We start from the raw sequence: 279502 nt of genomic DNA, 5'->3' as shown, positions 1-279502 counted from the left end.
ATTCTTCCTCTCATTCTCTCCCTCAACTCTCACCATGACCTTGAAAGCTATTACCATACTTATCGTTAAAAATAAGTAAACTGCTTTACATATAGTAGTGTGTAAACATTAATCCTAATGTATCCCTCCCCACCTTCCCCCTTTGGTAACTATAAGTTTGTTTTCTCTGTCTTTCTGAGTCTCTGTTTTGCAAATAAGTTCACTTATATCTTTTTTTTTTTAGACTTCTCACATAAATGACATTATACACTATTTCTCTTTCTCTGGCTTACTTCACTGAGTATGAAAATCTCTGTGTTCATCCATGTTGCTGCAAATGGCATTATTTCATTCTTTTTTAAGGCTGAGTAATAGCACAGGGGACTATACTCAATATTTTGTTATAACCTATAAGGAAAAGAATCTGAATAAGAATATATATGTATGTCTGTATAGCTGAATCACTGTACACCTGAAACTAACAACACTGTAAATCAACTCTGCACCAATAAGATAAGCAAAGAAGTAAACTGCAGTTCATAGAGTTAGGGACTGTCCAAGGTCATACTCCCTGTAAGTCGTCCATTTTTGACAGCTCCATGTTGCCTCTTAATAACACCACTTATTCTTGAATACAAGCCATTCTTTGACAGATCTCACTGTCCAGAGCTTTTCACGGTATTGCTCACAGTTACTGGACTAGAACCACATAAAATGGTCACCGCACAGGATCGTTAATAGCAGAGGATTTGCTGAATCCAGGGGTCTTCCCAGGATACAGGATAGCTTTGCTGAGGCATTTCTGCGTGAAAGGATTTGCTGTCATATGATTTCACCTGAACATGTAGTCATTCCTGCAAATTCTGCTTCAAAGAGAGGGTCTAACTTAACAAGCTGCTGTGGCAGCTGCTCCTCCGCTAGCATTCCAGAGAAAACCAGAGATGAGAGAAGCCGCTCTTTGGATTTAAAGATAGAGAAGGCAAGCTCGGGACCCAGACAGCAATCTCCCTGCCCTATCCCAGAGGGTGATGTGTGGGCAAACAGGCAGCCTCTGTGATCCCTGGTCACTCACACCCACCTGGCTGTCATAACACGGGGTGAGAGTCACTGCCTGGGAGGACAGACTGGACTTTCCAGGAACCGAAGTCACCCCGGGGCTGCAGCAGTCAGGTGTGATGGGACAACCACAGTCCACATCAGGAGAGCTGCGGAGGGGACTGAGAAGGGCTGGGAGCCTCTAATCACACTCTTGATGCCCTTGGGCAAACTTCCAGACACCCCATCCATCAAAACTGCTCACCCAGGGAAAATGGCCAATGACAAGCAGCCCACAGTTAGACCTCATGACAGCAAAATGATTCCAGATGCAGGAGGGGCAATGGCTGTGCAAACAGGGGCAGGACTCAGCGCCACACGATGAGGCACAGGGTGGAAGTGGCAAAGGATTCCCCACCAGCGTGCGTGCACACACACACACACACACACTCTCTCTCTCCTTCTGTCATGGTTACCAAGGCAACCCAACATGAGTCATCAAATCTCAAGGTGGATTAGCAGAGTGGAGAGAGGCTTTTGTTTGTTAAAAGCTTTTCCCTTCTTTCCTCTTAATAGCTTGCTCTGATGTTGATGATATCCGACTAACTCTTTTACTCTCAGAAATCCTAAAATCACTACATTGAGCCTGTTTCATCTTAGAAAGCAATCAACATTATTATTTTTTTTTTCATATGGGGTCAGGTTGGGCAAGCCAGGGCTTAGTAATGATGCTGCAATTGGCAGATTTGAAATGATTACTGGACCTATTAGGGTGGCGACTTAGAAATCGAATCCCCTCTGCCCTGAGGGTCAGCACTCCTGCCCTGGAGGCCCACGAGGCATCTGGCCTTCTCAGAGAAGCCCACCCTCCTAGCATCTGAGCCCGCAGGCTCTTCCAGGGCACAGAATGGCCCCTAGGGACACAGCTTGCCTGCGGACTTTCTATTTTGGACCCTGAACGTCTGCACAGTTCATTTTCTATGCTTGCTCAACAGGAAGGTCTTCCCAGGAACACATCCTGACTTTATCAAGAGCAGAAATAAGTCAGCGGAGAAAACGAGATGACAAGTTGTGAGGGTAAAGCATGGTGTAGGAGAATATGTCCTCTGTCCTGGCCCGATATTCTGTCTGGATCTACTCAGAAAGCCCTGGAGAAGCATCTTGTGACTGATTTGGAGGCAGGCCCTTTGCCAAGTGGGAAAGACAGGTACAAGTTACTGGACGTGCCCCATACAATAAGCCTTCCCCCCAATTCGCTATGGTTCAAATCACCCATGAGTAATTCTTGGGTGAAAGCAAGGGTATTGAACTCAATGATGGAAGAAAGATGGCGGCCAAAGTGTCAGGAAACTCATCTTTTGCCTCTCTTCTTCCTTAGCTCAAAGATCCTCTGGGCCTTCCTCCCACATGGGTCTTAATTCAAGGCCTGAGTTAGGTTTTGTTAAAGTAGAGGTCCCTGACCTGGTGAAGTTGAGCTGAAGGTAACTAACTGCTCTTTGATGACATGACAAAAGAAGCCCAAACAATTTCATGTCAGCTCACCTCTCCCCACCTACGATGTAAACACCAGCCATCGAGACTTTCCATCTAGCGAAAGCCTAAATGGGACCAGGAAAAGTACTTCTTGAGCAAGGATTCCTGCTGTGGAATCTGTAGGCACTAGAGGAGTAAAGTATTGTTTCCACAGGACTGGGGTGAGGGGTGAGCTTTATTTTAGAGAATGTTTCAGATAGTATTGATTTTTATAAACTTTCATCCCTAGCTTCCAAGGATATCACAGGCCAGCAAATATTTCCCTGGGTCCACATACAGCAGAGCTGTCTCCCGGGGTATGTGATGAGAGATGGCAAACCTTTGCTTACATAAATATCCATGACGCCTACAAGCACATTCCTATGCAGTCTAGGTGGGAGTGATGGGCTCTGTAATGATTCTCATCAGCTGCCCCTGTGCCGGTCTCACCAGCCCTGCCCTAGGTCTCTTGCAGACCCAACAGCAAAGTAACTGCTCAATCCTTGGGCTGTTCTGTGAAGCTGGACCAAAGCCATGCTAACTGACCTAGTTTTACTCACAGGTAGCATCTGGAAGATTTTTTTTTAATTAACTAATTAATTTTTATTTTTGGTTGCTCTGGGTCTTTGTTTCTGTGCTTGAGCTTTCTCCAGTTGCAGCCAGTAGGGGCTACTCTTCATTGAGGTTCACGGGCTTCTTCTTGCCGTGGCTTCTCTTGTTGCTGAGCACAGGCTCTAGGGCCCGTGGGCTTCAGTAGCTGTGGCTCAGTGGCTGTGGAATGCAAACTTCGATGTTCCACTGCACATGGCATCTTCCTGGACCAAGGATTGAACCCGTGTCCCCTGCACTGGTAGGCAGATTCTTTTTTTTTTAATTTATTTATTTTAATTAGAGGCTAATTACTTTACAATATTGTGGTGGTTTTTGCCATACATTGACATGAATCAGCCACGGGTGTACATGTGACCCCCATCCAGAACCCCCCTCCCACCTCCGTCTCCATCCCATCCCTCTGGGTCATCCCAGTGCACCAGCCCTGAGCACCCTGTTTCATGCATCAAACTTGGAGTGGTCATCTATTTCACATATGTTAATATACGTTTCAATGCTATTCACTCAAATCATCCACCCTCACCTTCTCCCACAGAGTCCAAAAGTCTGTTTTTTACATCTGTGTCGGAGATCAGCCCTGGGATTTCTTTGGAAGGAATGATGCTAAAGCTGAAACTCCAGTACTTTGGCCACCTCATGCGAAGAGTTGACTCATTGGAAAAGGCTCTGATGCCGGGAGGGATTGGGGGCAGGAGGAGAAGGGGACGACAGAGGATGAGATGGCTGGATGGCATCACTGACTTGATGGACGTGAGTCTGAGTGAACTCCAGGAGTTGGTGATGGACAGGGAGGCCTGGTGTGCTGCAGTTCATGGGGTCGCAAAGAGTCGGACACGACTGAGCACCTGAACTGAACTGAACTGAACTCTTTTGCTGTCTTGCATTGTCATTACCTTCTTTCTAAATTCCATATATATGCGTTAATATACTGTATTGGTGTTTCTCTTTCTGACTTACTTCACTCTGTATAATAGGCTCCAGTTTCATCCACCTCATCAGAACTGACTCAAATGTGCTCTTTTTTATAGCTGAGTAATATTTCATTGTGTATATGTACCACAACTTCGTTATGCATTCATCTGCCAATGGACACCTAGGTTGCTTCCATGTCCTAGCTATTGTAAACAGTGCTGGCAGGCAGATTCTTATCCACTGTACCACCAGGGAAGTCCTGGAAGATTTTATAAATGGATTTTTAGAGATGAACCCATCCCATCTCAATTCAGATGAGGAAAATGGGGCCCTGAGAGGTGAACTGACTTGCCCCAGGTCATACAGCACCCTGGTGGCAGAGACTAGAAGTTGAGCTTCTTGATTTCAAATAGCGGTTCTTAGCACTCCACCTTAGTGAGGTCTAAAGGGAGAGAGGCTTCTTCAAATCCCCTCCTCTAATCTTCTCCACCTGGTTTTTTTCCTCCTTTTTTCTATTGAATTATAGTTGATGTAAAGTATTATATAGGTTACAAGTGTATTAACAAATGTAATAATTAAAGTATTATATAGTTTACAACATAGTGATTCACAATTTTTAAAGATTATACTCCATCTATAGTTCTTATAAAATATTGGCTATATTCCCTGTGTTGTACAATATATCCTTGTAGCTTATTTTATACCTAATGGTTTGTTATCCCCTCACCAAAGTTGCCCCTCCTCCTTCTGATTTAATATCTATTAATTTAAAAACCTACTTGATTATTATTAACAACAACAGATATATTTGGGGATAGGAGAGCAATATTTTCAACCACCAAACCTTGAGTATAAATTAAGAGATCTTAAGAGAATGGAGGTCCCTGGATGGTGGGAGATCCCGGGGTACAGAGATAGCCGTGGGCCCCATAAGGAGCCTAAAAAGAAAGGGCAAAGATCCCCGAAGACAAGTACCACCGATATCATAGGTAGCTTCCCAACGCTGAAGAAAGGGAGTGCTGGAAAACATCCAGACTACATCCATAGCGCCGGCTCCTCATCTCCAAGGAGACTGAATGATCAGTCTTTGTTTCGCCTCCTGTTGACCTTGGACTGACCCTCAGGAAGTGTGACTGCAAGCCTCCGGTCTGCTGAAGGGCACTGTCACACCACCGAGGGGGGAAGTTAGATGACCTGAGTCATTTGAAGCTACCTGCTGCTGCCCTTGTCTTCTGTTTCATTCACACTGGCTCCCAGTGTCCTGACATTTCCCATTCATAGCTGTTCTCACCAGCCTCATTCCCTCCGTCTTTGAAAAGGTCTGTTATAACCACCCCTGAATCAAAAATAAAAACGCTTATCTTATGCTTATCCTAACATGGTGAAAAACCGCAATTAATCTGAGCCCAATTATCTGAAGGCTGGAATAGGTGGATTTTTGTGGTTATTATCACATTCAATTTTCAGAAGAGGAATCATTCCATCTTGTGAATCATCTGAAACTATTCTGCCCTGCAAAAACCCCACTAAGTCACAAAACAATGTCAATGGTACATTTTCATCCCTTCCCATCTGTGTCAGAATTAGGCGACGTGCTAGCATTCCACTCACATAGAACATCAGATTCCTAAGGCCAAGTTGCTTGGCTACTTAATTTCCAAACTCATTGGCAATGCCCTTGACATTGGTGTAGCTGGAATAATTCCAACAGGGAGGTTCCTGGTTGGGAAACTTACTTCCTGTTGGAGTGGATGTGATTTCCTTGACCTGCCTTTCTTCCTAGCCCGCCTGCTTCCAACTTCTAAGTGTGATGCTCAGAAACTGGTACTTGGCACAGATATTCTTAGCTTTGCTGCAGGCCCTCAACCCAACTGGTTCCTCCCACTTACATGATTTATCTCACTTTGGTGGATTCCTGTAACTTCCGACTGTTTTTCTCTTCTATACCTTAAAGAGCCTCGTCTCATGCTGAACCTGCCTCCAGGCTCTTTCTGGAATTTCCTATTTCTTTCTCAACTCTGTCCATCAGCACACTGCTAAGTGATTCTTCCCCAAAAGGCAGCTTGGCCAGGGGGGGTCCTTTTTGAATGCCTCTCTCTCAAAGCCAAGACAGAAGAGTAAGGATGTTTAAACATTCGTAGGGGCACTGGGGAGCAGAAAGGAGACTCAGTGCTTGGCAGAGCCTAAGGGGAAAGGTTGAATGAAGCTCAGTTAGTTCTAGAAGGAAGTCAGAACTGGGTGCTGAGTTGAGAAATAATTATAGTGTCACTCTCTCAGTGTTTACATGCCTGCTGATGACCTTGTGTTATAGACTCCACTCCAATACTCAGCTCTGGTTTCTGGAAAGTTCTCTAGCAGCCAGAGTTTGTAGCCCACATGCAGCCTACATTCCAAAAAAGAATGCCTTCGTACTGGTATCAGACCATGCAGGTGTAACTCTGTGTATTAGCTATGATGCTATGATTTTTTTAAAGGTATCATAGATTCAATTTTTGGCTGTGGATAGATGGCATAAATGGCAAAAAGATGGGGAAACAATGGAAACAGTGAGATACTTCATTTTTTGGGGCTCCAAAATCACTGCAGATGGTGACTGAAGCCATGAAATTAAAAGAAGCTTGCTCTTTGGAAGGAAAGCTCTGGCCAATCTAGACAGCATATTAAAAAGCAAAGACATTACTCTGCCAACAAAGGTCCATCTAGTCAAAGCTATGGTTTTTCCAGTAGTCAAGTATGGATGTGAGAGTTGGACTATAAAGAAAGCTGAGTGCCGAAGAATTGATGCTTTTGAACTGTGGTGTTGGATGAGACTCCTGAGAGTCCCTTGGACTGCAAGGAGATCCATCCAGTCCATCCTAAAGGAGATCAGTCCTGGGTGTTCATTGGAAGGACTGATGCTAAAGCCGAAACTCCAATACTTTGGCCACCTGATTCAAAGAACTGACCCATTGGAAAAGACCCTGATGCTGGGAAAGATTGAAGGCAGGAAGAGAAGTGGACAACAGAGGATGAGATGGTTGGATGGCATCACTGACTTGATGGACGTGAGTTTGAGAAAGCTCCAGGAGTTGGTGATGGACAGGGAAATGTGGCATGCTGCAGTCCAAGGGGTCACAAAGAGTCAGACACGACTGAGCTACTGAACTGAATTGAATTGAAGGCTGTGGAGCATATAATAAAATGGGCAGGCCTCAGAGTCAGGTTAAACTGGATTCTGGAGCAGACACTGAATAAATATATGTGTGGCTCTGGACCAATTATTTTAATTATCTGAAATTTCAACTCCCCTATCAGTAAAATGTGATTAAAAATTAAAAAGTGATTTATACAGTTGTGTAAATTAAAGTTAACAACAACAACAGGAGAAAAGAATTAAGGTCTGAAGAGCTGTGTGTGTGTGTGTGTGTGTGCGTGTGTGTGTATGTTACGCTCTATTTTCAGGCACCTTCCCTGGTGGCTCAGATGGTAAAGAATCCGCCTGCAATGTGGAAGATCCTGGGCTGGAAGATCCTCTGGAGGAGGGCATGGCAACCCATTCCAGTAGTCTTGCCTGGAGAATTCCATGGACAGAGGAGCCTGGCAGGCTACAGTTCATGGAGTCACAAAGAGTAGGACATGACTGAAGTGACCTAGCATGCACTCATCACTAACCTTAAAATGTTATTATTAACTATTATTAAAATCAGTGCTATGACTTGCCCAATGTCTAGCAATGCCCTTAGGTCCTGGTGATCTGGGAAGGGAGAAGCACACAGGGGAAACCTGCTCTTGATTGAGGCTGGGGTACTGGGTTCCAGACTATCAGGCTTTTCCCTGAGAGGAGAAAGGCAATCAAGTGCTTGTGAGGCTTTGCCTGGATACCTGTGAAGAGGAACTTTCCAAGACGCGGGAGAGTTTATGCTATCCATGGTGGGTCCCTGGGACCACACCCGAGTTTCTGCTCACAGGATGACTCCTGGTGAACCTCTAGCTAGTTTCAGGACAGGGGTTGGCCATGCCGGAAAGACCACCCATGAGATTAGAGGATTGGGGTGGCGTGGGGGGGATCTGGAGATTTGAGTTCAATCACACAGCCAATGATTCAACCAATCATGCCAACATAATAAAAACCCCCATGAACATTCTGGACACCAAGGCTTGTTAGTAATTCTACAATGATGTGTCAGGAGGGTGATGCATCTTGGGGACCTGGAAGCTTCACTTTAAGGACTCTCCAGACTTCCTCATACACATCTGTTCTTTTGGCTGGTCTTAATCTGCATCTTTTATAAAAAGACTACAGTCATAAAAATAGCACTTCCCTGAGTTTGATGAGTCATTCTCCAGAACTATCAAACCTGAGAGGGGAGTGGGAAGCCCCCAGATTTGTAGCCAGTTGTTCAGAAGTGGGGGTGGCCTGGGAAACCCAGAGCTTTGACTCAGTCTCAAGTGAGGGGCAGTTGACTAGCGGACTGTGCCCCCAGACTATGAATTCTGTATTAGTTCTGGTACTTAGTGTCAGAATTGCACTGTGGCAGGAAAAGGCATGCCCAGCCCGACGAGGCTATGCCGGGGCAGGGAGGGGGTGAAAGGGCAGGGGGACAACGGGATCTCATGTTTTGTTTTTTAGGGATCCTCTCCCCCATCTTGGCCTCTCTAAGCATTGTCCTGTCCTGTATCCGCCACTTAACAGCTGTCCGCTTCCACTGCCACAGTTTAGAGGACCCGTCTGACACATAGACACAGCCTCTCACAAACATCTAAGCCTTTTCTTATTCATAAACCTCAGTTATCTGCTGACCAATGAAGAAAAAAAAGAAATGGAGCAGATTAAATTGTTCACCATGATCCATCCCATACCTGCCTTTATCCTCTCTTCCACGGACCTCACATACCTGACACACAAGGCTTTTCAAACAGGACAAAGTTCTCTCTCCTGAGTTTGGACAAGGTGTGTTTCTGCCCAGTGGTCTTTCACAGTCCTTACAGTTTCATGATAAAGCAGAAAGAGCATCAAGTTGGAGACAAGCACCTTGCATCTGGTCATCTCTGGGGCCATGTGTCCCCTGGAGGAAGGGGTAGGTGAGTGGGGCCAGGGGATTGTCAGGTCCCAGCCTAATCATCCAGGGTTCAAAGCCAGTGGGGAAATAAATGAAATATAAACCTGGAATTGGAGAAACCCAACCAAACAGACTGAAGAAGGCTCAGGTCTGAAGGGCACACCGTTGCCAAGGCCCACTGCCGGTGTCCAAGAGAGCAAAGCTTGATAGCTCCTACTTCTCTGGGCTTCTCACATGCATCCCACAGAACCTATCTGGGTGGATTGGGAAGGGAGGAGAAGCAAGCACTTCCTTGCTTGGGAAAGCCTGTGGTGGAGGAGATCGGACAGGAGGGTCCCCGTGCTGACGTCTCTCTCACCAGTCACTTGTGTCAATCACTGCACCCTCTGAGGTGTCAGTGTGCAGACACTCCAAACTAACTGCTGACTTGAAACAACAGAAGGCATCTGAACCAACTGGCAAAACACACACAGGGTATCTAAGGAGCCGAGTCACAACGATGCCTTCTAGTTCTGGACTGATGAGGGGAGAAATAATAAAGGAGAGACCTGTGCTTCCCTGGTGGCTCAGAGGTAAAGAATCCACTTGCCAAGGCAGGAGACACAGGTTTGATCCCTGGTCTGGGAAGATCCCACGTGCCATGGAGCAACTAAGCCCATATGTCACAGCTATTGAGCCTGTGCTCTAGAGCTTGGGAACCGAAACTACTGAAGCCCACACACCCTAGAGGCCTTGCTGCACGACAAGAGAAGCCCACACACCACAATGAGAGTGTAGCCCCCACTTTCCACAACTAGAGAAAAGCCCCAGTAGCAACAAAGACTCAGCACAGGCAAAAATAAATAAATGAAATTTTAAATTATTTTCAAAAAAGAAGGAAAAACCTACTGTCTCTTTCACCTCCCTCCTTCTTCCCTCAAACCCTAGTCTCTTGTCTATTTGTTATTAAAGCTCTCGTTTAAAATTATTCTTTTCTCCACATTGTTTGCCAATAAACCAAACATATTAGGGCGCTGTGATCTTTGAATGTTCTTCCAAAGCCTGCTATGGACCTGTATTTGCCAACATTCATGAAGCCAGTAAATCTTAGCTCCTCCAAAGCAGGATTTTGCTGTTGTTTAGTTGCGAAGTCATGCCTGACTCTTTGTGACCCCATGGACCGTAGCCTGCTAGGCTCCTCTGTCCATGGGCTTCTCCAGGCAAAAATACTGGAGTGGGTTGCCATTCCCTTCTCCAGGGGATCTTCCTGATCCAGGGATTGAGTCTGCCTCTCCTGTAGCTCCTGCATTGGCAGGTAGATTTTCTACCACTGAGCCACGGGGGAGGCCCAAAGCAGGTTTGAGTTAGTCCAAAAATGAAGATTAACAGTGAGCAGATCTCACTAAAATGTTACCACAACCCCAAATTTAAGCCAAACAGACACAACCCTCGTGCCCTTGTCCCACAAATCTAAGCCTTCTGTGGAAGCAAACGTCTATTTCAGGAGAAATTATGGAAGCAAGAGAGAGATGGATGGCAGCTGCTGAAAATCATATCAGAGCCATTTCCAAGTGTCCGTGATGCCCACTGGCTGTATCGATTAGATAATGACAAGGAGATCTGGTTTGAGTCCAAAAAGCAAAGCTACTCAGAGTAGACAGAGGGAAGAAGGAGTACTTAATTTTTATGAACCTATTGGCTGGTGCTTGATATTCATATTTCAGGTTGTCAATCTTCTTCTTTATTTTAAACTCAAAATGAAGAACTATCCCTGGCTATGGGCCCAGTAAGAGTGTGTGGCATTTTCATCTACTGCCCTCTCCGCCACACGCGTCTAGTTACTGGCAGCCCAGCATCTGAACTGCTCTTGTCAAGCCACTGCAAGTTAAATTTTGGAAACGTGTACTCATGTCAAGGACTAAACCAAATCACCGCATTGCTAAATACCAGTGCTCTTTTTCTTAGGCAACAGTACGTGGGGTCTACGTTAGGGGCCATGAATAGGTCTGGACGACAGCCCTGCCTGAAGCAATCTTCTGTTTTCCCCTCTATCTTGCCTCACCACCCCCAGTTTCTCGGTTGAGTTTATGGTTTGGTTGCTAGGTCAGCAGAAGGTGAATGGCTTCCTGTGTGGGTGAGACAGAGCGATTGCAAAATGTGTATCTCGCCTCAACTCAGCAAATGGTGCCCCAGCTGCCAGGGGTACACGGCATATTGGAGGCTCTGATTCAGGAGGGAGCTCGAGGTGAATTGCATTGTCAGGCACAGGATTAAACGATTGTGGGGGGGTCGGGTTGGCAGCTCCCTCGCCACCCTGTCTTTCTCTCAAAGTGAATCTATTCCACTGGCAGGCATTAGAGCAAATGTTTCCTAGTGGAATCATGGGTGTTAACTCGGAAGGTGTTGTACGGACTAGCCTTTACTCTTTAGAGACAAGGGATCTGAGATCCAGAGAATGCAGGGCAGTGTGGTGGTGGTGGTGTGTTTTTTTTTTGGTGGTGGTGGTGGTGTGTGTGTGAGGTGGCTACTGCATGAAAAGGATCTAACAAAATAGTGCTGACATTTCTCAAGAAAACGGCTAATTGAATTGTGAACATAAAAGAGTCTTCACAGTGCATGAGAGAGGAAGAGTCAAACCTGACAGGTCTAATATTCAGAGAAATGCAAAGTACTGAAATAACTTGGATTAGTCGCCTAACAATGCCAACGACCTTACTCTGGTCATGAAGCAATGTGCTCGGGTGGAGCAATATTGATAGCTCCCTCTCCACCTAGAAGCTTGCAACTTTAGCTCATCTTGAACCATATGCAATCAGTAATTCATCTGATAAAAGCATATTAACCAGTCTTCCCTGGTGGTCCAGGGGTTAGGAATCTGCCTGCCAATGCAGGTGACACGGGTTTGATCCCTTGTCTGGGAAGATCCCTTGCCTGGGAAGATTCTACATGCTGTGGAGCAAATAAGTCCCTGCCCCTCAACTACTGAGACTGTGCTGTAGCGCTGGAGAGCCAAGGCCACTAAGCCCACGTGCTGTAACTACTGAAGCCTGACACCCCAGAGCCTGTGCTCTGCAACAAGAGAAGCTGCTCAATGAGAAGTCCACACATCCCAACTAGAGAGCAAGCCCCACTCACTGCAACTAGAGAAAATAAAAAATACTAAAACTTTTTTTAAACTAAAAAATAAAAATATCAACACAAAGTCTATTAGACAAATAGCCCTGATTTTTAAAAAAAAAAAATAATCACCTACTATGTGACAGAGTCTAGGGATAAAAATGTCAGTAAAACATTATATCTACCTTCAAAACCTTCCAGACATGCCAACATTTTTTATTCAATGTCAGAAACTCAAAGAAATTTATTACAATAAAGAAAGTTCACCTACAAGACAATCGGTGACTTCCAGATATGGCTCAGTTTTCTCCTTCCATGTTTGATAAGAGCCAATAGCTATCAAAGTCACATAAAATTATTATAAATGGTAGACATTTATTTTCAGACCTTAAATGATGGGAAGCAGTAGTAAGTATCAGTTGTGTAGCATTTTATGTGTGCAAAGTGCTTTGCTGTCATATTTTATGGCTTGTTCTACATAATAGCTGTGTGTGAGATGGGTTGAAACAGCCTCTATTTGAGAGTTAGCAGACAGCAGTCATCACCAAATAGATCAATGTCCTCTTTGAATGCTATTTGCCTTGGGCCTTGAAAAAAGGTCATCATATGTTTTAATTTCTTGAGTTTGCATTCTGCATGTTTAGATTCGGTTCGCACGGTCTTTTTATAACAGTTCAGATTCAGAGCTCAGATTCTGAACTGCACAGGTCACACTGTGTGCAGCGGTCAAGATGAGCCATGGCAGGCCTGACCCAACCCTCTCAGCCTTCATCATGATCAATAGCTTTTACTGTACTTCCACTGGAGCTCCATTTCATTCTCCCCATCACTTACCCTCCAAGGTCACAGGAACTATCCCTGGTCTCCACCCCTTCTCCTTCCGCGTAAGTGGTCCTTGGGGTAGCTCTTATTGGCCTCTCACCACCCAGCTTTTTGTCCATCTTCCTCAGGCATTGCACTCACAACAGAGCCACTGTGGACCGGCTGGGTGGTGGGGGTGGGGTGGAGGAGTGGGGAGTGGGATCCAGATCATTCTTTTTTTTTTCCAAGTCCATCCTTCGCATTGTTGAGGAGGCAGGAGAATGCCCCCTTCCCAAGCCTTTAGTATGTGCTGAGCTTTCTTTCTGAGGCAAGAGGGTAAGGCCTGGGATGATGAGTGAGTTCCCTATATTTTACCGTTTGGTGGGCACAAGACTGAGTGCTTGGTTTTAGGTTTTATTTTTCTATGAATGTCCAGATCTGTTTACTCCCGCCCTCCCAGACTTCTGCAGCCAGTTGGAAATGTCTGGACCAGCTCTGGTAAAGAATGATCGGTTCCGTTCTCAATCCCTATGACTAGAGTAGAACTTTAGGAAACAGGTTTAGACTGTTTACAAGTCTTGAAAACTCTTATTAACTCTTTTGTTTCCTCTTTCCATTCCTAGCCGTGTGATCACCTTGGGGACAGATCTGCTGGTCAAGAGGGACCATCCCCTGCCTGTGAGAAGCATACAGTCTGGTGGGGATTTCAGAAAGACCAATGGGCAATTGTCAATCAAGGATATTGATGCCACAAGAGTGCTGGGAGCAATGGAGCAGAAGAGATGGACACCTGCCTCAGGTCTGGGAGATCAAGGAGGACTTCCAAGAGGAAGTAGCCCCAGGGCTCTGTGTTTTGGAGTTAGACTGGAAAGGCTGTCTTTGGCTTGGGAAAAACTTTGAATCTAGGGAGCCAAAAAGGGCCAAGAGTGTGGTCCAGGGGAAAGGGAGTGGAGACTGTCTTTACGCCCCAGGCATTAAGGAAGGGGTGGGAGGACTAGCTTTTGTTTGCTTTGCCATGACCCAGACACGTTCAGAGACAAGAGGTACCTTCGGTTCACCCCCTGCAGCGTTTCTCTTGACATATGATGGGCAAGGTTCAGATCCAGCAAAAATACTTTCCCCCACAAAGCCTAAAAGGACAGGCTGGGCTCCTTTTCAATCACTGCTGACAAACACCACAGCTAATCTTGGTGCTGAGGGGGGAGGACTTCAGGAAAGGGAATCAGGAAACAGCTCTTGTTTTGCCAGGTGCGTGGCCTCAGTCTGTCACTGGGCCACTCTGGACCTCACTGCCTCATTTAACTTATTGGATCAATAGTACCTGACCTGCTCATTCAACAGTTTGTTGGGAACATCAAGTCATAATAAATAAGAATAAAAGTCAAGCCCAGGAGTGTGTCCAGTGTTGTTCTGCGATGTTCATTTGCTTCTGCTTCCAGGTCAGTATTCTCCTCACCCACCTGAGGGTCTTGGGTGCCCCCTCACCTAGCTCACCCACTGCCAGACACCACCCTCCACTCATCCGACTCCATCAACAGCTGCTAATCACGTGGCCATGGCTGAGTCATTCCAGACCCTGACCCAGGTCATCACTGACACCATCAAAGTATTCAAGCAGCCCCTTCACTTCAAAGCCCATGAGCCCATATTCCCCAAGTCTCCTGTGAGTCCAGGGCCAGGGACGTGCACCCCAAGGGGAAAACCCTCATCTCAGATACCACAGCCCAAGATTCTCCCCCCAGGCCCAGCAGCCGTCTTCCAGCTGGAGCACATATGTGTGCTTAGTCGCTCATTTGTGTCTGACTCTTTGCAACCCTACGGACTATGGCCCGCCAGGCTCCACTGTCCATGGGACTCTCCAGGCAAGAATACTGGAGTGGGTTGCCATGCCCTCCTCCAGGGGATCTTCCACCTGTCTTTATCTCTGAAGAACGAAGCTTAGGGCTCTTTCGGCAATAACAACAGAAGCCCCATTGCTTTCGCACTCTTCTCTGTCTCTGGTCATAGACAGGCACAACATCTTAACCAACTGATCTATTAACATGTCAAAATGACCTTGACTGTGCCCTGGCTGGCTGAGCTAACTGCCCAGCACACAGCAAGGGTTCAGTAAATACTTGTCAAATGAATGATTAGACCTTGTTATGGAACGAACTGTGTCTCCCCCGGCCTGCTCCAAATGTGTGTGCTCAAGTCCTAACACTTAGTATCTCAGAATAGAATCATATTTGGAGATAAGGTCTTAAAAGAGATGATTAAGTTAAAATGAGACCTTCAGAGTAGGCCCTAATCTACTACGACCAGTTTCCTCACAAAAAGAAATTTGGTATAGGATATGCATGCACACACAGAGGTGAGACCACATGAGGACCGTCTATGAGATCTCAGAAGACACCCAACCTGCCAGATACTTGCTTTCAGACTTTCAGCTTCCAAACTGAGAAAATGAATGCTAGCTGCTTAAGCTACCCAGCTGGTGGAATTTTATTATGGCAGCCCTAGCAGACTAATACAGACCTACTTAAGAAAACTAGCAATTATACCACAGAACAGAGTTGGGGTGTGGAGCTTACAGTCTCATCAGTAAGGAAGTGATTTGCCCATAGTGGGGAAACTGTTTGGGGATTCATCGTTGTTTCTTGGAAACTTCACAGGCCCACAGGAGACCCTCAGAAACAAAATGGCCAATAGGGTAGAGGACAGAGACTTTCCTAACAGTAAGGCAGGGGCTGCTCTGGATATATATGAGCTCTCTCTGTGTTTGATGAGCAGCAGGTGTTATTTTTCCATTTTACAGAAAGGTGACCCAGATTAGACAATGAATCTGGAGTCAGTTTAGAGTGGAATCCCAGCTACATTTTCCATCTACAATGTGTCCTGGCTCATCTTGGCTCCGTTTCTCTCTCCTCATCTCTACCAGCTTGTCGGCAAACCTTAAGGCGTATACATAAGTATACAGATATTTGGAAAGTGGGGGAGAATTTGAGGGAAAGGCCAATATTTAGCAATAGCAAAAAATTGCACAACATCTTTGCCTACATAGCCTTGGCAGCTGGGACTCAAACTGAGAGCCCAACTGATGAATTATACCCTGCCTGAATTCTACCAGCTCTGAAGCTGAATTAAAGAGAAGTAAAACTGTAATGAGCATCAGACAGACTGTCCCCAGGGGTACAGATGACAGAACGAAGCAAGCGAATTGGGGAGATGATCAGAAGAGGCACGGAGACTCCCCGAGGGGTCCAGGGCTTCTTTCTACTGAGATGCAGGCTCTGCAGGCTGCCCTCCCTTCTGCATAGGGAGCTGGTGCCCGTGTTTGCTGTCTGTCTCCTTCCTGGTCTCTCTCCTGGGGGGAGGACACCAGCTGCCCCTTCCCGTGCCTGCCTGTCTGGGCCTCCTTCACCAGGATCCTCCTTGTTCTCTTTCTGGTTCTCTGTTCATCTACGAGCCTTTCTGCGGGGCCACGTTGTGCATGACTGAATCAAGCTCAAGTCCCCTCCTCCAAAGTTTGCACTACGCGATCCAAAATCTTCCTGAGTTTTCCCAAACCCTAAGGAGCTCACAAGACCCTGCCTGGTGTGTCTTCCCTGCGTTCTCTTTGGTTTCTGCTCCTTGGACACTCCAGGCACACTCCTGCCACAGGCCCTTTGCACCTGCTGTTCCTCTGCCTGAAACACCTCTTGCCAGGTAGCCTCATGACTCCCCCCCTCACCTCCCTCGGGACTGTGCTCAAATTGTCAATGAGATCCATTCTGCCCCCTAGTATTTAAACTTCACCCCTCATTGCTGGGGGCTTCTCTGGTGGCTCAGTAGTAAAGAATCTGCCTGCCTATGCAGGAGACACAGGTTCAATCCCTGGGTTGGGAAGATCCCTTGGAGAAAGAAATGGCAACCCACTCTAGTATTCTTGCCTGGGAAATCTCATGGATAGAGGAGCCTGGCTGGCTACAATCAATGGGCTTGCAGAGTCAGATATGACTTAGTGACTAAACAATGACAACCTCATTGCTGGCACCCCGAGTCCTCTTCTCTACTTAATGTTGTCCATTACATGCTCTTTACAGAGGATGAGATGGTTGGATGGTTGGATGGCATCACCAACTTGATGGACATGTGTTTGAGTAAGCTCCAAGAGTTGGTGATGGACAGGGAAGCCCGACATGCTGCAGTCCATGGGGTTGCAAAGAATCAGACACAACTGAACGACTGAACTGAACTAACTCATGCTCTTTACCAACTGAAGCTATCAAGCATTTTATTTATTCTTTGCCTCCTGCAACAAGAAGATAAACTCAAAGATGGTGGGAAATCTTTCTGCTCTGTTAGTGACATCAGCACCTAGATCAGTATCTGCCATGGTTGAATGAGTGAATGAATTCAAAGGACAGCTCGTTAATTGAAAAACAAAATCCACGATGGGACAGGAGTATGGAAATGGACTCATGTGTTCTTTCCTAAGAATCTCATTTTATTTTAAGTACTTTGAACACAGCTTGGTTGCCCTCTCCTACGATGGATGGTTCTTCTCGCAGTGTCTCTATCGGGCCTCATTCCTCTTTCTCAGGTATCAGAGGAATGGTTTCCATTGGCAGCTGTGGCCTCATGAAGCATTTGCCTGGCTTTCTGCAGACTCTGCAAGTCAGTAAGCATGAAATGTAAAGTGACCTTCCTGACAGAGGAATAGCATCCGCTTCCCTCTCTCACTCCCACACACAGCTCTCACTATATCTGGGAAAAAAAAAATGCTTCTTTACATTTTGTTTGTTTCTATTATTTTTGCCAAAAAGAGAGACTGTCTTGGCATTTTTGAATTTGTAATGCTTGAGGTTACCAAACACAATGTGCAGTGGAATCCTATTTTTATAGTGTTTATATATATATATATATATATATATATGTTTGTATATATATAGTTACATATCCTTAATGTTTATATATTTTTGTATTTTACATTTACATATTTTACATGTTTCTACATACACAAAGCTTCCCTCGTGGCTCAGATGGTAAAGAATCTGCCTGCAATGCAGGAGACCCAGGTTTGATCCCTGGGTGGGGAAGATCTCCTGGAGAAGGGCATGGCAACCCACTCCAGTATTCTTGCCTGGAGAATCCCATGAACAAAGGAGCCTTGTGGGCTACAGTCCATGTGGTCACAAAGAGTTGAATACAACTGAATGACTAAACACATACACATATATTTCTAAAGACTGGAAAAACATACCAATATGCTAATAGTTGAAGTTGGTGAAAATACTATGATTTTTATTTTACTGTATTCCTTACAATGAGCATATATTATGTCTATGATAAGAAAAATAACAGTACCTTTTCTTATTTTTTTAAAGTAAAAGTGCTTGTATTACTTGGGCACCTGCTTATTGCTAAAGGTCAGTTTTCTGGTACAAGGAGACGTCAAAAGGATCCCCTTGGGGTGTGGCCATTCCTTTCACCTTGTGATTTTAGCTTGAAGGAAATGGCAGCCCACTCCAGTACTCTTGCCTAGAAAATTCCATGGATGGAGGAGGCTGGTGGGCTACCGTCCACGGGGTCACAAAGAGTCGGACACGACTGAGCGACTTCACGAATAACAAACTAAATGAAGGCAAACTGAAGCAGCAGTGCTGGGTTCTCATGTTTCCATTTACGCTGAGCCTACGCCAAGCCCAGGTCTCATGTTTCCATTTACGCTGAGTGTACGCCAAGCCCCGGGCTAACGTGGAAATGGCTGATTAAGGATGACAGTTTTCGTCATCACTTCCTTGAGAAGTTGCTTGTGACGTCAGAGCTGGCTGTGGAGTCTTAGGACTCTCATCGCACTGGATGCCTGCCTTGGAGCAGCTGCATTTCCCTTCGTGGCTTCCTCTCTGCTTTCCTCTGGTGGGGGTGTCTGCGTTTGCCATCTGCCCCTTTTCCTGACTCCTTCCTTTTTTGCTCTGAATATCAGGGTAACGTGCTTCATGCTGCTTGGTAAACCCATGTCCACTTCTCCTCACCACCAGTAAGTGAATTCTTGAGATCCAGGCTACAGCAGTCTCCTTCATTCCCTGATACTCCCCAAGGGATTCATCTTCTGTCCAAAAGGTCTATTTTTCCTGGTCAGGCTTTCTGTGTTTGTGCACTGGCTTGGGTGTTTATTCAGGGAGTTGTGCAGGGACCAGCCCTTCCGCGAGTGCCCTGACCTGGCTTTCTTCAGAACTGGTAAGACAGTTTCTTCCCTTTAAGGGTTGCTCTCAGTCCTTCTGGAACACGTCTTTCAACATGTGAGACTTCCGGTTGATGTGATTTACAAAACATAAAACTCCTTTTCTTGATCTTGAGGACCCACAGTCATTTGGTCCCTGCCTGTCTTTCCAAACTAATCTACCATGAATGTTCCCTATGAGTCCTCCCCAGGAGCAAAAACCTTCTTTTTACTGTATTCAGACTCAACTGATGTCACTGTACATCTCTGTGCTTTTGCCCAACTCAGGAGTCTCCTCCATAATCTGCTCTAACGACCTGAATCCCATCCATCCTTTAAGTCTTCATTCAGAGATTATTTATCCTGTGAGTCCCTGTGACCCCAGTTCACAGCAACCTTTCCCACTCATTTGGAAATCCTTACATAATGTGAATATATGCATAAATAAAAATAATAATCTCACACTGCTACCTAAGAAGAGATGAAAGCAAATGTGTGATAGTCTGCTTTATATACTCTAAGGAAAGTGACAAAAGGAATATAAAAATAGGAAGAAACTTCCATTGAGACCGGAACCTAGGAACAGAGGTTATTTACATGCCAGAAACTATATATGATTACCATGTTCTCAGATCCATCAGACATGGTGTAGGTACAGAGCCAGACTTAGCAAAGGCAACCTCAGATCTTGCCCCTCATAAGTCAGAGAGGAGCCTTGGAGAAGTGGAGACATCAATAGAAACCCTTATTAGACAAAGGAAGAGCTGGTAACAATATAAGTTTATATCAACCATCATTCATTAGTAAGAAATGAGAGAAGAGTTCTAAGCATAACCAGATGGAGAGAATTTACCTGCTTTCTTCATGGGGAAAAAAACAAAACCAATATTTAGTCAAGAAAGGGTTTAGGCAACAAGAGAGAAATAGAATATAACCCTCAAGACAGGCATCAAGCCGATAACCTTTGGAAAAGATTTGCCTTGAGAAACAGAAGTCAACTGTAGAAAGAATCCCCGAGCACCCCCACAGACACACGAGTTTCTCCGGACAATGTGTGTAATTACGTAGGAAAGAAGCTTCTGTTTTTCCTGGGCCTAAGTGTCTGGCCGTGGGCTCTTCTCCCTGTGGAGGTTAGGAAAGGACACAGGAGGCATCTGTTCTACATATGCAATTTCATCTAATCTCCTGTTTTCAGCCCCAATTCTCACTCCAGCCCTGACACATTTGCCCTTTCCTAGACCAGCGATTCTCTGGGGTCATGTTAGCTCTATCCTTGACACATGGTGCAGGCTGCACTTCCTTTTGCTTTGCATCCTCTAAGAATTTGATGCAATTTCATGTCGTCGGCGTTCCCTTTCCATTATCTGAAGTGCTATAGGCTCTAACTTTTCTATTGCTTTACTGTCATATCCTGGGGCATCGAAAAACCATAGATGTATGTTCAATCTGTCAATTTCACCTGAAAGGCTCTCAAAGTTTTACTCAGTTATTCCCAAGATATTTTATAGATATAATGAAATTTCATTCTGATGACAAGTGGAATATTTTAATGAAATAATTTAAAGTTTATTTGGAAGGCTAATATGGTAGACCAAATAAGAAATTCTGAAAGACAAGAATTATGGGAAAGGACAGATACTGGAGTATTCGGTTATGAAAAATAAAACAGAATGACAAGTGGAACAGAAAAGAAGAACACAACCCAGACCTAAATATATGCATGAATTCAATATGTGATTAAAATAGTACTTCAAACTAGCTGAGGGAAAAATTAAAGATGAAGATGGCAAATGGAGTGAATCATTTGGAATGAAGATAAAAAACCACCTTTATTCTGTATAAGAGATATATTAGAACACATTCCAAACAAAGTAAAGAATTAAATCTTTAAGAGAGAATGAAACAAATATGACAGAACAAGATAAAAATATATATTAAAATGTAGCCAATCCTGGTGGTGGCAAAGAAGGCATTAATAACACAAAAAAAGGAGCAGGGACTTCAAAAGAAAAGACTTGAGAGCACCGATTACATAAAAATTGAAAAGTTCTGAAAGCTTAAAAAAAAACTTTTAAAAGACGTAGACAAATCAGGTAAAATATTTGCAACATATGAGCCAGAAAGAATAAAAGTATTAGTATACACAGACTTTTAAAAGTCAATAAGAAAGTATGAACACCCCATGAGAAGAGAGAGCTAAAAACACGAGAACACAATGTACAAAAAAGAAGAAATGATCAATAAACAAGCAACCATGTTCAAATTCTCTAGTAAGCAAAGAAACATTAATTAAAATATCATTTTTAACCACCATCCTGTGCTTAGTTGCTCAGTCGTGTCCAACTTTTGCGACCCCATGGACCATAGCCCACCAGGCTCCTCTGTCCATGGGGATTCTCCAAGCAAGAATACTGGGCTGGGCTGCCATGCCCTCCTCCAGGGGAATCTTCCCAACCCAGGAATCGAATCTAGGTCTTCCACATTGCAGGCAGATTCTTTACCATCTGAGCCACCAGGGAAGGTAGCTTCCATAAACCTCTCATCCTTATTCATCAGCGGGCAGACAGAATGAAAACCACAATCACAGAAAACTCACCAAACTGATCACACAGACCACAGCCTTGAAACTCAGTGGAACTATGAGCCACGACATGTAGGGCCACCCAAGACAGATGCGTGAAAAAGAGTGAAAAAAGGAGTGGGAAAAGCTGGCTTAAAACTCAACATTTGAAAAACAAAAATCATAGCATCCAGTCCCATCACTTCACAGCAAATAGATATGGAAACAGTGAGAGAATTTATTTTCTTGGGCTTCAAAATCACTGAAGATGATGACTGCAGCCATGAAATTAAAAGACGCTTGCTCCTTGGGAGAAAAGCTATGACCAAACTAGACAGCATATTAAAAAGCAAAGACATTACTCTGCCAACAAAGGTCCATCTAATCAAGCTATGGTTTTTCCAGTAGTCATATATGGATGTGAGAGTTGGTCTATAAAGAAAGCTGAGTGCCGAAGAATTTATGCTTTTGAACTGTGGTGTTGGAGAAGACTCTTGAGAGTCCCTTGGACTGCAAGGAGATCCAACCAGTCCATCCTAAAGGAAATCAGTCCTGAATATTCATTGGAAGGATGGATGCTGAAGCTGAAGCTCCAATACTTTAGCCACTTGATGCAAAGAACTGACTCATTGGAAAAGACCCTGATGCTGGGAAAGATTGAAGGCAGGAGAAAAAGGGGACAACAGAGGACAAGATGGTTGCATGACATCACCAACTCAATGGACATGAGTTTGAGTAAGCTCCAGGAGATGGTGGTGGACAGGGAAGACTGGAGTGCTGCAGTCCATGGAGTCGCAAAGAGTCAGACACAACTGAGCAACTGAATTGAACTTTTAACCACCAAATTGGCAAAACATTTAAATAATTATAACGTCCAGGTTACCCTTATTCATTGTTGGGGTGTATGTAAACTCCTACAGCTTTTTCGATAAGTAAAACCATATTGGCCCAAACTTCGCATGTGTATTTTTTAAACCCTGTAATATATTTATGTTTTTCTGTCCATTAAATTTACATATAGGAAATTTTCCTAGGGAACTATTTTTAGATAGCAACAAAAATGTACACTGCAATATTTGTAATAGTCAATGGCTTTAATCTACATAATGCCCAAAAAAGATTTGTTTAATTATTGTGCATCCAAACGATGGAATATCTCATACCCATAATTTTTAATCATATTTAATGACTTTGGGAAATGGTATCATTCTAGTAGGTGAAAAAGACACCTTTACATGTCTATACTATGATCCCAGGGCTTCCCAGGTGGCGCTGGTGGTAAAGAATCCACCTGCCAATGCAAGAGACATAAGGGACGCAGGTTCGATCCTTGGGTCAGGAAGATGCCCTGGAGGAGGGCATGGCAACCCACTCCAGCATTCTTACATGGAGAATCCCCCCATGAACAGAGGAGCCTATCAGGCTACAGTCCATAGGGTCACAAAGAGTTGGGTACAACTGAAGTGACTTAGCACGCATGCACACATGATATGATCCCAAATTTGTAAAAAGGAATTTAAACATATACACATTATAAAAAACTATACCAAATGTTACTAATGATTATCTCTGGGTAGTGGCATATGGGTGATTTAAATTTTCTTCCTTATATTTTTACATATTTTCCAAATTTTCTACAATAAACATATGTCATCTTTATAAGCAGAAAACATTTTTTTTAATATAATGCTTTTCTTAACCAGATTTTAAATTGCTTAAGGGTTTGTTTTTTTTTTATTGAACACATCATCATAATTCCTACAGGGTGCAAACCCGGGATGTTATTTTTTTTAGCTTTTTATTTTGCATTGGGATATAGCCAATTAACAATGCTGTGATAGTTTCAGGTGGATGAAAGGACTCGGCCATACATATACATGTATCCATTCTCCCCCAAACTCCCTTCCCATTCAAGCTGCCACATAGCATTGAGCAGAGTTCCACATGCTTGTTGGTTATCCATTTTAAATACAGCAATGTGTATATAACCATCCCAAACTCCTTAACTATCCCTTCTCCCCATCCTTCTCCCCCACCAATGATGTTTGAAATGATACAAATCAACTTATTTACAAAACAGAAAGAGACTCACAGACCCAGGATGTTATTTTAAATGCTCAGTTCAGTTCAGTCGCTCAGTCATGTCCTACTCTTTGCAACCCCATGAACTGCAGCACGCCAGGCCTCTCTGTCCATCACCAACTCCCGGAATCCACCCAAACCCATGTCCATCGAGTCAGTGATGCCATCCAACCATCTCATCCTCTGTCGTTCCCTTCTTCTGCCCTCAATCTTTCCCAGCACCAGGGTCTTTTCATTTTAAATGTAGTGGATAATAAAGAAATATTTATCTGATTAACAAAGTTCTTTCTTGGGTTTTTTGTATTCCTTTTCAAATGACTCTAAGGCATATTTTAAGAACATGAAACCATCATCTAAAACCTGTTTTTCACGCGGGCATGTGATAAATACTGCTTCCTGCTCTGTCGGTAGCAGAGTGCAAACTCACTGCCTGCAAGGGTTAATTTCAGGCACTCCTGACCACCTGTTCAGCATCTGCCACATGTCATTCATTTCAAAGGCCTCTGAGGCTCACCAACTCAGGAAAAGGATTTTTGCTTTGCAGTAGGTATATACACAAAGACAGCGCCAATGCAAATAAGAAATTCCCGGTCCAGAAATAAACATTTCTTAAGCAACCTAGACAATGAAATGAATGCTAGCCTTTTCTCCCAGAACTTTTTTGTAATTACATTTTTATTGACTTTGCAGAGGAAATGAAAAAGGCTAACATATAATTGACTAAAAGAAATAGAAGTAATAAACCGAGCCAGAAGTCTTGAGGAAACATGTATATAAGGTAAAATAACTCTAATACGAAAATCTATTCTAGGATGTTGAAGTTATATAATTACCTCCGCATGCTGCTTTGGCTGTGAAAAGAGCTGGGTGGGGTGCTGTGACAAGGAACACCGTGAGGAGGGCTCAAATCTCTTACCAAATTTGTCTATGCTCTGGGTAATTTAAATTCTATGTTTCAAAAGCAACTACCGGTATTGGATTCTGAATTTTACATGAAACAAACTTGGAGGAGGGGGCGTGTGTGAGTGTGTCTATTGGATTCAAGAGGCATTTAACAAGTTGTCTTATGATAACCTTGTAGCCAGGAGGATTAGTTACTTGGTGAATACACATACATGTTGTTGTTTAGTTGCTAACTCATGTCTGACTCTTTGGGACCCCATGGACTGTAGCTCACCAGGCTCCTCTGTCCATGGGATTCTCCAGGCAAGAATATTGGAGTGGGTTGCCGTTTCCTTCTCCAGAAGATCTTCCCAAACCAGGGACTGAATTCACATCTCCTGCATTGGCAGGCAGATTCTTTACCACTGAGCCACCTGGGAAGTCCCATATACATGCTGCTGCGGCTGTTAAGTCGCTTCAGTCGTGTCCAACTCTGTGCGACCCCATAGACGGTAGCCCACCAGGCTCTGCCGTCCCTGGGATTCTCCAGGCAAGAACACTGGAGTGGGTTGCCATTTCCTTCTCCATTGCGTGAAAGTGAAAACTGAAAGTGAAGTCGCTCAGTCATGACCAACTCGTAGTGACCCCATGGACTGTAGCCCACCAGGCTCCTCCATCCATGGGATTTTCTAGGCAAGAGTACTGGAGTGGCTTGCCATTGCCTTCTCCGCCCATATACATACATAAATACATATTCTGCAAATGATCAGGAGATGGAAGCCACTCTGCATTGAAGTGGTGAACCATATACCACTGTATTTTCAACATAATCATTACTGTAGTTTGAATTAGCTGATCAGAATTAAGAGCAGAGGTCAGAAAGGAAGGTGGTGAAGCTTCAGCTGACACATGCCCTGCACCCTAATACTTAGGCAGTCCTGCTCCTCACCCCCTCTTTACACCTACACTTTGAGTCATTCATGTTCTTGATGAGAGAGAATCATACCCCTCTGATGCTGGGGTAGAAAAAAAGATTAAAACCTGCTGACATTAATAAACATAGAAAAGGCAAGCTCAGCCAATTTGTGAGTCAATTACAGCTAACATTTTGATGACAGAATCAGGCTATAAACTGATCTTGACAGGAGGAAATGAAGAGATGAATGTAACAAGAAGATATTTAGTAGGGATAAAAGTTAGGCTCTGACCTTGGGGCTGAAAGATCAATGGCAAAACACAGGGAGAGGTGATCTACTTAAGGAATGTGCACGCTTAGTCACTTCAGTTGTGTCCGACTTACTGCAACCCCATGGACTGTAGCCCACCAGGCTGCTCTGTTCATGGGACTTCCCAGGCAAGAATACCGGAGTGGGTTGCCATTTCCTTCTCCAACCTAAGGAGTGGTTCCTTTGACAAGACTAAGGGGTTTCAGGCACCACTCTGGATGCCAACCAGAAATTCAGTCCTAAGCTCTATATATGCTGCTGCTGCTGCTAAGTCGCTTCAGTCGTGTCCGACTCTGTGCGACCCCAGAGATGGCAGCCCACCAGGCTCCTCCGTCCCTGGGATTCTCCAGGCAAGAATACTGGAGTGGGTTGCCATTTCCTTCTCCAATGCATGCATGCATGCTAAGTCACTTCAGTCGTGTCTGACTCTGTGCAACCCCATGGACAGCAGCCCACCAGGCTCCTCTGTCCACAGAATTCTCCAGGCAAGAGTACTGGAGTGGAGCTCTATATATGGACATGTAGACTTTGGAATGAAGAGGATGGCATACTCTTTTTTGCCCTGGTCACAGCATACCCAGAGGGCTATGTCTGGTTCTCTCTTGTGCCATCTTTCAGGAGGGCATAGACCAACAGGACTGGGTTCAGAGACAGTGAGGGAAGGCTTGGGGGAGGGTGTCTTAAGGCTCAGCAGAGGAGAAAAGAGATGTGATGCCTAGAGAAAGAATGACTTGCGAATGAGTGGGAGAGAGGGCACGGATTGATCCCAAGTTTAGAAGAACACAGAGGGATCTCTACCCAGAATGGCCAGGAGCCCCGTCTCTGTGTGTCTGCAGCACTGTGTGCCTATTTCTAATACGGGAGAAATTTGTTTTCATATTAATTTCCACTCACAAGACTCTAAGCTCTGTGAGGACAGAGGCTGCATCGTAGTTTCTTTGTTCTCTCAGAATATAGCAGACTCTCACTAATGTTTGTTTGGACCAGAAAGAAGAGGCATTAGACTTATGTCTGGCTCCTAGAGGTAGGGAGCACTGCGGCCAATAGCTAGGAGCTGTAGCAAGACAAAATGACGACTCACCATAAAGAACTATTAAGCGATTGGGTTGAACAAGGTGAAATAGTTGACCTCAGGAAGGAATGCCTTCAACGCCAGACTGAATGGCCATCCAACATCCAAACAGATAGTTGGAGCAGATGATCTTTAAGATGGCATCTTTCAAAGCCTGGATCTGTGATTCTACCCAAGGGCACACACCATCTTTGTTTAAACAGACAATCTCATGCTAAGAAGAAGTGCTCCCAGAGACATTTGAAGGCCTGTTCTGGTTTCCTTTACCAGAACCTCAGGGAAAAGCTATAGGTCAAAGTCCTCAGGTCCAAGGTCAAATGAAGAAGGACTGCCATATAATAAAAGACCTTACAATGACATGTCAGGTCATGGACAGGTTTTCATTCCACTGAGCAGTCTGCCCAGCTCCCCCTTTGACTTCATGTGTTCCCAACTCAACTTGCCTAACTTACTCTCATCTCCCTTCTCTTCCCTTCCCTGGGTCTCAGTCACAGCATTTCCCAACTGGGTTGATAATTTGATCTTGACTTGTGATTCTTCTGTGCCTGCCAGCTTCGTGTTTCCATTCTGGATGCTTCACAGGGCCCCCTGGACCAGGTCACAGGGGGAAGGACCACTAGGGGGCTACTTTACTTAGCACAGTGATCTCAAGTGTAGTGCGGGGGGTACAGGAAGTGGCCAAGCAGAGGGGGCAGGCTGGCTTGTAGTTCCCAGCTCCCTCAGGACTGGGCAACAGGACCACCCCCTCTGCAGCACCATCCGCGTACACGCTGCAGGGGTGATGCTGTGTGACAACCCTGGTGGCCTTGTGTGGGGCAGTAGCCCAAGGGCAAAGGGGCCTAGTGTGGACAAGCCACCAGGCAGCAGGAAGCGATCCCCAGGCTCCTGCTGGGTCATGGTGGGCCCTTCAGGGACATGCCTGCATTTCCTTGGGGGGCTTCTGCTTTTATAAGTCTCCTTGGGCTGCCCCAAAGAGAAAGAGTTATAGTGAATTGTCATGGATTCAGGTCTCAAGAAACTCGACACCTGTAACCACCCCTATCCATTCCCTCCCCAGTTCCCTCTGGACTTGGGATTTAGATGAGGAACGTCGGTGGGGTGGGGGTAGGGGGGGCGGGGGGGGACCTACTGTCCAGTTACCAGAGGTGGGGGGCTTCAGGAGCCCCCAGAGTCACAAGGCAGGTCAGGATCCCTCTTGCCTTCTGTGTCTGGCAGAATTCGGCTTCTGCAAGGGGCATTGAACCCTTAAACACCCGGTAATGGATTAGTTCTGGCTGAAGGGAAAATTCAAAGATGAGCTGGAAGGAGAGTTTACAGGACTAGGATCCAAGTAGGAAGGAAATTAATTGCTCAATTCTCACATTTTAAGTCCAGCAGTTAACTTCTAAAAGACATCTATTCTCTCTAGACAGGACTATTTCAAAAGTCCCATTACCTGATTTCTTGAATGGCCCAATGCTTCTTGGCCAGTTCACAGACTCTCTCCTTCTCTATATCAAAAGGGAAAAGTGCCCCCAAGGCAGCCACTTCAGGCTTGGGTGGACAGCAGAGATAAATCCTAATTCATTTTAAATTGGTTGCAGGCGCATTCCCAGACAGACAGCGGCCAGACATGGGGCAGTGCGTCTGTGCGTGTATTAGGAGGGGAGGCTAACAGGCAGAAAGGCAGAGGGATCAGAAGGGTTTGAGGGTTTCTGAAATAACCTGCCAGACCATTTAACTGTGACTCTAGGCTGCTCCCCTAACAGCTGCTGGACCGGGTAACCGTCCATCCTCCGGCCCCCATCCCACCCAGAACTACCTTTTCACCGAGTGGCAGGTGAACAGATGCCACGCTGCCCTTAGTCACTAAAGGAGAGAGACTACATCTTCCTCATGTTTTGTGGAGATGAAGCTACTCTAAACGGAGACCCCCCCAAGCACTCCCAGCTCTCTCGGAACGCACATGGGGGCCACCATGTGTCCTGAGCAGCCTAGCTCTGGGTCCTATGTGAAGTTGGCATGGTGATGCCCATCTCACGAGGCTGCTATAAAGATGAGATCATGTGAACACTACCTAAGACACAGTGATAGTCCCTCCCCCCGCCCCAGGACAGATATAGCAGGTATCTAAGACCCTACAGACTCACACTCTGCATTCTCTTCTTGTTTTTGGAATAATTTCTCATCTAGGATCCAAAGCCTTGAACCTGGGGAAATCTGTTTGTCCTTCCCATCTAACTCCTCCCAAATTTGCCTGAAGCACCCTCTGTCTCTGGCTGAGAACTGATATCATCTCTGCCGTTTAATGCTTGGGCCTGGGTGTAATGACAGAAAGCAAATGGAACTAATGACGGCAGAGTGCGTTTTTGGTTGCTGGGGTTATTTTATGTACCTCTCTATACATTCTCTTCTTTAGACTCTTGGGCACCCAAAATCCATATGGATTTTGCTCAACTATGAACCTCCCTCTTCTAGTTGCAAATCAGACCTCATTCCATATCCATCTCAGGGAAAGAACTGTTAATTCATTCATTTGCCTACCTGCTCACTCACTCACTCATTAATTCAACTCACATCTAGTGGGGACTTAACATTTGCCAGACATGGGTCAAGAGCTGGTGACACAGAGATGAATCAGGCATGATCACCACTCCTGAGAAGCTTCTGGTTGGCCGGATGGCCAGGGAAGAGGTACACTTTGACCAGAGCAGGAGGGCATGCCGGGCGCTCCCACAGAGGTGTGGGAGGGAGCATCCTAAAGGGAGGCACACTGAATCCTTCCTGCAGACGGTCATAAAAGCTCCCATAGAGATCTGGAAGCTAACTGTGGAGGTCAAAGTTCAAGCTGGTCAAGCATGCAGGTTTGGTAAAGGGCATATCACAGGGTCAGGATCCCCTGAGGAAAATCAGAAGGGCATGGACGTACTTTCGGAACATTCCACGCATTTGCCTGAATGAAGAACAAGCGGCTTCCTCCAGATTCATTTCCAGGAACGGCCAACAGCATCGGCCTCCTTAAGAAATAGGGTGCAAAATATACCAGCTCAGCAGGACTTCTAATAGATTTTTCACATATATGTTAACATGGAATTTAAAGCTGAAGATGACCAGAAGGAAAATCTTGAAGTAATTCTACTAGAAGCCCAGCAATTATCCTAGAATCCCAGCACACAGTTGGCCATGACCAATGGCATATAGGTGAGGACCTTGCAGATGGTGCCTCTTAAGTACTCACACACCCTCTAGGAGATGAGCGGGGAGGGAATCTGGAAGTAAAAATAAAAACAAACATGAGACCATAGTGCAACCACCTCCTGTCGCAGGTGAGGGGCAAAACCCAGCAAGGTAAGGGACTTACCCAAGCCCACTTGGCAGAACCAAGCCTGGAGCCCAAGTAGACCAGTTCCCTATCAGATCACCTTGCGCACATAGTGGATGAGGTCTTCTCCCACCCGAGGCTGCTCATCCCTCCAGACGCCTCTCTCGCCATCCTCACTATACACTCGATTCCCACCATTCTGACCCACTTACAATTTGAAACATGCCAGTCTCTCTCTCCCTTCTGGCTGGTGTTTATGCAACTTTCAGCACCCGGACTGCTCTCCTCCAACCCTCCCACCCCACCACTTGGCTAATACCCACTCATTTCTGCACTAGAATTAGAAGCCCTCTCATATCCCCACACCTCCCTCATCACAGCAGTTAGTACACTGCCCTGCAGCACATAACTGCCAGGTCACCACCACTCTGCCTCCCCAAGAACAAAGCAGGCTCCTTAATGACAGATCTTACTCCTTTCTCATCTCCATGCCTGGACATCTAGCCCAGCACCTGGAGCAGGTCTCAATGAATGAACAAACTCTCTTACTGCAGAACAAGGGTTAAAGGCAGCCCCACTCTCTCCTCTTGGCCCAGAGATACCCACTGAGCAGAAAGAGCCAAGGCGCACCATATAGTTGTAGAAAACATACAAATGTATATTACGCATGGGCTTCCCAGGCGGCGCTAGTGGTAAAGAACCCTCCTGCCAGAGATGCAGGAGGTGCCAGAGACACAGGTTCGATACCTGGGTCAGGAAGATCCCCTGGAGGGGGGCATGGCAACCCACTCCAGTATTCTTGCCTGGAGAATCCCATGGACAGAGGAGCCTGGCGGGCTACAGTCCATGTGGTCACAGAGAGTCAGACACGACTGAAGTGACTTAGCATGCACGCACATATATTACACAGCCACCACATTGTAGCCAGTTACAATGGGTCACACACATATACTGGACCACTTAGACCAGGCAGCTAACCTGCAAAATAGATATCAGCCCCCCATCTCATTTTACAGCTGAGTTTCCTCCAGTCACCCAGACAGTAAGCAGTAGAGCCAGGCTCTTCCATACTGAGGCGTCCAAGCTCCAGAGCCTTCCACTTGCACCCCTGTCGGAAACAGGTGCTCAGCATTCGCCTTTGTACTGTCTTTGCAATGCAGGTTTTTCTGCTTATGTAAGCTGATGCCAGAACAGACAGCTTCAAGCAAAATACCATTGTGGTTCTGCTCAACAATGCCAAGGTGAAATTAACAGCATTCAGTCTGCTCAGACAGAAGCGAAAAAGACTAGAACAGGATTTTTGTGGGCAGAGGGAAATGTGCAACTTCAGTAATTAACCCCAAAGAGCAAATTTTGGATGACAATTAAATTCTCATTTGAAGCAACACATTTCTCATGAAAACAGGAAATTATCTCCTTTCAGGTTTCCCACAAAGCAAACTGGCCATACAACAAGGATGTTGGGGTTCTCTGAAAACAGCAACTCTGAAATCAACAAAATTAAGATCCCCACCTGCGTGGGAAGACCAGCAGGCTTCTGAAGGTTGCTGCCAGATATGATGTTTACCTGTATTTCTCATGGATATGGATAGAACAGGTGTGGACTTATATACTCAGTATACAGATACAGGTCAGAGAACTGGAAGGACATCATGAGGCATCTAGATGGATGATCTAGATGGACAGGCTCCGTGGCAGGGAAGACTGCTGAAAGCTTATGAGGGACCCAGTAGGTCATATCTTAGGACATATCAGAAACATTTAACTGTTCAGCCATGACAAGGTACAGAGGCTAGGGGCCAGGATAGGGCCCACCTAGTTTCTCATAGGGACCAGCTTACATACATTTTGTATCTTGGGCTCCTAGTGACATTTGCCTCCCCAGTCTTCCTTTGAGTCCAAGTATTTTATCAAAGAATTTTCCTAAACAAAGATAGCTATTTCCCTAAGAGAAAACCTAGAGCCACGTCTTAAAATAATAAGACCCACAGAAGTGGGGGGAAAGGTGCAATACTTAACAGGTCAACTCACAGGTGACCTAGAGAAGCCTACAGACAGAGCTTCAGGAGGGACGCTGAGAGGAGCTATTAACTTAGGTCTTGGATCAAGCAGAAGCCTAATAATAGGCTTAGATTTGAAAACCAAGGCATAGGTGAGGCCCTATTCCTGGAGAGCACTGCTGGGGAAGAATGGAAGATGAAACTGTCAAACCACACAAGAGGCCCATGGTCAGCCTTGGAGTCTTGTTCTAGCCAGATGAACCCAGGGCCGCAATGGCACTGAGGCCAGCCCCTGCTCAAGCTGAGTCAGGGTTTGTCTGGGAATTTGAGCCTGACAATGGACCACCCATTATGGGAGCTGGAGAAACCAAGATGGAAGAAGTGAAAGAGGGGCTGACCTATAGCACCCTTCCATTAAGACATGAAGTTGTTTATGTTCGTAGCACCAAAGAAACTAAATTAGGGTATCCAAGACTAAAGTAAGAATAAACCATGACCAAAATATACTTAACACAAATAGGCAGGGAGTGCAGGGGAAGAAAAGCTTTGACATGAATAACCTACCCTAAATTACTGATGTTTTTTCCCATTTTAATAGTACAATTGAATACAAAAGAAACAAAACAAAGTTAAGTGCATTCATTCCTTTGAAAACTGTAATTGAAGAAAAACTTCCCGTGGATGTTAGTAATCTTTAAAACAACAAAAATAAAAATTTGTATAATACCTTGCCTTTTCTGAAATATTTCCAGATGTATAACCTCATTTCAAATATATTACAGAGACAAAATCAAGCATTGGGTAGGTTTTGTGACTTAAAGCACAGAAATAAGTAGTGTTATAAGGACAAACACCCTAGTCTCTGAAACTAGGGCTATGGTTTTACAACCGTGTCATGTCCCACCAGCCCTGTGTGGGAGTTGAAAGCCCCCAAAACTGAGCATTCGTTGATCCTGGATTTGGCAGTTAGGACAGAAATAAGGTCGGGCTGCCCCTCGCTCCCAGCCACCTCCTGCTCTCCAGTCTTCCTTGGATTTTCTCAGTAGAACCACCCACAGCCATGTGGGGGGAAAATCATCCCAAATTGTAACAGACTGGACTTGGTAATGTAGCAGACATGATTAACTTACTGGCTGATGACATTACAATTTACTTATCAAACTTACCATATGAAAAAACCAGACTTGTATAAATGATCTAATTATTTACTAGCAAATATCCATCTTCAAAATTAACTAAACCAAATGAATTGCTGTAGTCAGGCATCTAAGTAATGTCCTACTCTGCTCAGTCTTTCCAAATTTAAATTAAATCAATGATAGACTTCTGGCAACCAATGGGAATAAATATGTACTCATTAATCTCTAACTTAATCACAGATAATTAAATACAGTCATGTTATACAGTTTAAATATCATCTGTTACATTGGTCAACTCTCCCAACATCATGGCTAGCAAATAGTCAGATAATGAACATGGTTAAGTTGCCATCATTTTTATTCCCTTATAATTAATTCAACTCTGTATTAATTAAGGGGCAAACAAACAAAGATACATTGGGTGGATGAGCAGCAAAGTGGCAGAATAATCACAAATATTTTGGATTCTGCTCAAACAAAGAGCTCAGACCTAGGACTTCCCTGTTGGTCCAGTGGTGAAGAATCTGCCTTCCAATGCAGGGGATATGGGTTCAAACCCTGGTCAGGGAAGTAAGAATAATTAGAACTCATCTTTGGGGGAGACGTTGTTTATTTTGTCTTTTTTTTTTAAGATTTTTTGATGTGTACCGTTTTTAAAGTCTTTTTTGAATTTGTTATATATCCAAACTATATTGCTTCCCCTCTATGCCTTGACTCTTTGGCTGCAGGCATGTGAGAGCCCAGCTCCCAAACCAGGGATGTAACCCAGACCTCCCACATTGGAAGGTGAAGTCCCAACCACTGGACCACCAGGGAAGTCCCTGGAACTCATCATTGGATATGGTCTAAGAATTCTAGAATATGCCATTGGAGGAAGTTCTAAGAAGAGGGTGGGGTCAGATGGGCCTCCCACTACCTGGGAGCTTTAGAACCTACTGTGTTTTGAGATATTACTTTGGAATGACACTGTTTATGCTCCAAGTTGGTGATAGGAGCCTTAACAGGAATCCCAACTAGAAGTATGGCATTAGGTAAGACATTTTTTAGAGAAGCACTAAGTCATGGGAAGACATCCTCTGGATATTCCTGGGACAAAAATGGGTCCAACTTACTTTAATAACCTTTTAAATTTTGCAGAAATATAATCACCTTATCAAATGGTGGAAAATTGTGAATTAAGAAGGCGCTATTAGAAACTCTAAGAATTTTCCACAGTTTGTTGTGACCCACACAGTCAAAGGTTTTAGCATAGTCAATGAAGCAGAAGTAGATATTCTTCTGGAATTCTCTTGTTTTTTCTATGATCCAGCGGATGGCGGCAATTTGATCTCTGGTTCCTCTGCCTTTTTAAAATTCAGCTTGAACATCTGGAATTTCTCAGTTCACATATTGTTGAAGCCTAGCTTCGAGAATTTTGAGCATTACTTTGCTCAAAATGATTGAAATGAGTGCAATTGTGCTGCAGTTTGAATAGTCTTTGGCCTTGCCCTTCTTTGGGACTGGAATGAAAACTGACGTTTTCCAGCCCTGTGGCCACTGCTGAGTTTTCCAAATTTGCTGGCATATTGAGTGCAGCACTTTAACAGCATCATCCGTTAGGATTTGAAATGGCTCAGCTGGAATTCCATCACCTCCACCAGCTTCCTAAGGCCCACTTGACTTCACACTCCAAGATGTCTGGCTCTAGGTGAATGATTACACCATGGTGGTTATCTGGGTCATGAAGATCTTTTTTGTATAGTTCTGTGTATTCTTGCCACCTCTTCTTAATATCTTCTGCTTCTGTTAGATCCATATCATTTCTGTCCTTTATTGTGCCCATCCTTGCATGAAATGTTCCCTTGGTATTTCTAATTTTCATGAAGAGATCTCTGGTCTTTCCCATTCTATTGTTTTCCTCTATTTCTTTGCATTGTTCACTTAGGAAGGCTTTCTTATCTCTCCGTGTTATTCTTTGGAACTCTGCATTTAGATGGGTATATCTTTCTCTTCTTTGCCTTTAACTTCTCTTCTTTTCTCAGCTATTTGTAAGGCCTCCTCAGACAATCATTGTGCCTTTTTGCATTTCTTTTTCTTGGGGATGGTTTTATTCACCACTTCCCGTACAATGTTACAAGCTTCCATCCATAGTTCTTCAGGTACTCTATCAGATCTAATCTCTTGAATCTACTTGTCACTTCCATTGTGTAATCGTAAGGTACTTGATTTAGGTCATACCTGAATTGGCTTCCCTGATGGCTCAGACAGAAAAGAATTTGCCTGCAATGTAGGAGACCTGGGTTTGGAAGATCCCCTGAAGGAGTGCATGGCAACCCACTGCAATATTCTTGCCTGCAGAATCCCCATGGACAGAGGAGCCCAGTGGGCTACAGTCCATGGGGTCGCAAAGAGCAGAACACAACTGAGCAACTAAGCACAGCACAGCACAGTACATACCTGAATGGCCTAGTGGTTTTCCCTACTTTCTTCAATTTAAGTCTGAATTTTGCAATAAGGAGTTCATGATCTGAGCCACAGTCAACTCCCAATCTTGTTTTTGCTGATTGTATAGAATTAGAACCAGACATGGAACAACAGATTGGTTCAAAATTGGGAAAGGAGTATGTCAGGGCTGTATATTGTCACCCTGCATTTAACTTATATGCAGAATACATCATGTGAAATGCTGGGCTGGATGAAGCACAAGCTGGAATCAAGATTGCTGGAAGAAATATCAATAACTTCAGATATGAAGATGACACCATCCTTATAGCAGAAAGTGAAGAGTAACTAAAGAGCCTCTTGATGAAGGTGAAAGAGGAGAGTGAAAAAGCTGGCTTAAAACTCAACATCCAAAAAATGAAGATCATGGCATCTGGTCCCATCACTTCATGGTAAATAGATGAGGGAACAATGGAAACAGTGACAGATTTTATTTTCTTGGGCTCTAAAATCACTACAGATGGTCACTGCAGCCATGGAACTAAAAGATGCTTGCTCCTTGGAAGAAAAGCTATGACAAACCTAGATAGCATATTAAAAAGCAGAGACATTACTTTGCTGACAAAGGTCTGAATGATCAAAGTTATGATTTTTCCAGTAGACATTTATGGATGTGAGAGTTGGACCATAAAGGCTGACTGTCGAAGAACTGACTCATTGAAAAACACCCTGATGCTAGGAAAGATTGAAGGTGGAAGGAGAAGGGGACAACAAAGGATGAGATGGTTGGATGACATCACCAACTCAATGGACATGAGTTTGAGTAAGCTCCGGGAGATGGTGAAGGACAGGGAAGCCTGGTGTGCTGCAGTCCATGGGGTCACAAAGAGTCGAAGAGAACAGAGAGACTGAAAAACAACAAATTAGGAACTCTGGCAAACTGAGGACAACTTTTGATGTAAGCACAACCTGAAGAACTCCCTCACTTTGAGGAGTGCCTGGGTTCTTGAGTCTGGTCAGATGTGAGACAGAATCCCAGCCCACCACTCATCTGTTCTCTGACCTTGAGCCATGACTCCATGTTTTCTTGGTCTCACTTTCTTCTTTTGTAAGATGGAGAGGATCATGCCTGCTGCATAGGGTTCTTGATCAGTTAAATAAGATTCTACACGAATGTGGCTAATACAGTTCCAGACAGTCAATAAATGCTCACGCTCATTGGGCTAATTTTGTTCTCATAAGATATTAATTGCCAGGAGATACAGCCAGCCAAGCAGGAGAGGAAAATAATTTTCATTTCACCAATCATACTGATAATGCAAAATCAAATAACACTGATGCTGTTAACTGGAGATGAGTCATGTCATTTGCATTAGTTGGCAACTGGCAATTTCCTCTCAGGTACTTTGCACTGGGGACCCGCCTATACTACGTAAGTGGTGTCTTGCTGATGACTGTGTAGCTTTGGTGTAGTGAAGAGAAGAAAATAACCACTTGTTTTTCTATCCAGTTATTCTTTTATAAACAAAATTAGGACATTTAAACAACAGCTCATAAGAAGAGTGGAATTAATAGTTCCACTAAAAAAAGTATCGAAACATAAGTAAAATAAGATTTTTAAAAATAAGCACACAAGAACAAATTTGCACCTGTCTTAGTGACCCTTACACTTAGTCTCTTTAGTCTTTGTATTTCTTCTGATCTGATTAGAATGTCCCTTTCTAACTCACCAGAACACACCTATGGCATCCAAGGTTTCAAGGATTACTCTGAGATTTCCAGCCCGCTAGCATCTCTCTTGTGGAAACATGGTTTACCTACAACGCGGTACTGCATGTCCTGTCGACTGACAGAGCTTGTAAAGGGGCATCTATCTCCCCTGCTTATTTAGCTTACCCTACATGCAACCCTCTTCACGTAACAGAGGCAGAGAGAAAGAAGAAAATCACACAAAAAACAATTGTAATTTTGGTAATGACTTTTTTTCATTCAGACGGGAAACATTTTTCACTAAAGGAATCAAGAAACCTCTCTAAACAAGAATAATCTACAGGCAGGCTTCGAAGATATTGTGGGTTCGGTTTCAAATCACTACAAGAAAGCTAGTATTGCAATAAAGCCAGTCACATGAATTTTTGCTTTCCCAGTTCATATAAAAGTTATATGTTTACACTATGTTGTAAGTCTATTAAGTGTGTGATAGCATCATGTCTAAAACCATGTACGTATCATAATTTTTAAATACTGCTAAAAAATCCAAAATCACTGCAGATGGTGACTGTAGCCACAAAATTAAAATATGCTTGCTCCTTGGAAGAAAAGCTATGACCAAACTAGACAGCATATTAAAAAGCAGAGACATTACTCTGTCAACAAAGGTCCATCTAGTCAAGCCTATGGTTTTTCCAGTGGTCATGTATGGATGTGAGAGTTGGACTGTAAAGAAAGCTGAGCACCAAAGAATTGATGCTTTTGAACTGTGGTGATGGAGAAGACTCTTGAGAGTCCCTTGGACTGCAAGGAGATCAAACCAGTCCATCCTAGAGGAAATTAGTCCTGAATATTCATTGGAAGGACTGATGATGAAGCTGAAGCTCCAATACTTTGGCCACCTGATGTGAAGAATGGACTCATTGGAAAAACCCTGATGCTGGGAAAGATTGAAGGCAGAAGGAGAAGGGAACAACAGAGGATGAGATGGTTGGATGGCATCACCGACTCAATGGACATGAGTTTGAGTAAGCTCTTGGAGTTGATGATGGACAGGGAAGCCTGGTGTGCTGCAATCCATGGGGTCGCAAAAAGTCAGACACGACTAAGTGACTGAACTGAACTGAACTGAAAAAATGCTAACCATCGTCTAAGCCTTCAGAGAGTCAGAGCAGTGAGATCAAAAGATCATGTGTTACAAATCACCATAATAAATAAAATAATAATGAAAAAGTTTGAAATATCGCGAGAATCACCAAAATGTATCACAGAGACACAAAGCAAGCCAATGCCATTGAAAAAAATGGCGCCAATACGCCTGCTTACAGCAAGGTTGCCACAAAAACTTCAATTTGGAAAAAACACAGTATCTGCAGAGCACAGTGAAGTGAAGTGCAATAAAACAAGTCTGCCTGTACAGATAGGCTTCCTCTATAGTAACTAAGGACTTGGTCCACTGGAATTCATCAGTGATCGGCTTATTTCCACAGGATATAACAGCCTCTGGGGGCCAGGGAGCTATAACTGTTCCTTGACCTTTGGGGCAAAGGACCAACAGGAGCACACAGCATGTAGGCGGTGAGAGTCAAGGAGACTGAGCATGGTCCTGGGACCCTGGCCTGGGTCTGAAGGAGGGACAATGCTGAGTGAGCAAAGCCCAGCATCACTTAAGTCCCGCTTGGGCCATCCACACAGACAGGCTGGTAGCAGAACCCTCAGCAGAAAGAAGGGAGGAAGAGAGAAGAGGTGAGGCAAAAGGCCAGAAAGAGCTCTAATGAAAGAGCACTAACCCCCCCACCCCAGGCATTCGATTTTGTGATTTTATGTCCCAGGAAAACTGGCATGGGAACCTATGAGGCTCCTAGACACCACTCGGGGCCTCTCCAACCAGAATGGAACTCCAGAGACTTTGCTCCTGGGAGTTAAGCCAGACACCAGCGTAGTATTTCCATCCATTCTACTCAGACATCTTTTGGCTGCCCTAGGCCAGTGCACTTGCGAGAGCACATGAGGACAAAGGTAACTATAACCAGCAAGGACCTGCCCGAGCCTGGGAGGATTTAGGGGAGACAGAGCTGGGCAGAGCCAAGGATTTATTTCAACTGTCCCTGGATCCTCCACAAGTGCAGCCGGAAGAGCTGGAGTCACTGAACTCTGGGGGCTTTGGGTATCCTGTGTGATATCCCACCTTCCTGACACGATCATGGCAAGAAAAACAAATGACCCAGCCACCGAAGAGTCAGGCCAGTAGACTTGCTGTTTGTCTAAGAGTGTCCCTTATCTCATGCCTTGTTCCCTGACCTTGAACTCCTATTTCCTGGTTTGGCAGATGAGGAAGTCAGTCTCTACAGCTGAATGGAAGAGAGGGCCTTGGCAAGACACTCTGTCTGGTCACTGTTGCTGTGGGGTCTTCCACCCCCATCCCCCGCTTAAAGCTCACAGACGAGTGTCAGGTGGTGGGACACACACAGGAGAAGGCAGCTGGGACAGCTGTCCCTGGCCTGTCGTCAGGCCCCATCCATCTGTTCCTCTGTTTGTCTTGCAAAGCAGAACAGGGCCACCTCCGTGCTGGGCGGCCAGGGAGCAGGTGGCCAGATACACAGGGCCAGTGACATGGGTCCAAGAGATGGGGCGCAGGGCAGAGACAGGGAGTGAGATCGGGGTCTCTGCTCCAGGGAAGCGGGGCTCCCAGCTGGATCTGGTTCCCTCAATGTCACAGTGGGCAGAACTGACACCCTGGGTTGGCTTATCATGTCCTATCAGAGATCCACTCCTGGGACGTCCCTGATGGCTAAGACTCCATGCTCCCAGTGCACAGGGCCCGGATTTGACCCCTGAGTAGGGGGCTAGATCCCACGTGCTGCAACTAAGACCCGGCGTAGCCAAATAAGGGAAGCCTGACGTGCTGCAGTCCATGGGGTTGCAGAGTCAGACTGAGCAATTGACCAACAACAGCAAAAGAAAAAGATCTACTCCTGCAGGGGTGGAGCTGAGTCTTTCTTGCTTTTGAGAGGAGGGCAGGTGGAAAAGCCACAAGCAAATCAAGAGAAGGTTGTCCGACAGCCCCCTCTAAATCTGCTTCCTGTGATCCACACTCCCTTTTTACACCACCGCATGCCCATTCACACCCAGGCCCTGAAGTCCCTCCCCTTCCCAGCTGCGCCCTGTCTACAGGGTCCTCACGATGTGAAATGTTCAACCACATCCCCAAGGATCCTCCCTTGGTCTCCATGCGGGGAAAGCTGTCAGACAGGTGCTTTTGAGCACATCTCTCTGTCTGGGGTTATATTAACTGCACTTCCCTCCCCCGGGCCCCTCGGCTCCTCGCCCTGGCATCAAGCCCTCACATTTGCCTGCTCCCAAGCTGCTTATTTTGCCAGCGGGAAGTATCACCTGTCCATTTGCCTGCTAATGAACTGTGTGCTCATAACCGTCACTCACTCCAGCTCCAGAGAGGAAAAGGAAAGGAATGCCTGTGGCCCAGGCCGCCCCTCCAGGGCAGGCTGGAGGGGATGGGCAGGAGGAGGAGGGGCTGTGGTTACAGCGGAGGCAAAGAGACAGAACGGAAAAAAACACGTTCTCCACCAGCAATGTACAAAGCACAGGGGTGCGTAATTTGCATAGTTTATCCCAGTTTAACAGTGAGGAAACTGGAGCCAGGGAGGGTGAATGGCTTTCCAAGGTCACACAGCTAAAGAGGAGAGTGAGCCATAGAACAGGGATTTGAACCCTGGTTTATCTGAGGCCAGAGCTATGGCCTGTGGGAGCTGCTGCGTGGCTCACAGGCTGCCCCCGGAGTGGGAGACGCACACACAGGTGTCCCAGGCACCTCAGCAGAGTCACTGGGCTCTCCCGGTACAGGACGGAGTCCGCAGCACTGACCCCATGGCCCGGGGCTCAGTGTGGCTCTCGAGGGAACTCGCAACAGCCATTCCTAAGGTCAGAGCAGAGCTCGGGGGCCCCCACTGCAGGCAGGAAGCCAGTGTCAGCTCCCCCATTCCCTCCCACTGGGGAGGAGGAAGCCCAATGTCCTTCCAGAACCATCTGACACCACAAGCGTATGGCTGGCTGGGAAAGGGAAACAGCACAGTTTTTGAGCCACTTACAATAAAGCCTAATATGCACAAAAAGCAATTCTAGGACTTCGCGGTGGTCCAGTGGTTAAGAATACGCCTGCCAATGCAGGGGACACGAGTTTGATCCCTGGTTCCAGAAGATTCCACATGTCACACAGCGACTAAGCCCATGTGTCACGACTACTGTGCTCTGCAACAAGAGAAGCCACAATGAGAGGCCCGGGCACCTCAACTACAGAAAGCCCATGAACAGCAACAGAGACCCAGCACAATCAAAAAGAAATAAATTAAAAAATTAATACGAAACAATTCTGAGAATTCATTAGTTCCTATCACATAAATTATATTAAAAAATTAAAAAGAATTCTGAAAATTCATTAGTTCCTATCATGACAAATAGATATTTATCAATAGTAAGCCCTGCACATCAAGGTTTATATCTTGGTTTGTGGACCCCATGAGATGGTCATCCACTCACCATTTTAAAAATTAGGAGCATCAAGTTGGAATGAGGTGGACAAGGAAGCAGAATAAACAAGGACACCATGGCTGAGGGGGCTCGATGGCTCAGGCAGAGATGCTTTAGATGGGAAGTCAAGGGGGAAAGGAAAGGGAGAGGATGAAGAAACAGGCTTCCATAAAGGTTCACAGAGGAGGAGGGGGGAGGAGGGGAAGAGGGGGAGGAGGGGGAGGAGGTGAGGAGGGGGAAGAGAGGAACTTCCTGTTCTACCACATTGCAAAAAAATGTGCCTTTTGATGTCTAGGAGCCTCTTCAGAAATGCAGGGACACGAGTTCTTGGGCACAGAGATGTGAAGCGATCATTCAGGTGATGCTGTCTGGGGCTGGCTAGAGGCCAGCCACGGAAACAGAGATGCTCCAGTAACATGGAGAATGCACCCAGAAACTGACGGAAGCCCGCAGAGGTTATATCAGTCCTGGGTGTGTCCTACCACCCTGAGTCACCCAATCCGAGCACAGGCCTCCGAGGGAGCCAGGAGCCCTGCATCCGGCAGATGAGGCTGGGTCAGTCCCAGTCCTGGGTGGCCAGCGTGCATCCAGGCTGTGTCAAGGAGATTCTATTATGGTTGGAGACATAAGAGACACAGGTTCGATCCCTGGGTTGGGAAGATCCCCTGGAGGAGGGTATGGTAACCCACTCCAGTATTCTGGCCTGGAGAATCCCATGGACAGAGGAGCCTGGCAGGCTATGGTCCATAGGATTGCAAAGAGTCAGACACAACTGAAGCGATTCAGCATGCACTCATGTGATGATCAGATCTCAGGCTCGCCCTGCTCCCCTTCTCTGCTCCCAGGTCAGTGCCTGTCCTCCAGTTCCAGGCCATGTGACACCCATTTCCTCTATGAACCCCTGGAACCGAATTCAGTGCCTTCTCAGGCGACTGTGGGAACGTGGGCTGGTCCACAGCTCCCACCCCAAAATTAATCCCTTAAGTGTGAATCGGTCAACAAGGGCAAAGAGAAAGAATTCTTTGAACAGTCCTTCAGAGAGGAAGCTGCAAAGAAGACCGTATATCTCCCTCAATCCATCCGTGTCCTGAGTTTTTGGGGCCGAAGATTGAGAAGAAAGAAGGTTAAATTATATTTGTCCTTAAAATGGGATCTTGGCCCATTTCTGGTGAGTCCCACTTTTTTAAAGAGTGGCACATAAAAATCTAAGCTTAGTGAAATGGACACATTAGGCAATGCTTATTCACTGTGTCAAAGGATCTTTTATTCTGCATAAGCATTTACAGCAGAATATCTTTGACACTAAACATCTTTTGAGAGAGTCCTTCTGTACCCCAGGTATTAAGACAGCTTTGAAATGCAAAATACTGCATCTTGCTGTCAAAAAGCAGCAGAGGAGAGCGAGCCATCAGCTGAGGTCACCCTGTCCATGGAGGTTTACATAAAATTAGCCGCAACTCCCTAGGCCATGTCTAGTAGGCAGCCCTATGCCCACATCAAAGCTTCTGCGTGTTTCCAAGGCTCTCTGTCTTAAAGGCTCCTTCTGGCCTGAATGGAACCCTTGGTCTCACTTGCTTTCTGCTCCCCCACCCTCAAGCTCTTCTTTGCAGCAGTGGCACTGACTCACCCAAGTGCATAATTGTTATGCTCAGGGTCATGCTCACTACCATGAAACGAAGTCTATAGATGAGGATTTATTTTTCGCTCAAGTAATAGTCAAAGGTGAATGTTTCCAACTGGCAGGTGGTTTTTCTCCGTGATAAGCAAGGACTCCTTCCCTCTCCCAGGTTCAAGGAGAGATCTACATCCAGTTGGGGGGGCAGGTAGTGGAGCAGAGAAGGAACAACTGCTTTCTAGCTGCTTTCTGGGAATTGACACGCCTCACTTTTGCTCACTCAATGGACATGAGTTTGAGCAAACTCCATGAGATGGTGAAGGACAGGTAAGCCTGGCTGTGGTCCAAGAGTCGGACACGACTGAACGACTGAACGACAACAACAGCTTTTGCTTACCTTCCTTTGGTGACCATCAGCCAACCACACTGTCCTACCTAGAATCAAGAGGGGCTGAGAAATGGACTCCTGGTGGAGCAACTGATTCTCAGCAATAGCGCTGTGCTATGGAAGGGTGAGCAGGACTCTTTATTGGACAGTTTGCCATCTGAGCCACACACACACACACACACACACACACACACACAAATCACTACTTTTCCTTGATTTTCCCCCTCACACAAGGATGGCAAGTGAGGAAAGCTTTTTACAGAAGGATGGTGGATGAGAAAGGGGTAGTGATAAAACCTATTTTGACGATGTCCTGTTAAAAATAGCAAAATGGCTTCAAATTAAATTTTAGATGTATCCTTAACAATCTTTTGTCTTTCTAAGAATTTCTTACTGGGCAGTTTTCATGGCAGGTCTTTCAAACGTCTTCAGCCCCCCAAATCTTGTTCATTTTACACATTCAGAAGTTGGAGTTAGATCTATGCATGTGCAGCTCAGGGTTGAGCCAGAGGTTCATACACAACTTTATAGGATTGCTACCTTGACCTCCCTGGAACTTTCCAGCTCCCAAGCACCACCCTTTCTGGTCCACTGGCTAGAAATCCAGCTTTCATCTCCCTGTTCTGTCACGCTCTTCTTGTGACTGCATCTGCTCCCGGTTCCGTGATACTTGGAGTACTGCTTTATTTTCCCCCCAGTCTGCTTGCTATCATTTTACTTCTGTATCTCCTCCAGGAGCTACTTGATCCATTTTCTCCAGGGACTTTTAACTGTAGTTGCTGGGAGACATGGAGGTGGTGTGCACTTAATCCACCTTTGCAAGAACCGGAACCCATTGAAGGCTGTTAAACAGTCCAATGGCATGTAGCTTTGTATTCTAGAAAGCTCTGCTTGGCTGGAGAACAGGTAAAGCCAGCAAAGCTAGAGCAGGGACTGCAGAGTAAAGGTGCAAGCTGGCTGCTCGAGCTGAGGAAGAGATGTCACAGGCCAGGTCTAAGGCCACATCAGGTGAGGTGGGAAGGAGGGGGTTACTGAGAGGTGGATTCTACAGGTTCTGTTGGCCAATTAGAGGTAGAGATGAAGACTTGTGGAAGTGTCCAGAATGACTCCCTAGGAGGGAACAGGAAAAAGGGCCATTAGCTCCAGGATATCTGCCTGTGATCAAATTCATAAGCAGATGCTCCTCTCATAGACCAGGACAGACAGAGCTGAAGTCTCTCTCCACCTTCCTTCTCTCCACTTCAGGATCACTGGCTTCTATGTGATCAACTATCCTCCACTCTGACAGGATGTATATGAGCCAGCTTGAAGGTGTGCTGTGTTTACTATTGGCCTGTTTGCGGTTTTCAGCAGAACCAATTCAAAATCAATTTTATTTGTATAACAAGCTACCACCTTCAGTTGGGAAGTGGTCACAGGTAGAGCTTTTATTTTGTACACGTTGTACCATGGGACTTTTTTGGAGCTGTGTTTAAGAGATTTTCCATTTGTTTCTATGATCTGTTAGCAAAATACCTTTGGGTGACATTTCAAGGGTATATAACAGTGTAAAAGAAACTAAGAAAACCTGAGTTTACCTGGATTGTTTGTTAAAGAAACTAATAACAGAGAAGTTACTGTGGCTGCAGATAGGGTAATGTTTTCCCGATATATTTTTACAGAGTAGCTGTGTCTTTAGATGTTCCACACACAGACTCACCATGGAAATATATTCATTTTTCGCAGGCTCCCACCTCACCTGCTAACATATAATTCAACCTTTCAGCTCCCTTCAAATTCTGCTTCCTAGCCCCATCATTTTTCATAAACCGGGAGGTGATTAATCATTCCGACTATGGACGACTTGTCCTTAACCTTAAGTAAATACCTTTTCCTCTGCTGTGCATGCTTACAAACAGCGAGGCCTGGAACCCGTCTGTCTTGGTCACAGAATCGAGATGGTACAATCTTCCTCTCATTGTAAGTAAACCATGTTCTTAACTTTGGGTAGGTAGGGGGAAAAAAAAACTAAAAATGGAAAGAAATTACCAAGATAAACAGCACAAAGGACAGAGAATGAAAGCCCTTACATTTGAGAAAGAATTGGATGATTTCTTGGAAAGGCTTCTGAGGCAGGAATCTGTGGGCAGAAGGAGAAATAGGTTCCTTTTGTGCAGCTTGTGGCAAGTCGACAGAAGAAATAAAAGGAGGAAAAGCTTTGGCAATCTGCTGCTAACAAAGTCCTTAATTTGGGCTGAATCTTTTAGGGTTTGGGAGAGTTTTTAGAAGCTTTCTTGTACCACTGAGAGCATCGCTGCAAGACACTGCCCACCACCTCCCTGTGACCTGGGTGGGCAACTGTTTCTCCTTCCCTGGGCCTGGGATATTATCATGTCAGAAGGCTTCGTTGCATCAACTGGAAGAGCAGAGTGAGTGGGGTCTGAGCCTCGGGTTTTTTTGTTCACACTCAAGCATTAGGCTGTCACACCACACCACTGTGCAGCTTGACAAGAGTATCCTTTAATCAGCACAGAAGGACCAGGCTTTGGGTTTAAAAAAAAATTCTACATTGCTCAGGAACTCTAGGCAATGCTTTTAATCATGTACATTTGTGCTGTATTCTTCCAATTAAAACTTTTCTGAGAACCCCCTTTCTGGCATCCACATTTAATTTGTGTGGCTCACCCACTAATAGAGACCTGCCGCTGCTGGTGGGATCGGGTGATCCTGAACTGGATTTGTTCCTTGGCCCAAGTTTTCCAGAAAGGTGTGGTCAGCACAGCCCAGGCTGGAGATTATGCAGGGAATGGGGACTGAGCCGGAGGGTCAGCTGGACCTGAGTGCTCAAGAAAGCACATGCAAGAATCTGTTAATACACTACAGTTGGTTCCGTGAAAACATGTGCAAATACCCCCGGGTGCTCGTGCGAGTGCTAAGAATAGGAATAAATTCCACGTGTGAGAGAATTCAAAATAGCATCAAACGATAGGCTCAGAAATATTTGGAGTAGACTGTCTGCCAAACTCACCGAACGACAAGCAAAAAATTCCCAGTGGACCTTGGCTTAGTTTCACCACTCAGACACCTTGGTCAATTGCACCAAGGAGTGGATTCCTTGTGAGATGTTTCAGATTTGGTCCATTTCTTCATGGATACTCAATGGCTGGTTCCTGTTTGGATTTATAATTCAAAAATGCTAAAATATTTTTCCATAAAAAGACATTAGGCAGCTATAGGGGCTTCCCAGGTGGTGCTAGTGGTAAAGAAGTGAAAGTGAAAGTGAAGTTGCTCAGTCGTGTCCGACTCTTAGACCCCATGGACAGCAGCCTACCAGGCTCCTCTGTCCGTGGGATTTTCCAGGCAAGAGTACTGGAGTGGGGTGCCATTGCCTTCTCCGTGGGTGCCATTGTCTTCTCCTACTCTAAGTGGTAAAGAACCTGCCTGTCAAAGCCAGAGACATAAGAGATGTGGGTTTGATCCCTGAGTCAGGAAGGTCCCCTAGAGGAGGAAATGGCAAGCCACTCCAGTATTCTTGCCTGGGAAATTCCATGGACAGAGGAGCCTGGTGGACTACTGCCCACTAGGTCACAAAGAGTAGGATGCAACTGAAGTGACTTGGCATGCACAAAGGCACAGCAACTATAGAGAAGGTTGGTGATGAGTTTTATGAAAAGAAATTCCTATGCCCTGTATCAAATAACTAAGAACAAGCTGAGGTGGAAAGGGGAGAAAGGTCAGGAGATGCATCTTGGAGCCAGAAATGTGCCACTGCATCCGGAGGGAGAACTAGAACCACAAACATGGGGTCAAAGACGAGGACGAGATTACCATGGCAGTAAGAGCAGTAGTGATGAACTAGCTTATACTTCTTAAACACTTACTATATTTTATTTGAGTCTGGGTGAACTCTGGAAGTTGGTGATGGACAGGGAGGCCTGGCACACTGAGATTCATGGGGTCGCAAAGAGTCGGACATGACTGAGCGACTGAACTGAACTGAAAGCCCCATTGCTGAGAAGTGGCAAACCCAGAGTTTCATCAAACCCAGAGTCTCTGACCCAAATCCCTGGCTCATAACCTTTACTGGCCAGGATGGTGGGGGTCCTGGATTTCCTAGACTGCAGTGAGAATTCTTAGCAACATTTTGCATTTAGAATTCTGGTACCAAGTGGGCCACTGCCAGGGCCATTTTGCATGCGTGTACAGGTGTGCATTACACAGTTTTGTACACATCATAGTTTAGGTCACTGCCACTTCCACTCAAGAAACTGCACAGCAGACCACCTGGCAACTGTATACTCTGGCTGTGCCATTTCTATTCTTCCACTTTTACAAGGGAGAGACCTCAACTGGTGGAGGGATAAAGGACTCTGCCTTAGGCTGGCTCAAGAGAGAGGAAGAATGAGAATAAGAAATCTCAGTTTGGGGACTTCCCTAGTGGCCTGGTGGCTAAAACTCCAAGATCCCAATGCAGGGGGCCCAGGGTTCAATTCCTGGTCAAGGAACTGGATTCCACATGCCACAGCTAAGACCTGGTGAAGCCAAATAAATACTAAGAAAAAGAAGAAGAAGAGAAAAAATTCTCCATTTCTAAAGGTTTTAAGATCCTGGTTCCAGTCTCTTCTGAAGCCCTGTGCACTTCCTGCCCTGCAGCCTTAGCCTTGTCATAACTCCAGCCTTGTCCCAGTGGGTTTCTCCTGTAAACAACCAAATAATTCTTGATAACCCTTATCTCTCTGTGTGACTCTCTCTCGCTGCCTCTGTTTCTTCATCTGTTAAACTGTGGCAGCCAGCGTGTGTATTTCACAGCTTCTTTCTCAGCCCTCTGATGCTTCTGCAAAGCAAAGCAGGATGTGGTCCTGGAGGCCCCGCTCCATCCCCCCAACCAACCAGATCCAAGTCCACAACGAAGCCCACATCCGCCACGTGAACAGCCCCCACCGCTGTTGAATCGGCAGAGACCACCATCCCTTCTAGACACCAGGGGAGCACAATGGAAATAGGGACCTCAGACTCTCCCTGTACAAAGTCAACCCTCCAGCACTCAGTTCTGCCAAAGACGAGGCAGGGAGCTGGCCCAAGCAGAGCTCGCCAGGCACCCATACAGCTCCCACCCACCCGTGCTGTCGCTGCGGCCTTGCACATATTTATAGCAGCCCAGGCCTGTTAGAAAACGACACTCAGGCTTTTTCTTCCTCCTCTCTCTTCCAGCCCCTTGAAGTAAGTAGAATGTTCATGATCCTGTGCGATTTCAGTTGGAGTTTCCATTGCACAGGCTCCTCAGACAATCCGCGTCTGCTTCTAATGCGTGTGGCATTTCCCAAGTGCCATTGTCTGCCACAAAGGAACGCTGCACGGGTGGCCAGCTAGTGTCTCTTTATAGCTGCTGAACTACAAGAAAAAAACAGAAGAAACTGCAGCTGTAAGGAATTAGATTAGACAAAAGGAAAAAAAAAAAAACCTTCCCTAGGGTGATAGTAAGACAGTGGTGTATATTAAAAGGGACAATGTGTTAATGAAATCTCAAGATATTTTTAGAAAGAGCAGACCGCTTCCTCCTGGGGATAGGTGTATGGCTGGTAATGCAATCCTGCTTAGAAGCCTTGGAATAGATTTGATGAAATCTCTGTGTCCCTTCCAGGCCTAGACTGATGACACGATCTATCAGAGCAGAGGGTCCCTTTGCCCCTATAATTACCTGAAGAGGCCCACATTTTAGCCAGCTGTGACTTGACTCTTTCCTATCCAGTCCTCCCTACCATCCCATTTCACCACCAACCCCAATCCTTGCTAAGGTGAGACTCTGAAGCAAGAGTTGGGATGGTGTGAACAAGTGTGGGTGAGTCTCTTCCAGAGGATGAACTGATTGCTGTCTGATAACTGAGGCCCCGTGGCCCAGATGTCTCATTCAAAGTGTTGGTATCACCCACCCTCCCTAACTGCATCCTTAAAGGCACCTTCAGATACACAGTAAACCAAAGCTTCCAGAAAAGCAGTCCTTCCCACCATAGGAAGGAGGAAGCCTCTGACCAGTAGAACCAGTTGACCAATAGATAAGTCAACCTCAGGTCTCAAAATCCTGAAGAAACTTGACCTATATGATCAATATTTGTGTTGGTTCTGACTTCACTCATGAATCAGCAGCTCATTCCATTGGCCTCTTGTGGACATCTGCATTTCAAAGGGCTTTTGGCGGAGGGAAGGACGTGGACAAAGGTTTGCCCATCACTATGCATCTACAGTACAAATCACCATGCTTGGCACATACTCAAAAATGTGCACAAGGAAAAATAAAAATAAATGTATCAGGTGATTAGTCAGTAAATTATGTCTTCTTGGATTCCTTCTGAGCTTGATATTATATCCTTTTATTAATTAGTTGCTTAGGGAATTCTCTGGTGGTCTCAGGACTCAGCACTTTCACTACCATGGCCCAGGAACTAAGATCTGGCAAGCCATGTGGCATGGTCAAAAAGAAATTACTTATTTATAATGATTGTATTAATCACAGTAGATAGCCTGTCAAATGAGGCAGTTTTTTCTTCTATTTACATAAAGATACTATGCCCAAGATTTAAATTGTTCTCCTTTATGGAAAAAAAAAAAAAGATTCAGGACAATTTCGTGAGCTAGTCTAGGTTCATACTTCTTATTCAAGATGACTGGGGATTCATCCTGGTATCTAAAAATAATGACAGCCCATTTGCAGATATGAGGAGCCAGAGAAGGGAGCTATGAAATAGGAGTGCAGAGTGCATGCCAGAAAGGGCTCCGATTAGGACCAGGAGGCGGGGCCAGTCCAGCTCTGCCCTTTGCCCACAGCCTGACCAGGAGGAAATCCTTCCCTTCCCTGGACCCGGGTTTATTCACCTGGGAGATGAGAGGGTTGTTCTCTGTGGGGAACTTCTGCCTTCAGCATGTGATATGATTCATGAGTGCAAACATCCCACTGCCTGCCATCTCCCTGTAAAACCAGAAATCTTGTGGGGAGAAGGCCAGAGCCAGAGATCTTTCCTTCTCCATGGCTAAAGTTTTTTTTTTTTTTTTCGGGTAGCTCTTGGCCTGCCATTTATAATGGGAAGTACTGAGAAATACTGCACTTAGGGTACCTCTCTGTCATTCTGCCTGACACCCATCTTTCCATAGTCAGGAAGGAGAAGAATGCCAACATTTCATGTCTAGAAACGATTTCATTCAGAAGAGCAGGTGCCATGTTCTGGCCATGCATGGAAAGAAAAACTTCAGGGTCGGACATTAGAACACATGTTCCAAGTCCTCCCTTGACTGGCTGAGAGAGCTGGGTATGATCTCACAGACAGATACATAGATAGGCAGATGTATACACACATATAAAGCTATAGATAGACAGACCTAACTGGCTTACTTCATAGGGTGGTCATAAAAATCATATAAGACATCATTTGTGTAAACAATCTAAAAACTTCAAAGTACAACAAACATGGATTTTCAGATGCCCAAAATATACCCCCAAGGAGTAAAGCCATATGCAGTCATCATGACATCAATGTCATAGAAAGTACATTTACAGCAGAGCCATTTGGTGTCAACTTCCAACAGAACAAGGCGTTAGCTGCTCTATGCCTCCTTCCCCGCCACAGTCCAAGGTCACAGTTTTACAAAAATCCTAGACCCTTCCAAGTACTCATCTGAAAATTTCAGGATTATTCCATGAAGAAGTCATAATTTACCTTGCAGGGAGATAAAGGATTTAAATGTAAAATGAAAGCAGCTGCTGCTGCTGCTAAGTCGCTTCAGTCGTGTCCAACTCTGTGCAACCCCATAGACGGCAGCCCAACAGGCTCCCCTGTCCCTGGGATTCTCCAGGCAAGAACACTGGAGTGGGTTGCCATTTCCTTCTCCAATGCATGAAAGTGAAAAGTGAAAGTGAAGGCACTCAGTCATGTCCGACTCTTAGCGACCCCAAGGACTGCAGCCTACCAGGCTCCTCCATCCATGCACCATTAACAAATAAATATCAATAACAAGTGGATAAAAGTATATTAGAGATATTCTCACTCAGAGTAAATAGACTGAAAAATAATACTTACTCAAGAAAATATGTTTGCTGCTCTAGGTAATAATTTTTCAGCACTATCAGAGATTAATTCTTTCAAGCCAACTGATGCTCAGAAATAGAATGGAAAGGTTTTTCTATGTGATCAGTTGATTTTTCACAAAAGTGTCAAGACCATTCAATGGGGAAAGGTCAGCCTTTTCAACAAGTAGTTCTAGGAAAACTGGATATCTGCATGTAAAAGAATGAATTTAACAAAGAACTAAAACAACAAAACTCTTAGAAGCAAAACATGGGGTAAAGTTTTCATAACACTGCATTTGGCAGCGATTTATTGGATATGATACTAGAAACACTGGCAGCAAAAGAAAAAAACAGATGAATTTGACTTCATCAAAATTAAAAACTTGTGTGTGTCACTATCAAGAGAGTGAAAAGGAAATCCACAGAATGAGGAAAAATATTGAAAATCATACATCAGGTAAGGAATTAATAATCAAAATATATAAAGAATTCCTACAGCTCAAAAACAAACAAACAAAACCAATTTAAAATGAACAAAGGACTTAACTAGACATTTCTTTAAAAAGGTATACAAATGGCCAATGAAAAGTACAGTAAATGATGCTCAACATCACTAACCATGGAAATGCAATTCAAAAAACAATAAGATGCCACTTCACACCCATCAAGATGGCTATTATAAAAACAAAACAAAATGAACACTGTAATTCAACTATACATCAATAACAGATTTAACAAAGTAACTGAAATAAAATGGTGCATAAAGGAGCATAAAATGGTGTAACTACTATGGAAAATGCTTTGGTTGTTACTCAAAAAATTAAACACAGAATTACTACGTAATCCAGCAATTCCACTTGTAGGTATGTACCCAAAAGAATTGAAAGAAGGGGCTCAAACAGACACTAATCCTGAAGGCAGCATTATTTATAGCAGCCAAAAGGTGGAAACCACCCAAATGTCCATCAACAGATAAATGGATAAACAAAATGTCATATACACAATGGGATTTACTCAGCCTTAAAAAGGAATGACATTGTGACACATGGTACCACATGGGTGAACACTGACGACATTAAGTTAAATGTCAGATACAAAAGGACAAATATTAGGTAAATCCACTTATATGAGAGCCTAAGACGGGCAAATTCAAACAGACAGAAAGTAGAATAGAGATTACCAGTGTCTGGTGGGAGGTGGGAATGGGAAGTTACTGTTTCTGGATGCAGAGTTTGTTTGGAATGAGGAAAAGTTCTGGAGATGGATATTGGTGAAGGTTGCAGAACCCTGGGGATGTACTTAATACCACCAAATCGTACATTTAAAAATGTCTAAAACTGTAAATTTCACATTATGTATATTTTACTGTAACTAAGAAAAACAATGGAACATCATGGGGAATTGTTCTTCAGTCATTTTTTATAGATGGTGGCTATATTCTATTTACTTCAGGGTCTGAAAACCCAGGAGAAGGCGAAATCGTTGGAAAAGAGCCAGCACCTGAATGTCCCTGTGCCTCCTGCAGCCCGTGCTCACACTCAGCAATCTAAGGTTCTCAGCAATCAGTCAACCTTCTTCTTTCCTCCTTTCAAATACTTTTCACGATGGCAAACAAGATTTCAAGCCGCAGCACCCTCAGGTATCCGGATGAACAGGATGTCACCTCAGCCTGCAGCCACAGCCCAGACCTGCACATCAAGCCACAAAGCAGAGGGCGGCGGCACCGCGTTGACTCAAGGCTTGGAATCTGCAGCCTGTTCAGCTAAAGGACATGCTTTTGGAGTTGGGGAGGGGCAGTAGACAGCTCAGGGAGAAGAGCAGGAACGTGAACACTAAGAACTCCCACAATGGCCATTTCTCTTCGCCTCGCTCCCAAGAGAGATCGAAAATAATGCACAGGTTCAAATGGGGCAGATTAGGAAAGGTAGAACTGGGGAGGTTAAGAGAGAGGGTTTCGAGGTCAAAGAGTCTGGTCTCAAATCCTCCGTCTACCACTCACACCCTGTGAGACCACATCAAACTGACTCACCTCGCTGTGCATTTCTTTCTCTATAGGGACAAAGAATATCCTACTATAGAACCTAATTTACTGGATTGCGGTGAAGATTTTGAAGTGTTAATTGATGTCAGCTCTTATTATCAGAGATGGAGAAGGCAATGGCACCCCACTCCAGTACTCTTGCCTGGAAAATTCCATGGATGGAGGAGCCTAGTAGGCTGCAGTCCATGGGGTCGCTAAGAGTTGGACACGACTGAGCGACTTCACTTTCACTTTTCACTTTCATGCATTGGAGAAGGAAATGGTAACCCACTCCAGTACTCTTGCCTGGAGAATCCCAGACAGGGGAGCCTGTTGGGCTGCCGTCTATGGGGTCGCACAGAGTCGGACACGACTGAAGTGACTTAGCAGCAGTAGCAGCAGTATTATCAGAGAACACAATAAAAAGTCAAATCTAGAACTAAGAGTCACAGTAATGAGCAAACAGAAGAAAAGATTGCTTTGGGGGTATACTGTGTACATATAAAGGTATATTGTGTCTATGTATGTGTGTTAGTCGCTCAGTCATATCTGACTCTTTGCAACCCCATGGACTATAGCCCGCCAGGCTCCTCTGTCCATGGAATTCTCCAGGCAAGAATACCAGAGTGGGTTGCCATGCCCTTCTCCAGGGGATCTTCCCAACTCAGGAATCAAACCTGGGTCCTCCACACTGCAAGCAGATTTTTTACCATTTGAGCTACCTGGGAAGCCCTGTGTCTATGTATATGGTTTGTGTATAACATCAGGGTCATGTGAATATTAGCCTGAAACCCTCTCCCAAGCTGCTCCCTAACTTCTACCTGTAATATCCTTCCAAGAACAAAGTTTCTTGGCAGGCAGAAAAGGTCAATGACTTTAAAATCAGAATCAGTGGAGTGGGCTTTTTTCTTGAGTTTCCCTACATGGTGGAAACAATGCCGCATCCAAGCTAGCTGGGCTCAAGTTACAGGAGCTGGAGCTGGCCAGCTCCTCCTAGCTATTCTCTGTCCTCCTCCCAGGATGTGGCGGGGACCACATGCCACGTTGATTCAAGCTTTGCTGGACTCTTCCTTCACGTTTCTATGACATTGAGATAAATTATGTTGTTTTTTTTCCTGGGTGGGCAGAATCAGGTTTATGCCCCTTTTCCAGAAGTCTCCTCCTTGTTAGGGTACCGCCCAACCTCTTCTAAAGAAGGGCATGTATCCCTCTGTTTCCCTGATCACGGCAACTGAAATTTCATACAATAACTAAAGTCTCATCAAATGCTGGCAAAGAGGCTAGAGGTTCCTTAGTAATACTGGACAATCTAGTGTTACTTGGGGATTCCCTAGTGGCTCAGATGGTAAAGAATCTGCCTGCAATGCCAGAGACCTGGGCTTGATCCCTGGGTCAGGAAGATCCCCTGGAGAAGGAAATGGCAACCCACCCAGTATTCTTGCCTGGGGAATTGTATGGGCAGAGGAGCCTGGTGGGCTATAGTCCATGGGGTCACAAAGAGTCTCACATGACTGATCGATTAACACAGGGTTACTTAAGGGTCAGGAAGTCTATGGTCCAAAAAATGTAATTAGGAACCATTAATATTCTTCAGAATCATATGGAGAAAAGATAAGGAAAAATAAAGATAAGAGAGGTATAAAGAAGGCATATGTTTCATGATAACAGAGGAATCTACAAAGTCACACTATCTCATACACATATGTGCTCAATCGTGTCTGACTCTTTGCAAACCCATGGACTGTAGCCCACCAGGCTCCTCTGTCCATGGAATTCTCCAGGCAAGAATACTGGAGTGGGTTGTCATTTCCTTCTCCAGGGGATCTTCCTGACCCAGGAACTGAACATATGTCTCTCGTATCTCCTGCATTGGTAGGCGAATTCTTTACTACTGCACCACCTGAGAAGCCCTATCTAGTAGAATACCATTTATCACCATCCATCTCAAAGGAAAGGAAGAAATCTAAGCCTAGATGCTAACAGTTGTACCAGCAATAAATTCTCATCCTCCAACACAGGAGCACAGCTCCCATTCTCCATGGCAGGACAACAGCCATAGAAGATATAAGGCAGGGCTCCATTCCAGACTCACATCTACAAGACGATGATTCTCACCATCTGTGATCATGACCATGACAGACCCAAGAGACCGGACAGCTTCATGACAAGCTTCTGCTTTGAGAGAAAGGCATCAGTCTGAGGGACATAATGCTACAACCCATAAAGAGCTAAGTGTTATAGCCTTGCTGTGCCTCATTGAACTCAATGATCCTTTTTTTTTCTTGGTAATTAACAAGAGCTATCTTTATTTAGGCTTCCTTTCATTTCCCCATGGTGTCTGTCAAGGGATCTGGTGGGGAGGGGAGAGAGGATGGCTGTGGGGAAGGCATTAAGCAGAGGAGGGCATGCTATCTGAGGATTCAGTGCTATACAAGAAAAATACAGGAGAGAGAAAATTGTTTTTTCCTAAATTTTTCCATTTGCTTACCCTTCCTCATCACATAGACTCCCAAGAGTTAGAACCTTAGTTTCAAAATCTTCCCAGCTGATTGCTCATCTTCAATTGATGAATATGGCCTAGTTCAGTTCAGTCGCTCGGTCTTGTCCGACTCTTTGCGACCCCATGAATTGCAGCACTCCAGGCCTCCCTGTCCATCACCAACTCCCGGAGTTCACTCAGACTCATGTACATCGAGTCGGTGATGCCATCCAGCCATCTCATCCTCTGTCGTCCCCTTCTCCTCCTGCCCCCAATCCCTCCCACCATCAGAGTCTTTTCCAATGAGTCAACTCTTTGCATGAGGTGGCCAAAGTATTGGAGTTTCAGCTTCAGCATCAGTCCTTCCAATGAACACCCAGGACTGATCTCCTTTAGAATGGACTGGTTGGACCTCCTGCTGTCCAAGGGACTCTCAAGAGTCTTCTCCAACACCACAGTTCAAAAGCATCAATTCTTCGGCACTCAGCTTTCTTCACAGTCCAACTTTCACATCCATACATGACCACCGGAAAAACCATAGCCTTTACTACATGGCCCAGTGGTTTGTAGAAAGCAAAACTGAATATTTTAAATACACCAAATCTTCCCCAGTTCTAATTAAAATATCAAGAGGAACTCTTTTGGAACTTAACAAAGCAGTTCTAAAGTTCACCTGCAAAAATAAATGTATAAGTATACTGATGAAAACTTTGACAAAATAAAAGGAATGAGCAGACACTTTCCCTTCTGCTCATTAAAATATATTTTAAAATTATAATATATGAAACAGCATAGTACTGACTCTAGAATTGACAAGTCCAGTTGAAGAGAATAGACATGCTGGATATATAAAGTTATAAAATTTAATTATTTAAAAGATGGTATCAACACTCTGTGGCTTTCCCTGGTGGCTCGGCGGTAAAGAATCCACCTGCCAACGCAGAAGACACAGGTTCCATCCCTGTGTCAGGAAGATCCCCTGGAGAAGGAAACGGCAACCCACTCCAGTATTCTTACCTGGGAAATCCCATGGATGGAGGAGACTGGTGGCCTACAGTCCATGGGATCACAAATAGTCAGACACAACTTCACAACTAAACGATAACAACAAATCAAAACTCTGTAGAGAAAGGTAAGGATTCCTCAACAAATGGTTTTGATGCAATTGGTTATGTTTTCATACTTGCTCTAAGGCTTCTTTCTTCAAATCTCCCCCATTTTGAGTCCCCCAGAATTATGTCACCAGGGCTCGAGAACTGTCATCTCGCTTTCTTCCACTCTGCTCCTCTCATCCTGGTCTCCCACCACTGTCTCTGTTGCACGTGATCTTCCTGAGATAACAATTGCCATGGGTATCATTATGCTCCACTCACGAGTGAGGACTGCTCCCCCTCCCACGCACTTCTTAGGCTAAACGTTCTTGATCACAGGTTTCCTTAACTCTCACAGCACATCCAGAATCAGGGCATGTCTGAAGACTTGGGACTAATTATAAAGAAATCTTCAGAAGTCTTCGGGGGTTGCCAGGGAACAGAGGGATGGACAGGTAGACCACAGAGGATTTTTAGGGCAGTGAAACTCTTCCATATGATGCTGTAATGGTGGATACCTGTCATACATTTGTCAAAACCCATAGAATGTACTGTTAAAGAAAAAATTATTCTAGTACTTGTTGGAAGACTTTATTCAGGATTATTACAACAAGAGTCAGGACTATCACAAGAGAGAAGAGAGATCAGACTCAACTCTAAATACAGAAAAGACAGCTGGGGAGTTGGAGTCAATGAGTGGAGGGAGAGGGTCAGTGGATGAAAAATTACTAAGAGGAGACATCAAGGTTAGAGATTCTTGTTGATCTGGCTTAACAGGACTCTTGATGAGGGTGGTTGGACAGATAGGAGGAATTGATTCAATACCAAGAGCAATCAGATATCAAGGGTGGGGGACTCTTGCTAAATTGACTTAGCAAGATTCTTGCAAAGACTGAATGGAACAGGTCTGGCAGGGACAGGACAGTGGCCGAGGTCAAAGCTTTGCCCACCAAGAGTGAATCTAAATTATGGACTTTGGGTGAGGATGACGTGTCAGTGTGGATTCATCAGCTGTAACAAATGTACCGCCGTGCTGTGGGATGGTGACGGTGGGGAGTTTTGTGTGTGTGTGGGAACAGAGAGTGTACAGGAACTAGCTGTACTTTCCGCTCTGTTCTGCTGTGACTCTAAAACTGCTCAAAAAATAAAGTCTATTAAAAATTTTTAATTAAAAAAGAAATATGAAATTGAATAACTCCTGATTCTGTCAAGGTAGCAGGAACAACCCTAGGCCCTTCGTTAGGCAAGAAGTTTCCAGTGAGGTTACCACCTATGGCAACCGACTGATCCCTGGGAGAGTCAGTCCTTTCCGCTGTGCCAAACAATGGGGTGGTCGGCTGTTCCATGCAGGTCCCCTCTGTCCTGTGGTCTCTCTTTACCTCTTCCCTGTTCTTGTTGTGGACACTGTGGATTGTACCCAAGAGCCACTCACAACCCCCTCCCACTTGCTGTAATAAAAAGCTATAGGGAGGGCATCCTGGGAATGCTTTCACAGGCAACAGATTGAGTCGGTATAGCTCCTTCAGTCTATTGCCCCTTTTCCATTCAGCGTGCCTGGAATTCGGATATAATGTCTAATGCAGCCGTCTTGTGACTATGAGGATGAAAGCCACAACCCAGGGATAGCACAGTGAAAAGAGAGAAAGACCCTGGCGTATGATGTCATGTGGACCCTGGACTGCCTATCTCCAAAAGTGTTTTGCCTGAAACAAACAAATCCCTTATTTGCCTAAGTCCCTGAGAGTTAGGTTTTTATTACTTCCAGACAAACACGATGATGACTGGTAACCTGCTCTGCTCCCCCAGCTAGGCACAAGAGATGGATCGGCCACCTACTGCATAACTGTGCAGACAAATGTCCAACTGGAATGCAGGGACCTCTAACTTTTTAATATGATTTTAAGTGTAAAAGCATTCCCTCTCTACACAGCACTTCCTCCTAAGTCAAAGCTTATGATCTTCCTCTTCCCTGGAGTTCTAACTTTATTCTAACTCTGTCTTTAGACAGAGACTAGTGGAAGAGGGTATTAATTGTGGTAGGATTTATTATGCAATTTCTACACCATTAAAAATGGATTCTTTAATATTGAAGAACAAAGAATGCAACACATTGCATCTAAAGAAAGGCTATTGTGCAATCATAGTTTAGACTACTGATGATCTGTCTGCTCTAGAAGTGATCTTTTTAACATATAAACCAGTTGACTCCTCTACTCAAAGTCCGCCTGCAGTCGGTTGTACTACTTTCTTGCCCATTCATATTGGGCTTGGTTGAATGACTTGCTTTGGCCAGTGGAATGTAAGCAGATATGATGTGAGCAGAGGTTTTAAGTGTGCTTCTTTAAAAAAAAATATTTCTTTTAATTGGAGTATAATTGCTTTACAATATTGTGTTGGTTTCTGCCATATATTAACATGAATCAGCCATAGGTATAGTATGTCCCCTCCCTCTTGGGCCTTCCTCCCACCTCCCACCCCAACCCTAGTTATCACAGAGCACCAGATCTGAGCTCCCTTAAGCATGCTTCTTGGTTTGGCTTTTTTTTTTTCTTGCCTTCCTGCTATCTGTCACAAGACCCATGCTCTGGCAGCTACTGTCTCAAAATCAAGAAGCAACTGAAGCAGTCAGTGATCCAATCTGCAGCTTAAAGCAGAGCCTCCACAACAGATCCACAGATATAAGAGTGAAAAATAAAGTTTGTTCTTATAAACGATTGAAAAGTTGGGATTGCTTGTTACGCAGCAGTGATAGCTGACCAATATACTTCCAATGGCTTTCCAGCTCATTCGGAGTAAAATGTCAAAGTTATCCAAGTGATTTAAAAATATCCTTATATTCTAAATCATTTTACCGCTCTGACTCATCTTCAACTACTTACCTGCTTTCTTACTCTGCTCCAGATATGCCAGATTCTGTTTCTCCTCTAATATCCCAGACATGTTTCTCCCTTAGGACTTTGTACCTGCTGCTCCTGCTGCCTGGAACGCTCTTCATTCCTGCCTGGTTCATTTGCTAATTCCTCCCAGATCTGTAAGAAGTTCATCTCTGTGCAGACTTGTCTGACCATCTGATTTCTGATTTTAAACTGTGTTCCCCAGTACTCCTTTGCCCCTTCCTTGCTTTACTTTTCTATGTGGCACTTATCAGCCATCTGTCCTCTTCTTGCCACTCTGTTTGATGTACTGCAATGCTCCCAGAATCAAGTTAGAGCAGTGCCTGGCACTTAGTAGGCATTTTATAATTATTCACAAATGAACAAACAATAAAAAATAAATAAAACAAAATCAAAAACTAAAAATACACAAACACAATTTTATTACTTAGTAAAATAAATATTAAATTTTCATTATATAAATAAAAACATATAGATGATATTTAATGAAGGAAGAAATCTACATGGTTAAGAAAAAGAAACATAGATGATCCTCACTTGTAATTAAAGGATTAGGAATCAATATTACAGAAAACTACCCCTTCTCCTTTAAAATAAGCTAATGTTTTGAAGAAGCATAAAATTCCTGTTGGTAAGAATTCTCTTTTGCTGGCACAGGTATCCTCATACCCTGAATGTGGAAACTGAGTGATTCATTTCTGGGGGTAAGCAATCAAATATCTTTATAGTTCACATTTATGGTTCAGTAATTTCCTATCTAGGAATCTTTCCCAAAGAAGAAATTACTGCTTAAGGCAAGGAATTTTATACCAGAAAGTTCCTTATAGCATTGTTTGTAGGTGCAAATTTAGAAACAACCTAAGCAATCTATTAACGGAAGAACAGTTAATGATTCATACATAGTATGAAGATCCCCTGGAGGAGGAAATGGCAACCCACTCCAGTATTCTTCCCTAGGAAATCCCATGGACAGAGGAACCTGGAGGACTATAGTCCATGGGGTCACAAAACAGTCAGACACAACTTAGCTATTAAACAACAGGTTCATAGTTTAGGATACAACGTTTGCAAATATTATTTAATGATATGAGAAATTGCTTACACATAATATTAAGTGAAAAAGGCAAAACACAAAACTACATACTTAGAATAACACCAATCATGTAAAGACAAGAATACATATGCAAGTGGAAAGTCTAGAAGGAAATTAGTATATGAAAATTTCAGCCGTGGTTATCTCTGTGACATGGAATTCTGAATGATTTTTACCTTTTTATATACTTTCCTGCATTTTTAAGACTTTCTAGGATGATCACATATTGCTTTTACAAATAGATTTCTTTTAACATAAAAGGAAATAAGATGCAAATTTGAGACCAACCTCTCTGGTAACAGAAAGTCCACCCACAGTTCAAGGAAATGATGCTGCAGAATGCCAGAGCCTTTCTTGCCCATATTTGGGAAGGAAAACACTTGAATCGGAAGATGGTCCAAGCAAGAGAGATGGAGAGAGAATGAAATAAAGTCTCTCTTGGCTTCCGTTTTCACATGTTTCATACAGCACTATTTTTTTCCTCTACTAGTTTACAGTTCCTTCAAGACAGAGACCCTTCAAGACAGAGACCATAGCTTCTCTTTTAGTTTCCCACAGATCCAACCTGGATTAAAACAAAAAAAAAAGGCAACCCACTCCAGTATTCTTGCCTGGAAAATTCCATGGACCAGAAGAGCCTGGGGAGGCTACAGTCATGGGGTCACAAAGCGTCGGACACGGCTGAGCGGCTGAGCACAGCACAGATACAGCCTAGGCTTGGCATACTGCATGGGGAACATGGAAGGGGACTGAAATGAACGAAACAGAGCAACTGCACTGGGGGTCAGCAGAATGCAACATACAGAAAGATGGGAGGTCAGGCCAAGGAGAAAGAGAAATAGAAGATACAAAGGAAGAAAGGACCTAAGAGAATGGAGGGAGAGACAAGCCGGTGCAGATGGGGGTAGAGACAGGTGGGGACAGGATCTTCTGTGAGGACTGCCTTCTAGCTCATCCTCCAGGAAGGCTCTGGGCTAAACCAAATCTAGAGTTGACCCCAAAGGGGAGGTTCTCACTGGTTTTTCATCAGCCCCATATGATTCCTGAGAAGATCACGACTAGCCACTGCGGGAGTTCCTGACCTTGCAGTCCAGCCTGCTCAGTGGCTGGCTCACAACCAGCATCGAGTGACTCACCAGCCACTGGATACTTTGGAAAAACACAGAGACACCAAAGGCTTCCTTGGGGGTCACTTGCAGCATCCAAGGTACATTACGGCTCCACCCTGGCTAAGAGAGGTGGGGGGAGTGGATACAGAGGTGGCAAGAGATTATCAATGATAAAGCGGGCACATACGTTGGAAAAGTAGGTCACCCCCAAATGGCAATCTCAGTGTCTCTAGCCCCCCTACAGAGCACAGTCCAATATGAGCTTCCTGGCTGTGGATCTGGCAGGGTCGGGGGCGGGGGTGGGGGGGGTCCCTTAACTTCTCTGAGATTCACTTCCTAATTTCACCTGGTGAATCTGAGAATTAGAGTTCATTTAAGGTGTCTAGGACAAACTAGAAACTCAGAAACGGTTTTTGTTGTTACTAAGGTGCTATGTTAATTGCTAAAGGGTACAAAGATGAGTAAGATATTGCCTTCTTTTAAAATCTTTAATGCAAAGCATAAAATAAATAAGCTACAAGGATATACTGTACAACATAGGGAATATAGCCAACATTTCACAATACCTGTCAGTGGAATATGACCTATAAAAGTTGTGAATCACTGTGTTGTACATCTGAAACTTATATAATATTGTACATCAACTATGCAGCAATTAAAACTAAATAAATAAAAAATATAATCCAAAGAGAAAGAATAAGATAGATGTACAGTAACTATCACATGAGATAAGATTATAAGACAGGTGTACATTCCTGTGCAAACCCGGAAGGGGAAAGGTCACGGCCCTTGGTGATTGGGGTGGGGAGGGAGCTGGTGGGAACTGACGCCCTCCCAGATGAGTAGGATTCGAAAGGGGCAGGTATATGACGCACGGAGCCAAGTGTTCAGGCAGAAGGAGCAGAAGCAGCAAGAGACCCAAGGCAGGATGATGGAGGCCGGGTGAGAAACAGCAAGTCATAAAGTTCAAGTACGGGAAGGGCAGAGATGCGATTAGGTGTGTGTTCTGGGGCCAGGCTGTGGAAAGCTCAGATGCCAGGCCAAGGAGTTCGGGCTTAATTCAGTGGTCAGTGGGGAGTCATTGGAGGCTGTGGAGCGGGAGAGTTGCTTTCCTTACAGCTGTGCCGGGCTAAATTAAGCATAAACAGTGCTTTATAATTGGAAAGGGAAGGCCCAGAAATAGCTCTTGACTCAGAAACAGGCTTAGGGAAAGGTAATGACAAACATGGCTCTGATCAAAGCAGAGAGGTTAATTAAGTTTCTAATTATTGTGAAAGGCCATTAACAAACCCTAGTTCACTAGGGATAACTGCTGTACAGGGGCTTGAAAGAATAAACCTCCTCTTAACCCTTGGGTAACTGCAGCATAGGGGGACCTTTGCTTTTCCATGGAGAGAAAGTGTTTGAAGTACTAAGGAAATGGTAAGTAGACATGTACACATGTTCTCTGTAAATCACACCCCCAAAATATCCATGCGTCCATGTACAGGATTCGCCAAAAGGAATCTACACAGTAAATGATGGCTCTCTAATTTGACCCTGAATCCATACAGCAGGTGCTGAGATAACCTGTTCTGTTATTGCCAAGGTTCCCCGTGAATTGCTTAAACTGTATTCCTATTATGAAGTATTTCACCATTACTTGAATAATTAGTAATTTATCAATAGGTCATTTGTGCCATTAACCACTGGGGATTAGCAGACAGCTGAATATGGACATCATTGGTGGAACTGACCCCAGATGCCTTCATCACATTGATTACCCTGGTGTATGCAGCACGGTCATCAGTGGGGGAAAAAACAGTGCTATCACCTTAGGATTGTATATTAGTTCGTGGCTGACAAAATATCTTCACATCTCCTGTCTCATGAGAGATGCAGTTTCTATTCCCTTTAAGCAGCTGAGAACCCTACGGCTCAGAACGAATAAGAAGAGCACCCAAATATACACTGTTAACCACGAAAGGCCAGAACCTAGGTCTTCTAACTTCTGGCTCAGTGTCCTCTCACCTGTGCCAAACTGTGTGCAGGTCTAATTCACGGTCCATGTGCAACCAGCAGCCTGGCTGGGAAGAGAAAGTGAACAAGGGAATAAAGGGAAAACAAAGACGCACCAGACTTCGTGGTGACAGTGAGAGTTTAAGAAGAGCCAGGAAGTCTTCTTGGAGGAGTTCTGCTGCTATAACAGAAACCCCCACTTTAAAAAGCTTAAACCAGACAGAAGTTATTTCCTCCCCACGGGTCTAAGTGCCAGCATCCAGGGCTGCCCGGTCACAGAGCCTGGATGACGACTCCATGCTGTGGGGGATGCAGATGCCCTCCCTCATTGTGTTCTGCCCTCTCAATGGACATCCATCCAGTGCAGACAGCTCACACACTCTCCACATCGCAGCCACAGGAAGGGCGAGCAGAGAGCATGCCCTTCCCTTTTAGAAGATGATCCACCGCTTGCACACACTTGCTCGTGAATCATCTTGCTCTTTGACCCAGCGCCACTACAAATGAGCCTGGGACGTGCGATCTTTGTTCTGGGTGGCCACATCCCCAGCTAAACTCCTAAGACTGTGGAGGAGGAGAGACTGAAGGTTGGGGAATAACCAGCAGTCTTCATCATAAGCAGGAGGCTGCCCTGGGGTTTGGGAGAGGAGTGGGTGGGTGTGGGGCTGGGGGCGCAGGGCCAGCAATGCAGGTGGGTAAAGGGGGGGAAAGACGGCATCCTGAGCAAGCACACCTGGGGGGCGCATTCAGGACACAAGGAAGAAATGAACCTGTGGTTGGGAGTGGCAACTGCAGTAGGAAGAGAAAATCAGATGTGTTCACTGGAGCCAGGTGGACAATGGACTTTGAAAGTCAAGCAGAGAGCCTAGATTTTAGCTCCTGTAGGTGCTCAGGGAAACAGTGCCAAAGGATAACTTGTTGGTCAGGACCGCACAGGATGGGTTAGGTGGGTTAGCCTGCAAGCCAGGAAGACACATTGGGAGGCTCTTTCAACAATTTGACCATACTCTGATAAAAGACCTGCCCAATGCAGGAGCCCAGGCTCCAGAGATGGGGTTGTGTGAGAAGCATTTTCCTGGGCTTGGTCTCCGGTGGGCTGTGCAGGGAAGAGTCAGAGATGCCTCAGAAGCTTCTCTCATGGGAGGCTGTCCCCCTCACACATGCTCTTTGGGGCTCCCCAGGTACACATTCATCCTTCCTGCTTGTGCTTGGAGCACACGATGCTGAAACTTCCTTCAACAACATGTTATCTGTAAAACAGAAGCTTCGCGTGGACACAGAGCCTAGCACACAGTAAATGCTCGGTAAATATCTGCTGAATAAATGGCTGAATAAATAAATGAATAAGTCAACAAAATGTAGGCACAGCTAGCAATGACTTTAAATGGAATGGTGACAGATGGTAATTAGACTTATCACGGTGATCATCTTAAAATGTATATAAATGTCACTATATTATGAAATTACTATAATATGGTATGTCAATTATACTTCGATTTTTTAAAATGTAGGTACAGACCACACTGGAGGTTCCCAGGTGGCACTAATGGTAAAGAACCCACCTGCCAATGCAGGAGATACAAGAGACTAGGGTTCGATCACTTGGTGGGGAAGATCCCCTGGAGGAGGGCATGGAAACCCACTCCAGTATTCTGGCCTGGAGAATCCCATGGACAGAGGAGCCTGGTGGACTACAGACCACAGAGTTGCAAAGAATCAGAGACAACTGAGCAACTCTGCATGCACAGACCACACTGGGTTCTGTGTCCAGAGAGGTCATGAAAATCTTCTGGGAAAAGTCACCTATCACATGTTCGGGATTTTACATAGAAGAGATTTAGATGAAGTGTTTTCTGCAAACTGTCATAGCAACAGTGGCAATTTGTAACATTTTTGAGTGAAGTGGGAATATTAAAACATTCTCTTAGTCGAACTATTTCTTAAGATCAAGCCCAGAGGATAAAATGCAGATACCAGTTATGCCTGATTATCTATATTTTCATCCTGGTTTCCTTTAAGAGCTCAGATCTTCTGAACTAGCTAGATGTGGGTAGTTCATTCAACCATTATTTATGGTTCTTTCTTGTTTTCTTCAACTTCCATTCCATGAATGAAGCAAAAGGAGGTTGCCTTGACAACACTCACCTCTCTCTAATTAAGCACCCTGAACAGCCTCCAGTGCTTCTTTGAGATTAAAGCCTCTACAGCTCCAGGATTCATGACCTCAGACAACACACAGAGGTTAACCTGAACTGGGCCGCTCCGGAATAAAAGCCCAGGAAACCCTTCCCATCTCGCTGTGTTCCAGCTCCTGCAGCCCCTCACACTGGCCAGTGAGCAGGAGATGCAACCCCACAAACAGAAACCACACTAACAGGCTCTCTTCCACTGGGCCCAAGGACTGTGTGGGGTTTTTTTCCCCCAGTTAATGAAGACATTGTGTGACTGGGTGACAGACTCATCAAATCCTCTCTGTGCTGTGTATCTGGGCAGCATCTTGTTGAATGAGGCAGACAGCGGTTCTATCACAGGTCTTGGATATTCTGTTCTGGCCCAAGACGGAAGGAGAAGACTCCCATCAGGGCCATGTGTACACCCCAAGCTCTGAATCTAAGATTACAACTAAAACATCCAAACCAAACCCCAACCTTACACTTCTTAGAAGTCCACAAGATGAACCCAAGTAAAGCCTGTATATTTGCTACAATAATTAAACCAGAATAAAACCGGATGAAGGGTTTTCCTGGTGGCTCAATGGTAAAGAATCTGCCTGCCAATGCAGGGGACACGGGTTCGATCCCTGCTCCGAGAAGATCCCGCACGCTGTGGAGCAACTAAGCCGGTGTGCCACAACTACTGAAGTTGTGCCCTAGGGCCTGTACTCTGAAACTACTGAGCCCACGTGTCCTACAGCCGGCGCCCTGCAGGAAGAGACGCGACCGCAATCAGAAGCCTGCACACCGCAACTACAGACTAGCTCCTGCTCGCTGCAAGTAGAGAAAAGCCCACGCAGCAATGAAGAGCCAGCACAGCCAACATTAAAACCAATATATAAATTTTAAAAATTATTTAAAATATGCTTGTTAAAAAAAAACTGGATGAAAATATTCTCTGAACCAAACTAATAGCTTATTCTGTTCAAATATTCCAAAGACCTGAAAGATGGAGCCATAGCATAAATATTGCCAATATTTCCTAGAGTGGCAGAGCCACTTTTCAGCAGCATCGATTGAATTGGGGAGGTGGGGGTATGTGAAAATGTTAGACATTATTGTCATTGTTCTGAATGTATTTATTCTGCGATGAGTACATCCCAAGCCCTGTACTAAGTATTTCTCATGCACAGTTTTGTTTAACTCTCATAACCAGCTAGGTAGTCTTCTCCATATGATAGAAGAAGAAATGGTTAAAGAACCTGTGTCCATTTCTCCAGGTCCTACAGTCAGCCAGGTAGGGGTGTGAACCTAAATTATTTCAACTTCATAGTCATCCCCTCCTAGAAGAAATGGTTAACGAACCTGTGTCCATTTCTCCAGGTCCTACAGTCAGCCAGGGAGGGGTGTGAACCTAAATTATTTCACCTTCATAGTCATCCCCTCCTAGGTGAAAGGAAGAGAGAGACAGAGATGGAGAGAGACGGAGAGACAAAGAAGACGAGGGAAAAGAGGGCAGAGGGAGAGAGGAAGGGGAAGGAGAGGAAGGAGGGGGACCTCCCTGATGGTCCAGCAATTAAGATTCCCGAGCTTCCACTGCAGGAGGCGTGACTTCAATCCCTGGTCAGGGAACTAAGATCCTGCATGCCATGCTGCAAGCGGCCATACATAAATAAGTAAATGAGAGGAGGGAGAAACAGGTGGAAAAATAAGGGTAGGATGGAAGAGAGGCCAGACGTCATCTCGAAATCTAAATTGCTTTTCTTACTGAGATAATGATCTGGCTAATTCAGAAGCAAGAAGGATGCATCTGGTTCCTTATTGGCATCGGTGGTTTGGGAATAAAGATGAAGACGTGGGTATCAAAGACAGGTCTTCCTTACCCACGTCTTCTGTCCTAGCCTTTAGGATCCCTTTGGGTTAAGGCTCACCATGGATGCCACTTTGCCTTTTGAAATTCTAAGCTGAAGTCCATGTAATCCTCACTTCGGAGAGGACTGTGGGAAAGGTACTGAAGACCATGGTTCCCGGAGTGATCTTATACATTTTCAAAACAGCAAAACAGCACGCAGGCACAAGCCATGGGATGTCAGTCCTGGACAACAGCAGCAGGTACCTCAAATAGGACATGTATATCAAAGGAGTTTAATTCTCGGTTTAGCTCTGACTTCTTTAGAATGAAAAGATGAGGTATGCGTGGGCTGAGAGGAGGCTGGCAGGCAGGATGCATCTGCTTTTATACTTGTAAGACTTAGTTTTCTGTTTTATTCAGATACGTCTTACACCGAAAAGTTCTCACAGCTGTTAGAGGCTGGCGAACCCTCCAAAACATGTATTTCAGCACTGAAAGAGTAATATCCGAATTTAGACCAATTCCATTTAGAAATATACCTCTGGGAGCCCTACCAACTGGTTTGGGCTCATGGAACTCTCAGAGAAAAACACTAAAATTCTTATCCCTCACCTGACAAAAGAAGACCGAGGAAAGAGATTTACTTTTTTTTAAGGTGAAATCAATGGAATATGTCATGTGTTTGAAAGTCCTGAGAGTGTGCAGCTGGAGGGGAGTCAGGCTGACTGAGCAATAAGTCACAGAATGTCAAGTGCAGACGCACACGCGTGCACACACGAGCACCCAAGCTAATTACTAACTCCGAGAAAGTAGAAAACTGTGCGTCAGAGGAAAGTAATCATAGTTTACCCCATGGCTGAGTTGCGCAGAGCATTTACATATTCATAAAATGAAGACAACTGTTATACCAGTCAAAATTACAATAAAACCATATTTAAAGTATGGAGGTCTGGGAAAGTGTGGGTCTTGTGTTTGTGTGTCTTGAGGGTAAATCAATTTGCAGAATAAAAAGTCCTGATAAATTATGTAGCCGGATGAGCATATAAGATCTATGAGATAAACACTGAGATAATATATGGATCCTAATACTCAACAACATCCACTAAGGGAGCTGAAAATGGCTACCTCTGGAGAATGGAATATTTGAGAAGAGTGGGGATGGATATTTTTCCCAACAAACCTTGGAAGATAATTTGACCTATCAAACTATGTATATTACTCTGACGGAAGAAAAAATTAACTTTTAAAAATCATTCACATATCATGGCAGTATACACAATTTAGAGCTCAATGTGCTGAGTTCTTTAGGAGCTCAATACATGTGAACTATTCCTCCTAACCATGGGAGTGTTAAACAGCTTTAAAATGGAACCAATAACAAGAGACTCCATGACTTTGACTGTGACAACCTCACAAGAAAGCTCTCAAAAGAGCCCAAATCCCCTGACAGAACTTTCTCTCTGCCGTGCCCCACAGGAGGCCCTGAAAACACAGCAGCCAACAAATCCGTGTGTATGTGTGTTAGTCGCTAGCTTGACATGTTCCTTGTCCGTGGGATTCTCCAGGCAAGAATACTGGAGTGGGTTGCCTTCCCTTCTCCAGCGGATCTTCCCAACCCAGGTCTTTTGCACTGCAGGCAGATTCTTTAACATCTGAGCCAGGGGGATTCCCAGGTGTTTTTTTTCTTCTCAGGGTTCAGGCTATCAGAAAAGATGGAAGAGCCAAGAGTTACCTGCATTTGGTGCTATGTTGGGGAAAGGACCAAGTGTAATAGAGGAAGGTCCCTATTCAGATTTGGGGTTGGTCAAGGAGGCTTCCCAGGAAAGGGGGGTCACTTTGGAGACAGTCCAGCAATTATATCCACTTTTCTCTTCATCGAGGCTACCTACCCACCTCTTAGGCAGTCACTGTGACAAGATATAAAATAGAAAGTGATATTCACCCTCAAAGGATGCCCCCTGACTTCAGTTAAAGAAGTTACCAAGTTCCAAGATTAAATGCCCTTACCAGGCACAGACTGGAGATGAGAAGAAAGTCCAAGAAAATCACAGACAGAGGAAACATGTAAACAAGGAACCTCTGGACATTAAAGGGTCCCTGACATTCAGAAGCCCCATACAAACAAATCAGCCCATTCGGCATTGAACTGACGTGGTTTATTTCTCCAGGGATTTGCTCATTTCCAGTAGCACGGCCCTCACGTCATCATCTAGGAAAAGGTCAATGCGTAAATCCATCTTGTTGATAAAATACCCCAGTTGCATCGGATATGAGCATCCAGACCACGTGCACTATGGCCCCCGTATTGCCCTGCAAGTCTCAGGGGTCAGCATCCCAAGCAAAGGTCATCTGAGCTTTGGAAAAACCAAGTTCCTCAGAAAACCTTGGTCATTCCCCAGGAGTGCATTCATTATGTAATTGACACTGAATTATCTGAATTCTCCAAAACTAACCTCCGGGCAGAGAAGGAAGAGCAACAGAAGCAACTGGAAATTGTGGTCCAGTAACTGAGAGGTGATTCAGGGTAGGTCCATGGAAATTTGGATAGTGAAGGTGGCCAATATTTTCCCAATTGGTTATAGCAGGTTGGTTCAATGAAAATGTACTAAAACCTCCCTTTTGTGACTTTTTTCCAAGCACAATCTCATTCTAAATGTCAGAGAGCTTTTTTCAATCTATACGCTTGCTTGCTCGCTTGTCTGTTTTTAACCAGAGACCAAAACTGATGGAAATATCTGTTTGATTCACTTCAGAGGATATTTTGGTGTTCAAATTAAATACTTTTCAAAAATATAAAAAACCAGCCTGGTTTTAACTAGTCTTTCAAAAAGTGGCTTGCTTTATTTTTAAAAATACACATTTGGTTCTTGGTTTCTAAGTTCAGATCTTTTTTTTTTTTTTAATGTAATTTGGGAGCTGAGCCCTGGGTTCAGTTTATTCTAGGTTTTGGCACCCGGGTTTGGTTTGAGTTCTGGCTGGCGCTGACAAGGCAGCTTGCTTAGCTTGGTTCCGCATGTTCTTGGCAGTGGAAGGCAGGACAGGTGCTGTGCTTTTAAACTGACTGTGGTTAGGCAAGGAGAAGCCTGACAGGTCCACAAAATGCTGGAGCTGGAAGGGCTCTCGGTGGACAGGTAGCCTGGTGCCTGCATGCAGAGAGGAGTTGACCATGGACAGGAAACTCAAAGGGGCACCATGAGCAGGGCAGAGTGGACAGCTGCCAGTTTGACTTCCTGATTCCCCCCTGAGCTATTTTTTTAATTTAATTTTTATTTTTTAATTGGATGATGATTGCTTTACAATCCTGTGTTGATTTCTGCCATAAAAAAAATCCAAATCAGTCATAATTATATATACACACAACCCAGCTATTTAGAAAACCCCTTCAGATGGCCAAACTTTAGGGTAATACTAAAGAGGATTGATTCGAACAGCAACATTTCAAAGTGTTTCTTTTCCATTAGACCTTTGATGTGACATTCCAGGGACTAAAGCAAAACCTTAAAAAGCCACTCTCCAGCCCCTGCCCCCAACTTCGCATTCCCCAAGCCTGTGCCAGGGCTCAGACTGGGGCAGGGGTCGCATCTCCAGAGCCCTGCACAGTGATTCAGGCAAATGGTGGGTGGGTAGAGGGGAAGGGAGGTATTTTAAAAGACCTAAGGTACTCATATAAGAATGAGCCTATCAATTCTAGCCCCATCCCCGTTGCCAAGGCAACACAGGTGGGTTTGGAGCTGGCTCCCAGGCAAGAAAACCCCCACCTCTTCCCTCCACAGCACTTCTTCAGCTACTCCTTTTCCTGTATAACGGACTCATCTTAGATTCCAGCCACGGGGAAATACTCAGAGGAATGTGGAAGAGCCCACTGCAGGACCTATCCTGAGCCCTGACCTCCCCCTGGGATGAAACCACCTCAAGCCCAGATCCACAGAAATTTCAAGATCAAGATGCTAACTCCCGGACATAGAGACTCAGCCTCTCTTATGCTTCCCTGCCCCCACTGAGTCACACACATCTTCAGATCTTCGCCGCTCTTTCTCCAAACACCCGCCTGACAGGGGTAGTTCCGATCTGTTACCTACTGAAATCAATGCAAAAGCCTGGGACTTGTGTGCTAAGTCCCTTCAGTCGTGTGAGACTCTTTGCGACCATGTGGACTGTCGTCCACCAGGCTCCTCTGTCCCTGGGATTCTCCAGGCTAGATTACAGGAGTGGGTTGCCATTTCCTTCTGCAGGGAATGTTCCCAATCCAGGGATCGAACCATGTCTCCTGTACTGCAGGCGGACTCTACTGCTGAGCCACCAGAAGCCCAAATACATGGCGACCACATCTTTTTGGACCACATTTTTTTTCCCCCAAAAAAACAGAGTGGCCACAGTCACAAAGAAGAGGGAAGGCCAGCCATACTATGACCGCAAGGAAGAGTTCACTTCCGTCCTCAGCGGGGCCAAGTGTGAGAAAGAAAGGGTTAAGCCGCGCTGCAACTCCTTTTCTGACGTTCTTTTCCCCCTTTGGGAAAATGACGTAGTTCAGCTTCCCCTCCCCCACATCACTGCACAGAGAGATACCTTTTTATTCCTCACACAGCTGCTGTTATGAATGACGGCAGCCTTGCCATATGGCACCGTTCGCTCGGCTCCATCGAGCAGCATCAGGCTCACGCTAATCGCATCTACCCCACACTCTGACAGCCCAACAAGCCCTCCATCCATCCTTCGGCCTGGGCCTCCGAGGGCGCGCCAGCGAGAGTGCGCGTGTGCACGGCCCGGGACGGGCCATGGGTTTGTTCCAGCTCAAAGTCTGGGGTCGGCCTCTCTAAAGATGGGCCCAAACAGATAATTCTGGACTAAAATAGTACGGGAGAGAGATCTGTCCTAAACATGACCTCATGTGATCATTAACCAGACTGTTGATGCCTAATTAATCGATGATGGCATCAACCGATGGCGGCCGCACCAGTGATGCAATTTGATCTAGATACACTCCCCTATGGGCTTCCCTGGTGGCTCAGTGGTAAAGAATCCGCCCACAATGCGGGAGGCGCTGGTTCGAGCCCTGGGTCGGGATGATCCCCTGAAGGAGGGCATGGCAACCCACTCCGGTATTCATGCCTGAAGAATCCCAGGGACAGAGGAGCCATGGAGTCACAAAGAGTCAGACACGACTGAGCGACTAAGCACCGCATGTTCTCTCCTACCTGCTGCAGGGTGGCAGAGGCGAGCCACGCAGATGCACATCTGCCCCAGATGGAGAGAGAGGGGAGAGAGCAAAGCCTAGGCAGGGAACCCAGAGGTGAACAAAGCGCTGCCTAGTCCTCCCACTCTAACGCCTTAGCTTTGTCCCCGAGAAGAGTCTGGGGATCTTACTCCCACCCCTACTTGTGTACCTGAGTGCTACCATTGGATAAATCCAGGGAGGGTTTTTTTGTTCTTAAGCATATTTCTCTGAGGAAGCAGGTACAGGTTGTGCGGCCTGAAACCAATATGACTCATGGCGTCTGCATGTCTACCCACCTGTGGAAGCTCCCTGTTACATTACGAAATGAGTCGAGCTAGAGGTCCAGGCTTCCCTAGTGCCTCAGTCGATAAAGAATCCGCCCACAACACGGAAGACCTGGGTTCCATCCCTGATTTGAGACGATCCCCTGGAGTAGGAAATGGCAGCCCACTCCAGTATTCTTGCCTGGGGAATCCCATGGGTAGAGAAGCCTGGCCGGCTACAGTCCATGGGGTCACAAAGTGTTGGACACGACTGAGCAACAGCACAGCACAGCACAGAGGTCTCAGGAAGGTCTTAGCATCTAAGGACTCTGAATACAAACTGACAAAGTCTGAGTATTTAGATTATTTTTTAGTATTTGTGGGATGCAGTTTAGAAACAATCCCAATAAAATGTCATTATCTGAGGTATGTGTGCTCAGTCACGTCCAACTCTTTGAGACCCCATGGACTGTAGCCCGTCAGGGTCCTCTGTCCATGGGATTCTCCAGGCAAGAATACTGGAGTGCCATTTTCTCCTCCAGGGGATCTTCCCCATCCAGGGATCGAACTTGAGTCTCCTGTATCTCCTGTCTTGGTAGGTGGATTCTTTACCATGGAGCCAGTTGGGAAGCCCCTATCTAAGATATACCAATAGACATATATAAGTTAATGTATACAAATGAACTAAGTCCCTGAATTAAATGTTTTATCTTTTCCAGGCAACAGGGTTGTGTACAGTGTGTGAAAGTTAGTCACTCAGTTGAGTCCAACTCTTTGTGACCCCATGGACTGTAGCCCACCAGGCTCCTCTGTCCATGGAATTCTCCGGGCAAGAATACTGGAGTGGGTTGCCATTCCCTTCTCCAGGGGAGATCTTCCCAACCCAGGGACTGAACCCATACATCCCGCATTGCAGGCAGACTCTTTACTGATTGAGTCACTGGAAAGCCACCACAGTGTGTAGGGTTTGTGTCTCTAAAAGGGACCATGGCCAGATCTGTCTGGACTGTGGTGCCTTTAGCTCTGGAGTAGTGATGATATCACTGCATCTTAACTGTGGGCAGATTAAATGATATGTGTGAAATCTAGCACATCACAGGCATTCACTAAACATTAGTTCTCTCCTCATTACCTCCTTTTTCCCCCTGAACTTGTTGCATTGTTATCCACACTCCTGCAGCCCTGGGAACAAGGAAAAGACCCAAAGAACAGGGAAAACTAGCTAAGTACTATTCACCTTAGCTGGTGCGTGAGTGCACTCAGTCCCTCAGTCGTGTCTGACTCTCGGCAATCCCATGGACTATAACCCATCAGGTTCCTCTATCCTTGGAATTTTCCAGGCAAGAATAACTGGAGTGGGTTGCCATTTCCTCCTCCAGGGGATCTTCCCAACCCAGGGACCAAACCCACGTCTCCTGTGTCTTCTGCATTGGCAGGCGGATTCTTTACCACTGCATCACCTGGGAATCCCTTGCCGGTGTGGCAGAGGGCCAACCAGGGAGACTGAAGTGTTACCATCTTTGAGAAATAAGACGTGTGCACCCTAAATGACACATAGTTGTACCCAGAGTCACCCACTTAACAAATTTCCCAACAAAGAATTGTTTTAGATGCATGGCTCTTCATTCTACCCCTTAAAAAAATGGTAAAGAATAACACTTCTAGATGGCGGCCATCAAAATCTGCCTTTACAACCTAGCTTAATGATTTCAGGCATATTCCCTGAAGTCCAACAGATACTATTTTTACAGATGTGAACATCCGGCTCCAACTGTCAAAACAAAACGGCCACTTGGGGATTCAAACATGCAGGCTCTGGGTTCTTTCCATAAGGACACTTTGAAATTAAGATGGTTCCATCTGGAGGGCCAGCCACCAAGGGGTATATCTCTGCCTGTGTGGTCGGTGAGCAGGATGAGAAAGGGAGGGGTCGCTGTCCAGCCCCTGTAGAATGCAAGCACCAGGAAAGCATGAAAGATGGCCAGGCACCGAGATTCTCTAGCCTGCCTTTCCACATTACACACACACACACACACACACACACACACACATACATGCATGCACACACACATACATGTGCACACACTGCCTGACAATGCAGCTCTGCACATCAGGCAAACTGAATCCCATTCATGAAACTAAGTGTTCCCTCCATTCATTGAGAGATTCGGAGTTGTGATCGCCACTGTGCAACAGTGGATAAACTCCAGCTAACCCAAATTGTCATTCCTAAGTGCAAAGGAACTTAGAATCCTGTGCTGGGGTTGTATGTCAGAACAGTTTGGTTGCTAGGCAGAAATATACCCAGCCTCCAGTGAGAGAGAATATACATAAATGCGTGGGGAGGTGTGTTTCTCCCAGGACCTCTTCCTGCCTCGCCTGCCATCTCTAATCAGCACAGTCAGCGACACAGGAGGCTTCCATGACAGCCTCCCTGCCAGGGCGTCCAGAGGCTTGAGCCATGAAACCTGTTCTGTAAACAGCCCAATCTCAAAGGGTCGGTTTTATTTGTTTACATGCCCTCCACTCAGAAATCCACAATGTACAATATTTGGTGACATTTCCAGCATGCAGATAGTAGCCGTGGCTAGGCAGTAGGCACGTTTGAGCCATCAATTTAGAAAGCATATGAGGTTAAAATGTTCTTTAATGAGGCACAACTCTGCAGGGACCAGCTCTGTATCACGGTTTATATGCATATTAGATTAATATGCATATTAGAAAGTGTGAATTACCTCTGCATACTGTAATAACCATCCATAAGACTCTAGGTATAAGAAAATGTATATTTTAGTACTAGATCAATGGGAAAAATCAGAGGTAAAGATTGAGTTTACATATGAAGAAAATATTACATTCATTGAGAAACGGGCAAAACATCAAGGCTGTAAGTGGTCCATTAAAATCCTAGAAAAAGCATCTGCAATAATAAATTGTTGACTATAAGAGCTCATCATAATTCCGTCACAAGAAAGACTATTCTTAGAGACCTAGAAGGAAAAAAGAAATACATCAGCAATGTACTTTGCCCTCAGGTCACAGGATTCTGCGTTTACAGGAAAGAATTCAGCCTGCAGGAATGGTCAGTAACAATGACCAGATTTATACCAGAGAAGCTTGTAAAGATAAAGGGGGACAACGCAGCAGGGGTGGAGGAGGCTCATAAATAAACGTGTCCAGAAGCAGAAATCCAGAGTTTCCTGCTCTTTAATAACATAAAGCTCGGCCAAGATAACACAGATTTATGGATGAAGTAAAATAAGTTATTCAACCAAACCAAGATGTTTGTTATAGCCATTCAGGCAAGAGCGAGACCCACTACAACCTTCCACCAGTGACTGAGGCCATGCAGGGCTGGGAGAGTAATTGAATCTGTCACGCAGGGCTTGCCCACAATAGGCAGACGCAGCAATGCAGCTGAGAATGCACTTCAGGGCTTACGCTTCAGATGGGTGATAAGAAATGGATTAAGACAATAAAGTTTTATAAGTACAAACCGAAGAATATATCTTTTAAAGACTTCCATGAAATATCCTGGAATAGGGCCAAAATAATATACCTTGGCCAGTGTATCACCAGACGTCTGGTTGGTTGAGAAAGCTCATGGAGGCAGGGAGCCCACCTGAACAGCCATCCTAGCTCAGTCCACGGTGATGAAGGAAGCAACACCGTGAACCCAGCACCGTGCCAAATACTTAATATACAATGGTGAAAAGTTTGTCAAGTTGCTCATAGTTAATTACCAAAAAATATCTCCCCAAAACATCAGTGCAGGTTGAATGTATAGTAGGAGGTTGCAAGGGAAAGTGTAGCTGAGAATGGCTTCCGTAGAGGTTGGAAAGCCTCCTTGCAGCCTGGTGAGTCTTGTGATCAAATAATACCTCCTTAATGGTCTAGTTTTAATTTGAGGGAGAGGGGTGGGCTCTGAATCATATGGAAACGTATTCTATCATATAAAGGGAAAGACTCAACTGCTACAACCCCTTCGTACATTCACTTTTCATCATATCTGAAGCAGCTATTTTGCAACCGTGAGGGAAAAGCCAAGAAAATCACAGAAATAACTCTGATGTCACCTAATGACTAAACCAACACCAGCACCTGCCACCTCCTTGCTGTCTTGTTAAACAGAAAAAAACCCCACTGATGTGTTGAGACCACTATGGTTAGTATAGCCAAATGCATTCCTGACTACTAAATCTTCAAAGGAGTGTCTCTCCTGCAGTAATTCCATTAACCAGTGGAACCACTGGTCCCTTATAGCTAAAGAAGTCCAGACTCCCTTGCCTTTATTTGAGATTCTTGTTAGTCTGACTTCTCCCTTCCTTTCAGCCTTCTGCACCCAGTGTGAGACGCTCTGGTCTCATTAGGATGGCCTTGCCCCAGCCCACCAACCAACCATTACTCCTGCCCCTGTCTGCCTGCCTGGAAGTGCCAAACAATGAGGCACACCTCTGTTTCCATCAAGCCTCCCCAACTCCGATAGCCTTCTCAGAGCTGAGACTAAAGCACACGCTTACTTTCCCAGATCTCCTGTGACAACCAGCATACTGCTGGTCCCACCACGGGAGACCACACCGGAAATCCAACAGGAACAGGGCTTAACTGTGTTTGATCGGACTCCCTTGCTTGACTGGACAACTGAGACCCAACGAGATAAAGGGACTCGCTCAGGGTTACACACGGAAGTATTAATAGACCCAGAACATCAGGCGGCTGGCGCCTCGATGGACATGTTTTCCACTATACTTCATTGTCTAAAAGAAAAGTGCCAATTAGAAGCACAAAAAGTAACAAAGCTGGTGATGACTGTAATGGATGATTACGTCTTTTCAGAGGGCATGAAAAAGAGAGCTGAGTAGAGGCTGATGTGAAGGAGCTCCTTTAGTATATAATTAACTGCTGGCTTCTTTGTATTGTTCCTGTAATGAACTCAGCCACAATCTGCAGAACAACCTCGCCCGCAGGGGCAAGAAGCGGTGCCAGTCTCCGGAGAAGGCTGCTGGCGGTGGGGGTCCTCGCGAGGCTCTGAGTCACTGGGGACGTTTCTCACTCACCCGCCTTTACGATGATGTGACCTAACAGATGATTTCTTGCCGCAGGCAGTTGTCAGTTTAGGCAGAGATGCTGAGCGCACAGCCCTTGGGTTTTCCACGTGCCCAGACCTTACAGCAGAGGAAAGATGCGCAGAGCCTGGAGTGTGCCTCAGTTCCGATCCTCTTTCTAACCAGCTGGGAGAAGTGCTCTTGGCTGATTTGAGAAAAGGTGCTCAGCACATTTTGGGAGCCTGTGATCCCCCGAATGACTTAACTGGAGACCACAGAGGAGGCGGAAGATTCACAGACACAAAATCTTACATTTTCAAGGCAGCAGGAGCCCTGGAAACGACCCACTCCGATCTTTTTTTTTTTTTTTTTAATTTTAAAGATGAGGAAACTGGGGCCCAGAGAGGGAAAGAGACTGGCCTGTGGCCACACAGCCAGCGGGTGGCAGACCTGGCAGATGCATCTCCCTGAACACACCCCACCCCCGTACCCCCCAGACCTGGGTTCTTTATGCCCAGAGTGTTGACTATCTCACAGCCCACTGAAGTGTCCTGATGCTCACAGAAAGATATGCTGACTCCAATCAAGAGGTGGGTTGGGGCCACCATTTTCCTCCCTTATTAATCAGTAAGTGGGCACAGGGGCCTCACTTGCCCAAAACATCATCTAAAAAGCAGTTTCCCAGGTGGTGAGTGAAGGACTTGACAAGACTGGCAGCTGCTTTCGTTTAAACATAGAAGGACAGACCAGCTGACAGAAGGGGAGGACTATCCAAAGTGATGTCTTTGTGTCGATATCCAATAGGAGGTTTTAAAAAACTCTGAAGGGAAGTGGGAACTAAGAACCAGAGATACTAATATCTGTCCAGAGCCAGGTAACTAGGGACAAACCAGTATTAATCGAGAAAGAAAACTTAGACAAGGATGACACACCGAATTCTTAAAAGGCCATGGAACACTTACAAACGGCACACAGAATCAGAAATGTGGAATTAAAAATGCACACTGCTATGAGTCGTCTGTGTTTCCTGCACTATCACCTTCCCAAACCCAGGCTGGGGCGCCTGAGGCCACGTCTCAGGTCAGGGCTGGCTTCGTGAGGGGTGACCAGCGCAGCTGTCCAGGCCCCTGGGACCGGGGCTTAAGGCCCTAAGGTCCCTGTCTCGAAATTCTTAATTCCATTTTTAATTTCTGTTTCGTAATTGAAGTCCGATGGGAAAGCGGAGCACGCCTGGGCGCCTTGGAGCCTCACAGACTGGCTCCCCTGCTCCCCTGGCTGGGTCTCAGCTGCCGCCAGCTCCTGGTGCCCTGATTCTGCCCATCCTTGCCCTCTCTCCCCTCCTCCACCATCGTTTGTCTAGGCTGACAACCAAGTCACTTAGGTTGGGGACAGCAATGTCATCTCTCTCTGCTCCCAGGTGGGGGTGAGTGGGCACAGCAGAGATGCTAGGACGCTCTGGGCTGTGTCTTAAGGCAGAGCATGGTGGCATCTGTCCCCATTCTGGCAGTGGACAGCCTGGCAGGCGTGAGCCTCTTGCCTACCTCAGATCCAGGTACCAAACACTTCCCCAAGTGGAGGCTGCAGTCCCTTTGAGGACACCAGTCCTCAGTGAGCTGGGTCTTTGGGCCTGAAAGGAAGAGGAGATTGGTTCCCATAGAAACTGTAGGGGCCAACAGAAGGGGATCCTGGAAGCTGGGGGACCACACTGCCAAGTAACAGGGTTGCCAGGAACTCGGGAGAGTGTATACTGACCTTGCAAGCAAGTACTCCTATGGCCAAGGGAGTACAATATTAAATTGCAAATAAAAAGCCAACATAATAGAGAAAGACATAAGCTGTGTGACCTTGGGCTAACTTAACTTGTAAAATGGGAATAATTGTACACACCTCACTGCTCTGCCTGTGAAATCATCTGGCACTCGGTACTCAATAATTTTGTTTTGTATTTCAATTGCAAACACCCTGGCATAAGGCAAAGAGTGTGGATTTTGGAATCTGGCAGTTCTGCATCAGAATTCCAGAACCGCCACTCACAGTGTTACTCTCAGAGAGGGAATACATTCAAAGAGAGCCTAGGTTTTGTCATGCAAACACAGGGTGATGCTATCCTAAAATCCAGAGCTGTTCTGAGAATTAGGAGACAGGGAGAGAGATTTTATAAAGTGTACGGAACGTAGTCAGCACCTGATAAATGTTTACTTCCTTCCATCACACACACACACACACACACACACACACACACACAAAGCTTTAATCAGAAATAGAAAGTGAAATGTTAACTAATCCTAATTCTTTTTTTTTCCCAACGGCTAGGTATGTGAAAGCCAAACATACTTGTGGGAACTCAAGATTATTTTTACTTCCTCATAGAATAAAGTGACTTTAAGGAAACAAAACAGCAAACATAAAAGTCAAAGACTTCTCTGGAAGCTCAGTGGTCAAGAATCCACCTGTCAATGCATGAGACACAGGTTCTATCCCTGATCTGGCAAGGTCCCACCTGCTGTGGAGCAGCTGAGACGCCCGCACATGGCAATGAACAGTACCCCATGATCGCTGCAACTACAGAAAAGCCCTCGCAGCAACAAAGACCCAGCACAGCCAAAAATAAGTAAGTATTTTTAAAAAATAAACATTAATTTTTTTAAAAAGTCAAAGACTCACTTTAACAATGGATGGGCAAACATCTCCTTAGATGACAACCTTGGTCATTGTGGTTTCCCTGCCTTCAGATATCGACTGCACCAGGGGTTCGGGCTGGACCACAGCCTCCCAACCCAGCTGCCTTCGCCACGGGCCAGTGAGAACGGGCTCACCGGAATTCCCCACACAAACATCATCTCTGGGTTCCCACCAGCGGCTTTGCATCTCTCTCTCTTCTCTCAGGAGATAAAATATTGACTCACTATATATATTTTTTTTTAATAAAGGCAAATTTAAGCTTTAATTTGTATTTTAAAATAAGTTCTCCTAGGACATGGACCACCAGGGAATTAGTTACAAACGGCTCTTAGCGGTACACATTTAATGAACATTTAACTAAAGAAAGAAAATTGCTGGTATGCATGATCTCTTTTTTTTTTTTAACTGCTGAGTACCATAAATCCAACCTGTCATTTCTTTTTAACTACATTTGCCATAAAAGCACTTATTTTACAGCTGCCGTGACATAAGCACTGCTGTTTCACCTGATGATTAATACAGTAATTAGCATCAGTTCTAATATCCTCAGCAAAAAGGCCACGCTTTAGATGTTGCTGTCGCACTGAGAGGTTTTCGGGTTTCTAAAGCAAGCTGGCACTCACAGAAGGCTGCATACGGGGGCCTGTGGAATGCATTCTCTAATGTACATCGTGGAGATCAATTGATAAATTACGTCAGGCTGGGTTAGTCATCATACAGAAAATATCATTAGAGGTAAAAAAAGGCAAGGGAGGAAGTGGGCAGGGGTAATTTGTTTTTCATGGTTGATTTATGTTATAGAACTATCCTTCTTAGTCAATTAGCAAAAGACAAAACGCTGGGGAAAATATAATAAATTTCAGAAAAGAAGAGGCTATTTCAGAGATCTATGGTACACAGACAAGAATGACAACTCTTTTGAAACCAGGATCCCGTGGAGTCAGCTGGAAATGATATTTCTGACTATGGATTGTGTCCATGGGGCCCCGCCAAGTGCAGAATTGGGCCCTGGGCTCCATCACATCCTTCCTCCCAACATGTGTTTCCTTAGAGTGGATCTGAGGACACCTCAGGGAGAGAACGGAAGAGGACCTAGGTGGTCCAGAGAGGTTCAGGGTTCGTTCCTCACAGAAACTTCAGGATGCTGAGCTCAGTCACCAGGGAACCTTTCGTCAACCAGAGCCCTCTGTGGTTACAAAAATAAAAATTAAAAATTGCATTGATTCATAGGTCTTGCTGAAAACAGACCCTCTCTCTTTTTAAGAGCTTGCCTTGGAAATCTATTAGGGAAATTTGATTCTTGGGACAGGATATAAATTTTCTTATCAGCCCTATAGTCACTGACTTCACTGTCCTTCCATCATTCATTCATTCAGCAAGCACTTAGGCTGTGTCTGACTTGGGCGTGGCCCTGGGCAGACAGTGACTCTTGTTTAGGGAGCCCGCTGTGTAGGGGAGATACTAGTGTGGGCTCTGGATCCAGGTGTCACTAGGTACTAGCTAAGGGACTTCAGGTAAGTTAACTTGCCCAAGCCAGGTCTAAAAGGGGGGTCATAACTGTATCTGTCTTATAAGGTTGTTGTGAGGATTAAATGAGGTAATGCCTGTGAAAGAGCTGAACACAGGGTCTTGCTCATCATCACTGTTCAATAAGTAGAAACGCTCACTCCTACAAGACAGTCTCAGGACTGTACAGGGAGGTACCAGGAGTTGCTTCTGCAGTGCTGGGGATGAACTTGTACAGAGCCATCTGAGCTCTCTCCTTGGGGGTGTCTGTGGGGTCTCCCTGGGATCCATATGCCTATCTGCAAATAGCTTCTCAGATCTGCAAATAGTTTCTCAGATCAGAGAAAATCATCAACCAACAGAGACTGAACAAAGCATCTCACATTGATCAGCCCAGGGCTTCATTAACCAAACTACCCAACCCAGACATACCCTGGCAGGGACATTGGCCGTGTTTTCTTCCTCTCTCTTTCCTTCTCCTTCTCCCCTCCCCTCTCTCTCCCCTCTCGTCTCTCACTTGACACAACCTCAGACCCCCTTCCCTTCCTCCTAAGAGAAGGACAGAGCCTTTATGGTCTTGGATAACCCCTGTCATCTCTCAGGAGCCCAATCAGAGTGAACCAGGAGTCGGCTGCCCAAAAGAAAAGTGAGTGTAATTCACAGACTCAGATCTCCCGGGGCTGGGAGGAGTCTCAGAGGCTCTTCCTGTCGGAAGGTCTCAGGTCCACTCTCTGATACAGCCATGTGCCCTGCTGCCAGGCGTCCGGAGTGGAGGTGGGACGATAGCCTGACCTCCCTTCTCTGGGGCAACAGCGATGAGAGTGAGAAATCACCCTGTGTTCTTGCTGCATCCATCACCCCTTAGCTCTGCCCTTCCTGGCGCTCAGGATGCTCTGTTGGAATGTTTCAGATGGCTTCCTTCATCCAACAGGGGATGTATCGAGGACCAGCACACCGAGAGGCTTCTGGATACAGGGCAACTTGTCTTTGCTTTTTTTTCCAAAGGGACTACAGCCAACCCAAACCCACCCCAGCCATGTCTTCAGCCACTTCCCACTCTCTAAAGTGTGTCTGTTCTTGAGAGGTGCCTGATCAGAGGAAGAGTTGATGCCAGTGCCGGGAGGGGTGAGACTCAGGGAGAAGACTCTGAGGACCAGCCAGGAGCCAGGGACTTGGAGTGGGTAGGACACATGGACACCAAAGGTCTGTGCTAGCCTGCTGCCTTGGCCTGACCTGGACAGCCAACTTCTCTGTGTCTTCACAGGGCCCTCCTTTGTATTTATCGATGTCACAATTTCCCCTTCTGTTTTTGTTTTTGTTTTTTGGCTAAGCCTTGCAGCACGTGGGAATCTTAATTCCCCAACCAGGGATCAAACCCACGTCCCCTGCATTGGAAGCATGGACCACCAGAGAAGCCCCCTCCCCTTCTTATAAGGACAGCAGTCATCTTGGATTTGGGCCCATGCTAATGACCTCATTCTGACTTAATTACCTCTGTAAAGATCCTGTCTCCAGAAACCCGCACATTCTGAGATGCTGGATGTTAGGACTTGAACACATGTATCTGGGGGGCAGGGGGACACAATTCAGCCCATAAGAGGAGCACATTGGCAGCACCTCACAATTCCCGTCAAGCACGTCTAGGTTCCACCCGTTGCTACTAGCCTAAAGCCACCCCATGGCCTCCACGTCATCTTCTCAGGATAAGACTTCTTGACCCTTGAGAGGGGCTCTTGTCTGAGCTTAACACGTAAGGACATTTTTCAGTCCCCAGAGCAGCTGTGGGGAGTGTGACTTCTGTGGTGGACAGCTCAGGGTGAGGCTCACCCACGCGAGTGTGAGGTGACTGAGGCAGACACGCTTAGCCCTGTTTCTGGCTCCATTTTCACTCCTTCCGCCTGCCTTTTTGTCTCCATTTGCTCAAATGTGAAGGTGGCCAATTGGTCAAATTTCACACATCTTGATAAACTATCTGTACTCCTTTCTGCATTAAGAAGACTCAATTGAGCTGTTCTGTTGTCAGCCAGGACCGCCACCTCTCCCTTCTGAGAGTGGCAACGACAATCCCCCAGATCTCCCTTCTCTGGATAGTCCTGGGTTTGTTTTCCATCGAGAGGAACTCCCGTGAGATTTGGGATGGGGGCAATCATCTGCAGAAAGTTACAGCCAGATGCGTGGAAAGATGAGAGATTTCCCATGGGTTCCTGATAAGTTCTGTACCAATGCAGACTGAGACCCTTCATGGAGCTACTTGGAGAGTCTCAAGAATCGCAGGCAAGCCTTTGAGAGCCAGCTTGGAGCCATGGGCTGACATCCTCAGTGTCAACTACTTTAACCTTCTGGGACAGGTCCCCCAAACCTGCGGCACCAACTTCTCTGAACTGCTGCTGCTGCTGCTGCTAAGTTGCTTCAGTGGTGTCCAACTCTGTGCAACCCCATAGACGGCAGCCCACCAGGCTCCCCCGTCCCTGAGATTCTCCAGGCAAGAACACTGGAGTGGGTTGCCATCTCCTTCTCCAATGCATGAAAGTGAAAAGTGAAAGCGAACTCCGCTCCCCTAAATCTTCCAACTTACATGCAAGATTCAAAATCTATTTTCAAAATCTATTCTGACCTCTTTATCTGCAGATAAAGTGGCTTATGTTTTTCTAACCAAATCCTGTCTGATACATACATATATAATAAAAATAACCCATCATACCCTCATGCATTGCTGAGAGGAATGGAAAATGGTGCCACCACTGTGGGCAAGTACTTGGCAGTTCCTCAGAAAGCTAAACAAAGAACTGCCGTATGATCCAGGAACCCTGCTTCTAGATATATACCCCCAAAGAACTGAAAACAGAGACTCAGACCCCTGTATACACTGATGTTCACTGCAGCACATTATCCAGAACAGCCAAAAAGTGGAAACAATTCAGACGTCCAATAGATGAATGGACAAACAAAATGTAATATATACGCACGTAAAAAGGGAATAGTTTGCTCAGGAAAAGGAAAGCAGTTCTGATACATGCTATGTATGAACTTTTAAAACATTATGCTCTGTGTTGACTTTCTGCCACATATCAACGTGAATCAGCAATACTGTAAAGCATTTATCCTCCAATTAAAAATAAATTTAAATTAAAAAAATAATCAAACATTATGCCACAGAGCAACAGAGCCCTGTGCACTACAACTATCGAGCCCGTGCTCTGGAGGCCAGGAGCCACAAGCACTTCTGAGCCCACATGCCGCAACCACTGAAGCCCACACACCCGAGAGCCCATCCTCCGCAACAGGAGAAACGGCCACACTGAGAAGCCCAACCGCCACGACTAGAGAGTAGCCCCCGCTCAGCGCAACTAGAGAAAAGCCTGTTGCTCAGCAATGAAGACCCAGCACAGCCAAAAATGAATAAATATATTTTTAAATAAGTATGCTAAGTGAAATAAAACCTGCCCAAAAGGACAAATGTTATATGATCCCACTTACATGAAAGATCTAGAATAAGCAAACTCATAGAGACAGGAAGTAGATTATGTTTCACCAGGGGCTGGAGAGAGGAGGAAATGGGGTGTTTTTATTTAATGAGGACAGAGTTTTTCTATTTGGGATGATAAAGAAGTTTTGGAAGGAGATCTTGGTGACGGTTGCACAACACTGTGTGTTCACTTAATGCCACTGAATTGTACACTGTTGTTCAGGACCCCAGCCCAGTGCAACTCAGCTTCAAAGCTATAAGGTTTATATCATGCCAGTCACAATTGAGATCACAATCATTTACGGGAAGTATTCGCCTTATGGGTATAAGTGAATACTACCCTTCTGTTTCCATTTCAATACAGACGACCATTTGTTTGCTTCTTTTAAAAATAAATCCTAAGAATGAAACTAGAACACTTCTAACTCCATACACAAAAATAAACTCAAAATGGATTAAAGATCTAAACATAAGACCAGAAACTATAAAACTCCTAGAGAAGAACATAGGCAAAACACTCTCCGACATACATCATAGCAGGATCCTCTATGACCCACCTACCAGAATATTGGAAATAAAAGCAAAAACAAACAAATGGGACCTAATTAAACTTAAAAGCTTCTGCACAACAAAGGAAACTATAAGCAAGGTGAAAAGACAGCCTTCAGAATGGGAGAAAATAAAAGCAAATGAAGCAACTGACAAACAACTAATCTCGAGAATATACAAGCAACTCCTACAGCTCAATTCCAGAAAAATAAATGACCCAATCAAAAAATGGGCCAAAGAACTAAATAGACATTTCTCCAAAGAAGACATACAGATGGCTAACAAACACATGAAAAGATGTTCAACATCACTCATTATCAGAGAAATGCAAATCAAAACCACTATGAGGTACCATTTCACGCCAGTCAGAATGGCTGCGATCCAAAAGTCTACAAGTAATAAATGCTGGAGAGGGTGTGGAGAAAAGGGAACCCTCTTACACTGTTGGTGGGAATGCAAACTAGTACAGCCACTATGGAGAACAGTGTGGAGATTCCTTAAAAAACTGGAAACAGAACTGCCTTATGATCCAGCAATCCCACTGCTGGGCATACACACTGAGGAAACCAGAATTGAAAGAGACACGTGTACCCCAATGTTCATCGCAGCACTGTTTATAATAGCCAGGACATGAAAGCAACCTATGTCCATCAGCAGACAAATGGATAAGAAAGCTGTGGTACATATACACAATGGAGTATTACTCAGCCATTAAAAAGAATACATTTGAATCAGTTCTAATGAGGTAGATGAAACTGGAGCCTATTATACAGAGTGGAGTAAGCCAGAAAGAAAAACACCAATACAGTATACTAACGCATATATATGGAATTTAGAAAGATGCTAACAATAACCCTGTATACGAGACAGCAAAAGCGACACTGATGTATAGAACAGTCTTTTGGACTCTGTGGGAGAGGGATGATGTATAGAACAGTCTTTAGGACTCTGTGGGAGAGGGAGAGGGTGGGATGATTTGGGAGAATGGCATTGAAACATGTATAATATCACATAAGAAACGAGTCGCCAGTCCAGGTTCAATGCATGATACTGGATGCTTGGGGCTGGTGCACTGGGACGACCCAGAGGGATGGTACAGGGAGGGAGGAGGGAGAGGGGTTCAGGATGGGGAACATGTGTATACCTGTGGCAGATTCATGTTGATATATGGCAAAACCACTACAATATTATAAAGTTAAAAAATAAAATTAAAAATAATTTAAAAAATAAAGGAGAAAAGTGAAAAAGTAAAGCAAATATAAAATAAAAATAAATCCTATAAGAGTTTCCTGGTTGCCTAGTGGTTAGGATTCCAGGCTTTCTCAGCCATGGTCCAGGTTCAGTCCCCAGTAGGGGAACCAAGATCCTGCAAAAAGCAAGTGTGGCAAAAAAAAAAAAAAAAGTAAAAATAAACCCTAATTACCTATTTTAGGTAATTATGAAAGCCATGGACAAGTCCTTATTTGCATTTAGGAGCACTGAGAAAATGACCTTGGGGGTCAGCAATCTTTGGTTTCCTTAACTTTGTGAACTTGAAAATGTTCCTTCACTAAGCTTGAATTCTTCCATGTTAAAAAAAAAATGGAGGAAGAATTTGAATTGGTGAATTATCAGGTTCCTTCCAGGTCTTGGAGCTTTCTTCTTTGGTCAAAACAAAGCCCAGGTTGCACCAGATGTAAGCCCCTCTAGTTTTTAGTTGCTCCACAGGTCCAAGAAGCTTTCTCAAGGCAACAACCAGGAGAAGGCCCCACACTGGAGACCCCAGGAAAGTGAAATTCAGACACAGAGAGACACAGAGAAGTTCAGTGTCCTCACCTGAGTCCCCAGGCTGAGGATCCGATGCCACGGCTCCTCCCAGAGACCACCCTGCCTTTTCGTCTGACCAGCTGGTTTGGCCACCTCAAAATGGTTTTAGCTTTAAAAGCTTGTAGCCTGTGGTGTTGGAGAAGACTCCTGAGAGTCCCTTGGACTGCAAGGAGATCCAAACAGTCCATTCTGAAGGAGATCAGCCCTGGGTATTCTTTGGAAGGAATGATGCTAAAGCTGAAGCTCCAGTACTTTGGCCACCTGATGTGAAGAGTTGACTCACTGGAAAAGACTCTGATGCTGGGAGGGATTGGGGGCAGGAGGAAAAGGGGATGACAGAGGATGAAATGGTTGAATGGCATCACCGACTCGATGGACGTGAGTTTGAGTGAACTCTGGGAGTTGGTGATGGACAGGGAGGCCTGGTGTGCTGCGATTCATGGGGTCGCAAAAAGTCAGACAGGACTGAGCGACTGAACTGAACTGAACTGAACTGAGCCTGTGATGGTTACGTAATTTCATGATGGGGCAATTTGCAATTTTGTATACAGAATTCATGATTTATGCTAAGACACTTCAGTTGTGTCTAACTCTGCAACGCTATGGACTGTAGCCTGCCAGGCTCCTCTGTCCATGGGGTTCTCTAGGCAAGAATACTGGAGTGGGTAGCCATGCCCTTCTCCAGGGGCTCCTCCCAACCCAGGGATTGAAGCTACATCTCTTACATTGCATTGGTAGGCAGATACATAGCCTAATTATAGGATCCTCCATAGAGACACACACAGGTAGAAATCCTGCCTTATGGCATAAAAAGTAGATATCCCTGGTTGGGGAACTAAGATCCCACAAGCTGCATAACATGGCCAGAAAAAAAAAAAGATTCTGATCCTGAGGAGGATTAATTCAGAATCCTATATGCAGAGGAAGAGAATGTAGACTGACTGTAGGGGATGGGAAGCAGAAGGAAGCCAGAGAAACTTAAGAAAAGGGTCACTCAGCATGGTGACCTGCCTCAGATGGCTCGTCCCCTGGGCTAACAGGCTCATCCTGAAGTTGGACCCATCGTCCCCAGTTTCGTCCACCTAAGGAACCATCAAGATTTGGAAAAATCAAAGAAAACACATCAAGAATGCCTACATTTGAAGATTATGCGGACTTTTGGGAAGGACTTACTTCTCTGGGATGTTGTCAAATTCCAGTGGAAACTTTACAATCTCCCAGCTTTGAGGGAGAATGGAATCTGCTGGGCAGGAGATGAGACAAGATACCGTCATAAAGTCTCTTCCATCCGGTCATAAGATGAGCCCGGGGCCACACAGTTTCTAGGAGGAGCAACCCAGCCCACTTCTAGGCCAAAGGATCGCACTTTCTGCTCACACAGCGCTCACAGGCCCCCGGCGCTTTAATCCACGAGAAACAGCAGGGTGATGAATCTGTGGGCAGAAATCCAATTTCCTAAGGATTTCAAGAATGTGAATTGTTTCCTGGATAAGGGCTAATGACAGCTAATAGGCCAGTGCTGGGTACCAGGCCAATGACCTCGCAGCAGCTTCCGATTTCTGTTGGCCATAATCACAACTTCCACTGCTATTTTCATCCTCCCCTCATATTATTGGCAGCACAGCCACACGTTCACGCTCCTACCGCTCCCAAAGGACGTCAGCATGCCTACTTTACAAACGTACACAAAAGCATCCGCTGTCCCCCAGTGGCCTCGTAGGAAACAAACCTGCACAGGGATAAGCTTAATGTCCCCCTCGATGGCTCTCATCTGTATGCACCATCCAGTTCTGTTTGTTCAAAAGCAAAGGAAATGGAGTTGCTTTAAATTTATGAGCTGACAAGTTTCTGAGTCATGGTGAATCACGGCTCAATATTCACCTGAAGCTCAGGGGGTGAGCTGGCTCGGGCTGCATCTCTTCGGGGGGCACAGCAATTCACTGAAGGATCACTCATGGCCCTGAGCCGCCCGGAGTGAAAGATGGAAGGCTGGACGAGGCCAAGGTCAGCACGCCCACGGAGAGAGGCTGCCGCACACCAGAAAGCACTTCAGAGGGCAAAGATGTCAACCCAAGTGCTGGTTAAGCAATGGAAAAATAGGGGTTGGGACCTGAAAATATGGAAAAGAAAACAAAAATATTGGCTTGACCAGGTAAGTCTTGGATGCTAGAGAAGAGCCCACATAGCACGACCCCAGGGCAAAAACTGCCTTGGAATTAATCAGCCTAGGCCCTGGGACACGCTCCCTATTTCCAAGCCCTGAAGGTAAGAAATTTCCAACTCATCTCTTAAGAATCTGCACAAAGTGATCTTTTTTGAAGTTCCTGCCTCGATTTCCCCAGAACTGGTCAGTGTGAGTCACAATTTTTACCACATGCAATATGAAGGTTTGGTTTTCTGGGGAGGTTCGCATCTTTTTTCATTGAGGTACAGTTGATTTACCATGTTGTGTTAGTTTCTGCTGTACAGTGACGTGAATTAGCGATATGTATGCAGAAATCCAAAAAAGAGGGATGTATGAAGGTTTGTTTTTATGTCTGTCTCCCCGACCTGAGAAGGCGATGGCAACCCACTCCAATACTCTTGCCTGGAAAATCTCATGGATGGAGGAGCCTGGTGGGCTGCAGTCCACGGGGTAGCTAAGAGTCGGACTCGACTGAGCAACTTCACTTTCACTTTTCATTTTCATGCATTGGAGAAGGAAATGGCAACCCACTCCAGTGTTCTTGCCTGGAGAATCCCAGGGACGGTGGAGCCTGGTGGGCTGCTGTCTATGGGGTCGCAGAGTCGGACACGACTGAGGCGACTTAGCAGCAGCAGCAGCCCCCACCTGAGATGATAATCATCTCAAGAGTGAAGATCAGCTTGGAAGTATCTTTATACCCGCAGGGACTGGCATGCAGCTGCTGCTGCTAAGTCACTTCAGTCATGTCCAACTCTGTGCGACCCCAGAGACGGCAGCCCACCAGGCTCCCCCAACCCTGGGATTCTCCAGGCAAGAACACTGGAGTGGGTTGCCATTTTCTTCTCCAATGCATGAAAGTGAAAAGTGAAAGTGAAGTTGCTCAGTCGTGTCCGACTGGCATAGCACTTAATAAATCCTTTTAGATAGGGAGAGGTGAGAAACAAATAGGAGGGAAGAGAAAAAGGCGGAGGGAGGAGGAAGGTAAAAGAAGGGTTTAGCTTTCAACTCAATAAGAGACTTGCTTTATCCAAAGGAAATGATCCAAACTGGGTTGTACTGGAAGACAGCAAAGAGCAACTACAATCTAAATTTGCTGTGAATACTATTGATAAGATTCTACGTTTTACATTCTTGATTGACGAGGAACATGAAAAGAACTGATGAGAGACTGTCAAAAAAATTATTTCTAAATGGGATGATCTTCTTGTGGATAAGACGCTGCAGAGCTGCACCCATAGCTGCCAGCCTAATTAGAGATGCTTACCCTCCACCAGTCAGTCCCAGTGAGTCAGGACAGAGAGGAGCTGGGCCACTCTGCTCCCCAGGGGCACTGGGAGACTTCCTTCCGGCAAAGCGTTCTGAGGGATGCTGTGAGATTTCCGAACCGCCCACCTCACTGCAGTCCTGATCAGTTCAAGCCTTCCTGGAGAGATGAAACGAGGACGTGGGACGATTCAGCTGGAGGCAAGGAAACGTGAGAGAAGCACACGCGATATCACCGCCCCCTCGATTCGGAAGCCTCACTCCTTCCTTTCCCTGAGTGACTTCACCTCTTCTCCTCACATTCGGTTGGAACAAGGGCCCTACGGAAGGCATTTCCGCTCATGAGTCCTGCCACCAATGCAGAGGTCGCTCTGGATGGGTTTCTAGAGACACCAAGGGGAATCTTGAGACTTCACGTCACTTGATTGGATAAACACGAAGCACAGAGAACAGTACAAATTTGTGCTTTTGTTAAAATCTGTACATACACAAATATATAGAAATAAATGTAAATATGTGCATATGTGTACATATGTGTGTATATATACACATTCATAATAATACATGTATATGTATTGTGTACACATTCTTTTATTCCCTAGCTCCGTCCACTGAAAAGACCTGAAAGCAGTGACTCATCAAATGCATTTAGCACACACAGCATTAGATGCTGATGTCTAAATGCCATCTGGCACTAAATGGGAGACAATCCCATTGAGAGATGTCCTGTAAAATCAGCTGCCTGAAATCTCTGAGACTGTCAGGGTCATGAAAGTCTAGGTGATGAGGAACTGCCACAAATTGAAGGTGAAAAGGCCTGACAATGAACTGGAACAGCAACTCTGGGATACATCCGTTTACTGTAAAGCGCATCATGGGGACAACTAGAGAACTCTGAAGAGGATCTGAGAATTAGATTGTAGCGATGTATCAGTGTTAATGTTCTGATGTTGGTGACTGTGCTATGGTTTCATAGGAACAGTTTTGTTTACGGGAAAGGTACCCTGACACATTTAGGGGTGATGGGACGTGATGCTGATAACTTTTCCTCAAATGACTCCGAGGAAAGATCTTTACACTTTATACACACACACACACACACACACACACACACACACACCCCTACATATGTAGGCGGATTGTAATATGTAGGAAAATAGGACTCTGTTCATAGATGATACATGCTGAAGTAGTCAGAGATGAAAAGTCATAATGTCTAAATCTTACTTTCAAATGATTTGGAGAGAAAAATGAAGTGTAGCAAAATGTTACTGATTGGTGAATCCCCGTGAAGAGTACCCTGGATTCATTCCTTCAGGTATTCTGAAGGCTTAGAAAGCAGAGGAGGTGACAAGTGACAGAAAGTGGTGTGAACAATAAAGCTTCTAGGAGCTCTAAATGGGGGAAAAAAATTAATGAAAACCCAAAACCAAAGGAGCATGCTTTTAGGGATGTTCCTGACTTGCTTTATGACATGGAGAAACAAGTTGGGACTTTTGCTCCCTTTCAAAACAAAAGACACTAACTCAGGAAAAGCTTGTCCTGGGGTCGTAAAGAGCTTAACTGTATCCTAGCTTCTGTTAGAGCGCCTTCTACTCCCACCAGGTGTACCAGGATGCAGCCAAGGCCGCACCGATTCCTGGCACACAGAAAACCAACTCTCATTCTTCCCGCCCCCACGTGAATGCACTGCAGGGCATCCCTCAGGCTCCCATCTGTTCTCCCTGCAGCGCCCTAAATCCTCCTGCCTCATGGAGAGGTCACAGGAGGGGTGGGTATCGGAGCCCTCATCGGAAGGGACTTATAAGACCCTGTGATGGAGACGAACCCGCTTGATCCTGTAGTTACACTGCATTGTACCTACAGCCTAGAAGCTTATCAGGGGCCCACAAAATGCTTGAGATTTTTCAAGTTAAAAAAATATTTAGTTTGAGAAAGAGAAAAGCAGCCCCTGACATCCAGGAGCTGGCCTGGTGCTATCAGCTAGGCCTTGGCATTCTCCTATCGAACAGAAACAATTGCCCAGAGAGGCAGCATCAGACGAGGCTATTGTGTAAGCAGGACGGATCAAGACAAAACAAGACCAACTCGTGATCATGTCAAAACACAGACAAAACCTGAACACTGTTTAAGCCAAAACACACCAAACATCCCCCCATCCCAGCTAAAATTAGTGACCTTAGCTGTTCCACCAGTCACAACTTAAGGCTCCATTAGTATCCCCTAGCACCTCCAGAGAAGATTTATGAAGATACCCAATCAGAATTACCCTACTTCCTGACAACTTCCTGACAATCCAGAGCCAAGCCCCACCTCCCTGAACTCTCTCCCAGAGCACCAGCCCAGATCCCATCCTTTCCAGCACCCACTATGAAGACGTCTGATGGTTCCTCACGGTGTATATTCTCCATCACTACAGTGAATAATGAACCCTGTGTGTACGTATGTGTGCTTAGTTGCGTCCGACTCTTTGTGACCCCCATGGACTGTACCCCACCAAGCTTCTCTGTCTATGGAATTTTCCAGGCAAGAATATCGGAGTGGGTTGCTCCTTCCTACTCCAGGGGATCTTCTTGACCCAGGATTCAAACCCAAGTCTCTTGAGTCGCCCGCATTGGCAGGCAGTCTTTACTACTAGTGCCACCTGGGAAGCATATAATGGACCCTAACTTGTTCAGTGCAAGTGTGTTCCAGGTGATCTTGATTAAAAGGCATTGACAAGCTCCATGTGCTAAAGAACATTTGGTGCCAGAACACTGTAAAGTGAGAGTGAAAGTTGCTCAGTTGGGTCTGACTGTTTGAGACCTCATGGACTATACAGTCCATGGAAATCTCCAGGCCAGAATACTGGAGTGGGTAGCCATTCTCTTCTCTAGGGAATCTTCACAACCCAGGGATTGAACCCAGGTCTCCCACATTGCAGGCGGATTCTTTACCAGCTGAGCCGAAGCGCAGAACATTGTTTAAAAAACAAAAACCCTAATTGGTAAATACTCAGCAAAACGACACTATGTCAACTTCCTTCGTTGTTAAATTTATAAGCCATAAAATTTTATGCCCTCTGAAAACAATTTGCATGTTATATTAGATTTTTGCACTGCACAAGAATCCCCAAGTCTGCCGGCTGATGACTGAGAAATAGTAGCCAAATGTCAGTTAAATGGTTAGCCAATTATATAAGCGAATTATGAATTATTATGTTTGACAGAACCCAGAAGTTAGGGTGCCTGGGGCCTGTAGAGACTGTAAATACCCCAATGGAGAAGGCGATGTGCAAGGTTTGTTTGGTAACAGAGAGGCGTGAGGGTCAGAGGGGAAGAAACACCACTAGGTCATGGTTCTGCCCTTGAATGGAAACCAGTGGGCCCGGAGACTGGATCCACTTTCCCCGCTACCCCACAGTCAGGCTTTTTTTATAATTATTATTTTGTTTGCTTTTTGTTTTTTATTTCTTTTTAATTGAAGGATAATTGCTTTACAGTGTTGGTTTGACTTCTGCCATTCATCAACATGAATCAGCCATAGGTGTACATATGCCCCTCCCTCTTGTACCTCCCTCCCACCTCCCACCTCCTCCCACCCCACAGTCAGCTCTTTAGTAATACTCTCCTGCCATCCCACAGGGCAGACCCCGTGCTGGTTGGCTGTTAGATGGGTCACATAGCCACAGGCGGATGAAGTCAGACCAGCACCAAGCTGCCCTTACCAAGGTCAACCCCAGGCTGCCGGCACCTTCGCCTCCCTCCTGGCAGCTCCCGGTTCCTGTCACCCCCATCTTCTTTTGGGGTGCTCTCCCATTGGTCCTCAGCCTCCCTGACATGAGGGCTCTTCTCTTACTCTTCATCTTCTTGCCTCCACGGCGCCCCGGGGATCCTCTGCTAAGTCTGAAGCTTCTTTAAACACCTCTCTTCCTTCCGATCTCCCACCCCGTCTCTCCCAGACACACAGAGGAAGCCAGTCTGCCCGCGCCCGACAACAGACATCTGCCCCAGAGCATGACTGTCGAAAGGAAAGCCTCTGGAGGAACTTTCCTTGTCCATTCAGCAGTCACACTTCTGGGACAAAGAAATAAAACCCAGAACTAGAGACTCTGAGACATTTGGAAGTGGAAATTGAACTTGGAAATGACTGTCATTTTTCATTTGAGAAAACCACGGGCTGTGGGGTTCAAGTTTTTTTCCTGCAAGGCTAGGAAGCCTGATTTTTGCCTTTCCCCCTGAAGTCTCTTGGTTTTATAATTTAGTGGGAAGGAGAAACATTTTTTTTCTTTTTCCTTAGTCAACTTTCAAAAATATAATAACTGTGAAATGGTACGTGGTTTTTTTTTTTTTTTTCTAAAGCCCCCACAAAAGGCAGTGCAGTATGAATTATATCTTTGTCAGTACAGGTTATGAAATTACTCGGGAGAGTCATTTCTATAGAGACTGGCAGTGCAAAGCCTATAACTCAATGGAACGCAATTCCACTCAGAGCTCCCAGAATGTAATTGATGGAAGGAAGCAACATAAATTACCTTACCATTCTTCATGGATAATGTCTCTGTTTCCCACACAATCTCATTTTGCACACAAAACAAACAAAACCAAATTCAATCTCCCAAATTGTGTCTCCCCTTGTTAGCTTTCTTTTAAAAATCCTTCTGCCCACGTCACCCAGAGCCAACGCGCTCCTGCCAGGCAAATTAAGTCCGGTACTGGCAACATGCTTGATATCCTCTCCCCATTTCCCTCCCCCGTCCTGATCCTCCAGCCCTCCTTTATTTCAGACGGAAACTTCGTTTGGAGCAGTGACAAAAGCATAAGAATCAAAAATTTACCAAGAAAACACCAGTCAACTTGGCTTTGATTTCATTTTCCAGGCAGACTTGCAGCAGAACAGCAGATTCCTTTGTCCCTCTTTGCAACAACTAGCAAAATGGTTAACTGAAAAAAAAAAATCAAGTTCTCCATGGTCAGGAGAAAAATGATGGGGGCTGGGGTAGAAGGGAAGGGTAGGATACAGTGTAGATGTGGAATCTAAAAATAAATGGTGTAAGTGAACTTAACCATAAAACAGAAAAGACTCACAGACTTAGAGAAGGAACGTATGGTTACAGAGAGGGGGCGGGAAGGGTCGGGGGAAGGGATAGTGAGGGAGTTTGGGACCGACATGCACACACTGCTGTATTTCAAATGGATAACCAGGGACTTGCCCGAGAGTCCAGCGGTGAATCCACTTTCCAATGCAAAGGACATACGTGGGTTCGATACCTGGTTGGGGAACTAAGATCCCACATGCTGGGATTGGGGGTGGTGGAATTAAGCTCATATGACACAACCAGAGAAACCTGTGCACCGAAATGAAGACCCAGAGTAGCAAAAATAAAATAAAGTAAAATGTATAACCAACAAGTACCTACTGTATAGCACAGGGAACTCATTCAATATTATGTAACAACCTAAATGGGAAAAGAATTTGGAAAAGAATAGATACATGTACATGTATAACTGAATCATTTTGGTGTACACCTGAAACTAACACAACATTGTTGATTACACTCAAATATAAACTTTAAAAACAATTCTGAAGTATCGCACCAAGAGCTTGATCCTGATCTTGAGAGCATTTCACTAAGTGAAATAAGTCAGACAGAGAAGCACATATACTGCGTGATATCACTTACAGGCGGAACCTAGAAGATCTGAACTCATACAAGAAGAGCGTAGAATAGTGGCTACAGGAGCTGGAAGTGGGGGGAACTGGGGAGATATTATTAAAGGGGACAAACTTGCAATCAGAAGATGACTAAGTTCCGGAGATCTAAAGCACAGCCCAGGAATGACAGGCATCAATACCATATCGTAAACTTCAAAACTGCTCAGAGACTAGATCTTAAACGTTCTGACCACAAAGAAGAAATGTTAATTATGTGACATGATAAAGGTGTTAGCTGACACTACAGTGGTAATCATACTGCAATAGATAAATGTATCAAATCAACACCTTGTACACCTTAAACTCACACAATATTATGTGCCGATTATATATTAAAAAAAAAAAAAAAAGGAAAAGACTGAGACACCAGGAACCAGAGCCCTAATCTAATAAGTTGCGTTTGACTCTTTGCGACCCCATGGACTGTAGCCCACCAGGCTCCTTTGTCCATGGAATTCTCCAGGCAAGAAGACTGGAGTGGGTTGCCACTTCCTTCTCCAGGGGATCTTCCCAACCCAGGGACTGAACTTGAGTCTCCTGCATTGCACACAGATTTTTTACAGACTGAGCCACCAGGGTGTTGTATATTGCAGTAGATAGAGGCATCAAATCAACACTTTGTACACCTTAAATTTACACAACATTATGTGACAATTACATATTAAAAGAAAAAGACTAAGACACCAGAAATCAGAGCTCTACTCTCACAGGAGGTTAGGGCAGGTCCCCAGAGCTCATCCCAGAGCTCCAAGCTTCAGGGCTGCTCACTAATTTCAGCTCTGCCCACCTGAAGAAGTTAGATCTGCAAACACCCGACTCAGGGACTGAATGTGTCATTTGGAGTCTCTCTGATCTCTCAGGAAGGATTTGGGCAGATAGGACCTGACAGCTGCAAACAAAAACCTGTGCCTCTGTGTCTCCTGTCCCTGTGACCCTAAGAAAAGCAACGTGTGAAGCAGGTGTTATTCCTGAACTCTTCATCTGAGTCGGACTGATTTCCCGAACTCTTGATCTGAGTCTGATTTGAAAAACGAGATTGGAAGTTTTTGTAATCTCTTCCAGTTGTAAGTTCTCTCACTGAAAGTACTCAAGAATTTAGCTCTACCTATTGTGGATTTTGTTTTCCACCAAATAAAGTATAAGGGGCTAAAATTTGGTCCCTAGAAGTGTGTCAGACCAGTTGCAGGGGGTTTGTTAAGCCGAAGTCTATAAAAGCGATCTATAACCAAAAGACATTCCAGTGGAGGCTGACAGAGGATAGATGGAGTGATAACTCAAGTTCGGGAAGGTTGATTCAAGTGTCTCTTAAGACAATGCCGAAAGCAGCTTGATTCTGCTCTGAATTGTCCTCTAAGGAACCCCAAGACTGGGTATAAATCCACCTTTTATTTGCATGACTTAGCTTACACTCGTGGATTCGTTTTCCTCCTGCTCCTCCCAGTCCAGTTGACATAAACCCATTTGTTCTGTCTTCTATGAAGGTCACACCCACTTTAAGTGGACAGAGCCTAACACCAATTCTGGAAATGACCCCCTAGCAAAACACATCTGCTGAATGTTTTTGGCATCTTTAGACTGATAAAGAGTATAGCAGGTACAAGGTAAAAGAAATACACCTTTTAAAAAAGCCAATTAGAGAAAAAAAAAAAGGTGGAAGAACTTCCCTGATGGTCCAGTGGCTAAGATTCTGCACTCCCAAAGCAAGGGGCATGGGTTTGGGGAACTAAGATCCCACAGGCTTTAAGGTACAGCCAAGAAAATGGGGACAGCCCATTTGTGTTGTATAATTTTGACAGAGACAGAAGTGGAAAATTCATTCATTATTTCTCATTATTCATTGAACAAACGTGTTCAGAGGGCCTTGTGTCCCGGGTGGAGTGCCAGGTGTCAGAGATACAAAGGTAAAACTTGTCCTCCCTTGAGACGCCCACAGGGGAAGTGGGGAGCAGAGGCACTCACAGCTGAACAGTTAGCACACCCCATAGGGCACACCCAGCAACAGCACTGGGAGAGGAAGACAGATTGCCTGAGGACCAAGGCCAGCTTTGCAATGCAATTTTTTTCTGAGTTAAGACTGGATGTGGGGACTTTAGGACTGGATGCGGGGACTTTCCGGGTGGTCCAGAGGTTAAGACTCTGTGCTTAGATCCTTGGTTAGAGAACTAAGATCCTACATGTTGCACAGCACAACCAAAAAATAAATAAATAAGCGTAGATGTGCTAAGGAAAAAAAAAACAAAAACCTGTCAAGTCACAGAGGCCAGGCACAGGCTGAGAGCAAGATACAGCTGGTTATAGCCAAGGATAAACCAGTGGAGCTGATGAGGAAACAAGAATTCACACCTGATCCATCTAATCAGACCACTCTTTGATGTCTGTGTGTCCTGATAATATGAATTTTCCAACTGACACGGTGAGTCTTCCCACTGATACAGCAGCTCTCAGTTGATGTTTATTCTTTGTATCAGTGAGTTGTTTTTTAAATAACAAACTTGGGTGGGTTTCTCCTGGACTCTCTGCATCTGGGCAGACTCAGTCCTCACGTAGCAGAGGTCACCAATGCCCCATCACGTAAAAATGAACCAAACTGGATGTCCCTGAAACCACAGATTTTTTTTTTTTTTTAATGATCTCCCTGGCCCCTAAAGGCACCAAATTTTCAAATCTCCAGTTACTGTGGCTTTAAGAGACTACCTGGTTACTGAGGCCAAAAAAGGATCCAGCAAGATCCATGACAGCAACAAAACGTATTCAGCCTGCAGCTACAGTTACAGGTATCATTTATCACCAGTATGCTTTCCTTAGGTTAATCTGAGATGTGTGTGTGTGAGTGAGCGAGTGTGTGTGTGCGCGCGCGTAATCAACAGGAATAATTTCCATTCCAGTCTTTTTTTCATAGTTAGTTTTTCCAGGCCCCTAAAAAGCCTAGTGGTACATAAGCCAACAGGATGCCCAGATGCTAATGTAGTCACTGCTTACATGCAGGTAGCATTTCTCTCTGACTTTGCTCCCTGGGGCTTCTGCAGAGAGTATTCCGGGGCTAAGCATTGATACTTTTTAACAACCTGTCCCAGAGTCATTTTTGTCTTCTCAGGTAGTAAATATGTAGTATTCATCTTCCACTCCCTTCTGGGAAAATGAAAATAAATAATGACATGAGACGACTTCAGCCTCAGGTCCCTGAACTTGCCGGCACCTAAGGGGACCCCGGCCTTTAGAGGGAAAGGATGTGGCTGGTCTGGAAAGTTCCTCACTCCTTCTCACTCTAAGGAACTGGACAGTGATCTTGAATTTCTGAATCTCTCACCGACTCCCTTGAATGTGTGTCTTGTTTTGAGATGAGGTTCAAGTAGTTAGCTTTTACTGGGGAAGAAGGCAGACACCAAGGTAGAGTGGAAGAGGAGCAACTGCGAATCAAGACAGCGAGTGGGGGCCCGGACTGTTGGATTGAAAGAAGGTGAGAGACTAGTTGATAGGAAGAAACCAGCCCAAAATAGTGACTCTAGTAAGCTTGAGTTGTGCTTCCTACTTTGTCACATCCTGTGCCTTCAAGGTACGGATCAGACTGTAATTTTGTCATAATGTGACACAAATACAGTGGCTGACTAGTCCTGTATTTTACTAAGTTCTGTTTCTCTTACTTTGCAGCCTTTCTAGTGGTCCAGCCACTATCACCTGACTCTCCGTCCCCTAAGGCTGCCGTAGGATATTGGACACCCTCTGCTGACTTCCTAGATGTAGGGCCAATGCCTTCTCCCCCCACCCCCACCCCCAAATAATTCAGTACTGGAGAAACACGTGGCCCCCCTAGAATTCTCAAGCCTAGCATTCAGCAGTCCCAGGCCCGAGTACCCCTCCTTGGCCAACTATCACCTGTATAATCTCAGGCAGACCACCCAAGTCTCCTTCACCTCACTATTTTTCAATGATAACATTGAAAAATGATAAGATTCCCTCAACCAAAGAGGGGTTTGGTATAGCACAGGGAACTCTGCTCAATGTTACGTGGATGCCTAAATGGGAGGGAAGTTTCAGGGAGAATGGATACATGTATATGTATGGCTGAGTCCCTTTGCTGTCCTCCTGAAACTATCACCACATTATTAATCAGTTATACCCCAATACAAAATAAAAAGTTAAAAAAACAAATAGGGGTTTGGTGGAGATGAAGTGAGACGATGTTTTGTTTTGCTTTGTTTTTAAGTCACTTAGCACAATGCCCAGCATAGAGCAGGAGTTTGGTATACAAGAGCTATTTTGACACATTACGATTTTACATTAGGTGTTCATGCAGAATCTGTAACAATCGTCCTTTCCTGCTCTAAGATGGTGATTCTCCTAGAGGCAGTAACTGGAAATGCATCTCCACGTCAGAAAATTTGCTTTCCAGGTTGACTCAGGGACCAAATTACCCTGAGTGGACAATCCTTTCCAATGTGGAAAAACTGGGAGTTAGAAATTTAAGGGGAACAAAAGAAGACACTTGAGAGTCCCTTGGACTGCACGGAGATCAAACCAGTCAATCCTAAAGGAAATCAACCCTGATTATTCATTGGAAGGACTGATGCTGAAGCTTCAACACTTTGGCCACCTGATGGGAAGAGCCAACTCATTGGAGAAGATCCTGATGCTGGCACAGACTGAAGGCAGGAGGAGAAGGGGATGATAGAGGATGAGATGGTTGGATGGCATCACTGACTCAATGGACATGAGTTTGAGCAAACTCCAGGAGAAAGTGGAGGACAGAGAAGCCTGGCATGCTGCAGTCCATGGGATCACAAAGAGCTGGACATGACTTAGTGACTGAACAACAACAATAAAGAAGCTAAAAGCATATTTCTACAGAGAATAGTAACAATATAACAACAGCTGTGGTCTGTGGTAGACAAGCCCAGAATGAGTAGTAGCGTCCATCTCCCTGGGCTAAGTCTGTGTAGAGATGCTTAGGAAGCCTGGAATACACCATCTGTCACCAGATTCATTCCTTGTTGTGTTGTGTGGTGGTCAGACTCTATTGCATCCATTATCTATTGAAACCGGGATGCTTCAACACACCAAAACAGACGGGACCAAATCCTAAGGCAAAGCCTGTGGCTCTTAAGCTCAGGACAAGTTCAAAAACTGGGGAAAGAATGGGGTGGCCCTGATTGTCTTAGGTAAGGAAGCCTGCGCATCAGAAACTTGGGGAGAGTCAAGGTCAGTTCAGAAGTCCCAGACCCCCTCACCCTGTGCACACCCCAGACCTCACCAGCTCTGAAGATCCATCTCATCTCACCACATCCAGTCCAATGTTTCATCCAGTTTCCCTTCCCAAATAATTTCTGAGACCTCCTCTACCAGCACCAAGAATGCTCAAACCTTCTGCAAGTCAACCTCGGTGAGCTTGCCCCCAAGACTAGCTACTCAGCTCCATACAGCAATCTCCCCTCTGGCCTGAAACGCCAGCCTCCAGCTGCGAGTCACCTCCGCTCCCCTCTCCTCAAGCCACTGTCTCCCATGAATGGACAGAGACCCCCTCCCTGAACCCCTCCCCCACAGCAATGGAGGACACCAGATGGAAACTGTGGACAAGACCACACTGAAGGTTTTGAGGCTCACCGATGAGAAACATGATAGTTGGAATACATCTGCCATCAGAGGGGTCAGAACAGGCTTGTTTGGGGTCCCTTCTGGCTGTAGCCCCTCATCTTTGAGAAGCAGATCCCACCTTTCCACTCCCTTTGTCTCTTACCAAAAACCATCCACTTACAGAGGCTCAGATCCACCTCAACCACACCCCAAGCCGACTATCATGCCTTGGTGGAAGACGTCTGCACCGAGATTGCCTCCCCACGCTCCCTTCAAACACTGGCCACCCGCTCTGACGCAGGTGTCACCCAAGGGCCACTGAGGGGCTTCCAGAAAACAACCAGGGCTCGGTCTAAAGCAAATGGATGCTTTCACCAGAACGGCGAGCCGCTTTAAAACCTTTTTCCTCCTTTCTAGCCACCAAGACTTCAAAATCTTAAAGCCTGATTTCACCCAAGACACTATTAAAATAGAAACTGCTCTCTAATTGAAATCACTTGTAAAAAAGAAACTTCAAAGGACCCATGTCTCTACCAGCTGAGCTTCGTGACTCCCATCCTACAGGGGGCCGCTGGCTGCGTGGACAGACACAGACCCTCGGCGCTGAGACACCCTGTGCTTTGTCCCTCCCTCGGTGGAAGGGCAGCTCCCATAGACTCTGTGTGCCCGGCATAATTGCCTCCACTGAAGGCCGATGAGTCACCCCATCACCACTGCTTTCTTCCGTTCTTGCTTTGCGTCAGCTGAACTTAGTCAATAGAACGAACTCTGTATGGTTCAAGATACTGTAGAGAAAAGCTTTTGGGGGGGTCAAACTTAGGCTTTAAAAAATATCAATTGGAACTATAGGTCTTTTTCACAAGGTCAGGCACTCTCTAGGTGTTTCCACTTATGTTTCAATATTTTGGCAATCCAGCACAGATTCATAGAGGGTGTATGCAAAACACACATTTAGTTGTCTCAGCCTTGACCATGCCAGGCACCATTCACAGGTAGGTCTACGGGAGAATTCATCCCGAGTTCCAGTTGGAGATGTCTAGGCTGGAGATGTCTAGGCTTATCTTCCGGAGAAGGCCCTGGCACCCCACTTCAGTACTCTTGCCTGGAAACTCCCATGGATGGGGGAGCCTGGTGGGCTGCAGTCCATGGGGTCGCTAAGAGTTGGATACAACTGAGAGACTTCACTTTCACTTTTCACGTTCATTCATTGGAGAGGGAAATGGCAACCCACTCCAGTGTTCTTGCCTGGAGAATCCCAGGGGCGGTGGAGCCTGGTGGGCTGCCGTCTATGGGGTCGCACAGAGTCAGACACGACTGAAGCGACTTAGCAGCAGGCTTACCTTCCAGGCCCTTCCTCCCACCAGGGTCCTGAGGTCCATGTTGATGGAAGAAGCTGGACTCTCCTCGAAGAGCTAGGATTTGAGGTTCCAGGGCTCCCAGGATCCTGGGTCAAGAGGGAGAAGAAGAGAGAGCCTTAGAAGCAAAGAAGAAAGAACTAGGATCTGTATGGGAGACAGAAAATTCCAGAGAATACATACACATTTGAAAAAATGTTGCAAAAATCACTTAGAGAATTAGCGTTGACATTTGAGTCAGGGGCATGAACATCCTGATTGTCTCCTGTCTTCATCAAACAAAGCTTGAGTTATTGCTTCCCACATGCCAGGGGACATGGTGTTGACCAGCTCCCGGCTCTGCTACCATAGAACACCCAGCCCAGCAGAGGGGCGATGGGGGTGCGGTGCTTTGTATCAGGTAGGCAGAGTTCGCTACAAGAACAGGCAGGACAGTCAGCCTAGTCTGAAAGATCCTCAAGCTTTCCTTAATGCCTGAGCATCAAATAAAAGGTGGCTTCCCTGGTGGCTCAGACGGTAAAGAATATGCCTGCAATGTAGGAAACCCGGGTTCAGTCCCTGGGTCAGGAAAATCCCCCAGAGAAGGGAACGGTAACCCACTCCAGTATTCTTGCCTGGAGAATTCCATGGACAGAGGAGCCTGGCGGGCTCCATGGGTTGTAAAGAGTCGGACATGACTGAGCAACTAAGCACACACACGGAATAAAAACTAAGCAATGTCTTCCATCCCACAAAGCGTGGATTTCTACCCCCATGCCAGGCTCCCCAGCCCTCCATCTCTATAAACAAGCTCCTTCAGCAACAACAGAATTTTGTGGATTCACTCTGATCTCCAGGGGCACGGCTGACGATGACCCTGGGTGTGGAGTCCAGCGTTGCCGGGAAAGGCCAGGCAGGAATAACCCACAGGGAGCCTGCGTGAGTGAGGCTGACATTCACACCCTGGTGGGCTGCCCCCAGCTGGCTCTGCAGCCTGGTTCCCTACTGCTGACCTGCCCATCACACACACACACACACACACACACACACACACTCCAGATCTGGAGGGGTAGGCACTTAACGAATTTTGGTCCCCAGCAGGTGAGCGGCCCACTCAATCCCTGACTCACAGGTCAGAGTGGGAAGCAGTCTTCCGGCAAAACGCACGTCCTCCTCTCTCTGCAGAAACCTGCATTCAGCTCCGGGCCCTGGGCGTGAGGGAGCAAGGCTCATAAAAGTCTGATTAGCTGGCTCGTGGGCAGGGGTGAGCTCAACCCATAATTGGACAAAACAGAGCAGGAGCTCAGCGTTTGCCAAAGGGAAGAAGTCGCCTTTGTTCTAACGCAGCACTTGGGTGTTTAGTTAAAAAGACAAGCCCTGCTGACCCCTGATGACACTTGGCGGGTGGCTTTGTGCTTCTAATAGGAGCCACAGCGCTTTGGCTCATTTTAAATTACTACCAAGTGTTGTGTGGGTTGGGGCTTCTTCAAGGGGAAAAAAATCAATCTGAGGGGAAAAGCTATTCCTTAGCAACAAAGGAAAAAGAAAGAAGGCAGTTCTTTTAATGGAATCTGAGATGGAATCTAGCTTAGTGGAGCCAGAGCAAAAATAGCTCTTATCTGATCAAGGTGCCCGAGTTCCACTTGACGGCGGTTCAGGAGGCCCAGGCTCGGGGCTCCGGGGACCACAGCCAGCATCATCAGGGAGGGACAGTCCTCCCGGCGGAGGGGCGTCCAGCAGGCCTCAGGACGGCAGGAGTCAGCTGTCACAGTCATTCTGTCGACGTGTATTTTTAATCACACTCTTTTTCCAAATACAAAAAAGCTGAAAGGAAGTGATTTCAGCAGTCTGGGTAACAACGCCAACGGGTAATGGCCCATCCACTATGGCACTCTTTGTCACACGTGCAGAATATGGTGGAAACTGGATGGTGGGCGCTTAGTTACACAAGCTCCCAGCACAGAGATGGGGAACAGGGTATAAACTGCACGGTGAAAGTAGAGATTAAACAAATAAGTGAGGAACCAGAGAAAAGGGTAAAAACTATTGGATGAAACCAGGAAATAAATATACCAGTCTGTGCCTGTAGGGATCTATGCGGTTGTGTGCTTCCATTAAGTGGATATGGTTAGCACACCAAAGACCCCACACACACTCACACACACACACATTCACACATTGTGAGGGTCTCTACAGCTCTGGGTGTGAGTGTGTGTGTGTGTGTGTGTGTGTGCATTAAGCAAGATCATCTGGCTTGAGGCACAGTTGTGATGCACAATAATCCACCTCTAGTCCCCACGCTGGCTTTCTCTATTGTCTTAGCACAGGGCTCAAATTTTCCACTTTCCAGAAAGAATCTACTCACATCTCAACAGCAGTGTGACTTAAGAGTTTCCTGAAGATTTTGTAGAGAAATTCAAGAAGGATACTGTGTCACATACTGCACACCACACTCTTCAAGTCTCTATCTACTAGTCCATTTCTCCCCAGCCTGCGGTCAGTGGGGCTCACTCTCTCTTCCCTTGAAGCTCTCATTCCTAGGAGTCCAATCTCTTAACTCCAAAATGTTCCTCCGAATCCCCTATCTCATCCCTTGCTTTCAGCTGCTGCCTGCCAACTCACATAATCTCCTTGCCCAGAAATCAGCAAACCAAAACTCTCAGCTCCAGAAAGAGACTCGGACACATAGAAAATAAACTTATGGTTACCAAAAGGGAAGGGGGTTAGGGATAAGTTAGGAATTAGGTATTAACAGATACACACTACTATATGTAAAATAGGTATGTAACAGGGACCTACTATATAGCACAGGGAACTATATTCCATATCTTGTAATAACCTATAATGGAAAAGAATCTGAAAAAGCATATATAAATATATGTATTACATATATGTGGGTGCTGCTAAGTCGCTTCAGTCGTTTTCGACTCTGTGTGACCCCATAGACGGCAGCCCACCAGGCTCCCCCTTCCCTGGGATTCTCCAGGCAAGAACACTGGAGTGGGTTGCCATTTCCTTCTCCAATGCATGAAAGTGGAAAGTGAAAGTGAGGTCGCTCAGTCGTATCCGACTCCTAGCGACCCCATGGACTGCAGCCTACCAGGCTCCTCTGTCCATGGGATTTTCCAGGCAAGAGTACTGGAGTGGGTTGCCATTGCCTTCTCCAAACAGATACACACTACTATATATAAAATAGGTATATAACAGGGACCTACTGTATAGCACAGGCAACTATATTCCATATCTTGTAATAGCCTATAGTGGAAAAGAATCTGAAAAAGCATATATAAATATATGTATTACATATATGTGGGTACAGATATATATAACTAAATCACTTTGCTCTACACCCGAAACCAACAAGACATTCATTGTAAATCAACTACACTTCAATAAAAATAAATAAGTAAATACATAAAAAAATGAAAAACAAAGTTTCCAGTTCCAAGATCTGCCCTTTTAGGAGGAAGAGTTGGCTATACATAACCAACAACAAAATTTTGTCCTATCAAATGTATCAAGAATTCAGGCACAGAATTTGGAAGTCACTTCCAGTAAAGCAACAGGCCTATCATTAACCCTATATCGTGACAGTTATGCCCTTCAAGGGGCAGGGAAAGGTCTCGATGACATTTCTTCTAGAGTTTTCTTTTGTCAGGGAGTCTGTGACCACACCCACATCTGCCTCTGGGTTATTGTCATCACTACAAAAACATTCAGGACTAGTTCATCTGTTCTAATCCTTTGCACAGAACACAATCCCAAATTCTGGGCTTCTTACACAAAATCACACTCGTTTTCAGTATATCTGAGTTCATAATCCAGCTGTAAAGTGATGTGGCTTTTTTTTTTTTTGCTCCCAAATTCTCAATAATGATCACAAGTGTAAATTAATTCAGGCTTAAAATATAAAATGGACTGACTGCCCACCACTCCCTGAATTATGCATGAATCGAGTGGACAGGGTTCTTTGTCATCTATGCACACGCTCTTCCTTCTCTATTTGTAACACTTTCTCTGCACTTTTGAAAGTGAGGCTACAGTTCATCAGTGGCTGTTGACAGCATCCACTTAAGACTGAACCCTTCACTCTGGACTCTTCAGAACTTGGAGTTCCCCAGACCTTCCCCAGCCGTGGGCTTCACCTGTGCTCAACCGGTGAGGCAGGAACCTCGGAAAAGTTCCCCACTGGGATCAGCAGAGTCCCAGAGAAAAACCGGTGACTGACACAAGTTCCCGAAGTCAAACCAGATACCAATTCATTTCAGAATGACGGCAATTGAGGGCCACCTAGTTTGACATTATAATGGAACTGAAGAGACTCGGGGAGAATCAGTCAATTAGTCAAGAACATGCAGCCTCTGGGAGCCAGAGCAAGGGTCTGAGCTCGGGTTGGCAGCAGCCTAATGCCTGGTGGACAATCACTGGGGTCAGACAGGTCAGGAAAGCCTGAGGACCTGGGAGAGATTAGCTCAGAATCAGATCATATTCAGTAACCAAAAGAAACGTCCTTCTCCTCCAAGACCCATGCAATAACAAACCAAATCACTTTCTCAGAAACCCTCTTCTCTGGTCAGATCTTCAAAATAAAGAATCTCTGGTGGCAGGCGAAACCCACTCAGCTGAGGGTAGAGGGTCAGGGCCCTGGGGGATGGACCTTGCCCACTCTCACCCTGGGAAATTCACTAAAGCCCCGCCAGCCTCAGGAACAGGAAGTTCTGCTGGGCAGAGTTGTTTCTGTTGGGTATGTATGGTGTCTTTGACTGTACACCCCATTCTAGAAACCTGGACAAAAAGAAAAGGAGAGGAGTCTGGTGCAGAGAGAAAGAGCTTTGTAGACGGGCCTGGGTTATGTACGTAGGTAACCCCTCTGACCCTTAATGTCTTCATTTGTGCACAGAAGATTCCTAAGTACCAACACTGGTATGGGACTTAAAAGTGACAGACACCTTCCTAAGAGTAAGTGGTTCACATATACCAACATTTCATCCTCAGAACCCTTGCCGCTGTTATTATCTCCCTTCTTCTGAGCTGGATTCCAGTAATGTCTCCTGTCTCTACTCTTAGCCCCTTCAGACCCCACATGACTGGAAGCTGTGCTGGAAGAAAGCACCAAGGCATCCCCCACAGCCCAGAAGAGAAACAAAGCGGGAACGTGGCTGCCATTGCTGCCCCTGTTGTTGTTATCATTTTTCTGGTTCAGTTCCGTATATGCTGATATGGCAGATCCAGAAGGACCCCAGGGGATCTGTCCTCATAGGCTTACTATGTTCTCATTTCAAACCTCGTGGAGGTTGGCATTATGACCATGTCTGCATGGCCAGATCCATCAACTCAAATTTCTGATCCGTGACTTTTCCGCTAAGAGCAGGACTCTTCCCTTTGGTCAGATACAAGCTTCAAGAGTAAGGGGGCTGCCGGTGGGTTCAAGAGTGAGGGGGCTGCCACCCACCAGAGGTTCTGATAGGAACAGAGACACCTCCTTCTCAACCTTTGCAATTCCAATGCGAAGATTAAAATGCGACATCACTTAAGGACCAGCACGTTGACAGACTGTGTGACTCAGCCAACTCAACTTCCTGGGCCTGAAGAAAGAATGCCTTTTTTTTTTGTCCTCCGCTCAGGTAGATAATTCACTTCCTTGAAACACGTCATCAGTGTGGAAAAGTTGTTTTTGAGTGGAACCTTTCTGACGTCTCTATTTGGTGGCAGTGTTTCTACAGCGCTATTGTTGATCCTTGATCCAGAATTGTAGGTCGTGTTCTTGGCCTGGCCCTCAACAACAAGACTGTGAAGAGACAGAAACCTGGGCCAGAGTTATCCTGGCTAGAACATTTGCAGTTGAATCTACAAGATGCACTTTTCCATCAAGGTGGTGACACCCCACGCAATCTGCGGAGCCCCATAGGGTTATCTCACCCCCTCAGAGTAATATGAATCTGAACATACGCAGTCTGCCAGATGTCCTGCCATGAAATAAAGGATTAGAGTTAAATAACAGAGTTTTACTGCACACTGATGATTGAAATTTACATTTGAAATAGGAGAGCAAACAGAAGCTGAGACAAGAGGTAAACGAACGCCACATGCGCGCACCGGGTGCTGGGGCCGTCCTTCGCATCCTCAAGGGCAGCCAGGGAGAGTGGACAGACCGTGAACCCCAATGCTGCACGGACCAGAGGGCAAACCTGGAGGAGCGGGGTTGGTTGTGAGACCTCAGGCATGCCTCGGAAATTGCTCTAAGCCCAAGTTCCCTCGCCTATGTGAAAAATTCTTTTCTGAGACTGTCATGAAGCAAGGCAATATGAATAGATGCCCCTCACCTCGCCCCAGAGTAAATAATCAATAAGCATCATTTTCCCTGCTTTCTTGGCACTCCAATGGACTCTGGCTTCTTCTTAGAATTTGGACTCCTCCTGGGTTTTGGTATGGGTGAAATCTCTGCATATATGTTTACCTGCAGGCAGCATTATTTGAAGAAACTTCCCCTTTGCATGTTTCTTGCTCCACGGACACCCAAGTATCCCAGGACAGTTTCCTCTCAGAGAAACCACACAGCCCTCAAACTGTTGCTTCTCCTTTCTCCTGCTGTGGTTAAAAAAAAAAAAAAAATCAGAAGAACACAGGTTTCTGGGCTTCCCTGGTGGTGCAGTGCTTAAGGTTCTGCACTTCTGCTGCAGGGGGTGTGGATGCCATCCCGAGTCAGGGATTGACTAAGAACCTCCAGACAAAAAAAAAGAACAGAGGTATCCCATGCATCCTCACAGGTAACCAGAGAAACATCAGTACTTTCTTCTGTTTTCCCTTTCTCATCCTCCTCCCACTCATCCGTTTCTCTTGACTGTCCTCCTTCAAAGCTGTTGGTTTTGGTGCTCCCAGCCAAGGAGGAGAAGGGAACCGACAGGTACAGGTGTGTCCACGTGTGGCTGTCTCACCCAGCCTACAGTCCCTGCTCCAGTTCCCTCTTCTGAAGCTTTCCTTCCCTCTCCCCAGATGATGAGCTCACACCACATTCCTCCTGTCCTCCAATCCCTCCTACTTCCCCAACCCCCATAACCCCCATCACCAATGGTAGGCGAGCATCCCTTCACCAAGCCCATCCTATCATTCCATCCCCTGGTTGTTCACTTAGGGGAAGGGGTGGGTCTCAGCAAAGCCATGAGATAAAGTCAGTGGTTCTGTACCCATTTCACAGGTGAGAATGTTGAGACTTAAAGAGTTGAAAGGACATAAGTTGATGGTAGCAAAAGAGACCTGTAGTGAGTTCAATGGTGGCCCCCACAAAAGATCTGTCCATATCCTAGGACCTGTGAATGTCCACTTTGGCGGGGAAAGGGTCTTTGCAGATATAATTAAGATTAAGGGTCTGAGGGGAGATTATCCCGGATTTTCTGAGGGGCCCCAATTCCCATGATGATGTTCTTACAAGAGTGAGATAGAAGGAGATTACCCAGGAAGAAGGGAGGGCCATGTGACAAAGGAAGCGGAGACCTGAGTGATGTGGCCACAAGTTAAGGAACAGCCACAGCCACCAGCAGCTGGAAGAAGCAGGAGAAAGAGTGTCCCAAAGCCTCCGAAGGTCAGACTTCTGGCCTGTGAGAGAATACATTTCCACTGTTTTAAGCCCCCAGTACTTTGGCCACCTGATAGGAACTGCCAACTCACTGGAAAGAACAATCCAACTAAAAACAGGCAGAAGATTTGAATAGATATGTTTTCAAAGAAGACACACAGATGTACCAATAGGCATATGAAAAGGTGCTCAACATCACGCATTATCAGAGAAATGCAAATCAAAGCTACAATGAGACATCACTTCACACCTGTTAGATCGGCTATTATCAAAAAGACAAGAAATAACAAATATTGGCGAGGATGTAGAGAAAGGGAACATTTGTACACTGCTACTGGGGATACTAATTGGTGTAGCCGCTATGGAAAACAGCCTAGAGGTTCTTCAAAATATTAAAAACAGAATGACCATCTGATCTAGCAATTCCACTTCTGGGTATCTATCCACAGAAAATGAAAATACTAACTGGAAAAGATCTATGCATCCTCATGTTCATTGTAGTGTTATTTACAATAGCCAAGATATGGAGACAATCTAAGGGTCTGCCAGTGGATGAATGAATAAAGAAAATGTCTACAGATATGAAATACATGGGATATGAAAAAGCGAAGTTGTTCAGTCGTGTCCAGCTCTTTGTGACCCCATGGACTGTAGCCTACCAGGCTCCTCCATCCATGGGATCTTCCAGGCAAGAATATTGGAGTGGGTTGCCATTTCCTTCTCCAGGGGATCTTTCTGACCCAGGGATTGAACCTGGGTCTCCTGCATTGCAGGCAGACACTTTTCCGTTTGAGCCACCAAGGAAGTCCATATGGAATATACTTATCCATAAAAAAGAATGAAATCTTGCCATTTGTGACAACCTGAAGTGGACCTAGAAAGTATTACGCTAAGTGAAAGAAGCCAGACAGAGAAAGACAAATACCATATGACTTCCCTTATACACAGAATCTAAAAATAAACAGACGAACCTCATAAATGCTGAGATTGGTGGTTGCCAGAAACAAGAGGTGGAGGCGGGAAAAATGGGTAAAGGGAGTCAAAAAGCACAAACTTCCAGCTATAAAATAAACAAGCCATGGGGATGTAACGTACAGCGTGGTGACTATCGTTAATAATGTTGTACTGAATATCTGAAATTTGCTAAGAGAATAGATCTTAAGAGTTTCCATCACAAGAAAAAGATTTTAACTATGTGCAATGACAAATGTTATCACACAGACTTATGGTTGGTGATCATTTTGCAATATACACAAATATTGAATCATTGATATACACTTGAAATTAATATAATATTACAGGTCAATTATACCTCAATTTTTTAAAAGAAGAGATTTATCATGGGAATTAACTCACAAGGTGATGGAAGCCAAGATGTCCCGAAATCTGCTCTCTGCAAGGCAGAGAGGCAGGAAATCTGATGGAATGATTCAGTGTGGGTCCAAAAGCCTGGAAACCAGGGCAGCCAGTGAGTCAACACCCTCCCAGATACACTCAGAAAAAATGTCTTACCAGTTATTTGGGCATTCCTTAGCCCAGTCAAGACAGCACATAATTAATTATCACAGCATCCTCCATAATAAAATAAAAAGACACGTAAATAGAATGACTGCTTCATAGTAAGGATGCAATTAATGTCAGCCAGTACTGTTGGGGGTTTTATTTTTGCAACAATTCTTTATTTGGGGCCTAATCATTCAGTATTTTACAAACTACTCAAAAAAGGGGATCACAGAGGCCCCACACGTCTGAACCACCATTACAGGTAAGTGAGTAATCAAGTGGCAGCCTTCCTCTCCATCACAGTAGCTTCAGGGCAAAGCCAAAGAGAATTGATCCAGCCTTAAAATGTCATATGAATCATGATGCCAAAATGATTTATGTTCACCTTAGAAGGTAGTTAATTCCATCCACCTCGACTGCCTGCCTTTGCCCTCCTCAGAGTCTGGGATTACATTTATTAACCGGAGAAGGGAACGGGATCCTGAGAATACTCAGCAACCTGCTGGGCTGGGAGGTGGTCTGAGACTCAGCTTCTCCCTGACATGGAGGCCTGGCCAGGGATCGTCCACAGAAAGGCCTTTGGGAACCACAGCATCACTAGGGTATAAAGACAGAGGAGGGGAGGAGATTGACTTAAAGAGCATCCAGTTGTACAAACGCTGCCTAGACTTATCATAGCTCCTTGGACAGAGAGCTACATCCCGCTGGGGACTTCAAATAGAAGGGAAATTGACGAGAAGATGCTCAATGTTGTTAATTATTACAGAAACGCAAACTGAAACTACAGTGAGGTATCACCAAAACTCCGCAAATAATAAATGTTGGAGGGTGTGGAGAAAAGGGAACCTTCCTACACTGTTGGTGGAAATATAAATTGGCGCAGCCACTATGGAGAACAGTATGGGGGCTCCTTGTGTGATCTGCTGTCCTCAGTCGCGTCCAACTCTTTGTGACCCCATGGACTGTGCCTGCCAGGCTCCTCTGTTAATGGAATTTTCCAGGCACGAATAATGGAGTGAGTTGCCATTTCTACTCCAGGGGATCTTTCTGACCCAGGGATTGAACCCACATCTCTTGCATCTCCTGCATTGACAGGAGAATTCTTTACCACTAGCACCACCTGGGAAGCCCTGGAGGTTCCTTAAAAAACTAAAAATAGGATTACCATATGTCCCAGTAAGCCCACATACCAGAAAAAAACTCTAATTCAAAAAAATATACGCACCCCAATGTTTACAGCAGCACTATTTACAATAGCCAAGACATGGAAGCAACCTAGATAGCATGTTCAAAAGCAGAGACAATACTTTGCCAACAAAGGTCCGTCTGGTCAAGGCTATGGTTTTTCCTGTGGTCATGTATGGATGTGAGAGTTGGACTGTGAAGAAAGCTGAGCACTGAAGAATTGATGCTTTTGAACTGTGGTGTTGGAGAAGACTCTTGAGAGTCCCTTGGACTGCAAGGAGATCCAACCAGTCCATTCTGAAGGAGATCAGCCCTGGGATTTCTTTGGAAGGAATGATGCTAAAGCTGAAACTCCAGTACTTTGGCCACCTCATGTGAAGAGTTGACTCATTGGAAAAGACTCTGATGCTGGGAGGGATTGGGGCCAGGAGGAGAAGGGGACGACAGAGGATGAGATGGCTGGATGGCATCACTGACTCGATGGACGTGAGTCTGGGTGAACTCCAGGAGTTGGTGATGGACAGGGAGGCCTGGTGTGCTGCGATGCATGGGGTCGCAAAGAGTCAGACACAACTGAGTGACTGAACTGAACTGAACTGAACTGGAAGCAACCTAAGCATCCAACCACAGATAAAAGAATTAAGATATGGTACATATATGTAATGCAATATTACCCAGTCATAAAAAGAATGAAATAATGCCATTTGTAGCAACGTGGATGGAACTAGAGATTATTTCCAAATCCTATCTAGAGAAACATATTCTAAGCACGTGTGTTAGTTGCATACTCATGTCCAACTCTCTGCAACATCATGGATTGGGGCCCACCAAGCTCCTCTGTCCATGGAATTCTCCTGGCAAGAATACTGGAGTGGGTTGCCATTTCCTTCTTCAGGGGATCTTCCTGACCCAGGGATCAAACCCAGGTCTGCCATGTTGCAGGCAGCTTCTTTACCATTTGAGCCACCAGGGAAACCCTAATGGAATATTACCCAGTCATAAAAAGAATGGAATAATGCCATTTATAGCAACATGGATGGAACTAGAGATTATCATATTAAGTGAAGTCAGGGAAAAACAAATATGATATTACTAATTTGTGGAACCTAAAAAAATAATGCAAATGAACTTATTTACAGACTCACAGACATAGAAAACAAACTTATGATTACCAAAGAGGAATGGGAAGGGGAGGGATAAGTTAGGAGTCTGGAATTAATCTATATGCACATTACTGTATATAAAATAAATAAGGTTGCACTGTATAGCACAGGGAACTATACTTAGTATTTTCTAATAATTTATAATATAAAAGAATCTGAAAAAGAACATATATGTATGTGTGTATACATATATGTGTGTATATATATACATAAACATATATATGTAACTGAATCACTTTGCTGTACACCTGAAACTAACACAACATTGTAAATCAACAACACTTCAGTTTAAAAAAAGAGGAGTGATTGACTCTCAAACTCACATCCATGTGCCAGGGTCATTCATAATTTCTGTTCTTCAGCTTTCCCTGCCATGAAATCTTTAATCCCTGACTTCTTCCTGTTTACTTGCTTCCCAGAACTATCCATTCATCTGCTCTCTAGGGAGTAATGAGTCCTTCCTCATTCACAATCATTCAAACAAGGCTGCAACCTTCCATGCATTTTCCAGAAGAAGCATCTTTTAAATTCATCTTAGAGGATGAGACCTTTCTCACTGTCATTTATCAGTGTTGACATCTAAGACTGACTGAGCCAGGTGACCTGATTCCTGGTTGCAAACAGAAATAAATCTGAGGGCTCACAGTCCTTAATCTGCCAGGTCTCCTTCCCCAAAACTGTTCTCACCATAGTATTATGAAGTTAAGGGCCCTGGCTCTTGAAAGTTCCTAAATACTTTAAAAGATGTAAACACTTTATTCTCTCAATTTTAAAAGGGCATGCAGGGACTTCTCTGGTAGTCCAGTGGTTAAAAAAAGACTTCACCTTCCAACTGAACCAGGGTATGTGTTCAATCCCTGGTCGGGGAGCTAAGATCCCGCACGCTTCACAGACAAGAAACCAAAGCATAAAACACAAGTGATATTGTAACAAATTCAGTAAAGACTTTAAAAATGGTTCACATAAAAAAAAAAAAGGGGTGGGGGACATGTAAGGGGTCTGGGGCTGCCACCCTAAAGTGGCTGTTAGGAAGTGAATATTTCAGATTTTTTCTTAGCAACAGCTCTGCAGGAACTTTCCAAACCGATTATTTGGCTCAGGAGAATCATCACTTCAGCCAACATTTTATATTTCTCATCTCTACTTTTCTCAAGGCATGAGTTTCAAAAGGCAAACTGAATGGGATTAATTCATTACCAGTCAGGCTAGGCTCTCTCCAGGTTGACATCAAGGCTGCACTTTTATGCACCTTTCCTTCCTTAGCCTACACGAGCAGTCTTCAGAAAAAACCCAACTAACTGGACTTGACTGGTATGATGGTTGGATGGCATTATCAACTTGATGGACGTGTGTTTGAGCAATTTCCAGGAGTTGGTGATGGACAGGGAAGCCTGGCATGCTGTAGTTGATGGGGTCGCAAAGAGTCGGACACAACTGAGCAACTGAACTATGTTCTGAACCTATCCTTACAACAAAAATTATAATTGAGCAATTTGTTATGAAGAGATAACCAAAACTGCATTTCAACAAATGTCCTAAAAAGAAAGAAAATGAAAAACTACAGGTGAAAAAACATTTATCCTCAATAGTAATCAAAGAATGCATATATGATGCTATGGCTTTTTAAATTACTAAGTATAAAAATAATAATATCTACTACTGGGTAAAGTACAGAAAAGCAGGCGTTTTTATATACTGCTTTTGAGAACATAGGTTGGTAGAAGTTTTTGAAGAATACTTGCAACATAACAAAAATCTTAAAATATGCTTATTTTTGCCCCAGCAATCTCACGTCAAGGCATTTATCCTAGGTATATGATTTTTAAAAATTAAACATTAGGTATAAAGACGTTAAGCTGTATTTATGATGGTAAAAAATTAGCCAAACAGATTATCCAATAATAGGACACTGGTTAAAATTAACAATGGAATAGAAATATGATAAAAAAATTTTATCACTAAAAAACAATACTTGAGGTTACTGATTACTAGTAATGATGTGCTAGCTTGTATCCAACTAACAATTCTACTGAAAATAATAAGAAATTCTATACAATTGAAAAAAAAAAACTGGTTTTAACTTCCAGCTTTTGGTCTAGTATGTAAGGAACTCTCATAACAAGAAAAAAGCTGAACAAACAAAATCAGTAGCTCTTCATGCATCCATTAGAATATTGAGGTTACAGGGAACACACAGTCCCTCAGAATTGGAGTATTTAAATAGACAGGTGGATACAGAGAATTGGAATTTACTGGAGAATTCCAGGAGCAGAAACCTCCATGGGAACCAGTATTCAGGGAGGAAATCCTGAAATGTAATTGACAAATTGCTGGAGGCTCAGTGTAGACAAGTCAGAGAGAGAAAAACTCCAGGGAAGGGAGGGCCATCCTAGAGGAGTCACCACATTTTTTTAAGTGTTACCTCCTGGAGATCTATCAGGTCCTCCCAAGGGAGATCAGAAGAAAGTTCCCTCCTGCTCTTGGCAGGGAAGGGGGAAAAGTAGTCACATTGAAATACACCTAGAGCATTCTGTTCTTCATAATAAGGTCGGCTTTCAACAGACTGTCTTTTCAGAATCTAACCAACTGAGATTCTCCCAGAGCCTAACCATCCATGGGAAAGGAAACACCCAGTCCCAGCCTCTGGCCTTTCACCTGGTAGAAAGGAAATACCCAACTCCATCCTCCCCCCTCTAGCTTTCCTGCTCACCTACACATACGTGTTGGAGGTAGGAACAAACTAAAAAGCACTGGTAAAATGTGGCAGCCCAGGAGCACATGCTCACTAAAAAACTGAGACCTAATTGTAGGAGTGTAGAATGCTCTCACCCCGCAACACCTTATACCATGTCAAGAGGATTCCTGCTGACAACCGGGCAATGCAACTGAAAGAACCACACATCTTAGAGCTTCTTTAAGAAGAAGTCTCGAGGAAAAAGCAATGAGGGGAACAAAAACAAAGACACCAGAGGAAATCTGATCCTCCAACACCCACAACTACAGTAAACAGTAAACATGACTGAACCCCCAGCTAGGTCATCATAAAAACTCACACTAAAGTACTATATATATATATAGTATATATCATGTCCAGCTACCTAAAGAAAATTATAAGACATACTCAGAGGTAAAAACAAAAACAAAAACACACAATTTGAAGACACAGAGCAAGCATCAGAACCAGACGCGAACATGACAGGGATCTTGGAAATAGCAGACTGTGAATTTAAAATAATTATGATGAACGTGCTAAGAGCTTCAGTGGAAAAAAGTGGATGAGTGCAAGAATGGATGGGTAATATAAGCACAGAAATGGATGATCTGAGAAAGAGTTGTAAGGAAATGCTAGAAATCAGAAACACTGTAATAGAAACAAAGAAGTGAACGGAAAAGGGTGAAAACAGATGTGGTTATATTAATATCAAAGCAGATGTCAAGACATGAAATATTATTAGAGATAAAGCTGATTACTTCTAAGCGATAAGGAGTCATTTCATCAAAAAGACAAAACAACTATAAATCATATGCTCCTGATGACAGAGACTCAAAATAAGAATAAAATTGGCAGAATTAAATGGAGAAATAACAAATCCACAATCATGACTGGAGTTTTTAACACCCCTGTCTCAGTAAATTGATAGAAGTAGAGAAACTCAAGAAGGATTTAGAAGACTGGAACAATTATACCAAACCAACTTGGTCTTACTTTATATATTTATAGAATATTATACCAAACAAATCCAGAATACACAATCCTTTCAAATGCACACAAAACAGTCATCTAGATAGACCATAAAACAATTTGGACTACTTAAAATATACAGAATATATGCTTTAAACACATTGTAAGTTAAAAAATGACAGAAACATAGCTTGAAAATCTTCCCACTTTACTTATAAATTAAGCAGAACACTCCTAAATAATCCATGGGTCAAAAAAGAAATCACAAATGACATCAGAAAATATTTATAACTCAATGGTAATAAAAAAATAAATCAATTTGTAGGATGGAACTGAGACAAGGCTTAGAGGGAAACTATAGTTTTAAATGTTTATTTTAGAAAATAAAAGTTTAAAAATCAATTATTTTCACTTTAAAAAGTTAAAAGATTAAAAATAAACTTAAGAAAATTAAAAAAGAAGGAAATTAAGAGCAAAAGTCAATACAACAAAAAATGAACTATAAAAAAAGAGCCTCTGAGAAACTGTCAGACTCTAGAAAAGCCTAAAAAGATACGACAACTAAATGTTAGTGGTATTCTGGATTGGATCCTGAAACAGAAAATGGATATTCGGTGAAAACTAAGGAAATGTGAATAAATAATGGACATTAGTTAATAATAATGTACATATACTGGTTCATTAGCTATGAGAAACATACCCTAGTGGTGTAAGTTATTAACAACAGAAGAAACTGGGTGGTATATAGGTATTACCTGTTATATCCTTGCAACTCTTCTGTTAACCTAAAACTCTCCTTCTCAATTCATTTTATGAAGCCAGCATAAGCCTGGTCCTAAAACCTGAAATGGACATGACAAGAAAATAAGATTATAAACCAATACTATTTGTGAGATATACATAAGAAGAAGAATAGAAATTGACTATTTAGTGCAGAAATGCCAAGACTGATTCAATGATCAAAAATCAATTTCTCACCACATTGACAAAATAAAGGAGAAAATCATATGATCATCGCAACTGGTCCAGAAAAAGCATTTAACAAATCGAACATTGATTCCTAACAAAAACTCTTAGCAAACTAGAAATAGAAGGAATTTTCTTTTTCTGTTAAAAGGCATCTATGAAAAGCCCACAGCTAACATCATACTTGCTGGTGAAATAGTAAATGCTTCTCTAAAGACTAGAAATAAGTTTGGGATAAATTTTAAAATTCATGAGCTATTTATATTTTTTCAAGTATTTCTATATCCAGAAAAAGTTTCAATGTAACTTAACATTTATTGAATACTTACTAGGTGCAAAACAGCTGCCAGGTGTTGGGAATTCTTTTAATGGTAAAAGTCCCATCTGTCAAGGGATTTTAAAATAAATGTAAAAGACAGATACTCAGTAAAAGTAACTAAAATCAATTCAGTATATGTTGGAGGTCCAAAAGAAGCAAATGATAATAAATAGCTCAGGCTTTCAGAATCCAGATTTTATGGGATAGAGAATAACATATTAAGTAATTTAAATTTTATTTTATAGGCTATGGGGCTTTTTCAGCTCCTGTTTTAGGTCTTTGAGCAGAAGAATGATATAAAAAAGATTCTATAACCTGCATCATCAAAAGCACATTTTGCAAATATTTCAGTATGTTTGGGGCTCTGTGCTTTGACTAACATTTTACTACAAAGCAATTGATAACCAGAGAGGTAACTGATTTTCTCAAAGCTACAGATCAAATAAATAGGAAGAAAGTATGGGAAATTAGCGGAGAAGGCAATGGCACCCCACTCCGGTACTCTTGCCTAGAAAATCCCATGGACGGAGGAGCCTGGAAGGCTGTAGTCCTGAGGATTGGTCGCTGAGGGTTGGGCACGACTTAGCGACTTCCCTTTCACTTTTCACTTTCATGCATTGGAGAAGGAAATGGCAACCCACTCCAGTGTTCTTGCCTGGAGAATCCCAGGGACGGGAGAGCCTGGTGGGCTGCCGTCTATGGGGTTGCACAGAGTTGGACACGACTGAAGTGACTTAGTAGTAGTAGCATGGGAAATTAGAGTGAATATGAAACAGGATACGGACTTCCTTCAGCTTTTAGGATGTCTACCATTCCAACTATTGGTTAGGTATCTGAAAGAGTGGAAAAATGGAAACAGGAGTCATTTTTGTTTTTGTTTTTGACAGTTCGGTACATCAGAAACATCCAACACTGAATGTCTGTGTTCAGACAATGATAACCAGGGAAGGATGAAATAACTGGAGGAACAGGAGTAAGAGTTAAAATTGGCTACAAGGAACAGATGGTCTTCTCAACTGCATTCCCACCTTCCTTTCTCTCTTCTCTACACCCACTTGCCCACCATCCAAGTGCGCAAACGCTCACACACACGTGCACACACGCACACACATGCACAATTTGTGAGCTCCCCACTGCTGCCATTAGTACTGACAACTAATCCACAGATAGAGAAATCTGTCTTCTTCCTATTTTCAGTGGATAACTGGAAGGCATGAGTATAAGCAGATGTAGAAATTAATAATTATTTGAGTAAAAACAGATGAGATGCTGATAGCAAGCTGATGATAATGAGCAGTGAGAAAGAAAAGGCTTCCAAGGATCTCACCAGACAGATTCCAGAAGCATGAGACTCCTTGTAAATGGTGAATCCTACCGTCATCAGGAGAGTGGGGTCAGATCAATCCAGGGGACAAAGTGCTGATTCTTAACAAGCACGCGATTCTTGAATGATTGTCCCTACCACATTTAATGCAGCAGAGAAAGCAAGACAGACTGGAAAAGTTTGGGGGGTCAGTCTATGCAGAGGGCAGAATCTTAGTCCCCGAGGAAAACAATCAAAGGATTCTGTATGGTAACACATCCACCCAATTTGCCTAGAACTGTCCCAATTTTAGTGCTGAAAACCCCACGTCCTAGGAAGTCCTTCAGTCCCAGACAAACCAGGACAGTTGGTCATCCTGGCTCGGGAAGGCTCTTTAACCCTAAGAACTGGAGGTCAAGGTTTTAGGCGATAGGTCATACGCTGTATGGCCTCAAAGCCCCAGATACTGTCCATCTACATGAGCAGGAGAAGAGTAGATGCCACACCCCTCCTCTGGAGCCAACCCCACTGACAAGGAGCCCATGCTCTCCAGACTGTTGAGGGTGTGCTATTCAAGACAGACATCCTATGGTCAAATCTACTGTTTCTTCTCTTTTTTTAACATTTTTACATTGGGCTATAACTGATTAACAAGGTTGTGATAGTTTCAGATGAACAGCAAAGGGACTCAGCCACACACAGACATGTATCCATTCTCCCCCAAACTCCCCTTCCATCCGGGCTGCCACATGACATTAAGCAGAGTTCCTTGTGCTCTACAGCAGGACCTTGTTGGTTTTCCATTTTAAATACAGCAGTGTGTACATGTCCATCCCAAAGTCCCTGACTATGCCTTCCTTCCCTCCTTCCCCCACTGGCAACCACAGTCTACTGCTTCCTCTTGATGTACTATGGTAGCCTATCCTGAGAAAGAGGTGGCATAAGATGCCTCTCAAAGAGCACCAAACACTATCTGAGATGCTTTTCTGGGGTTCAGCAGATTCCTGAATATGGCTAGGGCTATGTGCTTCGGGGTGATGACAACAGCTGACACCGGCGGAGCACTTACTGTGCTCTACAGTCTAGGGCCATGGTTGACAACGTTGGCTGCACACTGTAATACCCTGTATTAGCTTCCTAGGTCTGCTGTAACAAAGTATGACACTGGACAGCTATAAATGAAAATGCATTCTCTCACAGTTCTGGAAGCCAGAAAAAGTCAAATCCTCAGGGACTAAGATTCTGCCCTCTGCGTACACTGACCCTCAAACTTTTCCAATCTGTCTTCCTTTCTCTCTGCTGCATTAAATGTGGTAGGGGCAATCATTCAAGTTCTGGAGGCTAGAAGTCACCTGGGACTTCTCTGGTGACACAGTGGATAAGAATCTGACTCTCAAGGCAGGAGACACGGGTTCGATCCCTCGTCTGGGAAGATTCCACATGCTGTGCAGCAATTAAGCCCGTGCACCACAACCACCAAGCCTGTGCTCTACAGCCCAGGAGCCCCAACTACTGACATCCACATGCCCTAGAGCCTGAGCTCCCCGCAACTAGAGAGCAGCCCCCACTCGCTGCAACTAGAGAAAAGCCCATGCAGCAACAAAGATCCAGCACAGCCAAAAATAAATAAATAAAATTATTTTAAAAATGTTTTTCTGGAGGGCTGTGAATGAGAGTCTGTTTCATGCCCTTCCCCTAGCTCCTGGCGGCTGGAGGTAATCCATGGCATTCCTTGGCACCTACAGACGCATGACTTCAACTCTACTTCCTTGGTTACGTATGTGGCACTGCTCCTGTGACTCATCACATCACTTTGTCTCTGTGTCTTTGTGCCTCTTCTCTTCTTGTGAGCACATCGGTCATATTGGTTTAAGGGCTCACCCTCACGCCAGTATACCCTCAGCTTAACTAATGACATCTGCAGTTGACGCTATTTACAAACACCGTCACATTCCGAGGTTCCGGGAAGAGCACGAATTTGGGAGGGGACACAATTCAACCCAGTACATACTGAAGGACGTTTTTATAATCCAGTTAGAACAATCCCAGTCCCTGGGAATGAGGCCCAGGCATCAGTGTTCTTTAAAGATCTCCAGGTAAATCCACTGTGCTACTAAGTTTGAGAACCACTGCTCTAGGGAGGTTACAGGTCCCCCTTTACGTGAGTCTTCAGAAAGTTAGGTTGAGTTTCCTTCACCAAAATCTTTAGCTCCCATCACCTGACCCTTATGCCTCAGTCTTTTATTTGTAGACGGATGAATAAGCTTACCTGCAAGTCTCATCCCCAAATCACTGAAGAAGTCTGTATCTGGTTAAATATGTCTAACTCCCATCACTTCTTTGTTCTGTGTTCCCTCAGAACTCCTGTATTAAGTTGGGACGATATTAATCTCATTCACTTATTGTCGCCTTTTAAACATCTTAATTTTTTGTGTTCTATCTGCAAGTTTAACCCCAAATTTTCTGTATCTCTGATATTCTCTCCCATGCTATTCAATCCATAAATGCCTCTTGTCCTCTCTCTCTCTCTCGCTCTCACACACACACAAGTTACTACTGGTGCTTCTTAAATGCTGCTGAGAATCCACATTCTATGAACTATAGTCAGATGAGAACATGTAACCAAATCTCACACATTACTGTTTTAATGAAGGTAAATTTTGTTGAAAATCATTCATGTGCTTTTTTCTTCTAGATTTCTGAAGACGCTGTCATCACCCTAGAATTGCCCAAGGCCCTGGGAGGCTCCCAGCTACACAAAAGGCAGAATCTTTATCAAAAGAATAAAAACAGAATGGCAAGAATAATTTTCATTTCATGGCTTTCAGAAACCAGGTTACACAGTAAACCAGTAGGCTTGAGGCCAGGCTTTTGTCTTGAAAGCAGATTTTCCCCTTTCCACCCCATCCCCTTAACAGGAACCAAGGCTGGATGTCACTAATGCATAAAAGCCCCTCTGTCACTTGGATTCTATTCCCCTCTACCCAGGGCTCCCTGGGCTCTACCCAGGTAAAGAATCTGCCTGCAATGCGGGAGAGCCGGGATCCATCCCTGGGTCGGGAAGGTTCCCTGGAGAAGGGAATGGCAACCCACTCCAGTATTCTTGCCTGGAGAATTCCATGGACAGAGGAGCCTGGAGGGCTACAGTCCATGGGGCCGCAGAGAGTCAGACATGACTGAGTGACTAACACCTTACTTTCACCCAGGCAGGAAAGCCAATGCATTCTACCCTATGGCAGAGGAGACTGTCGTAAGCAGAGTAGAGTGGACCAAGGATCCATCCCTTTCCAGCCTGGACGGTGGGAGAAGGGGAGGGCAGGAAGGCAGAGCTGTTTGACGTAGGTCTCACTTCCTTCTCTGAGCTTTGGCACAGAATAAGCAAACCAAGCAGAGTAGGAGGCATGGCCCTGGCTCCCTACATGGATTTCTTCAAAAAAAAAAACAACAAAAAAAAAACAGTCTCAAGCTGCCTGCACCAACCTAGGGCCAGGCCACATCAGTGTGGCCACACAGCAAGGAGGGAGTAAGGAGGGCCCTCCTGTTTCACTCTCTCAAGCCAGGTTCCCTTCCAGCAGAGCACTGAGGGTGCGTTGACTGAAAGAGCCTGTCAAGGGCCTGCGTGTGATGACCATAGCCACTGAGGGTCAAAGGTCAGCCAGGGAACCAGCCCCTGGCCAGGCCCAGGTTATACCAGCCACATTCAAGGTGTGACACTGGAAGCAGGGGAGCCCAAACAATCAGCAACCTAGGAACACAGCCCCGATAACCAAGGACCCAGCTCCTCCCCTCGCCCAGGAGGTCCTAGGAGCCACGGCCCCTCGTCCAGACACTGAATGCCTCCCCTTACACCAGATGCCATTTTTGGGGGGGAAGAGAAGCAGGAGGAAGATGCAGGCAATCTGAGATTCAAAGCATTTTTTCCTAGAAAGGCTGAGCGTTCCTTGAAGGCTCTGTTTAAATGCTCAAATCAGACATTCACTCAAACCAAATTAGACATTTAGTTATTTTTTTTCCACTGTGGGGTGGGGAGGGAGGGAATCGTGAATTAAATGAAAACAGCTATAAACAAAATACAGAAATCACGTTGCCTCTTCCTATCCAAGCTGCAGTGAGAGTCAAGATTTTTCAAAGCCATTATACCAGCCTACCCTTTCCTGACAGGCCAACAGCTCTGGATTCATTTCTGAAGCTGCAAAATACCCAGACAACAATGAGAACAGAAATTCTTCTCCAAACTACAGAGCAGTGAGTTACCTAGCAATGGTCACTGATTTATCGTACCAGCTGTATATAAATTAAATTTTAAAAACACAAATTGATTTCATTTCCAGTTACTAAATATCCAGGTGGCTTGCTGCATTAATTACAACTGACGTGGAGGTTAATAATTTCACCCTCTGATCTCTACCTCTTTCAAAGCGAATGCCTTGCTAGTCCTGCTGATCACATTGTGGGGGATGGGGGGCAGGAGAGCGTGGGAGTGGATCAGGAAGCAGGGGCCTGATGAATCATGCAGGAGATGAACTGTTCAAAGCATCCTCCCCTCGCGCCTGAGCAGGGTATATTATCATGCTGGCAGCCAGCAGCAGGTGCATCGGAGGGATACAGCTGGGCAAGGTGACAATCGGTGAAGCCCCATCACCTGCACAGGGACCCTCTCTGTCCTCAGCATCCAGTGAAATCCCAAGGCGGGCTGCACCCTGGGGAAGAGCCAACAACAGCCCACTCCCAAGAAGCTCAGGCAGAACGAAGCTCCAGCCACAGGCTAACAAGCTCTCCTAAGATGGATTTAGTAGCACCGCCATGGGGCAAAACCAGGCACCAATAATCTGAGTTCCTGCTGACTGCAGACTCTTGCTAGATAGATGGGTCCTGGGGTTATTAAATTCCTAGGAAAAGGAAATCATCAGACCCCCTCATCAGAAAGTCCTGGGATATGAGACTCTGGCTCTAAGCTGCCACTCAGATGCTCTTCTAAACAGAACATATGGGGTTAACTGCATTTTCTTTTTCAGTCCCTCCGCAGACAGAGCTGTGTTTGGCAAGTGGTTTGAAGGTGAGGTTGCAGAAACCACTTGTGAAAATTAGGTGAGAAAACATCTCCTTCCTTCATCAGCTGCCAAGTGCTGTTGAGTCCTCTTCCAAATGTCCTTTTGTGGACTAAATACCAAATGTTTGACTGAAATCTCCTAATTCCAAAGACCAAAGCTACCTGGCAGATACCAAGATATGGATTCGAATGCCACTGGTGACAGGCACAGCACTATGGCAGCTCCATGAGATGCATGACTTGTTCACAGTCCCCACTCAGCTCAGGTTCTGACTGTTCACATCATTCTCAAAAACCAACCCAGGAACTTGAAACAATGTCATAAATGATGATCAGAATCCCATATTCAACCAGGTCTCCCACAGTATTGAGGAGCTATTTGTGACTTGCTGAACTCACTTTAGTGTGTTAAGTTTCTGCTCAGCCTCTTTCTAACTATATACCCTGGATGAGTCGCTTCTCTAAATTGTAAAATAATAATCATGTTGACACCCAAAAGGCCTCCTTCCATTCAATGAACCACGTGTCAAGAACTACAGGAGGAGCTGAGGGTTCAAAGCACGAAGACTGGCCCACTGGCCTGGCTCTTCTGCCTCTAGCTGGGTACTCTCAGGGAGGTTTCCCCACCTTAAATTAGTAACCAAGGCAGGCTCCAGAGTCAAACTAACCTGGATAAATTCCAACTGCTCCATTTACTAGTTATCAATTTTGAGTAAGTTACTGCCATTTCCTTACTGGTTTAAAAAAAAAAGCATTCATAAAAGCAGTATCATAAAGTTGCTACAAGTATCAAATGATAGTATGCACACTGCCTGGAATCCAGGACGCAACTCAGGTGGTTATTTTTTTATTGTTGCTTTTAATAAGAAAGCAGCTTATGTTAAGGAGAATACTTAACTGGCACCATAAACAGTACTTAGCAGATGCTAAGTAATTATTTTCCTCCATCGGCAAGAACCTTCAAGAAGCAACTTGAGAGAGAGAACTCTTTGAGAGAGAATTAAAATGAAACGTGGTAAGTACAAGCACAGGGGAAATAAAGTGCTTTGGGACACAAAGAAAGGCTGATTCTATCCAGAAGAAAGTAAAAGACTTCAAGAAAGAGGTGACACTAGATTGAGAAAGTCTGATTAGGATCACAGAGAGTGTAAGTAGGAGAAGAGAAACTTTTCCTCTACCCTGTTATGTTTAGTGACTGGGGCCAGTGAATTAAAGTAACAAAAGACAGCTTAACAAGAGGAAAGATTTATTTCATATACACATGGAGTGGGGCTCACAGAAAAGGCATGAAACTCCAAGAGGCAGTTTGGTCTATGAGCTTATAGACCCTTTTAACAAAGGGCAATACACTGTGGAGAAATGACAAGAGAAAGGAGTTTGATCTTCTTCAGTTCAGTTCAGTCGCTCAGTCATGTCCGACTCCGTGACCCCATGAATCACAGCACGCCAGGCCTCCCTGTACATCACCAACTCCCGGAGTTCACTCAGACTCACGTCCATCGAGTCGGTGATGCCATCCAGCCATCTCATCCTCTGTCGTCCCCTTTTCCTCCTGCCCCCAATCCCTCCCAGCATCAGAGTCTTTTCCAATGAGTCAACTCTTTGTATGAGGTGGCGAAAGTACTGGAGTTTCAGCCCCAGCATCATTCCTAGGGACAGTAAATTGTGGGAAGGTAAATATATAAGGGAAACTGATCGGAGATAAGGGTTATTTAGTAAGGTTTATAAGTAAGAAACAAGTCTGTAGAACAAACTTTACTAAATCTTACTAAAATCTTAAATATTGAGGCTTCCCTGGTGTCTCAGATGGTAAAGAATCCACCTGCAATGCGGGAGACCTGGGTTTGATCCCTGGATTGGAAGATCCCCTGGAGAAGGGAACGGCTACCTACTCCAGTATTCTGGCCTGGAGAATTCCATGGACAGAGGAGCCTGGCAAGCTACAGTCCATGGGGCCACAAAGAGTGGGACACAACTGAGTGACTTTCACTTTGGGCTTCCCTGGTAGCTCAGCTGGTAAAGAATTCACCTGCAATGCAGGAGACCCCAGTTTGATGCCTGAGTTGGGAAGATCCCCTGGAGAAGGGATAGGCTACCCACTCCAATACTCTTGGGCTTCCCTGGTGACTCAGCTGGTAAAGAATCCGCCTACAATGTGGGAGACCTGGAAACTCCAAGAAGCGGTTTGCCCTATGAGCTTATATACCCTTTTAACAAAGAGCAATAAATTGGGGAGAAATGACAAGAGAAAGGAGTCTAATCTTCTTAGAGACAGTAAATTGTGAGAAGGTAAATATATAACAGAAACTGATGGAAGATAAGGATTATTTAGTAAGGTTTATAAGACACAAGTCTGTAGAATATATTTTATTATATCTTACTAAATCTTACTAAAATCTTAAATATTACAAATGAAATTTACATATCACTTATCTTTAGTATCAAGAGTCTAATCATCTCTGGTGATTGAGTCAATCTCTTCTTCCTGGTACAGGAGACAGGACAGGCACACTTTCAGAAAGGGAAATATATGCCCTGCTTTGGGACAGAAAGAAAAGCATAGAATTTCTTCTATGTCTTCTGTTTCTTAAATGCCTTCAGCTCAAAATAATCTTTATTCCAAAGTGGTTTATTCAGTCTGTAAATATATACATATATATTATATTATATAAAAATATATTAAATATATACATTATATATATATATGCTAAGTTGCTTCAGTCATGTTCAATTCTGTGCAATCCCATGGGCTACAGCCCACCAGGCTCCTTTGTCCATGGGATTCTCCAGGCAAGAATACTGGAGTGGGTTGTCATGGCCTTCTCCAGGGGATCTTCCCAACCCAGGGATCGAACCTGTGTCTCTTATGCTGCATTGGCAGACGGGTTCTTTACCACTAGCACCACCCGGGAAGCCCTTATTGGTAGGGTGGCATATTCTGATCCCCCCAAGAGCAAGGTCATTTCAGACAAAGGAAGAGTTTAAGCAAAGGGTTGGAACTTGAACTGTGTGCAGCATGTGTGGGGGATAATGACAATTTTGATATGGTTAGAACCCCAGGCATGTGAGTGGAAGATCCAAGGATGAATCATTACCAGAAAAGAAGTTAAAAAGGCAGAAATAGGTAGGCATCAAATTGTCCTGGGCTTTGGACGCCATGCTTAGAGTTCAGGCTTCACCTTTGGGCCAGTGTTTCTCAAGATGGAGCCCACAGATGGTCTACATTAGAATAACCTAGAATGTTTACAAGAAAAGCAGGTCCCTGAGCTCCACTCCAAATTTAACAAGTCATAGTTTCTGGGAGAGATGCCTGGGGATCTGCACATTTCACAAGTTGGGCAAACTAAAGTTTGAGGACCACTGGTACAGACAGCGGGACCCTTCGAAGACTACAGATTACAGCTGAAGGTTACAGTAAAAACTGTGACTTAGAAATAGACAGCTGTGTGGACAATGTCTTGGACAGGCCTGGAGACAGGAAAGCAAGCAAGGCCAGAGGACTAAAACAGAACTATAGGCACTGAGGGCTGAGGGCCAAAATACAAGGCACCCCTATAAAGAAAGGGTGGTCAGCTAAGGGGAGACTTTTAGGCCTTTCAGAAGAAACTGAAAGAGCAAATGAGTATAGATAGACATTGAACAGGGATGTACAATCAGCAGATAGATCTGCAGAGGCTGTTAAGATCTGTCAGAGACTGTTTCCCGGGAAGTTAGATGTGGGCGAATGACAAGATATTATCTTCTTTTGAGGGATGGAAGCCACCAATGGCTTTAAGCAACAAAACTTCACTGTCTTTATCTGACCAACGAATAATTCATTAGAAATCCCACCAAATGGATGTGTCCCTCACTGTATGAACTAGAAAAAGGAATGAGAACAGAATGGGAAAAGCTCATTTTGTCCAATAATATATATATATATATTATTCCTAACCCCAGGAACAGCCAGGCTATAGAAATAGAAAAATATTAGGGGAAAAAATGGAAACTGGGAAAAATAATATATAAAAATAAAGATATTCTTTTAAAAGTAAGGCGATCTGGGACAGAAGCTAGAGAGAGCAGAACTTTGAGATAAAGCAGCTCTTTCCTAGTTCTACTTCCATTCTTCCTGAATTCTCCTCACCACTTTTTCCAGCCATCCAGCTCTGCACATGTATTTCATTAGAATATGAATGAGGAGCCCTTTGGGAGAATTTTATGCTGTCATGGCAACGGTCGCCATGGCAACTGTTAATTAATTGGATGCTGATGAAGTAGAAGAAAAAAAAGCCAACCAGAACGGATACAACTCTAGAGGCAGTCATGGTGTATAGTAATTATATCAATTTCATTCAGCAAAGGCATGTCACAGGTCAGAAATGCAAATATCGCCTCCACAGCCACCACCTACTTGGAGAGGCCAGCTTTCAGATCAGACACATGTGAGTGGGTGACTAGAGCCCTGACAATGCAAAACAAAACAAACAAACACACACACAAAACCCCACATACGGCTGCCCCAGCCCAGGCAGATTCCCCAGGGAGATAAACTCATTCTAACATGCGAGTGTGTTGACCCTACTGAGAGTGGCCACAGGTAGCGGCCATAACGCATAATAATTGTTGCCTTCACGCCTTCTTTACAGCAAATGATACCAACCAGGCAGGAAAACAATGACATATGACCCTGCAGAGCTGTTCAGCTGCGAAGTGTCTTCCGATGGAAGGGTGAGGACGCTTGGTTGGTCACCACCATCGGGAGATGGCACCATGGTTCCTATACACGCACAGGCAGCTCACAGTTCAGAAAGAACACTGATCTGAGGGCAGGAGAGGAGGATCAGCATAGGAGAGGCACTGAAAGAGGCTCCCACAAGTCAGCTTTCTCTGAAGAAAGCAAAGTGGATAACCAGAGAGGGGGGTGGGGGCTGGGGGGCAATTGCTTTGGTGCAAAAATTTCTCCACTATTGTCCTCCACCTTCACCCCACCTCAAGCCTGTTTCCTCAATTACCCAAATTATATGCAGACCCCAGGGAACTGGGGATTTGATTTCCTTGTATGTTTTCCCTAGAATTTTCCATTTCATTTGCCTGTTGAGGTTAAACCAGGGGAAGTAGTTAGGAAATGCTGAGCATAGATTAGAAGCCCTCCCACCGCACTCCCTCCTTCCTGGCCCTAACCAAGAAACCTCGGCAAACAGGACCCAAGGCAGTGACCTTGATATCCCCACGCAAGCACCGACACCCGCCCCCCCCCGCAACTCCGGATTCTGTGGGGCTTTCTACAGACCTTCCCTGTGACCAGTAGCTACAAGTTTTGTAAGTGTTTGGAAATGGGGATCTGAAAGCAACTCCTTGAGCTGCAAATTCAGCCACAAACTGGCGCAGTGAAAGTGGAAGCCCTCCCCCCATGCCATTTCCCTGTTTTAACAATAATCTGAAAAACCCACGCCCTTCTCACAATCGCATCAGTCTCAGAAAGTGCAACCCACTCTTGCTGTCACTCACACCATTGTTACTATTCTACACGAGCATATCATTGTGCAGAACGCTGGGCCAGGTGTCACCCAGACAGGTACCTGACCTCTGCCTTCAAAACCCTGACAAAAACCAAATGACCTAATTCACACTTTCTATCCATAAAGATGTTTTTTTGGGGGGGTGGGCAGGAAGACATCTTTGTAAGCCACTCTCAGAGGCTTATACCAAAATTCTAAGCCACAAGAGTACATTCCAACATCCTTCTTGTTATCAGCACCTGCATCACACTAGGTACAAAGCTAATATCTTCAATCTGAGCTGAGAACAAAGCACACACAGTCATCTAAAGGAGGGGCACCTTTTCATGTACTCAGGCAGCCATTCCTAGGGAGTAAATCTCCCCTTTTTTCCAGGGAGCCAATTACTGTTTTCGCTGCTAGCACTGAAGACAGAGTGGAGGAAGGGAGAGAGAAGAAAGGCACTCTTGAATCGATGATCTGCTTCCAATCATAATCCAGGCCATCTGGTCTGACTTTCCTGCCTTACCAACAAATACCCAAAGCACCTAGGAGAAGGAACACAAAAACCAGATTCGTCTGTGATAATATCCATAATATACGTAATTTGTGGCTTAAATGATTAACTGAAAAAGTCAATTCAGCCTGTGATAAAGGAAACCATAAATGCCCCCTTGACCTCTGGAATATTTAAAATTGCTGTGAAGATTACCTCATTCTTGTTTCAGAAATCGTTAAGGTTTCACCATACAATTTGCAGAATGTCAGGGTTGCTAAGTGGCCATAAAAACTTCGGTAGACCCAGGAAGGGGACTGAATTGGAATGCGAGTGAACGTGGCTGCAGGCACCTCTGCTCTATCAGCAGGGAAATCATTTCACAAAATAATCAGAACGCAAGGACAATGCATTCCAGGTTTTCATAGTAAAAGATTTCATCTCCTTTAAAACCAGTTATATGGGATGTGTTCAAAAGGGGGCACCTTGCAGAGCCTTTCCTTTTATTAATATCTCTGTGATTAATTCAGATGGAACCATTTTTGAATGTCGGAAAAAGGCCAAGTGGCCCTATTAATTGGTAATGATCATAGAATGGTTTAAGTGTCCATATCCCTTTATAGCATCCTCAGGTCAGCACATTTATGGAAGGTCAGGGGGAAACTGATTTCTTTCACTTCCTCCCAGTCAAGTGCAAATACACACAAAGATATCATGAGAGAAAAAAATGTGGACTGATGGGTTTTGTTTTTTAAGGTTTTTTTTTTTCATTTCAAGACTGTTTTAAAATATATTGCATATATGAATCATATACATATATCATTATTGATATATGCTATCAAAAAATCAAGGTTCTAATTCCATATAAAATATAACTCATTAAAGCAACCTATTTCTTCTGAATATATGCATTCAACGTTTCTCAGCAATTCTACACTAGAAGTCAGAAGATCTAAGCTTGAAACCTGGTCCTACTTCCAATCTCATACAAGACACTCGACCTAGTTAAGCTTCAGTTTCCACACCTCTCAAGGAGGTACAATACTTAGACAATTTATGTGGTGTTTAGAAATTCAAAGAAGATCATATTGGAGAAGGGCACGGCAACCTACTCCAGGATTCATGCCTGGAGAATTCCATGGACAGAGGAACCTGACGGGCTACAGTTCATGGGGTCGCAAAGAGTCAGACACTACTGAGTAACTAACACACACACATACATACACACACACACACTTGCAGGTGTACTGTGTAAACATGGAGGCTAAGCCCAGCAGGACAGAGCACAGTCCCTGCCTACAAGGAGCTTCCAATCTAGTGTGACATTCCTTTATTGTTTTTCTTACCTACTGCTCTGTGAACTGCACCCTCAAATTGCTTTCCTCTAATGCTAAATGTTGGCATGATCATGGCATTACCTTGGAGAAGTCTCGGAGACAGAGAATCTCTCAAGTTCAGCCTTGTCTCTTTGCTGAAAATTTTCACTCCACATGATCAAGCAGTAGGTTCTGAACCATCCCCTTCCCTTCACCGACCTCTTCAACACTCCCCTCCTTTACCCACATATAAAAATACTCCCTCCTCTGAAAGCCATGCTTCCCAGTTCTAACACCTTTGACCCTTTCTTGCACCCTCTTCACAGACCACCTGATTCACCTGAGAACTTCAGAATCTTTCTCCTGGTCTCTCCTGTCCTGGTCCTGTCATCATCCTACAGTCCCAGTGTATGAGAGAATGACCCCAGCTAACAGCCTGGCTGCAAAGCTCCTCCACCTCTTGAACTCAGTGAGATTTGCTCGCCATCGAATCTCACAGTGAGATTCCCACCCGCTATCACAGCCTCACCTTGGGTCTTCTTAGCATGGGAAAACAAAGACCAACATGCCCACGTCTGCCTCAGACCACCATTCCTTCCAGCCACCTTATTCCCTCAGGTCCGTCTTCCTTCTTGTTACTATATCCTACGATGACCTTCAGTTCTCAGCTCTTCTCTTATCCACCCGTCCATCACCTGTCTTATTATTTCTCATCCTTTCTTATCCAACCTAGTTTCCATAAAGCACCTCTTCAATTCTTTTTGCCAAAAGGCTCAGCTCACTTGAACTCCTTCATGACCGACCCTCGAAGCTGAGGAATCCTGCAGGAAGGCGTGTGGAGTGTCAGATGATGCCACTGCAAGCTTAAGCCCTCCGACAGCAACTGAGTCCTGAACGACTCTTACTAGTATTACCTTCCCTGATCACCTCTCTCTCCCATTCCCCTGTAGCAGCTGTTCAAAACCTCACCACTTTTTACAGTCCCTAACTTAACCCTTATCTATCTGACTTTGCAAATTAACCAGTATTTTATTTCACCAAGAAAACAGAAGCTATTCATAGAAAACCTCTTTGACACACACCTACCCACATATAACTTACCTACATCTACATTAATTCTCATCTTGCTCCCTAAATCTAGGGGCAGGGGTGTGTTTTGTTAACTTAAAACCTCTTGTAATAGGTGAACTTATAAAGTTATTTAATCTTTCCCATACTTTAAGCACTATGTTTTGATCGTATTTTTCTAACAAAACCCTCCCTCAACCAATTTCCCCCTCTCACTTTCCCACCTCTCCCACATGAACAGCTAAAGTGAAAAGTGTCAGTCACTCAGTTGTGTCTAACTCTTTGCGACCCCATGGACTGTAGCCCGCCAGGCTCCTCTGTCCATGGAATTCTCCAGACAAGAGTATTGGTAATTGCCATTGCCTTTTCCAGGGGATCTTCTGGACCCCGGGTCTCCTGAATTGTAGGCAGATTCTTTACCATCTGAGCCAGAACAGCCAATCCCCTCAAAAAAGTCTGTATTTCCTTTTGTCCTTATTACTCCTTATCCAAACATTAAGGTGGATAATTTGTTAGATGTATATATTAGATGTATATATCTACTCAGGATTGAAATTTTTAGGTCAGAATTCAGCACTTTTTCAGCTTTAATTGCTGCCCAAAGTGGTTTCCAAAGTACCAATTTATTCCCCCAAGAACAGTGTAGGAGTACCAGTCTGTCTACACCCTCACCAATTTTGATGTTTTCTTGTCTCTCATTTTAACCACTTTAGTATATATGTATTAGCATTTCATTACGATTTTAATTGGCATTTCCCTGATGACTAATGACACTGAACAAATTTTCACACACTTACTGGCCTTTTAGATATCCTTATTTGTAAAGTTCTTATTTGTCTTTTTCCTTATTGGTTTAGAAGAGTTTTTTACTCTGTAGATGAGTTCTGAGTAGAATATATGTGTAGAAAATATCTTTTACCACTCTTCTCACTCATCTCTTCTTTTCTTTCTTTCTTTATATATATATATATATATATATATATAATTGAAGTATAGTTGATTTACAATGTTTCAGGTTTACAGCAAGGTGATTCAATTATACATACAGACATATATTATTTTTGAGATTATTTTCCATTATAGCTTATTACACAAGATATTGCCTATAGTTCCCCATGCTATATTCACTCATCTTAATAATGGACTTCTTGGTGTTTTTTGGTGAACAGAAATTCTCAATCTTAATCTAATCCACTTTTTCCCTTTATCTAGTTATTTTTCTTTTGGATCTTTTTTTTTTTTAAATCTTTACCTCCTCCAAGGTCACGAAATAGTTACCTATTTTCTAAAAGCTATATTATCTTTCACAATTACATCAGCAATCCATCTGGAATTGATCTGTGTGCACAGTGTAAAATAGGATATTATTTGATTTTGAATCCGTGGCACCTAATACAGAGTTAAGTTAATCCTTAATAAATATTGCCAAAAGTCATGAGACAGCATTGGGAGATACAGAAAGAAAAAGCAAGATTGGGGCCAGGACTGCACAGCATCACATATTCTCCCTGAGAATACCCTGTGTTCTGGGCTTCCTCACCCCCGGTCACTGCCCAACTGCTGCTATGTGGCCAAATTCTAACAGTTGGGATAATTTCAGCAATATTTAATTTTCAACCAGAAGCCAAATCCCAGAATTTTTGTTTTAACCATTATGATTTAAAAAGCATCATCGTGGGGAAAATATAGCCACTTCACGTTCCAATATACATGTCTGGAGACTAAAAAGCTCCCAGAAATCTAAAAGTATCTTCAGCCACACAAAAAACAGACTGCTTAGATTAGGAAAAGCACTACTTCAAATCTTTTTAAAATAAGACATTTTTTATCAAAACAAAGATGACAGAGTACCATAAATAGAAAGCTAACTGCTTCTCTACCTTCTAGAGGTCCCTTTTAAGAAATGTCTAAAAAAAGCCCCAAAACCCATGATTATATTTCACACTCCTGGACTAGAAAAGAAATTCACCAGCCACTGTGGGTTGAGCCTGCTCTTATATTAAACTGCCCACATTTTACTTCCTGCAGGTCCCAAGTGTTTTCATAGATTCATATTTCTAAGACCAAAAAGTATTAGAATTCAATATAAAAGGTGACAAGAGAAGGGATGTGATAAAATCTTTGACTTGATCCAAAAAGGAGTAGAAACCCAATTTCAGGCCTAATGGAAAAGATGCAATAGCCAGATCTATGGCAGAGAAAATTCTTTGGTCAGGGGTGACAGAGGCTAATTAGAAAACCGTGAGTTCCTGATCTAAGGCAGTGGCCTAAGAAATGAAAGGGCAGTGAGATTGCCTAGTCTAAGAAGACTCTGAGTTTAACACTGATTCCACATACAATAGAAAGGACAGATAAGAGGCAGCCAGGGTCCTGGCTTGAGGCTGCAGGCAAGTGACGGCTCTGGCCACCAGAGAAGCAACCTGGGCCCAGGCGAGAGGGAGGAGGAAGGTGCGCTGCTGGCAGCTGTTCAGGCACTGAGGTCTCTGCGGGGCAGATACACAGGGAAGCGAGTCACCCGAGTCAACCCAGAGCTGAGAGCTTATCTGAGAACCTAGGGAACCAAGACCCAGCTCGGGGTCCTGCCGCACCCAGAGCACAGAGCACAGGATGGCACACCCGTATTGCAGAGCCTTGTTACTCTTCTACCTGTAACCCAAGCGCATGACAAGGTGACAAAGCGCCTTAGATGGCAAGGAAAACGGACTCAAACATCAAACAGCCTGAAGATGTGTACCAACGCAGGCTGGTCAATGGACGAAGTACTATGATTAATCAAACTGTCTCAAACTTTTCAACAGTCGGAAGGTGTGGATTCAAGTTCAAACTCTGTCCCTTATTAACCGGCCAGACTTTTGTCAAGTTGTTTATTCCTTTAAGCCTCGGTTTTCTCATCTGTCAAGACGAGTCTGAAATGAAGTGAAGTAAAGGGAAAGTCGCTCAGTCGTGTCCAGCTCTTTGCGACCCCATGGACTATAGCCTGTCAGGCTTGGTCTATCTGGATTAAAGATCTGCACTCTCTCCTGCTCTGAAACTCTGTGGCATTCTCTCCCATTTACCTCCCAATGGGGCTCAAGTTAATCAGCTCTCACCATCATCCATCATTTCTCTGTCTGAGGGTTTATTTCCCTAATCAGATTCGGGTAAATTTTCAGCCTGTGTCTGTCTCTTCCTTCCAATTCAATAAAACTGGTTCGGATTTGTTTTGAATTTCATTTAATGTCATTATTCATTCTAACAGTTACTGCCTAGCCATTTCCTTGCCTACAGCATCATCAGCTATTAAAGAGCCATGATGGCATAGTTTTCAAATTTGTATCCTCTTTTTCTGAGGTAGATTAGTTCTAAACTGATTAAAATATCCCAAAATTTAAAATACAATTTTTAAAAGGCAACAGATTTCCAAGACTCCCTTATAACCTTGCCAAGGGGGTTGCCAACTCTTGCTGACTGCCAAGGAAGACAAATAAATAGTTCCAACAGTGGTCCTGAAATGAGAAATGGATGCCCAGTTATTAGTATGACAATGCCACTCTCATCTATTGGCTTCCAGGTAGTCAGCGACTAATGCTCCGATCTCCTGAAAAGAGAGACCAGCATCCTGGACCAATTCTAGGTATTTTTGAATAAATATCTTTGCCTCAAGCAGTTTCACCACACAACTAGTTGGCCATATGGTCTTCTTGCCATAAAATATAAAATAACTAGTTGATAGTCACATTGTGCCAGAAAGTAACATACCAATTTTTGCAAATCCTCTGGGGAACACAAGTCATCTCTTCCAATCATCGAAACTAAAAATTGACCAAGTTATTGCAGATAAAAAAATTGGCAGCTACCAATTCACAATAATCTTGGAGAGCATTAATGACTGATTCTTTAGCTAATTTAGATATGACAGCTTGTTATCTCGTGCCATCTTCACCCAATTTCTCACAAAATATTGGAAGTTGGAGGCAAAAGAAGTATCAAGCTCCTCCTATCCCCCCAAGAGAAAATAATTGCATGATTCCTAAGTTTTTCGAAAATGGTAAAAAAAAAAAAAAAATTTAACAGAGTCTGACTTAAATTACCTCACAGAAAGATTTGCAAACTGATATGCTATCGTTTTCTACTGTAATGTAAATGTAATGTAATGTAAATGTCAACCAGTTATTTTATCCTTTACGGCAAAATCAGTTGTGCCAGGAAACTGGTTGTGCCAAAGATGTTTACTGCAGAAGCACTGGACACATCCTGAACTAGTCCTCTCACTCAGAAGGCAGGAATCTTCTGCCATTTTTCTTCACATGCACCCACCCTCTTGGATATATTCCTTCTCTCTTCCAAAACTATGCTAAACTTCATCACTTCAGTGAAACCTTGGAAGGCTCTTTCTAGGTGTCGACCTAGACTCTATCTCTTAACCTCCTTGCCTGGAATCCTGGACCCCATGCTTCGGCCCTTATGTCAATGGACTTTTGTTCTAACCCTGCAGATGTCTCTAACTAGGACCAGGATCATGCTGCAATCTGATTATCAGATAATTCAAACCTGACATGGTCAGTATTACCACCTATTTATAGCTACTGAGACCCAGATATTGGTCTCACTTACACCTACCCCAACTCTCAGATATGCCCTAGAAATGCCCATAAAGTCAACCAAGGATTTCTGCAAGCCCTTGAACCCATTTCTGTGCTGTGATTCCTTTGGTTTCCTCCAATCTGGGACTATCTACGTATTCTAACATCATTCTAGGATCAGATGCAGATGGTCCCTGGCTGATGTCACAAGCACCCAGCCCTCACTGACTTAAGTGACCCTCTGGCTGAGCCAGGAGCAAAGTGCAAGGCGTCAATGCCATATAGAATTATGAATGTCTATTCTTCATTTTCATGCCTTTGCAATATGCACTTTCCTTGTCTTTCTTCTGTTAAATTGTAAGAGTCTGAAACTAAAATGATGTTTACGATGTGTGTTCCCTTTCAGTTCCACAATTGACTCCTTGTTTTGATTTATCAAACATTGCTACTACACTAACTATGAAAATACCAACTTAGAGGAAGGTTACCAAATCCTTGTGTGGTATCAGGGACCTGGATCTTGTGACCCCCAACAAGATCACAATCAAGACCACATCCAGGATCTATACGAAGAAGGATCCTGTCTCCATCAACCAGTTTCTCAGGCCAAGTTGCAGGAACAGAATCCCTCCTTGGCTGATAGAATGACCCTCCTGCCACAGCTGCACAACCCAAGCTAGTGACAAGCAAATTCCAAGGCAATGCATGTGACTTTAGATCTATGAGTCAACACCTCTGGTTGGAGGCTGGGGCCCCTCTTCTCAGAAGAGGCTTTTTATTTCTGGCTTGGTATAAAATTAACTGGAATATTTCTGTACTAAAACACACACACACAGATAGCAAGCTTTTTGATTTCCCTTCAGGTCATGTCTCCAGACAGCGAAATTTTGTTATTAGGTTTGTACATATTCCTCACAAGGGTGATGAGATTCAAACTGAGTCTGGGGGATTTCCTGATAACAGCTCAGCCAAGAAAATCTAAACTGAATTTTCTCTCCTTGGTATCAAAATGTTCCTAGTCAGTAACCAAGTTGTTGCTGTTGTTCAGTCACCAAGTCATGTCCAACTCTTTGCCCAACTCCAACCCCATGAACTGCAGCACATCAGGCTTCCCTGTCCTTCACTATCTCCTGGAGCTTGCTCAAATTCATGTCCATTGAGTCAGTGATGCCATCCAACCATCTCATCCTTTGTCACCCCTTCTCCTCCTGCCCTCAGTTTTTCCCAGCATCAGGATCTTTTCCAATGAGTTGGCTCTTCACACCAGGTGGCCAAAGTATTGGTGCTTCAGCTTCAGTATCAGTCCTTCCTATGATATTCAGGGTTGATTTCCTTTAGGATTGACTGGTTAGATTCCCTTGCTGTCAAAAGGACTCTCAAGAGTCTTCTCCAGCACCACAGCTCAAAAGCATCAGTTCTTTGGCATTCAGTCTTCTTTATGTTCCAACTCTCACATCTGTACATGACTACTGGAAAAACCACGGCTTTGACTAACTACAGTAACCAAGAAGTTATTGAAAATTGCATAGGGCACTTCATGCTCTTCAAGGGACTGTGAGCCCCTGGGAAGCGCACAGTCTGCTATACAGACTTAGATGGACCTAAAACACTCAAGCAAGGTCATATGCTCCATACTCTTAGGAATAGTATCAAATGCTCCAGGAGCTTAGCACAAAGTGGGCCAGCCTTGATGTACCTGTAAGACTTCTAAACAAAGCAACAGGGAGGAGGAATTCCAAGAAGAGGAAAGTGCATGAGCAGAAGTAATGTGTACTTGGAAATAATGAGGAAATCCAGTTTACTGGAGTGTATTATGCCGGGGGTAACATAACAAAAAAGAACAAGCCTGACTCCATATGTTGGATCTATTCCTTCAGCTCTAACCTTCATGCTCTGTTGCCTGTGCTGAGTCATGCTGGCTCCACACCTTATATAAAGGATGTTGCCAGTAGCCCCGAAATAGACATGATAGTCCACTCTGAAGGCTCTGACCTATAAAGTATAACACTTCTCCACTGATACACAGAAAAAAAGTTGCAGAACAGAAAACAACAATTGTCTTGTTAAAGGTTTATAGGAACACTGTGATCACACCTACCTGGACAGCTGCAAGAATAAAGAGTGCCTGCACCAAGAAGTTTGCAACACCCAGACACACCTTTTAGTATAAAAGAAATCTGAATGCTAACCTGGGTAAGATGGTTCTTTGGGATGCTAGTCCACTATCTTCTCAGTCTACTGACTTTCTGAATGAAGTTACTATTCCTTGCCCTATGACCTCATCTCTTGATTTACTGGCCTGTTGTGCAGTGAGCAGTACAAGCTTGGACTCAGTAACAGTAGCATGGAAGGCATACTGGGAACCTGGAATTCCTGGAAATTCTTTCCATCATGAATGGACATTCATTTAACCTTTACAGACAATAAATACACAACCCTATTGACTGTGAGGATAGAGGAAACAGCTTATTGGAAGGGCTTCTTATGTTCTTCAGAAGTTATTTGATCACTATAGACCTACTGGTGACACCTGGTCTCTGTTTCTGTTACAGGCCATCACACTACTTTCTTTTTCCTTTTTTATTATATATTTGCATCTCCCTATTCTGCTAGACTGTGAGTTCCTTGAGAGCAGTAGTTGTTTCTTATTCATCTTTTAACCCTTACTACTTGGCACAGTTCCTAGAAGGGCAACCCATTCTAGTTCTCTGGAACTAGAATTCCACAGAATTCCCAGAATGGTGCCCAATAAATGTTGGATGAGTTAATTAATAAATGAGTTAATAGATACTACTATGCACCCCCACTGCTCACGGTCACTTGTATTGTGCAAAAAGATACCAGACAAGAGTTGCATTTCACAAGGAGAGAGGTTGTATGAATATTAAGTGTGAAAACAGTATTGGTAATGGAGCCAACAGTGGAGGACTTCTTTTTGATACCAAAAACTGCCAGGGATGGACACCAAAGCCATGAAAAGCACAAGAGCCTGAGCAGAAGGCTTCATACCTAAGAGTGCCTAAAGCATAGCCTATCGTTCAAGACTGCTTCTCAATGGCTTTGAAGCAAAACACTGCATTTTGTAAATTACCATCAGAGCTAAGCAAACTGATCATGTGGAATTTGTAACTGGCTTGTTAGACTGTATCCAAGGAAATGGGACGGTAACAGGTTTGGCTCAGCTGTCTATAATTTTACACATTTAATGGGATGATAATTTGCTCTTCAGTGTGTTCATTTTGAAAAGCATCACTCTTTCAGAGGGGAAAATGAATAAAACCAAGCCTTTTTGCTCCAAATCTGTATGGAAACATCAATATCCTTCAACCAGGAAAACAGGTGGTTAAGACATGGGAGCATGGGAGAGACTGCCAGTGTCCCACAGAAAAATGTGTGTTGTTGCGTGGTTAGTTGAATTAACTTACCATGAGAAACTTCCTATTAAAAAAAAAAAAAAAAGCTAGAATTCTAGTTTGTCTACACTATATATCCCGGACATTAAAAGTCCCCAGGAGAATTCATGGAGCCACAGACTAAAGGAAACACACAAGTAAACAGAGAGAGAGAGAGCGAGAGAGTGTGTGTGTGTGTGTGTGTCCACATCCGTATGTATCAATTTATCAGGACTAGCATTTCCAGACAAGAGATTATATGATGACCTAGAATATTTTCCACTCAAATTAAATGCAATTTCTAATGACATTAATTTAGTTGATTTCTTCCTTGATGCATCAATGCTTTCACACATACTCTCCTTTTCCTTCTTTTCTCTTCTGCATCTGAAATTAATTCTGAGGAAATCAAGTTGGTCTTTATATACACTATAAGTTCCTCAAGGCAGCTCATGCTTCTGGTCACCTATTTACAAACCCTAAAGATGCCCAAACATTATCATTTTGTAAGAGTTAGAGGCAAATATGCTCCATGAGCCAAACAAAGGAGAAAGGAACATAACAAAACTGAGAAAACTATTCTCAGTAAAAGATCAAGATTTTTTAAATTCCCCAACTCATCACACATTTACAGAGCCCCAATGGTTCAGTTCCAGAAAAACTCCCTATTTTTTTGACTTTGCCAAAAGTCATGCTTTATTGACTATGCCAAAGCCTTTGACTGTGTGGATCACAATAAACTGTGGGAAATTCTGAAAGAGATGGGAATACCAGACCACCTGACCTGCCTCTTGAGAAATTTATATGCAGGTCAGGAAGCAACAGTTAGAACTGGACATGGAACAACAGACTGATTCCAAATAGGAAAAGGAGTACATCAAGGCTGTATATTGTCACCCTGTTTATTTAACTTATATGCAGAGTACATCATGAGAAACGCTGGACTGGAAGAAACACAAGCTGGAATCAAGGTTGCTGGGAGAAATATCAATAACCTAAGATATGCAGATGAAACCACCCTTATGGCAGAAAGTGAAGAGGAACTAAAAAAGCCTCTTGATGAAAGTGAAAGTGGAGAGTGAAAAAGTTGGCTTAAAGCTCAACATTCAGAAAACGAAGATCATGGCATCCGGTCCCATGACTTCATGGGAAATAGATGGGGAAACAGTGGAAACAGTGTCAGACTTGATTTTTCTGGGCTCCAAAATCACTGCAGATGGTGACTGCAGCCATGAAATTAAAAGACGCTTACTCTTTGGAAGGAAAGTTATGACCAACCTAGATAGCATATTCAAGAGCAGAGACATTACTTTGCCAACAAAGGTCCGTCTAGTCAAGGCTATGGTTTTTCCTGTGGTTATGTATGGACGTGAGAGTTGGACTGTGAAGAAGGCTGAGCGCCAAAGAATTTATGGTTTTGAACTGTGGTGTTGGAGAAGACTCTTGAGAGTCCCTTGGACTGCAAGGAGATCCAACCAGTCCATTCTGAAGGAGATCAGCCCTGGGATTTCTTTGGAAGGAATGATGCTAAAGCTGAAACTCCAGTACTTTGGCCACCTCATGTGAAGAGTTGACTCATTGGAAAAGACTCTGATGCTGGGAGGGATTGGGGGCAGGAGGAGAAGGGGACGACCGAGGATGAGATGGCTGGATGACATCAGTGACTCGATGGACGTGAGTCTCAGTGAACTCCGGGAGTTGGTGTTGGACAGGGAGGCCTGGCATGCTGCGATTCATGGGGTTGCAAAGAGTCGGACACGACTGAGCGACTGATCTGATCTGATCTGATCTAGTGGTTCAGCAGTGAAGAACTCACCTGCCAATGCAGGAGACACAGGTTTGATCCTTGGGTCAGGAAGATCCCCTAGAGAAGGAAATGGCAACCCACTCCAGTATTCTTTTTTTTTGTTTTTGTTTTATTTTTTAAATATAAATTTATTTATTTTAATTGGAGGTTAATTACTTTACAATATTGTATTGGTTTTGCCATACATCAACATGAATCTGCCATGGGTGTACATGTGTTCCCTACTCCAGTATTCTTGCCTGGGGAATCCCATGGACAGAGGAGCCTGGCAGGCTACATTCCGTGGGGTCACAAAGAGTTGGACACAACTTGAGCACACACACATTAGGTATGGTGAAGGATTAATAATAATAATAATGAACAATTTCTGCCATTTGTTCATTCCTTCAATATTTAGTTATCTCTAGCTTGTGTCATCTGTCAGGCACATCTATAAGTTAAAGATTCAAGATGAATGAGATATGGTGCTACCCTCCAAGAACACATACTCCAGAGACACATGTCCTAAAAATGGTGAATCTGTATGTGCTTACCTCTGTCCTAAGAACACGGAAAGGGGATGTGATAGAGATGTGGGACTTTTGCTATATCTCTGAAATTTTATCTCTTTATAAGATTTAACAAGTGTACATCAGAAACTAGTACAACAATGTAAAGCAATTACACTTCAACAATAAAAAAAAAAAAACTTAGTAAGAAGAATGTTAACATTTACTAAATCTGGACGGCAGACAAATACACGGGTATTTGCTGTATCACTTTTCTGGAGTTTTCTTTTTGGGGTTAGAATTAGTACATAGATAAACATTGTTTTGAGAACCGAATCATGATGATGATTTAAAAATGTAAAAGCCATGTTAGAAATCTACACAGAGTACATGGAAGGGACATATAACCCGGTCTGGGAAGAAGGGAGGGTCTTGAAGTTTCCTCTATAAAGCCCAGAGCTGAAACACTCCCCCAGGAGTCTGCATCTGAGTCTTTGCCCCCACATCCAATGGAACAGATCAGCAAGACAGCCTGGCAGAGAAGCAAGGCAAGACCCCACACAGGTGATTCTGGCCCAACTCTCCAGAATTCCTGGCGGAGCTGCCAGGAGCACCAGTTTGCCCTCCTACCCTCTCCAGGGTCTTCCAGCTCAACTGACTCTACTTCTGTCAAGTTCCTGGGCTCCTCCCAATTTCCTGACCCCTCCCTGCTGGAGGTCAGATGATTTTTGAACACAGACGGTTTATATGGGTACCAGTTTACAGCCCCACCCCTGCTGGTAGAGCCCTCTTCCCTGCAGCGCCTAGAATCCCGCTTCTTCTAGATCTTCCTCTTTTCGGTTTCCCACTCAGTCAGTGACTCAGCAACATACCATCCATGACTCATTTTACCCCCGAGAATCCCGAGGCTCTGTCTTCACCCCCCAGATGTTAGGCACTAACTCAAGCCCCAGCTGTACACTGCTTACTACCATCTCTGCACATTTTAACTTGAACTACAGAACCCCTGCTTTCAGTTGAGGCCACCTCTGCTGTCTTAGAGAAGGAAATGGCAACCCACTCCAGTGTTCTTGCCTGGAGAATCCCAGGGACGGGGGAGCCTGGTGGGCTGTCGTCTCTGGGGTCGCACAGAGTCGGACACGACTGAAGCGACTTAGCAGCAGCAGCAGCAGCTGCTGTCTTACTCTGTCCCCTCGGCACTGGGTTCTAAGAAGGTCTGCAGGCTGAGACAAGAAAGACTCTCCAGATTGTTGACAAATGAGTGAACCTCACTTACTAAAAAGCCACTGTGAGCCAAGCACTCTATACGGCAATGCTTTCCAACCTTCCATTCTGGAGCCCAGGTTGCATATGAACCGCAGTCTTTGCTGTGAACAGCAGAGCCTTGGCCTTAACCAAGGAGAGCAGAGGAGGGCCAAATACAAGCCTACCAAATTGGGGCTGAGTTCCTGTCCGAACTCACAGCTGCCATGTGGGAGGGAGGCCACACACCAACCCTAAAGCACAGTTGCTCAGTGGCTAGTGAGAGACCGTGACCCAGACAGTATCTAGAGCAAAGGGCAGTCCAGGCGATACAGCTGGAAATTACCCAGGCTGGGTGGGGAGGACTTAACATCATGTAAATGGAGCGCATAGACCCTGCCTTCAAAAGCTACTTCCCCCATCCCGGTAGAGGATACAGGTGGAGCATACATGAAAGATACTAAAATCATTCAAAAGCTTCAAGCACTCTGTGTAACAAAAAAAAAAAGAGAATGAATCATACTTTAATAAGAATCCAGAAACTGAACTATTAATCACACATTCTGAATAATAAAATGAGCCAAAGTTTATTTTTGAACTCTGTTGGTTGATTGAGTTGAGGGTAACCAGAACCATTTTGAATCAGAACTAAGCTTGAATATTAAAATATTCTCACAAGTTAGGTAATATTTCACTAAGTTCAAATGGCAGACGAGAACAAAAAATAAGAACAAGGCAACACTGGATTGATTAAAGGGTTTTTCTCATAAGACAATTAAGAATTGGAAAGCCTATTAAGAATAAGAAAATTTTCAATCATTATGCAAAAAGAAATAATAAAGATAAGGAGAACACACTAGAGGGATACTTCTATTAATATGACTAATATGTAAAGAGCTCATTTAAATTAGATTAAATGAATTATAAGTGAATTTGTAAAAATCAATACCTCCATGGACACAAGCAGGCAATACACACAAGAAGAAATGTAATTGGTAAGTAATGTATGGAAAATGGTTACTTTTGTTAATAAAATGAAAACACTATGATGTCACTTTATATTCATTATAATTAACATCCTATCTGGCAACACTGGCAAATATGACACACATTTGCTCATTGTTTTTGTTATTTATACCAATACAAACAATATATATACAATTTGTCTTGGTATAATGCAACATATGGAGAAGGCAATGGCACCCCACTCCAGTACTCTTGCCTGGAAAATTCCATGGACGGAGGAGCCTGGTGGGCTGCTGTCTATGGGGTCGCACAGAGTCGGACATGACTGAGCGACTTCACTTTCACTTTTCGCTTTCATGCATTGGAGAAGGAAATGGCAACCCACTCCAGTGTTCTTGCCTGGAGAATCCCAGGGACGGGGGAGCCTGGTGGGCTGCCGTCTATGGGGTCGTACAGAGTTGGACACGACTGAAGTGACTTACCTTACCTTACCTTAATGCAACATAACACAGCAATATGTAGCAAAACAAAAATACTCACATCTCTTAAGATTCCTTCTCTGGAAATGCTGAAGGAAGTTATTAAAAACTTCCTTCAGAAGGAAAAAGCTATACACAAAAAGATACTTACTGCAGGGTGTTTTTGTAACAAGTATTAGACATGTTTAAGAATGAAGGATGGTTAACTGAACCATGGCACATCAGCTCTGAAATACCATAATACCACAGCTATAAAACAGCACTGATGAACAGAAACAATAAAAGAACATGTTTATCATAAAGTGTTACATGAAAAAAATATACAATACAAAATTCTATTCATTCACTGATTATAATTACACTAAAGTATATCTGCAGGTGGATTAAAACCTTAAAAAACCAAAAGCAGTTGTGCTTGGGCTATGGACTTATAAGACTTTTTATTTAATTGCTTTTCTGTGATATTCTCAAAGTGTTGGTACCACACACACAGTGGGGGCAGGGGGAGCCCACCAGGGAAGCTCAAGCAAAAATTAGCCACATTTCCCATCCCTGGTAGAAGCATTCACAGTAAGCTCCCAGACAAAGAATGGGACGGCAGGCAGATTTCAGGAGCGCTGAGCTTGGCTCCCACACTGCGAAGATTTCCCAGTTCCCGCTCAGTCACCTCATTCACGCTTAAGGAAGAAAGCACAGCTAGCAGACAGGGTGACAGCAGATGTCCAGGCGCTGAGCCATCCCGGAGCTGTTGTTTGTCATTCACATAAGCATGCGCCGGATCTCGCAGATGAACCAGACCTACCCTCTTCCTCCTGGCTTTTTACTCCCCTACTGCTGCTGCTGCAAGAGCTAACTGCCAATTATCTCCCAAGCGTGAAAGCAAATATTGTGATAGCCCAACAAGTTCTACAAATGGTGGAGGACACTGGTGGGGATGAGTGTCTTTCCTGGTCTGGTGTCTCTTTATTCATCCGAACAACTCTTATTTAGCAGGATTTGGTAGGTGCACAGCTCTGGGCTAGCCCCTTCAGTACGTGGCATTCTTTATTTTTGCTTCCATCTCATCCCGTTTTGTCTCTGCCCCCGAAAGAACTCTCCAACCATCAACCCATTCTTGGGATCCAAAATAACACAGGGTGATATAAAGACTCTTCAGATATTTGAAGGCCTGACATGAGAGAGAGAAAGAGATTTTAAGGAACTGGCTTATGCAATTGTAAAGGCTGGTGAGTCCAGAATCTGCAGGGTAGACCAGCAGGTTGGAGACCTAGGGAAGAGTTAGTGCTGCAACTTCAGTCTTGAGATAGTCTGAAGGCAGAATTCCCTCTTCCTCCAGGGATCTCAGTCTGTATTTTCTTTAGGCTTTCAACTGATTGGATGAGGCCCACCCAGATGGAGGGTAATCTACATTACTCGCAGTCTACCAGTTTAAATGTTAATTTCACCTAAAAGATGCCTTGACAGCAAGTCTAGACTGGTGCTGGATCAAACTTCAAGGTACTGTGACCCAGTCGAGTTGACACATAAAATTAACCATCACAACAGGAATCAGACCAAGTAGATGTTACAAGGATGCACATTTTGCCACCAGTTGGAGTTGTGAAAAAAGAAAAAGAAAATTAAAGTGTCTCACTTGTGAGGAAGTATACTTCTGATCCCAGGAATGTTCAAATTGATAGTGGATTTTGATTCTAATATCTCATTATTGTGAGACTAATACAGTTAATTCATGCAAGCTACTTTTTTCATGCGAACTACTTTTTTTTTTTAATTTTATTTTATTTTTAAACTTTACATAACTGTATTAGTTTTGCCAAATATCAAAATGAATCCGCCACAGGTATACATGTGTTCCCCATCCTGAACCCTCCTCCCTCCTCCCTCCCCATGCAAACTACTTTTAACTACAAGAAATTTTATGGACAAAGAAACTGAGATTTGAGGAGGTTAAATGGCTCATCCCAGTACCACCATCCAGGCCTTCCAGTCCAGGCTCTTTCCAGACCTGCAGCATGATCTGAGATGCTAATGGGATATTTCGAGACAATTACTGGCCACACACATCACTTCTTCAGGTCACTTCAAGTCTTTATGCACCCTGCTCAGCAACCCACCTTCAAGGAAAAGCAACTCTTAGATAACTAAAGCATAAGATGGACTCTAAGAACAAACTGGGGCTGCCAAAGAGGGGAGTAAAGTTTTCCTGGAGTAGCCCAAAAGTTCTCCTGGGTCAGCTCTCCTTTTCTCAGCAGGAACTCACATCCAACCTGAAAGGACCATAATGGGGTCCAGGGGAAAGGAGATCTGAAGAGGAGGGACCCAGATCACCAGAGAGGAAATAATAGCAGAATTCGGAAATCAATCTCCAGCCATTCATAGCCTGTGGCCTTGGCCCCAAGTAACCTCTGGCTTATGGAGGCATTTCCACCCCTCAGATTTTGCAGAATGAAACATCAATGAGGCAAGCAAATTTTGGTCTTGCTCATATTGGTCACCTTGCACTGAGTAACTTCAGTGGATAATTATACTAACAAAGTCTCTCTTTTTATTCTCCTGGGGAGGAAGGAAGGAGAAAAAGAAAAAAGGCAATGAAGGCAGAAGGAAGCCCAACCTCCCACGTATTTATCTCAGTCCTTCAGGCACCCAGAATAGTAATCAGTTGGTAGCTGAAAATTCGGGCATTTAGAACATAGACCTCACCCCTTCCCAATACATGTGACTAACAACAGTGACATCACCAGGGATCTGAAGCAAGTTTCAGCCTGTGAACATCTTGGTGTTCTCCAAAAGAGAAAAGACACATAAGGACTCTTTTTGTAAGTTAGGACTTAATTAAAAGGCACAAGTGCTATTATACCACTCCCAGCCTCACTGCCCTCTTCCACGCCCTCTCCTTGCTGACCTCATCTTCCATCCCCAATCATACCTCCCACGGCCATACCATTGACACCCCGAAGTTGCTGGGAAAGACATTTTCTTAATGACGAATTGATTCACTGCTTTTCATTGTTGGAGAGAAATGCTTTTCCTTTGTGCTCCATGGTGTCTTTAGCCCATTGAAAGCATTTCTCATACATTTCTTTCTGTAGTCTTTAAAAAGAGGTAATTATATAATGGCTGACTTCTTCTAGTTACGTGGGGAATCAACATCTCCGTAGCTTTTTCAGACATACTTAATAAGAAAGCCATTAGAAAGGCAAAGAGAACCCTATCATTATTTCCCAGTTTCCTCCTTAATTATAGACAATCATTCTGAAGGAGGGGGGACAGCTTCTGCGACAAAAGTTGTCTAGCATTTAACAGAACAATTTAGAACCAGATTGAACAGATCAACGTTATGTCAACTTGCAGATGCTCGACAAAAAAACACTTAAAGGATGTTAGATGGAATGAGATGCTAATTCAGCCTTTTCTCCTTTCCCTTCACTCTGAAAAGAGGGTGTTTTTTTTTCTCTGCTTAGGAAAATTCAGGTAGGTCTGTCTCAAAGGCTCCAATTAAAGCATGATACACCCCCAAATTCTTACTCTTTTTTTTCCCTAGGTAACGCAAATATGACCACCACCATAAAAGCCACTGACATTTTCCCACTTCAACACATTTTGCTTTGGCTACAATTCTACCTCCAGAAAATTAATTCTAAAGTTTTCTTATGCTTTCTGTCTTAGTTCTGGCAGCTCTAACAACGATATCAAAGACTGAGTGGTTTACAAAGAACTTAAATTATAGTTAAGTATAAACTTAACTATAAACTTATTTTTCAAAAATACACTTATTTTTCACAGTTCTGACCTTTGGGAAGTCCAAGACCAAGCGGACGGCAGATTCAGCGTCTGGTGAGGACTTGATTCCCGGTTCACAGATGGTCATCTTCTTACTACAACCCCACATGGTGGAAGTGGCAAGGGAACTCTCTGAGGTCTGTTTTATAAGGACACTAATCCATTCATGAGGTTCCACCCTCATGCGTGCATGCTAAGTCACTTCAGTCATGTCCGACTCTTGCAACCCTATGGACCGTAGCCCACCAGGCTCCTCTGTCCATGGGATTCTCTAGGCATGAATACCGGAGTGGGTTACCATTCTCTTCTCCAGGGGATCTTCCCAATCCAGGGATCGAACCCATATCGCTTAGGTCTCTTGCCCTGGTAGGCAGGTTTTTTACCACTAGTGCCACCTGGGAATCCACTCCTAAAGGTCCCACCTCCTAATACCATCGCACTGGGAGTAAGCTTTCAACACGTGACTGTAAAGGGAACACAGACATGTAGCCTACAGTGCTGCCCTTATTCCCAAGCTGCTCTATAGGCCTAAACCAGAGAGAAACATGCTTCTGAGTCTAGAGCAGATATTAGCGCTGGGGGAACATGGCAGCTTTCACTCAACACAGACAGTCAAGTCAAACACCCTGAATCCAGAAGGAAAGAACCTCCATCCAAGAAAGTCACAGAGTGGCAAACCCAGACAAGATGCAAAATGTCTACCTGTTTCCTGCGCAAGGTGCTCATTTGTCTGAGGGGACACTGGTAATGGCCCAAACGAACCTTTAGCCAAACCAATAGTTTATCCTATAAAATAAGAAGGATAAATACTTTCTTCATCTATTTGATTGCTTGCGAGTCAAATAGGATAATGCTACTAAAGTTGCCTGGAAAATTATAAAACATACAACAAATTCTTTACAGTTTTCCAGTGAATTAACCCAAACACTGCAGATTTACTTTGCTGTTTTGCATGCATCAGGCAGGTATCCCCCACTGTTTTTCTGCCTGAAAGGTAAAGTGACTTCTCCAGGTGACACAGCTAATAAACAGAAGAGCTGAGATTCAAGCAAAACCTCAGTGATGTCAAGAGCCTGATCTCTTGAACACTACTCTTTCTCTAAAAATGCAAGAGGAGAGGTGGGTCTAGGGCCACTATCCAAAGCCACCAACCTTGCTTTAATAAGTGTCTCTCCAGCTCTCAGTATCACACAAGTGGGGATATCTGTTATATGAGGGAGGTACTCATGTGTTTATTTTGTAAGTAATCACTTTCCAGTAAAACTTTTTTGAATGTTTTTATAAAATACAGCTTTAATATTAAAAATCAAACAGTAGAGAAGGCTCCATGTGGGAGTGGGTGGGGAGATTCTGCAATTCTCCAGTCATCCCTCACCTTTCTCCCACTCTCCATCTTTTTTTCTAATATTTGTTTATTTTATTTATTTGGCTGCACTGGGTCTTAGGTGCAGCATGTGGAATCTTTTAACTGTGGCACATGGGATCTAGTTCCCTGACCAGGGATCGAACCTGAGCCCTCCACACTGGCAGCTCAGAGTCTTAGCCACTGGACCACCAGGGAAGTCCCCCAACTCTCCATCCTAACCTACCATTGTATACTACTGGGGTAACCACTGCTAAGAGCTCCATGTGTTGTGAATATTCTGAATGTTTTTAGATACAAATAGGATCATTCTATACATATTATTCTGCAACTTGTTTTCTTTTTTTGATTTAATACATGTGAGCTCTTCCTATTAACACATACATATCTACCTGATTTTAGTATTTATGAACCATGGTGTGCGTGGACCATAATGAATGTACATGGCCACTGAGTTACTTAGGCTATTTCTTAGTGTCTATGTGTTTGTTTATGTCATTATTAGAAAGCAGCCAAGAACATCCTGTATACATAATTTTGCATATTTATGTGAGTTCATATATGAAATAAATTCATAAAAGTAGAGATGGTGAGTCAAAGGAATTGAGCATTTTAGGTTTTCATAGATATTGCCAAATTTATCTTCAAACACTTGCACCAATTTGTTCTTCTACAAACAACAGTATACAAGAATATCTGCTGGCATATACTTTAGCCAGCTGAGGAGATTATCAAACTTTTTAATCTTTGCCAATTCGGTGGGGGCAAAACACTCCTCTGCCCATTTATTTTGTATTTTGTTATCAGTGAGCATGCATCTCTTCTCATTCTTTTTATACAACCTCCCTCTTTATGTCTTATGCTCATTTGTCTCTGAATTTTTGGTCTTAGTCTGTTCTATTTTTAGTTCTTAAGATATTATGGAACATGAGTCCTTTTGTTACAAGTTTAGCTGTTATTTTGTTTCCCAGTCTGTCTTTGGACTTTCTTTACACTATTTTTTTCAAGTAGAATTTTTTTATTTTTATATAGGCAAATCTGTTTATCCTTTGCTTTATGGTTCTAAGCTTTATATCATGATTAAAAGAGCCATACCCATTCCAAGATCATTTTTAAAATTCATAAAAGTTTTAGTCTAGTGTTTTTATAGATCCATATTTTAATGTTTAAACATTCAATCCTTCTGGAATTTATTTTGGTATAAGAAAGGAAGTCAGTATCAAACTTCACCAGGTGGAACAGTTTCCCTTACCAGGAAACCATGCTTAGTTCATGTAACAAAAAAATTTATGTTGCATACATACCACATATTGAGTGTGCCAGGGCCATTTCAACCCTTACAAGCTCTTCATTTTGCCTAAATGATGACCTTGAATCATGCGCAGCTTACTGATTAGGGCCTCAGTTTACCTACTGGCAGGGCACCTGGTAAAGGTACTGACATCAGTCACCTGGGTATCTCTTGATTAACTTATTTCCCTAATCCAAGAACTCTTTTCTACCTCTTTGGCAGAATGTCTGCTTAGTCATTCAGTCACATCTGACTCTTTGCAACCCCCTGGTCTGTAGCTGCCAGGCTCCTTGGTCCATAGGGATTCTCCAGGTGAGAATACTGGAGTGGGTTGCCATGCCCTCCTCCAGGGGATCTTCCCAACCCAGGGATCGAACCCAGGTTTCCCACATTGCAGGCGGATTCTTCACCATCTGTGCTACCAGGGAACCCCCTTTAGCAGAACAGTGTTCTTAAAACACACAGTATTACAAAAGAAACAAGTATAATACATGAGAATGCAATTCTACCCAAAGACCCCTGGGGTTACTTAGGATACCTTCCTTCTCCTAACTTTGCAAACACACTTCAATGGAGGCAGACACACAAGTCTGTCCAATGGGCTGACTCTCTCCCTCCTGCTGCCAGCTGGGGTCTCTACATCTCGAGCTTCCCTCTGCCTCAGTGCCTCCTGTGCAGTCACTGACTCACACTTAGCTAGTCTGCAATTGGCTCTTCCATATCAGATGAGCCACTGCCAAGTCTATTCAGTGGTCCCCAACCTTTTTGGCACCTGGAATGGTTTCATGGAAGCCAATTTTTCTATGGACCAGGGGGATGCGAGAGATGGTGAGTGGCTGTAAATATAGCTGGAGCTTCACTCTCTCACCCACTGTTCACCTCCTGCTGTGCACCTCCGTTTCTAACAGGGGGTTGTGGACCCCTGATTTACATCCACATATTACTGTCCTGTTATATACATGCAAAAAAAAGAAAAGGAACATAGTCATATATTTTCGTGAGTACGTGTCTATCCTAACTTTGGTTGGGTTTTCTGGTCCCTACATAGGTATATCCTTCCCCATGTCACCATATTGTAAGTCCTCCTGATTTCCGCTGTGAGAAATGACATCAGAAGGTCATTTCTGAAGAACAGTTACCCAAGAGTATTTTGAAAGTAGAAGAAAAATGGTAACAGTGGATTCATGTGATGAGAAAATTTGGGGAATGAGCTATGAATTGAGTGAGGCATCATGCAAAGGGGAAAAGCTTACCTTGCAGACAACAGGAAATATAAGTCTGATTTCATTGGCTTTGTCTGTGATGTGTAACATTACTGAATCATTAGCCTTTGCCTTTGCTCAAAGCCAACTCTAGCATCTGGATCAATGATAACAGAGCCCCCAAGGGCATCACCACATTAAGAATTCTACAGCCCATGTGGAAGAACAAAGAGTTTACAGTATATTCACCATTGACTTAGAGAAACCCTCCTCAAAAAAAAAAAAAAAAAAAATCAGTAAGATAACATTTGGCTCCTTAACACCCATACTCTTTCTTTCTTGTCCACTCTATGCTGAAAGAGTAATTGAAAAGATGATATAAAAAGTGATAAAGTGGCAAGTTCCTTGACAAAAGCAAATGGCATTAATCAGAAACTCAAACCTCCTCTTAGATGGACCACTTGGACTGTAAGAAAAAACACACACACGAGCAATTTTAACCCCTAAGTGAGAAAATTTTCACAGAACTGCTACATTAAAAAGAGATTGTAGGGACTTCTCTGGCAAGTCCAGTGGATAAGACTTTGCCTTCCAATGCAGGCGGTGCTGGTTCAATCCCTGGTCAGGGAACTAAGACCCCACATGGCTTGCAGCCAAAAATCACAGAACAGAAGCAACACTGTAAAAAATTCAATTAAGACTTTAAAAATGATGCACATCAAACAAAAACGGTAAAAAAGAAAGAAAGAAAGAAATATAGAGAGAGAGTGTAGACATGAAAATACATTTTTTAACTTGTAAAAGACAAGTCCAAAAAAGGTACAATGATCATCAACAACACTGATAGTTGTCTTCTCTGAACCTGGCTCAAAATCATAAAAGCTTCAAGTTAGAGACCTCAGAAAAATTATTTTAGACCTCTTTTGCCTGATGTAAGATTACTCATCCTTGTACACACAACACGAGGCCAGGAAGAAACCATGGAGGTCATCCAGTCTCACCGCTGACTACAGATGAGGAAAGAAGCGGGTCAGAAAGGTTAAGCTAAGTGTTAGAGGTCACAGTGAGTCAGCACATGGCTGGGACAAAACCGCAGATTTACTAACTCTGTGGTCTTTTTGGTGACCCACTTCCACCTAGGAGAAACAGATTTATAAAGTCACATTGTGATACAAAGCCTGGCTGGACTGCCCAGGCTGCTCATCCTCCCCACATTTTGGAGTCAGTCTGCTCTCTGCCCCAGGAGGTTAATAGGCACCAACTCCCTCAACCAGCAACCTTGCCCTCAACTTCCAGCTGAGTTTAGGCAAAAAGCTTCTCCCAGGGGGAGAAGGACGGAACAGAAGACATCCGCCCTCCTCTGTGTGGGCGCTGCTCTGAGATTACAGCTCGCCCTGGCTCTTTCTGCCTCCATTGCCCTGCCCCTTCATGCCTGAAGGTCTGTTTTCATTTCCTAAGGCTGCCATAACAAATTACCATACACTGGGACTTCCCTGAGGGTCCAGTGGCTAAGACTCTGCGCTCCCAATGCAGGGGGCCTGGGTTCGATCCCTGGTCGGGGAACTATTAATAGATCCCGCATGCCGCAACTAAGACCCAGTGGAGCCAAGATAAAAATAAATAAATACAAATAAACATTAAAATCATTACCATATATTGAGTGGTATAAAATAACAGAAATTTGTCCAGGGACTGTACATTTGAAATGAAGGTGTTGGCAGGCCCATGATCTCAGTGCCCAAGGAATGGCCCTTCCTGGCCCCTGCCTGGCTTCTGGGGTTTCCTGGCCGCCCTTGGTGTGCCTTGGTTTGTAGAGCTATTGCTGTGTTCTCTCCGTCTGCCATCACGTGGTGTTCTCCAAGTGTTTCCATGTTTCTTCTCCTTTCTTATAAGAATGCCAGTCATATTGGAGGATGGTCTGCCTTTGTAACCTCATCTTGACTTGCTTACACTCACACAGATTCTCTTTCCAAATACGACCACATCCCTAGGAATTGAGGATTAAAACTTCAACAGATCTTTTTGAGGGACACAATTCAACCCATAACAAGGTGGTAACAGTGCTTGGCAATTACCAGCCCCGGGGCTGGTATTATCACTTGTGTCTTTGTGTATAGGTGCTGTATTATCACTTGTGTTTTTGTGTATAGGTGCTGTATTATCACTTGTGTTTTCATGTATAGGTGCTGTATTATCACTTGTGTTTTTGTGTATAGGTGCTGTATTATCACTTGTGTTTTCATGTATAGGTGCTGTATTATCACTTGTGTCTTTGTGTATAGGTACTCTATTATCACTTGTGTTTTCGTGTGTAGGTGCTGTATTATCACTTGTGTCTTTGCGTATAGGTGTTTATTATCATGTGTGTTTTCACATATAGGTGCTGTATTATCACGTGTGTTTTTGCCTATAGGTGCTGTATTATCACTTGTGTTTTCGCCTATAGGTGCTGTATTATCACTTTTTTTTCATGTACAGGCAGACCTCGTTGTACTGCATTTCCCTGTATTGAGTGGATTTTATAGATTGAAAGTCTGTGGCAGCCCTGCATTGAGAAGCCCACTGCTGCTGTTTTCCAGCAGTGTTTGCTCACATTCTGTCTCTGTGTCACATTTTGGTAATTCTCACAATATTTCAAACTTTATTTACTTTATTATTAAATTTGTTATGGTGATCTGTGGTTGGTGATCTTTTTAATATGATAGTTTTGTTTTTTATTGAAGTATGGGCTTCCCTGGTGGCTCAGTGGTAAAGAATCCACCTGTAATGCAGGAGACACGGAAATTCAGGTTCAATCCCTGGGTCAGGAAGATCCTCTGGAGGAGGTCATGGCAACCCCCTCCAGTATTTTTGCCTGGAGAACCCCATGGACAGAGGAGCCTGGTGGGCTACAGTCCATGGGGTCGCAAAGACTCAGACACAACTGAAGTGACTTAGCACAGACACATAGTTGATTTACAACACTGGTTTAATTTTAGGTGTACAGCATAGTGATTCAGTTAATAGTTTTTTCAGATTCTTTTCCATTATAGGCTATTACAAGATACTCAGTACATTTCCCTGCTATACAATAAATCCTTTTCGTTAACCTTGTTTTGTATTTTTAAATCAAGGTATGTACACTTTTTTAGATGTAATGCTACTATTGCCCACTGAGTAGACCACAATATAATACAAAAGTAACTTTTATATGCACTGGGAAACCAAAACATTCACACAACTCATTTTATTGGGGTACTTGTTTTATTGCGGTGGTCTGGAACCAAACCCACAATATCTCTGAGGTATGCCTGGATGCTATATGCATTCCTATAAACAGTTCCTTCACTAAAGTTTACTAAACTCTTCCACGTCCACTTAGGATACAGAAAGCCACAAGGGACTACTGAGCCACCCTAACAATGAGAAAAGGCAAAGTAATCTACAGAATTATAACTACTCTTGAGCCCATCAGAGAGCTGAGAGCATAAAGCATTCACGTGAACTAAATTCCCATGAGTACTGAACCCTCCGAGGAGGGATGGACGATACAAACTACTTCCCTCTTGGCAGAGTCTGAAAGGAAGCGGCAGCTAAAAGTGGATAAAAAGAAAATGGCTAAAATTTTAACAAATTCGTAAAGGTCAAATGAGGGTTAATGAAGCAGTGTGGAATCCCTGGGAACCCCATGCACAAGCAGAATCTGCCCCCCTCACAAGTTCTTTCTCATGAGGCTTTACCAGCTACTCTTGAGAAATACTGGAAGCAGGACAGGAAACGTGAGTGAGTGCCCTTGGGGGTGCCAATGTCTCATCGTGAATATCTGTGGCTGCAGTGGTACAAGCACAAGGTCTCACCCATTTTCCAGACTCTTCTAGACACACTAATGCTGCTGGGGGAAGGCAGGAAACCCTGATTCTCAGAACCCTGATCCCACAATGACCCTGTTGGGTAAGATAGAAGGGCAATTTTCATAGTTATTTCCAAGTAGGTAATATAGGGGCTTCCCTGGTGGCTCAGTGGTAAAGAACCCACCTGCCAATGCAGGAGACTCGGTTTCGACCCCTGGGTTGGGAAGATCCCTGGAGAAGGAAATGACAGCCCACTCCAGTATTCTTGTCTGGAGAATCCCATGGACAGAGGACCCTGGTGGGCTACAGCCCATGGGATCACAAAAGAGTCAGACACAACTTATCGACTAAACAGCAACATAATACTTACAGGTGAGGTATCATATTAAGTGACTTGCCAAAGATTGAGCCAGGACATAATTTTAAAGTACAATTCCAAGTACAATTCTCTTTCCACGATTCTCTCCTGATTCTTTATACTGTAGATATTTTCTGGAGAACCAAAGCATCTCATTCCCTGCCTTCTGGGTGAACCCAAAAGTGAAATAAATCAGGGGCAAAATAAAAAACGTTTAGCCATGGTTAAGTTATTGAAACATCAGAAATTTTATAAAACACTTGAAGAAATGTTTTTTCTCACCAAGTTTACACAGGTCCAAGATGACAGCCTAGAGTCTTCATAAGCATTCCAAAAGCATTACCCATTGGCTGAAAATTGGCCCCCTCGAGTACTTTTCACTTAACAGAAAGACCTTTTCAAAAGATAGCGGACTTCCCTCCTTTGGATCTAATAAATGCCAAATCATCCATCTAAGAAACATCACAGTTGGAACATAATTTGGATGAACTCTCTGTTCCATTTTGGACAAATGGGATCCCAACTTCTTGAACACAACCAGGACTCTGGTTAATTGTGTCGTACTTTCAGAAAACAGTCATAATTAGAAAACCTCTGCTATTATATTTGATTCAAATCTACTTCCCTACATCTTCTACCCATGATAATAGAGGAGCATTTTAACGAACATGATAATTTGGATTTATTTAATCAGAAAACTCACAGGGCACCATAATCAAGATGTCTTTTACAGTGGAAACGATGGCAGGTAACTTATTTCTGCTAATAGCCACTCGACTGGGCAGCAATCCTAGCCAAGTGAAGAGTTTATTTCATCCATATAATTACTTGTGTGGATACTGTGAGATGGTATGGAGGATACATGGATGCTTTTCATGCCTCGATGCTTGTTTTTTTTTGGTTTTGTTTTGTTTTTGGATGTGTAGAGAGAAATGGACCAAACATCTATTGAATTTACACTATATATTATACACCATGCTAGACACTTTATAAGAACACTCATTTAATTCTTACAGTAATCCTTACCCATGTATTACTACTTCCATTTTGTGGATGAAGGGTTAAAGGTTCAGTAACTTCCCTGAGGCCATGAAGTTTCTAAATAAAAACTCAGGGCTTGCACTCATTTTCTGAGTTTCAAAGCAGATCCATGCATCATATTGCCCTGATTAAAACCAAAACCATGTGACATATGGGATCCTAGTTCCCACATGCCTAGTTCCCCAAGTAGGCACTGAACCCAGGCTTCTTGTATTGGAAGCACAGAGTCATAGTCACTGGACTGCCAGGGACGTCCTGCAATTGCTTCTGGACACCACAGTTGCCCTGAGAACCTTAGTCTACTTGGTGAAGATTCTCTCTGACCCAAATTCCAGCACAGGGCACCGCTCTTCAACAGAGTCTGAGTGCTGGGTTGGCCAGGGGCCCCATTCTGGGACTCCAGTATGCAGAGTCCCACCTACCCTTCAGGTGTCCCATGGTTCATATCTTATTAATCTTTAAGTTCCCACTGCTAATACAATTCCTGGCCCATGGCAGGGGTTCAATAGCTCTTTGTTGAGTCAATGACAGGCAGAATGAACAGAAGAACATGGGTTGAATGGATATGTCATTGGCTCCAGCTCAGTCAACTCAATTACTTCATTTCTCTGGCCACTGTCCTAAGGAAGCAATGACATTAGCCATAACAAAAACATGTGTGGCCATGTCTCCCTTGTAGAAAATCAGTCTGAATAAACAGGATAGGAACTCAGATAATAAAGAGACCTCATTCCAATGAGGGAGGCAATGCAATTCTATCCAAATGCTCAGAGATTCTGAACATTCAGAACTTAAGAAAAAGTACATCCAGACTTCAGGAGTCATTAAATTCTCAAAGCCGTGTCCTTTTTTTTCACTATTTTGTCTCAGATTTGAGATTTTGGACCCAGCACTTTACAACCTATATGAATACTCTACAAATCCAGGATATATTGTAGGACATCGGGAAGTGAAAAGTAACAGTGTTAGGTGCTTAGTCGTCTCTGACTCTGCAACCCCATGGACTGTAGCCCTCCAGGCTCCTCTGTCCATGGGATTCTCCAGGTAAAAATCCTAGAGCGGGTAGCCTTTCCCTTCTCCAGAGGATCTTCCCAACCCAGGGATCAAACCCAGGTCTCCTGCATTGCAGGGAGATTCTTTACCGTCTGAGCCATCAGGGAAGCCCACAGCATGAAGGAAAAAAGCCAATATTGGAAAGGATCAAACTGTTTCTGAGTATTTTATCTGCATCTTAGAACAAAGCTTAAGAAGATTTATAGAAAGACAGAAATATCCATCAAGTGGAAACCTTTTCAAAATGGAAATCTATGCTTATTTTAGGCAGACAAGAAGCTGCCCCCAAAAGAGAGACTGATTGATAACTTTGGCAAGCAAAAGGGTAATTCCAGTCATGAAGCTCATGAGGATAAGAAGGTTTGGAATATGTGACTCAGACGGTAAAGAATCTGCTTGCAATGCAGGAGACCCAGGTTCGATCCCTGGGTCAGGAAGATCCTCCGGAGAAGGAAATGGCTACCCTCTCCACTATTCTTGCCTGGAGAATTCCATAGATAGAGAAGCCCAGCGAACAACAGTCCATGGGGTCTCAAAGAGCTGGACACGACTGAGCGACTAAAAGGACGTCCGGTTCTGACAAAAGCGGGGAAAGGAGTCCTGAAAATTCTTCTTCTATAGTAAATCTAAATCTTCTATAGTAAATCTAAAGATGCTGGATAAAATACAGCAACCACTCTTTAAAAGTATAGGTGAATTTGCAAGAAAATAAAATTCTCAAATGCCATAAATAAGAAGCAGCTAAAAACCAGAGAGGTAAACCTTCCAATTGGTATCACATGGCAAGGTACAGAGTAAGGAAGGGGACATTATTGTTTGGGGGGTACTCCAAGGGTGTCAATTTTTTTGTCTGTGTTGGAATTAGAATTCAGGCTTCTGATTTAAGCTGGGACCTTGTAAAGACTCACTTTCATGAAAAGTGGATTAAGGAAAAAACAAACTAACCAGAGGTATGGAGATTAAAAAAAAAAAAAGTTGTCTATTTCAAGCCTAATCTTCGGTGGAAAAAATATTCTCTCCTAAGAATGCATATATCTGAGTCCGGGCAACACCCAGATTTTTTGGTTTGAGTTTTTATACTAGTACATGACGTGCTAACCCTCAATCCAAGATATCAACATAAAAATTTGTCTCAGGTTGTTAAGCCCCTGGAATGCTAATGCAAACCAACTCTGAAAGGCTATGTTCCCAATCCTGGCCACATAGCCCACAGATAAAGTGCCAATGAAGATGAACTTGGAGCTCAATAATTATAAACACATGAGCAATATTTCATAAATCCACTACGAATCTATGCAGTACCACAATAAACTGCAGGATTCGATCTTCAATCTATAAATACAGATAATCTGAAAAAGCTAAAAAATAACTACGTTTCAAATGATTAAGAACATAAAAGAAGATATGGGAAAAGTGTAAGAACAGAATATTGTTCAAAAATTAAAATCAGCAAAGAAAAAGCTCAGAGAGAAGGCATCAAAATAAGAAAGTAATATTTCTAGGAACTTTATATATATATATATATATATATATATATATATATACTTATATGTATATACATAGAAAGAGAGACTGAAATTATAAAATTCACAAAATGCATTAAAGAGCAGAGTCAACACAGGAAAAGAGGACTAGTGCCAAGATCGATCTGAGGAAATTGCTCAACACGAATCTCAAAGAGACAGAAAGAGATGAAAATACTAGGCAAGGTTAAGAGACAGAGGATTCAATAAAGAAGGACTAACACACACCTTGAAAGAGTTCCAGGAAGGGATTCATTCAACCAAGAGAAAATGGAATGGATTTTATTTTTTGAAGACTCACATGAATCTAGGAAGCTTAAATGTTAAGTTGTCCAAGTTGGCCCAACTGGTACACGAATTCTTTTTCTCTGATCATTTCAACCCACATTCTTCGCCCCCTTCTCTGAAGTTCTCTGGTAATTTCAATCTATACCTCACAATGTTCCATCTGATTATACACTGTCTTGCTGACGGTGATGACAGTTTGATACACGCTAGCCGTATCTCCCTAACTGAGCTGCAGGATTCCAAAAGAAGAGGTCATGTCTTACATTTCCTTTGTATTTTCTGCAGTACATGGCATTACTTACTCTAGAATTTAATGAGAGAAGTAATAGAATGCAAGGTAAAAACCCCCATTTAAATCCTACAATATATACTACTTTCTTTTAGTAAAGGCATATTCATTTACCTTTTTATAGGACAAAACATATGCAAGTCAAGAACACACATTTCCACCAAGCCTGGCTGAGTAGGAGTTCAGTTAAACTTTAGCTAAAAATTCCTTCAAGCATTCATTCTTTTAGTATGCATCTAGCAAGTTTGCATGCTGAGCATATTTTGTAAATCAAACTATAAATAGCTATAATAAATGTCATATGTAAATTGATCTATTTTCAAGGTTTCTGAGTACAACAGATGATTTGAATAATTTTTTGAATGGCTGACAAATACTTTTTTGCTTTTGCATTTGGAAAGCTCCCAAACAACTGAACAAATTTTCCTAAAACTTCTACAGTTCTCTGTAAGATTATAAATGGACATGAGAAAATTCACTTCCTAAATAGGTAGTTAATGAAGAAGGTCCACAGTTATAAGAATTAATGACTTGAGCTGGATAAGGGGTCCCTACATTCACAAAGATTTATTTCAATCACACAATGAAGAATGCATGGTGGTAACATAAAAAAATAATCAGTGGAAAACGTGTATAGACCCACAATTCATAATGGTTCCTTACTGCTGATGTTTTTAGCATAAAAATTCATTGTTAGGACACAAGTAGAGGGTATCTCAAAGCAATAATCTACACTTTGTTCATAATCTCTAAAGTGGCTTCATGAAAGTTTTGGTTGTTCAGTCGTGTCTAACTCTTTGCAACCCCATGGACTGTAGCCACCAGTCTCCTCTGTCCATGGGATTCTCCAGGCAAGAATACTGGAGTGGGTTGCCATGCCCTTCTCCAGGGGATATTCCTGACCCAGGGATCAAACTCAGGTGTCCTGCACTACAGGCAGATTCTTTATCGTCTGAGCCACCAAGGAAGCAAGTCAAATCTGAAAAAGGTTTCTACACCATTAAATCAGCTGGACCCCTTCATCACATTGCTTTAGTCCCCCCATGGTGTAATGATTAAGTACTGAACAGGGGCAGTACACTGGCCAGGAAAGAAACTAGCCCGAAGAAATTAATAGATCAAAAGATACAAACCGGTGAACTCAAAGGGAGAAGAACTCAGAGAGACTTCCTCTCAGGTTCTGTCTCCCACAAAAACATTCACACACACACACACACACTCACACACACTTAGAGCCAAAAGAAAGAGAATGTCAAAGTCCAAGACAGAAAATGACAAAGCAGCAGCTGTCTCAGCTGACTAGGACATCAGTTTAGGTTCCCTTTGACTCAGAGAAAAAGAAGAAAAAAAAAAACAACAACAACAGTTAGAACATAAAATCAAGTCCCAAGTGTCCTTTGCCAATCTTTGTAGTCAACTCCCTTTACTGAAAGTACCCATTTTCATGAGGGGAACATTTAAGCTGGGTAAAAAGTTTGATCTACCATGTTATATTGACTCTATGAATTGTCTTGAGAATCTAAAATAAAACCCCAAATTCTAAATGAAATTATACATGATATTAAATGCACACAAAGTCAACTGCTCCAAAACCCTCAATTGTCCATGCACTCAGCTCTTGGATGAGCCAAACTCACCCAGCCAGCTCAAGGTAAACACACAGACCAAGCAGTGCAGGGGAGACCAGCCTGCTTCCTGCTCTGTGTTTATCTAGGACGGGTTGTGCTTACAGCCTCCCATTGAGTAAAGATTTTTAGCCGTGAAAATTTCCAGCTGCAGTCTGCCTACCTCCTGACTAACAACCAAGGGCTCCCTCACCAAACCTCTCCTTGGGGATCTCTGGGACTTAATTCCATCAAAGAGTGCAGCCTTCTCCAGCTGCTCACCATTTCATCCGTTAAATGCCCAGACCTCTAACTCAAGGGAGGAAGTCTAATTAGCAGAGAGAACAGAGGGAGGTTGCACCAGTCAGTCTGCGAGTTAGGGACCTCTGTGCATCATGAGAAGACAAGCCTCAGTTCCCCCATGTGCCCTTCACAGGAAACTGACAATTAAGTGCTCTGGGTCCCTGGGAAAAAGAGGCCTAATGTACACGATCTCTTTTGAAAGCATTCCCTTTTGCAAACCCAATCCCCGAAGTGTCACCCCAGAAGCCAGTAGAAATTATGTCTCCTGGTTCTTTTGAGTCATAGGGACACTGAGGGCACTTTTGGAGCTACTGTGAAGGCATCCCATGGTTAGGGCTAGAGTCACTTGACATTCAGATTCAGGTTACCAGCAGGAGCAGAGTTTCTTTCCCTAAGAAACCTGAAAGTGCCCCCACAAATGCAAACTATTTATTAAGCTTAACACATCTTGGTGAAGCCATGACCCTTAAAGGCACTGGAGGAAAAATTCATCTTCTGCAATAGATCATTCTTGGATAAAGTCTGGTTTTTCTTATTCCTTTAAATATCAAATATTGGGAGCTCCCTAGTGGTCTAGTGGTTAAGATTCAGCACTTTCACTGCCGTGGGCTGGGTTCAATCCCTGGGTCAGGGAACTGAGATCATGCAAGATATACTTCATGCCTCCCCTCCAAAAAAAAGATTCAAATATTGCATTCATGGTATCACGATCCAGATAAGACCCAAAATAGGATTTCCCTTATGACTTTCTGAATAATAGTTCAACACTCTACTTTCACCATTTTGAGATGGGGTATGCTGGAGAGGGGGCTTCCTGGGCGGCAGTAAAGAACCCACCTGCCAATGCAGGAGATGTAAGAGACACAGGTTCGATCCCTAGCTGGGGAAGATCCCCTGGAGGAGGGCATGGCAACCCACTCCAGAATTCTTGCCTGGAGAATCTCATGGACAGAGGGCTACAGTCCATGGGGTTGCAAAGAGTCGGACACGACTGAAGCAACTTAACACACACACGAGGGCTGGGGAGGAGAGTCTTTGCACCTAAAAAACATAGACTGTTCTCACATTTGATGGATTAAAGTGTGCTTGCTAAATAAATAAAAATAAAAAATAAGTAAAACCTGAGAATTAGAAAGCGTCTTAAAATCACTAGTCCGACCCTCTTATCAAGACCCAGAAAGGGTTTGGCATCCCATGGTTAGGGCAAGAGCCACTTGACATTCAGATTCAGGTTACCAGCAGAGCAGAAATCCTTCCATGCACCTACTGTGTACCCCTGTAGGACTAAAGGATCTCAAGGCATGTGTGATGTACCAACTGGGGGATGCAAAGTTACATGATACTCCATTCTGGTCAATACTGCTACATATAATTTAATATTCATATTATGTCTTTCATTTCTCCTCCATGGGTCACCATTATGCATAACCCCAGTGTAAAGTCATTGCCCTAAGTAGTGGGGAAAGTAATGTCTTTTGAGTCCACCTCTCCACAGCAATTCCAAGTTTTTCTTTGAAGCCATCTAAGTCAGTGACTTCCAAGATTCCAACCAAAAACTTGTTTGATCTGATCTAAACTTACCACGTTTCAGTGGGAAAACATGGTTTGGGTCAACCTCCTTGAGCTGCCTATGCTCGAAATGCTTCCTCCTGCTTCCTGAACGCACCGCTTCTCCACACTGCCCAGTACAGCAGCACTAGCCACATGCAGTATGTAAATTAAATTCTAATTACTCAGCGGCTTCCCCGGTGGTCCAGTGGTTAAGACTCCATGCGTCTAGTGAAGGGGGTGTGAATTGGATCCTGAGTTGGGAAACTAAGATCCCACATGCTGTGGAGTGCAGTCAAACAATTTTTTTTAATTCCTCAAAATTAGATAAAATGCAAAATTCAGTCACATGATCTGCATATCAAGTGTGCACTACCTGCAGGTGAACTGTGACCAGGAGACTGGACAGCACAGATACAGAACATATTCGGCTTCAAGGAAAACTACTGGCCAGTGCTGCCCTGGAAGCTGCAGCTGCTGCTGCTGCTGAGTCACGTCAGTCGTGTCCGACTCTCTGCGACCCCATAGACGGCAGCCCACCAGGAAGCTGTAGATTTCTTCCCAACTAGACTGCAAATTTCTTAGTCTTCTCAAACACTGCATCTCTGAAACCCATTTGCTTTTTTATTTTTAAGTCCCTGCCAAAATGTGTGCATGCTAAGTTGCTTTATTTTGCCATCCTGATAAGTGTGTAGAAATATCTCTTTGTGGCTTTAATTTGCATTTCCTTCAGCAGTGACCACAGGACTGGAAAAGGTCAGTTTTCATTCCAATCCCAAAGAAAGGCAATGCCAAAGAATGCTTGAACTACCGCACAATTGCACTCATCTTACACGCTAGAAAAGTAATGCTCAAAATTCTCCAAGCCAGGCTTCAGCCATACATGAACTGTGAACTTCCAGATGTTCAAGCCGGTTTCAGGAAAGGCAGAGGAACCAGAGATCAAATTGCCAACATCCGCTGGATCATGGAAAAAGCAAGAGAGTTCCAGAAAAACATCTATTTCTGCTTTATTGACTATGCCAAAGCCTTTGACTGTGTGGATCACAATAAACTGTGGGAAATTCCGAAAGAGATGGGAATACCAGACTACCTGATCTGCCTCTTGAAAAACCTATATGCAGGTCAGGAAGCAACAGTTAGAACTGGACATGAAACAACAGACTGATTTCAAATAGGAAAAGGAGTATGTCAAGGCTGTATATTGTCACCCTGCTTATTTAACTTCTATGCAGAGTACATCATGAGAAACGCTGGGCTGGAAGAAACACAAGCTGGAATCAAGATTGCCGGGAGAAATATCAATAACCTCAGATATGCAGATGACACCACCCTTGTGGCAGAAAGTGAAGAGGAACTAAAAAGGCTCTTGATGAAAGTGAAAGAGGAGAGTGAAAAAGTTGGCTTAAAGCTCAACATTCAGAAAACTAAGATTATGGCATCCGGTCCCATCACTTCATGGGAAATAGATGGGGAAACAGTGGAAACAGTGTCAGACTTTATTTTGGGGGGCTCCAAAATCACCACAGATGGTTGCTGCAGCCATGAAATTAAAAGACGCTTACTCCTTGGAAGGAAAGTTATGACCAACCTAGACAGCATATTCAAAAGCAGAGACATTACTTTGCCAACAAAGGTTCATCTAGTCAAGGCTATGGTTTTTCCAGTGGTCATGTATGGATGTGAGAGTTGGACTGTAAAGAAAGCTGAGCGCTGAAGAATTGATGCTGTTGAACTGTGGTGTTGGAGAAGACTCTTGAGAGCCCCTTGAACTGCAAGGAGATCCAACCAGTCCATCCTAAAGGAGATCAGTCCTGGGTGTTCATTGGAAGGACTGATGCTAAAGCTGAAACTCCAGTCCTTTGACCACCTCATGCGAAGAGCTGACTCATTGGAAAAGACCCTGATGCTGGGAGGAGTTGGGGGCAGGAGGAGAAGGGGATGACAGAGGATGAGATGGCTGGATGCCATCACTGACTCGATGGACATGAGTTTGAGTGAACTCTGGGAGTTGGTGATGGACAGGGAGGCCTGGCATGCTGTGAGTCATGGGGTTGCAAAGAGTCGGACACAACTGAGCAACTGAACTGAACTGAACTGAACTGAATGGCTGATGATGCCAAACATATTCCTCGTGTTTATTTGCTGTGTGTATAGACTCTTCAGTGAGATGTCTGTTCACGTCTTTTGCCCATTTCTATTGGATTGTGTTTTTTTACTATTGACCTTTAAGAGTCTTTACATATCTTCGACACTAGTCTTATGTGACATATGTGATCTGCAGATATTTTCTCCCAGCCTGCAACTCCTTGTCCTCATCATGAGGTCCTTCGCAAAGTCTTTAATTCTTATGAGGTCAATTTATCCATTTTTCCTTTTATGGATCATGCTTTTGGAGCCAAATCTATGAAATCCTCACCCAGTCTTAGATCCCAAAAAGTTACTTTTTTTTTTAACTGAAACTTTTATAATTTAACATTTTACATTTAAGCCTATGATCCATTGCTAATTAGTATTTGTATAAAGCGTGAGGTTGAGTTCAGTTTTCTGCCTATGAATGTCCAACTGCTCCAATATAATTCACGGAAAAAATTAACTTTCCTCTATTGAATTATTTTTGTACTTTTGTCAAAAATCAGTTGGGGAGGAAAAGTTTTGAAGATCTTTGCAATATACTTAACATTACTGAACTGTACACTTAAAAATGGTTAAGATGATAAATTTTATGTTATGTGTTTTTTACCACAATTTAAAAATTCATAAAACAATTAAAAATTAGTTGGGCATATTTGTATGCGTCTAACTCCAGATTCTACAATAGATATTTAATATGTGTTAAAATCAGATAGAGTGATTCCTCCCACAGTATTTATTTTAGTTTTTCTTCAGCTATCCTAGGTCCTGTGTAGAAATTTTTATAATCATTTTATCCTTTACAAAAAAATTATAAAAGAACATATTTCATATAAGGAAAAAGAGACATTGATCTCTAGTCATCAAAAATTTACTCATCAAATACACTGTCATTTCTTGGGCTACTTCTCTATGTTGGCACTTTCTGACAAGACCTCACTTAATCTTCACAAAAATCTATGCAACATGTACTATCTCCATTTCTCCATACCAAGTAACTGAAAATCAGATAGGTTAAGTAGCTTTCCCAAGGACATGCAGATGAAAAGTGGCAGAATCAAAATCTGCACATGAATCTGTTTGATCCCAAAGCCCATGACCTTCCACTGTGCCATTTCCTACACATTTCACAGTGTCAACCATGTGTTTGATGATCTCTGTTTAATCTCAGGGATACAAAGGGGAGTAACACATGCCCCTGTTTTGAGAATCTCTTAGATTTTTTCCAGCAGTTTTCAGCCCTCAAGCTAACAGGCTAGGAGTTGGTTCAGTGGCCTTTTTCCATCTTCCTTTACTGAAACTGCTTTTCTCCCTTCAATCTTACCTTTTCTAACAATGACTAGCCACTTAATCCACCCAAATTTCTCAACCTGAAAGATCACAACCACTCTTCTCTACTAAGCCTACCATTAACTCTCAGGTACTGAGAGTCCTATATTATCCTACTCAGTAGGTAGGGGAGACAGGAGACGGACCAGCTCCTCAAAGATGAGATAAATGGCTTTAGTCTTCAATAGAAGTCACCTTTACCATTTGACAAAGGCAAGCTGATAGCTGGAATACTGCTTGTCTGTGCAGGGGATACTTTGCAGACACTATAGCTCCTTATGCATTCCCACTGTCAACACGCAGGCAATTGGGTCACGACACAATAATGCAATTCTATTTAAAATGGTGTTTGCATTTTATTAGCATCTGCTTTTAAGGTATCAGTCAGGAGAGGGAACGGCAATATGGAATTGCCTATCTTCACCATTGCAAACATATGACTTCATTAGCATTCTCATGTGAGCAGTGAAATTTCTTACTTTCCTAGAAGGTTAAGAAGGTCAAAATGGTTTCCATTGCCTATCATAAAAATAACTACTGTTTTCTACAATGGGATCTTGTGCATATAATGATATCTCACCAGAAACTGATCAGTAGAGGCAGGTCATAGTAAGAACTCTCTAGGGTCTATGTTCAAATATCGTGCAATGCAACAGGCTTACAGAGATGATAAAGGACTGACCCCAACCTTAAGAATCACAACAGCAATTAACTATAAAATAAAACATGCCAAAACAAATGTTCATATTGGGCTCCACTGAAGCCAGAAGGAATAAAAATTTTTACTCAACCAAAAGAGGTCAGGAGGGCTTCCCTGGTGGCTCAGTGGTAAAGAATCCACCTGCCAATGCAAGAGACATGGGTTTGATCCTTGATCCAGGGGATCCCACATGCTGCAGAGCAGCTAAGCCCATGCACCACAACTACTGAGCCTGTGCTCTAGAGCCCGGGAGCCACAACCACTGAAGCCCACACACCCTAGAACCTGAACTTCGAAATAAGAGAAGCCAGTGCAATGAGAAGTCCTAGCACTGCAACTAGAGAGTAGCCTGAGCAGCAACGCAGACCCAGTATGGCCAAAAAAAATAAATTCTTTAAAAACAGAGGTCAAGAAAAACTACAGAAAATTTGAGATTTGAGTTAGTTTTAAAAGGTTTCCAACCACAGACACAAGTCAAGAAAAAGACTATCTTGGGAAAAAAAAAATTTTTTTTTTAATGTATGTTACTCAATGAGAAGTTTTAACTTCAGAATTCTTCTCCAATATGAGTATCTGTCAGATCTTTATCTGTAAAGCGGTGCTGACATCACCTCCCTTCAAAGAGATATTGTGAAAAATGCCTGTGACACTCCTGATAGAATGGAAATAATTTCCAAAGCAGGTGTGCAAAATATGTGTCCATACTCTCTGTATGACGCCCATTCCTGGAGGCTGCACTTCAAGTCTGGCAGAACACAGACTTGCAGCAGACAGCTCCCCTCCTCTGACCACCTCCACGTCACTGGGGGAACCTACCAATGAGTCAGCTCATACCCCTGAAAAAAGGTAGAAAATACTTCAAGCGGTGAACCTGCTTGACATCAGACCCCCACAGATGCATCACAAAGACTGAGATGCGTAATATGGAACAAAATTCAAATACCAGTTAAACAGCATGTTAGTAGAGGGGAGATTCCCAAAAGGGAATGTGAGAGATGTCAAAGGACTCTCTGCTGTCCAGACAACGTGGTCCCCTTTCACCAGTGACCAAATCACTCATTTTTCACCCAAACACCTGAAGCAGTACTAGAGAGTTTAAGTGCTTATCATATGAGGGTATGCATATTTAAATGATGTGGCATCCAATAAGACTTCAACTGTACTCCCAGCAAACTCCAGGCTGACTCAGTTCTCATCAAACGTTCACGTGGGAGAAATCCTGTTTGTTGAAGCTGGTCCCAGGGATGAGTTGCTCTTGGCCTGCTCAGTCAATGAGGCTGTCAGAGCACCGCCTAGACAACACCAAAGGAGGCTAAAAGAAATAGTCCTATGAAGTCCTTCTTACCTGTGTGGCAGGTATGTCATGGAACATATTAATCAGCCATATAAAACTCACCTCTTCTGTGGAAACACCAGAAAAATTTTCCTTAGATCTTGATACAATACAGGTTCTGCATCTCCTGGAAAGAAGGTAAATTTTTATTTTATAGGCATAATAACTATCATTGCTCATTCCATATATATATATATTTTTTTTTCCCTTTGGCAACTAGGAAACACACATACAGTTATAATGCACACATACAACTGACGTGCCTTTGTGGTTATTACATAAGCTCTGTGGCATTATTATTTTTTCCCTCATTTTTTCCTTCACCCTTATTGTTTATTTTTTTTATGTTCTTATTGCTGTAGGATATAAAAAGTAAATTCCCAGACACACATTATATGTTGTTGTTTAGTCACTCAGTTGTGTCTGACTCTTTGCAACCCCATGGACTGTAGCTCTCCACGCTCCTCTGTCCATGGGATGCTCCAGGCAAGAATACTGGAGTGGATCACCATTTCCTTCTCCAGGGAATCTTCCTGACCCAGAGATCAAACCCGTGTTTCCTCCTTGGCAGGTGGATTCTTTACCACTGAGCCACCTGGGAAACCCACAAGTTGATATCTGTCTATAATTTATGCAGGTTAGTAAATGGCATCACCATAGGCTGTGGGGCAGGAAAAGAAGAGTTCCGGGACAGAATGTCTGTGATGGTACCAACGATTCTAATGCCAGGATTCACAGGCTGCAGTCACTCTCTGAATGTGTGTCTTACCAAATGTCTTAAAAACATTTCCTCAGAATGGTCATAAAAAGGAGACAAGGAAGGAAGAATTGATGGATACAGTTTTAAGGTTGTTCCACTTCTTTAAATGTATAATTAAATTTGATCCTACTTTTATACTTCTTTAAACATTTTAGAAATAAATTCAGAATCATAAAAGGATGATTCTTTTAACCCATATTTTCATGAAATACAGCAGATAGAGTTATAACTTAGTCACTTGTATTAACATGGATTGCCCCGGAAAGCAGAGTTTGGAAGAAAGACTCCTGTGGGTCCTTTACTGAGATACAGGATTCCAAGGAAAAGGTATGAACAACAGTGTGAGCAAAGCAGGCCAGAAGGAGAAGCCACTATAAATATTCATTCTCAAGTTGGTCTCCACTATTGACAACTGGCTTCTCGGTCCTACAGGATGGTCTGATATACCATATAAAAAATGTTTCAGAAGCAATTCCCTGGTGGTCCAGTGGTTAAGAATCTGCCTTGTAATGCAGGGGACGCAGGTTCTATTCCTGGATGGGGAACTGAGATTCCCACACTCCATGGAGCAACTAAGAATGCACGCAGCAACCACGGAGCCCATGTGCTACAACTAGAAAGAGTATGTGCATGCAACGAAAGGTTCTCATGACACAACGGAGATCCCCTGTGCCACAACTAAGACCCAACACAGCCGAATAAATAAATAACATTTTGTAAATGTTTTAGAACTGTGAGTAGAGAGAAGAAATATTATCTAATGTCCCAATGTTCCCAATTTGATCATGTTTCCAATGTCCATGATCAAAGTTCACCCCATCAGTATTAATGACCCAACATTTCCAAGTTGTTAATGTGTGGACACCCAGTGGGTTTGCATGGCACCCCCTGCTGAAACAACAACAGAGGATCCCCGGGGTGTGACTAGAGATGAGATTAACGGGCCAGAGGCATCTGCAGGAAGTAGGTCAGATCCCGTGGAGAACTGACCAATGCCCACAGTGTCATATTCCTGGGAATTTATTCAAAACAAACAAATAACCTCTACATTATTTTCTTCCCCCCGATCTGTCTATAATCTGTCTAAAGATTGAAAGAAAAAAAAAGAGCAGCCCGCACAAAGCATTGGTCAGATTAAAAACCAAAGACTAAAGCTGACATTAGCACTAGAGAACAGGTGGACTGGAAGTATCCCACTGTGTGATGTGAGTATTAAATTAAATTAAGGAGTAACATCGCTGCAGGTATGACAAGGGATCAGGTGCCCAAGCATCGTCTATCTGAAAGAGCCCATCATGAGGGACCCAGCCCACTGGCAGTTTAAACACCGTGCACTCAGTAATCTCTGTCTCACAAAAGAATGCCAAGTTAAAAGAAGCAGACAGCAGCTGTGTGAACAGAAAACTCAGGCTCAGACATCCGAAACGTATTCAGAAACTTTGGCAGCCTAAGATTATCAGGGCATAAGATTAGAACCTTTTGCTCTTGCCATTAGAATTTGCAGCAAAGACATTTAACTCCAGCAGCAGAAGGTAACTGCAAGAATAAGGCAGGAGCTTAAAGAAAAAAAAGATGGCAGGAGCTGTGAATAAGGCTCAGGGCCTTTTCACACCTTGAATAAGTGAGTGACAGTTAAACACTTCTCCTTAGAGGGAAATACAATTTCAAATGCATTATTAAAAGACATAATACAAAATTAAGGTAATGAAAATAAATAGTCTTAACGTAATGAGAAATTATCACAATATTTCTATAAAGGCTCTATTCCTTTTAATATAAATTTTCTATGAATCATTTATAACTATTCATTAAATTTTTATAGGGAAAACATAAGTGAGTGGGCTTTATGGGGTTCTAGCTCTGTCTTACATCAGGGAATCATCTTAGCAACATTTCTCAGAGTGGATTGTATGGATATTAAAAGGGCTTCTGTGAAAAGAGAGTTTCCTGGTAAGATGTGCTTGAGAAACTCTGGGTTAAACAAGGCAAACCAGTCTCCTTTCTGTAGACATTTCATCTTCCTGAATCAAGATGGTGACATAGGTCATTTCCTACTTTGGTCTCCATCGCCAGAAGACCAACTTACAGCTCTCCAGAGACAAGACTCCACTAGGAAAATCCCAGAGCCTGGTGGAGAGGCACAGAGACCAAGAAGGATCTCACTAGAAGGGGAGGAGGAGTGCCTTCACTTGGAACGCACGGAACCTTCCCCAAGGCCAGCACAGAGCCCCACTGAGAGGGCCCCCATGGGCCTACGGTTCCTCCAGAGAAAAAGAGAGCCCAAGGTGGACACCCAGCATCCTCACACTGCAGGCCTTCCCAGAAGGCCCACTCGGGTCTCACCTCACGGGGCTCACTAGGGGAATGTGCAGAGTTTGACCACAGATGGAAAAGGGGGTGAGGCTTACAGCAAGCAGCATCCAGATGGTAGTGGACTAAGATCTTCCTTGCAGCAGTCCCCAATAGACATACCTGCCAGAGGTCTGCCTCTCTGCGGAGCTGAGCCAATAGCCCCACCTGGCCAGGAAGCTTGGTCGTCAGCTCTGCCCAGTTTGGATATCAAGACAATGGGCAGTACCAGTGTGGACCCCATTCTATGGCCCTGCTCTGCCCGACTGCTAAGCACAGCCCCCAATCTCACCCCTCCAGGAAGCCTGGCTACTGATGCCTAGAAGGCATGGAGCACAGCTTACAATCCATCCAGGCAGAGAGTCATGCAAGCAGCCCAGCACAAGTGGTGAACACTGGCTAAGGCCCTGCACAACCAGGGAGACTGAGCAGCCTCAGAGCCTACAGCCCACGCCAGCGGAGCTGAGTCTACAGCCCTGCCCTCCTGCTGAACAACAGCCTTGTGGTCTGGTCCGGGCAGGGAGCCCAGCCAGTGGCCCTGTGCAATGATGCAGCAGAGTCTGCAGCCCCACCCAAGCAGGGAGCTCTGAACAGAGACCACACCCACCCCTGAAGCACACTCTCCTGCCCCGTCCACCTGAGGGACAGCTACCGGAGTGCAAAGCCCAGTAGGGGCCCTGCCCAACTTCTGGATATAGCCTGTGACCCCACATGAAGCCAGACCCCCTAGACCCCACCGGTCCAGGAGCAGTGGTGGAGCACAGCCCAGGGCCCTGCCCTTCTGCGGAGTCCAGCTAGCGGCACCACCCTGATACTGCATAGAGCCTCCCACCCTGCCTGATCAAAAGTGACTGCAGAGCCCAGCAGTGGCCCCACCTGAATGCAAAACCAATAGCAGCCCCACCCAACTAGGGAACCCACCCCAGGGTCTCTGCTTGAACAAGAAGCTCAGCCAAAGTGCTACCAACCATGGAGCCCAGCCAGCAGCACGCTCCTCACTAAACCGCAGAGCTCAGGCAGTGACCTCGCCCAACTAAAGGTCCTGACAGCAAGCCCACCTGCCAACAGGTGCTACCAACCAACCTTTCCAGTACCCACAGGCTGAGCTGAATGAGATAAATTAAAATGGAAATACAACATACTAAAACTTATGAGATGCAGCAAAAGCAATTCTAAGAGGAACGTTAATAGCTATAAATGCATAGAGTAAGAAAGATCCACATAAACAGCCTAACGTGCATCTCAAGGAACCAGAAAAAGAAGAATAGACTAAGCCCAAAGGTAGCATAAGAAATTACATAATAAAGATCAGAACAGAAATAAATAAGAAAAATAAAACTAAGAGTTCGTTCTTTGAAGAATAAACAAATTGACAAACCTTTAGCAGAACTAAGCAAGAAAAAATGAAATACAAATGTAAGAGGAGGAACTGCAACAGATATTGAAGAAATACAAAGAATCAGGAGAGACCACATGAGCAATTACACACCAATAAATTGGACAATCTAGAGGAAATGGGCATATTCTATTTATTATTCCTGTACTGTACAGGAATCCATGTAGAAACATACAGCCTACCAAGACTGAATCATGAAGAAACAAAGTCTAAAGAAACCCATAACAAGTAAGGAGACAGAATGAATAATCAAAGCCTCTCAACTAAGAAAAGCCTCTCTATTATAGGTACTGGGGGTACAGCAGCGAACAATTTTGTGAAGTTCAATAAACTCAGCAGCTTGAAACAACACACATCTATTCTTCTGTGGGTCAGGAATTCGAGCCTTGGTTACCTGAGTTCTCTGCGAAGCTGGGATAATGTATAAGACAGAAATAAACAACAGTCACGTGGTGTGAAAATTAAGAGTTGGAGCTGATGGTTCTGCGGCACCAAGGGATGAACTCTTTAATGGAATGTCCTAGTTTTCTGTCCTTATCCCTATCTGCCCAAAGAGAAGATGAAAGAAGAGGGAGAGAGATAAAGGCAAGTAATACTCACCAAGTGCTTACTATCTGTGAGGCACTATAGTAAGTACATAAATTATCTTGTTTATTCTCCAAAAGGCTTTGAGATGATAACTGTCATTCTCCTTTTACAGAAGAGGAAGTCAAGATCATATATGGCTGTTAGGATTAAATAACAAAATATGTATCAAGCACCTGGCTCAGTACCTGGCAAACAGTAGGGAGTAAAAACTCTTCAGCATCGCTTCTTTCCCCTTACAGAGAAACATAATCAGGCTGGGAAACAAAGACGTCAGCAACTTGCAAACTACATCTGCAATTATTACAGTACTACTAGGGAAAAAAAAGGACCTGAAAGGATAAATGAGTCAAGATTCAAAATTAATCCTGACAGTCGAGAGTATGGGGCCAAAACTACCAAGATGAAATGAAACAGGGTTAAACTAAAGACATACGTTTAGGTTTGAAAAATTAACCTTTCTTGATGAATGTAAGCTTAGGAGAAAACTTGACTAGACAGTAACTCTCATAAAACAGAGCTAGGGTTAACCACAAGCTTAATATGAGCCAAAAGTGCTGCATGGATCCTAGAAAAATAATTATCTTGCTCTTGATCTTCATTAATTCAAGAACAGTATATTAACAGCGATCCAAGAAGAAAGGAATCCCAGCACACTCAGCCCTGGCCAAAGCGCAGCTGGAAAACTGGGCTGAGGTCTGGGCTCTGTGTGTTAAGAGGAAACTGACAATTTAGAGCTCTCTGGATCTGAGTGAGCAGTTTGTGAGGCCTCTGGACTATGCCACCCAAGGCATGACTGAAGGAATGCAGATAATCTAAACACTGATTCAGCCCATCCCCACTGCTCATGCGGCAGCCAATGTCTGCTCCACTAGCCGAACTCACAGTTGTGTCCTGTGGCCCGTCACACCCAGTGTGGGCATGGAGTCGGGTCTGAGCATCAGAGGACCGTGGTACTTATATCAGCTCCCCAGCTAACTTGGTACAACCTTGAACAAGCTCCTTAACCTCTCTGGGCCTCAGTTCTTTGAGTTATCAAGTGAAGAGTTGGGACTGAGATCTCTACAGAGTATCTGAACTGAAAACAGAAAGGATTCTGTGCCCAGTCATGACCCAGGCCCACAGATTAGATTACTGATAGCACAGTCATTCAGTTAGCCTCTGAATCCTTACTAGAACACATCCTGAAACTTCTATATCACCTAACTCAGGGTTACCAAAGGATTTGCCATGGGGCATGAACGCCACATTAAGGGCCCTGGCAAGTCCCACAACCAAGAAGCCCGTATACTTGCTCAGGTGAACATCTTTAAGTTTACCATAAATGTTTGCACTAAATATCTGTCAGCAGCCCCACTATGTCAAACAGTGACTTGGATTAAGGACAAGTTCTTTTAGCCCCCACTGAGCCTTCCTTTCTTCTTTTGGAGCCTCAAAGCAGCATCAGCAAAGAATAGTAGCCGTCAGACAGCCACACACTTGTGCTCTGGACATGTGTTAGCAAAGAAAGTAAGATGTTTCAAATCATCTCATCCATCACCCACAATTCTGGATGGAGGGGGCATCTAACCAACTTATCATTTCAACCACGTGCATACACTAGAGTCAGACCTCAGAATACAGTGCTGACATCCAGATATTCTCAAATTATGGGTTATTCTCAGGTTATGCTGCTGCTGCTGCTAAGTTGCTTCAGTTGTGTCCGACTCTGTGCGACCCCATAGACAGCAGCCCACCAGGCTCCCCCATCCCTGGGATTCTCCAGACAAGAACACTGGAGTGGGTTGCCATTTCCTTCTCCAATGCATGAAAGTGAAAAGTGAAAGTGAAGTCGCTCAGTCGTGTCCGACTCTTAGCGACCCCATGGACTGCAGCCTTCCAGGCTCCTCCATCCATGGGATTTTCCAGGCAAGACTACTGGAGTGGGTTGCCATTGCCTTCTCCGATTCTCAGGTTATAGACCTCTAAAATCAGTCACTTAAAACCTGTATTGAAAGAAGAGAAATAGTAGATGTTTTGAAATATTCTTTCCAAAATCCTTACATTAAAAAAAAAAAAAATAGCCAAGGGGACTTCCCTGGTGGTCCAGTGGTTAAGATTCCACACTTCCACTGCAGGGATATGGGTTTGATCCCTGGTTGGGGAACTAAGCTCCTGCATGCCGTGCAATGTGGCCGGGGTGGGGGCGGGGGGGGGGGGGGGGGAATGTAACCAAAAGCCTCAGTTATTAATGTAAGTGGTAATATTTAAGGTCCAAAATAAGAATGATAGATACAAATGAAGCAAAGTATGAAAAAAAAAAGACTTTTAAATCAGCAATTCATATTAGCACTGCTCTGTTGTCCATTTTAGCAAGAAATTGATTGTAAGGGCAAACTCCAGTGTATCCTACAGCAATAATCTATGCTGTCTTTATAACCTTTAAAATGGCTTAATGAAGGCAAAGTTAAGTCTTGAAAGGTTTCATTGCGATTAAAGGCGTGGTCCATTCGCCAGTTCTCTTTCATAATGTTAATGTGGTCTCCCTAAGCACATAAAATTTAATTACTGAGAGACATAAAAGATCGCCTGGGGACCCACCTTGGATGGAAAATTGATAGGACCTTCATGTCTTTCCTCCCATTGCCCCCGCTCATCCATCCAAATCCTGTTTATCTTTCAATTCAAGCTCTAGCTCTAGCTCTCCCTCTCTTGCTTGAAATATTCCTCAGTCTTTCAATGATTGTTTTATGTTTGAAATCCTAGTGCTCCAGAGTGAGCCAGAAGCATAAATCAGACCAGTACAAACCAAGGGACACAGGAAAGCCAGCACAAAGGGAGACTTGTGTGTTACAGATTGTGGGGGAAAGCTGGGCAAAGTCGGGAGGGTGGAATGAAAAAGCTCTCAAACAAAGCAAGGAACTTGCCATAGAATATCTGATGCAGTGGTTCCCTTATACCAGATACTCACTTATTCAGTCATTGTTACTTAAATTACCAGGTTCTACCCTTTACCTTTTCTTAACAGTCTATTACCTAGGGCAAGTCACAAAATCTTTCCGAGTCTCAATATATAGTTAGGGTTAGGTTTTATGGGAGACTTTGGGGTGGAGAATAAAATAAACAGCAGTGCCTAAACAGGATAGAAATTTATTTCTCTCTAGGATAGGTAGGAGCTCAGAGATTCTGCAAGCTGGCATGGAGGCCTGGCTAAGTCCTCAGGGACCTAACTCCTCCCACTATAGAGTGTGGTCTCACCGTCTCGTCCTAAGCAGTTGCTGCATTCTAGGCAGCAGGATGGAAGGCAGAAGAACAGAGGAGTAAATGATTAACAAGGGGACTTCCTTGGTGGTCCAGTGGTTAGGACTCCACGCTTCCATTGCAGGGGGCTGTGGGTTCGATCCCAGGTCAGAGAACTAAGATCCCACACGCCAGGTGGTACAGCATAAATAAACACTTCTATGTCAAAAAAAAATTAATAACAGAGAAACACAGTGGTATGAGCAAAGAGAAAGAGAGCTTATCTCATCAAAGGGAGTTTATCAGACAGACAGACATTTTTAAAAAGGGAGGAGGAGAGAAGTCTTGGCAAAAAGGAAAGAAATTATTTGAATTAACAGAAATATTGTTACATACACTATATTAAGGAAGAATCCCATTTTGAGTGTCCAGTTCAGTCTAGTACTAAGGCCTCACAATTGAAAGGACCTGCAATAGAAGTCTATAATTAAATGAGAAAGAGAATACTGGAAAGAGATACACCAAAATGTTTGCTCACGCTTAGAACGTAGGGCTGGACGTGATTTCCTCCCTTACTTATATGATCACAGACAGACTCTGGAGTCAGACAGACATGAGTTTGATCTGGGTGTCTATAAGGTCTGGTTGTGACCTTAGAAAAGTTATTTAGCTTTCTCTGAACCTTAATACCTCTGAAGTATATTGTAAGGTTTTAATGAAATTATATGTGAGTGTGTGTATGTGTGCAAAAGAGCACAGCACTTGGCAGGCATTAAGCCATGAAAAGTTGTTATTGTTACTTGCAGGGACCTCTGCCTCCCTTTACCTGCCTTCCCCCATTTCTGAGCATTACTCACAGAAGGGCCACGTGAGGACACAGCAAGAAGACACCCATCTGCAATCCAGAAAGAGAGCCTTCTCCAGAAACCAGCCCTGCCAGCACCTTGATCTTGGATTTCCAGCCTCCGGGGCTATGAGAAAATCAGTGTCCATCATTGAAGCCACCTAGTCTGTGGCAGCCAGAACAGACTAATACCGGTAGGCTGGAAACAGAGGGTACATTAATTGCTACCATAATTGTAATTCCCCACCTCTGAGATTAAGAAGCTGGCATTTTTCTTCTGAAAGCTTCCAAAATCTACCAGACTTTTAATATGTAGGAACAGGGACCAACTCAGGTCATGCTGGGAGACTCTGGATGAAACCTGGGAGAACTGGCTAATAAAAGCAGGCAAGAATGTCTTCCACCAGCAGTCGGTGGGAAGGCAAAGTGAATTTATTGGCTATTCCCAGGGTCGAGCAGGTTTTCTGTGTGCAAGTCTGGAGACAAAAATCTCTTTGTCAGCAACTTTGGTCGGGGGGAGGGTCTAGATTTGAGGTTGAACTGTTTGCATTTCTTTTATACATTGGGGTCCCTAAGTGAATTAAAGTTCAGCTACTTTAGGTAATTACAGTTAACTGTTTTTCTCTGAGCCAGGAAAGTCAGGGAGAAGGAGAGGAGATATGCCATGTCCCTGATCCTCTCTCCTTTCCTATCAAACCATCCTTCTTCCCTTCAGCCTCATCAGTTTGATAAACAGCTGTATTAAATTTAATCCTGAGCCACTCTGCCACAGCTTCTCTTCTGAAAAAGATCCTCGGGGGAGTTTTCACACATTAAGAGAGTCGTCAACAGGCTGGCAGGAGGCGAGTCTTCCTCACTTATCGGATTTATGTCCACCCAGAGGCAAGACCGATAATCAAACAGCAACGCCTGCTGAGTGCATATCATAGACCAGGTTCTGTGCTAAGAATTTTATACACATCAATCTCTGGTCTTAGTGAAAGTCCTCCCCATCCCTGACAGCAAATCGCCCTTCCTGTCTTGTTCCCCCACCCTACCCCATTTCCAAGGAGGTGATTCTCAAATGGCCCTGATATGAGCAAGAGATGGGCATGGAATGCAGATTGGAAAACCCATTTTAGGCTTTGTCCTTTCCTGACCTAAGAATGTCAGACATTGTAAGAGCAGCCTGGGAGAGAGTGGGATGGGAGAGGAAGTGCTAAGGAGAAAGGGGGTGCTGTCTTAGTATTTTCTGGCAGGAGAAAATACCAGCAGGAGAGTAGATGAGATGAATGATAATATAGACCTAACATAGGGGCTATCGCACAGTGAGTATCAGTAAATATTTATACCCAATAACCGTCTTTTAATTTTTAAGAAGAAATTAAGAAGAAGGAAGTATTTTTTAATTTTAAAATTAGGTACTTCCCTGGCAGTGGCTTCCCTGGTGGTTCAGACGGTAAAGAGTCTGCCTGTAATGTGGGAGACCTGGGTTTGATCCCTGGGTCGGGACAATCCCCTGCAGAAGGAAATGGCAACCCACTCCAGTATTCTTGCCTGGAGAATCCCATGGACAGAGAAGCCTGGTGGGCTACAGTCCATGGGATCACAAAGAGTCGGACATGACTGAGTGACTCACTTTCACTTTGAGCTTCCCTGGCAGTCCAGTGGTTCTGGAAAGATTCTACCCTTCCACTGCAGGGGGTGAGGGTTCAATCCCTGGTTGGGGAACTAAGATCCCACAAGCCACGAGGTGTGGCCAAAAAACAAATAAATACATAAAAATGTTAAAGTTTTTTTTAAAGTCCAACATAAGGTAATCTCTCCCACTTGCTATAGTCAGACCACTAGTACCCAAAATTTCAGTGCCGTAGCCTAAAAACCATTTTTTTTACTGAACAGCTTTTTAAATTTTTAACCCTGGTACGTATTTCAGAGTTATATAGTCCAGCCATTAAAGCCAGCTTTAAACAGTTGGAATCTGAAAAAGTTTATTATAGTGACTTATGTCTGGTCCTAAGAGCATCCACTCCATCCTGAGGTTAAAACTGGCCAATTATTTTTCCCCCAGAAGACCCCCTGAAATGATTCAAAGATCCTGAGGGTTAGACTTACAGCGTTGTTCTCTTAACTCCTGACTAAAAGTGGAGCTGTCTTAGAGAAGGCTATCAGAAGGCAGTCACCCTGTTTCACTGCCGGGTCAGCAAAACTCAAGGGTTGGTGGCAGGCATGGAGGTGCTGCCACTTAGACAAGCCTTCTCCATGGCTCAGGTCCCAGATTTGCACTCAGACAGAAGCATGAGCTTCTCAAGGGGCCTCGATAATAAGAAGCCAAATTTATCCTGGATGGCCAAACAGCTCTCTGTTCATCTCCTAGAAATACCCACACCCAAAACTGCTAAGTGAAAATTTACTGTTTATAGAAAACTGTTTTCCAGAGGGTGTTGTGTTCCCAGCAGGACAGCATTCTCCTCTATGCTGGGAAAGCCCTTAGGAACCAGCCAACTCAGCAATGATGAAGAGGGCAGGACACAGTGTGGGTTTAAACCCCCTTGGGGAAGGGGCAGCTGGGTGGCAATGCCCCACCGGAGCATTCTCTGTAATAACACATCAACCAAAAAAGAAACAAGAATATTCCATTTGAACAAACCTATGATGCAGCCCCACAAATAATTGTAAGCAAATGTGCAGAAGGGTGAGTTTGGTCTCTATGCAGTGATCTGGAAGTGTCTCCAAAGTACACTATTAAATAAACAAGCAGGAAAAAACAGCCAATGTGCAAAAAGGCGAATATTGACCCCAGGAGTACTTTAGCAATGAACAGATATTTACAAGAGGGCACTATTTTGATAGTCCTGTGATCTTTGTTTCTGTATTTCCCGTTACTCTGTGATCTTTCCCCCAGTCAGGCAGCAGTTAGAATATGCTAGGTGGGCTACGTGGGCTGACTTGGAAAAGCACTACACTGAAGGAAGAGGTCAACTCCTGGCTTCTGTGTTTTTAAATAGGTCTTGATAATCCTGGCAGAAATAACAGGCGTGAGGGGTTCAAAACTCAAGGCCTTTGAGTTTTAAGAAGCTGGGCTTTTGAGATGCCTATCATTTTATGCCTCAAGCCACAGTCTTAGAAAACTTCTACTCACTTTCAGTCTAAATGAAGACCCCTTGGACTAGCTGAAGGCAGTGAGTGAAATGCTCTCAGATCCCTAAGAAACAGCCCTATGCCCTGCTACTGACCTTCCCCACCAGGTGCCCTGGGAGGACCGGAGAGAAATCCCAGAGGAGGTGGAAGATCTGAGAGCAGAAAAGACCTGGGCCTGGCTGCAGGGAAAGAGCCCCCAGGAAGGAGGCAGGCATGCCGGAGTCCTCCCATGACCTGGAGGCAGAAGAGCCAAGACAGTCACGTGGGGTAACCCTGAGACACAGCCAATTTCCCCTTGAGTAACACCCACCATTTCTGGGAAGATTCAGATGCTTCCTGAAGACCCCAAAGGAGCCCAGAAGTAGCTGCAAGGCCAGAGCTCAGAGGCCTGGAAGCCGGAATGAGAAAAGCTGCCATTAGCACCTGCGTAGACCAGTGACGGGACACTGATCAGGGACAAGAGCTCTAAGGTACCTGGGCGGCAGGTGACACAGAGGAACGCATCCTTTGTCCACCCCACACCTTGACCCTCTACCATCCTCCTTTCAAAAATCCCTCAAAACTTAATCACAGGTCCAGAAAAGAGAAGTGGTAAATGTTGAAATGTCTAAGATCAGGTTCATATGTCATAATGGAAACTTAAAAAACTATTTCAGCAACATGCACGGACCTAGAGATTTTCATAACTAAGTGAAGTAAGTCAGACAGAGAATGACAAGTATCATAGGATATCACTTCTATGTGGAATCTTAAAATATGTTACAAATGAACTTTTTTACAAAACAGAAACAGACTCGCAGACATAGAAAACAAATTTATAGTTACCAAACGGGAAAAGTGGGGAGTCAGTCCAGTTCAGTTAAGTCGCTCAGTTGTGTCTGACTCTTTGCAACCCCATGAACTGCAGCACGCCAGGCCTCCCTGTCCACCATCAACTCCCAGAGTCCACCCAAACTCATGTCCATTAAGTCGGTGATGCCATCCAACCATCTCATCCTCTGTCGTCCCCTTCTCCTCCCGCCCTCAATCCTCCCAGCATCAGGGTTTTTTCAAAAGAGTCAGCTCTTTGCATCAGGTGGCCAAAGTATTGGAGTTTTAGCTTCAACATCAGTCCTTCCAATGAGCACCCAGGACTGATCTCCTTTAGGGTGGACTGATTGTATCTCCTTGCAGTGCAGGGGACTCTCAAGAGTCTTCTCCAATACCACAGTTCAAAAACGTCAATTCTTCGGCACTCAGCTTTCTTTATAGTCCAGCTCTCACGTCCATACATGACTACTGGAAAAACCATAGCCTTGACTAGATGGACCTTTGTTGACAAAGCAATGTCTCTGCTTTTTAATATGCTGTCTAGGTTGGTCATAATTTTCCTTCCAAAGAGTAAGCGTCTTTTAATTTCATGGCTGCAATCACCATCTGCAGTGATTTTGGAGCCCCAAAAAATAAAGTCAGCCACTGTTTCCACTGTTTCCCCATCCATTTGCCATGAAGTGATGGGACCGGATGCCATGGGCGGAGATAAACTAAGAGTTTGGGATTAATGGATACACACTACTATATACAAAGTAGATAAACAACAAGGTTCTATTGTATAGCACAGAGAACTAACTTCAATATCTTATAATAACCTATAATGGAAAAGAATTTGAAAGTGAATATATATATATATATATATATATATAACTGAATCACTTCGTTGTACACCAGAAACTAACACAGCACTGTAAATCAATTATACTTCAATAAGAAAAAGGAAGAAACTTAAAATTAGGATTCATTTCTACTACAGAAAAAATATATATTAACCATATTCTTGCCACCTGGTATGGTCTGAAATTTGCCTCTGCTTTTCCTCATCTATATGCAGGTATATGTAGAAAAAAATTCCGAAATGGCTAACAGTAGTTACCCCTACAGAATGGAACTGGAGAAGACAATGGACATTTGTCTTTTTCATTTCATATGGCTAGTTTTTCTACCAAGAGCAATAACATAAACACCCCTTTCACTCAACAGAGATAATGGGGAGAATACGTTCCTGGATATGGAATACTGACTCCCTCGAAGCTCACAGGGTTGTTGTGGTATCACCTGGGTCAACATGTGACCCCAGAATCTTCCACTGCCAATTACATACAGACTGTTCCCTTCACATCCTCTGAAGTCAAACAGGCCTTTTCCAGCTCAAGTAACTGCTACCCACCTTCACTCCCAGTTTGCAAGTCATTCCCAGGTTGCAATCGTTCTTATGGTTTTATTCTTTTTTTAGAGAGAGAGTAGATCTTTTTATTTATTTATATATTTATTTACTTATTTGACGGCACTGGGTCGTGGCTGCAGCACATGGGATCTTTAGTTGTGGCGTGTGGGATCCCTGACCAGGGATCAAACTCCAGGCCCCCTGTACTGGAAGCATAGTCTTAGGCACTGGCCCACCAGGGAAGTCCCTATCGTTTTATTCTTAATGTAAGAGGATACCCACCAGTTCCTAACTGCTTACTAAATTTTACCCCCTGTTTCTGCAATGATGTGCTTGAAAAAACTCCAGATACCAAGCAATTCAAACTTCAATATCCACCATGATGTTTTCATTTGGTTCACGGCAGGCCAGCACCATCACTAATACGCTTTTGACAACTGTTATGGGTCAAGATGATTCACCAGAATACAAAGTAATTGACAGAAAGAGAGACCATAATAAACAACACTTTGCAAAATGCAGTCAACTCACGATAGCATGATAGAGCAGTCATTGGCTGAAAATATTTGCTGCGTGGTAAATTAATGCCAAGTTTACATAGAATAGCTAACAGGTGTAAAGAAAGCAGACTGTGGAAGAATGGAATTCTGTACTATGGGGCAAAATTTGCATCAAGTATGCATTATTTCAAACAGGCCTAAAGGGGAAAAAATAGTTTAGAAACGGTTGCTTTCTGATTAACAAGAGAATAGACACAGTATATCTAGTGGAAAGTCAATTAACACAGTTGGCACATTCACTTACAAGAGTGGTGAGTTAATTAACATAGGGCTGGCAAGGTCATATATAGCTTAAGTAAGCAAATTCAATACCCTATACAATTTATGGCTTAGGTAAACGACTCCAGTTTTCTACAATAAACACCTTTTTCAACACTTTTGGTTATCAACTTTCCAGTTAAAATGTTACTTTCCCAGGAATTAAAAGTATACAATTAAAAAACAGAAAGACTTAGAAAGCCTACAGTTTCTTCTCCTTGTATGTTCACAAGTATGAAAAAAGGAAGTATAACATGATGACAAGAAACAAAGCAAACAAAGTTTTAAATTCAAACAGGATCTTTGCCCCCCAGGTTAGTAACTAACAGGGGTCTTTGCTCCCTTTACCCTGTGGTTAACAGAATGTAAGAGGTTACAACCTTTTCTAGTTTACCTCGCTGAGCCACACAGTAGAGCGACCTGCACTGACATTTTCAGAGGACTTCTCTCAACAAGACGTATCCTATCAAGTCTTCCATAAATTAGAATTGGTACCCATAATTACTTGTAATTTTATGAAAGGTGGATTCAAAGTTCTAGTGTGTTTTCTTGTTTCTTTTAAAGCATATACTGTTACTTCCATGGTTCAATAACACTCAGAAAATGGAACTTTTTAATATAGATAATGTATATAATATACTGTTTTCTGTAACTGATTGTTTTACATAAACACACACGTCTATTTTAGAAAAATGTTTCAGAGGGAAATAGTGTTATAACAAATTAACACTGCAGGGAGCAGTATTAAACTGTTATCCATATATTACTTCTCTAATAATAAAAAAAGGCACCCAGTAAATGCAAAAATAACTTTTTCCCAGAACCTAAGGCCATTTTCAACATCAGTCAAGACTCACTGAAAGTGTTTTTAATAACACTCAGAGTTAGCATGTCCTCAACCGATGCTTATGCCTGGTTGCTCACCTTGGCTTTACTGCTCTGCTCTCCTGTGGTTGGTTGATGTCCTACAGCCAGAAAAAAACCACCTTGCTAGGTAACACAGCGGGTCTTCTCTTACCCAGTCCCTCTGAGGACACTGGGGTGAAGGGTTGGGTTGAGGGGCTGAGGAGCAGAAGGAAACATGGCGCCCGAGAGCCTCCACAATCCCACGTACGAAGACGCTACAGGAAGATGGTACCCGGTACCTGAGAATGCTGGCTCCGGAACAAGACCAGCTGGACTGCCAAGCCAACGGATGGAAACGCAAGGCTCAGGAAAAGCCTCAGCATGAGATTCTCCACTTGTTATTCCAACACACTCGTCTCTTCAGCCAAAACTACACTTCTGGCTTCTTCGCGGGGCGTGCAGTTGAGTGTCCAGCCTCCAGTAATGTGAGGCATCAGCAGGACTGGCATGTGCTGAGGTCGCTAAAGCTAGAGTCCCTTCTCCTCCCCTCTCTTTCCCTTCTGCTGACTTGACGCAGCCAAGCACGGAGACCTTGGGAGCTACACGTTAGAGCTAGTTGAGCTCTGATGGAGGAGCCCCTGCCTCCTCCTCATTGCCTGGAGGAAAACCCCGCTGACCAAAAACACCCCTTTAGGATCACAGAGAGGCATAAATGAACTTCTACTGTGCTGGGGTCACTATACACTTTCGAGTTTGTAATAAAGAGCTCACATAGTCTAGTATACAAGCCAACATGCAAAACCTGCTCCAACCTTTTGGAGAAGTATTCTTTCCCCACCGTAAGTGAAGTCACTTAGTCATGTCTGACTCTTTGTGACCACCTACCAGGCTCCCCCATCCATGGGATTTTCCAGGCAAGAGTACTGGAGTGAATCGCCATTTCCTTCTCCAGGGGAATCTTGCCAACACAGGGATCGAACCAGGTCTCCCACATTGCAAGCAGATGCTTTGCTGTCTGAGCCACCATGGTGCTTCCCTTCCCCACCATAACATCTCCCTTATCTTTCAGACAATCCATTGCCTGAAACCATTTTTCTACTTAATGTTCCAACATAATGAGTCCCAATTCATCCTCAGGTTCTTTTTTTCCCAACAATATTAACTTTTTTCACCTATATTAAAATTATTGACAAGTAACTAATATATTTAAAGTGTATAATAACTCAATATATATAGAAATTATGAAAGGTTCCCCCTATAGAATTAATCAACACATCACCTCACAAATTTACCCTTTTTTTTTTTTGGTGAGAACCCAAGTTCTAATCTCTCAACAAATTTCAGTTATACAATATAGTATGATCAACTGTAATCATCATGTAATACATAAGTTGCATAGACCTTATTCATCTTGTAAATCAAAGTTTGTACCCTTTCACCACTCTCTTCCTATTTCTCCCACAATAGCAACACCATTGACTTCTGTGAGTTTTGACTTTTTTTCCATATTTCTCATATAAGTGATACCATGCAGCATTTGCCTTTCTCTGCCTTATTTCACTTAGCATGATGCCCTCCAGGTTTACCCATGTTGCTGCACATGGCACAATTTCATTTTTTGTGACTGAATAAGATTGTTTATTTCTATCATATCTTCTTTATCCATTCATCTGTCCAATTCAGACAAACACAAAGGCTGTTTCCATATCTTGAAAGCTAGTATGAATAATACTGCAGCAAATATGGGAATACAGATTGAATCCAGGATTGCTTCTAACTCAGAAGCCGAAGAAAAGTGTAGAAAATTGGTCTGAAAGAAGTTCCAGCCAACTCATCTTTCAAGACTCAGCCCCTTGCTACCTTGACTCCTGTGCCTGCTTCTACCATGGCAACCATCACACTACTTTTCTAATTTGCTTTCATGAATCACATCTCCTTCCCATTCTATTATAACACCCTTAAGGGCAGGCACCACTGATCCCTGTCTGCATCTCTAACATTTAGAGCAATAGTTTGGGGCTCAGACTTGGAGATCAGATAGGATGGCGTTCTATCCCTTCCCCTTACAAGATGTGTGACCTTGAAAAGCATTTTTTTACTTCCTCTCTGTGAACTGACTTAGTGGAAGGGAGGATTCTTGAGAAATATTATTCTCCCTAATTATTGAGATAATCATAATTACTATTATTAATGCAAGTTCAGCATGTGATTCAGTGCCTGGCACCATCCATCACAGCTAAATAAATGGTTCAAGGTTCACAAGGGCTGATTTTTCACCCTCTTCTTGCCTCTGTGACTGTCTTTGCCAGGAAACTGTTTTGAGAAATGATATGTACAACTGCTAATTCTAAAACTCTCTTTTCCTGTTTCCAGATTCCTGACCCAGGCGTTCCAAGTTCTAAGGCTTCGAATAGACAGGCCCTTGATTACAGAACTTGTCTGGCTTCTTCCCCAGAGCATGCTCTGTGACAGCACTGGCTTGTCCGTGTCCTCTGCAGCAGAGACTGGATCACTACCTCAGCCACTGGTACTAGCACGATGCCAATTATCACTTTGTCCCTTGCGTTTATGTCACTTACATCTATGTCTCATTCCTTCTCCGGTCAAAAATGGCAGAAGAATCACAGTCCCTCATAGAGGCTATTAAAAGTGCAAAAATCAAACTAGGAAAGTCCAAAGTGACGTTTCAATTCTCTTGAGAAAGAGCAACTGCAGCATGGACTTTTGAAGGATCACTCAAGCCTCTACAGAAAAAAAGAATAACCCACACTCAAGACATAAAATACATGAAAACCTGTAAGACTGTCTTCTACCCATGTCTATAGTCCAGAGTTACACACACACACACACAATAAGTTCCATTTTCAAAGAAAAAAGATTTCCTCTCAAGAAAATCAAGCCAATAAATGAAGAAAACATGAATTAATACGATACAAAAATTAAAATTTTAAGTAACCAGGATAACTTCCAGAAAGGAGAAGTCAAACCACAAAATTGGAAGATAATACTAATTAATATTTAATAATTCAGCCAAAGAAATAAGATAACTAGTATTGTAGAAATCTCTAGATTGTGTATATGCTGAAGTGTCAATTTCATCACAGTGGACAGGGCACCCAATAACTTGAATCAAAAAGAATCTGTATTCCAAATGACACAGCAGAGCTAGCCCTGGATGAGCACTGCCTTCTCCACCCGATCTGGTGACAAGATGCCACTGGTAATGTGCTTGAAGACTTCAAGAACCCAGAGAACAGAGTCCACTGGACAGGAGTTCTGGCGACATGGGCTCAGATCTCCTCACCACCACGGTCCCCTACCCCCAGCCAGGTCAGCTCCTTGAGTGCTACCTAAGCCGCCCCTGTGGATGGCAGCTGTTGATGACGGTTAACGGGAGTGTTTATCACTGCATGTGCTGCAAGTTAAGTTCAAATGGGTGTAGTTTGGACTGCTGGGAGTGTAGGGCCTGATTTCCGCCTTCAAAGGCCATACACTTGTGGTAATGACAAATGTCAATACCCCGCAGATGGCCATGTCAGGTTCTGACTCACTTGACATTTTTATCGGGGATCCGGGAGAGTGGAAATGGCATGTTAATGGCAGCTGCACGTGGCAGCTGGACACTGAGCCCCTGAAAAGGTGAGGCTGCAGACAGTCCCAGGGGCTCAAATGAAGGAAGAAAACCCAGAGTCAGCCTGGCAGAGACAGATGAGCTAATAGGCTTAGGAAGGACGGACAAATCACAAGTAATGGACAGGCTGACCGGCAGGCGCCAAGAATAGAAACTCTGGGTGTGAGTCACATCCACGCAGGACAGAAGCTGCTCCGTCAGATCACTGTGTGGATCCCCAGCTCCAAGCCCTGCCGGGGAGGAGAGTGTGTGCTCTCATAGCAAAAATAACTGCAATAATGAGTCTGGAGGGAGGGAGGGCATGAAAATAGGGGACCTGTGGGGAATTGGGGGAGGAAAGGTCAAGGCATTCTGCAAAGGTCAAGAATATGAACACATACTCTGCTTCTTTTGTTGCTCACACACCCTGACCCTGCTTCTCAGTCACAAGGTGAATGAACTTCACACGCTCACTCTCAAAATGGTGCAAGTAATGCATATGGTTTGGGGGTCCACAAATGTTAAACCAATGTCTAGAGTGAGCCCAGGTGATCTTCTACCTGGCTCTCAATTTCTCAAGTATAGGCTCTAACCGTGAACCAAACCTTTTCAGATGAAGAAATGCATCCCTAGGACTACCAGAAGTCTCTTTACCCTTATCACCAACTACTACAGAATACCAGGCTGTCTTCTCTGGAAGTGTTTAAGGACACTGCCAACAGCTATTGCAAAAACCCCGAGAAGAAATGGGGTAGGGCGAGGTGGGCATCTTCATGGGAGCCAGAGACAGGGCAATTCTCCTCTAACCTGTTTAATCTGAGGGTCGACAGAGTACATGGTTAATTTGCTATTGAACAGGTTTTGAAATTCTGCTGTGTTGGCTTCCTGCCTTTATTCTCTCTTCTTTGCTGGCAAGTCCATCCTCAAGCCATTAACTGCTCATTAGCACCTTCACGGAAAAGAACAGCATGGAAACTGGAAAGGGATGGGGGTAAAATGCGGAGTCCCAACACGACCTGAGACAGAGAAATGGTTTAGCAGATGGATGTCTTAGGTGTCACCTAAAATAACAATCTTCTACACCTAACTCTCGAATTGTCCTTAAAATCAAGGTAAGAAGGATTGTTTCATCCTTTTTTCTTATTTTCTTTCTCTTTTTTTCTTAAATGGTCATGTTATACGACCCTCAAAACTCAGAATCTTGGGATACTATCTATTAATATCTTAATGATAACCCATCTTCTAATTTATAGAAAGGAGTATGAATGGGATGAATCTTCTCTTACTGAGACTTTGTCTCTATTTACAGTAGTTTTCTACTGGCAACCTGCAGTTTTCCGATTCTTGTGGGCAATAGAAGGGGGTAAAGAGATTGAGGGGAACACTTTCTAGAGTCACTGGAGAGCCTGGGGAAGTGGTTACTTCCGGAAAGATAGCCAAGGCCATGGTCTCTTGGTCATCTCTGCAAATTAGGTATTGACAGTGGTAACCCTCTGGGAGGAAACAAGAATTTAGCAAGCAGGCAAAGACTCCAGTTTTGAATTAAGAGAAAGCCCAGAAACCTCTCTCAGCCATCAGATTGGCCCAGACTATGCCGGGAGTACTCACGATGAAGACTCGTTCATGAACATCACAGCTGAAGGGAGTCAGGCTTCTCCAAAGGCAAAGACCACCCTTAGGAAGCAGCAAATATGGATATTTATGCAAAATGAATGAAATGGGCTGAAGATACAGATTTTATGCCGTGAGGATATGAAGAAAAGTAAGTTTAGTATCGAAGCACTTCTTGGAGATATTCATTCTTGATGTAGCCATAATGGTTTCTGTTTTCCAAACCAACCCCTGACTCCTTCAGATGTTGAAAAGTCATCTCAAAGTTGACATGTCCAAAGACTTAATATGTCCAAAATCAAGTTCAAGTTCACCACCCCCATCTCAACAAGTGGCAACCTTGTCGTTTCAGCTGCTCAACTGAAAAATCTTGGAGTCTCTCCCTTGACCTCTGAGTCTGTCTGTCTCTCTCTCTCTCACATACATACACACACACACACACACACACACACACACACACACACACACCCTACGTCCAACTCACCAGCACCTCCTGCTGGTTGATGTTCCAAGTTCCCTGACATTCCCAGCACTTTCACCAGCTCCCACCCTGGGACCAACTGGTCTCCCTCCACTCTCACCCCAGAGTCTATTCACTGAACAGCGGCCAGAATGATCCTTTAAAAACTTGAGTCAGATCGTATTATCTCTCTATCCAAAAACTCTCCCAGGGCTTCTCATGTCACTGAGAGTAAAACCCAAAGCCTGTCCCAGGTCCTGTGAGGGCCTGGCACTCTGGCCCTTCTCCTGGCCCTTCCATCTCCTCCCTCACTGAGTGCATCTTCCCTTCCCGTGGCTCTTGGCTGTTCCTAGACCTCCCAGGCAAGCTTCCTCCCTCACACCCTCCAGATCCCTGCTTATTAGAGAGGCCTTCCTGCAACACCCTACATAAAACAGTCACCACCCACCCACTCCCCATCCCCTTTACCAGGCTTGACTTTTCTCCAAAGCCTTTCCCCAGCACGTGTATCTAACTGTTTCTCATCTCTCTCTCCCCCACTATAGGATATGAGCTTCACAAGTTCTTTGTTTCACAACCACATTCCCAGGACCTGGAGCAAAGAGGGACACATCATAGAAACCCAACATGTTCTTGATGACTGAATATTTCTGTTCGCTTTCTACATACAGTTTGCTGTCTATTTTCTTAGTATGATATGTTTTTATCCATTAGAAAGCTCTTTTGAAAAATTTCTATCTTGTCCAGGACTGGCCTAATGGAACAGATGATCTGTCCACACGAGGCTTGAAAGCAGAGAAATTATTCCCTGAGAGGCCAGGCCTGGGGATAGCAGGGGCCACGCCAGGCTGAGGTCCTAGAAGGAATGAATGGAATGGGAGGCAGGTCCAAAGGAGAAGGAGAGGACTCAGGATAGCTCAGAACATCAGTCTCTTCTCCCTGTGGTTTTCCTCATGAAGTTAAACCCAGAAAGAGTAAGTGATTCGTCCAAGGTCACACAGTTGGGAATGCAAATCAAACTCCTCATTGTGTCCCGGCGTTATTTCCCTCCAAAGTGCATTTGTGAAAGAAAAAAAAAAATCATTTCCAAAAAAAAAAAAAATTGTTAGGGTTCTCCTTGCCAGTCCAGTGGTTAAGACTCTGAGTTCTCAGTACAGAGGATGTGGGTTCGATCCCTAGTCAAGGAACTAAGGTCCCTGCACGCTGTCCAGTGCAGCCAAATAAAAAAGTTGAATCACTCTAAAAAAAAAATTTATTAAGCTTATTTTAGTCCTGGGTATGAACTGATGAACCCTTCAACCCTAACCCTTTATATTCAACACTTTTTTCATCAACCTGCATGAAGAGAAGAAGGCAAGCTTTTCTCATTTGCAGCTGGCAGAAATCTGGGAGAAAACAGCTAATAGAGTGAATGATGGGACCAGGATCAAAAAAGACAATGAGCAAAAGCAATGAGCCAAAACTGACAAGACAAAATTTAGGTAGAGTCTCAAAATTTAAATGTAAGAAGGAAGAAGGAAATGGGATACAGCAGCAATGCCTATGAAAAACAGAAGTGCTTCAGGCAACCACAGAGGTTTAATCAGAGGAACCCAATGGAGTACACAAGTCTGGGCCCCAACCCCTGATACAGGAGATTCTGGTCCAATAGGCCCAGATATCCGTATGCTTTCTAATTTTGTTTTGAATTTTAATTTTTTGGCCATGCCACACGGCATGCGGGATCTAGTTCCCTGACCAGGGATGGAACCTCTGCCCCCTGCATTGGAAGTGTGGAGTCTTAACCACTGGACTACCAGGGAAGTCCTTGGTATGCTTTTTAAACGTCACCAGTGATTCAGAAGTACACCCCAACTTGAGGACCACCTGATGACAGAAAGATAAGGGTCAGTCACAAATACAGCGGGGCCTCCGCAAGCATCAGTGTGGTCTTAGGTTATGTTAATAGAAATATAGACTCTAAAATAAAGGTAATTGCATTTTCTTGTACGTAGATCAAACTTTTTTATTTATTCTTTCATTCATTGCTAAAGTGTTAATCAAGTGCCTGTGAAGAGTCGGGCACCAGGCTTACAATTAAAAGACAGACCCAGCCCTGTGCTCACAGAGCTTACAGTCAAATGGGGAAAGGCCACACCTGTGTAACTGGGGCTTGGCCAGTCTGTGGGTGCACATGAGGATAAGTCTTCCCACATTACTCCAGATCCTGATGATGCTCATCTCCATATGTTTAGAGGAGAAGTCTAACCTCTCCCTAGGATTCCTCACTCTAGACATTTCCAACAATCTAAAAGAGTTTATCACTTTCCATAATTCACTCCCAATTTCTTTTCACTACTTGGCAAGGAGCCAGACTTCATGGAGACTTGTGTGTAGAGGCCAGACCTAATCAGAGCTGGGCTGTGGTCTTCTGCCAGTGGACTGGTTCATCGGTGCAGGGCAGACACTAGACACAAAGCAAATGGTTAGGATACCATCAAAACACCCAGGGTATCAGACAGGGAGCTTCTGAACTAGACAAGGTGTGATGAGAACTCCAAAAAAAAGAGGATTTGAGGAAAGAGATATTATGGAAGTAGAATTCAGAGGACTCAGCCTCTGGACGGGGGAAAGGAACAAGGAAGAGAAAGGAGTCAGCACTATTTCAAGTCCAAGTCTAGGGGATCAAATAACTTAAACATGTTACTTGATGTTGCTTGAGAGAAGAGGGTGGGGAGGGACTGAGGCCTATAAGTAAAGAATATTTATTCTGTTTTGGACACTTTGAGATTGAGATCCTGGTAGGCACCCAGAGAGAAATGTCAAGAAGACAGTGAGAAGGTAGAAATACCTCCACTGGAGTAGGCTGAAGTTGATGGAAAAAATACTAAATTAAATAAGCAGGTGAAGGACCACCCTGGTGGTCCAGTGGTTAAGCATCCACCTTCCACCCTCTTGCACTGTTGGTGGAAATATAAATTGATACAGCCACTATGGAAGAGATTCCTTAAAAACTAGGAGTAAAACAACCACATGAAGCAATCCCACTCCTAGGCATATACCCTGAAGAAACCAAAAGTGAAAAAGACACATGTATCCCATTGTTCATTGCAGCACTATTTACAATAGCTAGAACATAGAAGCAACCTAGATGTCCATCAACAGATGAATGGATAAAGAAGTTGTGGTATGTATACACAATGGAATATTACTCAGCCATAAAAAAGAATGCATTTGAGTCAGTTCTAATGAGGTGGATAAATCTAGAGCCTATTATACAGAGTGAAGTAAGTCAGAAAGAGAAAGTTAAATATCATATACTAATGCATATATACAGAATCTAGAAAGATGGTACCAAAGAACTGATTTGCAGGGCAGCAATGGAGAAACAGACAGAACAGACTTATGGACACGGGGAGAGGGGAGGGGAGGGTGAGATGTATGGAGAAAGTAACATGGAAACTTACGTTACCATAATTAAAATAGATAGCCAACGGGAATTTGCTGTGTGACTCAGGAAACTCAAACAGGGGCTCTGTATCAACCTAGAGGGGTAAGATGGGGAGGGAGATGGGAGAGAGGTTCAAGAGGAAGGGGATATATGTATACCTATGGCTGATTCATGTTGAGGTTTGACAGAAAACAAAATTCTGTAAAGCAATTATTCTTCAATTAAAAAACAAACAAACAAACAAACAAATCCACCTTCCAATGCAGGGGTCTTGGGTTTGATCCCTGGTCAAGGAACTAGATCCCTTATGCCTCAAGGGATAACTAAATCCATGAGCTGCAACTAAAGAAGCCCAGGAACCACAAGAGAGGCCCAGGGCAGGAAAAAAATTTTAATTAATTAATTTAAAAAGCAGATGATCTCTGATCTTTGTAATCCCAGAAAAAACAACTTCAGGAGAGATTGGGAGATGAAAGGTGAGAGGCAAGGGTTGGTAAAAGAGGCAGTTAGTTAGAGGAAGTGCAAAAAAACAAGACAGATAATAAGGCCTCTTATAATTTTAAAATTAATACCAATTTTGAAAATTTTGAGGACATATAAGGAAGAAAATTTTAATTTCCCATACTTCCACCCCAGAGAGAAACACTAAGAACATCTTCAGATAATTCCTTCCAGACATTTTTTTATGTATATTTTAGGAAGGTTTGTATTGTTTTTTTTTTTGGAATCATACCTTAATGCACGTTTATTCCTGATTGTTTCATTCAAATTCTATCTGGAGAATTTTCCTGTGTAACTAAATAGTTTTCAAATACTGTTTTTAATACTTTGAGTAATAGTTCACCTTTTGCCTAAATCGAAGTGTATGTCAACAGCTAGGATTGTTGTTTCAAGTCTCTTTCTGTTATACAAATCCACCCTTCTAGATGTTGGAAAGAAAGACAAAGACAAGAAGTTTGCTCCAAGGTATGGCAGATTGAGGAGGAAGCGTGATTTTTTGAAGGGTTTTGTTTTTAATGCAAAAGAAACCTGAGTTTGTTTGAAGACAGAACCAAGAGAAACTGAGGCAGAACACTGAAAGAGGAAGGCTCTGGAGAAGGTGTAAGTCTGCAGGAAGGTGATGCTTTGCGCTTCTCCCCCTAGCCTAGAGACAGCAGTCCCAGGAAGACCCCACACGATCACCGTCAGCTACCACGTAAGACAGAGACGTGGCCCCACTTCTGTCCGGCCTCACTGCCCTCCCCTTTGGGGGACTGGATTTCCAGCTCAGGAACCTGGGTCTCCCAGCTGCCCTCAGGGCTAATGAGATTGAGTCCTCTGAGCCCCTCAGAGAAAGAGGTTACCCAGACTCAGGACCAACTATTGTGCTAATTATTTCAATGGGAGCAGAACAATCACGGGCCACGCTGTTTCCTCATTTCCTGCAGGATGATCAAGCCAGGCTCCAGGGGCTCGAGGCTACTTCTCTTTCCCTCATTTTCCATCCCCTCCCAGGAGCCCGTGGGTCTCTTCCTTCCACTCCTCTCCACCTTCCTCTGGTCCCCTCCCGGTCCCATCCCCAGCTCAACCCAAAGGAACAATTAAGATCTCCAAGGGCCACTGTGTGGGTTCAGTTCCCAAGCACTTGAGTCACCCTTCCTCTTTGTGTCTGCAGCCCAGATCCCTCCACAGAGGTTTTGTTGCAGCATCTTCATATGCTCCACAGCAAACTCTCAGTATTTTTGTTCTTGAAAGCACCCAAACAGTGCATTGCCAGAAAAGAGACAAGTCTCCAAGGGGTAAATATCCCTTTGCATTTCTGATCGTCTGAGACTGTCACGTCAGGGAGTAAATGAAGCAGCATTTATTAGGCCACCTGCCTTGGTGCCACAGCCAGACAATGCCAAGGAAGCTTGAATGAGAAGGCAGAGCAGAGCTATTCTGTAGCCACGGGCGCTCTCTAGTGTTCATTGGAGGCCTTAACTCCCCCACAGCCTGACAAGATGAATAAAACAATATGCGGATGCACAATGGATATTCTCTCAGAGCATCTTAATTTCTTATTGCATTACCATTTCCAATCTAGGCCACACAAAGAAGAGCTGTCTGCTCTTCTGACAGATTATTCAGAGTGAATAAAAGAGTACCTTGGGTTCTCTTAAGAGTGAAAGTAAAAGTGTTAGTCATGTCCAATTCTTTGCAACCCCATGGACTGTAGTCCGCCAGGCTCCTCTGTCCATGAGACTTCCCAGGCAAGAATACTGGAGTGGGTTGCCATTTCCTCCCCCAAGGGGTCTTTCCAACCCCCCAATTGAACCTGGGTCTCCTGCATAGCAGACAGATTCTTTACCATCGGAGCCACCAGCCTACCTTGGGTCATTTAATTCACTAGCCATTAGATGCAGTTACTAAGCTTAAACCCTGAGCACTGAGCATTCTACATCTAGTAAGCTAATGCCAGAAAATGTTTTCATCATGACATCCAGTACTGTCAAAATTGTAGAAAAACTAACAAACTCATATTTTGTTGGCATCATTGTATATTGGGAAAGCAACATGACAATATGTTTAAGTATCATGAAATATAACACCTTTTGATCCTGATTCCGAGAAATAATAAAACAGAATTTTTAAAATTATATAGACAGGAATGTGAACCACAACTTTATCTTCAATGGTTTTTCACTATTATATTACTCATCCACTTAAAATAATGAGTTTAAAACCTCTTGCATGTGGTTTGATGTGAAGTGAAAAGAGCAGGTTATAAATTGCATTACAGTATAATTATAAAATGTGTATATTTTATGAATATGGAATATAAAGTAATGACAACAGTTCTGTTAAATGATTGAAAGTCTTTTGTTTTTCATTTTTTAAGTGTACTTTAACTGCTTAGTAACAGATATTTAGTTAAGGTTAAAATTTTTAAATCTACAGTACCCTTCCCCAGTCAAGACTAAGTGGTTAACTCTCAGCTTACAGCTTGAGGCCAAAAGACCATTTCAAGGCTTATATTTCTAAAGGTCAAGAACCCTTTCCTAATTGGAAAGAAAACACAATAAATACACAGTAAAATAAAAGAATTAATAAAAACAAAAGAGCTTATCAGTAAAATTACATCATATGAACTGCATGGCTATCAGGAATGATCATAATGTCATTATTGAATGCCAAGGTGAGGGTAATGTTGATACAAATAAATTGGAATAGAATCTAAAGAAAAATACTAGGACAGAAAATTACACAGTCACATTTATTAATGACAGTTTAGTCACTGGTAACGGAGAAGGCAATGGTACCCCACTCCAGTACTCTTGCCTGGAAAATCCCATAGACGGAGAAGCCTGGTAGGCTGCAGTCCATGGGGTTGCGAAGAGTCGGACATGACTGAGCGACTTCACCTTCACTTTTCACTTTCATGCATTGGAGAAGGAAATGGCAACCCACTCCAGTGTTCTTGCCTGGAGAATCCCAGGGATGGGGGAGCCTGGCGGGCTGCCGTCTATGGGGTCACACAGAGTCGGACACGACTGAAGCGACTTAGCAGCAGCAGCAGCAGTCACTGGTATACGTACAGACAGACTAGAGAAAAATTTGAACAGCTTCCTGTTGATGAAACTGTTAATGCAGGAGACCTGGGTTGGATCCCTGGGTTGGGAAGATCCGCTGGAGAAGGGAATGGGTACCCACTCCAGTATTCTTGCCTGAAGAATCCCATGGACAGAGGAGTCTGGCGGCTACAGTCCAGGGGGTCACAAAGAGTCTGACAGAACTAAGCAACTAACACATACATACACTCGTGTTACTCATGTCACACTCATGTTACTCCTGTGGTTCAGAATTTTTTACAGCAACTAACCTTAGAGATTAAGGACACGGGGGTCGAGCATATTTGTGCATAGTTTTGCTCCCTGCTCAGGAGAAGACCCTGTGGTCCCAGCAATTTCTCAAGAGACCCAGATGTTTTCAAAAGCAAGGAAGCAGTAGCCAAAACAAGGTGATAGTCTAAAAGGCAGCATTAAAAGGGCCTTTGGGAGAGCATCAGTAACATCAAGTCAGGATTTGGGACAAGTAAAAATTTCAGGCAGGGTTAGGATTTTGTTCTCTCCCTACAGGTCTGATTTAAGCCCCTGGAGTGGTCATAAGGGGCTGCCCGGGTGGCACTTGTGGTAAAAAAAAAAAAAAAAAATCCACTTGCCAATGCAGGAGACATAAGACACACGGGCATCTTCCCTGGGTTGGGAAGATCCCCTGGAGGAGGGCATGGCAACCCACTCCAGTATTCTTGTCTGGAAAATCCCATGGAAAGAGGAGCCTGGCGGGCTACAGTCCCTGGGGTCACAAAGAGTCCAACACGATTAAAGCGACTTAGTATACATAGTGGTCATAAGACAGATTGGAAATCACATATCATGCTCATACCCAAACAATCTAAAACTGAGACTCCATCCAAATAGTTCTAGATTCATGATGTGGGGATAGAGACCCAGCCCAGGGAATGCTTCAGAAACAGCCAGACCATCCAAAGGCCGAACAAAAACATGTAAGGCATGTCCTCAAAGCAGGCCGGACTGTGGTTCAGGGACAAATAAGTCAATCTGGCAAATAACATTACTGTTCTCATAGATGTTTTCCTGGCTGAAATATGTATGCAAATCAATTTAACAGTGGAAAGTTAAAGGAGGAAATGGAGACTATTCACAATCAAAGTAAATAAAAAGCCTTCACAAAGATGAACAAATTATAATAAGAAATAAACCCCTAAGTAAATGTGAATAATTTCTTGTGTAAGAGGGCTTCTCTCATAGCTCAGTAGGTAAAGAATCTGCCTGCAATGCAGTAAACCTGCTTCGATCCCTGGGTCGGGAAGATCCCCTGGAGAGGGAAATGGCAACCCAAGAATATGTAGTCCACTTGCCAACAACATGAAAACATGACAGTCGTAGCAAAAGTAATGTGCAAATATCACTGCAAAGTGGGTGCCTTTAGCTTCATGGTATAAAATTCCATGCGGGCTATATCCAGGGGAAAATGGAGCTTTCTTTTCTCTTGCTGGGATGAATTTCACCCTTCTACCTGAGAACCACTTTTCAGAGTTCTGGGCTGCTGCTTATTTCTTCCAGCCTCCTCTCCTCACCCTTTTTCCTTCCTCTGACATCTCAACCTATGAAAGTAGGGACTCCCAGATGGGAGTGTTTGGGGCAGACTCCAGGCTTAGGCAAGGGCCTGGATCTTTTCAGAGCTGTTTCCATTGCCCTTCAAAACCACTGAAAGCTCAGTGGGATCCGAAAGCTCGCTGTAGACGGCTTACCTGGAAAGCCAATAGCAATGGGTGAGAGGGCACACAGTGGGGAGTGGGTGGCTCCAAGCCAGAGAGGAAGCAGGGGATCGAGGTTTTTTTTCAAGTTTAGGATTTTAATTACATTCCAAGATAGCACCCTACAAACAAGATGGGTGGAACTCATTAAACTCCCATTGTTGTTCAGTCGCTCAGTTGTGTCCAACTCTTTGTAACCCCATGGACTGCAGCATGCCAGGCTTCCCTGTCCTTCACTGTCTCCCAGAGCTTGCTCAAACTCATGTCCATTGAGTCGGTGATGCCATCGAACCATCTTGCCCTCTGTCATCCCTTTCTCCTCCCCCCTTCAATATTTCCCAGCATCAGGGTCTTTTCCAATGAGTCAGCTCTTCGCATCAGGTGGCCAAAGTACTGGAGCTTCAGCTTCAGCATCAGTTCCTTCAGTGAATATTTAGGACTGACTGGTTTGATCTCCTGAACAGCCCTCAAAGCCACAGATGGAGACCTAACTGCACGTTAACTGTAGAATCAGAATTCTAAGCTGGCCCCCAGATCCCTGCTCCCTGGTGTTCACAGCCCATAAAACCCTCTCCCTTCAGTGTGGGGAGACCTGTTAATATGATAGGCTCGGCTTTCCCTTGCTTAGGTTCCACTGTCTGACAAAGCTAGTGAAGCAGCACTCCCTTGCTCACATTACACTACACATACCTTCTAGCAGCAGACTGGAGAGAGTTTTCTCCAGCTCACTTGTTTTATTTCAAGTGTAAATGCTTTTTATTTAATTTTTAAAACGTTGTGTTGGTTGCTGCCAGACAATAATGGAAATCAGCCATAATTATACATAAAGAAAGCTGAGTGCTGAAGAATTGATGCTTTTGAACTGTGGTGTTGGAGAAGACTCTTGAGAGTCCCTTGGAGTGCAAGGAGATCCCACTAGTCCATCCTAAAGGAGATCAGTCCTGAATATTCATTGGAAGGACTGATGTTAAAGCTGAAACTCCAATACTTTGGCCACCTGATGCAAAGAGCTGACTCATTTGAAAAGACCCTGATGCTGGGAAAGATTGAAGGTGGGAAGAGAAGGGGATGACGGAGATGAGATGGTTGGATGGCATCACCGCCTAGATGGACATGAGTCTGAGTAGGTTCCGGGAGTTGGTGATGGACAGGGAGGCCTGGCATACTGCAGTTCATGGGATCGCAAAGAGTCAGACATGACTGAGCGACTGAACTGAAGTGAACTGATCCAGTCCCTCCAGAGCCTCCCTCCCTCCCAAATCCCATCCCTCCAGCTCATCATAGAGCACTAGGCTGGGCTCCCTATGCTACACAGCAACTTCTCACCAGCAATTCATCTTAACACTTGATAGTGTATATATGTTGATGCTACTTTATCCATTTATCCCACGCTCTCCCTCCCCCACTCTGTCCACATCTCCATTCAGGAGGGGATCTTTTATGAAGGAAGAGAAAAAGGCATCAGTGTACCTAGCAGAAATAAATCAGGTTAAATTAGTAAGTGTAGAAGAAACTGAGCAGAACAGCCAGACCCTGTAGTGAGAGGCAAGAGGTGGAGGAAGGAAAAGGTAACAAGCAGAACTGTGGAATGCTTTGCATCTGTGACTTCAAAAGTCAGAGGAGAGACCTCCCTGGTAGCTAAGACTCTGCGCTCCCAATGCAGGGGGTCCCGGTTCGATCCACACATACCCACTGCCATTGCCCCTGGTGCCCATCCCCCTTCATTTGCCAGTAGTTCTTAGGTAAGAATAAAACATATTTCAAAGAAGAAAACAGTAATGTAGGTCTAGACTCTGTGCAGGCTAATTGGCTCCATCTTGGATGGGTAGGGAGTTGTTCAAGAGAGGAGTTTGCAAGAGTTTGTGCTTTGGGCAAAGAATGAACAGAAAGACTCTGATTTGTGTATGGAAGGGAGAAGTTGGACTTCTGGGGGTTATTGACTTGTTGCTCCTCCTGCTGATCAACCAGGGAATAAACCGTGTAATTACACATCCATATCCCCTCCCAGTTCTACACATCAGCATCAGCCTGGAAGGCACCATCATCTGGAAATGGTGAATGATCATTCTTCCAGGGTCCTGGGTAATTGGCTTGGGTCAGAAGCAATCCATACAGGCTGCACTCTAGATTGCACTCTATTCATTAGAAGTTAGCTTGGAGCGATCAGCAAAGAAATAAATCGAAAAAAGGTTAACACTGGCTTCCACAAATCCAAATAAACAACCCAAATTGCAAAGTTTGCTCCACTGTGACAGGAACCTAGGTTCCCTCTATCTTGTGGCTCTTACCACGTGGAGCCTTGATCTCATGATCCAAGATGACAGCATCTCCCTTCCAAGCAGCAAGATGAACAATGGTTCTCAAAATGGGCTGCACAATATTTCCACTTGCACCCACTGGGCTACATACAGTTTAGTCACAGGTCATACCCAACTGTGAAGGAAGTTGCAAAACGTAGTGTTTATTCCAGTCAGCTAGATGCTGAGCTAAAAATTGAGAGCTCTGTTACCACAGAAGAAGGGGAGCACAAATATTAGGAGAAAATTAGTGATCACTGCCTTCCTGTCCCTGACCTTAACCTCATCCAGATGGAACGGGGAAGGGAGAACAGGGAATAAACGTACAGCAGCACAGGTACTGATTTTAGAAACGTCAGTGCCCAGGCCGTTAGAGTTTTGGTCTAATGTATATTTTAATTTTAATAGAAACAACAGTGCCCAGATGGTTGGAGTGGTCCAATGTATATATTAATCTTAATGACTTTATGCAGACCAAGAACTGACCTTTGAGAAGAAAGGTGTCTCCTGGATGGCCACTGCCATAGCCACTGGAGAGGAGTAGGAGATTAAACGAGAGGATGGTGGGAAGGTGCAGGAACCTGAGAAGACAGGCCTTGGGCTCCCAGGAGAGGGAGAGGAACTGAGATGGAGGAGGGAAGGCACACAGATGTCAAAAGCAGCCATCGTCTCCACGACTGTACAACACTAGGAGTGTCTGATACCTGGTCAATTCCAAGCTTCCCTTCAGGCTTTCTTACCTCCCAGAAACCAGGCCTCATCTTTGAGAAACACCAACAAGGATATCAGTCTGAAAACAGAAGAGCAAGCCTGTCTTGAAGGAGGCCACCACGGCAGGCGTCTAAGGTGGTGTTCCTATGGCCTCAAACAGCCATGGATCACATACTACACTAGCTTTTGTTCCTGTCTCTACCAATAATGTGCTGAATCGTCCAGCAAGTCTCCTAGAATCTCTAAACTACATTTTCCTATGGGGTCACACAGAGTTGGACACGACTAAAGCAACTTTGCAGCAGCAGCAGCAGGAATAATATTTCTGCCCTCTGGCTGTCTCTTTACTATTACTATTATTACGTCTATATTACTATTTATAATACAGATTTAGAGTCGTGGAAAGCATAAAGAACTTTAAGTGCCTTGGAGAAAGACAATTTGTCTATTATATAATTATAATATGCAATAGATAATCTATAATAATACCTATAGCTATACATTAAATAATATATATATCAATTATATCATATCATATATAATATAAATATGTATATATGTGATTATATTATACAAAATATAGTATATAGTATTATATAATATATAGTATATAGTATAATATAGTATATACTAATTATATAATCACACAATATGATTATCATAGTCATATTATGGTAAGTATTGTCACATAATATAACATTATGACAATATAATGTATACTTTTAGATAAGTACATAATATTACATAATATAATTTCATAATATATTTATAATAAAATTATATATACTTATATGACTATATAATTATACAATATAGTATATAGTATATTACATATAACATTATTTCTATTTAAAAATAGGAAAGTTTAGGAAATCTATATTACTATTTATAATATAGATTTAGATATATATAAAATAGTCTCATACAAGTTACACAGTTTCAACTATGAACTAGAGGTGTGATGGAAAACCTGGAGGTGGAAGAGCAAACTTGGGAGGAGCCGCTCGCTGAGCCTGAACCACCCATCCACCCTCCAGCCGCCAGGAGGCGACTTTAACGGCCTCCTTCACCGTCCACGAGCTCCGGCCCCAAGGCAGGCTCTTCTTAACTCACCCCCGCACGCGCATGCTTTCTGAAAAAAAGCCCTAGGCCATTGAAATAAGCTTCCTGCGAAGGGTTATGACTCGTACAGGGCGCTTTGTAGAGGGAGACCAGCGGTGGAAGAAACCACGGGGCAGGTTCCGCTCCGGCTGAAGGCCCGTGGCCCCGGCTCAATCCCAGCCGACCCCTCCTCCCACCTGGTTCCTCTCCCTCAACATCTGGGTCCACGACAGTGCTGAGCGATCCAGTCCCCCGGAGCCGGCCACGGCCACGGCCTCCGGAAGACCCGGTGCCCCCCTGCTTGCCCCCTCGCCCCATCTGCCCAAGGCGTCTGCGCCCACCCTGAGCTGGCCACCTCTCCCCGACAGCCCCGCGTTGGTGCTCCCTCACCTGGTCCTGCTGGGCTGACCCCGCTCACTGAGACGCTCACTCACTCCTCTCTGTGAACACGGCTCGGCCGTGAGAAGAGCTGGGAGGCCGGGCTATCACGTGCCGGTCTTAACACTACATTCAGCAGCTGCTGGGTCCCTTCTCCTGGGAGCCGAGGGTCCTCGCGCCTCCGCCTTCTCCTGCCACCCTCTCCTCGGGACCTCCTTGGGGTCTCCAGTTCGCCTTTAACCACCTGGGTCTGAGCCAAGGCCAGCACACGCTGGCCACGGGGCCAGGCACGTGGTGGAGGAGGTCACGGAGAGGTCGCGACTGCGCTCACCCGTGAGCCAGTGGGCAAGCGGAGGCGGGCTTTTGAGATCCTGCCGGATGGTGGATGCTGGGATCCACTCCTCTTGCAGCTGCCCGAGGTAAGCCTCTGGGAACGTTTATCAAACCCACCACCTACCAATCTGCCTCTTGGTCTCTCCTTGCTCTCTATATTCAGGTCCAGTTTCAGATCCCACCCAGGGAACTCTGAGATTTTCAGCCAACAGGACTGCAGTGCCCTGGAGTCATCATTTCTCCCTTCGCTTTCCTCCAGCCTCACATACTCCCCAAACTCGATCCTACAAGGCCCTTCTCTGGTGTCAGAACCCCAGGACCCACACTTCAGGGAGAGGAAGGACCCCAACAGCAGATGCTTTCCAAGAAGGGAGGGAAACGTGCGCTTGCATCTGGAAGCATCAAGCCTGACCCCCTCCCCCTTCCCTCACCGCATCCTCCTTTCTAGGACCACGAGCTACCCGTCAGAATCCCCAAGTGTGCCAGACCTTCTGGTTACAAATTACAGATTCTTATGTAAACCTCCAAAGTGAATAGCACAGGTACATCCTAAACACTAGAGAAGTTGGTGGTGTGTTGCCCTGCAGAAGCTTACAATCCAGTTAGAGAGGCGAGAGTGAGCCAAATAAAACAGAGCCAGAATGAACAGCATAAGGGCTATGACGGGGCAGAATGGCATGTAAGTCTGTTTCTTCAGCACACAACAGAGCACCTGATAAACTTACTAAAAACTTATTAAAATGTTTATTTAGAAAAAAAATAAAAAGCAAATCCAAACCATTAAAAAAAAAAAAAAAAACTTTGTTAATAGGTCTGGAATAGGCTTGTGATCTTTATTTTAAAAAATCCCAGGTGATTTTGATGCTAAGAGGCCAGAGATACAGTCCAGTGGTATAGCACAATAGGTACCATAGATTAGTTAGCGGTTTACTACTTAAACTATTAATATTGAAAACTATGTTTTCTCTACTAGCCAGTTCCGTTACTGTACCAGTCACCACTCTAAGCAAAACCAATTACTCCATTTCAAAAAGGAAAATCAAAAACTACAGAAGTGCCGTACTATGTGGAAAATCTCAAACACATTCCTTGACTTACAAAAGCAATCGAAAGAAATTTAAAAAGCTCATTTTGTATCTCTGACCATCAGGCAAAAAAAAAAAAAAAAAAAAATATATATATATATATATATATACACACACACACACCTTTTCTTTGGAGGAATTACTAAATTTTGTTGCTGTGGGTTGAATCAGGTATCTGGGGCAGCTGCTGTAAAACTCAAATATTGTTCGCTTATTCAGGCCTTGGACTGAAAGCATCAGTACCAGCCCCACCCGTCCCATGTCTTTCTGGGACTTCAACACTTTACCAGCAGGATCCAGCTCAGAATCACTAGAAGGGGAAAGCATTCTGATAAAAGAAAATCATAGTTTCATTCCATCTGTATTTCCAGATCAAACAGGATCTTAATAAATGTTCTTTACTATAGGAGTAACAAAAGCTTTACTGTCAGTTGCCCAAATTATTTCTCCTATAACTGAAAGACATGTGAAAAGAAAAGGAAAAAATGAGTTCTTTTAGGGAGATTTGGATGAATTTTTCCAGTGATCCAAAGGTAGAGGAGATTTCTCATTTCTTGTGGTCTTGATCAATCTGCTCTGCCTTCAGAGCCATCAACCTTAGGGCCAGAAAGGAAGCCAAACTGCTGCCCACACCACCCAGCAAACTCTCCTTCGAGCTCTTACCAATCCCAGCTGCTAGGATAGAACTGTGCAATTCAAAGATGGAAGAGATTATGGTCATCCATCCTTCCACCAGCCTCTATTTTACAGGTAAAGAAACAGAGACCCAGAGATTCATGGTTGCAGAGCTAAGGCCACCTCTCCTGGAAGTGGGAAAGGCCCTCAATCACCTGGCAGCCCAAACTTGGTTGCTCCAGTGTCCCCTCTTTTGGAAAGAGGGCTATAGAAATGGGAGTGGGTTCCTCTTGCCACCTAGCCTTGTGTGTTTTGAAATCATCCATTAATCCACTTGGCAGCCTTGCAGTGACAATACATTTAGCCCTGCTGGTGGTCCAGTAACACTTCGTCACTAGTGGGGATGGGGCTAAATGATTTGCAGTAAATGGGATGACTCCCCAGAGAGACAGAGGATGTCAGGAAGGAAACCTGCGCTCATGGGGTCACCATCTCCCTGCACAGAACCTGAAGCTAAAGAAAGGACTCAGGAGAGGCACCTGCCCAAGCAAGGGAGTAGGTCAAGGTTTGGTTGCAGGCTTTCTCTGTCATGTTGGTGCTGCTGCTGCTGCTGCTAAGTCGCTTCAGTCGTATCCGACTCTGTGCGACCCCATAGACGGCAGCCCACCAGGCTCCCCCGTCCCTGGGATTCTCCAGGCAAGAACACTGAAGTGGGTTGCCATTTCCTTCTCCAATGCATGAAAGTGAGAAGTGAAAGTGAAGTCGCTCAGTCATGTCCAACTCCTAGCCACCCCATGGACTGCAGCCTACCAGGCTCCTCCATCCATGGGCTTTGCCAGGCAGGAGTACTGGAGTGGGTTGCCATTGCCTTCTCCATCATGTTGGTTGCTGCTGCTGCTGCTAAGTCACTTCAGTCGTGTCCAACTCTGTTCGACCCCATAGACGGCAGCCTGCCAGGCTCCCCCGTCCCTGGGATTCTCCAGGCAAGAACACTGGAGTGGGTTGCCATTTCCTTCTCCATTGCATGAAAGTGAAAAGTGAAAGTGAAGCCGCTCAGTCGTGTCCAACTCTTAGCGACACCATGGACTGCAGCCTACTAGGCTCCTCCTTCCATGGGGTTTGGAGCCGGCAAAAAAGGAGGAGATTGGGGAAAGCTCCATTTACACCCTAAAGGTCTGGCAGGCCTGTGTTCTCCTAAGCTCAGGGAAGATGTTCAGCGCCCAGTAGCCTAGAGCCAGCCTGGACGGTGGGGTGCTGGCAGAGCCAGGAACGGTTGCTGGGCTGCCTCGCCTCCACATTCCAGTGCCAGCCGGGTGGACAGGCGAGGAAGGAGGGGGCCATTTCCGGATGACTCACCTCCTACCCCCCACCCTTCACAGGTGCTCTCCCTCCCGACTCTGCCATCCTCCACACCCACCCTTTTCCTGGTTTGAGTTCAAACCTTAGCAACTAGTTCCGGCAGCTAACAACACCTGCTCACTCAAAAACCTGGCGCACCGTCAAGGGACCGGCACAGAATCTACTAGTTTGACGCCACGCCTTCCAGAGAAGCCAAGATGCTGGAGAGAAAGAGAGAGAACACGGCTCAGAGCACTGGCCCCTGGCCACGTGGCCGCCACAGAAGCTCACATTTGCATCAGCTTCTTCGGGCCCCCAACCCCGGACCCAGGCCGCAGAGTGCACAGAAAACAGGTGGCATGCGTGCGCGGCCTCTGGCGGATGCGCTGAACGCCCACCCCAGATGCAGCGACCCCCTCCTGGCAGGTTTCTTGGCACCTTCCAGCCCTTCCTGAGCCAGAGGCTCACAGGAGCTGGCTTCCTGGGGCGAGATGCAGCCCCTTCTTTACAACCATCCAGGATCCGTCACTCACCCCCACAGGAACTGGGCGCTGCGTTTTCTAGGTCATGAAAGCCTCTGCCTACACCTCCCTGCCCACAGCTCCTGCGAGGTCACAGAGACACCAGGCCCAGGAGAGACCCAGATCATGGAGGCCTCCAGGAGGAAAATCGTCATCCCCAGCCACTGAGCAGCAAATAGAAGATTCTGGAACCCTCTGGAACACAGGTCTCCAGGTCTAACCACTTACTGGTCCCAACCTGGACCAGTCAAATGATGCCCTGTTTTCACAAAGGTCTCCTCACACCTGGAACAGTTTGACTTTAAAAAGAAATTTTGTTGTTGTTGTGTTGAAATGGCTACTGAATGTTAGCTTTCAAATTTCAAATCACTGGAACTTTCTGAGCATGAAGTTGTTGACCAAAAAAATACAAAAATACATGTAGCCTAAAAGTTGAGAGCTATTAATATGTTTTATTTGGTGAAAATATTTAGTCTAGGAGGCAGCATCTCATGTAACCCTGAGAGAACTACTCTGGGGCGGGGAAGGGGGGTGCCACGGGGGTGGTTGTTGGAAAGCCAGGTTATATAGAAGTTTTGCAACAAAGGGCAGGTATTCTGAACATCAAAAGTTTTGTTGTAAATTAAAGTACACCAAATATCCCAAGTTAAGGAATTTAGGGCTTTTCTATGTGTGGAAAAATACAAGTCTTAGCTCACTGAAATTTTCCTTTGATATGCACTTCAGTTATCTGGGGCCTGTTCCTTTTGTTTTTCACATCCTGAACTTCCTCGCTGTAGGGAGTGGCTGCAGTTTGATGGCTGCTCAGTCAGTCAGTTCAGTCGCTCAGTCGTGTCCAGTTCTTTGCAACCCCGTGAATTGCAGCACGCCAGGCCTCCCTGCTGCTCTAAGTCGCTTCAGTCGTATCCGACTCTGTGCGACCCCATAGACGGCAGCCCACCAGGCTCCCCCGTCCCTGGGATTCTCCAGGCAAGAACACTGGAGTGGGTTGCCATTTCCTTCTCCAATGCATGAAAGTGAAAAGTGAAAGTGAAGTCGCTCAGTGGTGTCCAACTCCTAGCCACCCCATGGACTGCAGCCTACCAGGCCCCTCCATCCATGGGATTTTCCAGGCAAGAGTACCAGGCCTCCCTATCCATCACCAACTCCCGGAGTTCACTCAGACTCATGTCCATTGAGTCAGTGATGCCATCCAGCCATCTCATCCTCTGTCATCCCCTTCTCCTCCTGCCCCCAATCCCTCCCAGCATCAGGGTCTTTTCCAGTGAGTCAACTCTTTGCATGAGGTAGCCAAAGTATTGGAGTTTCAGCTTTAGCATCAGTCTTTCCAATGAACACCCAGGACTGATCTCCTTTAGGATGGACTGGTTGGATCTCCTTGCAGCCCAAGGGACTCTGAAGGGTCATCTCCAACACCACAGTTCAAAAGCATCAATTCTTCAGTGCTCAGCTTTCTTCACCGTCCAACTCTCACATCCATACATGACCACTGGAAAAACCATAGCCTTGACTAGACGGACCTTTGTTGGCAAAGTAATGTCTCTGCTTTTGAATATGCTATCTAGGTTGGTCATAACTCTCCTTCCAAGAAGTAAGCATCTTTTAATTTCATGGCCGCAATCACCATCTGCAGTGATTTTGGAGCCCAAAAAAATAAAGTCTGACACTGTTTCCCCCATCTATTTGCCATGAAGTGAAGGGACCAGATGCCATGATCTTTGTTTTCTGATTGTTAAGCTTTAAGTCAACTTTTTCACTCTCCTCTTTCACTTTCCTCAAGAGGCTTTTTAGTTCCTCTTCACTTTCTGCCACAAGGGTGGTGTCATCTGCATATCTGAGGTTATTGATATTTCTCCCGGCAATCTTGATTCCAGCTTGTGCTTCTTCCAGTCCAGCGTTTCTCATGATGTACTCTGCATATAAGTTAAATAAGCAGGGTGACAATATACAGCCTTGATGTACTCCTTTTCCTATTTGGATCTAGTCTGTTGTTCCATGTCCAGTTCTAACTGTTGCTTCCTGACCTGCATATAGGTTTCTCAAGAGGCAGGTCAAGTGGTCTGGTATTCCCATCTCTTTCAGAATTTTCGTTTCTTGTGATCCACACAGTCAAAGGCTTTGGCATAGTCAATGAAGCAGAAATAGATGTTTTTCTGGAACTCTTTTGCTTTTTCAATGATCCAGCGGACGTTGGCAATTTGGTCTCTGGTTCCTCTGCCTTTTCTAAAACCAGCCTGAATATCTGGAAGTTCATGGTTCACGTATGGCTGAAGCCTGGCTTGGAGAATTTTGAGCATTACTTTACCAGTGTGTGAGATGAGTGCAATTGTGCAGTAGTTTGAGCATTCTTTGGCATTGCCTTTCTTTGGGTTTGGAATGAAAACTGACCTTTTCCAGTCCTGTGGCCACTGCTGAGTTTTCCAAATTTGCTGGCATATTGAGTGCAGCACTTTCACAGCATCATCTTTTAGGATTTGAAATAGCTCAACTGGAATTCCATCACCTCCACTAGCTTTGTTCGTAGTGATGCTAGAAGGCCCACTTGACTTCACATTCCAGGATGTCTGGCTCTAGGTGAGTGATCATACCATCGTGATTATCTGGGTCATGAAGATCTTTTTTGTACAGTTCTTCTATGTATCTTCTGCTTCTGTTAGGTCCATACCATTTCTGTCCTTTATCGAGCCCATCTTTGCATGAAATGTTCCCTTAGTATCTCTGCTTTTTTGAAAAGTTCTCTAGTCTTTCCCATTCTGTTGTTTTCCTCTATTTCTTTGCATTGATCACTGAGGAAGGCTTTCTTATCTCTCCTTGCTATTCTTTGGAACTCTGCATTCAAATGGGAATATCTTTCCTTTCTCCTTTGCTTTTTGATTCTCTTCTTTTCACAGCTATTTGTAAGGCCTCCTCAGCCATTTTGCTTTTTTGCATTTCTTTTCCGTGGCTGCTAGATGGCAGGTATTCTTTCTTTCCTGAGTTCCCTCAGGGCTCACCAGCTCACCTTCCCTGGGGGCTGCCAATTGCTGAAGACTGTGACATCCTTTATTTACTGATATGACAGAAAATATTCTATCTTTCAAAGTCAAGTCCCTGACCTCAACGCACCTGTGTTCTCACAAGAGAATTCAGGTGAGCAGCTGTAGGTAATGTATGTGTAGCTGGTTTGTACAGCTCCATGACAAAAAAGACATTAAAAGTGCCAGTTTCTATATTTTAGTCAAATTAAATCTATTAAGACTGTCCTTTCCAAAAGTCATGAAGAGTCGAGTGTCTGTCATTTCAGAAGGTTCTTTCCATCTCCCATGAGCATAAGAAATCATGGAATTTATTATTTAAAAAAAAAAAAAAAAGAGGCAGCTTCTGCTTATCATTCCAGGACATAGACGCTGCCTTGGTCCTTGTCCAGGCTATATGCTAGGTGTGTCCAGTGGCAAGCACTTTTAACCCCTCCTTTGTGCCAAGTTCAACCATGAGTGTGAGTCCTCACTCAGCCCAGCAGCCACAGCCTTTGCATGTCTTTCCACCTCTGAGCTGTTGCAGTCAAGTGAGCTCAGCTCTTCCCACTTCATGAAACTCACAAGCCTCTTTCCAGCCCTAGGGGACTTAGCTACTGCCTCCCCATCCTTCCAGGCCTCAGTTCAACAGCTGTTCCTGGCATTCTACACCCCATGGCCTGGTCACAGCTTCTTCATAGCACAGATCAGTATCTGAAACCACTTGATTTATGGACTTTGTGTTGATTTTCTGTGTTCTTTGGAAGAACATAAATCCCCTGAGAGCCAAACCCTACTTTCTGGTACATATCCAATGCATGGGCTTTCCAGGTGGTTCAGCGGTAAAGGACCCATCAGCCAATGCAGGAGACATGAGTTTGATCCCTGGGTGGGGAAAATCCCTTGGAACAGGAAATGGCAGCCCACTCCAGTATTCTTGCCAGGAGAATCCCATGGATAGAGGAGCCTGGCGGGCTGAAGTCCATAGGGTCGCAAAAGAGTCGGACACAACTTAGCAACTAAAACAACAGTCCAGTGCCTAGAAAAGTGCCTGGCACGTGTCAGTGACGGATATCTGCTGAATGAACAATGGAATATGCCAGGTCTCCAATCTCCTCCTTTCCTTATACTGTCTGTCCAACATTCTTCTGCCAACAGACCCCTCCCCTAATGGACCTAGGTCTTCAAAAACAACATAACTCAGGAGTGGAAAATGGAAAAGTGTTTTCATTCTTTCTAGCTCAGTCCACAGCAGAAGGAAACAAGTTATTAATTTTCCAATTACTATCACACACATGTATACACAGATGTATCTTTAATGTCAGGATTATTTTAAGGAAATAGTTGACCAGGGTCTGAGCTGGATCACATCACAAAACTGATCTGAATTCAGTGATTTTTCAGAATGATGATTTGGACTTAGTTTAAGGTTGTTTCTGCTTTTGCCTGGTACTCGACCACCCAATGAGCAGTGAAGTGAATATACACAAGAAGAAAGCTATAGATGAGTAGACTACTACCTCAGTTCAGTTCAGTCGCTCAGTCGTGTCCGACTCTTTGTGACCCTATGAACTGCAGCACGCCAGTCCTCCCTGTCCATCACCAACTCCCGAAGTTTACTCAAACTCATGTCCATTGAGTCGGTGATGCCATCCAACCATCTCATCCTCTGTCGTCCCCTTCTTCTCCCACCTTCAATCTTTCCCAGCACCAGGATCTTTTCTAGTGAGTCAGTTCTTCACATCAGGTGGCCAAAGCATTGGAGTTTCAGCTTCAACATCAGTCCTTCCAATGAATATTCAGGACTGATTTCCTTTAGGATGGACTGGTTGGATCTCCTTGGAGTCCAAGGGACTCTCAAGAGTCTTCTCCAACACCACAGTTCAAAAGCATCAATTCTTTGGCGCTCAGCTTTCTTCATAATCTAACTCTCATATCCACACATGACTACTGGAAAAAACATAGCCTTGACTAGATGACTCTTTGTTGGCAAAGTAATGTCTCTGCTTTTTTAATATGCTGTCTAGGATGATGACTACTTCCTGATTGCTCCTAATTCCACATGGAGAAGCTCCCAGAATTGAGTGGTTTCATCAGATCAAGTAGAGTAAGGAATCCACCAAAATGGAAGAGCCCAGAATCTCAGGTTGTCCACTTTCATACGAACTTCCTAAGCCATATGAGCAACTCCTGGCTGCACAGAGGGGCATACTGTCTGTTATCTCTCACAGCACCAGTGGGCCAGCTTCAGGTGTGGAGAACTAGGCTTGGTCACCACCCACCGTAGAAATTGTGGTAGAAGATAGTTTAGTGCCATCTAAATATAATAATAAATTATTGGGTTGAGTCTTCTTGTTTAGTCGCTAAGTCATGCCTGACTCTTTGCAGCACCATGGCCCGCCAGGCCCTCCTGTCCAAGGAATTTCCCAAGCAAGAATACTGGAGTGGGTTGCCATTTCCTTCTCCAGTAGTTTAAACAAGAAGAGTAATGTACCATGGAAGACAGGAAGAAGATGCTTTCAAGCCTATGAAATGGTTTTGTCTAAAGACTGGGAGGAGAGTAGAAATTGATTGTGCAGAGGGGAGTAACCCACAAAAGTAAGCCTGGCTCAAAAGCTGGCTGTAGGCAGGGTTTACACTGAGAGACTAGAGCCACCTGGTGGAGAATATTGAAAGCAACCAAGAAAAAGAAATGAAATCAACTGAAGGTACTTAAGCAGAAAAGGAACTTGCTGAAGGATATTTAGACAGCCATGAGAATTCCTGGGAGGGGTAGAAAGCCAGCCACTGAAGCTAGGCGAGCAGGAACAACACCCAACCACATTGCAGAAACTTCTAGCAAACCACCTTTGCTGTCTTGCTCTGTCTATGGCTCTAGAGGCTAAACGTTCTGAAGCTCCACCATTGCTTCCCCCAAGAAACCAGCCATCTGTCACCATGCTAGTCAAAAGAGTAATTTCACCACGTAGTTGAACTCCTATGCACTAACCAAAACCCATGACCAGATTATATTTCTGTTACTGTTAGGTGTGGTATGTGCCTGAGTTCTGGCCAATAGGATACATCAAGAAAAGAAGCATACCACTTCCGAGAAGAGCCCGTAAAATCTTCCTGCAACTGGTTCTCTGTTGCTTCTTCCAGTGCCCGAGTTTCTGAGAGCCCATGTGGAAGTCTGCTCCACCAAGAACTCCAGCATCAGACTTGGTTATGCGAAGTAAGTGTATATTGGGTTTCAGTGCTGAGGGTGAGGTTTTTTAACAGCAGCTACTGTTTTACCCTAAGGAAATCACTCAAATCGTTCCCTTCTAAACAAAGTCTTCTATGGGACTAATCTAGGTTAGACACTGCACTCTCGTTACAAGAGAGCCTGACATGATTTTGTTTTCTGACATCATCCTTGTTCAAGAAGGATTCTGCATGTGGACAGTTATTAAGATATAGAGAATACTTAGAGCAGTGATAAATGAAGCAAGATCCCTACAGAAAAGAACAAACAGAAAATGAAACAATGGCCAGTAAATATGTGAAAGGATTGTCAGTTTCACTAGTCATCATGGAAATGCAAATTTATAACAAAAATAGACTATTTTATAGACAATAGATTGCTTTTTTTTTTACCACATGGTTTGTAGAATTTTAGTTCCTTGATTAGATATCAAACCCAGGCCATCGACAGTGAAAACTCAGAGTCCTAATTGCTAGACCACCAGAAAATTCTGGCAAAATACTTTAAATTTTTCAGAAATTGGGTGATGATGTGGAGAAATGGCCCTTTCTTATCACCTTGGTCAAAATGTAAATTATTGCAGCTGGTACAAAGAGCAAAAGTAGACATATAATACGGTTGCAGTTGTATGTGACAACACAACCCAGCAAGTCTGCTTCTAGATATTAGCAATGGAGTGTCTCATACAAATGGATAAATGGTGCAGTCCAGAAGCGACAAGTATTGCTTTTATTCCCATCTCATTGGCCAGAACTAGTCACATGAAAGAGAAAAGAGTATTCCTTCCACTCGTCCAGAAGGGGTTAGAAAACTGGCGATCACTTAGCACTAGAAATCTCTGCCAAGCTTTTTCAGAAAACGTCAGTGTTAAAGTCTTTCTTGCATGAATCAGCAACAAAAGTGTCAACTACAAATTGGCATTTACCAAGAGCATTGCCAAGGACTGAACCACAAAGGCGTTTGCCATCTGCCTCTACAGAGACTGAAGCCCATGCTGCTACAGCTGATGACTTTCAGCAACCCCTGAGGGAGTTCAGGGTGGAGCGAGGCAGTCTGTGCTCCAGGGAATCTAGTGGGACAGGTCTTTAGATAGTTGGATGTTTTTAGGAACAGATTTTATGATCCCAATCCTTGTATATCCTCATATTTAGAGAAGCACTAAATCCCTTCATGGTGACATCAGATCCTCATGCCTAACAAAAAAACCTTTTGTAAAATGAGTGCTCCATGGTATTGAACTCCCCCTTCACCAAAACCTTATATATTGACTTTCCCCACTGCCGCTTTGGAGCAGTCTCTCAGAGCTATCTGAGCTGCTGCCTCCCGGGCTGCAGTCCTCATTTTGCCCCAAATAAAACTTAACTCACAACTCTCAAGTTGTACATCTTTTTTTAGTCAACAGAAGCCTGACTACAATAATGAAGTAAAAAATTCAGTATCATCAGTCATTAAGTAAATGCAACTCAAAACCACACTGAGATGCCACTTCACACCCAGTAGGACTGCTGTAATTTTAAAAAACTGGAACCCTCATACATTATAGGTAGAAATGTAAAATGGTGCAGCCACTATGGAAAACAGTTTGGTGGCTCTTCAAAAAGTTAGAGTCACCATACAACCAGCATATCTACTCCTAGGTATCACCTACCATCTGAGCCACCAGGGAAGCCCAGACGCTACCTAAGGGAGTTGAAAAAAAATGTATGTTGAAATAAAATCTGTACAGTGTTTAGAGAAGCATTATTTAGAGAAGTTATTATAATAGCTGAAATTTTCCACCAAAAGGCAAATCAAATATCATTAACTAATGAATGGATAAGCAAATGTGGCATACCCATACCACGGAATATTATTCTGCCATTAAAAGGCATGAAGTGCTGATCGTGCTACATGATAAGCCTTAAAAACAAATGAAAAAAGCCAGGCACAAAAGACCACATAGTGTGTGATTCTATCTTTATGAAACATTTGCATGTGCTTAGTCGCTCAGTTGTGTCTGATCTTGGCCACCCCTGGGACTGTAGCCCACCAGGCTCCTCTGTCCATGGGATTCTCCAGGCAAAAATCCTGGAGTGGGTTGCCATGCCCTCCTCCTGGAAATCTTCCCAACTCAGGATCAAATCCAGGTCTCCCGCACTGCAGGCGGATTCTTTACCATCTGAGCCACCGGGGAAGCCCAAATGAAACGTCTAGAACAGAGAAATTCACAGAAACAGAAGGACAATGGATGGTTGCAGAAAGCTGGTGGGAAGGGAAGACAGGAAGTGACTCTAATGGGCATGGAGTTTGTTTTTGCAAGGATGAAGTGGTCAGAGTTAGACAGTGGTGATGGTCACAAAGCCTTGTGAAGAGACTAAAAGCCGCTGAATAGTACACATTAAAATGGTTAAAATGGTGAATGTATGTATGTGAATTTTATCTCAATTGTTAAATGTGTGTGTGTATGTGCACACACACAACTCAAGTGGTGCTAGTGGTAAAGAACCCACCTACCTATGCAAGAGACAAAAGACGTGAGTTCCAGTGTTTTTGCCTGGAGAATCCCATGGACAGAGGAGCGTGGTGGGCTACAGCTACAGTCCATAGGATCGCAAAGAGTCGGACACCACTGAAGAGACTTAGCGCGCATGCACAACCCATAGCACACACGTGTATGTGCGCGCACCTAGCATAGAATTAAGTTACTCAAGCTCTGGTTAGTCTATAGGCTGTATTTGACACTCAGCTCTACCAGGTAGCTGAATGAAAGTGTCACACGAGTGTATGTTCCTCGGTTCTTTGTCTCGTCACAACAAAGATTTGGAGCAACGGACATTAAAGCCCTCGGAGCATCACAGCTCTCGGGTCTTGGACAAACTGTGTTACAGCTCTTAGGCAAATCAGTGTTACAGCTCCATTTTATTTATAAGATAGCAGGAGAATCCAAGACTCGAAGAGAAGAGAGTGGAGGAGTGCGTGGGGAGAGAGAAAGAGAGAAAGAGAGAGAGAGAGAGAGAACACGCATGCACACGGGAGAGAGAGTCCGAGAGAAAGCGCTTTGGCTCCTCCTTTTATATGTTTTTTCCTCCACCTGGGCCTGCCCTATGCAAATTGGGCTTAGCCAGGAGTGCTGTTTGTTCTGCCTGAAGTCTTCACTCTGGTCCTCGGACCTTCCTTGTCTTTTAGCCACCGCCATTTTGGACTCCTTTTCCCTATTCTACCTACCTAACATTCCCCCCTCAAGAGATGGGAGGCCCAATTCTTTGGGAATAGGGGCATCGAGGTCTTTCTGGCTACTTCCTGCTGAACTGGGGCGGCAAGGGGTATTGGGCCTCCCCCTCTTGCTAGTCTCAAGCCTCAGAGTCCTTATAGCGGTGTCCAAGGGTGTGTGATATTTTCCGTGTTCAGCTGTAGTTTTATATCTTTGTTGAACTGGCACTGCATGTTGTAGCTGGTTGACCTGGGCAGAGACAAAACAGGTTAGACAATTGACAGTACATAGAATAATCATAAGCATCATCAATATAGCATAACAAGGACTAGTAGGGACATTGGTCAATTTTAAATTCACATCGCCAGGATAGCTCAAGTCCCTCCTTGTTCGGGGATCAGAAGATCTATCTCCTGTCTGTTTTGGAGTACAGTCTCTGTCAAGCTGTGTTGGCTCCTTAGAGTTATCCTGAGAAATCTTATCCCCAGAAACCAGATTTTGGGGGTGTTCATTAGAATGGCACTCATTGGTAGTTCTGAATAGGTATCTGAGATCTCCCAGGGGCTCACAGGTGTATTGAGTGTCCTCTTCTGTTTTCTTCCACGGCTTGACTTGTGAGTAGTGAATCCAGGAGTCATGTCCTGGTACCTTGACTGCTGTGGGGGTAGAAAGTATTACAGGGTAGGGGCCCTTCCATGTGGGCTGGAGTTGAGCCTTTGGGGACCCATCTTTCCAGACTTTAATTAGGACTTGAGTTCCTGGAGCATATAATGGTGACTCTTTAGAATCTTTTGGGTCCAGGTTCATACCCCACAAGCGTATATCCTGTTGGAATTGCCCAATGGCCATGGTATAAGACTGGAGGGTCTGAACCTCTGAATCTAGGAAGAGGTCATTGACACAAACAAAAGGTCTCCCATATAGCATCTCATAAGGACTAAGACCAACCTGTTCCTTAGGGGCAATGTGGGTGCGGAGGAGAGCTATTGGTAAAGCCTCCTTCCATCCCAGGGAGGTCTCCTGGGTTATCTTTTTTATTGCTGATTTTAAGAATTGATTGGCTCTTTCTACTTTTCCTGAAGATCGAGGCCTCCAGGCACAATGGAGATAATAAGTAATGCCCAATGCTCTCGAGACCCCTTGGGTGGCCTTAGAAGTAAATGATGTCCCATTGTCACTTTGTAATGACCTGGGCAGACCAAATCCTGGAATGATTTCATGGAGCAGTTTTTTTTACCACCTCCTCAGCCTTCTCAGTCCGGGTGGGAAAGCCTTCAATCCATCCTGTGAATGTATCTATCATGACTAATAGGTATTTATACCCTTGAGAAACTGGCATCTGGGTGAAGTCCATCTGCCAGTCCTCTCCTGGGTAGGCCCCACGTCGTTGGATGGGCTGGGCCAGCTGGGGTCTTCGAGCTCCTTGGGGGTTGTTTAACTGGCAAGTGGGACAAGAGGAGACCACCTGTCTTATAGTTGTTTGGAGGCCTGTTCCTCTGAAGGACCTTTCTAGTAATATTTGGAGAGCCTTTTCTCCTAAATGAGTAGTGGCATGTAAGGAGTTAACCAACTTCCATTGGAGGTTTCCAGGCAGAAAAAGGAGTCCCTCCTTTTGGAACCACCCCATATGATCTTCTTGAAAGCCCTCGCTCTTAGCTTTAAGAGTCTCACCTTCAGTATATGAAGGAGTTTCTGGCAAATTAGTCTGTGGAACTAAGGTGGCAATCCCTATTAGGTCATGGTTCTGTAATGCTGCTCTCCTAGCTGCCTGATCAGCTGCTTGGTTCCCTCATGCCACTTCCGTGTTCCCTTTTTGGTGTCCTTTACAGTGGGAGACTGAAACCTCAGTGGGCAGATGGACTGCCTCCAAGAGTCGAAGAATCTGATCACCATAGTTGATTGGGGACCCTCAGGTGGTCAAGTGGCCCCTTTCTTTCCAAACAGCCGCATGTGCATGTAGCACCAGAAAGGCAGACTTGGAGTCAGTGTAAATGGCTATTCTTTTTCCTTTTCCCAGCTCTAAAGCTCGAGTCAGGGCTATGAGCTCAGCTAATTGGGCTGAAGTACCTGGTGGCAGAGGCTTAGCCTCTATGGTCTCAAAATTGGAGACTACTGCATACCCGGCTCTTCTTTTTCCATCCAAGACAAAGCTGCTTCCATCAGTGTACCAGATTTCCTCAGGATTGGTCAGAGGATCTTCTGACAATCCCTCTCGGGGTTTTGTCCAGTGGTCCAAGGTTTCTAGACAAGAGTGAAACAGGAGAGCCCTCGGGGGTAGATAGGAGGGTGGCTGGGTTAAGAACCTCACAAGGGGATATAGTGAGGCCTGGATTTTCCATCAGCATTACTTGATATCTGAGGATTCTTTGATCAGACATCCATAAATGGCCTCTCCCATTTAGGAGTTGTTTTACTTGGTGGCTGGTAAAAATAGTTAGTTTGCCCCCAAAGCAGAGTTTTAAAGCATCTTCTATCATGATTGCAATAGCTGCAAGATTTCGAAGGCAGGGGAGCCAACCTCGGGAAGTTGGATCGAGCCTCTTGGATAAGTAAGCTACAGGCTGGGGCTCAGATCCCAACCTTTGAATTAACACTCCCAAGGCTATTCCCTCTCTTTCATGGACATAAAGTTGGAATGCTTTTTCTGGGTCTGGCAACCTCAAGGCAGGTGCCTGAGTTAAGGCCTGTTTTAGTGTAGCCTCTGCCTCCTTTTGAGGAGTTCGCCACATCAGTGGGATTGAATCATCTCGTCCCTTTAAGCTTTCATATAAGGGCTGGGCAATTAGACCATAGTTGGGTATCCAGATTCTACAATACCCAGTTAGCCCCAGGAAAGCCCCCAATTGTTTTCGAGTCGTGGGGGAGGGCAAATGGAGAATTCCTTGTACCCGATCAGAGGACAGCCTCCTGGACCCGTGTGTAATCTGAACTCCCAGGTAAGTGACTTTGTCTCGACCATCTGTGCCTTAGCACGGGAGACTTTATATCCCTTTTCTGCCAAGAAGTTTAGAACCTGAATTGCATGTTGTTGGGCACTTTTCTCATCTGGAGAGCAGATTAGTAGGTCATCTATGTATTGTAATATTTTCCCATTAGGTCCCAGGTCCAGATCTAGGAGATCCCAGCTAACAGCCTGTCCAAACAGGTGGGGGCTATCTCTGAACCCCTGAGGTAATACTGCCCAAGTCATCTGTTGGTATTTTTCTCCTGGGGCCTCCCACTCAAAGGCAAAAAGGTATTGGGATTCTTTAGCCAGTGGTATGCAAAAAAATGCATCTTTGTGATCCAAGACTGTAAACCACTTGGCACTGGGTGGGATTTCTCCCAAGATTACATAGGGATTGGACACTGTGGGATGGAGGGGGACTACAGCTTCATTTATGATCTGGAGATCTTGAACCAGTCGCCAGGTTCCATCTTTTTTCTTTACTGAGAGGATTGGGGTGTTACATGGCGAACTGGTGGGGACCAATAGCCCACAAGCAAGAAATTTATTTATTAAAGGCTGTAGTCCCTCCTGAGCCTCTCTTTTGAGAGGATATTGTTTCCAGTTAGGAAACTGAGTGGGATCTCCGAGGACAATGACTGGTTCAGCTTGGTGGGCTCATCCAGGAATCCCCTGGTCCCACACCTGGGGGTTAATTTTGTCTTCCCATAGTTTTTGGTCCCCCTCTATTGAAGGTGTAATGGGTTCTTCAGTAGTAACCAGTAGCTGTAGAGCTCTAGGGGCTGAAAAACTTCCCATCACAAGGGTGGTCCCCAGTTTAGTGAGTATATCTCTTCCCAATAAGGGGGTAGGACACTCAGGGACCACCAGAAACTGGTGAGAAAATATTTGTCCATCCCAGCAACAAAGAAGTGCTCGGGTGAATCTTTTAGTAGTTGCTTTTCCTGTAGCACCCAAAATGGTACAGGTTTGGGAGGAGAAGGCTCTGGAGTAGGAGATCAAGACAGAGTAGGTAGCCCCTGTGTCAACCAAGAAATTCTCGGACCTACCTGCCACATCCAGTTGCACCCTTGGCTCCAGCCCCGTGATGGTTATCTGTGACAGGCGGGCTGGCTGGAGCGGGCCGCTTCAGTCCTCTTGAACCATCATGAGGGCAGGCTTGGCGCTTGACCTTGAGTCTCTTGGGTCCCGAGGGCAGAGTGCCGCCCAATGTCCCAGTTGATGGCATTTGTGGCAAGCCGTTCTAGGAGACTTGTCACAGTTTGGACACTCTTTGGCCCAATGCCCCGCCTGTCTACAGATCAGGCATCTGTCTCTCAAGGACTCAGGGTTTGCCATAGGGTTTCTCTGGAGGGCGGCCAGCATCTGGGCATGCCTTGTCTCTTTCTTTCTCTCCTTCTCCTGGGCCTTGGCCTCCTCCTGTTCCCTGTTAGTTGCTGTAACTTAATTCTGATATCTGATGCACATTGGGACAGGAATTTGTCCTTTAAAATCACCCATCCCTCGTAAGAGTCTAAGTCCAGGTTGGTAAACTTTTGGAGTGCCTTTTTTAGCCTCTCCAGAAAGGCAATGGGGTTCTCATTGGGCTCCTAAGTTATTGCTGAGACCCGGGCATAGCTAATTACTTTTTGTTGGGCTGCTCTAAGTCCTGCCTTCACACAGATTAGAAAATGATCTCTTTCCCAGATGTGCTCAGGGTCATTATAATTCCAATTAGGATCGGAGGAGGGGACTGCAGTTTCCCCTACTGGGTATCTATCACTGGACATGTGGAGCCCTGTTGCATACCTCTGGGCTTCCATTAAGACCCTGGTATGTTCAGGATCAGATAAAGTTTGACTAAATATGACCATGATGTCTTTCCATGTCAAGTCAAAGGCCAAGGTAATATGTTGGAATGTATCTATATATTTGCCTGGGTCATCTGTATAGCTTCCCAGGTCTTGTTTGATCTGCCTTAGTTCTAAGAGGGAGAAGGGCTTATGGACCTGGGTTGGTCCGAATTCTCCTCCAGTTTCAACTAAGGGACATACTCGAGCTGGCTTTTGTGGAGGAGGTGCTCCTGGATATGGGGGCACGTTTGGGTACGAGGAAGGAGCACCAGGCAACTCGGGAGCTGTGGGAGGTAAGCCTTCACAAGGGGGTTCCTTTTCTTGGTTGCCCGTGCCTAACACCATTTGCCTAGTGGGCTCACTTTTAGGGCATACTACAATCCCATACTTAAGACAGAGTCCCTTCATATCTCTTAGTCGGAAGAAAATTTGGACATAGGGGATATCTCTGTCCATTTCCCTTGTCTTTTGCAGAATAATTCTAATTGCAGGATGGTATTGTAATTTAAAGTTCCATCCTCAGGCCAGTGTTCCTCGTCCCCCAGTGGATACTGTGGCCACGCAGTGGCACAAAAGAATTTCAAACGACTTCTCCTTAGAGCTAGAGGATCGAACAGCTTCCAGTTATCAAGGATACATTTCAAGGGCGTCTGCCGGGAAGTGGATTTGTTATTTCCCATCTGAAAGACAGTCATTACAGGGAGAAAAGAAAAAGACCTCTTTCGATTTCCTTAAGGGTGAGTCTTTCTGAAGTTTATCCTACCCAGAACTGTTGCAACCTGAGAGCCAGGCATCCCCGGGTCAGGGTGCAGATCCCCAGGCAGGCTGAGGTGTGACAGCCTCCTAGAGATCGAATCCATGGGCAGGTCAAGGCGTGACGGCCTCCTGAGGATTGGGTCCCTGGGCAGGTTGAGGTGTGACGACCTCCTGGGACTAGAGGATCCCCGAACAGGTTGAGGCGTGACAACCTTTTGAAGACCGACCCCTAGGCAGGTCAAGGCGTGATGACCTCCTGGGACCCCCCGGACTGGAGTTTGGGTGTCCCCAAGATCTCCAGTGTGACCAGTATTGGGTAGGATTAGGGGTTGGATATTATAGAGTATTTCCCTCCCAAGGCCAGCTATTTTCTGGTTGTCTCTCCAGAAGATTGTAGAAACCTTGTGGGTCTGGATGGGGCTCAGGAAAAGAGCATGAAACGGGAGGGAAGGGGGCAGAGCTCAACCTTTGAAAGAATGACATAGCACAAGGGTATAATGTAAACCACTTAAAATCAATTGAGTCCAAGATGACAAGTCTACTTCAAGTAAACCTTAATCCCCAATCTATAAGCCAACAGACACACCCAGAGGTGGCAAGACAGCTCCAAGGCACAAGGTCAGAAGAGGGAGGAGTGGGTGGTTCCCCAATGGCTGGGATGATCCTCTCACTCATTAGCATATGAATTCCATCCCTTCACAAAACCTAGCCAGGCCTAATTCCAAGGTTGCAGCCCTTGCCCTCAGCAATGGTTCACACCCTGAAGGGTGGCTTCTCTCTGGATCCTAACAAATCTACCTCTCATTGCTTTGACTCTCAATGAATTTTTGCAATGAGACATCAGAGCCTGAGTTTCATTAGTTTTGGTCGGGCTTGAGTCCCGGGAAAGAGCTGAAGGACAGGAGGAAAAAGCAGTGGGGAAAACGTGCCAAGGAATCCCCTTCATAGCCCGCCAGAAAATTTGCTAAATATCTGACTGGTGCCCACAGTTTCATTGGTCTGATCTTTGGCACAGAGAAGAGAAAGGACAGAAGAACCCCCACCGGCTTGGGTAACAGCCACTGGGGCTCAGCAGATAGCACCTTTGGGACATGCTGAGGAGTAGCCTCTCCAGAGTCCCTCAATTGTGCCCCTGCTGCCCGCCTGTTCATGGGAGGCTCGAGGAAACAAGAAACGAGAGATTGTAAAGGTCCCTCCAGCCATAGGAGTGAGGACCTCTTACCTTAACTGAAGGTCTTCTGGAATCTGAGACTGGGCCGTGTGAGCTTTCTGCTGAGTTCATTTTTCACTGTCCCAGTTTCCAGCAAGATGGGCCTTCCCCTGAGCTGGGTTTCTTCGCCTTCCACTTCTAGCGCGGGAGCTTCGCTGAGTTGGTCTCCTGCTGTGCTTGGCCTCTTCCGCGTGGAGGTTGTTTCAGCCAGGTTATATCCGAGTCCCGGCACCATAGATGTCACATGAGTGTATGTTCCTCAGTTCTTTGTCTCGTCACAACAAAGATTTGGAGCAACGGACATTAAAGCCCTCGGCGCATCACAGCTCTCGGGTCTTGGACAAACCGTGTTACAGCTCCATTTTATTTATAAGATAGCAGGAGAATCCAAGACTCAAAGAGAAGAGAGTGGAGGAGTGCGTGGGGAGGGAGAAAGAGAGAGAGAGAAAAAGAGAGAGAGAGAGAGCACACGCATGCACGTGGGAGAGAGAGTCAGAGAGAAAGCACTTTGGCTCCTCCTTTTATATGTTTTTTCCTCCACCTGGGCCTGCCCTATGCAAATTGGGCTTAGCCAGGAGTGCTGTTTGTTCTGCCTGAAGTCTTCACTCTGGTCCTCGGACCTTCCTTGTCTTTTAGCCACTGCCATTTTGGACTCCTTTTCCCTATTCTTCCTACCTAACAAAAGCAAACCACTTAACCTCTCTAAGTCTCAGTTTCCTGTGTAAAAAATGGGGATGATAATAATGCTTGCCTCATAGAGTTGTCATGAGGATTAAATGAGCTAATGAAAGTACATATCATGGGACTAGAACATAGTAGTGAAGTGAAAGTGAAAGTCACTCAGTCGTGTCCGTCTCTTTGTGACCCCATGGACTATCCGCCCATGGAATTTTTGGAGTGGGTAGCCTTTCCGTTCTCCAGGGGATCTTCCCAACCCAGAGATTGAACCCAGGTCTCCCACATTGCAGGCAGATTCTGTACCAGCTGAGCCACAAGGGAAGCCCAGAACATAGTAAGCCCTCGGTAAACAGTGCAAAACATAACTAAATGCACAGATAATGATACCTGTACAGAGAGAGAGAGAAAGAAAGAGAAATAGACTGGGAAGAATGTGCTGATCAGCCCACAGGAACTTTCTTGTCTTGAAACTTTAGCAGTAGGAATTTGGTAATCTATCACACATTCTTTTTTAGATTTGCCTAGAATGACTCAGTCCCCTAAAGGCAAAGTACCTGATAAAATGACAAACGGAAGTCATTGAATTAAAATGTCAAGATCCTGTACACACACACACACACACACACACACACACACACCCTTGACAGCCTGTCTGACTTAACAAACTAGTTATGTTCCTCTAAATCAGCAATGACTGAAGAAAGCTATTCATTGCAAAGGAAAGCAAATGTGAATTTTCACTCTTAGATACGTTCACCAAAATTACAGCTCCACATAACTTGCAGCTTCTTTGCTCCTACAAGTCTTTCCAGAAAGTGAAAGTGAAAGTTGCTCAGTCGTGTCCGACTCTTTGTGACCCCATGCACTGTCAGAATACTGGAGTTGGTAACCTTTCCGTACTTCAGGGGATCTTCCCAACCCAGGTCTCCCACATTGCAGGTGGATTCCTTACCAGCTGAGCCACAAGGGAAGACCAAGAATACTGGAGTGGGTAGCCTATCCCTTCTCCAGTGGATCTTCCTGACCCAGAAATTGAACCAGGGTCTCCTGCATTACAAGCGGATTCTTGACCAAATGAGCTACCAGGGAAGCCCCACAAATCTTTCTAAGGCCAGCTCAAATCTCACCTCGTTAAGCCTTTCCAATCACTCCAGAAAAACTATACTTCCTCTTCCACTGAGCTTCTCAGTAAAAGGAAGGACCTGAGGAAGCAATGGAGGGAGGGAGGGAGGGAGATGAATTTAAGGCACTAATTCAAAGCTCAATCTCTTACCATAACCTTTGCCTTCACATCATTTTCTCAAGTTCCCCCCATCCCAAGACCAGAGTTCTTTGACCTCATCAATGTCACCAACACACCGACACTTCCTAACATTTTATCAGTCGTGTCCCTCCTCATCCAGCTGCAGTTGCAGGGTCCAACACTGCATTTGCAAACACCTTCCATTCCTTGATCTTCTCCTTCCAAAGCAAAACCCTAACTATGCATGGATCCGAGACCACCTACCATCTCTGAGCCTCAACCTGAAGTCCTAGTTATTGCTGGAGAAAACCCCCAACTAGGCAGGATGCTACCAGGTCAAATTCATAGTGACCAAGCCCGAACTTATGCTCAACGATGGAGCAAATCTTCCTGCTCCTTCCTGCTTCCTTTCTGCTAAGCCCCTCTCCCATGTTTTACGATTTCTTACCTCTCCCCTCCACTGAAACTGACTTCCTCCTTCTCTCCGTTGTCAGCTGGTGCTCATTCCTGAGGACTATAGAGCACTCCATGCCAGGTCCCTCGTATTTCAGCCACTAAACCTCTATTTGCAACTACTATCTTCTTTCTCTATTACATAGAGGAAGTGTCTTTCCCTTAATGAGACTCATTTTTCTCCATGTGTACTCTGAACTGAATCTTCTCTCCACTCAGGGTCAGACTGTCCACCCAAGGTGCTCATCAGGCCACATCTGAGTGATCATGGGGCAACCGACTCTGGTTTTTTGTTTATCTTTATCATGGAAGTTATTGCTGATGACTTGTGTAATTTTTTAAAAGAAGAATTTAAGAGAAAGTTATGAGCATTTGTCTTCTGGGAGATGTGGTAATACCCACCCTGTCATTTGAATCAACATTCAGCCCCCATTCCATTTGAGGGCAGGAATAGATACTAAATCCTGCCAGCCACGAAGATAGATGGGCCCAAGTCTTGAGGTAATTTTATTTTTTCTATTTTTTTGGCTGTGCTGCACAACATGAGGGATCTTAGTTCCCTGACCAGGGATCGAACCCATCCCCCCTGCAGTGGAGGTGTGGTGTGTTAACTGGTTACTGGTCTCTTAACTACTGAAAGTCCAGAGATCATATTCAGTTCAGTTCAGTTCAGTCGCTCAGTTGCGTCCGACTTTTTTCGACCCCATGAATCGCAGCATGCCAGGCCTCCCTGTCCATCACCAACTCCTGGAGTTCACTCACACCCACGTCCATTGAGTCAGTTCACTCAGACTCACGTCCATTGAGTCAGTGATGCCATCCAGCCATCTCATCCTCTGTCATCCCCTTCTCCTCCTGCCCCCTATCCCTCCCAGCATCAGTCTTTTCCAATGAGTCAACTCTTCGCATGAAGTGGCCAAAGTACTGGAGTTTCAGCTTTAGCATCACTGCTTCCAAAGAACACCCAGGACTGATCTCCTTTAGAATGGACTGGTTGGATCTCCTTGCAGTCCAAGGGACTTTCAAGAGTCTTCTCCAACACCACAGTACTGAATATACTAACTCAGTCTCTTCCATAGCAGATTTAATTGTCACTAATTGGGTTTCCCAGGTAGCACAGTGGTAAAGAATCCACATGCCAATGCAGGAAACCCAAGAGACTCAGGTTTGATTCCTGGGTCAGGAAGATCCCCTGGAGAAGGGAATGGCAACCCACTCCAGTATTCTTGCCTGGAAAATTCCATGGACAGAGGAGCCTGGCGGGCTACAATCCATGGGGTCGCAAAGAGTCGGACACAGCTGAATGACTGAGCACGCACACAATTTTCTAATTTACCTTAATCATAAAAACTGAGTCAGAGAGATTACCTAATTGCCAGTCTCTGAAAGAGGAGGGAATTCAAAAGGAGTCTGACAGCATGTGAGGGGCTCGAGTGTGGGAGGGTTTACCTCCGTGGAGCCACTTCTCTTGTGTCGGTGAATCACACAGTCAAATTACAGAGCAAGTGACAGGAGCTCGGCTAGACTCCAGCACCCGGTGTCAGAAGGTTATTCACCAGCCCTACAGCACTAGCTGTCTGTTTGGCAGGGGACGTTGGTTCTAATTAGGTACTGCTCCCCGTGGGCCACCTGGCAGGACCTTTATTCTCTCCACAATTATTAATCAGCTCTCCGGTGTTAACAAGATCAGATGGGGAAGTATGTAAATTCACTCTCAATTCTTTGTCCCCATCACTCGGCAGGCCACCTTACGAGCTCACTAATGAGGTCCTGGCCAACTAACTAGCAAGCTGGCCAGCTCCTGTTCCTAATGATAACTTCCAAAACGGGATTTTTACCATTTTGAATACATAAGCCAATCCAACACACTGCAATATATAATCTTTATGCAACTTTCTGATAAAACTTTAAACTAGGTCATGTTAAAATACTGTAACTAAATTACAATAAAATTGAAGAAATGCCCAGAAATTGAAGGATTAAGGGGGCACAAATTCAACACTTGGGGACTTTTCTGTCTGTCCCCAGAGACAGAGCCCTCATCTATATTCTTTATCAAAATTTCATCCTTCTGCTGTTTCTTCCTCTCATAATTTCAAAATAGAACTTATACTCTGAAGCAAGTATTAAATGGAACCTTACAAAATTACCAATTTTTGATGATTTTTGACCTACAATCATGGCAAGTTCATACAGTTCAACACATAATGCATGAGGCCTTGGAACGGTTTTTGAAGGGGATTGAGTTTTTCAAGCATAAAAATAAATAATCATAGGAATAAAATAGAGAGCCCAGAAATAAACCCATGCATATATGATCAATTAATCTACAAGGGTGGCAAGAATATACAATGAGGAAAAGACAGTCTATTCCATAAATAATGTTGGGAAAACTGGACTACATGTAAAAGAATGAAATTAGAATATTTTCTCATGCCATGTACAAAAGAAACTCAATATAAAGTCCTAAATGTAACACCTGAAATCATAAAACTAGAAGAAAATATAGATTGTACTCTCTTTGACATCGGTCTTAACAATATTTCTTTGGATCTGTCTCCTCAGGTAAAGGAAACAAAAAACAAAAATAAATAATTGGACCTAGTCAAACTTGAAAGCTCTGGCACAGCAAATGAAATCAATACTATAATATCCTATATATTAATAATAGTTATGTATATAATACATACATATAGATTGAATGCTGCTAAGTCGCTTCAGTCGTGTCCGACTCTGTGTGACCCCATAGACGGTAGCCCACCAGGCTCCCCCGTCCCTGGTATTCTCCAGGCAAGAACACTGGAGTGGGTTGCCATTTCCTTCTCCAATGCATGAAAGTGAAGTGAAAGTGAAGTCACTCAGTCGTGTCCGACCCTCAGCGACCCCATGGACTGCAGCCCACCAGGCTCCTCCGTCCATGGGATTTTCCAGGCAAGAGTACTGGAGTGGGGTGCCGTTGCCTTCTCTGATAGATTGAATACATATATATATATAATAGATTATAATATCTATTAGATGGATAGATTGAGAGATCTGAAATAGATATGACAAAATTTTGTCATTTGGATGGTAGATACAAGGATATTTGATAAACTTTTCTCCATACTTTTCTCATACTTGATATATTCTGTAATACATTTTAAAATGAATAACTATTCATGAGAAATCCAAAACGGGCCACAGAGGCTGAATTTGCTGTTTTGATCTCTGCCGACACCTGACATGGGAGAGAGAACAAGGCCTCCAGATGTTCCACACTTCTCTTCACAAAATTTCCATGACATCACTTGCAAGAAAACATCCTAGCGCCTGGGGTGGGGAGGAAATCGAACTAAGGAAGGTGGATATAGTATATACCAAGGCAGAGATTCTCATTCCTGTTTCCCCTACACCATATTGGGTAAAGAAAAATCACATTTGAGACACTTTCAAGAAGAGGAACCCAGATGTTGTTTAATAGCTAAGATTAGCTATGGTTCATGAGCAGCATCATAATCGGTTGATTTGCCAGCTGTAAGTCCACTTTTCTCTTCCTCTGATCAGAGGGAACAAAACCCTGACCCAAGGTTTGAAAAAATAAGGCATTGACTTTGGATATCTGACCTTCTAACGGGATGGGACCAGAGGACCAGTCACATTCCTGGCCTGGGGCGTGGCTTGCGAGCACTGGTGATGCAGCCTCTGGGGCTTCCTGCCTGCTCCCCGTCTCGTTCCCTCCCACAGCTGCAGTTCGGAGAGTCAGTCGTCACCCCAACGTGAGTCAGGAGAGCGGGGCACATTAGGGACAAAAAAAACCGAAGGATTGAAAAAGGATGCCACTCCCCTGTGCTGGGACCAGCGGCTGACAGTGGCGGTTGGCAGTGGAGAAGGTGGAGGCGCAGCCAGAAGCGTGGTCCCGTCACCTGTCCTCTTCCTCTCACTACATCTTGTGCAGTCCTACCAGCACAGTCTCATTACACTTCCCCAAGGCCCACTCTTTCACAGCATGAAAAGAAAGAGGAGTGGCCGCAGGCAGAAAGAAGTGAGGGACCCAGAACAGAAGGCACTGCAGACAGGAGAGAAGGCCCCAGGACTGGACCTTCTCCCCAGGGGCCGTACAGTGAGCTGGATCAGCGCAGGGTAGGGGATTGTCAGACAAAACTAGTAGATAGGGAAGAATACACAGGACAGTTGTCTCAAGATACTGATGAAAACTTTATCAAATGGAGATTACATAGCAACAAGGATTTACTGCATAACACAGGGGACCACCAACATGAGTCTGAGTGAACTCCGGGAGCTGGTGATGGACAGGGAGGCCTGGCGTGCTGTGATTCATGGGGTCACAAAGAGTCAGACACGACTGAGCGACTGAACTGAACTGATACTTAATACCTTGTAATAACCTACAATGAAAAATAAACACACACACACACACACATATATATATCTGAATCAGTTTGTTGTATACCTGAAACTAACACAATATTATAAATCAATTATACTTCAGTTTCTTTAAATGGAGGTTGGAATTCATACTTTAGATGATGCTCATATATTTTTGGGCTTCCCTGGTGACTGCAGCCATGTAATTAAAAGAAGCTTACTCCTCGGAAGGAAAGTTATGTCCAACCTAGATAGCATATTCAAAAGCAGAGACATTACTTTGCCAACAAAGGTCCAGCTAGTCAAGGCTATGGTTTTTCCTGTGGTCATGTAAGGATGTGAGAGTTGGACTGTGAAGAAGGCTGAGTGCCGAAGAATTGATGCTTTTGAACTGTGGTGTTGGAGAAGACTCTTGAGAATCCCTTGGACTGCAAGGAGATCCAACCAGTCCATTCTGAAGGAGATCAGCCCTGGGATTTCTTTGGAAGGAATGATGCTAAATCTGAAACTCCAGTACTTTGGCCACCTCATGTGAAGAGGTGACTCATTGGAAAAGACTCTGATGCTGGGAGGGATTGGGGGCAGGAGGAGAAGGGGACGACAGAGGATGAGATGGCTGGATGGCATCACTGACTCGATGGACGTGAGTCTGAGTGAACTCCGGGAGTTGGTGATGGACAGGGAGGCCTGGCGTGCTGCGATTCATGGGGTCACAAAGAGTCGGACACGACTGAGCGACTGAACTGAACTGAACTGAGTGACTCACCGGAGAAGGCAATGGCAACCCATTCCAGCGTTCTTGCCTGGAGAATCCCAGGGACGGGGGAGCCTGGTGGGCTGCCATCTATGGGGTCGCACAGAGTCAGACACGACAAGCGACTTAGCAGCAGCAGCAGCAGTAACTCAGACCAGGGCTCAGGTAAAGAATCTGCTTACAATGAGGGAGACTCGAGTTCCATCCCTGGATTGGGAAGATCCTCTGGAGATGGGAATGGCTACCCACTCCAGTATTCTTGCCTGGAGAATTCCATGGACAGAGGAGCCTGGAGAGCTATAGTCCATGGGGTTGTCGAGTCGGACACAACTGAGTGACTGATACTTTCACTTTTCTTTTGTATATTTTTAAGTGACGCTAAATGAGGTGTCTTATTTTTAAAAAGCTTGTCCTATTGGAACTCAAAAACTTTAGTCAATAGATGTTTCTGATGTTCTTGAACAGGTGTTCATTAATTTGAGGAAATCTGGCCATTTAAGAATAGTGTGTGATTCTCCACACACCCTTCCCTTGTGACAGCCACAGCAGAACATGCCAGGAGGAGGCTCCAATCAACCAGAATCCCTGAGTAACTGTGATGAGCAGAAACCCCTACTTGTTTGATTTAAGCTAGTCAGACTTGGGGATGGTTTGTTACCGGTCTATCCTAATGGATGCAAGCCAACAGCATAGACCTCACTGAATGACAAGTGATGGTGACTTGAACCTGAGTGGCAACAGTGAAAAAGATGAGACATCATCCAAATGTGGATTTACTTTCTTGTATAGAAAAGAATTAAATCCTATGTGACTGAAAATGGGAGACCAGTGTCTCTGGTTCTTATAGGTCAGAAACATCTTGTGTGAAAAACTGTAATATAAGCAACCCTTATATTCTGGTAGCAGGCCGGGAGAAGCTTATCTCCCTAAAAGGTCTACAGCAGGTTTACAGCCCACAAAATATTCAAAGTAGAGACGTCACTCCAGTACTCTTGCCTGGAAAATCCCATGGACGGAGGAGCCTGGTAGGCTGTAGTCCATGGGGTCGCGAAGAGTTGGACACGACTGAGCGACTTCACTTTCACTTTTCACTCTCATGCATTGGAGAAGGAAATGGCAACCCACTCCAGTGTTCTTGCCTGGAGAATGCCTGGGATGGGGGAGCCTGGTGGGCTGCCATCTATGGGGTCACATAGAGTTGGACACGACTGAAGTGACTTAGCAGCAGCGGGGACAGCACTGCCCACTAACTTTGTATAGCAGAGCATTACTGCCCTCTAGTGATGAAAAGAAAAAAAGAATTTAGGAAAAGCTGCCTGGTGGGCTGCCGTCTATGGGGTCGCACAGAGTTGGACACGACTGAAGCAACTTAGCAGCAGCAGCAGGCAGTGGCAACCAATGCTGCCAATACACATTTTGAAGTTTTAGATTCTCTGTGCCATGACAGGTGACTTCTTAACAGTTTTTGATTAGGAGACACCATGAGCCATTCTATGTCAGAAAAAATACAACCTGGCATTGCTTTCCAAAGTTATCCAATCCATGATTTTCAAGGAAGCAAGAAGCCTGGAGGAATTTTTAAAAAGCAAGAATCCTGAAACCCACTGGTTAAGGTACAACGACTACTGTAGATATAAAACTAGTAGTAGGCCGCCTGATGTGAAGAGGCGACTCATTAGAAAAGACCCCAATGCTGGGCAAGAGTGAAGGCAGGAGGAGAAGGGGACAACAGAGGATGAGATGGTTGGATGGCATCACTGACTCGATGGACATGAGTTTGAGCACTCTTTGGGAGTTGGTGATGGACAGGGAAGCCTGGAATGCTGCCGTCCATGGGGTCACAAAGAGTCAGACAAGACTGAGCAACTGAACAACAAAAAATAAGGGGAGTTTAACTTTTAAAAATTGTGAGTCACTATACTGTACATCAACTATTATCTCAATAAAAGAAAAAAAATTTTTTAAGAATTAGTAGCATATGTAGTGATAATAACAACACAAATCTGTTCTTGTCTTCCATAGCAAAATAATGATGTTTAATGAGTATAACTGGGAATTCCTGAACTGAGGTTTTCTGTGTGACGGGTAGCTAAGGCAAGACGACCACAGGAAAATACTGTTTAGGGAGAGAGAACTTCTGCGTGAATCCCTTTTCCTTTGGGAAAAAAGGAACACCAACTTGTGTTGAGGCTGATAGAAAGAACAAAACCCTTTGTTTTTATTTTTTTCTGTCATTTTAATGTAAGATTGAAAGAGACTGCTACACAACATTTGAGATTCCACAGAAAACTGCATGCTTCTGCTATTAGAAAACTTTGAAGCACTTGAACTTTCCTTCTTTAAAAAATGAATATGGAGGTTTCAGGCATTTTTGTCAGCACACTCATTCATGACAACCTTCTAGATACTTATTTTCTACCTTTTCCTTTAAAAAAAGGTAATTCTCATCTACCAGAACCCCACCCACCACTGACAGATTCAAAGCTCCTGAGCTCAGAAGTGATCAAAACATACAGGAAAGTATAACTAGCAGTCCAAAGCTTGGTTTAAATGTTTGGAGAACAGCAAACACTCAATAAGACATACCAAACAGCTTATTATCATTTCTATGATATAATGAATCAACTACTAAAACCACCTAAAACTGAAAATTTCTGATTCAGCGTCTACTGGTATAAAGCCTTCATTCTTATTCTTACGGCATCACAGGTTTTAGAAATTACACGATACATTCCTAGCATTTCACAAGAGTCATCACTTTCAAATATAACACACATCTGCGTGTTACACAAACATACAGTTGTCTACAGAAGCGTTCTGTCATATGTCAATTCTTAGCCTCACTAACAGAATACAGAAAGCCATACAGGACAAAACACCACAGAACTTTTGCATATTCCCTTTCCCCAGCTGTTAGGAGGGAGCACGTTTTATAAGAGAGAGTGATGAAACATCAGAACTTCTGCATCCAGTGTTTGACCCCAACTTTTAACTTTCTTATCGTCTTCTGGTTCCACCATATCCTAGAAGGAGAAGAGCCAATTTCATATTAGTTTTCTTAAATGCACTAGAACTGCTTATAAAATGACAACAGTAATACACATTTACTGTCAGCAAATGAGTAAGAGACATGAGGGGAGAAGAGAAGCCGGCTGTGGTCCAGGGCTGTGCAGGACACAGGGCATGCGCCCTGGCCCCCAGCAGCCCTTCCAGTCCTGCCATCAGCATCATGGTTGCTGGGAGTAACTTTTAATCAGGAAAGATGTGTTCTCTGGGGGCGAGTCTCAAAGTCTAAGCCAAACAGCAGAGAGGCCCCTGAGGCCTAGGGCAGGCCCTGCTGCCTCTCCTGACTCCAGCGGTGAACAGAAGCAACCTGGGGGGGGTTATGGACTTCTGATGGTAAATGTTAGTCAACACGCACACGCGCATGCACACACACGCTGACACGTTACAAGACCACGAGTGTTTCCACCTGTTCTCATCCTTTTTCAGACTGTCCTGTAAGTTATTTGCTAATATTTATCATTTTCTTCATGTAAGAAGAAAAATTTCTTTCTAGTTGATATATATTGTTTCTTACAATTCTTGTTTCTGCGGAGAATGAGTTTTCTATTCTCCTAATTTCAAGAATTATTCAGAGTTCTGTAACTTCTACCCTCTACTAAGAGAAGAAAAACCCAACCCATAGCAATCTATGACTGCTTCATCATCCACTACCCCCATTCTCTGCTAATTAGCTGGATGCTTAACCCCAACTAATTTTTTTATATATATCTCATCTCTGCTTCTTTACAGAATTTCCTCTTAGCAACTGCAATAAACATATTTTTGACAATAATGTAAACTGAAGAATGGCTCAATAAATTTTTATTAAGCTTTAATTAATTGAAATGTTCAGCCTTCTACCTAGAAAATTCCCACTTTAGAGCTTAAAGGACCCCTTGAGATTTAACAGAATTAAACACAGATGAATACCAATGTTCAGGAAGATTTAACTTAAACCCTGACTAGCAGTAGAAGTGAGTCTCTAAACCAAATTCCTGTTTGAGTTTTAAAGAAGAGAAGTGGAAGGAAAGAATGAATCTGAATTGTATTTTTATCTCAATTAATTATGCAATTAATATTTCTGGCAGGTATACCACATAAACCATAACTGCTAAATATATAATCATTGTAAGGTCCAAATTACTTCTGTACTCTACTGAACAGGAACTTACTGATTTTTGCTCTCACCTGATGCTGTTCTGGTTCTTGGCTCTGAGCTTGAACATGCTGAAGAGCTTCCAGGGCCTCCCCGAAGTGGTGAGTAAGCCCGGCTATTCCACGTGCTGGTGTATGACGGAGGATAGGATGGGTACCACGAGTCTGAAAAGGGGGTTGCTGCTCTGAAAGAAAAAAGCGGGGCAGGCATTTTCCTTGTGACTGTGATTTTTAAATCCCTTCCTGTTCCTAAATTATCAGGAAACAATTTTTATCGAGTATTTTTTTCCATAGTGTTTCTGGTACATGAGGATTTGTTGTTGTTATTTAGTCGATAAGTTGTGTTCAACTCTTTGGTAAAGAATCTGCCTGCAATGCAGCAGAGTCCGGTTGGATTCCTGGGTCAGGAAGATCCTCTGGAGAAGGGATAGGCTACCCACTCCAGTATTCTGGCCTGGAGAATTCCATGTACTATATATAGTCCATGGGGTCACAAAGAGTTGGACACGACTGAGCAACTTTCACTTTTCACTTTTTCACTTTGCGACCCCATGGACTGTAGTCCTCCAGGCCCCTCTGTCCATGGGATTCTCCAGGCAAGAATACTGGAGTGGGTTGCCATTCCCTTCTCCAGGGGATGTTCCCAACCCAGGATCGAACTCACGTCTCCTGCATTGGAAGGGGGATTCCTTATCACTGAGCCACCAGGGAAGCCCACCATATGAGGATTAACATGAAATAAATACTGTTTCATATTTCTGCCCCTGTTATGGTCCTTGCTATGAAGAAAGAAAATGACGCAAATAAAGGCTCCTTTCTGAATTCACACTCAAATACACTATAAACTTAAACTACAGTTAACACTGAAGACATTAAAAAAATGGGTCCCCAGCTCTTTTGACCCTTGCTTCTATCATTCTTCAGCTAACCAGAATGCCAGCTGTGCCACAAATGCTGCATTCTTTCCTGCCTTCTCAGATGTCAACATCTTTCTCCTATCTCAAATCTGTAAGCATGACATGGGAAAGAAAACAAGACATATAACACTGATCGAAGAACAGACAGCATTCCTTCCCCACCCCCAGAGAATCTGATTTAACAGGGTAATGTCATCAGAATTTACTTCCTTAACAAATCCAGTCAAATTTACAAGACAAAGAAGCCTCTAAAGAAAGGCAGAATGTGGTCCACTGGAGAAGGGAATGGCAAACCACTTCAGTATTCTTGCCTTGAGAACCCCATGAACAGTATGAAAAGGCAGAACGACAGGTCACTGAAAGAGGAACTCCCCGGGTCGGTAGGTGCCCAAATTGCTACTGGAGATCAGTGGAGAAATAACTCCAGAAAGAATGAAGGGATGGAGACAAAGCAAAAACAATACCCAGCTGTGGATGTGACTGGTGATAGAAGCAAGGTCCAATGCTGTAAAGAGCAATATGGCATAGGAACCTGGAATGTTAGGTCCATGAATCAAGGCAAATTGGAAGTGGTCAAACAGGAGATGGTAAGAGTGAACATCGACATTCTAAGAATCAGCGAACTAAAATGGACCAGAATGGGTGAATTTAACTCAGATGACCATTATTATATCTACTACTGCGGGCAGGAATCCCTTAGAAGAAATGGAGTAGCCATCATGGTCAACAAGAGTCCGAAATGCAGTACTTGAATGCAAACTCAAAAACAACAGAATGATCTCTGTTCGTTTCCAAGGCAAACCATTCAATATCACAGTAATCCAAGTCTATGCCCCAACCAGTAACGCTGAAGAAGCTGAAGCTGAACGGTTCTATGAAGACCTACAAGACCGTTTAGAATTAACACCCAAAAAAGATGTCCTTTTCATTACAGGTGACGAATGCAAAAGTAGGAAGTCAAGAAACACGTCGGGTAACAGGCAAATTTGGCCTTGGAATACGGAATGAAGCAGGGCAAAGGCTAATAGTTTTGCCAAGAGAACGCACTGGTTATAGCAAACACCCTCTTCCAACAGCACAAGAGAAGACTCTATACATGGACATCACCAGATGATCAACACCGAAATCAGATTGATTATATTCTCTGCAGCCAAAGATGGAAAAGCTCTATACAGTCAGCAAAAACAAGACCAGGAGCTGACTGTGGCTCAGATCATGAACTCCTTATTGCCAAATTCAGACTTAAATTGAATAAAGTAGGGAAAACCACCAGACCACTCAGGTGTGACCTAAATCAAATCCCTTATGATTATACAGTGAAAGTGAGAAATAGATTTAAGGGACTAGATCTGATAGATAAGAGTGCCTGATGAACTATGGACTGAGGTTCGTGACATTGTACAGGAGACAAGGATTAAGACCATCCCCATGGAAAAGAAACGCAAAAAAGCAAAATGGCTGTCTGGGGAGGCCTTACAAATAGCTGTGAAAAGAAGAGAAGTGAAAAGCAAAGGAGAAAGGAAAGATATAAGCATCTGAATGCAGAGTTCCAAAGAATAGCAAGAAGAGATAAGAAAGCCTTCTTCAGCGATCAATGCAAAGAAATAGAGGAAAACAACAGAATGGGAAAGACTAGAGATCTCTTCAAGAAAATTAGAGATACCAAGGGAACATTTCATGCAAAGATGGGCTCGATAAAGGACAGAAATGGTAGAGCCCTAACAGAAGCACAAGATATTAAGAAGAGGTGGCAAGAATACACAGAAGAACTGTACATAAAAGATCTTCACAACCCATGATCACTCACCTAGAGCCAGGCATCCTGGAATGTGAAGTCAAGTGGGCCTTAGAAAGCATCACTACGAACAAAGCTAGTGGAGGTGATGGAATTCCAGTTGAGCTATTTCAAATCCTGAAAGATGATGCTGTGAAAGTGCTGCACTCAATATGCCACCAAATTTGGAAAACTCAGCAGTGGCCACAGGACTGGAAAAGGTCAGTTTTCATTCCAATCCCAAAGAATGCTCAAACTACCACACAATTGCACTCATCTCACACGCTAGTAAAGTAATGCTCAAAATTCTCCAAGCCAGGCTTCAGCCATACGTGAACCGTGAACTTCCAGATGTTCAAGCTGGTTTTAGAAAAGGCAGAGGAACCAGAGATCAAATTGCCAACATCCGCTGGATCATGGAAAAAGCAAGAGAGTTCCAGAAAAACATCTATTTCTGCTTTATTGACTATGCCAAAGCCTTTGACTATGTGGATCACAATTAACTGTGGAAAATTCTGAAAGAGATGGGAATACCAGACCACCTGACCTGCCTCTTGAGAAATCTGTATGCAGGTCAGGAAGCAACAGTTAGAACTGGACATGGAACAACAGACTGGTTCCAAATAGGAAAAGGAGTACGTCAAGGCTGTATATTGTCACCCTGCTTATTTAACTTCTACGCAGAGTACACCATGAGAAACGCTGGGCTGGAAGAAGCACAAGCTGGAATCAAGATTGCTGGGAGAAATATCAATCACCTCAGATATGCAGATGACACCACCCTTATGGCAGAAAGTGAAGAACTAAAAAGCCTCTTGATGAAAGTGAAAGAGGAGAGTGAAAATGTTGGCTTAAAGCTCAACATTCAGAAAATGAAGATCATGGCATCTGGTCCCATCTCTTCATGGCAAATAGATGGGGAAACAGTGTCAGACTTTATTTTTCTGGGCTCCAAAATCACTGCAGATGGTGATTGCAGCCATGAAATTAAAAGACACTTACTCCTTGGAAGGAAAGTTATAACCAACCTAGATAGCATATTCAAAAGCAGAGACATTACTTGCCAACAAAGGTCCGTCTAGTCAAGGTTATGGTTTTTCCAGTGATCATGTATGGATGTAAGAGTTGGACTGTGAAGAAAGCTGAGTGCCAAAGAATTGATGCTTTTGAACTGTGGTGTTGGAGAAGACAATCTTGAGAGTCCCTTGGACTGCAAGGAGATCCAACCAGTCCATTCTGAAGGAGATCAGTCCTGGGTGTTCACTGGAAGGACTGATGTTAAAGCTGAAACTCCAATACTTTGGCCACCTCATGTGAAGTGTTGACTCATTAGAAAAGACTCTGATGCTGGGAGGGATTGGGGGCAGGAGGAGAAGGGGACGACAGAGGATGAGATAGCTGGATGGATCACCGACTCGATGAACATGGGTTTGGGTGAATCCGGGAGTTGGTGATGGACAGGGAGGCCTGGCGTGCTGTGATTCATGGGGTCGCAAAGAGTCGGACACGACTGAGCGACTGATCTGAACTGAAAGAAAGGCTGAATTAAAGAGCAGATAAGATAAATGCAAAGCCTACCTGTTGCTGCCAAACAAATATCCTAATATCCCTCCGGTGCCCAAGCCAGTCCAGAACCCAGGTCCTGAACGTTCATGTCCTTGTTGTCCGGTGAAAGCACTGCCAAAACCGGCAGCTGCGCCATGCGGCCCTGGAAATAAAAATGATTTCTTATGCATCCTCTCTTAAATCATCGCCTGCAAAACTAAAGGTAAAATACGACATTTCAATTGCTTCATTGGGTGATTTAATAACACTTTGGTCTCAACTTATAAACAAGTTATATTCAAAAAATGTACTCATAGAACATTCTTATAACTAAGTAGTGCCTCACTTTCCCACATACATGGAGAAGGAGAGATGTGTTTTAGGACAGTGGAAGGTGGTTTCTTCCTGAAAGGTCACATCCGCCCTGCTCCAGATTAGTTACTGGAAGACGACCACACATGTCAGAGTAACTTCCCTTCTACCTTGTGGGCGTCTCCAGGAGCGCCAGGTGAGAGCTGTACCTGAGTGTCTAGTGGAGGAATCCAAGTGGAGGGTATTTGTTAGTAGGGAAGTCAGGTCTTAAAAGAGACCCAAAAAATATCTTCTGTTCAGAGGAAGGTTTTCTTAAACTGCTGTATGATATCCATAAAAGAAGGCACTAACCCTATGTGTACAGCTCTTACAGCTAATCTGGTGTGTTTGCATATACTACCCATGCGTGTAACCACTCCCCACATCAGTAAAACCTTTCCAGCACCCAGAGCCTCCCTCATGACAACTCCCACGTCAGAGAAAAGCCGACTCTGACTTCTTTCACTACACTTTGGTTTTACCCTGTCTTGAACTTTTTATAAATCATACAGAGATATTCTTCTGTGTCTGTTATATATTATGTTCATGAGAGTCGACCTTCACCACTGCATGTATCAGTTTTGTTTTTTCTAAATTTTTCTACAGTATTCTAATGTGTAAGAAAAAAACCAAAACAGTTTGTCTCATCCTAATGTTTACAGACTTTCTGTTTCTAGTTTTTGGCTGCTGCGAATAAACTGCCTTGAGCATTCCTGTGCACATCTTTCTGTGCACACATGTGTGCATTTCTCTCAGGTGTGCATCTCGGAATGAAACTCCTGGGTCACTGGGTGACGTGTGTCTAGTCTCAACAGATACTGACAGTTTTCCATAGTGCTTTATCATCTCGACCTCTTCCAGCAAGTTCCAGTTAACTACAGACTTGCCATTACTTGGTAGTCTGCCCTTTTAATGTCAGCCATTATGATTAAATGGTGGTTAATTGAGAACTCAGGTTTTAATCTGCATTTTCCTGAAGATGAATGATGCTAAGAACCTTTTCAAATTTTTACTGGACATCTGGACATCTTCTTTTACTATAATAATTTTTTAAAAGAAGAGCTGTTCAAATCTTTTGTCCACTAAAAAAATTCAGTTGTTTTTTTTCTCTGATTTATGGGAGTTCTTTATTGTAGACACACATCCTTTGTTGGAAATATGTTTTACAAATACCTTCTCCCAGTCTGTGGCTTGCCTTTTCACTCTCTCAAAGTTGTTTTTAGATGACTAGACATTCTTAATTTAAATTAATCTAGTTTACCCATCTTTTCTTTTTTGCTGGCATTTTTTGTACTCAAAGACATTTTTGCCTAGCGTGACAAATATTTCCCTATGTTTCCTTCTGGAAACCTAATGGTTGTACCTTTTATGTTGAACTCTGTAATATTTAATAAATAAAATTTTGTGGATGGTATGAAACCGAGTTCAAGGTTATTACCAAATCTAATCAAGTCGACTAGATAATTTATACTTTAATCACACATCCTTAAAATAGAAATCACAATTGACTTAAAACCGAAGCGGTAAAAGAAGTCAAAAGTAAAAAATAAGAAGACAAATCTGCTTTGGTGAGCAATTTTCTACTTCAGAAACCCGCACAGGATTCACTGCCTGACTTCTACCTTATTTACTGCCATTGCCTAGGGAAACATACCTGTGAACTCAGACTTGAAGCCTGCAGGAGGAGGCCCGGCTGAGCTGCTGAATCTCTGATAACGATGGGAATATGGAGGATCCTCAGAATATGGTGGAGGTGACTCATGACCATCACTGAGGAAGAATTTATAAACTCCAAAGGCAATAGCAAGCAGCACCACGATGGTAACCACCCCACTGAGGCTAGAAGACTCTGGGGAGTACAACTTATTATAATAGTTTGAGAATGAGTTAAAGCCATGCTCTTTTCCAGACTCTCTCAGTTTCTTCAGGCCAAGTTCCGTGTAATCTAACTGATACTCCAAGCCACAGGAACCTCTAAGTACATACTGGTCTTCAGAGGATTCATAGCCTTCGCAGCTCACCACAGTTTTTCCAAATTTGTATGCGACATCTAAATCGGTCTTACATTCCCACTGTAAAGAAAAAGTAGAAATAGGTTGTTAGAATCATAAGATTTTTTTTCACTCAATATACATTATTTGAGCTGTATGAGTGAGTGAAAGTCTCACAGTCATGTCCAACTCTGAGACCCCATGGACTTCTCCATGGACTCCATGGAATTCTCAGGGTGAGAATACTGGCGGGGGTAGCCTTTCCGTTCTTCAGGGGATCTTCCCAACCCAGAGATCGAGCTCAGGTCTCCCGCATTGCAGGCGGATTCTTTACCAGCTGAGTCACAAGTGAAGCCCAAGAATACTGGAGCGGGTAGCCTATACCTTCTCCAGCAGATCTTCCCAACCCAGGAATCAAACCAGGGTCTCCCACATTACAGGCGGATTCTTTACCAACTGAGCTATCAGGGAAGCCAGAAAACAAAATGAAGCAAGGGAATGATTAACAAAATTCAGAATGAGTATTTCTGTGCTGGGGGAGGGCAAACCAGGGGGCTTCAAAGATATTGGTGATGTTCACGATATACTGAAGCTAGGTGGTGGGTACAGGAGTGCTCATTTATTCCTTATTTCTTAAATACAGATGTGAAGAATTCTTTTGTACATACTAAGCCTTCCCTAATTTACAAATTTTAAGCAAATTTTTTTAAATGTCGACTTTTTAATCACTGTTGCTGAACAAGTTTTCTTTAAAAACAGAGGTTTTTTTAAACATTAAGGTTCAATAATTAGCATCATATACGAGTATCTGGTAGCTCCATACAGCATTAGAGATAGTATATAACCTTCGGAGAAAAACTTTCCATACAAATTCTATGAAAACCATGCACTACCATTCCCAAGGTCCAATCCAAGAAGCAATTGCTTAAAGCTTTTTCTAAAGATACTTAGAAAAACGCAAAAAGAATCTATGCTAGCCTCAAAATTTTCCAGCTTAAAAAAGAAAAAGTCCAGGCCTAGTTTGAATTTTATAACTACTTCCAGCTGAAAGCTTCTCTAACAACTTTTTTTAAAAGGTAAGCTAAAATAGATCTGACTGGTTCTGTTGCTTTTCTCTTTTTTAGGACAATATCTTCCTCTCTCAAACTTCAGATACATTGTGACAGCTTTATTAATATATAATTCACATACTATACATTCACCCATTTCATTGGGTTGTAGTATATTCACAGAGCTGTGCAGCTATCACCACAACCAATTTTGGAACAGTCTCATCACCCCCAAAAGAAATCTCATCTCCATGAGCAGTCACTCCATTTCCCCGCAACTTTAGGCAACCGCCCATCTGGCTGCAAGGATTCCCCGATTCTGAGCATTTCACATAAATGGAAACATACACTGTGTGGTCCCACGTGACTGGCTTCTCACTCGGCAGAATGTTTTTAAGGTTCACTCACGTAGCATGAATCAGCACTTCATTCCTTTTTGAGGCTCAAAAATACTCCATCGTATGGAAATACCACACTTTGTTTCTTCATTCATCACCGATGGGCATCTGGGCTGTTTCTACTTTCTGGCTTTTGTGAATAATGCTGCGGCAAACATTTAGTACGTTTCTGTGTGGACGCGCGTTTCCAGTTCTCTTGGGTGAACACCTAGGCGTGGAATGACTGGGGCATAGAGTAACTCTATGTTTTAAACTTCTGAGAAAGTGCCAGTTTTTCAAAGTGGCTATATCAGTTCACATGCCCAACAACAGGGTATGAGTCTCACATCCTCACTGACATTTGTTATTATGTCTTTTTGATGGCAGGCATCCTGTTGGGTATGAACTGGTGTTTTATTGAGGTTTTAATTTCTATTTCCCTGACAGCTAATGATGTGGAACATTTTTTTTTTTCATATGTTTATTGACCGTCTATGTATCTTCTTCAGAGAAATGTCTACTTAAATGCCTTATCCACTTTTAAATTTGGTTATCTGTCTTCTGAGTTGTAAGTTCTTCACATGCTCTGGACACAAGTTCCCAATCAGATATATGACTGCAAAAAGCTTTCTCCTTTTGCATACATCCTTTTCACTTTCTGGAAGACTAAAAATTTTTAATTTGGATAATATAATATATAATTTTTCTATTGTACTGTTGTTGCTACCACTATTCCATTTTTTAAATAATTTTATTTGGAGGAAGATTTAAAAGCTTGTTGATTTAGGTAAATAAGACAAACTCAATCTCTATTGGTATTTCATGTTAATTGTCATTTCCTTAATATCATATACTAAAAGTGGCTTTTAATTATTATATTTAAACTCTCAGAGTTAAACAAGGCTCTCTCCCGCTACTAAACCTAAGTCAATGTATGACGGCCTCTAGATTTCTTTGCTCTGCCATTTATTCCCTTCTCCATCTCTTCAGCTCTAAAAATCTTATCATTCCTTGCTAACACAGTACATCATAGATTTCCTCTTGAAGTCTTTCACAACCCCCCCAACAACACATGACTTTACAATGCTTTGCTGGCACCTAGATGTAATGTGAGCACTTGTCTCATCTTTTCTACTAGGAAGAGAGCTCGGGGGTTGTGACTCCATCATTCATTTTTGTATTATACTATTTAATATCCATTTAGTGAATGACTTTACTGATAGTATCTTTTTTCCATCAAGACTGAAAGTAATACAAAAATAATTTCAGCTTTAACCTGAAGATTCCATGGTTCAGTGAGCAAGACTATAAAAAAGTATTGTGAAGCAAGTATCACCAAACAAATAAGAACCCTCTCCCTGAATTGCATAAACTTGGCTAAAGATTATATCAAATAAGACTATCACTCTGACAGAACAGTAAACTGTCAACATAAGTTTCTTGCCAGATGACCAACCATCTTAGGTCCTTTTTGAAAGCAGGACACAAAGGAGAATCTAGTAGTATTGATTTAAACTGAATTCAGTTAATAAAATCTATTCCATTTCTAAAGGACAGTAAATTTTGGAACTTCAAGGAGATGGTCAAGCCTAAGAACAAAATACCTGAGACTTAAAGACAATAAACAAAGCCCAGTGAAATGTTTTCATTCAGAAGTAACCATCCTCAGTTCAAAAACAACTTTAAAAAAATTAAACATTTGAAGCATAATAGCGACACATGTAACCACACTACTTACCATCTACAATGCCTTATTAATCATTGTTATTTTTTAAGAGTAGGTTGGTATTCTTTGAGGAATGACAGAAAAGTAACAACCAGAAGAAATCGTCCCCCTACCCTCCAAGTATATGAAAAGTTTTAAGAACTTACTAATGACTTAGAAAAAAGTTATGGCATAAAAATTACAATGATTATTTCCAGGCTTTAAAAGCAGTTCATGTCTTTTGTAGAAGCTTTCTTCCAGAGAATGGATGACTGATTTATATTTATATATTTTAGTGTAACCTTAGATTTTTCTATATGTGCTTCCCAAAAATACTGAACAACATCTCAATAAACAGTTTTATGAAAAAAATTCAATTTAGACTGGCATCGACATAACAGTATTACCTGTACATCGTAACCATCCCAGCCTCTGTTCTGACACTGTATGACTTTAGGGGTGTAAGAGTCGCATCCAGCTGTACCTCCCACGCATTTCAACTGTGGGATGGGCTCCAACCTCCGGGAAGTGGTATAGCGGTCATAGTAGAGGGTAAGAGCTTTTATGTCCCGCAACAGTATTCTGTCTGAAACAGTAAGAACACAGATAAACAGATGGTAATTATCTTGTTCTATAAAAGATTCGTTCTAGTCAAACTCCTGTGGTAGGAAATACTTTCAAAAGTCAGTCTTTCCTGCCTTTTGAGGATGACCACAGAAGAGTAGACGAAGGAGTTTCCCAAATCCCAAAGCCATCACAACATCCTTCAGGTCTTTTGCACAAAATTCAGAAAGTCACACCTCTGAGGCCTCCTTTCATTTCAGGATGCATGCCCCCGAAACAGCTTCTCTATCGTAAGTTCTACATAATTTTTGCAAATCAGAGGCAAAAGTACATTACCCTGAAATAATGTACTACAGTAGTACAATAATTGTTCTACTGTATGACAACATCGATGGTTAATTTAAAAAGCAAAAAATATACACGAATGCTCCTGGAGCGTATTTAATGACTTGAATGTCTGTCAACAGGTAAATGGTTTAATACAATTTTGGCCAAGTCCCAAAATCTACAGCAGTTAAAATGAGTGAACTAGAATACATGTATCACAATAGAAACAGTAAAACATCTCAAGCAAAATGTACGTTGTAGAATGTTGAGCAGGATAGCTTTACATGAACCTTGAAAACTGGCAACACAGCACTACTTACTGTTAAAGTCTATACATGTATATAATAATATATGAAAACCACATGCTGCTGCTGCTGCTAAGTCACATCAGTCGTGTCCGACTCTGTTCGACCCCATAGATGGCAGCCCACCAGGCTCCCCCGTCCCTGGGGTTCTCCAGGCAAGAACACTGGAGTGGGTTGCCATTTCCTTCTCCAATGCATGAAAGGAAAAGTGAAAGTGAAGCTCAGTCGCGCCCGACTCTTAGCGACCCCATGGCTTCTCCGTCCATGGGATTTTCCAGGCAAGAGTACTGGAGTGGGTGCCATTGCCTTCTCCAATGAAAACCACATAGGAATGACTAAATAGCAGAGTATCTCTGAGGAGAGAGGGAGATAAGAGACTTCAGCTCTCTATTTCTAATATTTTATTACTTTGCAGGTGGGAAGAGACTTGCTGCAAATACAGTAAAATGTGAAGACTCAATAAAACTGGCTGGTGAGGATATGGGATTTTCCTGTATACTTCTGTGCATTTAAATATTTTAAATATTTCAAAATTTTAAAAGGTTAGAAACAGTTACATTATCTTACAAATTAAAAATCACACTGACAAAGCAGTTTAAAAAGAAGACGTCAAAACAAGGAAATTAAGTCCAGCATTGATGTACATAAATTAGTTTTAAAGTGTTACTGGAAAATGAAAAATCTTCCTACTTATCATCCTCGGATTATGATATAAGAGACTGTGGACTGGTTCACTCAACATCCATTTTTCCCTCAAACTGGTACTAACTTCTTGCAAAGCTAAAAGACTCCTAAAACCTCTTAAAGCTACAGTTCCTGAAAGTGATCTAGGTTCTGTCAACCAGGGGGACCCAAGCAAGACCCGGAGGGCAGAGCTTCACCTCAGACCACGCTCTGGCTAGCAGACAGGTATGGGGCTCAGGGTTTTTCTGACACTGTCCTCTGCCTCATAATTAGCTTTGTGGATGCCAGGAGGCTTGATGGAAGCCACCTATTGTTCACTGTTACAGATGAAGCGGCTGCTGCTGCTGCTAAGTCACTTCAGTCGTGTCCAACTCTGTGCGACCCCACAGACGGCAGCCCACCAGGCTCCCCCATCCCTGGGATTCTCCAGACAAGAACATTGGAGTGGGTTGCCATTTCCTTCTCCAATGCATGAAAGTGAAAAGTGAAAGTGAAGTCGCTCAGTCATGTCTGACTCCCAGTGACCCCATGGACTGCACCCTACCAGGCTCCTCCATCCATGGGATTTTCCAGGCAAGACTACTGCAGTGGGGTGCCATTGCCTTCTCCAACAGATGAAGCAGGCATCACTTTCTACCATTTTGTTAGCACCCAATTCCCTATAATCAACCTGTCAAATTAGCAGAATATGCTGCCTCTCAAATGCCACCGAAAGTACAATAAACGAATTGTCTTGATGATGTGAATAAACAAGGTGAAGGAAAACAGAAAAGGAGATGGCAACAGAATTCTGGAAGGTGAAAGCAGACTAGTGAAAGTGAAAGTCGCTCAGTGGTACCCAACTCTTTGTGACCCCCATGGACTATAATATACAGTCCATGGAATTCTCCAGGCCAGAATACTGGAGTGGGTAGCCTTTCCCAAGTCTCCCGCACTGCAGGCAGATTCTCTACCAGCTGAGCCAAAAGGGAAAGCCTAAGAATACTGGAGTGGGTAGTCTATCCCTTCTCCAGTGGATCTTCTCAACCCCGGAACTGAACTGGGGTCTCCTGCATTGCAGGTGGATTCTTTTCCAACTGAGCTATGAGGGAAGCCCCGGACTAGTAGTTAGTCCTAAAGTAAAAGTGAAAGTGAAGTCCCTCAGTCGTGTCCGACTCTGCGACCCCATGGACTGTAACCTACCAGGCTCCTCCCTCCATGGGATTCTCCAGGCAAGAGTATTGGAGTGGGGTGCCATTTCCTTCTCCAGGAGATCTTCCCGACCCAGGGATCGAACCCGGGTCTTCCACATTCCAGGCAGACGCTTTAACCTCTGAGCCACCAGGGTCCTAAGTATAAGCCAAATGCCAAACCAGCAGGAGAGAAAACGGAGAACCAACCTGACGCACATAATGGAATCCTTAAAGGAACAGGAAATGGCAGCTCTTGAATAGCAGTCCATGGAAACTTGAGACGAAGCTACATCCCTAGATCAGCTCCCCAACTCATACATAGTTGTGAAATATATATATATGTATTTTATAGTTTTTTAAAGTCTAAAAGTAACTCGTTTTCCCTTTAAAATGAGAGATCCACTCTTCCTCCAACTTCATATTTCTATGATAACCAAAACTAGCAGCCTGGTAAGTAGCTTCTTGATCACACAAACAGATACATATACAGAGGCTGTTTTGATTCTTGTTTATTTTTATATAACTGAATCATACAGTGCACATGAGTCTTCCCATGATTTTCCACCTAATCATAGATAGTCCTGACATCAGCAAATACATATCCTATTTATACTTATTTACCAAAAAAAACTTAATAAATTAGAAAGCAGAGACATTACTTTGCCAAAAAAGGTCCATCTAGTCAAGGCTATGGTTTTTCCTGTGGTCATGTATGGATGGGAGAGTTGGACTGTGAAGAAGGCTGAGTGCCGAAGAAATGATGCTTTTGAAATGTGGTGTTGGAGAAGACTCTTGAGAGTCCCTTGGACTGCAAGGAGATCCAACCAGTCCATCCTAAAGGAGATCAGTCCTGGGTGTTCATTGGAAGGACTGATGCTGAGGCTGAAACTCCAATACTTTGGCCACCTCATGAGAAGAGTTGACTCATTGGAAAAGACTCTGATGCTGGGATAGATTGTGGGCAGGAGGAGAAAGGGACAACAGAGATGAGATGGCTGGATGGCATCACTGACTCGATGGATGTGAGTCTGAGTGAACTCCGGGAGTTGGTGATGGACAGGGAGGCCAGGCGTGCTGTGATTCATGGGGTCGCAAAGAGTCGGACATGACAGAGCGACTGGACTGAACTGAGACTTATTGGCCATATTCTGTTAACAAAACAAAACTAAAAATAATATAAAATAATAACATATAGAACAATAGTAAAAGACAGCCAAAAACCAGTAACAAAGAAAGGAAAACTGGACTAAAGCTAACAAAATTTATGTAATCAAACCTATATGGTGGTTTAGTCACTAAGTCGTGTCCCACTCTTTGTGACCCCATGGCTATAGCCCACCAGGCTCCTCTGTCCATGGGATTCTCCAGGCCAGAATACTGGAGTGGGTTGCCATTCCCTTCTCCAGGGGATCTTCCCACCCAGAGAACGAATATGGGTCTCTTGCATTGCAGGCAGATTCTTTACCAATTGAGCCACCAGGGAAGCCCCAATTAAACCTGTTAAGCCTATAGTAACACTATCACAGGATTAGAAAAATTGATCATCCTGAGCACAACATATAAAAATTAATCCCTGACAGTTAAACACTCACCATAAAACATACAACCAATTAAAAATACTGGAAGAAAGCATAACAGAATATATTAATGATCCTGGGATTAGAAAGATCTTAAGACACCAAAAGCAAGACGGACCAGCAAGACAGTGACTGTACTTGGCAAATCATGTTCAATCTATAAAAACCCAAGAATCCATAATAATACTCAAAGAGAAAGCCAAAAACTCATTTTTCTATACTTAAAGTGAGTACCAATCAATCACCTCCTTAATTTGAAAACTAGTAATTAAAGATTTTAAATTAAATGTTTATCCTGACTCTCTAGCCAGAACTATAATCTGAAACAATAGATAATCTCAACTTTACTGAAGAATATCAGTTAATAAAACCAGAGGAAATAGAAAAAAATCATCATTTTACAACCCACTAAAGAAACAGATTCAGATTCGGACTAACTAGTTTTAAAATCATTAAGCAAATGGATATTGGTATGGTGCCAGTAACATTACACAAGTGCTTTCCAGTCACAAGAGGGGGAAATGTAACTTCACAAGGGAGAAACAGAACCACTGCAATCCACTAGTCAAACTTAGCACTGCCAAAGGTAGAACAGATTGTATTACACCATCTCCAGTGATGTAACCTGCCCAAGTATTTAATACGAATCTAATCAATCCTTTGAACCTAGCATTCAGTTTACTAGCTAAAACAATGCCATGAGAAAACAGAATCTAGAAGGTAGGATATTCTGAAGAACAACTGGCCCAATCCCTTCAGCAAAGCAGGGCCATGGAAAAAAAGAGACCCTTCTACATTTTCAAAAGACTTAAGGGATAATTCAATCATATGCGATGCATGGTCCTAGACTGGGCCCAGGTTTGAACAGACTAGCTTAGTCATTTTAGGGACAACTGTGGTATCTGAATATGGAATAAGAAATCAGTTGATATTAAGAAATTAGGCTTAATTTTGTTAGATGTAATGTTATTTTTACTATATAGGAAAAGTTCATTTAAAAAAGGTTTATACTGAAGGATTTACTTATGGCCCGTAATTGATATTAAAGTATTTCGTCATTTTCAAAAAGAGAGGGTTGAAAGAAAACAGAGAAATAAGATTAATAATTTTCCATCAAAACTTAAAGATACTTCCCCCAGAATTCCTCCAGTAGATTGACAAGATCACTTAGTGTCAAGAGATTCAAGTAAAATGAGTATTTGACTTTTTCAATATGTACATGGAGAAAGACAAGGAGAAGAAAGAAGAAAACAGCTTCTGAATAATCATCAAACACTGTCTGTCATGTTTGGTACAGAGAGTAGAAAAAATAACATTTTATTTAGAGCTGTTGAACCTACAAAATCCAAGAGAACTTCCCAAAAGACAACTCTGTTACATTAGGAGAATTGGACAAGACAGTTGGATATTTTGTCAGATAACCAAAAGGCCAAAGCTCTTCTTATAACTGTAATGTCTAGTTACAGATGAAAATTTAAAGCCTTTCTCAAATTATTGACAAATTACTATATTTTTATATGACAAATTACATATATATACTATACATATATATATAATTACTATATACATTCATAAACAAACTTAAGGTCAATATGTGATCTATATAAGAAAATATATATATAAATAAAACCTAAATAAATTTAAGGCACTTCCAACTGGGCTTCCTTGGAACTAGAAAGGAATTATGTTAAAGGCTTTTGGAAAATTAATGTCTATAAATAGCCAAAAAATTTTCTGAAAAATACTTTGCTTAAATAAGCTAAAAGGATAGACTACACAGCACAAGGAAATACAGCCATTATTTTGTAACAACTTTAAATGGAAAACAATCTAAAAAAAAATACCAAACATATGTTGACACCTAAAACAAACATTGTCAGTCAGTACATCAAAAAAAAAAGAAGGCATTGCTTTACCAGGTGACAAAGCTTACTATAAACTTAAAATAATCAAAATAACAGTAATAGAAATAGACTAGTGAATTGTGAAACAAAAGAAAGTCTAGAAATAAATCCAGATAAATGTGGAAATTCAATACAAGATAAAGTGGGCTTTTTAATTTAGTAGAAAAAGGATGCCTTCTTTAATAAATGTTTTGTCATAACTGACTATACAATTAGAATAAAACCCACCTACAGAAAGAGAAATAGAAATTTTCACTCAATCGTGTCTGATTCTTTGTGATCCCATGGACTGTAGCCCACCAGGCTCTTTGTCTATGGAAATTTCCAGGCAAAGATACCAAGGATACCATTCCCTTCTCCTGGGGATCTTTCTGACCCAGGGACTGAACCCAGGTCTCCTACATTGCAAGCAGACTCTACCATTTGAGCCATCAGGGAAGCCCCAGAATAAAATCCACCTAAGACTATACAAAAACTTAATTCCACGTGAGCCAAAGATCTAAATTTCTCAGAATTACACTAAAATAAAATATTGTATATTAAACCCATACTGCTGCTACAGCTGCTGCTGCTCCTGCAGCTGCTGCTAAGTCGCTTCAGTCGTGTCTGACTCTGTGCGACCGCATAGACGGCAGCCCACCAGGCTCCCCTGTCCCTGGGATTCTCCAGGCAACAACACTGGAGTGGGTTGCCATTTCCTTCGCCAATGCATGAAAGTGAAAAGTGAAAGTGAAGTCGCTCAGTCGTGTCCAACTCTTAGCGACCCCATGGACTGCAGCCTACCAGGCTCCTCCATCCATGGGATTTTCCAGCAAGAGTGATGGAGTGGGGTGCTATCGCCTTCTCCAGCGACCCCATACTACCTCCTACTAAATAAAAAATTGTAACAATGAAAATGCTCAATGGTTTAAAAAATTAGAAAGTATTACGAAATAACAAGAATGATAACATCTTGACTTTGTTGCACAAGAGTTGAGATAATGCAAGGAACACTGAACTAAATTCACACCACCAACTTGCTATATGACTTTGGCCATGTCACTTTACTTACCTGTATAGAAATTATCAGTAAAGGTAAGATGAGATTAACCAAAAACCTGGTTATGAAGCTTAGATATGATTTACTAAAATTATCTAGCAGAGTGCTTGACACGTAATAGGAGATCAAGTATGAAAAATATTAGCCTTCCCAGGTGGCACTGCTGCTGCTAAGTCGCTTCAGTCGTGTCTGATTCTGTGCGACCTCATAGACAGTAGCCCACCAGGCTCCTCCATCCCTGGGATTCTCCAGGCAACAACACTGGAGTGGGTTGCCATTTCCTTCTCCAATGCCTGAAAGTGAAAAGTGAAAGTGAAGTCACTCAGTCGTGTCCAACTCTTAGCGACCCCGTGGACTGCAGCCTACTAGGCTCCTCCGTCCATGGGATTTTCCAGGCAAGAGTACTGGAGTGGGGTGCCACTGCCTTCTCCACAGGCGGCACTAGTGGTAAAAAAAAAAAAAAACCACACACACACACACAACTATCCTGCCAATGCAGATGTAAGAGATGCAGCAGGTTCGATCCCTAGGTTGGGAGGATCCCCTGGAGGAGGGCACGGCAACCCACTCCAGCATTCTTGCCTGGGAAACCCCCATGAACAGAGGAGCCTGGCCTGCTGCAGTCCATAGTGTGGCACAGAGTCGACACGACTGAAGCAACTTAGCATGCACGTGCATACCTCGGGGTTTTCATTACCATAACTCCACAGCATCTTTCCTCCTAGAGATCCTAAACGTTGCTACGTTTTGTGTCCCCCAAAATTTGTGTGTGAAGCCCTAATCCCCAACAGATGGCATTTGGAGACAGGGCCTTTGAGGGGCAATTAGTTTTATATGAGGTCATGAGTATTGAGCCCCAGTGATGGGATCGGTGCTCTTGTAAGAATAGGAAGAGACCAGGGCTCCCCCATCTCCCCACCCTCGCTCTGTAATGTGAGAACAAGACAGCCATCTGCAGAGCAGGAAGAGGGGCTTCAATTCAATTCAGTTCAGTCGCTCAGTTGTGTCCAACTCTTCATGACCCCATGAATTTCAGCATGCCAGGCCTCCCTGTCCATCACCAACTCCCAGAGTTCACTGAGACTCACGTCCATCGAGTCAGTGGTGCCATTCAGCCATCTAATCCTCTGTCATCCCCTTCTCCTCCTGCCCCAATCCCTCCCAGCATCAGAGTCTTTTCCAATGAGTCAACTCTTCGAATGAGGTGGCCAAAGTATTGGAGTTTCAGCTTTAGCATCATTCCTTCCAAAGAAATCCCAGGGCTGATCTCCTTCAGAATGGACTGGTTGGATCTCCTTGCAGTCCAAGGGACTCTCAAGAGTCTTCTCCAACACCACAGTTCAAAAGCATCATTTCTTCGGCACTCAGCCTTCTTCACAGTCCAACTCTCACATCCATACATGACCACTGGAAAAACCATAGCCTTGATTAGACGGACCTTTGTTGGCAAAGTAATGTCTCTGCTTTTGAATATGCTATCTAGGTTGGTCATAACTTTCCTTCCAAGGAGTAAGTGTCTTTTAATTTCATGGCTGCAGTCACCATCTGCAGTGATTTTGGAGCCCAGAAAAATAAAGTCAACCACTGTTTCCCCATCTATTTGCCATGAAGAGATGGGACCAGATGCCATGATCTTCGTTTTCTGAATGTTCAGCTTTAAGCCAACGTTTTCACTCTCCTCTTTCACTTTCATCAAGAGGCTTTTTAGTTCTTCACTTTCTGTCATAAGGGTGGTGTCATCTGCATATCTGAGGTTATTGATATTTCTCCCGGCAATCTTGACTCCAGCTTGTGCTTCTTCCAGCCCAGCGTTTCTCATGATGTACTCTGCATAGAAGTTAAATAAGCAGGGTGACAATATACAGCCTTGACGTACTCCTTTTCCTATTTGGAACCAGTCTGTTGTTCCATGTCCAGTTCTAACTGTTGCTTCCTGACCTGCATACAGATTTCTCAAGTGGCAGGTCAGGTGGTCTGGTATTCCCATCTCTTTCAGAATTTTCCACAGTTTATTGTGATCCACAGAGTCAAAGGCTTTGGCATAGTCAATAAAGCAGAAATAGGTGTTTTTCTGGAACTCTCTTGCTTTTTCCATGATCCAGCACAAGTTGGCAATTTGATCTCTGGTTCCTTCACCAGACACCAAATATGCTGGCACCTTGATCTTGGACTCCTCAGCCTCCAGAAATTGAGGAATAAATGCTGCTCCCAGTCTATGCTATTTTGTTACAGAAGCTTGAACTAAAACAAGGTCTAAGAACAAAATGCTCACAACCTTACTCCACATCAGTCAAGGGTCTCACAGAGTTCCCTGAAATCCAGACTCACAAATCGAAATTTACTCATAGAAGGTCTCAAGCTTAACGTGAACAAAACCAAACTCCCCCAAACCTGATTCTCCCACAATCCCCCATCTCAGGAAATGGTAATTCCGTCCTTCTAGCCACTCAGACCAAAAACCATGAAGTCATCTTTGTCTTTTCTCTTCCTTCCACCCCTATGTCTAATCCAGCAGAATTATCTTGTCATTTCTACATTCAAAACAAGTGAGAAGCCAACCACTCTCATCAACTACTGCTTCTCCCCTGGCCCAAACCATCACCTCTCTTGAAACTTCACTGGCCTCCCAGCATCCCCCACACCCTCACCCGCTATGGTTTTCCAAGGAGCAGGCAGAATGAGCCTCTAAAATACAGGTCGTATTAGATATATATGTAAATACACACACACACATATACACACACATATGTGTGTGATGTGTGCTTAGTTGCTCAGTTTGTCCTATTCTTTGTGATCCCATGGATTGTAGCCCACCAGGCTCCTCTGTTCATGGGGATTCTCCAGGTAAGAATACTAAAGTGGACTGCCATGCCCTCCCCTCCAGGGGATCTTCCCAACCTAGCGATGGGTCTTCCACATTGCAGGAAGATTCTTTATCATCTGAGATACCAGGAAGCCCATGAATAATGGAGTGGGTAGCCTAACCCTTCTCCAAGGGTTCCTCCTGATACAACTAGATAGAATAGAGTAGAATAAAATAAAACACAGGTCATAGCACACCCGTCCATTCAGATTTCTCATCAATTATCACCTTAAATGTGACTTCGTCCCTGACTAAGGTATATTTTGAAACTCCCTGCTTCTACCTACACACTCTGTCCTCCTTATCCTATTTTTATCAATGTCCACACCACTGTTCAGGCTTCCCCGGTGGCGCTAGTGGTAAAGAACCTGCCTGCCAATGCAGGAGATGCAAGTTTGATGCCTTGGGTCAGGAAGTAGCAACCCACTCCAGTATTCTTGTCTGGAAAATTCCACGGACAGAGGAACCTGGGAATCCACAGTCCATGGGGTTGCAGAGTCAGACACGACTGAGCAACTGAGTACACATACACATTCCACTATTTACAATACAACACTTTTTCTTACCTGATTTGTTTATTGTCTATTTGTCAACAGATGTAAACTCCTTCAGGGCAAAACACTGTTTGTTCACTGCTATGTATCCAACACCCAGAAGAATAACAAATACAATGTAGCTCAATAAAGAATTTTTTAAAATGTTAGGTATTCTCTTTAGAACTGGTACGATTTTTCTTTTCTGGGCACATTATTGCTTTGTGTTAGCTAAGGACAAAGTAAGCGCATGCAAAGTCAAACAACAGACAAACAGTTCCTCAAAAGAGAGTGAAGGCCAAGTAGTTAAGACTGTGTTTACTCTGAAAATATTTCAGTGCCTTTTGTTCCAGAACAATAGTTTTATAGAGCAGACAGACTAAGAGCTACCAGGAAGCAGTTCACCATTGATTTAAATTTGGTTCCTTTTTTTCATTCCCTTGACTCATCTGTAAACCTCACTTCTTTATTTAAGAAAGGATTGAAGGTTCAACTAATTAATGTTTTAACCCAGTTTATAAATTATAATTCTGATCAAAGTCTCCTATCTATATAAAACTTTCTAGAAATACATACGTAAAATGTACATTTAAATCCAACTTGACTTTCTAGTAAAACAACATCAAAGGAGTAATCAAAGTCAAGTACTTACAAATAACATCTTCTCTTTTTAGCATTTAAAACAGAAATAAGAAGCTAAAAAAATTAATCTGTTGCTTAAGTTCAAAAACAGTCATTTCCCATCATCAAATCACTACTGCAATACTGGTACACTTTCCATGCTTTAACATCTTTACTCCGCAAAGCAAAAATGATATTTTCATTGTTTGAAAATCATTTTTTACATCACTCCAATTTAACAGCATGCATCACTTACTAATCGGAAAAACTGTCTGTTTGTATATATCAGATCAGATCAGATCAGTCGCTCAGTTGTGTCCGCTCTTTGCGACCCCATGAATCGCAGCACACCAGGCCTCCCTGTCCAACACCAACTCCCAGAGTTCACTGAGACTCACGTCCATCGAGTCAGTGATGCCATCCAGCCATCTAATCCTCTGTCGTCCCCTTCTCCTCCTGCCCCCAATCCCTCCCAGTATCAGAGTCTTTTCCAATGAGTCAACTCTTCACATGAGGTGGCCAAAGTATTGGAGTTTCAGCTTTAGCATCATTCCTTCCAAAGAAATCCCAGGGCTGATCTCCTTCAGAATGGACTGGTTGGATCTCCTTGCAGTCCAAGGGACTCTCAAGAGTCTTCTCCAACACCACAGTTCAAAAGCATCATTTCTTGGGCACTCAGCTTTCTTCACAGTCCAACTCTCACATCCATACATGACCACTGGAAAAACCATAGCCTTGACTAGACGGACCTTTGTTGGCAAAGTAATGTCTCTGCTTTTGAATATGCTATCTAGGTTGGTCATAACTTTCCTTCCAAGGAGTAAGTGTCTTTTAATTTCATGGCTGCAGTCACCATCTGCAGTGATTTTGGAGCCCAGAAAAATAAAGTCTGACACTGTTTCCACTGTTTCCCCATCTATTTCCCATGAAGTGATGGGTCTGTATATATACACACATACATATTAATTATATGGGATATTACCGTTCCCATAAAACGTCGTTAGAAAATTCTAATAACACAGTGATATAAAATAACTTTTTCTTAAAAATCACTTATTATGTATCATCACCAAAATAATGTATTTTTTTCAATTCAATGAGAAAAGCTTATGTAACGCAATGGACTTCACTGTAATAGTCAGAAGCAGCAGCATGAGTTGTCCTCACATAAATAGTACAGTCTATGTCTCTGCTAACCTTGAGAGCCCCCTGGACAGCAAGGAGATCAAACCAGTCCATCCTAAAGGAAATCAACCCTGAATATTCACTGGAAGGACTGATGCTGAAGCTTCAATACTGTGGTCACCTGATGCAAAGAATCGACTCAATGAAAACGACCCTGATACTGGGAAAGACTGAAGGCAGGAGGAGAAGGGGCAACAGAGGATGAGTTGGTTGGATGCAACATCGACTCAATGGACATGAGCTTGAGCAAACTCCGGGAGATGGAAGAACAGGGAAGCCTGGCGTGCTTCAGTCCATGGGTTCGCAAAGAGTCAGACACTACTGAGCGACTGAACAACAACAACAACAATCTACCTCCAAGGTTTGCGGCCTGTCCACTAAGTGTGACTCAGACACTGCGGGTGCTGTGGCAACCTCCAGGTATAGCAACAGGCAGCCAAGACAAGAGCCAGCGACGATGACGTCAGACAGTCGACAACAAAGCAGGACGCGCAGGCGAGGGTTGAGCTTGCCAGCCAGACTCGGGCGACAAGGGCTGGCCGAGAAAGGAGAAGGTGGGCCAATTCCGGGAGTCCAAGGAGGGGAGAAGGGAATGGTAACCAAGCCAGGATCGACCCGTCCCGCCCACTGCCCACAGTCCATCCGTCCGGGAGGACGTCGGGGAAGCGCAAGGACGACAGGCAGGAGGACGGAAAGGAGAAACTACGGCAGAAGGGCTCAAGGGGCGGCGAGCGAAGATGGTCCTCCGCTAGCTGAAGGCAGCGGGAAAGGGGGAGTGTGAGCGGCACTCACCGCGCTCGTCCCAGCACTGGGCTGTGCCCACGACCAGCAGGAGCAAAAGGAGCCTGGACGGAGCGCAGCGTCCGGCCGCTGCCGGCCCGCCGGCCGCCGCCATGGCGCTGGACGAAGATGGCGCGCGGCAGCCGGGCACTCGCGGCCCAGAACCGGGGCTGCAGGTGTCTACGCGCCGCTACGCACTGAAGCCGGTGGCTCGGGCCGCCGAGAAAGGCAGATCTGCCGCAGAGCCGCTGCCGCAGGAACGGCCCGTGCGCCACTCTGACGTCACTGCCGCTGCGCCGCGTGTGGGGACCCGAGTGGCCGCCGCTGTGGGCGGAGCGCCGCCGTAGGGGCGGAGCCAAGGGCGGGCGCACAGGCTGTGAGCCGGGAGGACAGCCGGCCACCTGAGGGTTTAGCGCAAAGGTGCTGTGGTTGAAGAATGAAACCATTATTAGGCAAAGTCTTTGGGTTCTGCTATGCTTAGTCGCTCAGTCGTGTCCGACTCTTTTCGAGTCTGTTTTGACTGTAGCCTGCCAGGTTTCTCTGTCCGTGGGGATTCTTCAAGCAAGAATACTGGAGTGGGTTGCCGTGCCCTCCTCCAGGGGATATTCCCAACCCAGGGATCAAACCCAGGTCTCCCGCATTACAGGCGGATTGTTTTCCGTCTGAGCCACCAGGGAAGCCCAAGAATACTGGAGTGGGTAGCTTATACCTTCTCCAGGAGATCTTCCCTTTCCGGGAAAGGAACCCGGGTCTCCTGCATGGCAGGCAGATTCTTTTACCAGCTGAGCTACTAGGGAAGCCCCAGGCAAAGTCTAACTGTCGTCAATTATGTATTTATAAAGTCTCAATAACCTTCCCGACAGACGTTACTGTGCCTTACTCAACTTTATATCTTCAGCCCCTAGTATGATATCTGGCACAAGATTTGTGTTCCATTAACTGTGGAAAATTCTGAAACAGATGGGAATACCAGACCACCTGACCTGCCACTTGAGAAATCTATATGCAGGTCAGGAAGCAACAGTTAGAACTGGACATGGAACAACAGACTGGTTCCAAATAGGAAAAGGAGTACGTCAAGGCTGTTTATTGTCACCCTGCTTAGTTAACTTCTATGCAGAGTACATCATGAGAAACGCTGGGCTGGAAGAAGCACAAGCTGGAATCAAGATTGCCGGGAGAAATATCAATAACCTCAGATATGCAGATGACACCACCCTTATGGCAGAAAGTGAAGAACTAAAAAGCCTCTTGGTGAAAGTGAAAGTGGAGAGTGAAAAAGTTGGCTTAAAGCTGAACATTCAGAAAACGAAGATCATGGCATCCGGTCCCTTCACTTCATGGTAAATAGATGGGGAAACAGTGGTTGACTTTATTTTTCTGGGCTCCAAAATCACTGCAGTTGGTGATTGCAGCCATGAAATTAAAAGCTTCCTCCTTGGAAGGAAAGTTATGACCAACCTAGATAGCATATTCAAAAGCAGAGACATTACTTTGCCAACAAAGGTCTATCTAGTCAAGGCTATGGTTTTTCCAGTGGTCATGTATGGATGTGAGAGTTGGATGGTGAAGAAAGCTGAGCGCTGAAGAATTGATGCTTTTGAACTGTGGTGTTGGAGAAAACCCTTGAGAGTCCCTTGGACTGCAAGGATATCCAACCAGTCCACCCTAAAGGAGATCAGTCCTGGGTGTTCATTGGAAGGAATGATGCTAAAGCTGAAACTCCAATACTTTGGCCACCTGATGCGAAGAGCTGACTCACTGGAAAAGACTCTGATGTTGGGAGGGATTGGGGGCAGGAGGAGAAGGGGATGACAGAGAATGAGATGGCTGGATGGCATCACCGACTCGATGGACATGAGTTTGAGTGAACTCCGGGAGTTGGTGATGGACAGGGAGGCCTGGGGTGCTGCGATTCATGGGGTCCCAAAGAGTCAGACACGACTGAGCCGTTGAACTGAACTGAAGTGTTAGTAGCACAGTCCAACTCTTTGCGACACCATTCAGTTCAGTTCAGTGGCTCAGTCATGTCTGACTCTTTGCGACCACATGGACTTCAGCACACCATGCTTACTGTCCATCACCAACTCCCAGAGCTTGCCCAAGCTCATGTCTATCAAGTCGGTGATGCCATCTAACCATTCAGTCCTCTGTCATCCCTTTCTCCTCCTGCCTTCATTCTTTCCCAGAATCAGGGTCTTTTACAATGAGTGTGACACCATTACTGTTTGCTAAATACAGAGTGGATTTGAGACAGAGGTGGCATGGAAATATAGTCTGGTTTCCAAAGCTCAGAACTTTTACATATTTCCTTCTATGTGGAGGCAGTGGGAATTTACAAGATATCTGGAGGAGAAACTACCACCTAAATAAAGAACCAGCCAGAGAAAACGGTTATGTGCATAGGCATTATCTTTGAGGTTTGAGGCCTGGGTTTCTCTCCATTCATTCATTCAACAAACATAAGTTGAGGGCCTAATACGTATCTGATGCTGTTTTAGGCTTAGAGGACGCAAAGTCCCTGTTCTCATCGAGTTTACACTGATAAGAAATGGGACAAACAGAATTAAATAATAAATTAATAAACAAAGGTAACAGTGATAGTGCATTGATGAAAATAAAACAGTAATGCAATAGAGACTGGGACCTCCCTGGTGGCTCAGCAGTAAAGAATCTGCCTGCCAATACAGGAGACCGGGGTTTAATCGGTAGGTCAGCAAGATCCCCTGGAGGAGGACATGGCAACCCACTCCAGTATTCTTGCCTGGGAAATCCCATGGACAGAGGATCGTGGCAGGCTACAGTCCCTGGGGTCACAAAAGAGTCGGACACTTAACAACAGCACTAGAGACCTGGGAGGCAACTTCAGGGAGAGCCTTGCTGAGGAAGTGATTTTGAAGCTTTGAGCTGTGAATGATGAGAAAATATGAATATCAGGGAAGAGCCTTCACCATGTGGGGAACAGCAGATGCAAAAGCCCTAGCTTTGTGTTTTGAGGCACATCCCTCACTAATTTGATGAGTACCTTCATATATTTAGCACCTACTAGTATCTAACAGTACCTGCAAGGCAGTGTTCTAGGCACTGGGGATATACAGTGAATAAAACAAAACTTGGAGGGTGGGAGAGGCAAACAAAGGAAGTGTGACTGAAGGAAAGTAGGTTTGAGAAAGAAAGGAACAAGAGGAGGCATAACAATGGTAGCATGCAGTAGGACCAAGCAGGACTGGAATAAAGATAATAAAGAATTCTGGTCTCTGCATATTAGGCTTTTTTTTGGGTGGTGGGGGCGGGGTGAAGTAGAAAAGGACAGCTTTATTGCTTTGTCAGAAAAGGGGGACACAGGGAGCTCATGCCCTTAGAATCATGTCTCTCCACATGGTAGGTTTGAGGTGACTGTTAGGAACCCAGATAGACATGTTAAATAGACACTTGGACAGACAAGTCTAAATTTCCAAGCTAAGGTGAACTGTGGACTTATATTATCAAAACGAAAACAGTATTTAATGTCACAGGAAGAGATACAATTCATAGGGAGAGCATTTCGATATAGCAAAGACAGTCCAAGTGTGTTGGTTGCTCAGTCGTTTCCAACTCTTTGCGACCCCATGGACTGTAGTCTGCCAGGCTCCTCTATCCATGGAATTGTCCAGGCAAGAATACTGGAGTGCAGTGCCATTCCCTTGTCCAGGGGATCTTCCCGGCCCAGGGATTGAACCCGGGTCTCCTACACTGCAGGCAGATTATTTACTGTGTGAGCCACCAGGGAAGCCCAACAAAGACACGGGCCCAGGACCAAATTAAGAGAATACTAACATTTGAACTTCTAGCATAAGATCCAGGAAAGAGTCTGAAAAGTAATCTCTGGTGAGATATAAGAAACAAACGAGAGTAGTGGTGTGGTAGTTGAGAGAAAAGAATGGTCACCAGCGTCCACTGTTGTTGAAAGGTTGGGTCAGTAAGTGACCTTTGGATTTTGCAATGTAGAGGTCACTAATTACCTTAAGAGAATTTCTGTTATTTGAGGTCCCATCAAAGGCCATGTACACTTCTAGACAGTAGTAAACAAAACATAAAGGACTATACTAATTTACATTCTAGTGGGAGAGACAGCCAACAAATAATATAGTTCAGATAAATAATAAGTGCCTTCAAGAAGAAAACAGGGTAATATGAAGTGAAATGCTAAAATAAAGAGGATGTCCAGGAAAGGTTCTGAAGAGTTACCATTCAACTGAGAGCTATGAGATAAAAAGCAGTTTTTAAAAACATCTCTGAATCATAGCAATAGCAATATATGAAATCAATTTGGATCTTGATTCAAATAAACTATAAGAGACACTTATGAGGTATGGAAATGTAAGCACTGACTAGATATATAAAAATATTAAAGAATTATTGTTTAGGTGTGATAAATGTATTGTTTTGTTAAGAATCATTTTCAAAACATTGAGCTATTAAAATCATATCTGGAATTTTCTTCAAAATAACGGGGAAAAATACTGTGGGAGGTAAAGGAAAGTGGATGTGAATATAGATAAAACAACATTGTGTGTTAATTGTTGAAGGCAGCTGATGGTACATGAGAGTTCATTAGACACTTCTGATTACTTTTTTATATATTAAATTTTTTCTATAATAAAAAATTTTTTTAAACAACTCTGAGATGTCTCTGACTTGATCTGTAAGAGTTAAGAATCCCAAGTTTACAAAAGTGTGGAGAGGATTAAATTAGATCAGTGTTTAAAGCAACAGATAAATGTTTATAGCAGCTGCTTGATAAAAAATAGCTCTCCCTCTCATCCCCATCTTTGCAAGTTGACTTTGGAAGATAGGAAGCTATCTGAAGGAAAAGTTTTTGAACTAGGAATTTATGTAAGAATATTTAGAGAACATTCAAAGGATGTAATATTAATGCTTGAAGTGAAGTGTGAAAGTCTCTCAGTCGTGTCCAACTCTTTGTGACCCCATGGACTGTAGCATGCCAGGCTCCTCTATGTCCATGTAACTCTCCAGGCAAGAATACTGGAGAGGGTAGCGGTTCCCTCCTCCAGGGCATCTTCTCACCCAGGGATGAACCCAGGCCTCCCGCATTGCAGGCAGATTCTTTACCATCTGAGCCACCAGGGAAGCCCTATTAATGCTTAGGATTCACTTGGAAAACTGATGACAAGAAAACTCCTGACATTCCACCTTCTTCAGCCAATTATTTTCAAGCTTTACTTTGCATAGGAATCCTTTGGGATGCTGGTTAAAATTCAGATTTCTGGGCTCTGCCCACAAAAGTTCTGAGCCAGAATGTCTGGAGTGGAGCTTAGGAACGTGCCTTTTTTAAAAGCATCCCAAAGAATTCTGTTGTAAGTGGTCTTTGAAATACAACACTTGGAAATACTCTTTTTAAGGTCTCAACTGACTCTAAACAACATCTATTGTTCAAAAAAATAGTCCTATGTTCAAAAAAATAGTCCTTAGGGTAGTGCCTTTTTTTTTTTTTTTTTTAAAGCTGGAAACACTGGGTCTCATGGGAAAAATCAGAGCATATTCACTTAGGATTTCTTCATGACCACGGATGCAAAAGAATATAGACCCTTCTAATCTGCAGAACAATCCCAGTTGCCCACTAATGTCATGAAGAACAAATGTCTGCAATGCCCAACCCTTTTGTATTCACAAGAGCAAATTAGGGGAGATGCATTTTACTCAGCCACCAGGGCTTGTGCCCCCAAAGGATTCTCAAATGTGCTCTTTCCCTTCCCCACCCTTGCAAACACTATCTTCTCCCCAGTTTGGCTTTTCCCTTTTCTCTCCTACTTACCCACCTGTCCATCCTGCTGTTGTCCCTCAGGGAAATAGTTATCTGATGGATCTAAATCAGACTTTCATTGGACTAGTTATCCACTTTGCTAACAATTGTCCTCGTTGTAATTTTACACCTTTTCGTGTCTGTGTCACTAAACTGCAAGTTCCTTGAGGACAGAAACTGTATCTAGTTTTTCATCACTTCATACATGGTAAATGTTCAATCGCTTTGCAGGACGACTTAACTAAATGTATTTGTACCTCTGCTTTCTCCTTTTCTCCTAGCCCTGTTACAAAAACAAAACCGACTCTCACAGATTCCCAAGAGCTCGGATTTGTATTAAATCCCGTTTGTATTGGTATTAAATCCCACCTGTTACTGGGTTCCGCCGCTCCTACTTCGGGAGGTGGGTCTCACCAGAACCCCGGTTCTGTGTCAGAAAGTGAGGAGCCAAGTGCAGGCCACCCAACTGGCCTTACAGCTCCTTTATTACCGGATGGAGGGGGAAAAGAACTGGGTGCCCTCTGAAGAACGCTAAAGGACTCCCCCAGAGGCATCACACCACGCGTCCCAAGGGGACGGCTTCCAGTCGCGTTCCTTCTCCTCAAAGGACGTGGGAGGTTGCGGGATGCCCGTTGGGGGCTTCGGGATGAAGCTGGTGTTTCCACCGCCCCTGAACCGGGACGGGGGCGGAAAGCCTTGGAGAGCGATGATCCCACAACAGCGCAGCTGAGGAGTAAGGAGCCTGAAGCCACGGTTCCCCAGTCCGGCGCGCCCCCCGCGCCCCCGCGCGAGCGCGAGCCGCCGGCGGAAGTGCTGCATCGCGCACTTCCGGGTGTTGTCTGGCCGCCGCCGCCGCGCGTCTACGGTCTCCAGGCCGCCGCCGCCGCCGCCTCGGGTCCCGGAGGCAGGAGCGACGTCACCACCATGGCCGGCATCAAAGGTGGGCCTGGGGCGCTGAGCCCTGGCGGGCTGGGCCGCCGCCCCGAGAGAGGGGACGGGGGGCCCACGCGGGGCCCACACGCCGTCTCCCGGGACCCGGCGCGCGCCGCGGGGCTCCCTGCGTTGGCGGCTGACTCCCGGCTCCCCCCGACCGCGACCCCAGTCTCCGGCCTCTGGGCCGCGGTGGGCGCGGCGGCCTCCCGGAAAGGACTGGGCAGGGTCGGCGGTTCCCGCGTCAGCCCCCGCCCGGTGCTGAGCTCGGCCGCCTAGCTCCCGCCCGTCGCCCCCCGGTGCGAAGAATTGAAGTGGCCCCGCCGGGCGTTCGGAGTCCCGCAGCCGCTCGGCTCCACACACACGCGTTTTGCAGGAGTTTGCGGCCGAGGGTTTTGCACCGTGTGGTTTTGAGGGGGTTGAGGCCGCCAGAGATGCCAGTTATGGAAAATCGGTGTCATTCCCCATTTAAAGGCACAAGTGCGATCTTTTCGGATGCTGAGCCGAACCGAGCCCCCAGGAATGCGCTGGAAGGGCTTTAGGGATGGTTCTTTCCCAAACCTTGGCGATCACATCCGCGTCAGGACCGATCTGAGCTTCACGCTCCTAAAACGGATGCGTTTTGATTTGTGGTGTTGGTCTGACTATGTAAAGCCCGTGAGCGACCCCAAAGGGCTCCTTTCCCCTCCCCTCTCCACAGTTGGACCCTGAGGCTTTTTCACATTTCAATGTTTTTATTAAGTTAGGTTTTTTTTTTTTTTTAAGGTAAAAGAGTTTTTTATTAAAACTCAATGAAAAAGTTCTCGTTTTGTCTATTTCCTTTAAAAAAGAATGTTGGATTTTTTTTTTCTCCAGCTGTTTGGTAGTTTTGTTAGGTTAGAAGCAAATAACCATCAACAACGTTTTCAACTTAATTCTTGACAACGAATTACATTGATTTCCTGACCTGCGGCTTTGTTTGAAGAGCAGGCAAGCAGGAAGTGAAGAACTTCAGTAACAGTGTTTTTTCTGTGTTTTTTTATTTTCTTCAAGGACAGCTTTTGCTGAGCTTCTTCCCCAGAGTCACATGTTTACTGTTTCTTGTTTGTTTATAATGTCTGGAAACATTTCCGGTAGAAAACTTTGTCAGTTGAGCAGCTGGGATAACTTTCCTGTCTCCTTTTGAACTATAACACACCTTTTAAAATACCTGTGTGAAAGGTAGTCATGGTAGAAATGTTGTGATTTTTAGGATGTTGTCAGTTTCCCAGTTCTTCCCCATTTCTGTACTGTCAATTAATACAGGAGTCTCTCTTCCAAGAAAATAACTTTGTAATTATGGGGAGGTGAGTCTTAATCAGCAGAAAGTATCTCAAACGGAATTGTACTTACACTTTGGTTTCAGTACAGTTTTCTGATTGTTGTGATTGTTATCAGGATGTTTTCTTCCTGTGGACCTATCTTTATGTTAGTGAAAATCACTCAGTCCAACTCTTTGTGATCCTGTGGACTATACAGTCCATGGAATTCTCCAGGCCAGAATACTGGAGTGGGTTGCCGTTCCCCTCTCCGGGGGATCTTCCCAGCCCAGGGATCGAACCCAGGTCTCCTGCATTGCAAGTGGATACTTTACCAATTGAATCCTGGACTGACTTCTCAAGTCATTTGTCTATTAAGTGAAGTCGCTCAGTCGTGTCCAACTCTTTGTGACCCCATGGACTGTAGCCTACCAGGCTCCTCTGTCCATGGGATTCTCCAGGCAGTAGTCCTGGAGTGAATTGCCATTTCCTTCTCCAGGGGACCTTCCCAACCCAGGGCCCGAACCCAGGTCTCCCGCATTGTTTACAGACTCTTTACAGTCTGAGCCACCAGGGAATCCATTTGTCTATTACTTTGTTACATATTGGATTTTTCTGGTAACTCCCAGTTTAGGTCCCTTCTCCTATTCCAATCTTATTGTAATCACAGAAACCGCACCCAGTGTCTTGAGAGTTGATAATTGACCTGTTCCACCCCTAACCTGGAGGCTTTGGGAGTAGAAACCAGACTCAGCTAAGCTTTGCCTTCTGAATGTTGCATCACTTAATTACAGTGTAAAATTTTGCCTTGTTGATTTGTCATCTAGGACAACCGTTTATACATAGATGGCAAGATTTGTATATACATCAACCTGGTTGTTGATTCCTAAGACTGGAGGAACTTTACACTTTTGAGAACTCTTTTTGAGCAGTTTATCTAACCCCATTAGTATTTATCTTATCCAGTATGACCCGGAGGTAAGATGTCACACAAAGTAATCTTTTGATACCTGAATCTTATCTCAAAAGTTTCTTGTTTATTTTTTCTAATAAGTCATCATTAACTTTTTAAGAGCACACTAAAAAGAATTTAGACTCTTTTTTGATGATAAGAATGTAAGTAATTTTTCTCTGTCATAGAACAGTGTTAACCACAGCAACCAAGTTCTAAGGTTACTAATCTCCTGGCCAAGATTATCACAAATCTGGTATGCTTTTTGAGATTTTTTATGCCTGATTTAACTGGATTTTTTTTTTTTCCAGTTTCTTCCCTCCAATCAGAGGGCAGTTCTTGTCCACAGCTCTCCCTCCTGTTTCTCATCATTTTCAATATGGGAATCAAAATAAGCTTACAAAATTTTGTGCTCAAATGATACAGATAACAGTAATTGCTTCCAGGAAAGGAAGGTTACTTTTCACTTAACTTTGTTCTGGGTACATGAATTGCCTATTGAAATATATATGTATAAGTGAGCATAGGTGATTCTTTAAAATAAAAGGTTTCATTCCAACATACAACAACTGTCAGAAAAATCAAATAAATAACTTCTGAATAAGAGGGTAAAGAATGTTAGCTTTAACGTGGGTTTTGTGACATCTGTGTGGTCTCTCTGTTTCCTCCAGGTTTGTAAGCTATAATCTGCATAAATGGCTTTTGTATACATAAAGTGTTACTATAGTTATGAACTGAGCTGTTAGGCAGTTACCTTTCAAAAAACTGAGTTGGTTTTGTTTATTTTTATTTTTTTTCTTATTCAGCATGTCTTGTAACAAGTATCTTAGTGTTCAGAGAATTATTTGCATTTTAGGTTTAGTCCAACCCTTATTTTATAGAAGAAAGAACTGATGCTCAGATGACTTTCATAGTCAGATGGTAAGTGGCTGAAGGAGCTGGGCCCCACTGCCTCTTGACTCTCACTTAACAACTGTTTCTGCTCAGCTGCACTGGGCTCTCTTCTCCTGTCTTCTTTTTTTCCATCTCCCCACCCTGTCTCTTTTCCTTCAGCCTCCTTTCGTTCATTCCACACATAATTATTATGGAGTGTTAAGAGCTGAGGCCTGAGAATCAGTAGAAAACCTCTGTTCTCTGCTCTCTTGGCGTAAACAGCTTAGAAGGAAAGAGAAACAAATCTGTATAGCATTGCATAAACGTTTATACTGAACTGTTTTCATGTCTGGTTGTCCAAATGTCATGGTAATTCGATAGCTTAAATGTATTCAAAATCGGTTACTCTACTAATCTTTGTTTACCAAGCATGTATTTTACGCTTCAGTTTAAGGAAATTATTAATTGGTGATGACACATAAAATTGTATTTTTTTCTGAGAACAAACAAAAAACCTAGCTGCTGTGATAAATGATCACAGAGGAGGCACGCCAGAGCAAAGAGGGCCTCTTCATGTGTGCCCCAGCCTGAAATGTGCCCCCGCATAGCCACAAGGTTGATTCACTTCTTCATTTCACATAGATCTCTGCCCAGATGTCTGCTCATCAGAGATGGCTTCCAGGTCGATATATCTAGAATAGCACTCTTACGCCCTTGGGTTTTGGTTGTTTTTTTTTTAATAACGTTTGACATTTGTTTACTTTTAAAAAAAAAATCAATTTATTCTCCCACTAGAACGTAAGCATGAGAGCAAGAATTTTAATTTCTTTTCATTGCCCTGTCTCCAGTGTTAAGAACAGTGTGCAGTGCTCAGGAGGCACTCAGTAGATATTTGCAGAGTGAAGGAATAAATAAACATAATAGGGGGAATGGGTCTAGTCAGGGGCTTTTCGAAAACTTTACTGATTCAGAGGTAATTGGGCTGAGATCTAAAGGAAAAGCAGGAGCTCATGTGGCGGAAAGAGGCCAGAGCTGGGATAAGAATGCAAGCTCCTAAGTTGTTCACAGCCTTGCCTTGTTCGTTAACACCACCCCAGCACCTGTTAGGTATTTGGCTCTCTGTAGACATTTCTTGAATGAAATGAGTGAATGAAAAATTATCTGAGGTAGAAAGGATAGCATATGCAAAGGGCCTGTGGTTGAGAGAGCCGCTGACTTCCAGGAGGGGAAAGAAGGCCAGTACAGATGCAGAGGCCAAGGGGTGCAGCCTGGGGTGAATACATGTCCTCACAAGCAAGCAAGACCAGCTTCCGAGGACCTGTCTTGAACTGAACAAAACATGGTAAACTCGGTATTTACCTCACTGTTGACGTCGCATTCCCTTGGAAAGTTAAAGCTCCTCCTTTGCCACAAATTAAAGTGCAGATATTTTTATTTTTATTTTCCTTGTGCAACTGAAAATCTAATGGCATTAAGGACGAAGTAAATGTGTTCAGGGTTGACATGACCTACATCAGTGATCGGAATGAAAATTAAATCTGCTCAGCTCCCATGTCTGTGGGTGTCCTTGATTATGACCATTTTAATTCAGAGAAGTATATCTAAATCTGAGCAGCATTTAACCCCTTAAGTGTTAATTTTGGTTTATGTATGTTGAGTCTTGTTTTGCTAACTTGTAGACTTTTGACAGCTGTTTTGAATTTTAATGTTTCTGTTAAGGTTAATAGACTGCATCGTTGGACAAAAAAAGAAAGTTATTCTTTTAGCCACTATTAGTTGCGGAAATAGAGGTTATGTGGAGCTCAAATTGATCATTTATTTCTTTGCTTAATTCTAGACTGTTGATTAACTATACTTTTTCAAGAACATTGTTTCTACTCACTGATATATGTGAAAACACTTTCTAAAATATATGTTTTGTATCGGGGTGTGTGTGTGTTGTTTGTGTGTGACCTCAGAAACTGTATTTCGCCTACAGAATGCATCTATGGCTTGTGATGACGTCTTAAAATGGTGATACAACTGAAGGATTGTACCTGTAATCCTGAATATTTTCTGATGCGTGGCAGCTTAGGGAAAGAAATCTGGCTGTAGTTTTGCAAGCTATTTAAAGATCTGTAACAAAATTAATTGAGATTATTGACTACTGGTACCCTTGAACACTTTTCATCTGTACACGCCAGGGGCGTATGTGCAAGAAGCAGTCGCTGATCAGGAGAGGTTTTCCCATAGATGAGGCCTCTAAAGTCCAGTAAAGCTGATTGCAGAGTTTCTCCACAGACTGCTTTTGGAAACTGTAGAGATCTGTGGAGTAAATGGCATATCACACTGGGCTTCCCCCATGCCTCAGCAGTAAAGAGTCTGCCTGCAATCAGGAGACTCGGGTTCAGTCCCTTGGGGAAGATCCCCTGGAGAAGAGAATGGCAACTCACTCCAGTGTTCTTGCCTGGAGAATCCCACAGACAGGGAAGCCTGGGGGGCTACAGTCCATGGGGTCACAAAGAGCTGGACACGACTTAGTGACTAGACAACAAATACCATACTAAAGGGTGGAGAAGCATTGATCTTGCAGACTGGGATGGGACTCCTTTGACATGGGACCATTAATTTGGGAATGTGGTAATATGCCGGCCATCTGTCAGGGCTTTGAAAATCAGTATCACTGTATTTTGCTTTGAAGATGCTTCAAATAGCTTATTCCCAGACAAGATAACTCCAGCTTTTAAAGATGAGTCACTAATACATTTGCTTTTTTGTTGTGTTTTTTCCTGCTTTTTGCTTCTGGGATTTCAGGGAATATTCTGACTGCTAATAGTAATGTTAATAAAAATAAATGTTGATTTAATTGCTGTTTCTGTTTGACTTTTTATTTACTCTGCAGCTTTGATTAGCTTGTCCTTTGGAGGAGCAATTGGACTGATGTTTTTAATGCTTGGATGTGCCCTCCCAATATACAAGTATGTAACATTTTTGTCTTTTTGTGTTTTAGTGTAACATTTTTCTACTTTTACCCACTGAGCCACCAGGGAAGCCCTACTTTTAAAATTAAAACAGGTTTTTTTTTTGTTTTTTTTTGTTGTTTTTTTTTTACTGCAATAGAAGTAAACCTGAGAAATGGTCATTTGTTAAGGATAAACTTTTAAGTCTTCACTTAAAATTTGTTTGAAAGTATTTTAGGACAGCAGCATGTAGAAGAGACTTTGGCTGTTGTTCCTTGACTACTGCTGAGTTTTTAATGGCCAGATAGTGAAATGCTAACCCATCACTACTGCTTTATCTGGAGAACCAATTGATTAAGTTATAGACAAGAAAATGTAAAATGTCTTTTTCAACACAAAAAACTGTAAGCAGAGTCAAGAGCAACTGACAAAAAGTAAGTTATGTAAACAATTACTCTATAAGACAGAGAGAATTTTTTAAATTAATAGGATAAATTAGTAAGAAAAATACAGATAGCACAATAGAAAAACGAACAACAAATACGTAAAAAGGACTGCCGTTTGCTAATAAGAACATGAAAATATACTCAACCTCACTCAAAATTAGGACTTCCCTAGTGGCTCAGCGATGAAGAATCCTCCTGCCAATGCAGGAGATCAATCCCTGATCCAGGAAGATCCCACATGCTGCAGAGCAACTAAGCCCATGTGCCACCACGACTGTTGAGCCTATGCTCCGCCAGAGAAGCCATGGCACTAGAGAGTGGTCCCCGATTGCCACTAAGGGAGAAAGCCTGTGCGCAGCAAGGAAGACCCGGCACAGCCATAAATAAATAACACAAAAACTTTTTTAAGTTACATGAAATCAATGGGCAAAGGTAAAAGATATGACAGACAAGCATTGTCACGTACTCTGGGTGGAAGTTCAGACAGGTGCAAGTCTCCTGGGTGACCAGTTTGCCTGTAGCTCTCAAAACGTATCCTTCCACTTCTTAGAATTACTCATACAAATCTACTTGCAGATGTTTACAAAGATATGTGTAGTTGGGAGAGTATGGATGTTCATGGTGGCCTTGTTTATAATACCAACAACAACAGGAAAACTGGAAGCATCTAAAGGTCTATCAAAAGAAAAATGATAAATTAGTACATCCACTGATGGAAATACCAGGTCGTCTTATAAGGGACAAGAAAGAGCTGTGATTGCTAATCTGTTAAACAGGCTGTCTTGTTAAATTTAAAAGTGCAGTGATTCATTCGTATCGCTAAAGTTTATCCATATGAGAATCTGGAAAGACCCCACCAGTAGAACTGGGAAAGAGAAGATGGGGAAGACATGGGTAACCTTGATTTTTCACTTGTCCTTTTGTATTTTTTGCGTGTGTTTTTCCTTAAACTTAAGCCCATTTGTAATTTTTGGTTGTTGTTCTCAAAATATTCAGCAAAAGATTTCTAGGAGAAACACAGATAAATCTTTGCTTATCATGAGCCTCTAAGTACAAGCACATTTCCATTATGATATGTATTTTATGGCAGTTTTAAAAGCCATGTATTTCATTTTAACATTTTATTTTGAAATGATAATGGACTGTCAAGAAGCTGCAAAAATAGCATGGAGAAGTTCCCGGCACCCTTCACCCATCTTCTCCCAGTGGTAATACCTTACATAAGTGTTTTATATCATCCAGACCAGGAAAGGACATGGCACAATACAATAGCTAGATGATTTTTATTGTGATAAAGTTGACATTCTGATTGAAAGTCTTCAGTATTACTTTCAGTTCATTTTCTGTATGCAGTATTTTGGGAGTTCCTAGTGAACTAAGGAAAATTTGGGGGTGTTCCAGCTTCATGCCAAAGCAGGATTTTAGAAGTCAAGGTTATGAATCTTGAATTTTAAGAATTACTGTGTTAACAATCCCATTTTTCATATGCCTTTTTATTTATAACCTAAAAATATTTTTAATTTGGGGCCTTAATTCCAACTGTTACAAATCATAAAGCATTTTCTTTTCATTTAATAAATATTTAATCAATGTATCATAGTTGACTTTAGGAATACTGTGACTCAAAATGTTTCTCTTTTTCGGTGTTCAGCTTATAGCTTATATTTAAACTATGTCATATTTGTACCTTGTAGTATACCTTGGTCCTTATTTTTAAAAAGAGTATATTCTGTGTGTAGGAAAATGACAAAGATAGCAAAAACTACATTAACTTATTTTTCCTTTTCTAGCCAATACTGGCCCCTCTTTGTTCTGTTCTTCTAT

At 43.9% G+C, this 279502-nt stretch overlaps 3 protein-coding genes and 1 long non-coding RNA gene across 21 annotated transcripts in view; 1 reads left to right on the top strand and 3 right to left on the bottom strand.

Moving 5' to 3' along the window:
- Positions 1–90887: 90887 nt before the first annotated feature.
- LOC129643087 (uncharacterized) lies at positions 90888–209608 on the bottom strand. The gene is made up of 10 exons (XR_008710072.1): positions 209469–209608; positions 208007–208056; positions 174486–174549; positions 121276–121362; positions 111872–112002; positions 105421–105524; positions 98217–98255; positions 97635–97740; positions 92820–92978; positions 90888–91480 (listed from the first exon to the last, which is right to left on the bottom strand). It is a non-coding gene; the product is annotated as an uncharacterized LOC129643087 (long non-coding RNA).
- Positions 209609–221053: 11445 nt separating this feature from the next.
- On the bottom strand, positions 221054–230131 carry LOC129643085 (uncharacterized). Of its 18 annotated transcripts, none has more exons than XR_008710066.1 (5): positions 229515–230131; positions 228174–228216; positions 224825–224998; positions 223327–223413; positions 222447–223006 (listed from the first exon to the last, which is right to left on the bottom strand). XR_008710066.1 is itself a non-coding variant. In XM_055567196.1 (5 exons), exons 3-5 carry the CDS (start codon positions 225714–225716, stop codon positions 222764–222766), a joined length of 921 nt encoding a protein of 306 aa, XP_055423171.1. In that variant the 5' UTR covers positions 225717–225751; positions 228174–228216; positions 229515–230114; the 3' UTR covers positions 222447–222763. The 18 variants fall into 18 exon arrangements, 7 of the variants coding, with proteins under 7 accessions (XP_055423171.1, XP_055423173.1, XP_055423172.1 ...); XR_008710064.1 differs by having other exon boundaries at positions 224825–225024; positions 229515–230130; XM_055567196.1 differs by adding an exon at positions 225646–225751 and having other exon boundaries at positions 222447–223413; positions 224825–225024; positions 229515–230114.
- Positions 230132–239206: 9075 nt separating this feature from the next.
- SARAF (store-operated calcium entry associated regulatory factor) lies at positions 239207–264760 on the bottom strand. Its single transcript, XM_055567192.1, has 6 exons — positions 264471–264760; positions 251312–251490; positions 247437–247854; positions 245465–245594; positions 241229–241380; positions 239207–240018 (listed from the first exon to the last, which is right to left on the bottom strand). The coding sequence occupies exons 1-6, from the start codon at positions 264571–264573 to the stop codon at positions 239993–239995; spliced, it is 1008 nt and encodes a 335-aa protein (XP_055423167.1). The 5' UTR covers positions 264574–264760; the 3' UTR covers positions 239207–239992.
- Positions 264761–271029: 6269 nt separating this feature from the next.
- LEPROTL1 (leptin receptor overlapping transcript like 1) overlaps positions 271030–279502 on the top strand; it is a 9907-nt gene continuing 1434 nt past the window's right edge. Inside the window, exons 1-3 of the mRNA XM_055567190.1 lie at positions 271030–271201; positions 277175–277250; positions 279469–279502. The exon at positions 279469–279502 is cut by the window's right edge and continues 153 nt beyond it. Coding sequence (XP_055423165.1) covers positions 271186–271201; positions 277175–277250; positions 279469–279502 — 126 coding nt within the window. The 5' untranslated portion in view covers positions 271030–271185. The remainder of the gene's footprint in view (positions 271202–277174; positions 277251–279468) is intronic.

The sequence above is a fragment of the Bubalus kerabau genome, chromosome 2, assembly GCF_029407905.1.
Source record: "Bubalus kerabau isolate K-KA32 ecotype Philippines breed swamp buffalo chromosome 2, PCC_UOA_SB_1v2, whole genome shotgun sequence".
NCBI lineage: Eukaryota > Metazoa > Chordata > Mammalia > Artiodactyla > Bovidae > Bubalus > Bubalus kerabau.
This window is presented reverse-complemented; position numbering and strand designations above follow the sequence as displayed.

Bases quoted from the DNA above. Each gene is read 5' to 3' on its own strand.
- SARAF (XM_055567192.1), bottom strand. From the start codon at position 264,573: ATGGCGGCGGCCGGCGGGCCGGCAGCGGCCGGACGCTGCGCTCCGTCC. The intron at 251,491-264,470 runs GTGAGTGCCGCT...TTACTGTTTCAG, and splicing joins CCAGTGCTGGGACGAGCGCG to ACAGAATACTGTTGCGGGAC. The intron at 241,381-245,464 runs GTAGGCTTTGCA...TTTTTCTTTCAG, and splicing joins TATTTGTTTGGCAGCAACAG to AGCAGCAACCCCCTTTTCAG.
- LOC129643085 (XM_055567193.1), bottom strand. From the start codon at position 225,947: ATGACTTGGGCAGTATTACCTCAGGGGTTCAGAGATAGCCCCCACCTG. The intron at 225,025-225,645 runs GTACAAGGAATT...TCTACCCCCGAG, and splicing joins GGAGGCTGTCCTCTGATCGG to GGCTCTCCTGTTTCACTCTT. The intron at 223,414-224,824 runs GTACTTCAGCCC...CTACCCCCACAG, and splicing joins GGCTAAGCCTCTGCCACCAG to CAGTCAAGGTACCAGGACAT.